We start from the raw sequence: 288,358 nt of genomic DNA on the forward strand, positions 1-288,358 counted from the left end.
AAGAAGTATTCTCAGTCATAAATTGGCTAAACAGAGAATGAGGTTAGATCATTGAAGATAAGCGTTCCCAAAATTGTTAATTCAGAGGCAAATTATTCCTTGTTCACAAGCTTATACAGTGGTGGCACAAGGGGAAAGTGGCAAGTCCTTCATTGGGACAATGAAATTCCTTCTCTTACGAAAATTGCGCATATTTTCACTTCATTTTATCTATCAGTCATTAATAACTACCGCTGCCTTAGAGCTTTCCATGGACATTTTGCCTGACCACAAGCCCAAGGCTGAGCTTTTGGGATCCATCTGGAGGGGTCACAGCTCAGCACTACAGACTCAAAGAGCACCTGGATTTGTAACAAGGTTACTGTGATGTGCCTCTTCTCACAAGTTTCCAGAACTTCAAGTTACCTTCTTTTCCCTCCAAACTAGCTGCAAATAAAACAATACACTTCCCCTTCTAAGGTGTTTCTGATCTAGACTAGTGTCCCTAGATCAAAAGCAGCTCTGTTCCTGGCTTCAGCTATACAGGTATTTGGGATGATTTGCTCAATTATGGCAGTGACAAGGACAGCCAGCTCCCTTTCTACCTTTGCTTCCTTCCTCGATTTGGTTTTACTTTGTAGGAGCCATGACCCCTGGAGAAGAGCTGGAAGGCCATGAATAATACCTGTGTGCACCAAGGTAGCAGCCTGGGGTTGGGATGCACCTTTATCCAGCGTGAACCTGGAGCACTGCATCTTCTATTGCAGGCTTCCCTGTTGATCAGATCTTCAGGCATATGGAAGTACTGGCTCAAGAAGAATTTTCGATTCCCCACAGGGTAACCCCGTCAGCATGTCCTGCAATAGATCTCTGTGAGTCTCTTATTTTTCTTTCTTCCCATTTTGAGTATTTAGGATGGCAATCAGCCATGTGACCCAAAGATATCTTACTAGTTATGCTAGAGGAAATTTGAGATCAAAGGCATTTCAAAGCTGTTGTTGAGCATGTTTTGAGTATGCCTTGAGGTTGAAACTTCAGTAAGACAAAGGTTAGGGCTGCGCTTATGCTAGCTTGGTTCTCCAACTTAGTAAAACCACAATGCTAACACAGCTTCTCTCCAACAGACAAACTTGATTAGATCAGGCGAAAGAAAAATTTTGCCTTGTCCCATGAGATATCTTGATTGTAAAAACTACCACTCTTATATTGTGTTTGTAAAAACACAAACATATTCAGAATTCACCATAAAAAATAATATACAAAGAAAATGTCAACCAAACGCTTTCACTCCTGGAGAAAGATATTCCACCATTAAATATCTTTACTGGTGATCTGGAAGAAAACAGAAAATCAGTGCTGAGACTGTTTTCAGATGAGACAAAAATTGGCGAGACAGTAAATGAGGGAGATTGGTTAGATAGGGTGAACTGGGTCACTCGCTAAATTTGGTGGAAGTTAAAAATCTGCTTTCATAAAAGAAGGAAAAGGAAAAGCAAAGATGAGAGATCATATATGAGGGAGGGCTGCATGCCAAACTTCATGACATTGGGAAATAGCAGCACAGTAATGGCAAACTACTATATGACTTTATGTTTATAACCTAATGCAAGATATGTAATAAGTAAAATTTGTCCTTGAAAAAGTAATAGAATACCAATGTTGTGTGCAGTGACAAGTCCAGATCTGCAATGTGCAGTGACAAGTCCAGATTTGCAATGTGCAGTGACAAGTCCAGATTTGCAATTTGCAAGTTTGTGTGTCTGTGCTTCAAAGCTACATTTTTAAGCATTCAAAAACAGCAGAAATAATGAAATCCATGGAATAAGCCGTGGAATAACTGAAGAAACTCAGTGTATTTATCTCATTTAAGGGAAGAGAGAAGTGATTTGACCAAAGTTTGAAAGCACATCTCTCTGAAATAGATTTCTAATGGAGGCTGCACCTACTCCTGGCATGCAAAGAAAAAGCACCATGCTGAGCTTGGAAAAAGAAGGTACAAAAATGGCAGCTAGCAAAAGGCAAAAAGCTTGAAAAATCATTCACAGAATCACAGAATCATAGAACGGCATGGGTTGGAAGAGACCTTAGAGATCATCTAGTTTCAGTCTTCCTACTGTGGGCAGACAAGCCTTCCACTAGGCCAGGTTGCTTAGAGTCCTAACCAACCTGGCCTTGAACACTTCTCTGGAATCCAACAGCTTTTCTGGGCAACCTGTTGCAGCGCCTCACCACCCTCACAGTGAAGAAGTTTTTCCTAGTATCTCAGTTTGGAGCTACTTCCCTTGTCCTGTCACTACATGGTCTTGTAAAAAGTCCTTCTTCATCTTTCTTGTAGGCTCCCTTCAGATACTGAAAGGCTGCATTTACATCACCACAGAGAAGGTTCTTATCCCAGGCTGAACAATCCTAGATCTCTCAGCCTTTCCTTGTAGGAGAGCTGCTCCATCCCTCTAATCAACTTGGTGGACTCCTCTGGACTTGCTCCAACAGGTCCATGTCCTTCCTGTGCTGATGACCCCAGAGCTGGATGCAGTGCTCCAGGTGGGGTCTCACCAGAGCAGAGCTGAGGGGCAGAATCCCCTCCCACACCTGCTGCCCACCCTGCTTTGGATGCAGCTCAGGACAGGATTGGCTTCCTGGGCTGTGAGTGCACATGGCCGGGTCATGTCCAGCCTGCCATCCACCAGCACCCCCAAGTCCTTCTCAGTAGGGCTGCTCTTGGTGCAGGACCTTGCACTTGGCCTTCTTGAACCTTATGATGTTCCCAAAGGCCCAGTCCTTGAGCTTGTCCACGTCCCTCTGGGACGCATCTCATTGTTCAGGCACGTCAAATGCACTCTCAGCTTCGTGTCATCTGCAAATCTGCTGAGAGTGCACTCAATCCCTTTGTCTATGTCATTAATGAAGATATTAAATAACACTGGTCCCAACATTGATCCCTGAGGGACATCACTTGTCACTGATGTCCATCAGGACTCTAAGCCGTTGACTACCCCCCTCTGGATGTGACTGTCCAACCACTTTCTTATCCAACAGTCCACTCATGAAATCCATCTCTCGCCCTAAATGAAACACATCATCTGAGCTTGTCAACCAATAAAGATTTCTTGGTTTCACCAGGACACAACCTCTGCATAGCTCAAATTAAGAACATACTCTTCCTTTGATCAGAACAAGAACAGTCCTCTTACCAGCAACTTTTATTCACTAATCTAGGGCTAAATATTTACAGTCATTCTCTAAATAAATAAAGGTGATGAAAGAGGAGAAAGAAACCTGTTGCCTTTGTATCTCTAATCTATGGTGAGTTTTGCACTCCATATATGGCATATTTTCATCTCAGCAGGCAACTCTCATTTGAGAGGGATAGGTGTCATGGGCTATTGCAGAGCATACATGATGTTCTTTCCTCAGAGACTTGTTTTATTGCTTCTGCTATAAAAGGCTTGAGGACATGACAGCCCTGTCATGTCAGTTGGACATACCCTACAAATCAGTTTAAGGACTTCCAGTAATTGCTTGCTGGGCCAATTAAGTACCAACTTCCCAGCTAGTAAAATACATCCAGGGAAACCAACAGCTTTCAGCTATGTGCTCAGCATATTTCCTGTATCAAACCAGCACAATGTGTCTGGCCACCAGAAGGCTGTTTTTCTTGCGTGACAGGATGGCAGTGCAAGGTGTGCTTGGTGAGTGGTCTCTTCTTCCTCAACAATTCTTGGATCTCTTGACTGTTTTCATCAAACCAGTCCTTGTTCTTCTTGAAGGAGAACCCTTACTCAGCTGATTATTTGTTTTAAAAAACCCAAACAAATCCTAGGGTCAAGGTGAAATGCAGATGTTTCTCAGTGCTCTGAAGGAGGGACTGCTCCTTGCTCTCATCTGCCAGCCCTAAATATCCCATTATGCTGTTTGCACTGCCGTAATTGGCACTATATAATGGAAAACTCTGTCAAGAGGACAGGAAAGGGACCACTGGAGCGTCCTGCCCAGAACTGCACTTAAGGCACTCACACCACCTTGCAGCGAGGTACCTGACCCAAATGTGAAGTACAAGGGAGTGGCAACTGATGGACAAACTGCCCAACAGAGTTTCTGTCCTGTGAAAAGCACCCACCAGCACCCCTCAACCGAAACACTTCATTTCAGAAATATTAGATTTATCAGGTTTGACATTGTTCATGATTACTCATGGAACCTGTATTAATGTGAAAAAGGTTTCAAACACTCCAATATGCCACTTTTTACAAACTGAACTTTCTAGCATAGTTTGTTTCCATTGCTGCTTAACAAAAACTTCACATTTACACAGATAAACTCATTCTTCATTTAGGGTAAGGGTGACTATCTGTAGTGGATGGAAAATTTCAACTCCAATTTTGATTAACTTTCTACAGTTTCAGACCCAATAAGGGTCATGGCCATGGCAGTCCCTGCAGCAGAATTAAAGCTCCCTAAACAAAGCTTCCATTGTATTAGTGGGCACTTTTTGCCTCCTCACATGCTCGTAACGACAGCAGTCAGTGAACCCTGAGACACGGGTTGCTCAAAGGATTTGTTGAGCTCGGCAGAGAACGTTTTTGTTTTCCACATCTCAGCACTCTTTTGGATACCATGAGTCCAACAAGGCATGAAAGACACATTTCCCATTTGGAGGGTGATTGCAGGTCAGACTGATGCTGAGTCCAAGGGGGTGCTGGGGAGGCAGAGGAGCAGCAGATCCAAAACCCCATCCTTCCACAGGCCAGCACTGCCTGCTCCCAGCAGGGTCCTCACATTAACAAAGGGTACCGTTGTCAATCAGACCATGTGTCCCTAGTGGGAGGGCAGGGGGAGCCATCAAGTTTACTGAACATGTAACTACAATAATTACCAAGACCCATTTTTGCTTCCATCAACTACAGCAGGATCTGGCTGCTGCAACAACCCCTCTGCCTCCTTGCTCAAACACACACTTGGAAGACAGGTATGAACAGAAATTAAGTAACCCAGGAGCAACAGGGAACTGTCAGCTTCCAGGTGGCACACAGCACCTGCTAACAAGGGGGGTATCTGCTGTAAGCAAACTCCTGCCTCATGCTGGAGCCTGAGGATGCTCATGGCCTCCCCTCAGCTCAGATGTAAAGTAAAACTTTCACTTCACATGGATGGGAAGCCAAGACCAACTGGGCTCAACATCTCATCAGATGGGCAGGAGGGTGAAGTTAGTTCCTTTTCTTCTAGGTTCACAGCTGCTGGGTGCAGGGTCTGGCACAGCCCGCTTTTATCTAGGGGCAAAATCTCACTAGTCTTTCAGTGTGTTTAGTTATTCCAGTGATTTTCTACGATTGCTAGAGCCAGGGCTGTGTCCCATGAAGGTTAGGATTAGGAACAGATACACACAGAAGAGAATTTGCAGCTTTCCTCTGGAGAAAAACACCATTCAATTTGCTTTCAGATAGTAGGCATTGCACCAAAGGGCAGTAATTTTATCAGGCAGCAGTTTGTTACGAGTCTGATTCATGCTCCCATGTATTTATAGTACGACAATATATTTTTATTTCCAGGGCCAAAAACCCAAGAAATATACTTCCAAGTGAACACAGTGGTAATTTAATCTCAAGTTTCATTAGTTCAGCTATCATATGAAACAGATAAAAGATATGGGACAATAAACTGGAAACATAATATCTCTGTGCCTTCCATCTGTGTAAATAAGCATGTGGGGAGCTTGAAGCTTCACTGCACTTCTGTTCACAGCAAGTTCTCATGTATTTGTAATAAAGCATTCCCTCTCTGCTGCTTCATTAATCAGCTTCCCTCACACTGGAGCTTTCCTTACGGCGGTTTCCCATTAACGCCACATTTGCCATCACTCCAGTATGGCAGTGTTCCCAGTGGGAGCTTTCCTTATCACCAGCACTATAGCAAACAGCAGTGCCCTTTTCCTAGGCAGTCCAAAAAACAGGACCATAGATTTGGCATTGAGAGGGCAGCTCTAGGCATCTGTTCACATCCCAAGGGTTACCACAAAGCCACAGCCTGCCTTGAAATGCTCACACGGTGAGTGACCTTCACCTGCTTGGGATTTCCCTCATCACTTACAGGGAACTGGTTTGGCACCACATAAAGCCCTTTCTTGTTTCCAGATTCCACCAGCCTCTATGCACAGAGAATGAATGGTCTCTTTTGCTTGCAGATAGCACTTACTCAAATCCAAGACAGTTAAGTGTTCCGTATCCAAAGTTCACCTCTTCTTTCAATTATTGAGATTTCACACTACAGAAGAGAAAGTTCAGGGTTTCTGTTATTTCTGTTATGCCTTTATGGCATAGTAGGACTCTTAAAACATGTGTTTTGCTCTGTTAATTGGGCACTGTATTTGCCTATTAATTATGAACCTGAGCTCAACCCCTTCCCTTTCAAATCTGGAGGGAAGTCTGTCTGCAGCCTCTCAAAACCCAGGCTTTGAAGTAGGTCTTTTTGACTCATCAGTGTTCAGGAGCCCCACTACTACTGTTCTCCACTGTCAGGGGTACACCACAATCAAAGGGAAAGAGTGCAGCGTCAGCATTTTTAGATGACACCAATCTGAGTGGTGCTGTTGGTACACCTGAAGGACTGGATGACATCCAGAGGGACCTGGACACCATCCAGAGGGACCTGGACGCCATCCAGAGGGACCTGGACGCCATCCAGAGGGACTTGGACAAGCTTGAGCAGCAGGCATATGGGAATCACATGTGGTTTAACAAGACCAAGCACAAGGTGCTGCACCTTCATCAGGGCAACCCCCGGTACCAACACAGGCTGGGGGATGAACAGATCAAGAGCAGCCCTGCTGGGAGGGACTTGGGGTGCTGGTGGGTGAGAGGCTGGACATGACCCAGCCATGTGCACTCACAGCCCAGAAACCAATCCTGTCCTGGGCTGCATCCAAAGCAGGGTGGGCAGCAGGTCAAGGGAGCAAATCCTGCCCCTCTGCTACACACTGGTGTGACCCCACACTGCACTGAATCCAGCTCTGGGGTTCCAGCACAGGACAAACATGGATCTGTTTAAGTGAGGCCAGAGGAGGCCACCAAGTTGATTGGAGGGATGGAGCACCTCTCCTACGAGGAAAGACAAAGTGAAACCTAAGAAAAGTTAAGAGAAGTACAGAGAAGCTGTGGATGCCCCATTCCTGGAAGTGTTCAAGGCCAGGCTGAATGAGGCTCTGAGCAACCTGGTCTAGTGAAAGATGTCCCTGCCTATGGCAGGGGGGGGTGGAACAAGTTTCCTTCCTTTAAGTTTCCTTCCAGTTCAAACCATTCAGTGATTCTATGATTTATTCAATGATGTCTCAGACCCAGCCAAAGCCACTGATTCACTGAATCCAGGCAGCTACCAGGGACCTTCTTCCACCTGCTTGTAACATGACAGAGACAGAGGTGACTCCAGAGGTCTAGCAAAAGACTGCCTCCCCAGAACACTGAGTGCAAACTAATGGTGCTCTCTACCCAAGCCTAACAGTGATGCCTGTGTTTCTGGGCAGCATGTCAGAGCTACTGTGATTAAATTTCTGGGCATAAGCATCAGCAGTATCTGAAACTCAAGTGCTGAAAAGGTTTGGTGCAGTGGTAAGATTTCATCTATTTCATAAGAAATGACTAAGCCTATTAATGTATATTTTTACTTAGCACCACGCTTTAATCTTCTACTTTCCCCCCTCACCCTTTTTAATGATCTCTTTTATGTAAGAGTATCAAACATCAAAATAACTCAATGATGGGGATCCCCGGCATAGTAAATGTATTTTCTAAGCTTTTTTCTTTTTTTTTTTTTCCCATGGAAATTCCATCTTATGAGTCTTCTTGCACTGAAAAAATAAAATACCAGAGACATCAAACATAAGCAATGCCATTTATTGAAGCTTGAAACAAATATGTCATCATAGTTTGCTTTTTAAACCTTGAAATATTAGAACAAGCTGTGAATGTGCCAAATACACATTTTTCCTGAGCAATCTGTTGAAGCTGATGTGTCTCGGGCTAATATGATAATATAATGATAATATGCCTCTGCACTTTGTACTCTATTCAGTTTTGAGACTAATGACCATCTGGGTTTAGATCATAAATCCACCTTTACTTAAGAATAGTTGTCTCATAATAGCAGTGGCACTGCTCTGTTAAAAGAGTTCATGTTGTCACAATCTTTTCCCTAAAGTTTTAAGCTGAGCAAAGTGATGACTGTGCTTCCCTGGGTAGAAAGATTTATTTTGATTAATGTCTATAATATAATTTATTCACTTTTTATTAATTTCAAATGAAATTACAGCTCCCTGAAGAAAACAATGAAGGCAGAAATGGTTTTTACTCCATGGTAGCCCTAAGGAGCACTGGAAAGGCCAACCCTCACAGGCATTCTTCCTCCCACCTGCACCATATCCACTCAGTCAGCTCCTTTTTCCTTAGCCCATGTACCTGACAGCCCACTTCTGCTGACTGCTGTGGATAAAAAGTTGCAGGTACCTCTGAGCACAGAAGAGTCCGATCCTGAAGTGAACCTAACTCTGTCCTGCCCAAATCCTGTAAGATGCTTCTGGGAATACAAGAATCATCTGCACTTACCACCAATTTGGGTTGTTTGGCTATCAGAGAACTGCTCTACACAATGCAGCCTGAGGCCAAGCCCTGCCAAATGCTTCCTGAACCAGACAGGGCACCTCCATTTCCCCGCATGATACAATATTTCTCTGTTCAGTGGAATAACAACTGCCCAGGTTTTTATTGCTCAAAGGGTCAGCAGCCATTCAGGTCCTCAGAAGGACAAAAGCACACTGTGAAACTTAAAAAGCATCATGTCTGGCGTTGGCCAGCAACACCAGAGACATCCATTATCGTAAGAGTGCACGTGCACCATTGTAAGTCATCCCCACATTATATAGCACCACATTTTTAACAGTGGATTTTATCAGCACCTATAACTGGCGTTATATTGCCAGCACAGAGGTTAATAAACCTAACCTTGACATGCTGCATATTTTGAACTCCCAGAGACTTCAAGTGGAGAAGTGAGCCTTAAGCCAAAGGTCACAAACCTTTGATAAAGGACAATGTGACTTGCGGCCATTATTAGGTTAATATATTACAGCCAGGCCAAGATATTTCTATTAACTTCATTAAGGTCTGTCTAGAAAGAGGGCTACTGCTAGTCACAGTTCTGTAACCATAGTGACACTTGGATTCATGGCTTTGTGTCTCAATCTGAACTGCATAAAATGTGACATTTCCACGTATTAAAATCTCAAATTGTCAGGTAACTAGGGAGTAAATCTGAGATTTTCTAAAAAGAGTGTAGAACCAAGGTGTCAAAATCCTACTGAATTCCAAAGGAATCTAAATGTCTGCTCTTGTCCAGCTGTTTTGAAAATGCCCAGCTTTGTTCAAAGGGGCCAGTTGCAGCTCCCTGAAGTTTGTTCTGCCATTTTCTTCAATAGCAAAACAGATTTGGCTAGTGGTCTCCTAATGCCTGAGGTCTGACCTATGCAGACAATACTCTGGGTCATAAATTCCTGTCCCAGGTGCCCCTCAACCTCATTATGATCAAGGATTTGCACTAGGGGAAAAGTTTGCTGTGAGTGAGGTGATAGAGTGCTCTTGTGGACGTGAGCTTGCACTACTACTGGGAGATACTGGATTAAATGATAGTTCTATCACTGAATATTAGTGTGAACTACAGAGTTTCCAGTTGCAAGCTGGCCTTTATGCCAATGCTGTAAAATTTGTTTCAAAATGTAGTATGGGAATTTTCCAGCTGAAATTCTTGCATGCAACATTTGAAGCTGCAAGAAAGGTTTAAGTCTGTAAAGTTGAATTTTGTCATATGAGTTAACATGACATTTGCAAAACTGTTTAGCTGAGTCAGCTCATCACTCTTTCCTCTCTTTTTGTAGTTTGTAGAGGAACAGAAAGACTTTAGTCTTCAAACTCAAAAGGATCAACTTCAAACTGTCCTTACCTACACCAGTTTAGAGATCTTTTGCTCTCTCACTGCGTGACTCCTTTACTCTTTGTGCCATAAACAGTGGAAACCATTACAGGACCAGATTTCTCTGTTCAGCAGCAGTAATATTCTTGAACTAAATGGAGCTGACCACTAACATAACACTGGATGAAGCGAGATGTCAATAGAGATAGAATACCACCAACATACCCTTTCCAAAGGATAAATGTTGAGGTTGAATTTTTGCTGCAGAGCAATCTGGTACAACCTCTGTGCTGCATCAGTTTCCTGATAGCTTTATATGTCCTGCTGACTTGTACCATTTGTGTTTGAACATCTGCAGCTATGGAGATTGGCCACAGTTTTGACTTGGAAGGCTTGCTTTATCTGATTTCAAATCACTTTGGATAGCTAATTTTGGAGAGGAACTACAGATGATACGTGAGACTTAAGAATGTTATTGCCTGTCTAGCAAAAGATTTGCCTGTCTAGCAAAATTATTTCTTTATACTGAAATTATTCTGTCAAATGCACTGTATAAAACTGTCTAACAGATATTGCTGGTTTCTCTCCTAAATGTGTAAAAAAGACACGTAGATGTGGCACTTAAGGACGTAATTTAGTGGCGGACTTGGCAGTGCTGGGTTAGAGGTTGGACTTGTTGATCTTTTCCACCGAAATGATTCTATTACTCCATTAAGGTGGTAGATACAAACAGATTTGATGTTGCTTAAAACATATTTGGGAACTTAACATCCTATATTTGATGGTCTTTTCAGGTTACTGCAAGACATTTGTAGCAAAAGAGGAGTGGCGAGAACAGGCTATGGCTGAGGTATCCTTCAGAGGTTCAATCAAGCACTAAATGAAGATTTCTTTTCTTCCGAAAAATCCGATGTTTCAAGTCAACCTATCACAAACAGTTACTATAAAACTTTGCTTTCAAATTTATGAAGTGAGCAATGACTTTAGAGAAACACTGCCACTTCACCTGGATTCCTAAGAAAGAAAGGCAAGTAGGCACAAAGAGAACTGGGCCACGGTGCAAGTCTGTGTCTGCTGCCCAAGTGGCCTCCTTCACTAAACACTCTTAAGTAGGCAGTACTGGTGTTTCAAGTCAGTTTTGGAAAGAGATGGAAGAAAGAACAAGTAAAACATTCAATTAAAACAATCAGAAAATTCTTGCAAGCTTGTTTCTAGCACCTATGCATGCCTAAGAATTACTAGCTGCTGGTACTTTGCAAATTATGTTACAGTTTTTGGACTATTATAGAGAGAGAAAAAAAGAAGCAGTAACTTAGGAGTCATAATCCTAGGCAATGTGTTTTCCCAGTTTTGATCACAGATTTTCATTTATGTTGGATGGTTCATAAAAAAATAAGGAACGTAAAGCCTGTAAACAGAAGCCCTACTCAAAGAAGAAAGATAGTGCCAAGCTAGTGCCAAGCTGCTTGGTTGTTGTTTTCTTGGGTTTGAGGTGATTTTCTTCTAGATTTAGTGTAATTTTGTTGTCTGAGGCCTCGCTGATCCCCATATCTTGCTTTGTTACGGATTCGGGGCTGACTACATGTGAAGCAGCACTGAGTCTGTATTGATGGCAGCAAGCACTTGCCAATGCCTTTCAGCCTCTGACAGAAGTGAACTGACAGCTGGTCTTTGCTGCAGGGCGGTCCTATGGTGGAGAAGATAAGAAGAATTAGCTATATTTTGCTGACGCACTGTCTGTATTTCAAGAATTTTAAACTGCTTTATGACGGTGCTGTCTATCAAGGCTCTTACTTATGATGGCTTTCTCTTCCTCTGTATTACAGATCAGTTTGATCCCCCTGAAATTCTAGGATCTTTTAGTGAACACGTGACCTTCTGCCTTGGAAAATGCAGCACTTGTTGCTGTTCAGTTACACGTTACTTTTGCAGCAGACAGAGCTGATCTACGTTTTTCACTTGAACATTTCTGCTGACAAGGACTGCCAGGGAAAGCCTAGTAACAATGACTTGTGAGCCTGGTACTTTTGCATTCTTGTAACTGCATTTAAGACAGGTGCAGTGGGCTGGGAGAGTGATGCAGAGCAAGGCAGGCAGGCAGGAGAGCACAGACAAAGCACATGCAACTACACATTCAGCTTGGCTACACTTCAATTTCTGCAGCACCAGGGACTGGTCCTGTGTGTACTATGGTGCTGACAGGTCTGTGGTAGCTTTAATAAACTGACGTGCCAAACTGAGATATTAGAAACAGGAATCCTCAGCTGTGAGAAGACAAGGTGTGCAAAAGCAGGAAAACGGTGCATTAGCTGAATGTAAGGCTGTTTTTCAGCAAATGTCCCAGCACTGGAACTAGGGAAACTCAGTGAAAACTAGTATAAAGGCAGATCAAAACAGATAAAAGTGATTCTTTTCACACCAGGCTGTGCACCCAGTAGGGCATTTCTTGTGTTTCATGGGCCACTTGAGTTTTATTCACAGAAATACTCTAATAACTAGTACTAATCTGTGTAGGCAGTATCTATTAGATTCTGTCTTTCTGAACATGAGAGGGACAGGAAATAAGCAGACCAATTCAACCTTATGAAAAAACGTGTGCTAAAGATCTATGAACAGCAGCAGGAGTGATGCATCACTCTCAAGGGTGTCAGATCTGCGCTGCCCTCAGGAGTCAAACCCTTGTCCCATTGCCAAATCAGACCCTTACCACTGACGTACTAAGAGGGAAGAATCATCCTCCAAAAGGCTTTTGAAGGCTTTTCTAGAAGGACTATGAGTTGTTGCTGTTCTTACCTGAGGGAACCAGTCAGATACTGCAGTACGCAGACTACAGATAAAGATTTGTACCCTTTTGTAAGCTTCTTCCTTCCCCCGATACCTCTTTTCTGGGCTATTAACCATCTACACCACCATGCTCCTGGGCCTTTGAACAAGAGAAGTACAGGACACCCTAAGTCACTTCTCCCCACCTCTTCATTTTGGACAGTCCCACCCTGTGGGACACTGATTTTTCTTACAGTGTCTCTCTGTAAGAATATGCTTGCTTGCACTCACAGTCCAGAATCTGCAGCTTCCACAGGGGGAATCTATCTTAAGAAATGGTCTCTGTTTGGACTCACACTGCATGTCCTTCCACAGTCCTCCATGCAGTCTAAGTTACCTAAAATAGGCCAACACAAGCAGGCCTGTTCATTTAGTTGTGGCATCATAAATTAGGCATGCATGCTCAGAGGACTGCACTCCTCATCATGCTCAGAGGACTGAACAAGGCCAGGAGGGCTGGTTCTGCCAACAGAGGAGCTGAGCAGCAGCAGGTCAGGCTGACCTTTAAGTACTGAACTCAAGTACAGTACTCAAAAGAAGTTAATAGATTGAGTAGATAGATTCAGTTCCCAGTTTTTGAAGAATCTCAGCACAAATGGAGAGCTTTTTGGAAACTGTCTCATGCAGGTGTATTACCATACCTGTACTTTTCCTGCACTCTTGCACATTGCATTTTTGATGCTCTGTTGGCTTGGCTTTGTCCACACACATACTGTCATCTTCAGTTTCATTAGTTTCTGTATTCATGCATTTCACAGTTCTTTGCTGAATGCCCCCTCCACAAGAAACAGTGCACTGAAAGAAAGTAATGTTAACACATATAAAAGTATTTTTATATGGAAATTTTGTAATATGCCAGTATTTGCGCTGTAATGTGACAGGAGGCTAAAAATGCCATATGATCCAGAACCAATGACTTTACACTACTTTGTGTACTGTGTGCTCTACCCAGATACCTCCATGGTGTATTGTGGCCAGATTTGGTAGGATACAGTGGAAGAGTAAATAGCATAACTAAAGCATTTTGGAATGTGTAACCAGGGGGAGAGGACTGTTTTCTACTGAGGAGGATGAGGATGATCAGTCCTACAAAATAAGAGAGTAGTAATCTAAATTAGTACAATTAGGACATTTTTTGCATCCCATTTTCTCGCTAAGTTAAACATATATAATCATTGCAATGTTACGTCTACAAATGACCAAGATAAGATTTATTAAAAAAGCTCGGTGAAATGTTGTTTCTTTCGTGACATTTACACAGTGGTTATCCTTTCTTTATGACCACAAAAGAACAGCCAGCTGCTTGTTCTGGCTGCAAAAAGACAGCCATAAAAAAGGAACACTTTTAAAATACATTCTTGTACTATTCCGTAAATGTATTTAATTCTTCAGATTTCCCAGAGCATCTGGGAATTCCAATTAATCATAAGTTCTTTTTCTCTTCAGATAAATAGTGCCCAGTAAGATAAATAATTCGACAGACAGAGAATGTCAGCTAATAAAACACCAGAGATGAAGACAGGACTGGTACCTCTGTAATTTTTCTGCAAATTATCCTTTCTCTGATATATATATCTGTGCATAAGACACAACTGTACTGGTGTGAAGCACATTAAAAGGTCTTAGGTACTCTTGCAACAACTTTATATTGATGTTTAAAATCTTTCTAATAAAGTAAAATCAATAATTAATACATTAATATAGGATTGACAAATCAGTAAAATAATTGGTATAATTTTTTGTATTCAGGTGCTGATTTTATGCATTTCACTTCCATATTTAAGTGTTACACTAACTTCACATTACATTATAGTTATGTCCCATCTAATGGCTTTGTGTCAAAACCAACTCATTACATTTTCTGTCTTACATGAGTCTCCATGGTTTCCTTATTTGTGTCTCCCGCTTTTAGCATTCCTTCGATATTCTATTCTGCTGTGAGGATATTTTTAATGTATGCTGTGTTTATTAAGGAAACTGAAGGGAAATGTTTATTAGAAATACCAGTTTCTTTATAAATAAATGGGTGTTGCAGACAATGGAAGGTTCCCCAAAGACATGTCTTATATTTGTCAATTAGATTTCCAGGTGTCAAAGTAGAAGGCTATTGGTCAAAACTCAGATTTTCTCTTCATGTGGGCAAGTCCAGTATTTCACAAAATTGCTTTAAGGATCACCCAACCCCCTCTAATAGCTTGAACAGTGGAAAATTTCAGATAAGCAATGGAAGAATGTAAATGGTATCTCCTTTTTATCAGACAAGTTAAAAACTCCAGCCCTTCAACAACACCTAATGCAGCAAAAAAAGTAGAAGCTACAATACCAGTCAGCTGAAGGAACGGAGATGGGCTGGCTATGAAACATTTAGTAATATTTTCAAAAGTTCTTCATTTGTAGCTTCAGCTGTGAATAAGAAGCTACCCTTGCCACAGGCACTGAGGTTCAAAGACAAGAAGATAATATGACCAAATATGGCCAACTCATGACAAAAGCTAAACCAAAAATAAACTGAATCCTACCGGGCTCCAGGCCTGGTTAATCCATTGTGTACAAGGCTGCCTGTTACATGATGCAGTGGCATTAGGTCTTTTGGTCCAGTCACAGTGCCCTTCTTCTGGGCAGTAGATGTGTCGCTTTTGCTGGCCACCACCACAGGTTCTCGAACACTAACAAAAGAGGGGCACAACAAGAGATGGGAATGGGTAACAACACAAAAAAAGACCATAAAGACAGTTGAAAATGTTCATTCAGAAATGTGGATAACAAGAGTTATCACAATGTGTTAACAAGACTTAACAAGAACCCTGGGTCACTGCCCCATGGGATTTGGAAAGATATACAAGCTAGCCTGCACGTCAAGTCCTAAAGTCTAGGCACGAAGAAAAGCTCTGCATTGAGACACTTACTTCATCATATGCTTGGAAGGAAACAGGAAATAAGCTGTTACTTGGGGAAAAGCTGCTCCTGACATGCATTATTGCAAGGGCTATAGGACAGCATGGAAGTGGCAACACAGAACAGGCAACACAGAACTGCTGATCAGCATCACTGGCACCAGTAGCTTCTCTAACAAGAATGAGATTGGAAGTCACATGTCTGCAGGATTATTCTGTAATACTTACTGAAGACAGAACAAGTTCATGAGATGCAGCATCTCATTTTATGAGGTGGCTGGGGACATTAAAATTCATTCAGTCCATACAACAAATGAACTATTTGGCAATAACAGTGTCTACTTTTATTATATATACACTATATATATATATGTATTTGATATATTCACTACAAAGACAGTGACCTAAGTTATTTTTTAAACATTCTTCTGTCCACATTCCAGTATTACTTATCCACTGACTTTTTATTATTTTTTCACTTCATCTGCAGCAGAGCCTGCTTAAAATACACAAAGTATTTCACACTGTGGCATGAAACAATGTGCCAGATATACTTTGAATAATGCATTGTTCCTGTCCTACAAGCAATTGCATCCTGTCCTACAAGCAACTGAATCCCTATGGACAGAGCACTCTGTCTGACATCTGGTAAATTAACCTTTTCAATCCAATTGTATCCAGCATTCTTAGCATGAAGACAACTGTCAGGGTTTGACTAGTGTTTTTTTAAAAAAATTTAAGTGGCAAACAAGTGTAATCATTTGGCTATTTTTATTTTTTTGACCTCTGCTGATTACTTTGACAGAAATCACACATCCTGATGTTCTTCTTGCAGGTGTGTTTTGTCAATGTCTTACAAAGAACAATGTGATCACCTCCCTTGAAATCCAAAAGCATCAGGTCCAGAGGGCTGTAAACATCATGGTGCTTTCTCCAGAGCTGCTTTTAGTGGGAGTAAACACTAAAATGTAATTCAGAACATGTGCTTTAGCTGACACAAATATGTACCTGGCTGCCTATGAGTTCATTGGAGCAGATTTATATCACAAAAAGACCCAAAAGTCAGATTTATCTTATGTCTGGCCTAAGCTTCCAGATCTACAAAATTTCAGCCCAAAAGCTGAAGGGAAAGGAAAATTTTAAATTCACCATAATGAGAAAGCAACATTAAAATGGCAGCAAAACGGATTAATCTAAACGAACCACATTTACTGATCCAGTAGAATAGCTAAAAGAAATCTTTTTCCAGGCCATCTACTACTCTCTTTCAGAGTATGGTGATTTACAGCTCTGGCTGTGTATTATATGCAATCCTAAGAATGACTTAGGGAAGTCTGACGAACATCTATGCTAATTCTTGCTGTAACCATACACAAGGACTGCAGAGTGGTACACACCAGCTGTGTGTCTTCCTTTGAGCACAGGTTTACCCAACAGCACAGGATCTGAGAGTCACTGTTACCTGACAGGTAATTGCTCGTTCCAAAAGCTTCTTTTCAAGGACAATACCTTATTCCAGGGCTCCACATGCCACTGCAAACAAGGCTCTGTGTTACACCTAGTGCTGAGTTGTGGTTTATATCCGAGTAACTGGCAATGAAAAGGCCTGAGCAGTCGCTTTTCACGGACATCAATGCAGTGAGCATCTCGGGTCTTGAAGCCGCCGCTGCAGTTCGCAGAGCACTGCACACAAAACAGAAAGGGGCACATCTCCAAATGATGCTCTGCTGAGGGGCTGTACCTTCCCCAGTCACAGAGGAGCAGGACAGCTTGAGCTCTGAGCATCCTGAACAGAGGAAATTTCCAGTTTACTGTAACAACAACCTGTTGTAAGGCTTAAACACTGTGGTCTCATCACAGCAAACCGGAACACACCATATAAGTACTTCCCTTCCTTCACTTCCATGTCCATTAATGACACGTGTGTGTATTTAATTGAGAAATCTTGACAACTATTTCCAAAAATGTCACAGTGAAAGAGTTATAATGCAACAAATACAAAAAATGAATTCTGTATGTAAGGAGATTGTCAGTTCCTCAGTTGCTTCAGAAGGAGGGAAAGGAGGGAGGGAGGGATGGAGGGAGTAGCAGTTCCCACCCTCATCTTCCTTGCTCCTCATGGCACCAGGAGGTTCCATACTCCGAGAGCAGTCTGGGCATGAGAGAAAGGGAAAGAAGAGAGGCACCCTGAGCCTCATTCATAGCCTGTGAAATCACTTCTCAGCTTAGAGCTCTGCCAGTAAGCTAAGTGAGCTCTTCCAGCCTCCTGTTTCTCTCTGAAGCTTGCTCCAAGGCCTCATGCAGCATCACCAGGTCCTGTCCCCAGACACCAAAGCTCAGGAACTCTCCTGTTGTCGAGGAAGAAGTGAATTTTCTACTCAAAGGATAAGGAAAAATACACATTTTGACTTCATCCAGAATTAAAGCCAATTCCAACGACACCACTGAGTAACCTCAGATCAGCTTTCACCTTTACCACCACGCTGCAACAATAACTAATGCTGTTCTCCTTTGCATAAATAACCATTCTTCAGTTGAGCAAAGAATTTGAACATAATAATTCCCATGAGAGATGAAGAATGAATGGGGAGGGAATCCATACTCTTGTAGACAGGAGTTTTTGTCCCTCTGGATAAAAACAGTGAACAGAAGTGACTGTGTAAAAAAATTAGTACAACAGCCCCAAAATATGTGCGAGTTATACCTAGTATTAAACTCAGACTGTAAGATCTAGTCAGAAGCACCTTTCTTTTAGAGAAGAGGAGAATTAGATGAGAGCAAAGGAACAGAAGAAGCTGTACTATACTAGCAGCGGAACAGAGCCATCTTGCTATGATAAGGTGCCTTAAGAATGTTTGAAATGAGTAACAAAAAACAATTTCACTCATAAAGCAAACAAATGTTAGTAATTTTTATATATTAAATTGTAATTAGGTTTGTCTGTCTAGTTCAATATATGGAAAAAAAGGGTGAGTAACACAATAGAAATCTGCTAGGAAAAGCCTTTTGCTTTAAATTGTTTTCACAATTGGACTGACACTTTTAAAAATTTGTGTCCCATAATATTTTACCATTAAGCCTTATTTCTAGCTACTTTTTTTGACATAACTATCATTCATTTCCTGCAAGAGCAATGACATTTATGAAGAAAAAGTGAAGGTAAAATATGCCCTACTGTAAATGGGACTGCGCAGTATCTATGTATCATTTAAAATGAATTTTGAAGGCTTAAATGTAGTTATGTAAAGCCTTGGCCTTTCCTGAACTTACTAAACAGGCATGTAATTCCTGTACAAATCAATTCTGTGTCAAAGAGCTTAATAATAGAGCACAGGTTTTGTAACTACAACCTTTTCTTTGTACGAATCTGCCCTCTAGCCCAATGGCAACAACATTGTCCACAAAAATGACATGTACTGAAAAAGAGCATCTTTCTCTTTATTAAATCGACATTATTTCAATAGAATTCTGTAGGTTTTCTCTTTTGAGTCATAAAAAATAACCAGCTGTTTAAAACTCCATTTTTAGACTGCATGAAGACAAAATGTAATAAGTTTCAAGAAGTCACCAAAGTCCTTCCAGGTGTCTATCATGCATCTTAAAATACCAAAACGTAAGTCAAACACAATTCCTTGGGCTCCACTTGCCACCCTGGACACTATTCTGTCCCTTGACCAAGCCATGTGTACACAACTAGGATCAAACAGGACCCCATACATAGCAGGCATTCTCCCCAGTACCACGCTCTTTCATTTTTTAAATGTAAAAATTAGAGATGAAATGGATGGGGAACAGATCGTGTCACATAAGAGATAACATATGGTGACAAGGGTGAATAGGAACATGACAACTTCTTCTTTCAAATTCCCACTGCTTCTTAAAATTAGGAGATGCCTCTGGAAGCAGAGATCAAAAAGATGCCACAACCAAATATGTACAGCTTTGCCCTACAATCTCCATAGAACATGAACAGTGAGTCCTGCTTTGGCTTCAGATGCAAGAGTTAATGAGCACAACCTACGACAGGAAGAACAAAATTCACAGCAGATGTGTTTCTAGATATAACTTGGTCAGGAAATCAGAAAATTAGTGCTGAATAGTCAACTGGGAACCATGTATGCATTACCACTGAGTAAATAATTGCTTTAAAAATGAAGTACTTAGAATTTCCTACTCACTGAAATTTGCAAGCTTACTGTTCACACACAGCTCTGAATGAAGTTACCTTGCTCCAATTTCCTGTTTTCCAGCTAGCACATGGGCGGAGATAACATTTTCTTGCAGGATCAGGCTTTTTGATGTGCTGACAGTGAGAGGTGTTCCTGCTGCTGCACTTCACCAGTCTCCAGAAAGCCCCCATTCCACAGGTGGTGGAGCACTGCAGAAGGGTAAAAGGAAAGCCCAGGGGCACACTCAACATTAGTACATCATTTGGAAACAATCCTGGAACCTAAATATAAATATCTAGAGCCATTTTAGATGACCTAGGTTATCTGAGAAACTCAAAAGAAGACTTCAGACTCACCTGAATTTTACTTAATGTTCTGAAAGAGGGCTTTCTATTGCTTTGTTAAGACAGTACCAATTTTGATTTATACTACGCAATTCTCTTATTTGGCAAAATCCTGCTTACTGAGACACTCTAAATCTGTACCAGCTGTTCCACCATTTTCTTCTGTTGTCTTTGGGGATCCAATGTACGGTATAATTGCATCCAATCTCCAGTATTGCTCCCTCTCTATCCCTAATATTCCTCATGAGATAGCCAGCAAATTAAGAGCAAATCTTAAATAAAATGTGAGAATCTTGGAAAAAATGTGCAGCAAAAAAATGTTTTAAAATTATTAATTCAAGAAGGGACTGAGTGTTTTCAACATTTGAGAGGATTTTGGTGTCTGAGGTAAGAGAAAACTGATTATTCCAGTCCAGAACCCAAGAATGCACACTTCTTACAAAAAAGTCAAACACTGTCATTGTATTCTGAAGCAGGAAGGGGTGAAGATTGGCTGGAGATACCCATTTACCTTTTTCTCCCTTAAAAGGGGAGGGACAGTGAACAACTACACATATAGAATCAAATCCAACACACCAAGCAACCTGTAGCTGGCATGAGAAACAGCATAAATAATCTTGGACTAAGTCAGCAAAAGGATGCAGAAAGCAACTGCTATTGTTTGGTTTGACCTCCTTTTGTGGAAGTGGGAAAGCTAAGTAAAGTTCTTGGAAAAATAAGGAAACTTAAGCTGAAGATGAGGCCGGAAAAAAAAATCAACATTGAAGACATGGGGATTCCTGGAACATGTGTACAAGGGTCCCGTTAAAGGGAAGTGCATACCACTGTTCAGTTTTGCCTAGTGACATATCTATCCCAGACAATTTCTCTGCCTGAGAGGATGGACTGCCTTTGTCTTGCTTGCTGACTTACAGCTTCCTCAGCTCTGCTATGCCTGTCTGACAACACCAAGACTTTACTGAAGGGGTGCTCAGTCTTTGACCAAAGAGCACACATTCTGAGCACACGTGAGAAGATCAAAGATAGCTGTAGGGATGGTTCTGGGTAGGTCATACTTATAAAAGCTTTATATTCCCGTCTGAGGAAGGTGAAACACAGCAGGCTTCTTTCAAAACCTATGTGCAGATACAGAGTCAAGAGGGAAATGCATGATGCTGCAAACAGTGCAGCATAAAGCACACTCCAGCATAAAGCCTTAGCTTTCTTGACTGTTGTTTGATGCTACATAAAGGAGACAGATTGCTCTGAAGTTTGTGAAGACTTACTGCTTTTCCCTTTTGTTGTTTGGGAACCAAGATTCCCTCTTGTCATAGCAGATGTCTATTACGGGGGAGAAAGTGCAGGTGACTTTTCATGACCAATAGCAGAGGTGCAGAATGAGCAGGTCTAGTGGTAATGGGATATCTCTGATACCCAGAAAGCTCCTAGAAAGTGAAAAGTGACAGCCCAGAACAACTTGGGAAAGTCGTAGGAAAGAAAGTAGAAGTTACAGACAGAAGCACCAGTGGAATTGGGCACTGTTTGGCCCTACTCACATTAGTGCTCTCCCTTGGGAGGCAAGTGCCAGCACTGGTACAGGACATGTCACACCATTCCACTTCAGTGACTATCACTATTCTTGGGCACTATTTATTTACTAGTATAGATGTGTCATAAAGAGCAAAGAAATGTCAGAATACTGGCAGCTACTAAAAGAGAAGGAGAGAGAGTACAGCAAGACGTTCATCTAGGTAGATGCACTGGTCTTGAAATAGCAATGCCTTGGACAGATGTCAGCTAAAAACACCCACAAAGTTTTACTAAGGACAGGTATATAGAAAGAGCAAAAATAAAGTCAGAAAACTGTAGATTAAAAATTAGTTAAAGGTAATGAACAAAAAGAAAAGGTTCTGTGAATGTTAGAATCAAGGTATGTGTCTGAAATAGGTAACTTTTATTTCATGAGAAAGATAACAGCTGACTTTATTAACAGAATCACAGAATGGTTGAGGTTGGAAAGGACCTTTGCTCATGCACGGCCACCTGGAGACAGCTGCTCAGAACCATGTCCAGATGCCTTCAGAATCTCCAGGGATGGAGATTCCACAAACTCTCTTTTTTCACCCACTTTTCCTTCTTCAAATTTGTAAAAAAAAAAAAAAAGTTAAACGTGACACACTTTCTATGAAGTTAATTTTAACAGATATAATAGCTTTCACAAGAATAGCAAAAGATTACCAAATCATTAAAGAACAGCAAAGTTAGATACATTAAGTATCCTCAAACTGATTCCATCAATTCTGTAAAACCAAATATATTGACCTTATCTAAACATTCATTTAAGTATGCTTCAATAGCTTTGAACTGTTGAGAATTATTTTTTCTATAGATTGGAAAAGTCCCAGAGGACTCGATAAGAATATCTTTCAAGTTATTTTTAGGAAAAGAAAAAGTCCTACCTGTGGTCTAACCGAATGCTTCACCCAACTTGACCTCACAAGAACATAAAAAACAAATTACTGAATAATGAAGATCAAAATGGCAAATACTAACAAAAATGATAAAGCAACAGAAAAGCCCACATGGACCTATCTAGAAAAAATTATTCAATTGAGTCTAAAACCCTGCTTTGACAGGGATACATGGCTTAATGAAGAAAAGGAGCCAGCTGACATGATGCTTTTACATGTCTGTATAAAGCATTCTTTTAGCAAATGATGGAAATATAGCCTAGGTGAAATAATTACAAGATCAGTGTTCAGCTAACTGAAAAACTGTGGTAAAGTGGTCCTCGTTGGTTCAGTGTCATAATGAACTGACACTTCAAACATAGTCCTGCAGGGCTCTGTCCAAAGCCAGGCTCTCTCCAGTATTTTCATTAGCTAACTGAATAATGAAAGACAGTATGCGCTTAAAATACTTGCAGATGATGACAAGTTGGGAGAGTTGCCAGGAATGTTGAAATCTGAACTCAAAGACACCTCACCACATTAAAAACTATAAGAAAACAGTGAAATTCAAAAATACATGCCAAATACTGCACTTAGGGAAAACTTTTTATGCATACAGATATATACACACATACACATTCATATATATAGGTCTCAAACATAACTGAGAACATCTGACATCTGCTGATCTAGAAATACTGTATTAAGGGATACAGAATTTACAACGGACCACGAATTCAATAAGTGAAAGCAAGATGGTTACAAAACAAGACAAATCTGATTCCAGCATTCACAAAGACAGTAATAAATAAAACAATAGCAATTATTCCATTTTATCTGCTATGTGTCAGCTGGGGCCACAATGAACGTCACTGATGAAGAAATATGTGATGAAACTGAAGCAAGTCCGGATGAGAACAACAAAGTCACCAGATATTTAGAAAACACAAGGAAAATCTGAAAAGAATTTAGAAATTGGACCTCAGAACATTAAGAAGAAAATTTTCCTTCACAGTTTTTATGTAAAAAAAGGGAATCTTCATTTTCAGTATAGAAGATTTTGGCTATGTATAAGAAAAATATTTCTAAGGTGGATAATGAACGACTAGGACAGACTGTAGCATCTCTATGTTAGACCTCTGCTCAGGCTGTGGTGGGCTTGGGGGTACAACCTTTACCCTGAAATTCTGTTGTAGACTCTCGCACCCAAGCAGATCTAAATGCAGGTATTCAGGCATGTGCAGGAGGAAATGCTTCACGTGTCTCACCAGAACATGGGAAGCTAAGGCCATTCTCACCTGGCCATGGGAAGACACAAGATGAAACTTCAAACTGCCATCAGGAACACACGTCCTGAACAACCACTGATGTGGTGACAGAGCCTGCTCTTGCTCAGGGGTCTTACCCACTGGCTGCATCCAGACAGAGGACACCAACACGATCTCAGTGGTCTAGATGTGCCTCCACTGCCATGGGATACACTAAGTCATCTCTTGCTGTCCTTTTGGGCCCTGTATTTCTGCAATTCTATAATAATTCCAGGTAGAGCCAAGGGCAAGTAGGTACAGAGAAACAGACCTTCTCCATCAATACTGAGACAGAGGCAGATCAGTTCAAGGAGGTTTCCAGATCTGACTCTGTTTAGCTTGGTAAAAAAGGCCTTAGAAGAATGAGATAATTAGTTCAGATACCAAACTCTTTCACTTTAGGTACTATGATTTCAAGTATATAAAATCCATTCACAGAAAAAGAACCCTGTTTACATAAAAATAAAATTTTACAGTGGGAAGGACATTAAGTAAAAGTTTGTAATATATGGCCAGGCCCCCTGATGACTATATTCACTTTATGTAAGCAACCTAGATACCCCAAGTTACCAACTCTTTTGTGTCAAGTATTTCATATGAATGTATGGTACTCATTTCAGATAATCATGACAAACTAAGAAGTTTCATTTCAGCAGTGGTTCAGTCAGCTGTTCACACTCTCCACTTTTACAGGCTAACAACAACTTACCTCACTCCAGTTGCCTACTATCCAGTAGGCATCATCCGGCAAACTGTTGGGTGCTGTTATATGGCTGTTTTCTGTGACATTCACTAAAACACCCTCAGATGTTGCACTTTGGTTCCTCAGAGCGTGCTCGAGAGCTGAGGATTGCGTGGTGGTAGTTACCGTGTCAGGCAGCTTTACTTCTTTTCTGTTGTCAGTCTGGTCTCTTGGTACATGTCCAAGCACTGTGAGCCTTTCTGCAACTGGTGCTTGTGGGGTAGTTACTTCTACAACTGGCACATCAACCTGCAGGCTGATATAGTTTGCTGCTGTTGGAAATGCCAGCCCTTGTGCTGCTCTGCTAACAGGAAGGAGCATAGAAGGGTCTTGGTGGTGAGATGCTGGTGGAGACTGGGGAGTCACGCTCTCATTTTGAAGGACAGGAGAGACAGTGTCTAGGGTTGTGCTTCTGGTTCTGATTTCAGAATTGAATTCTGTGCTGTAAAAGAGATCAGTTGGTTTCTTGCTGACTCCAAGAGGCCCATCAATGTCATCAGATTCTTCGGTTAAGTAATCATAGCTGGAAGTTATTTCTGGATTACTAGTAAATGAGGAAACAGGAGTGTCCTCACTTCTGTGCATCTCACTCTCTTTAGTAGAAACTGGCTCACTTTCAGAAGTATTTTCAGAATGCCTTATAATTTTAGTACTTAAGCTGTTATAAATAGGCCATGAAGTAGTATTTTGATATGAACTGTTTTCAGTAGAAACAATTGGATAATTGTAAGCATCACTCGGTCCAGTAAAATTATTTTGTATTGTTCTATTGGCTGTTCCCTCTTTTTCTGAGACATCACCCAAACCAGAGGATGTAGGCAAACAGGGAGTTACACTTTCAGGCCTGAGTGTTTTTGTTGTTGTGTAGGACCTTGGGCTTGGTCTGAGTATCCTGCGAGGAAGATTCCGTTCAGGATTAGTAATTGTTTTTCTGATTATGATCTTGCCTCTTCTGGGTGCCAGTGGGGGCATCAGGAATCTTCCAGCAGAAGGGCATTGCTGAAGACCACACAGGGCCTTAGAGTTTGGTCTCTTGGAACTATCACATGGCTCATCACTATTTTTGGCACAAGTGACATTACGAGTCCTTATTCCACCACCACAGGTAACTGTGCACTGCAAGTGAAACAGAATTAATACACATCCCCTCTTCATTCTGCTGCACATATTGATAAGTATCAGATGGCATTGGTTTATAATACAGAAGCATCATTACAAATAATAATTTAAAAAGCTTTTCTTGAAGAACAAGCATTTCATTCTAGGATGTTCTGCTATCACGGAGTTCTTTCCAAATTTTAAGAACAATAAATGTCACCCTGAGGAAACATCAGTGAAAAAAAGACTACACAATAAAGACAAAACATGAAAGTCATACAATAGATTTTGATTTCTTCATTGACTCACAATAGTCATCTAGCCAACACTTTTTCCACCAGGGTTATAAAAAAACAGACTAAAAACCTGCAATCAAACCCACATCTGACTGGCTTGGTGCTGCTTACAGCGCCCCAAACCTGCTCTGATGATCCATGCAGCTCACACACCCTTGTTGACTTTATGAAATGGATTTTTCATTCAGTCATGGAGCAACCACCAAGTGCTGCCAGAGCTGCTAGCATGTCCCTCTTCAATTACAGACTACTGAAAATAATTAACCTATCTGGCTTCTATTTAAATAAGAGCACTGCTGTGTGTAAAGGGTGCCGGAAGCTAAAGAGACACGGTTTTTCTGTGATGTTTTTCACTCTCAGGCCCACAGGCACAGCCATGCCTTCAGAAGCTGTTGCTCCACTAAGGACTTTGTGAAATCACACCTCTCTGGTCTGAGATACTAAGGCTGGATGACTGGCTGAGTATGAATGTAGATGTTACAAACAACCTACCAGAGGAATTCTTCCTAGGATATGAGGGAGCCTGACCAGCTAACTCAGGGGGTTTAAAACCAGGTGCCTGACAAGAAGTATGAACACTCCTTTTGCCAGCACTCTGATGCCCCTGACACATCTAATTTTTTTTAGAGCTAGGTCACAGGGCAGTAAAACACCAATGATCTTGTGTTACTGGGGCACTCTTTATTGTTCACATCTGTAAAATAACATCAGCTCTGCAGCAACAGGAGCAGGGAAGCAAGCAGAGTAGCCTCACAGTAGGTAAGTTCATTAGCTATTCTGTCTGGCGTCCTTGCACTTCCAGATGAATAGCATGTTCAGTTATTCAGAGCTGTGCAAATTCACCTCAGCTGCAATCTGGCCTCTGAAGTTATTCAGTAAAGGATTTTGCTTATTGAGGAAGATAACAACAATTAACACTATGTTGCTGCTTAAACAAAAACACAACTCACTTATTTTGTCAGACTTTGCTGCTTGCATGATCTGTACTAGCATTCAAGGGAGTTAAAAGGAATATTCAACCTTATTAACATTTTGGGGTAATGCCTGTCTCCCAGAATTAGTTTTGAAAATCTCTGCTTTAGATTACAGCCATGTATGAAAAAGAGATTTCAGAATGGCTACAACACTCTATCCTCATTATGTGCCTAATTAAGTATGTTTAATTTATAAGACACAGAAGGATCTTCTAACAGACAGATAAGTTTCGAGCAACAGGAAGTTTCACCTGTGTAAAATCTCTCTCTTGCATTCCCTGATAAGGTACATTTTGGAGTTACAAGTTTCCTGAAAATCCTGTCATTTGTGCAGGTGAAATAGTCTGTCCTACACTCCCTCTCCAGTTCCTACAGATGTAGAAATTTACTTTTGTCAGTAAATTGCAAATATAATGGCACATGAGTACCAGCAGCATGCTATTTCTATATAATTGTACTGCTAGTCATGTAATCCCACTCTAAGTTCTCACAGGCATTTAAAACATGGTGGTTGCTCAGTTAACAAAACAATCAACATTCTCTGATGATGGTATGTGAGCAGCATAAACCAAACCAATACTGTCACAATATTTTATTGGCTCATTATGTGACTCTGTTCTCCCAGCAGTGAGTCTAGTGAAAAAAAAAGAGGAGAAAGAAGGAGAGAGAGAGAGGGGTTCTCAGAAAACGAAAATACTGTGTTTTCACTTGGAAAGGACCCACAACAATCATCTAGTCCGACTGCCTGACCACTTCATGGCTGACCAAAAATTAAAGCATACTGTTAAGACCATTGTCCAAATTCCTCTTAAACACTGACAGGCTGGGGGCATCAAACACCTCTCTAAGAAGCCTGTTCCAGTGTTTGACCACCCTCCTAGTAGAGAAATGCTTCCCAGTGTACAGCCTGAATCTCCCCTGGCACAGCTTTGGACAATTCCCACGTCTCCAAAGTTTGCAAGCTATGGGAAGAAAGCCAGAGTCATGAATGCAAAAGACAGAAATGGAGAGAATGTAAAAACACTTCTTTGTAGGCCTACAGATATGACGTATAGCCTCCCCCCCAGTCTGGTCCACAACAGTCACAAGTGTCACACAGACGTTTTAGCACTCAACCATGTTCTACTGTCCCAAAAGCTCAGCAAGCCAAGAAACAGTTAGCAAGGAACACTTCCTGAGGTATTTAGCAAGCAGGGCAGCTTTTCTTCTTCTGCACCAAAAATTTGTGAAGATACGTTAAACAAACAAAACAATTATTTAAAAGAAGCAAAATAGCAGGTTGTTGGTCCCCTCTGCTGACTATAATAGGTCATTTGGAAAAAAATATGAATTTACCTCAGTCCAGTTGCTCACTGTCCAGTCAGACGGGCACAAGATATCTCTGTTGCATGACAGATGGGTCTTTGGTTTAAGCAGGTGCTGGCACTCTGTGACAGCCAGTGCCTGCTCATCAGATCCCACTGTCTGGATGCAAAGTACAGTTCTCTTCTTCTGGCCTGTTGGGCCACATGTGGTTGAACATTTCTGCCACTCCCCTGCCCACCACCTGAAAACCAGGGGGGTGAGAAACATCAGTAAACCCATCACAAGCACATTAAGAAAAAGGTCAGAGACTACAAGAAAAAGAATCAGTGACTTAAAATCTGAGTGCAGACACATGCTCTTCACATTAAGCCCAGATCATTCAAGCTTTCCCATTTCCCCTGTGCTCTAATACCAGCCAGTCACTGAAAGACAGAAGTAGGTAGGATTCCCAGACAGAAGTAAGCACTGAGTATTGTTTCCTGAAGTGTAAGAATCCACTGAGTAGATACTCTTTCAAATTCAAATTTGAGGAACTGCCAGCAAGTCTATTTAAGCAAGTAATCTATTAACTGTATCCTGTTGTTTATCTGTTTATTGTTACCTCAGTACAGAGGAGTTAACAAATAAGAATCACTGGAGGGTCTGTAATGACAGCACAGAGGTGGAGAAGATCCCCTTACACATCTATGCCTCCAGTGCTGCATAACTGCTCAAACAGGCCCATAAGAGGAAGCAGCGAGGCACACAACCCCAAAAACAGGTTAGTCAGAGTTATGCTGCCTGCTCCCACAAGGGATCAGTGCCCTGCAGTGCTCTCCCTCTGGGCCTAGTGTCCAGGTCTGCACTAGACTAGACTTTTCTGCACTTTGTTCCTTCATGAAGCGAAAAAAAACCCCCTTATGTGTCCCTCTCCTGATTAAAGTCAGTCTTCCATAGCGTAGAAGACACATGCAATGTTCCACCAAATTAAAGATAACAGTTTCCTCTAGTGCAGTATTTTCCAATGCAAAATACCTTCCTGAAAAGAGCCATCCCCTTTATGTATTATACTATATGTATATACTATTATGTATTATACTAAGGTATTTCGTTTACCTTAGTCTTTCTCCAGCTTCATCCACCTATTTTTTCTCATGCTGACCCAGAGTGGATCAAGTACCTGCTTATCTATCTTCCATAAGAAAGGAGAGCAAAAAATTCCTGGGTTTTTACTATTTGAGAAGCATTGACATTAACTGCGTTTGCCTAAAGATTTACCTTTATACTTAAAAAAAAGGAAAAAAAAATCAAACCAAGAAAAGTCCTTCCAGTTTAGAGTGCCCTGGGTGTGTACACAACTTCGAGCTGCTGTATAAAAAGCCTGTAAACTCTAAACCACAAAAGCTCCTAGACAATATTACTTGTTCCTGAGCTTTGAAGAAGGTCATGACAAAGCCTTACAACGAAAATAAAGCAGGGATATCTTTAGAAAATGCCTTTCTAGACAAAATGGCAGGAAAAATTGCTTCTGGCTTGCAACCAATACCATTATATTGGGAGTTTTTTTCTCCTTTTAAGGTCCATGAACTTAGAGAAAAAATAATCCCATTCTGATAAATCCATTGAAGTTCGACATCCAGATTTATAATAGTTTTTGCTCCTTGATTTGTCTCCCATCTTACTGCACTTCCAGTTCTTCAGTTTGCTGATAATCCCTCTCCCCTTTCCACTCCAATTTCCATGTTCCTTAATTAATTGGTTCTTCAGTTGCAAGTGAGCTGTCACTGATTTGGAAGGCACTGATATCTATTCCTTATAATTAAAAAAAAACCAAAGACAACCAGGACTGAGAGCAATCAAGCCATGCTACAGCTTATTTGTGCAAACATCTCGTCTTCTCTTCAGTACCTACACTTATTTTTCTTCTCTTTAGTTATCTGTACATACAGCACTTCCTTTTAAATTACCCTAGAAGCCCTCTGCTACATGCTCTAAAATGCAGCCCAGTGGCAAGGCTTCTGGACATTGCTGCAATTAAAAACAAACAAACAAACAAACAAAAACAAAACAGCCAAAATATTTTTGTCCTCCTCCTGCCCTCCTTTGGATTGTTTCTTGCTCTTGCAGGCTTCTGCAAACAATAAAGAAAAACTAAAGTAGTTAAAGTACTTAAAGAGAAAAAGTGAGCACACCTTAGCAGAACACAGCAATAAACAAGAGGAGAATATATTATCACCACCTAAATCAAGCCATTTCAGGGTTGTTTTCATCTCTTGCATCTTCTTTCCAATTTTATCTTTTCTACAATCTTATAAATTGCTGACATTTCAGCACAATGGAACTTAAAAATGTGTATTGCTCTATTAATTTTAATGGAACCCGATAATGTATTTCAAGCTACAGACATCCTAAGCTGACACTCCTTATCCTCCTCACCATTTTCAAATGGCTGTGAGTAAGGGTTCAACAGTTTGCAGGTTTAAATATCAAACTCCTAGCAATAAATTATCAGAGCTTACTACAGAGCAGCAGTAATGGTGTGTGATTAACTATCACAGCAAACACTTTCTAAAAGTCATGGAAGAAAGTGAGGTGCTCCACAGTCAGAAAATTCCAGAAGTAAGATTTTATCCTATTGCATCTTTGTGGTCAAACTAAAGCTACATTTAGCCACATAGCTTCCTCTGTAGAGTTCTTCCTCACTCAGTGTAGGTAACAGTACTGGTGAACCAAGCAGTTAATTGTCTGACACCACATTTACCACACACACTTCAAAACACTTCCTCTAACTGGAAGTTTATTCTTATCAGTAACTAGAATTTCTGATGTTGCATTTCCCTATTTTCATTCTAAGGTACATGCACATGCCTTAAACATTCAAGAATGAGAAACCTGACATGGAAGCATGTGCACTCTTGTCTCTTGGTCCCTGGTGAGGACCTGAACTGTGGTGTCTCAGCCAAAGGGGAAGAAAGGCAAAGCCCAGAATGCAAAACATCTACCATCCACTTGTCAGAAAGAAGAAAAACAGTAGGTAGCTGTGCTGACTGTGGTGAGAGACTGGGACAAGCTGAGAGAAACTGAAGCCTGATGGAAGTCACCATCCAACACTTGTTCCTATCTCTGTTTTCTGATGGCATTTAGCACTACAGCAACTGAGTGGTTCCTAAGTATTAATGCATCATCACCTGGTCCCTGTAAAGTGAAACAACAACATTATCTCCACAGGCAGGCATGGTGTGGAAAGATTGTGGTAACAAACACAAACAAACAAGCAAAATGCATGATTTGGGTAATTAATTTGCGTGAACACTAATTTTCCTGAGACTGTCAAAACACAGAGCAGCCAGTCTGGTGAAAACATAACCTCAGGTAGTTTTCAGCTGCAGCTGTGAGTGCTTTTGCACTCAAACCTGGGATAGACGTAGGAAGAAAATCGGATTCTTTTAGCAGGCATTCAGCTGCTTCAAATGAGACCTATCTCTTTTCCTCCCACACTGAGTTTCCAAGGTTTGTAACAAATTAGGCAGAGCCCAACAGCCTTGTCCATTGCACAGTCCCAGTCTATGCCCAGATGATGTGTGCTGAATGAAGTGTGCAACATGTTGAAAAACTAGAAGCATGGTATTTTGGAACCAAATCATGACTATGGGGCTGAATGTTCCCTCCCTCCTGCCCTCCTTCCCTTTGTCAAGTCACAGCTAAAGAAAAACCATCTTCTTTCAGTATTTGTATAGCATCAGGCAGGCAGATACCAGCAGGGCATGGATTCTCACTGTGTATTATAATAGAAATGAGATTTCCTATTCTTATTATGCTGTTGGAAGTCTACTAAGCAGTCTGGAAGAAGGACAATAGGTTAATAGCAGATAAAAAGCAGGAGATTCTACGTACTTGTGAAATTTAAGTTTACTCTGTTGAAGTGGGTAGTCAGAGTAAAAACACTCCAGGCAATTTTCTACGCAGGGCAAAGCAAAACTTTTATTCACAACACTATAACTAGTTAAAATCTCACTCTTGTTCAAGTAGTATCTATTGACTTCTAACTTTAGCACCTACGGAACCAATACGTGCCTACCAAAGAAACATGTAATTGGAAACCATACTCCATACCTTAACAGGAAAAAAGCATCCATTTAAGCTACAGTCTTGTCGTACTCCTACTGAGCAACATCACCCAAGTTGTACATTTTAACTCTCAGCTGTTCAGCCATCTTTATTTTGTTCCAAGTCAAAATGTGGCACACATGTATTGTGATAATTTAATATTTTATTCATTTTGCTCCAAATTATTTTAGTAGAAAGTGTAATAATAAATGTAATAATAAGTATAAAATAAATGCAGAGCAAGTCAGCTAACAAGCCAGAATGTTAAGACTTATCAGAAGCCTGTAATTCAAACAGTTTATAACTATAATTTCCTGAAATGAATTAATGAGATAAGATCTGGTTTATGAGAGTCACAAACATCTTTGTCTGTAGCTACTGCTTGATAAATTATCTATTTCTGGTTTCGTGGTCTAGTAGCTTGTTTCATGGTAGCACGTTTTCCACCAGTGGGATTTAGCAGATCATCAGACAGAAGCTTATGCAACAGAACAACCATCTTTTTTTAGGCAGGATGTTACTACAAAGAATGAGGTTCACTGTTGGGAAGTGGGGTATCATCCAATGGTTTCAGTTGTGTGGCTGCAGCACTTACCAAAGGTCTCCTGCAGTGTTGTGTTTAACAGCACTGTCCTCACCTCTAGTACAGAATTTACACCTCTCTGCAGAACACTTGGTCTTCAGCAGCTTCATGTGGACTCTCAGTTATCCTGTATAATGCTGCGTGGGACAGTCACACCTTCCTCCAATATTCAGATTTCTTTAGAGCAATGAGCCAAGAAACTGTACTAAACTGTCTTGCATTTCAAATGAAGATATGAACCATCTATCTAGATTAGAGGTGGCACATATGCCATGGAAAGAAAATACCAACTAAATGCAATGCTGGGACTACAGCCTGGAACAGAGACCAGATCTGCAAAAGGAAGGGCTTGGGAAGGGTAAATAGTAATTCATTCTTCACTGCCATCACTTCCAACAGAGGAATTCAGGGCCACCAACAGAAGTTAGTGAGAGCCAGGTTCAAAATAGTTAAAATGAGGTGGTGCTTCACACAGGGATTAAAGCTGTGGAACTTCCTGCAAAGGAAGTTGTATATAATAGAAGTTTTACAACATTGCACAGGGAGGCTGGACAAGTACTTGGAAGAGAGGTCCACTGGAGGTTACTGATTAGAAAAGCCATAAAAACCACTGGAAATGCCTTGAATTAAAACCAGTTGGAAGCTGGAAGAGCATTAAAAAGAGATATAATTTATATATGCCTTGCCTTTATTCTTCCTTAGGCATGTAAGTCCTGCTGAGAGCCAGAACAGGGACTTAGACAGTCCCTTGGTCAAACTACTGCATTCACTCTTATGTTATTAAGAGAAAAATAAACACACAACATGATTCCAGAACTAAACATACGGTTTTCCTGCACTGCATTTTATCATTATTTTAGTGCTTTCCTCTGCAGTGCAGAAGGAGCTTAAGAAGCATCAATCAGGGCTGTCAGCACGAGAGCTTTTCTGCCTGGTCTGCGGAAGAGCTTGTTCACGTATTACATAATTCTACAATGCGCTCAACAAGGGACAAATTCTGCTCCCTCACTTTCAAGAGCAGGTCCAAATAATGTTGTCACTTAGAACAAAGGGGACAAATTGAGTTAATTTGGAACTTTGGAATTGATAGCACAGTTTATATGTGCCATAAAAAACACCCCGATGTATGTGTGTAGCCTCAGGTCTTAACTAGTCGACTAGTTAATAAGTTTATCAATTGATTAACCATATTGATTATCAATTGATTTTCCATAATTCTACAAGGAGTTATGAAATGCTGGTAGCCTAGGTTGCAAGCACAAAGATATAATTCCCAGAGGAGACATCATGTGCTGTTGTGAAGATACTTGGAAAAAACTGGTAAAACCAACAGCTATGTAGAATTTTTTACATTAAAGTTTCATGAAATTCACTGCTGGCAAATGCCACAGAATGAGCTCTAAGGGACTCATGACTTCAGTTTATTCTGATTGAACTAGAATTACTAGGGAAAAAGTGGTATACCATTGTGAACAGCATGATAAACAACTTTCAAAGACAAAAAAGACAAAAGCAAGATGTTACAGTACCTAAAGCATGAAACTAAAACCAATATTGATTTCTTCCAGCAAATCTATGTCTGCTGTACAAGCCCACGGTTCTGCTGACACCTGGAATTTTTGCTGTGGTTAGTCTTCCATACACTACTCGCTCAAATGGTAGCAGACAAAAACTTGAGATGAAGAGGAGTTAAGGTAGTGTTATGAGAATGGAAAAAATTATTCCTATGTGATCAATAATGAAGAAAGCTGCACTTCACTGAAAGTTAAAAATACAAACGGACATGATAAAAAGATGTCAAATAATGCGTTATAAAGAAAGTATAAAAATTAGTTTTAGAAGTGGGCATTTCTACCCATCATGTCTCACAAAAAGGACAAAGGAGTATCAAAAAATACTGAAAAACAGCATCAAAAGGTCTCTCTGTAAGTTAGTTCTTGGACCACACAGGAATGCATTATCATTTGAGCTAAGACAGGAATAACAATTTTTAAAATAAATAAGAATTTATACAGTCCTCAGGCCACCTGCACCCAAACTGAATAAAAATAGTATTTACACACATGAATGAGAGTGCAGTCTCCACCATTTCCAGCACAGACTGCCAGTAACTTGCTTGGAAACCTCTCAGGGCTGCTCACTTCTGATTTGTTTATTATGGGGTTTCTGTGGCTTGCTCTGTAGTGCATGGAAGCTCTCACCGTGGCAGGCTGTGGGTGCCACGGTAATCTGGTATCAGAAACAACATCTCCCTTTGAATAAGGCTGCTGTTTACTGCCCCAGAGCCCTCCCAGTACCCCTTACCTGGGTGGACAGTCCTTCTCGTAGCATTTCTTTTGCCGCCCGTTGGGCTGAGTCACTGGGTCACAGAAGGAGTTCTTGATTGCTCCACTCCCCTTCCACATGCAGTGGGCAACCTGGCGCTGCACCCCTGCCAGAGAAACACACAAAAAAAGGAAGAGTAACCCCTGTAGGCGGAGGATGAACTCCAGAAATCCTCCAAGAGGTTGTACTCTGCAACCCAGAATATAGTAACTGCTGTGACAATTTGTTGTGCTGAACATGAGCTAAATCAGGTATGAGCATCCTTTAATCAAGCTGAAAAGAGGTTAAGCAGAGCTGTTTTGGATCAGACAGCTCAAGTCACACATTAGAAAGCACTTTCCTTAATCTCAATGTAGTTGTCAGCCTCAGAAAGGGCTCCGGCAGGCTCTGAAGAAGGTTTAAAAGGCAATTACCCACAGACAAGAGGCAACACAGCAGCATCAGGCTGTTCACAGCAAGCCTGCTTTTGCTGACCATTGCTTTGTACTTCTGGGAAGGCTGCTTAACAGAATACAAACCGGAGTGTATGAGCAAAACCATAACCTTGTGACTCTTAATGCTGAATTCCACTTTCAAGAAGTTTTGGTACACATTTTGACCGAAAATGATGTTTTCTTAGCAACTAATACACAACACTCAGCACAAGAGGCAAATCACAGTGATGAAGAGATACACAGAGATATTCCATACAAACAATCTGGGTTATTTCCTAACAGTTCCACTTACACAAAATCCCATTCATTTAACAGAAAGAAACATGAACCAAAATACTACATTACCCTAGTGTGAATCTAAAGAAAGCCAGTTTCCAGGGGCCTGCTTTCCTCATAGTTCTGCAATAATTTGAGGCAGATCTCATGCTGCAACTGAATGTAAAAAAAGTATTGCAATATTGCAGTTTGAAAGGTTGTGGCTAGACTCATACAGAGACATTAAAATAGTTGTACAACATCCAAACAAATCCTAAGGACTAAAAAGACTGAAGAAACATTTATTAGCTCTCATTAAATTAACTGCGGTATTTATTCACAGCAATTAATATGCACATGGTAGGTCACTGTATCTCTATAACTTTTATCCTTCTTCTGGGAAGCAGGAGGGCCTAACAGCACTCTTATTGTGGTGCCAAGGATAAATGTTAGGCTATTTTGCAGTACGTTTAGAAAACAAGCTCTTCCTTGCCTCAGACCTCCTGGTAACTGGTGTGGGACACTACCTGGAAGATAAGAATAGTAACCCACAGAAAATACTTGGGAAATATGAAAATATTCTTCCATACAACATATAGACTCATAGAATCATAGAAAAGTTAAGGTTGGAAAAGACCTGTAAGACCATCAAGTCGAACTAGTAACCCAAAACTGCCTCAATAACACAGAAGGAACTTTTCTATGCATATCTAAGTCATTCCATAGAAGCCAATGGAAACCTATATCCCTTCTTTTACCACCATAGAATATCAGGTATGTGAAGATATGTTTTCATTTCTTGAGTACTTTCAGACTTGGGACTGAGACATACAAAACAATTACTGATTACAGTGCAGGATTTGATGGCTGGCTCTCCTCAAGTCAGACATGGAGGTTGATTTTCTAGAACAGAATTAGTGTCACCTATAAGGGAAGATTAAGGGATTGAGGCATTCAAGCTCTAAGATTTGGAAGTAGCTGCAAGGGTGCAGTATGTCTGGAGGTGTTGATCTCCTATTCCCAGGTGACTTCAAGCAGCAGAAAGCATTTTGGTTCAGCATAGGACTCCCAGAGAGCCACGTTCTCTTTTATGTTACAGTAAATGTAACTGGAATATTCAGCAACCTTCCTACTAGCTGTAAACAAAGCAGTTCATAGAAATATGTTTCTGTCCCTTTGAAAATCATGATATGCTGCTGCTGCAAACACAAATAGGAAGAAATCTTTTGCTTTGATAAATGTTTTGTGTCATTTCAGATGCTGTAATTCACTTCAAAACCACCATAAACCTTTGCAAAAGTTTTGCTTTGAAGCTGTACATTCTCATAAAACAACTGCAGATCACTGACATCAACAAACTAATTTATTCACACAAGCAATTTGTATTATGGAAGTTATGTGAACTCCCACTGTAGCTTCAAAACATTTGGATGTTCAGCTCCAAAGCTGGAATGAATTCTATATGTATATATCAATACACATATGTATGTAGGTATATACATGTAATGAGATAATGGAGCAATTACTTTTATCAGGTTGAGCAAGTTGAATTAGAAAACACTGCAGAAGTAGAAAACTAGTCACTCCACACTGATCCTACCCTAACAAGTGTTTACACAATTACATAACTTAAATGGGTAATATCCCATGTAAGTCACATTAAAAATTCTAAATCTACTTAAACCTCAGTAAAATTTGAAACCTAAACACTATTTCTATAAGGCTGTGAGAGGTAGCTGTTTTCCTCCCTTCATCACTTTTCCTTCTCTCTGACCTCAGTGCTAATTAGTTCACGCTGATGTGTACAATCTCAGCTCTGTGGAAAAAAAACCCCTACAAATATTTCTGGTTAAAAAAGAGAGAAATTGAGAATGACAATAATAGATCAAAGAATAACCTTCATTTCACTAAACCTGCTCAGAGATTACTTCTATTCTCTGTGATACTTCATCCCTCATGCAGAACTTTTTAGGTGTGAGCTTAACCTTCTCAGCTATTGATTTCTCACTTGGTTTGCAAAGAAAGGTGCCTGTTTAAAGTCATTTAGTTGTGGAAGGATTTTGAAACAGAGATTAGAAATCTGTTGGCTGCACAGCTCTCAGTTTGGGCAAAATTAAGGCTGAAAACATCACAAATAGAGGACCAGAAGAAAGTGTATAAAAGGCATATGCAAAAGAGCACATTTGATCATAGAACTCATTTAAACATGTAATTGTCTCAGTTGTCCATTTAAATCAGATACTCTGCAAGGAGCTCACTTTATATTTGAATGAACAAATTACATTCTGTGCATGCACAAGTAATGTACAGAATACAAGAGCCAACCTTTACATTCTCAGTGTTACAAAACTCAGCCCCATAACAGTGAACGGAAATATAGTGACCTTTGTTTTCTAAAACCAATACTACAAGCTGAATACCACATTTCGGTTCAGGAACACCTGGTGATAATTTTGCAAAGCTGCCTTGATAGCAGTTGTGAAGGATTTAGAGGGCACATAACAATTAACCTCTGAACAAATCTTACAGTTAAGCCCTTTTGCAGAGCTTTGAAAATTTGCCAATTACTGATGCTATCTACAGAGAAGTAAATTGTTGATGTTGCCTAATATCCTCCCTTTGTTGCACTGTGCTGTGTTATGCCTCTTGTTACGTCTAATGCCACTTGAAGCTGGTTCTAAGAAATATGACTAAAGCCTTTAGGCAAGGAGGAAGGATTAATACCTGCAATTCCACCCTTACACATTCTGTGATTCTGTAAAGAAAGAATAATAGGTAGTTGCCCTAGCAAAAAACCTCAGTGACACACTTAAATTAATCTGGCTATAAGAAAGCTTATGGGCTCTAGTTGCTATCTTGAGAGCAGGCTCTGGAGCGACAAGTTCTTGGCCAGAGGGTGCAGCAGTTGCAGGACACTGTCTGGTGTGCACACAGTCTGACTGCAAAGCAATTCCTTTCTGCATAAAGGAAATGGCAGGAAGAGGCCCAACCCACACTGGACTGAGGACTGAGCAGAGCTTATGATTTTTACTACAAAAGATGGGGGAATATAAAGGCAATGAGGGAAGACATGGATCTTCTGTTTCTCCACTGCAATAGAGCCAGAAAAGGATGTGCTATCAGGGCATGGCGTGGTGCTGCCTTGAGGCCAAGAATCTTGTGGAAAAATATCTTTATGGAGCTGCCCTGGGTTCATTCTGTGAGAAGAGACAGCTTCACTCTATGAAGTCGTAATTCATCATTCATTAGTCATCACCTGGACTTTTCCCAAATACATTTACCATGGATAAGCAGGTGTATCATTGGGCTAAAACTGTATTTTTTCTCTTAGGACAGATGAAACTTTTCTGCATGAGCCCATTCCCCCACCTGTAGTCCAATTTGTCATTCCCTAATGCAGCTTCACTTTCTCAGCTCCACAATGCATTTATTTGCATTTTCCTGATCTCTATGACTGTGAAAGGCCAAAGTGCCCTTGGATTGAGTCCATCATCAGCAAATTTGCTGATGACACCAAATTGGGAGGGAGTGTCGACCTGCTGGAAGGCAGGAGGGCTCTGCAGAGGGATCTGGATAGACTTGAGAGATGGGCTGATTCCAATGGGATGAAGTTCAATAAAGCCAAGTGCCGGGTCCTGCACTTTGGCCACAACAACCCCATGCAGCGCTACAGGCTGGGCACAGAGTGGCTGGAGAGCAGCCAGGCAGAAAGGGACCTGGGGGTACTAATTGACAGGAAGCTCAACATGAGCCAACAGTGTGCCCAGGTGGCCAAGAAGGCCAATGGGATCTTGTCCTGTATCAAAAATAGCGTGGCCAGCAGGACCAGGGAAGTGATCCTTCCCCTGTACTCTGTGTTGGTGAGGCCACACCTTGAGTATTGTGTTCAGTTCTGGGCCCCTCAGTTCAGAAAGGATATTGAGGTGCTGGAGCAGGTCCAGAGAAGAGCAACAAGGCTGGTGAAGGGACTGGAGCATAAGTCTTATGAGGAGAGGCTGAGGGAGCTGGGGTTGTTTAGCCTGGAGAAGAGGAGGCTCAGAGGTGACCTCATCACCGTCTATAACTACCTGAAGGGAAGTTCTAGCCAGGTGGGGGTTGGTCTCTTCTCTCAGGCACTCAGCAACAGGACAAGGGGGCATGGGCTTAAGCTCCGCCAGGGGAAATTTAAGTCGGATATCAGGAGAAAATTCTTTACAGAGAGAGTAATCAGGCATTGGAATGGGCTGCCCAGAGAGGTGGTGGATTCACCATCCCTGGAGATTTTTAAACGCAGATTGGACGTGGCACTGAGTGCCATGATCTAGTAAATGGACTGGATTTGGACCAAGGGTTGGACTCGATGATCTCGGAGGTCTTTTCCAACCCAATCGATTCTATGATTCTATGATTCTATGATTTACTGCTATGTTGCTGACCAGTGGTGAAGAAAGGACCTTTGCCGAGTCTTTGGCAGGTTCAGGTTTGCCAGGAGAACAGAAGTCTCGGTAAGGATTCATTTCTCCCACTGACTGCAGCTATCAAAGTCAGTTAACAGTTCAGCTTTCTTGGCCCTTCCTTTTATCTTGAAAAACTATTGATTTACTGTTTACCAAATGATAACTGCAATAATCCTTGAAGGTTATTTACTACTAACCTTAGGCTAATTAAATACAGCTTTTCTTTTTTGTCTATCTGTAGGCTTGTCTTCAATAAGACTTGTCATGCAGCACATCCATAGCAGAAGAGGAACCTGCCTACTTCAATACACTTTCATCATACAAACCTTGCAAAACACTTCAAATGCCAGCGACTCGGTACAACAGAAATAAATTTTGAATCTAAACAGAGTGAACACTCAGATAAAATCAATCTCATCATTCAAAGTCAGAAGTCAGAGAAGTGTTGTTTAATCCAGCAACACCGGCAATATTCAATTCTGCTCTTACTTTGCCTCCTGGTCCTGAACTGAACTCAGCAGGATCACACCACAATAATGTGTAGCCATGTGAGGTAATTTGGTTCTAGGCAAACAGACTCTACCATGCCCATATTCCCTGCTAAGTGCAGCAAGACTTTAGCATTTCCAATTTCCATAATGATGGAGAGCTAACATTTTCCAAATACACCTTTCCTGTTGCTATGCCCCTTTTTTTTTTTAATGCAGCAAAGCTTATTACTCCTCATGTGTTTGTGCTTTGATTACCTGGGCATAAACCTGTTCTATTAGTGCACCAGCACACTGCTTAGGAGGGCCAGCTAGCTCAGATTCATGGCCAGTCAGGTTTTTGAGAAAGAAACTTCACAGCCTTTTTGGGAAACCTGTTCCAGTGCTCTGTCATGCTCAAAGTAAACAAGCTTTTCCTCATATTATTTTTGTAACTGTGTGATCTGATTTCTCACCACATGCAGATTAAAGAACCTTACCTCTTTGAGGATTATGTTTGGATAACTTATAGATGAGATTTGCCAGTAGTGAAGACAAACAGTAATAGAAAAAGGAAGTGAGGAATTACCTCTTCCACAGGTAACACTGCAGGCCGTCCAGTCTCCATACTGCCAAAAATACTCTGGCTCTCCAATCTCATTCTCATTACTTTCTTCTTTACGTACAGTGTATTCATACTTGATTCCAGGGTTAGTTTCTTGAAAAAGTAGCTGGAAAGTGTATGGCTTATTAATTATCTAATTAATAATCCACTGGTCAAAAGCTTTCAAAGTGTGAAACCGGAAGAATTAAATCAGCCCATTTTGGAACCTACTACCAGTTCAGAGAAGCAGAATTTCCATCTCTATGTTGACAGGTATCTTTCAAAGACACAGTTGTTTGCCATGCACTTTTGCAAGCACAAGTGGGAATAAGTGGGTCAGCATAATTTGTACCCTGTTGACTGTAAGAAAAGATAATGTAAAGTCCATCCAAAGCGTCCATATGCTGCTGATTAAGAGCCTATTGCCTATCCCCATTATAAATGACAATTTCCCTGCCTTCTGAAATAGCTGTTAAAAAACAACCATTAGGTCAGAAAATTACAGACATTATTCAGATACCACTTTAATATTATTTTTTAGTGTTTCTGAATTAAGAAGCAAATTCCAATTGAGAAGAGCCACTCGAGAAATTTACCTGGAAGGGAGAAAATAAACATCATCATATGTTTATCACCTATCAAGGGATAAAAGATTTCAGCAATGAACTTCTACTCTTCCTCCCAATTGTACTAACAGTGAAGACTGAGCACCCATTATGTGCGCCTTCTCAGCAGATAAAGTGTGAAAGTAGCTCCCATCACACGCCTAATATTTCTTTTAATTGCATGGTGGATACACGGGCAAACAAGCCATGAGAGATAATTTCAGAGAACAAAGGGCCAACTTAAAAATCTTTTCTTCAGAATTAATAGAAGCTGGTTATTTTTAAGCCAGCATCTATAAAGCAACATGAAAGAAACAAAAGAAAGCAGCCTCCGTGTATGCTAGATGGATTAATTTCACTTACCACAAGCTATTAATCCATCTATGTAATGCTGTATGCTTTTCTTGCTCAGTGTAAGCTGTCACTGCTGTCAGCCTTCCCTAGCTCTCACTGTTCACAGCCTGACATCAGCTCTCATTTTGTGATCATTTATTTTTCATCTTGGTCTGGTTCACATCACAGCCATGTGTTGCTCTAAGTTGGTACAAGAGCAACTTGCATGAGCAAGGAAGTTTGGGAAAAGGACTGACCAACTATAGGTGACAGGATCCCTGTCCTAGTGGCAGCACAGGATTATACTAGCCTTTAATAATCATCAGACTATGATACAGGACATGTATTTTTAGGCAAGATGAACAGTACTCAAGCAAGATGTTTATTTCTCCGCAAAACAGCTCAACTATTTTTTACAAGACAGCATGCTAATAGGGCGGTTTATATACCAATATATATTTTCCAGCCTCAGTTTCAGAGTCCCAGCACATTCTGCTGCCATCCAAATCCAGCGGGTGCTGCTTATGATCTCCTACTTACCTGAATCCATACTGATTCATTGGTGGGTCCTGGAGCAGTCAGATTTTCTAGATCCCCCGTTCTGTCATATTGAAATACTGTGCCTGCCACTTTGTATTCACCATTCCACTGGATGATAAAGCCTCCATTCAGGTAGTATTTTTCTGGGTCTTTGCTTCGCACAGCAAGGAAATTTCCTGCTTCTGCAACTTCCATGACTTTGATTCCCCTCGCACCTTTTGGAATTAGCCCAATATCAACATATCCTAAGAGACAAGAAAAGTTCAACCTGAGGTGAACAACAAAATTGTCATTGCATTTTACTTCTGTAAGACTATTAAAACATTTTTTTTGTTTGAAAATATACACAAATGTGCTCTCTCAGAGCTTGTATTTCAATTTGTTAATAGTGTGATTTTCTAGTATGAATTGGGGAACCATGTTTTGGAAATGCCAGTGGCATTTAGAAGGGATATGGAGGTGAATGACTTTCTGAGCTGTACCGGGGGAAATCTACTCCACAGATGAGCATCAACATCTCCATAACCACACCCAAGGGCTCTGGCATAATGCAGTGTGAGCAATCTACAGTGAGAAATGCCGAGTTGTTCCAGCAAGTTAACAGTCCTTCTGGGAAACAAACTTTGTGGGAAAAGTTTTTTCAGTTTTCAAAGAACATTTTCATCTGTGGCCAGTGTACAGGTATGTGCATAATTCCATGTACTTTCTCTTAAGTTATTTAACTTCTCTATGGCTATTTGCCATAGATAGCCTTACAACAAAAAATGACTGTTATTCAAATGCCTCAAATTACTACTATAAACTGAACTTATTTTTATCAACTACTGATTTTCATAATGAAGTACAAAGGCTCTTCATGTGTGAAGTTATCTGTTAAAAGATTTTCAACCTGTGTGTCAAGAATGAACCCAGAGCACCTATTACAGAATTTTGTTTGTACCACAGCCAGTATATGACATCAGGCTTTGTGCTTCTCACCCTACAGGGAACTGCTACTGCTACTGAATTGTAAAAATAGGAATTTCACATAGATATTTGAACACAAACTCAGATAGCTTTCTTGTTAGTGCTCCTAGCTGGGCTTTAGAAATTGGATGGATGACATCTCTACCAGCTGGTCTACGGGAACTGTGAGGTGCATTTTGTGCTGGTTTCTTCAAGATGGGAACATGAGTGGTTCCTCAGTTCTCATTTCACACTACTGAGGTAATGAATTAAATTCTGAGACTCACATCTTTGTTTACGTTTCTTCTGAAACAAGTTTATCACCTTCGACTGCTCACTCACATGAGTGAGATAAACCACAGTGGGCATACTAAGCAATCTCCAGTATCAATGTTCTCCATCTACCAGAACTATTTATATGCTGTACAACAACCTGCTGTTGTAAATAAGTGCCTCCAAAGTCCTTAAGATCTGAATTTTCTTTGCAGTTCTTTTGTGGGGTAATAAATATTAGTTATGTTTCTTGCGGTACAAAACAGGATCTGTCTATTTCAGGTCCTTCCTAATTACATTAACATTATATAATTATGTATATAGATTTCCAGTGATTGATGTTTAAGAGGGAGAGTTTTCTGGATGCTACCTTGACTGACTGCGGAAATCCACACATTTCAATCTTTCAGAAGTGAATGACATAACAAAATCTGGAGACTCACTGAATAACTTCTATTATTCATGAAATCAGCGGTCTAGGTCTATTGTAAGTAACCAAGTCTAATGACTCTCACAAATGTTCTATTCATTCAGTACAGAGAAGACATGTTATGAACACAGTGTGTGATTATGTAACTAAAGATTTGAATAGAAGGCATACTTACAACTGGGCCAAATTAACACAGCATGGAAAATCTTAATTATGGCACGTCCTGACAGCTTGGCTTTGCATTGCTGGTGTCCTTTTACAGTAAGCTGTTTTTTTTCCAGATGTAATTAGAATAACATGTTCAAAACACAATGTATAAAACCAATAAAATGAATTTTTTGGTCTGTTGCAACATGAAAATCTGTATATCCTTTCTCCCTTCTGCATAGTTGTTTTTGTCTGAATCATAAACATGATTTTAAATGTATTTCAGCCATTTGTTGATTGATGCTACCATTTGGTCAGTGTATCACACTGCCTTCTCCCTGGCCTTCCTTTTTTTCACCACTAAATTACCTCCTGATTTCCCAGAGGCTCTCACTGATTACCAATAAACATTATCTGATTTTGAAAGCAAAGCTAATCAGCAGCAAGCTTTTGATCTTGTAACTCAACATAATAAATTTTTGTTTAAAAATTACGTGGATGGTGTTTATGTAATTGTTCCTGGTTATGTGGTTTCATCTGATAAGGACTAGAGATCCAAGATTCAATAACAGTCCAAATGTCAGCTGTCTTACCTACATACTGTGCTCATTAAATCCTGGAGCAACCCTATTGTGGGTGCTTCTGCACACCAGTGAATTGGCAACTCTCAGATGCTATTAATACTTCCCTTTTTAATTAAAATTAAATCTATATGCTCCTAACACAGACGAATAAAGTCATGAAACCATTGTTGTAGGCGCAGCTCTACAAGGACTGAAGAGCTTGTTTCTCTTTTCCCACTGCTGTGAGAAAGGAGTAGTTTTACTCAGGCTGCTAACACAGCATGGCAGATCAGATGATAATTAGATCTGACTATTTCTCCTTATCACAACAGCTCACATTCTTGCTCTCCAGTCTGTTATATCTGCAAGCCTCTTTCCCTTTAAAGTATACCTTCCTGAGGCACAGTTTTTCTCTATGCCAAGCTCTAGACACTACCATAAGGATATTACATGGAAAACAGCACAGGCTCCCAATGGCATATTGGCTTTGCAAGTCCATGTATGGTTGCACAGAACCTTTCATTGGAATAGAGGTGTTATAGTGTGTGACAGGAATGGAAAAAGAATTTATAGTCTAGAGACAGTATTGCTAGTGAGGATCAAAGAGACCTTCCAGTCTCTCAGATCAGTGTTTGCATCATGGCTATGTCCAGACTCCATCTCAGGGTTCAGGAATATACCAGATCTCTGTCTGCACTTCGATTGCATGAAAAGGAAACTGGGATAGCAGGCAGTGCATGGCATATGTCTGTTCAGTCCCAGTCAAGTCAGGAGGTAACAGAATCTGGATAAATCTCCAGGTTAGGGTGAGCACAACAAGTTTCCTTGTTTGCCCACCACTTTGCCAAAATGCAGCCCTTCACAGCAGTGCATGCACCTTATTTTGCCTTCAGACTGGCTGAGTAAAACACCCCCACCCCTATTGTACAATTCCTCACTTCCTACTTTTTATAAATTTAAATGCCTTGTCCCCTTACTACTAGAAGTTGGAAAAGTCATTTCCCATTACACATGCAAAAGGGTGAAGACAGGACAATTAACTATCCCTATGACCACCACTTGTTTTGTAGACACACCTCCACCATGGGCAGATTCCTTTGTCTGATGCTGACAACCTCATTCCCCCTATTGGTTATCCATTTACTCTAGGCTCCCTGCAATTAACACAGTCCTAAGGCCCTGCTCCTTGTTCCTCAGTCGTTCTCTATTCCAGTGCTTCTCCTGAACCAGCAGTGCAGTTTACTGTCATTCCAAAGAGCTTGCACACCTTGCAAATGTCCTGCTATACATAGTTATACTCCTTTACAGTCATCAGAACACTGCCAGTAAAAACAAGGATTTTGACTTTTACATACTCTACCTTCAAACTTTTCTTTCTGAACAAGAGGTAGTAAGACTTCAGGTAAAACTGATCACCCTGCCCTGCAAGGAAAGGCTGAATTACTAAAACTCTTTCCTAGCATTTCATTAATCTGACTTAGTTGACTTGCAGACAACACATACTGCAGAATTAGACCCAGGAAGGGCCCTGCTGGACTTAGGCTCTGAACAGAGATTTAAGTTAGAATATATTAGCTTTGATTTTATATTGTTCTGTGCTATTGAATATGGAAAAACTCCTCAAAATCTTCTTTGCCAGTGACTGGCATCATGCTTCAGTACAGTTTTGTTACTTATACTGAATTTAATGAGCCTAAAGTTTTTCTGTTTATATAAACTGTTCAGCAGCCACTCTGCTATGAATCTGACAGAATGCCACAGTATCTGTCAGAGACAAAAAGAAGTCATATATTGTGAACAAAAAAAAATATTTTTCTATTCCCAGTTTAACACCTGTGAACATCATTGAGATCCACACATTGTCTTGAAGAGCCCACCAACCTCTGCCTTGCCTGACACTTTTCCCCTTATTTTGTCTGCAATGGAGTCAATGTCTACAGAAGGGAGAGAATCTGCAGAATCTACATTTTTCACTGTATTTAAAGAAAGTGATAATACTTAACACTCAGTATCCCTGACCAGTATCTGTCAGTGAGGCTGACTGAATCTCGAGACAAGCAAAAACTAAATGAAGATATAACACAAAATGAGTTTAAACAAAATAAGAGGCACTTAACCTTCCATATGTTACAGTATTGGACCTTTTCAGTAAAACTGTTATTTGAAAATGAAGTTCGCATCATCTGTAGCCTTGGAAAACTCACACACAGTCAAAGGCAGAGTGAATTTTAGATTCACAGAAGGAAAAGATCAGAGGCTGGAGGATTACTGTAGTATTGGAAGAGAGGGAGCTCTAGATTTTCCTTTGTAAGTGTCACATACACATGCAACCTCCTGCAGGATTTCAGGCATCTTCACAGTTCACCTTTGGGGAACAGAGAGAAGGAAAGCAAACCCAAGTACACAGTATGGAAAAAAATCTTGAAGTATTTCATGTACTTTTACCCTGAATTTTGGAAAATCTTATCAAAATAGCTTTAAATTAGTAGCAAAAATCATTCTTGTGCAAACCAGAACTATTTTATTTAAAAAAAACCACAAACCCAAAAGCGAGCCAAAGGCACACTCCCACTGCAATTTTTCCCTCCTCACTAGCACGGTACCAGTTACTGATCTTGAGACTTCTCAAGATCAAGGCACCAGCCTCTTTCTTCAGCCACACACCTCGCTTTAAGCTTGCTCTCCAGTGCCTCATCTTCTCATCTCTCCCCCTCCTGTCCTGGTTTCTCATTCAAAGCTGTTCATCCTGGCTGTCTCTTCCACTTCCAGCTCATCGCTACAGTTCTTATTCAGGTTTAGTCTCCCACTCCTGCTCCCAGACTCTATGTCTCGGACTCATCCTACTTAAGTCAGCTTAAGGCCTGAATGTCTCACCACTGTCAGTGAAGAAAGGCTCAGTACTTCACATGCTTATTCAGACCACCTTAACCATGAAGAGAGTTACTCTTAAGCTCCCCTTTATGACACATAGAAATGAATCCTCAAACCACTCACTTTACATCCAGATTTTCTGAGGTGGCAAATTACATTCATTTTGTAAATGCACTTGCTATTTTGGATTTTATTATTATCTGCCTAACTTGCACAGGACCTCTTGGTCTCTAACAATTTTTTAAAAGACAAGGTGAACTTAAAAAGCACAGATCACGGATTTTTTCTGGCAGAAGCATGATTCACTGAAACATCCATTTATTATTTCCCACGCAGATGATCACTCTGCGTTTGCAACAAGAAGTTCTTAATCCTTTTTATGTAGAGAAATTACTTCACCGGCGGAAGAACTTAAAAGAAGAACCCATATTACCAAATCCTTCACTTTGATTAAACATCATCTTCACTGTATGACAAGCAGAGCCGTCTCCCAGGCAAACTCCACACTGGTCTTCTGTTGCATTGGAATTTATCTCATAATCACAGCCAACAGTCTAGAAGGAAAAATATTTTCAGAATAAATGTGGTCTCCACAATGAATTACTAAGAACTGCTATATCACTGCACTTTTAAGAAGTGTGGAATAGTATATATCCTATATATAGGGGAATAGTATATATCCTATATAAACAAACTAATAGTAGAGATTGTTATATGTAGGTCAAACTTGAGTATTATACCAATGTGAAAAACAAACTAACAAACAGTAACCATCACCATGCCATGAAACATACAGTAGTCACCAGTTACTTGAGATAGAAATGTGCCACTCAAATGGCCTCAATATCTGGGATTGGCCAGTACATCTAGGATGTGTGTCCACTCTCTTATGTCACAGAGCCATCCACGGATTCCCAGGAACACAATGTAGTAAACAGAATTGAAATCTCTGTCAGTTTTTTGTGGCCATCTGACAGTGCCGAACCTCTACTGCAGTCAAACTCCCTGGTAAAGAGAAACTCTTCAGCAGGTATGAATTTTTATACCCGTGACAGCTGCTTCTCAAGCTTGTCAACATCAGGGCATGGGTCAAGATAAAGTTCTGGTAAAGACTAATTTTCCAACTCATGCTTGCTGCAGGGAGAAAGTGAGAGAAAAATTTATTCATACCTAGTCAGGAAAAAACTTCTTCCTTGCCCAACCCAAAAATTCTGTGCTCTAGTGTCTTTAAACTTCAACAAAATTTTCATTTGTTTTGGGATTTTTTTTCTGCCTCTCTTCAAACCCAAGCAAGATTGCAGAACACAACCTAATGTCTGACACTGAATGCTTGTTAATAGTATCTAAGATACCTGGAGGCCTGTGATATAAATGAATAGCCGTAAGTCTGGTGGTATGTAAAGGTTTTTTCAGATGAATTCTCTCAAAATAAGCTTTCAGGTGCTATACCAGCCAACTTCTCTAACACCCTCTTGATGTATGAAAATCTGGGTATTATGTCTTCTGATTCTGATTTTATTTTACCTTCAGGACCTCAGCTACTGTAAACTGTAAGCTTCTGACAGGAAAATCAATCTGTTAGACTAATCTAGGTACACAGGCTTCCACATTCTCTAATATTTCTCTATCATTTTCAGCTTAAGAAATACCTGAACTTTTGTCTAAGTGCCAGTGTTTGAATGAACAATTAGAGAAACTGCAAAAAACAGAAGCAAGGAAAGGTCTCAAGATACAGATGGTGTCACACTTCGTCACTTTAGAGAAGATTCAAAAAAAAGACTCATCCATCACTTAATGCCAGTACATAGCCAGCACATTTGACACCTACTCTAAAAAACAACAGCCAGGCCAAAATGTTCTGCTGCAGCCTTAGCTTCTCTCTCCTTTCAGCGAAGGCCACTTTCAAAAAATGGAAGGTTTTGTAATGTCTTGCACACAGACACATCCTGGCACCAAGGACCATGCTTACGAGCAGTACACAATGTTACAGAGATAACCATATGTTAAGAAGGTGAATAAATTTTTGCCTCCAAGCACATAGCTTGTTCATCCAAGGATGGATTTAATCAAGTATTCAGAATACACAGACACCACTGCTATATGTACAGGATGTTTCTTTATCTTGCCAAGAGTTCAGATCTGTCTCTTCCCCAGCTATCTACAGAGGCACTGGAGTTTATATTTAACACTTCCTAATAATTTAAAGAGGTTGGTGAGTTGCTGTTTCTCAAAGTGATGCATTCACTATAAACAGTAAAGTCATAGTTATTGGGTTTATTATTACACTAGAGGAGAAACCACCTACTCTGGAGAGTCATGGAAGTGGAAGTTTATTTTCTTTCTATGCACATATACACTATTAAACAGAAACCTGGTGAAAATCTGGAAATGGAACCCTTGTACTTTATGCTTTGCTATTAGAAAATATTATTAATTACTGTTTTGCAGCTCCTCTTTTGAACATCTTAAAATAATGATTTGTCTTCAAACTATATCATTTTTGCCATTTCTGGTAGAAAATGCATGTTCTTGAAAAGATTCCTGTTCATCTTTATTTACTGTCCATGCTTGTTTGAGAGGCTGAACACAGAAATAATTTATCTAGTTCACAATGTCAATCAGACACTTGGAAATCAACATCAGTGAGCATATTTCCCTTCTGAGTACTGTGTAGTGTAAAAATTCCCAAAGGGTGAACAAATCAGTTCTGAACTGTAGCAGCACTGGCTCTAACTGTGATGGCAGCACCACTTTACTGCCTTTGGGTTGCCAGGTAGTGTCTCTGCATGAGCTGCACTCCATCAGCTCAGTCAGAATCAGCTCAGGCCTTTTCCACCTGGCCATGCATTTGTTTTAGCAACACATTTGTGGCATCAAAATATGACATCACTCTGATATGAAGGGAATCCCTTTATCCCTTCCAGTTATAACCATAGAAATTTGTATTGCATTTTTCCTCTTCACAGAACAGTTTGAAACAGTTTTTATCTGATCAGATATCAGCCCTACCTATACATGCAATATTCCCACACATTCTTGAGTTGCTGGGATACCCAAACCGCTGTGGTAGGGCAGACAATCCACTGTGCCTTCATTTTGTTCCCTGGCTCTGGGGTGCTGATGGTGCTGCAAAGACCTTCATATCTAGCAGCAGGACCTCATCTTACAAAGCCATGAAGAGCCATGACAAAACAATATTCTCATGTGTCAGAATAAACAGCATTTTATTTACTCTAAATACATTTCCATGAATGTTAATTTCCAGACCATGTTTTACTTTATCACTCCAGTGAATACCACATTACTTTTGTCATCCATTAGAATAATTTCTAGATGCTTTCTTCTCCCTTTTGTTTGCTTTCCTCATTATTCTGATTCTCCTACATGGATTGGTCATGCTTTCTAAAAGTGCCTCAAATTTTTCAGAAAGTCAACATCACCCAGCAATGTACACTCACAGCCCAGACATCCAATCTTGTCCTGGGCTGCATCCAAAGCACTGTGGCCAGCAGGGCGAGGGAGATGATTCTGTCCTTCTACTCTGGTGAGACCCTACTTGGAGAACTGCATCCAGCTCTGGGGTCCACAACATAAGAAAGAAATGGACATGTTGGAGCGAGTCCAGAGGAGGCCACGAAGGTGATCAGAGGGCTGAAGCACTTCTCCTACGGGTTGAGAGAGTTGGGGTTCTTCAACCTGGAGAAAAGGCGGCTCTAGGGAGATCTCACTGTAGCCTTTTCGTGCCTAAAAGGGCTACAAGAGAGCTGGAGAGGGACTTCTCACAAGAGCATGTAGTGATAGGACAAGGGGGAATGCCTTTAAACTGAAAGAGGGCAGGTTTATATTGGATATCAGGAAGAAATTCTTTACTTCTGGTGAAGCGTTGGCACAGTTTGCACAGAGAACGTGTAGATGCCTCATCACTGGGAGTGCTCAAGCACAGGTTGGATGAAGCTCTGAGCAACTTGGAAACAGAAGATGTCCCTGCCCATGGCAGGGGAGTTTGAACCACGTGATATATAAGGTCCATTCCAACTTGAACCATGCTGCAGCAATTAGGCTGTGATTCTTTTACACACATACGTCCTTTTGCACCCTCTCCCAGTGAAACATGCTGTGCTACATCAACCACTGTGTGCCATGGCATTTGCAACACAAACCATCATCCCTCCGTGCAGCCCTTTGCTGCTGCTCCACTCACCAAGAGCCTTTCTGATGCCCCTGAGACACAGGTCACAGCATGCAGTGCAGAGGCAGACATAATGACCTGAACAGCCTGGCTGCATTACAGGAAGGAGAAACAATTTATTTCCTGCTGCTCAGTGACTAAAGGGAAAACAGCCAGAGATATTGCCCTTTTTCCATTTCCAGAGGGAGAGGTTTTTGTGTCATATTGGCAGCAGGAGGCAGACACAAAAAGTCCTTACTGTCACTCAAGGGTATGGCCTGGATGTACTGCCTGAATATCTGTTATGTGAATAGTACACTGCACTTCAATAAGGTCTTTTTTCCATTTGTCTCCCCCGCTGGTCTTCAAATAAAGAAATGATATTCACTTTACATTGGCCATGACATTGCCCTGAATGGGGAGAAATGTGTCCTGATGTCACTAATTTACCTTGTAATTTGTCCATATGGGTCTGAATCAATGTCCCCTTGGGCTAGCAGTGGGAAAAGAAAGCTGAACCATAGTGAAAGGCAGTAAAGCTACTACATAGAAATCCAAGCTCTGTAATCTGCTCTTCAGCAAGGGAAAGACGCAGATTCCCTCCCTAGGACTACACAGCTGTGTAATTCTCCAACAAAATATCAGTCCCTCAACACAGCAACTGTGAATTATCACAGTGAATAGGTCACAGATTTGCATGACTGAAGGTCACTTAAGCCTATCAGAATTCTTTTCAGGAGATAAATAGTTGCCAGAAACATCAGAGATGCCAGTTCATGCACTTGCAAGCCTTCATTTTTAGATGATGCTATGGCTTGTATTTAACCAAAAGTCCCTGTTATGTATATATCACTGCTGAACAAATAAACTCTGGTGGCAGTGTCTTTGCTCTCTAATACTGGGGGAGTAGCTGACTGATCCAGTAAGAATTAGAGTGCATTTGTGATGTATAATTTAAAACACATGCAAACAGACTATGTGCTTTAAATATCTTATAAATAAAGGGGGGAAAGTGACAATTAAAAGATGAGTGTGGAGGAATACAGTAAAAAAACCAAACTAGTCATAATATAGGTTGATGATTTGAGAGTAAATTATTGAAAGATCTTGGCAGATCTCCTCTTGGCAGAACTCCTCTTCTGTGTAAGCTGAGAGAGGACCCAACTATTTCATATGCCAGACTCTCAAATGAGTTAACAATTTTAGCTTGTCTTTGAATTGACAAGGCAAGTTCTAAGGGAATACCATACTCACACCTCAGCTGTGCCTTCCTTCTGCACTGAGGCGCAGGTAGCACTTCTAGAAGATTAGGACTGACATACTGGACAAACTGCAAGGACCAAATGAATCAGCACTAGTGTCTGTCTGTAGTTACTTCTCACTTGAAGATGCACGTTATGGCTTTGTCAGCCTGGTTAGGAAAGCACCCAGCATACCTCGGGTAGCTAAAATGAGACATCTCAAACCATATTTAGCCATCTCTGATTGCTCTGAACAAAATCATGGCAAACTGCAAAAATCAAACAGAAATCAGATGAACTTAGAAGATTAAATTCTCAATTTAATATGATTCTATCTACCTTTCTTTGGCATACCTACTAGGAAAACTCTGAAACCTCGGTTGATAAAAAGTAGCTACCCTACACCAAATACACGTGAGAAATATAGACAATGGATCTAACATCTCAGCAATCTAATTTTTTGCTCAATTTCAGACCAAAGTGTAGTGTTATTTTAGTACTCAGAACAAATGTGAAGTGGTTTTTTGAGATATAGTTTTGAAAACCAGAACAGTGCTTTAATAGACTAATGTTTGTGAATGTCTTTTCCACATCATTAGCACCATTCTGCAATCAGACTACAAGAATGATGTACCAGACTAATTATATTAAACTAATTCTCCATGACCTGCAATGTATGTATTGTGTTTAACTAGCTGGTCTAAAATACTGGGGAATTAGATGAAAATACATGAAAAAGCTTCTTCTCAAGTGTTAAGCTGGGTACCTATTTCAGATAGCTTTCAATAATATGAGCTATTTGGGTTACCTATTCATCATTTGGTCTCATTTGTGATAGTTTCATGGTTATATTGTTTATTTTGTGATCCTGATTCCAATTAAATCTGTTTGTCAGGAGATGTGAAGCAGCAGTCAGCATGTGAAATGGTGACAAAACCAGTACCTTGGAGGGCATTTTTCAGAAAACCTTCAAGTCCACAGAATGCTAATGTATATCTAGGATCTACAAACTGCAATTAGATTAGCTTTACTTTCACCCTTGATCTATCAATTCCAATGAATTTAGCTTTGCTATGTATAAAATATGTATAAATTTTAAAAGTCACAGGCAAAGCTCAACACAGAAAGCATACGGAAACTAAAATTAATCATAGTGATCCCAGCCTAACTGAGCTGGAAATCAGAAAATTAACATATCACAAAGACAATCTTCTGAGTTTAGCAACTGGCCTCTTCCAAATGAAAGTCAAAAGCACTGATATGGTAAGCCAGATTTACTACATGTTTCAAAATGCTAAAGGTCGGATTCATTCTGGCTTGAACTGCTCAAAGCCAGGTCAGATCTTTCACCATCATAGTTCAAAGGCCCGCTCCGGCTCTCAGCAAAGTAAGCTAAGCAGATCTCTTCAGTGTGGACTTGAGCAGGGTTTTGGTAATTCCCTTTCACAAAGCAGCTCTTGCAAGGAAAACTTAAACCAAATCTTTTATTACTGTTCTCTGAAGCCCTGTCATTCTACCAAAATAAAAAATTTAAAGGGAGGGTATACGAATCACCCATTAAGAATGTGGAGTTTCCATCACTGGAAGTCCTCAAGAAAAGAATGTGAAAAACATCAAATAGGAATATAATTTGCAAAGGGATAAAGCAGATGACTTCTTGAAGTCCCATCTAGTTGCATTTTTATATGATTCAATGGCGTAGGATATACAGTCCCAAGACTGGATATGCTAATGCAGTTTCCACAAGCCACAAAGTCCTGCTTTTGTTTCCAAAGATGTTAAAAGCAAAAAGGCTATCAGGCTTCAAGAATATAGAAGACACAAAAACTCAATTTGAAGAAATAAACCGTAGCTGTAAATACATTTCCTAGAAGTAAAGTACTCATTTTATTTATAAGAAATTCACTAAAACCAGTGTTAAGACTGTGGATGTTACAGGTACAGATGTTCAGATGCCACACACACAGACCATCCTGGAAACAAACCTACTACCAACAGGCAGAATATGCACAGTTCATCATACTTATTCTTCAATACACAGAACATTACTGAGCCATATATTCTGAGCCTGTTATCTCATTGTACAGTGTTATTCAATATGTTGTAAACTAAAGTAATTTTTACAGTGCAAATGTCTGATCCCAAGATTACAAGATGGTTCAGAACTGCTACATGTGTATTGTTGCACTGCATTTTCATAAAAAAAACCATGGACAATGGTGGAACCAATTAAAACCCTAGAGGTACAACCCCTTGTGAAAACATCTCATCAGAAAAAAATAGATTTTTTTACACTGATGTTTTAAAATAATGGAAAAGAAGAGAGGAGCTAAAAGGTACCAAAAGTAATTAGCATGCAGTCTAATGCATTCATTAAAAAGTGCGTAAACTACTCTTATGTCTACTTGGAAAGCTGTTTTTATAAACTTGCTTCCATGGTCATTAAAAATGTGATAAAATGGAGTACTTTGCCTTGATCCTACAAAAAGAATTGTTAAGCATTTTCCCATAACTTTGTAAAATAAAGTTGTAGATAAAGAAACATGCAAACATACCCAATACCTTACACATGCCATTAATACAGATATCTCGGCTGTGCCTTCCTTCAAAGCAAGGAGTACCATCAGTGACTGCATCAAGCATCTTCTCTGAGAAATGGCCATCTACTGGGCGACAGTGGAGCTCACAGGGGTTTGCTGAAAGGAAAACAAAGATACTTTCTCAGACAATACTTCAGGACATTGCACTGCACAGGGAGTGATAGTATGCCTTTACTGAACCATCTGCTCACTTTCCCTGGCATTTGGCAGAACTGGCCTAATTAGAAGAAGTGAGCAGAGACAAGTCATATTGCTAAGAGTGACACAGGCCTGATAAATACCATTTGTGGATTTGTAGGAAGCAGCTGGAGGCAGGTACCCTCATACCTGCACGCTCTTCATCACTGCTGAGTTAGGCAGTGATGAGCCTGTCAGCTGTGATGGAGAAAGGGAGGGGAAACCAGCAAAGCCATTTGTCATTAGTGAGGGGGTGGGAATGCCAAGGACATTGACAAGAAACAGTTTTCCATCAACTGATGACTCAGTAATTTCAGAGATAATTTAGACTTTTCATCACTGCTGTCAGTCTCTCTCAGAGAGCAGTCAAATGGTTGCTTCTGATCTGCAGCACATCACTGATCGTTTTCACCTACCTCTGGGTACTTAACAAATCATTAGAGCACTGCTTGGCAACTTATGAAATAGGGATGATATTGGTGAGTCTAACAGACCCAGGCTGTTCCTGTATAGATGCCCCATGGCAGCAACAGAGAGGAGAAAAGCTGTAGTAAAAGCAACTAGTGGTCTCTGAAACAAGACTTTCTGTGATGGATCAGAACCCTAATCTATTCCACCCATGGAGTAAGAAGAGCCAAACACACACCACCCTGCCTCACAGACACTGGCTCTTGGGAATGGGAAATTTTGAAACTCAGACATCAGAGAGCCAAGTTTGACAAATAAATTGTGTACATGGAAGATGAGTTAGAGCTGAAACTAGGACAAAGCAAAGAGAGATTTATCCACTCCCTGAAAGAGAGATGTATCCACTCCCTCGTATCCAATCCCTGAAAACTCTCCAGCAGAAACAGATCTATATTAAAAATTGATGAGGGGCAGCAACAGAGGACCTGTCTTCTAGTTTTGGTCTATTCCAAGACCCCAGTCTAGCCCAGTGCTAAAGCAAATTGTTCATGCTCAGCAAGCTGAAATGCTTTGCTGAGCAAAGCAGTGGGCCTTAAAACCACCAGTCAGTAGGGACTTGAAGGCACCATTACTAAGTCATTTTAAAAAATCTCTCTTTGTGCTACAGAGGAGCTACTGGTCAGTGACAGCTTTATCCTGTGCCTGATAGAGTTGACAGAAACCACTCCCTTGGTCTTAGAGGGATGCAGGGTAACTATAAGCCTTCCACATAGTGGTAGATGAATTTCTTTCTTCCTCCTTTGTTGGCCTTGTTTGTGTCATATGAAGAACAGTGTTTAAAGAAATTTCTAGTAATGAGAGAAACTGAAACTTCTGGTAATGCAAATAAACTAAATAATTTGCTACAAAAGGATTTATTCTTTTGGAGGAGGAAAATTTGCTCTCATTGCACCGGTTTGTGCAGCACCAACATACATACACCACCATACAGTACACAAAGGTGACTGCAGCTCCTGCCCTCAAAGGGCTTGAAGCTTAAGAATTGAATCCTAAAGAGCCTGAGCTTTAGTACTATGAACTTCATTCATGTAAACAAAAACTCTGCAAAACTGGGATTAAAAAAAAAAATTAATGAAGGGATGGTAAAGGAAATCCAAAACCTTAATGAGAAGTTTTGTTTTTTCCCTTGTCAGTAGAGCTAAAATGGCATCTTAGGACTGTCAACAGTGTTGTGCTTGTGGCTTCTCAAACAAAAATGCCTTCGTAAAGTGCAATAGAGTGATCAGACCCAGAGGACACGCATGGACCAAGGTCATACAACTGGTGGAATTCAAGGTGATGTGAGTTGTGTTCAAGAATATTGATGGAAATGGAGCTACAAAAGATTCTCAAGTAAGAACATAAAGTTTGTGATCCTTACCAGCCCTCAGCCCCTCTGTGAAAATGGCCAGCCATAATACCTATCCACCAGTTGTTTTGATAAGAGCCGTCATGATAAAGGATACAAGTAATTTTACTTCTATCTGGAGAAATCTTTTTCAGACCATGCGATTATTTGGATTGCTTTAGTGCTCTAAATTTAGTTTCACTTTGCCTACCTTCTCAATGCAGCATTTTTTAAACAAGAAGAAAAATACCCTTACGACAAGAAGAATTCCAGAATTCCAGGTACTCTGTTACCTGCTCAGAATCACCCCGGACAGACACAGAAACTCATTTCAGCTTTTACATTGTTTGTAATGAAACATAGAGCAGCAGTTTGATATCTGTACTTCCTCACTAGTTGTGTGTTGTGATTTCATTTCAGAAATCACTAAGCAAGAAGCAGCAGACAGTATTGACTGCTCACACATTCCTATCATAACTATGATGCTGTAAATATATAACTCAAAATCAGTTTGGAGAGAGAGAGATAACTCCCCTACTAAGTCAAAATAAAAAGTAAAAAAAAATAACACACAAACTTTCAGACTTGCATAGGTTTTCTAGGCATTAAAGCTTCCCTGGTTTTCCTAATTGTAGTAACTGATCTGAAATAGATCCTACCCACAAATTTTGCATTGCTTTTCTTTCTATACATTTTCTACTGAGCCCCACTGGAAATGAGAGAGCATTTCTCCCTCCACACAAACTTAGTTCTATCCAGTATTTATTTGATTTTTCATCCGCAGAAAGGCTGGTTAGGGGACCTAATTATACTAGCACTGTATTTGCCATTCATTTTCTAAAATTATTTACTTATCTATCGTTATTATTTATTATGGTTTAAGTCAGGGACCTTGGGTCTATTATTCCAGGACTATAAATAAACTGTATCAGAATCAGCCACTGTCCTCTAAAAGTCTGGTGTTTTAAACCCAGAACAGATGCAGAAAGGACTTTCATCTATTTTCAGAAAGCAAACACACACAAGGAAAACAAATACATTTCCTGAAATGTAAACAAATACATTTGCTGAAATGATGGAAGGCTGGCATTGAATTCAGACTCTTTTCTTATTTCAGTCCTGAAAAGTCTAAACTGAGATGAATATGAGCACCACGGTTGTTCAGAAGGAGCTCATTAAAGCAGCTGGTTAAGTTTCAGTTACTTCAGAAATTACTAATGCATGCTGACACTTTAACAAAAAGGCTGTCATCTTTGTAACTTTTAGGCCAAAATATACATAAATTCTTGCAATACAGCATATGCATGAAATACTAGATCCAATCTGTGAACACTCAGTAATGACCACGTTCACAAAGTCCTTGTTCAAAGAAAGCACACTGAGTTCCTGTTTAAACAGAGATGATTTCTCCTTGCATGAAACCTACAGAATTTTACTCATCCTTCCACACCAAAGCAGAATCAAAACCACTTAGACTGCTCCTGCTTAGATTGTATTTATATCTAGAACAATAATATTAATTCCTCAAACCCTACAGGTAATTGCTCTTAACACTTTACCACCAATAGTTAGATTGGTGAAGATTTCTTAATGTGTAACCTAAAGTTCCCACCTACTGTTTTGGCTGTTTCTGCTTGTCATACCTTTCATGGACAGGAAGAACTGCTGGATCTGTCTCTCTCTGGGGTTTCCTGTACTGTTTGAGTGGAGGGGATGGGAAGTTGAAATATGAAGTACAGTGACAGAAAACTTGATGTCAAATCCAAGTTTAAAAGCAGAGGAGCTACATTCAAACTGAGTTGGTAAGATCAGGGTGTCCAGCTTTGTGAAGTCAGTTAACAAGGTCACAGAACTGCTTGGATCTCAAGAGCTTCTTCCAGACTTGAGCACAACACTGCACAGAGACATGCAGGCTTGCTAGCGTGTATCTCTACTACTCAGGGATGCGCCTGCTAAATAGTCTTTGAAATTTTCTCTGAGTAGTTGGCATTTAACTGTCTCCTTCTCCTCCTTTCCAGAGTAAAAGTTGCTTTTCTCAATCTATGTTTTTCTAATCACACAAACACAGCATGCTTTGGGTTGGAAGAGACCCTAAAGATCATCCATCCCTTCTACCAAAGGACAACTTCCACTAGACTACATTGTTCAAGGTCCCATCCAATCTGGCCTTGAACAGGGATGTAGCATCCACAACTTCTCTGGGCAACCTGTTCTGGTGCCTCACCACCCTCACAGTCAAGATTTTCTTCCTTATTTCTAATCTAAACCTGCCCTCTGTCAGTTTAAAGCCATTCCCTTTGTCCTATCTCTACATCCTATCCTTGAAAAAAGTCCCTCAGTGACTTTTTGACTTCCACGTTGCTCTCCTGTAAACCTCCTCCAGTTGGCTGCATCCTTCTGCCAGTACTTTGCTCCTATCTGGACATAAGATTTCAGCTGAGGCGCCACCAACAGTTAGGAGCCTAGAAAAATTTCATCTATTCTTTTACGTAGTGCCCACATCCTTCACCAAGATTATACTGCTAATCTGACCAGAGACAAGATCAATCCTCTGATGCAAGAGAGAAACACAGATGTAATGGAATCCCAAGCCACAGAGTTCCCATAAGTGCCCAGTGACTTATCTGTAATCAGAATGGACTGAGGAAGCAAGCCAGCAAAGCTGGCATGTGAATTTTTTCCCCCCTATCTATACTATAACAAAGTTCAGATTCACCATGTGCAAACAGAACAACATGAAGATAACTAGAAAGGAACGTATTTCCTTCCCAATTTAAATTTGTTTACCTCGTAGCTGACTCCCATGAGCTCCCATGCAAAAAGGATCCAGCTTAACCTGACTAAGAACGATGTAATTAATGTGTCTGTCAGCAGAAGATAAGGCTTCAATGTTTTTCCTTCCTTCACAAGGAAGAAAAGAGGTGGGCCTCTTCTCTTCAAACCCTCACCTCTATGAGAACTCGGAATTAGCTGTGGAAATCCAAACCAAAGAAAATTAGAAAAGACAATTACCAAAAATGGACAAAATGGGGGAAAAGAAGCTCAGGTGAAGCTACTTGATCACTTTAACCAAGTTTGGAACTCCAAAAGAAACTACTTTTATTTTAAAACAGTGACAGCAGAAACATTATTTCATGTCGTTAGCTCAGCCCCTGTGACTGTATGAGAACTGATCTTACTTGATACACAGACATATTTTGAAATAAATATGAAATTTAAAACAGTTTAACAACACAACCCCGTCTGACAGTATATTAAATGATCCTGGCACTGATTGAGAAAATAAAGATTGTTACAGAATACTAAAGTTACATGATAATAAGGTTAGTCACATGGTCTTGTACATGGAAGTTAAACCCTGAGAAGCTATCAGATTCATATAAATGGAATTTGTCAATGGTATGAAATAAACAAATGTGGGGCCAGCCTGATGGCAAGAGAAGTAGATTAGCCCCAAAGTCTGACTAAACTGACAGAATAGGGGCCTGGGTCATGAAAAAAATTCAGCAAATATCCTGCTTAGAGCTGCTGGATAGTTTAGTCACCCTTGAACTTGAAAGTCCTCATCATTTTAAGGCTCCCAGAGATACTCAAAGATTCCAGCTTGAGCACATATGTTTCTGCGGTCCAGAACAATTCCATAAAAGGACTATGTGAGTTTCCCAAAAGGCACAAAGTCATTTAAAACAGAAAATTCTGAACTGGAACCTTAAACATAGGCAGCCTAGGTAATAGCAAGATATAATTTACTCCTTCTCTGCCAGGCTGCTTGTTAAAGCTGTTTGTTGCATCATTGTATACTAAATCATAAGCTATTCAAAAAAAGTCTTCATCATCTTGTGAAGGTACAATTTACACAACAGAAAAGGCTGTTTAGTTATGTGACATTTACTATAACTGCTCTACGTAAACTACGAAATTAAAGCCAGAAGATGGAGTTGTGACCATCCAGATAATTTACTGTTTTTTCCAGCAGGATGAAGGAACATAGAATGTCTAAAATGTCACAGAATGTCTAGCTCAGGAATTCATCTCCTCAGCTTGACACATCCACGCAAAATCTGTATGTGTACTCAGGGTTTAGGAAAGCTTACTTTTCTTTTCCCCTTATATCCCATGTGCAGCATGACAGGATTTAAAATGACTGACACTAAAACACAAGCTGTATTGGGTTTGCGTGGTAAGATTCTGGTAGTGGGGAGGGCTGCAGGGGAGGCTTCTGTGAGAAGCTGCCAGAAGCTTCCCCCATGTCTGACAGAGCCAATGCCAGACAGATACAAGATGGTCCTGCTGCTGATCAAGGCCAAACCCACCAGCGAGGGTGGCAGCACTTCTGGGATAATGTATTTAAGAAACGGAAAAAAACTGCTGCACAACTGCTGTCAGGAGAGAGGAGTGAGAATGTGTGAGAGGAACTGCTCTGCAGGCACCAAGGTCAGTGAAGGAGGAGGGGGAGAAAGTGCTCCAAGTGCCAGAGCTGAAGTTCCACAGTCCCCATTCCACATCCCACTACTCTGCTGTGGGGGAAGAGATAGACAAAATTAAGAGTCAAGTTAAGCCTGGGAAGAAGAGAGGAGTGGATGGAAGGCATTTTAGAGTTTGGTTTTTATTTCTCATTACTCTTCTCTCATTTCTCATTTGATTGGTAATACATTAAACTAATTTCCCCAAGTCGAGCCTGTTTTGCCCATGATAGTAGCCAGAGAGTGATCTCTTCTTGCTCTTATCTTGACACAGTGTGTATTCACAACATGGTGGACATTGTAGGTAAGTCTCAAAACCAGCTTAGTTTTGTGGGGCAAGTGTGCCCATAAGAGCCATCCACCCTCAGCTATACAAAGATGATGTCAGATGAAGGACCAGCACAGAATTTGTCCAACTCTCTGCTTATACGAGTGTTACTAGGAGAGCCTGACTGTCTGAGGAAGCCAGTATTATTTTAAGTTTAGAGTTTAGCATCAAGAAAACACTTCAAATGCTGTTAATAGAGTGTAAGACTGAAAGAGCAAATATTAAGGACCTCATAGATAATGGGGAAAACACATAGGCTGAAATTCTGGCTGCTGAGAAAATAGGTGAAAACAGCTGAAAAGCTTTTTAAGTCACAGAAAAAGATGTTTTCTTGGTATTTGAAGGATTTTGCAAAGGATGTTCCAGATGAAATATATCAGACTCATTAGGAAGCATTTACTTTTAAAATGCTATGCCTTACAGTGTGCAGGAAGCATTTGTTTCATGATGCCCTTTAAAAACAGACCTTCTGCAACAAGTGCACACGCAGAACTACCACTTCTGCAGCACTACCCAAGAGAGGACATGAACAAAACCAAGGCTGTACCCTGCGGTGGTACATCCTGATTAACAGAGGTCTGGAACTCTAATTTCAATGGCAGGTGACTGCAGAAAATGTTTTAAGAGTTTGGTTTTGGTCTCAACCTTAGGGTGTTATCATTTGCCAGGGTTCTAATGGGAGTCCTTCCAAAAAAAAAAAAGCTTTTTCTATCAACCATATTTTCTTTCATTGGAAATTTCCCTAGAAGTCTGTCTGCTCTGGGTTCATCTGCAATTTTTTAGATGAAATTGAAACAGTAGTTGAAATCTAGGAAACCAATTCAAAACTCCCAATAACTGAAAATGCAATGAACATGTTGAAAAATACTATTGACAAATGAAACTGGAACTTTAACCTTGATCTTCACTACCTTAACCGGCTTATTTTTTCATAAAAAATACACTGCTAGCAAGTTTGGTGATTATATGAAGCTGGGGAGAGTGACTGATACACCTGAAGGCTGTGCAGCCATTCAGTGGGACTTCTGTAGGCTGAAAAGCTGGCTGGAGAAAATTCTAACGAGGTTCAACAAGGGCAAGTGTAGAGTCCTGCACTTGGGTAGGAATAATCCCAAGTACCAGCACAGGCTGGGGTCTGCAGAGCAGCTCTGCAGAGAAGGACCTGGGACTTTTGGTGGATGTGGCAAGCTGACCACGAGCCGGTAAGTGTGGCTTTGCTGACAGGAGGGCCAGTGGTATCCTGGGGTGCACTGGGAAGAGTGTGGCCAGCAGATCAAGGCAGGTGATCCTCTCCTTCCTACTTGGCCCTAGTGAGGCCACATCTGGAGTACTGAGTCCAGTTCTTGGCTCCTCAGTATCAGAAAGACAAGGAACTACTGGATAGAGTCCAGTGGAGGCCACAGAGATGATTAAGGGTCTCAAGCATCTCTCTTACGAGGAGAGACTGCAGGAGCTGGGCCTGATTAGCCTAGAGAAGACCTAGAGGGGATCTCATTAATTCATGTAAGTATTTCAAAGGCAGGTGCCAAGAGGACGGTGTCAGACTCTTTTCAGTGGTGCCCAGCAACAGGACAAGGATCAACAGCCAAAGAAGTAAAACACAAGAAGTCTTACCTCAACCTCTTTAGGTTGAAGGTGGCACAAAACTGGAATAGGAATAGGAATAAGGAAATAGGAATAGAAATAGAAAATAGGAATAGGAATGTCCAAGAGCATCTCTCTGGAGACATTCAAACCCTACTTGGAAGTTCCTGTGTTACCTTCTCTAGGTAACCCTGCCTTGGCAGGGGGGTTGGACTGGATGAGCTCCAGAGGTCCCTTTCAACCCTAACAATTCTACTGTATCCAATGATTATCCAGTGATACTACTGGATAATCTATACCTTACATTTATGCACACACCAAGAATCAAACTGCATATATAATACACTGCATATAATATATATAATATACTGCATATAATAACTATTATGCTTGTATTTCGTAACTAGCTGTTACAAAGCAAGTTATAAAGCAGAGTCATCAACTCTGTCTCTACAATACACAGCAGCATGATACTGAACCTGTTGAGATATTACTTCTTCAGTGTGGTGCCAGGTACACCTACCATGCAGATCTGAGTTTGGAAATAGTAAAGACACATTTGTGCAGTGGAACAGTTCTGCATATTGGGTACGGTGATGCCTGCAGGCCCAAACATGCAGCTCTACACTCCACTACCCCTTGTTCTGTGGTTGACACTGGAAAAGATGGGTTAGGCCTACCACAAACAATGAGCACAGACATGATTTCAACAGCTTTTCTTAGTGCTCAGTTCTTCTTCCCAGGAACTGGACTAGTTACAGCCATTATCACCAGAGCTCTGAAAAAACACCTACGTGTAGAGAACCACTGCCTTTGTGTACAAACAGAAAGTACAATTGCACAAGGAGGCACACTAGATTTTTCTAATTAATTAAAAGACATACAATTTAGTGACTTCTTGCCCTCAAAATGGTTTCTCATGGGTCTGTAACTTTGCCTTTTTATATAAAACATTAAAAAAATATTTGTAGCTTCATACCTGTGTTATAAACGGGAACCCAGTGGTAGAATTCATTCTGGTAGGGAACTGTGTCAAATTCACTGCATTGCATCTGACGAAAGGTTGGCAAGTCTTTGGGACAGGGGTTGATGTTACACATGCGATAGCGTTTCCTTTCTCCAGTGCAGTAGTCTCCTCCAAACTGTGGTCTACAAAAGGAACAATGAGATTGGGACCTCAGACTCTGTGTAAAAAATAATTTTAAACAAAGAATATATTTCAGGTTCCAATGGCACAACAAGGTGAATCTGAATCCTTTACAGCACAGAGATACTGTTCACATGTTTAAGTACTCAAACACCTCATTATGGAGCACAAAAATCTATGTATCCCAAAGTAGTGTTTGGCACTACCTGGCTGAGCTCACAAGAAATTAACTTATCAAAGGGACCCCCTAAAATCCCATACTTTCCAGAACATTTGACAGTTTGCTCAGAAAAGACAAATTATTTCTGCTGTTAGGCACCCTTTTAGTAATTTCTGAAAATGAGATGTAGAGTCATTAACTCAGATATGTATCCGCTAATTCTGCCTTTCATGTTCTGTACCTGACAACTCACGTATCTGAAGCTCAAACAAAGCTGTTGACTAAAACAAAACATGAAAGATGAGTTCTCAGGGTCAGATTGATAGATATTGCTCTCAGCTGGTGCTTGAGGACATTTATTTACTCATTGCAGTACTAATAAAATAGTATTTATATAATTTCTGCAAAGCCTGAATGCTAAACAATAGGGTTTGGGGGTTTTGATTTTGTGTAGAAATAAGGTGCATGGAGGGTGAGGATTAAAGAACAAGATGACTATTGCAAAAGATGAGCCAGCTGAATTTCACAGAGGTATGCTTAACTGGGAAGGAGGTTTCATGGTCTGTGTTGGTGTGGCACCTGCCAGTAACAGTCTCACAAAAGATCTTACAGTGTCCTAAGTACCTGAAGGATGTTGAATAAAAGGTAAGAAAAGACTGTGCACTCAGCTTACTCTGGGTTATCGCAGGGTCTCTCTGCGCTTTGAACTCCTGCCCCACATGTTCTTGTGCAATGGGACCAGGATGACCAAATCCCCCATCCGCCATGGATTACTTCGGGAGTCTTGCCTACTGTAATACACTCACCAGAGAAGCACCACTGAGGAGAGAAGAGAAAGCACAAGCAGCTTAAGATCATTATCACAGGAAATGTTACTGTGAATTATTCGTCATTTCGGTTCTGAAGGTTATTTCAGTTCCACTTAAGTGGAAATGTGAATGGAGATGTCACAGGATGACCTTCTTTCACTCTGAACAATGGCAGAGCTATTCATGACTCCTCAGCCGCCCTTTTGCAGGCAGCACAGCTTGCCAGCAGCGTGGCTCACAGTCACCTTGTTTTCTCCACACCGAGTGCCATCCGCAGCTGCATCCAGTTTGGAGCGGCAGGAGCCTTTCACCGAGCACCAGAGTGTTTGGCAAAGGTTCTGAAAAAGAAAGAAAATGGCAGCAATCTGAAGCAGGGCTGAACTCCTATGGCCAGGATTTTCGAAAGTCTCCTTCAGTTTTGTACAACCACTTACAAATCCTTGTAAGGGTTGTATTTCCAGAGGAAAAGGTTTGGGGCTTTCCACAAGTTAGGACCCACCAAGGGTCCAAATTTAGGTACTTGTTCTTACTGTACAAGGAGGGACTATTTGACAAATAAACAATGGAAAATACTATCAAGTGCATTCTCTGAGCTATGTAAGTACAAATATTCTCCTCCTTGGCTGCTCAGCTCCCAGCTGCTCCCAGCAATGGCTTAACAGACTTTGGCCACTACTTTTTATAGCTCAGGTGAACAGAAGACTGTACTTTTTCATTTGATGAGTACTAACAAATACAATGTTCAATTTTGCATTGCTCTCTGCCTGAAAACAGACAGCAAAATCAAAGAAGGTTACAGCAGCCAGCCAGGTAAGTACAAACAATATCATGTCTCCAAGTACAACAGCCAGCTAATATTAATGGAGGTCCCAGAACTAGATGAGGAAAAAGTGATCAGGTCTCTTAAAACATCAACTAAGCAGATGGCAGGGAAATTATCTTAAAAAAAAACAGTCCAGGCAAGCTGGCAGAGAAAAAAGCATAATGGGCTGTGTAGAGTAAGGTCTCTGGTTAGTGGACATCGACATCTACATATTAAGCAACTCAGAAACTGGTGCCAGTTCTGTACAATTGATTGCCAGTAAAGCACAAGATTCCAGCTGCTGCTCTATGTGCAGTGGTCAACTCCACAGAAGAGACAGAAACTCCTGAGAGTCAACAAAGCAAGCAGGGCAAGAAACATTACATCTACCATATATCAAATCAGCTGCACTCAATCAGAACTATTCTCTAGAGAGTAAGGATAGACAATGAGGACTATTCCTCCCTCCTCAGTTCCCATGTATACCAGCTTCTCTCATTTGACACACAGGAGCCCCCCATGTTTGGGAACTCCTGAATGATCAGGGGCTTTGTGTGAAAAACCACTTCCAAGCTAGAGAAACCAAGGCTCTCAGGGAGACTGTGCATTCCCAACTGAAACAACAGAAGAAAAAGCCCAGGGGCTCCGGGCCAGGTCTTGACTGAGGCTATTTGGACTGCAGAGTCCCTCACTGGAAAGGGAACAGAGCTGGCTGCATGAACCAGTGAAGCAGGGGCAGCTAAGCGTCATTAGAAAAAGGAGTTGATGAGAAGGATCCCATTAGCATCTCCCCTTGGGATTCTCAGAGCAAGTCACATGCCAAATTTGGGAGCCAACATATAAACTGGGCACTTGCAAAAATGCAGCCCCAAAGAGCTAGCAGAAATGTTTGGCCAAGTGGGAATGCAAAACCTGGCTGCTCATTTCTGATTTGCTTCTATTTAAAATAGCTAAGTTTGGGCACAGTCTGCTTTCAGAGAGTTCCTTTTATTTACTTTCTCCATTGTGTGTTCACCCTGTTTATCTAGAGCACCGAAAAAAAGCTGATAGCCCAGAAAATCTCAAAGCACTCCAAATCTCCAGTTGAAATACGTCTGGGGCACTGAATCTTGGCTCTCTTAGCTGTTTTAAGGCAATGTACACAAACTTTGTTTTGCAGTTCAAGGGTGGCATTACTAACTCTTTGTGAAGCCACTGTTGTCAGGTTCTTAAGACAGAGCTACTCAAGTGTTCCAGCTGATGAATTTTCTCTCATTATGAAATTCATCTTTTACTCTTGTATATAGAACATGTTTTGAGTTTTTAATGTATAAGGTGTACTCTTGCACTGTGCCTCAGATACCCAAGAAACTGGCACAGAAACTGAACACAGCTTTCCACTGGCAGTTACTTTTTTTATGAGGTGTACCCATAGACTTCAAAGTCAAGAGTTTACAGAGGAAAGTCTTCAGCTTTGCAAGGATTTTTCCATATTAATCTCCATGTATCAGAGCTTCTCTCCATCTTTAAGAATACCGAAATAACAACAGTATGAGATAATGACCCATTTACTGTGTGCCTTTGGAGGTAACAGGCAGAAATTCATGACTACCATGGACTCACTGTAATGCAAGTGTTTTTTATTCATCAGCAGCATGAATATACACTTTACACCCAATCTATCAGATTACAGTCTGAATCCAAATAAACCTGGTGTCACAGAAGTCAGTGCAAGTTTTGGATATAAAGAGAGGATAATAAGATGAGGAATTTGAGCTCCTACAGACCATTCTATAGGAAGCCGTGGATCTAGCTATGACTTGGAAAATTCCTCCACCTAACATTTATTTTGTTTTTCTTTACCTTATTAGAAGGACATTATTTATGTACTTCAGGATGAGGCTTAGAGAATTTTCCATGAACCTAAATGGTTTGTGGAAAACACTATCTGAATTATAAACATTATTTTTGCTAAGTGTAATCACTGACCCCTAGGGCATCTTCAGCTAAATGCATATTCTTCTCTCAAAAAGAACGTGTGGATCAAATTCAGCCAGACATTAAATGTTATAAAACAAAAGTAGCCTTGTCAGTGAGCAAGATTAAGTGAATAGAGGAAAGGCAAACAACAGTCAGACCTCATAGAAAAAAGGACAATACTGATGATTCAACATTCCAGGTAGACTGTACTATTCACAATTCCATCTCTTGCCAGTGCAGCTGCCAGCAAAATACAGGCCTCTCAGTAAAATGCAAAATGAGATGATACCACTTAATTTTGTGACATATGTCTAGCTGTAAAATTGGTTAATCAGGAGATGTCGAATGTAAAGGCCTATTAGGTTCAAATCCAAGTAGAGACAGACTGAACCAATACTGCAAAATTACATCTTAATTTTCTATCTGTACCAACAGACAAATTACAGTAACTGAGGAAACTGGAACAGCAGGTAATGAAAGCAATCTTTCAATACCTGCTTCAGATTCAGTAGTTGCAGTTCAAGACTGGTAATCACGTTATCTATTAAGGTTGAAAAGATTAATCAGAAATAATTTCCCTAATAGAACGGTAGATGAAGATACACATAATTATCTGAATGGAATAAACAGTCAACATGAGCAGTCCCCAGTCCACAGCTGTGCTCATACCAGCACTGCTGAGAGCCAAAGCACCCCTTCTGCATCTAACAGGACAAGCAAGCTGGATGCTATCTCCAATATTTACTGCACATTGCTGCAAAATTTAGTGATCTCTTAGCTAGGCTAGCACTTGAAAACACTGTTTCTGAACTGCTCTATGTAGGAAAATGCTGTTACGGACCCAAAGAGCTCTGGACATGCCAGGTACAGGTAAATAGCATACCACTGCACCTTAGCTAATATAACCTGTTACTCTGCAGTGGCTCCTAGATCTTGTGAGAGTTGCATTGTTGTGACTATACTGCTCTCTTGCATCTTCAAACAACACTGTTTTGCTATTCTGTGAGAGAGACCCCAGGGTGGGTACATTGCAAACTATGCATTTCTGCATAAAAAATCTAATGTTTGATGGGAAAATAAAGATTTTTCAAAATAAATATTTTTCACATGGGCTAAAATATTCTTTTATTTTTAGACCATCGAAAGTGTGAAAAATCAGAGAGCATAACCCTGATTTCTTCAGAAAACTTCCTGGAACTAACGATTTGTTTCCAGAGTGATTTGGTCAGTTGGAAGCTGTAGAGTTGAAGAATTTTTTTTAATGAGATTTAATCTGCATTGGTAATTTACAAAAGATCAGTATTATAAGTTTGAAAACAAAATTACTCCACTGCTAAAGGACAGGCATTTAACAATTGATACGGCTCAGATTCAGTAGAGATGAAATACAAGGCAAAAAGTGCTACAACTCACTTCCAGAATCTGCAGAGCAGAATTAAAACAGTGTTAGGCAATGCCAGCACATCTAACCTATGAGATTCTGAAGATGCTGCATTTGTAGTTAGCAGCTGAGGTTCACTGACTGCACTTCCATGCCACTCAAGAAATTTAAATTTTTATTAGGAGAATGAAGAAAAACAAAAAGCACTTACGTCCACATCTTCACAGAAGGTAGCATTGGAACCATACTGAAGCTGGCATTGGTGGTGCACGTCATAAATCACTCCAGGAGCAATGACTGGGGACTTTAAAACTTCTTTTTGGGGGATATCATCCAGACAGAATCCCCACCCTCGGCTAAAAGCCAAAAACTGCATATTAAAAAAAAACCCCTACCACCACGCTTTTATGACACTTCTATACAGACTTTCAACATCTAACTCTTAAAGGTAATCTTGCTTATGGCCTTTGGAAATAATACTTCCAGATTCCAGCTAAGTTATGCTGGAGTGTTGCTAACAAATTAGTTACTTCATCTAGTAAGGGATGGTTTACAAAGGCAAAATACAGCTTGTCAAAGCGGAAATATCATGAGATCATTACGGCTTGCAAAGTGGCTTCAGAGAACTCCATACATTCCAGTTAAAGTTACACCATACTGCTGCCCTTAAAAAGAACAAGTCATTGAAGCCAAGCACATGTCATTGTGGCCAAAGGCAAAGTCTATAAAGTTTTGTCAAGTGTTGATGGAAAGGCTCCTTTCTTCCTGGTAACTGCAAAAAGCTGTAGATTGCACCAAACCTGAGCCAATATGACAGACTTGAGCTCACTTCCAGACAACAGGACTATAACAGAACTTGTGCTATGCCTTCCATAGTAATTAACTCAAGCATACTAAACCGCTCCCCCGCCCATTTATCAATATAATAGTACAAGATTTACTTTAAACTCCACATAAACATTTCATACTAAGTTGTACTCAATTCAGGCAAATGCTACCACCTGCTCACTCACTCTAGGAAACGCGTGATGTATTCCTTGCTGCACTGCGACCAGGTGAGTGGAGTAGGATCATATTGCAACTGTCGGGACATAATATATGGGCGTTTTCCAACAGGTTCACAGTCATTCTCTTTTCCATCGTGTTGGATTCCAAAACTGGAGATAAAAAACAACATCTAATCACTCCAGCTGATTGGTTGTACCACAACACCTAACTATGGGTTCCACGTTGTGTTTAAAAAGACACTTACGTTGCTTCCTCCCCTGCTGAGCTGTAGATACCTGTTTGCTAAAAAAAAAATATACAGAGCTTATGACCCAAAACTGTGAAAAATCTACACTCCCACAGTGTATCAAATACATCTGTTACGCACAGCAATATTGTTCTGCACAAAAAAGAACAGACTGTCACAGACTTTACTCGTGTACCTTTAAGGGAGTGCAAACACTAGTGCAAAGTAGGGCCAGGAGCCACAGTTTAAACCTAAAAGCTGTGTTACAGTTGCTATGGCTAAGACCACTTCCTAGTTCTTGGTACAAACCTGCACAACTTTAACTAAAGGTCAGGCTTTGTTACATTCTGTCTTAAAATCTCTCATAATCATGTTTCTATTGCTTGTTTCCTTTTAAAACTCTTTTGGTAGATTGCAACACAGATACTGTTTACAAAATTATTGAATGTTCAGTGAATTTCTCTCCAACCTCTACTCCATCTTCCTGTTTAGCTTTCTCAACTTGTGCGTTATTAACAGATCTCCATAGCAGGTTCTCTCCAGCTTCTCTGACTTACTGAAAAGTTTTTTTATTCAACAGCTTGTAGAAGTCATAAACATAAAAAACTCTGGATGGGTTGCAACTATTCAACTATGCCTCTTCAGATTATCTTCAGCATGAAGATAATCTGAAATAATAACATATGAAGACATTGACACCTACACTGTTAACAGCTGAAGGTGTCTAAGTCTTAAGAGCAGTGACAACTTTCTCAGGCTATGATTCAGTCACGAATCAGACAAAGCGAGTTCAAAACACTTAAGCCTATGTTTCTGGAAAATGTAATCATACCATGACTCAAAAGTTCCAAAAGCAGAGCACAATTACAGTCAGAATCGACTCCAGTAATGAGTCAGAGACATAAAAGCAAGTATGTCCCCTTGCTAACAGGATCTTTTCCATGAACAGCGTCTGCTGAATCGGGAGGCTGCAAACATCTAGAGGGACAGTACAGTGAAGAGTTCTCGTATTCATCTAAGGACTGTGCATATCTGTCTTCTCATTTTTTGTTCATCTCTTCTTACAGACTTCATCCAAACTGAACTTCTCAGTGTATGAACTCTAACCCAGCTTGAGGTTAACAAGGTAACAACAAACCCTATGGTATTCCATGCCATTTATGGAGACAATCCTTAAACCCTGCACTGCTCCTGCAAGGGCAAGTATAGCAGTGCTCAGTCTCACAGCATCCAAAGGACAGAGTTACCAGCCACCCAGGCTAGACTGGGAGAAAGTCACACATGGATCTATGGGGAAAAAGTGTCTTCAGATTACTATTGCTAATGAAAAAAGCTCACTGTCAGCAGCAGGCTGTGGGGACCAAGTAACTAAGCCCACAGCACCCAGATCAAATTGCAGTGATTTCAGCATTATTTACCTATATTATTTCCTTTCTGGCAGTGGAGAGGTTGAATAAAGAAAGGCCAGTTAATGGGTGACAGGGTCATTACCATCATGATAATTATTACATCCTATCAGGAAATACAGAACTTCATCCTGATCGGTGGCTGGGTGCACAATGAAATTAATGTGACTGTAAGATACAGCAATGAACATGTGACCTGGACAAGCAACACAATTCAGTTGAAAAGCAGAAGCATTACAGTCAAACCAGGATACCCATGAGATAATGCTTTTCCCCCAGGAAAACAGCTGTGTCAAAACAGATTCAAAAGTCAAAATTTTTTCAGATGAGTTAATAAGCCAACTAACCAACCAAAACACCCCCAGAAATTCAAAATTCTGAGAAATCCAGTTCAAGCAAAAGTACCCAATCATAAAAAAATAGTTTAACCATGCGTGAAACTAAATGTTCAGGAACTTTAGTAACCTTAACCTAAGTGTACCTAAAATAGCAATATTACCATACAGAAGATATCGCTTATTAAGAAATGCCAAAAAGCAAATTTATTCATTCATCAGAAAGGAGAAAAAAACACTAAATATAAAATTCAATATAGGAATTGAACTACTTGAGTAAAAAATGTTTTGTAGCTAATCTGCAATATTGAAATACCTTGACATAATGAAACAGGTGTGTTTTCTGTAAATGTTTTGGATTGATCTGGAGATCATCTAAAGTAATAGCATGGAAATTTAGCTACGTTTGGAAAAATTAGCATGATTAAATCATGCTTTTTTGTAGCTTATTTATTTCATCCTGATGTGCTGCCCTAACAGACACTGTTAAAAGCAGCAGACTGAATAGTTGCTTATGTAAATAAAGGTCCAAGGCTTAAGAATTTCTTTCTTATTCCTTTGCTTTGAAAAAAACAACATAGTCTTGACTTTATTAATAGAAACATTAACTCACTTCTTTTTTTGTTTCTATCTGGCAATGTGAGTATTAACATGGAAGTACTAAGCTCAGATAGGTCCCCCCCTTCACTGTCTGCTATACCTGTGTCCAAGTTCATGAGCAATAGTGAAAGCCAACGGAAGGCCAGAATCTTCATTGATGTTGCAGCTTCTGTGAGGTTGACACATGCCTGACAGGTGAGACAAACCTAAGGTTTCACATGGACGATTCATGCCAGCACAAATGTCCTTTCTAGAATCACAAAAGAGATGTGTCATTTAAAGTGCTTAAAACCAACTGTGGAGTGTCACTGCCATTGGGTGACAAGTCTCCACGTTGTAATGTATCACTGTGAATTCCCATATTAAGCAGAGCGTAGTGATAACATTTTACAAACATATATGCAACAACACACACTTGCACTATTACTATCATTATACTGCTACAATTTGTAGTCAATTGGAGTGTCTAAATACATACACTTACTGTCAACCCACATAAGAAAAAGTTTTAGAACCTCTAACTCTAACAGGATTTTGAAGTACTGTTTATTAAAGTCATCATACCTCAGGTTCATTCAAGTGAACTGTTTGAAGCCTTTTTATTTGGTAAATCATGCATCTTTGTGAGATCTTATTTCACATTCTTATTCTAAAATTTTTGACCAAAAATAATGCTGACAAGGTGGAGATCGGTCAAAGGTTGGACTTGTCAATCTTGGAGGTCTTTTCCAACCTAAATGATCCTGTGATTCTCTTTTTTTGCTGAATCACTTGAGATTTTTTGTTTGTTTGTTTGTTTTTTGCCTGGTAGATTTTAACTTAGGACTATTTTTTTCAGACCATAGCCCCAATCTCTTCTGTCAATTGTGTGCAGACTTAATCCATTTTTACAGACCTGCAAAAGTCCCATTTCATGCCATGACACAAACTCCCATTGTAATCTCAGACATCACCTTAGGTTTTCTGTTCCTCCCTTGCTCACACATAAAATATATTTTGTTTCTCCTTATATATGGAGATATTGAAAAAGCATATATTTTAAAGTTTAAAAATAAAGTACACCACTTTTGCAAAATACTATTCCATTCTGAGCTGCACTTGTACATTACTTGAGGAGTTGTTCATCTATGTTCTACTTTGTTTTGGTACATTGCCTCAAAGAAGAATGGAGAAGTCATTGAGCACAAAATGAGATAGAACCAGGTAGGGAAAATGACCTCTGCACATTGCTCATTTCTCAGGACAGATCTCAATTCTGTGACTAAGATGCACCTCTAACCCATATGCAAACGTAGTGTTATAAGTATTTTGAAAACAAATTAAAAATTATCTCTTTAAGAAGTACATTAGGTCTAACTTCAACCATGTTTTTAAAATACGACTCACATTCTCTGCTCTATCACCGTCATCACTCGCTCACCCTGTGCTACTGCTGCATTACCATTGTGCTTCAGGAACAATGTGTCTTCACTGGACCACTTCACTGAGTTCTATGCAGGATGAACTAAATGATGCCATAAGCTTACAAAAACACATATCATCACCAAAAAAATGCAACTGAACAACAGTCAGTGGCTGATGGCAAACGGGTGTCATACCTGGTGAGGAGGACGGCCACATCGTGGTGCGTGGGGTTGACATCACTCTTCGGATTGACGTTCTTCTGCCATTTGCAGAAGCTGGCTAATGTCTTATCAGCATGGTGTACTATCTTCAAGCCTTGCTAATGGGAAATGAAGGAAAATATAATTGTAAAGACCATACTGCATTGTAATAACATCTCAGTGAACTCAGCTGTGAAAATGGGTAATCATTGAAATGTAATTGATTGTGCTTTTGCCTGAAGTTAGAGCCATCATTAGGAGCAATGACATCTATTTATCTAACATTGAATATTAAGTTAAAATGTTGAAATTTCTGTAATTGGTGCAGCTAAAGGAAGAATTACATGTAGAAATGTATGTATTTTTTGGTAAGTGAGCTTTGTAAGATTCAGTACTGAATTGAAACTTTCAAACATTTTATATTGTCCTGAAATCAAGTTTTCCTCTAAAGAGGGGGTGAAGCCTACTTAATGTGGGCCTTCGTGCTCGAGTTTGTCCCTAAATGTTATGTGAACACTGTCACGCTCAGGGAACAACTATGCTCCTCACAGTGTATTTATTTCACAATATTTTTCTATTCCAAAGAGAAACAATGGAGTCATAAAAGTTTCTTACTCAACTTATTATCATACAGTTTACATGCAGATGACTGAAAATTCTGAAATGAAAAGTATGCAAAATAAATTAATTCAAAAACGAATTTTCTAATTTCTGGTCTTGGACATTCACTTTATCTTGCTTCAGTTCCCTTCATTTTTTACGAAGCATCTAAGTATACATTGTTACCAGATAGGAATTTCTGGGTAACTTAAAACAAAAGTTTGAAAGATATCCAACATTGTTACCTCCAACATTGCCATCCTCAACTGAACAGTATCGGTGTGTATCAAAACAACCACCGAAATTCAGCAAGTTAACTTAGTTGAAGCTCACCATGGACCTCAGGTCCTAATTGTCCTGTTCAGACGCAAATTAGAGGGTTTGGGCCATATATACTTACATTTTAACTGATGATTGTTGGCTATAAGGACAGACTCCATTACAATAAATATTTTTGAAGACATAATCTGGCCCTGTGGGTTGGTTTACCACCTTCAATAACACTGGGACCACCTGGCTTGTGGTTATAAATCATAAGCCACTGAGAAAATACATTTATGGTGTTCCTGCAGTGACAGCTAGCTATGTCATGCACAGTATTTTAAAAATAACTATAAAATTATTACAATCAGCATGTTTTTAGGCATGTAGCAACATATTTGTGAAAGAAAGACAGTGGAAACTACCAATATACAGCTATCTTAGAGGAATTAACATCTACTCAGTCCTCAATTTTTTGCTTCAAAAGAGATTTTAAAAGAAAAATGTGTGTTTGAACACTGCACAGTAAGAGATTTAATTCTTCAGAGACCTGCAAATACTCTAGTACTACACTTTACAATACATTTCAGGCAGCATTAGATAATTAGATCCTGAATGTTGATGCGTAATTTCTGCTTCTCGTCTAGTCTTCCATGGCATCCTATGTTCTTTTGACGCTGGGCAGATTCCACTTCCCCATTCCTAACTTGCCTGTTTTAATTATACTTTCCCAGGCAATTCTGTGCAGAAATACCCGAAGTCATCACTGCTATACAAGGCAGCATTTATTCTAAAACCAGACATGTCAAATATTATCAACAGAGTAAAATTATCACATTATTTTAAGCAAATATGATTACAGCTCAATACGTTGAACTCAGAAGTTTTATAAGCGATATTTCAAGGTAAATAAAAACCTTACCTCCTCCTCCTCAAAGAGGATGAGCCGGACCAGCACAACGTGAATTGCATTGCCAATGCTTGGATCGTGGAACAACCCTGTGACCTGTGCCAGAGCCAGGAGGTATGAGATTAACTGATTCCTCTATAGCAGAACACGACTTTAGAGAGAAAATATGACATTTACTTCTAGTATGCTGTTCATCTGGGGGTGGGGGTGTTGTTTTGCTTTTTGAATTCTCAATGCATTTCACTGAGAGTTTACTGAAATGCAATAAATGTTGGAACTACTGCAAAGGTTAGCTCTGCCAAATAAGTGATGATACAAAAGTTACTAAGCTAGAGAGCAAAAGCCCAGAGAAGATTATATTGTGTCCGTTTCCGTTTCAAAAACTTCAGAGTTCTTAAAAAACTCTAGCAGAAAAGAACACATCTACAGTCACATAACACTGATGGAGAGGTCCCTTCAGGGTCTAAATAAACCAGTACATCAAATTGTTCTGTTTTAAATCAACAGGAATCAGATTCTGTCGCAAAAACAAAGGCAAAATTTAGAGAGTACAAATAAAGAGAAACAGTCTTGTGTTTTCAGAGCACAGGAGAGGATGATAAGAACAAAAGCCAGGATAATGACTCCATTAAAAAAAGACTACACATAAAACCGTACAAGAACTGAACTCAGCAAAAATGTGATCCAATTGCCATAAACACCCTTACAGTGTTGAATTAGGCAGGAGGAATGATGATACTCACAACCTATCTATATGTGACCTATGCCATCTATCACAGGAAATACGAATGAACAAAATGGATTGCCCTTGGATCAAAACTATTATGGAGAAGAACGCTAAAGAAGAAATTATCAAAATAAAGTGGAAATTATGTTCACGAAGGTCTGATTTGGATATGGGTCTTTTTCAAGGTACTTTATGGAGAATACTGAAACATTTTAAGTAACCCTAACATCTAAGGTCAGACCGCAGAGAAAATGTTGAGACTTGTTTGTTCCGGAACCTGATAATGACTGGCTTTTATTCCACGCATTTTTCCCTGTGTGGACAAAACCTCATGCGCTCAAACAACCTTTGTACCTGTTTAATCAGACTCACTGCCTCAGCAGCTAGTCAGATTCATTGGGGCACAGCTAGGAACACATTGTATAAACATAAAGGACAGATCAGTTAACATGGCTAAAATTATACTGTGATTAACTTAGCATTTATTACATATCTGCCATGATAACCACATAGAACACATCCCCAGTAGACTCTCAAGGTCAATATTTACCATACAGATAATAAGAGAAGACATATCTGTAGGTAGTTTCACAAAATGCCATGGCTTTTCTCAGAACAAATCATATTTTGAAACTTGCCACACAGGAAAGCACGCAAAGTTCAACTTTTCTTTTCTCCAATGTGAACTTTACACTCTAGGCAAGATACTTATCTGGGAAAACAATTGTACTTGTTTTAACTGGGATAGGGTTAACTTGTTTCATAATAGCTCCTACATTGCTGGTTGGATTTGTGACCAGTACAGTAACAAACTCTTATTTTAGCTCTTGCTAAAATACCAGTGTGCTCCTGAGTGCCTTTCTCATGCACAGATATATGAAAGAATTTGTATGCTTAAAATCTGTAGAATTGCTCTCTACTGCTGTAGCAAAAAATCTGAAATCACCACTGAGCAACAGATTCCAGGGGAGACAGAGAATATCAGTGGAAAGTGCTGGCTTTTATAGCTATGAGACTTCTCTTGCTTAAAATCCAGTGAAAAATCGTGTTTACACAAAATACAAGGTAAAAGATACTTTAAAATACAGACTTTCAATAATATATACATGAATTATATCACATTTCTCTCTGTGAACAATGTTACATACCTACTTCAAGGAGATCAGCAACATAATCAAATTCAGGTTTGCTTCATTTGTCTATCTAAAAGCCTCAAAAATGTTGTACATACCATATTCATTATAGTGAGGATATATGATTCCACGTGGTCACTTCCATGGTACTCAACCATTTTACTGTCTGCAACCACAAGCGTCTCCACCCACCGCTCCTTGCTGACAGAGCGCCGAGAAACCTTTCTGGCAGCTTTATGATTTTGTTCCCACCTCTCCCTTCGAAGCTGCTGCTGTTTCAAAAAGCTGTGGGTATCTGGAAGAGTGAGAAGCAACGCTGTCTTGAACAAATTTTCAAGCTTGATTTGAAGTGTATGGCCATAGCACTTGCAGACAGAATGGTAGCTGATATGGTTTGAAGCTGGCTCCCTGCCAAGTCTCCAAACCTTACCACAAGAAGTCGTCCCCCCCCCAAACCTCAGGGAGAAGAGGGAGAAAAACAACCAAGAAAATCCAAAACAAGAGAGAGACAGCTAAAGTGATATATATAAATATATACAAATATATTTACACTTATGTTACAGGTATATACAATTGAAATATATACAATTTCACAAAGGAACGGGAAGGGGGAAGGGAAAAGGAACAAAACCAAAATAATATATATATATATATCCCAATTAGCAGCCCAATATCTATCCACTAAAAGAGTTAGCAAAGAAATAGCTCACTACCCTCCTTGGGATAACCAAGAGTCGCTCTGGAACGATCGCTGGCAACCTCTGTCTCCCAAGGCTGACAAGGCCTAACCAGGCCTCGCTCCCCAACAGGGCAGACTCAACAGCAGGGAACCTGCACCTCCAAGCTGCCAGAAGGAAAGAGGACGAAGGCCTCTCCTCCTTTCTTCTTATAGTCTGGCTTACGTAAAAATCGTAGGGAATACTGGGTAAATCTGGACCCTTCCTTGGTTACAAACTGGTCACCAAGGAAGGCCTAGCCCAAACCACCACAGTAGCATCACAGGACTTCTGGCTACACCTACCTGACCCACTGTAAGGCCAACTCCGAAGTGACACCAGACTGCTAAGGGCCCTGTTCAGTAGACTTCTGAATCTCCCCAGATGGATTAAACATCCATCCAAAAGTTAACACCATTCAAATGCAAGGGATTACGCTGTGAGAGAGAGATAAGCTAAAAAAAAAAAAGAAAATTTGAATAGGGGATGCTATTTTCAAGGAGTTCTTTCCTGATGGTTTGGCTCTAAATTCTCTAATGACACAAGTTGATAGTTTAAGATAGAGATATCCTTTCTTCACAGGCAGCCTTTTTCTCATCAGGATGGCATATTAAGCTCAGTGCTATGACACATCCAAGACTGCCTTGTTCTGTGTGTGGAAAATATCTTCAATGACTGGGGACACTTGACCAGCAGGTGTCATCTAAATACCAGGAGGGCAGGCAGCCACGGGCTCCTCGGTTGCTGTCATCCTGCCTGACTGACAGGCAAGACACTTACTGCTTCCACTTTAATTTTGGGATCTGTGCATCTAAATCTTTTCTGGAAGAAGTCTTGGCTCTGTAGAGTTGTTAGCAACCTTGCACTGTGCTCAGTGGGGCTAATTAGTCTCCACTCAGTCTAGGCTTTGAATGTTACCAGGGAAATAACAGGGATGTAAATACCTCCAGGCCCGAAAAATAAATGAGATGCCAGTTCAACAGCAGCTGCTGGCATTTTTCCAACTCATAATCCAGAGAAACACTTCTACAGTGCAGGGATTTCCTGAGTCCTAAGAAGGATCAGGAACAATTGTTTCTATTACATATATTGCAGTAGTACCTTGGCATCTCACTCTTGGAAGAGCACGTCCTTATTCCAGATGGAGCACATCCACAGGCCAGAAAGACAGCTCCTGCCTCAAAGTGCTTCCAGCCTTTCCAGCATCATCCCCACTGCTGTTTGGCAGAGGACAGTTATCCAGCATTATTACTTCCTCCTCCCAGCAATACCAAGTGTAGAGGAACAGCTACCCAGACCACTCTTCCCTTGAGGAATGGATGACCTGGCAGCTAGGTCCCAAATCTTTTGTTCACATCAGTAGATCTGCTACACCCTTGTCATGAATACATTGTTTGCCTTTTAGAAGACCCAAGTGCAGACAGAGGATGGCACCTTGCTTATCTGCAAAATGAGGCAGCATTGAACTATTAGTGATGTGTATAATGTATCTCTCAGTGTAAAATGTGATTCGTATCTTGGTTTATCATATATGTTAAGGTCAGTCTGAAAGATGCCTAGAGAAAGAAGTGCTGGTACTCAAAACACATTTGCGTAAAATTGAAATATGCCACTTTAATAAACAAAATAGCATCAGCCACTTCACACTTTTAGAACTGAGCCACAGTGCACAAGAGTGCTGTACACAGCAGCAATGAACTATTGCTGCTATGACCTCTATCCTAACCCTAGCTGCAGCATCACTCCAGCTGTCTCCCTCAATCTTTGTTCAGCTACAGCAATCTCCACCTCAATGAGGGGCTATTTATGAGCTATATTCATTAGTCTCTCTCGTACATTTGCATGGTTTTCAGCATTCTTATTTCTATGAAGCACAGTTCTCATTATCTGCATTTTTAAGGGATTTGTGCTGAGAAAAACCTTTCCTGCAGCTACCTGAACAAAAAAACTCTGTTCAGACTGCTGGTTAAGTGACTTGTTTATGGCCAAATAAACGTCAGGCCAGCTGTCAGGCTTTGTGTTTACAGCTAGCAGAAAGTATTGCTAATTGTCTGGGCAGCTGATAGCATTGGAGTTAAAAATGTTTAAAGTCATAGAGGCTGTAATGGCGAACAACCCCCAGGGAAAAGACTGGAGTCCTGGTTAAACGTGAGGTTCTGTACTGTAGGAAAGACTCAGAGGAGATTCAAATTGTGAAAATTAATGCCAGATAGCCACAGGATTCTGCAGACAAACCTCTTTCCTCAGTGATGGATATCCTCCTGTGCAGGGTATGTTGCCTGGATGGGTGACATCTAAGGACTGGATCCCTGCTGTGTTAAGTCTCCTGGCAGCTTTCGTAGCCAGATGAAGCATAGAGAGGGAACCTCTTAGACCTACACTAACAAACAGGCGGCTACAAAGTATAGTTATACTTCTGCTTTTATGTGTCTCCAAATTTTGATTGCTAAGCTTTTAATTTTGAAGTTAAATAACTACCTTGTTTTTCCCTTGAATTAGTAAAGTGTTACAAGTGATTTCAGATTTGCTGAGAAATCCCAGGCAGCCTGTTGTCCAGAAATGGAAGTCTTGACTAGGAGCCTACCAGTTCAGAAATACCCAAGAAGTGTTGAAAAGTCTGAGACCTACTAACATCCAGTGCTGTCTGAGAAAAGTCTGCCTCCCCATGTTCTTCCATCATAACTGCTGAGCACAGCACATTCCACAAGGAACAGAAGAGAGAAAGGGGTTACTCATGCTCTGAGTGTTCCAATGTATTTCTGAGGAAGTGATACAACACAGGCAGGTACAGTGCTGGAGTCCTTAGGAATAGAAGTAAAGGTAGTGTTGAGAGTATACCCAGGACAGTCTAACAGTAAATAAAAGAAGGTTGGTAAGAGATTCAGGTAACAAACTGCATGAAATTCAAGCAGCAATACTCAGAAGTTTATAGCTGTCATGGGACAAAAATTTGCAAATGCAAAGCTTTTATCAGGAAAACTGATTCAGCCAAATGAGTAACATTCCAACAGTCATATGTGATATCCAGACATGTGACTGCATAACTAGAGGAAATGGTGTAGATTACAAAATTTCATCAGCTTCTACTTAGAAATGGCTGATTAATTTCTGTCAAAGGGTTGCTTTTAAAAATCAAATTCTGAGTTGTTTTTAGTGAAAAATAAAAATGTCCCCTGAAACTACCCACACAAATCCTACTTGACTAACAACAACATAAAGGACCCTTAACTTTCAGTTACAAGGAAAGATTTTAAGTTCTCTGTAAGATTCAATTGTACATTAAAAAACAGTATTGTACAAACTTCTTCAGCACAAGTTAAAACCGCATGATCTCTGTGAAGAAAAGTTATACTCTCTCTTTTAGCATAACAGTTTAATTTTTCATCAGTTGACAACATACTTTGCCAAACCCTTTGCCAATCTTTCTTTCCCCAAGAAAGAACTTTCTAATCTTTAGCCATCTCACTATAAAAAAAAAAAAATCCACTGAAGTTCTTCTCTACTTTGAACAGCTCACCATCTCAAAATGTTGCTTGATTTTGTTTGATTATTAAGCAGTTAATTTTTGCTTGCCCTCCCCTGCCCCAAAGGGGCATTAAAGAACAAACCTGACACACCTCTCTTAAGGGCATTATGTGAGATTTCCATTAAAAAGGGGGTTTTTTTCCCCCCAGGCTTGCTCAAGGAAGAGTGCAGCATACAGTGCAACACAAGGGGATCTCAAGGTCCAGCTTTCAACACCTCTGGAGGCACACAGGGCTTTGAAGAAGCAAGGTGAAAATGTCTGGAAATTCCCAGAAAAGGAGAATGTACCCTACCACCGAAGGCTGTCAGACAAAATATAGTAGTACTGATTCATGTCTTCACTTTCTATCCTCAGCTTCTTTCTCTTTGCACAAGAGCTCTTTCATTTTTACCACTCCATGTTGTTCACAGTCAAAATGCTACAACTCCAGATAGGAGGCGTGAACAGGAGGGATGCTAGACGAATAAATTTCACACTGTTCATAACTTGCTACATTATGACTCTTCCAAGAAAACTTCACTTTGTCCTAAGAAGTACCTTTAGGTTAAGTATTAACAAAATGACTACGGTTTTGCGGTGAGTTTTTCAAGAGGTCAATAAACTCTGTTGAAACAGTCATTGTACAAAGGACATCTCCCTCTTTCATTCATGAAGAAAGAGAGCAACTCTGGCAGCTGACTTACTGCGAGAACTTATTAATTATTTATAAAATAAATGCAGTAGGAGATCCCCATCCCCTGTTCTAACTAGCTCTTCTAAAACAGACAAGGAAGTTTTGTACAGATGGTTTCTGCTTATAAACAGCCATAACAAAACTAAGTCTGGATGCTGACAGTAGGAGAATAAGGACTCACAGGCTATAATGGGAAAACTGTTGTAATGCAAGAAAGCGAGCATTTGAATTTAAAATTGCAAAGATAACCAAACCAGCTCTTTTTATAAGCATTTCTAAAACAGGCTAAGCTAAATCACACAAATGCTTTCTGAGCATGGAGTGTTCACACAGGAAACTATTACAACAATTTAATCACATACAAGCCCATGCTGACAACCACCAAGTCCCAGCAAAAACAAGCACAGAGAAAGAAAGCTTACAACTCTGCAAGGTTTGTTTAACTTTGACATTCCTGCTGTCAGAAACGTGACGTTTCAAACAGTGGAGACACACCACTTTAGTGCAGAATGAAGCTAAAATGGACCTGTGTTGACTGATGCACTTAATCAAGATACTGCTGCTCAGTGTGTCTGCTGCTTATTAGTACTTGGGCTGGAAGGATGGAATGACAGATGTGCTGGGCCACTGGCATCAGAAGGTACATAGAGAATAACATTGTGAGAGACAGCTATGCCTGAAGCTTCCAATGTTTTGCAATGACTATCCTTCTGCCTCTATGCTCTTATTTTTTTACTCAGGAATTAAACCCAAGTCAATAAGGGACAGTTAAAAATTGAAAAAAAGTATCTTCTAAAACAGAATATATCTCACTGTAAAAGAATTTTCAGATTAAAAACTCACAGTAAATTATTTTTATGTTAGAATGTCTCTTACCAAGTAATTTAAGAACTGTTAACCAAAGAATGACAGAGAAATGCAGTTTTTGGGAACTGTGATTATGAAAATGCAAAATTAACATATTAATAATTTTATAATTAATAATAATTTTACAATTAATAATTTAACAATTAATTTTTCTTCTTTTTTCATATCTGTATGAAAATTCATTCACACAAAATTAATGCAAAAAAAATGAAAGTTGAAGTAGTTATCTTGCATCTTGAAGTAGTTATCTCTGCATTGTCAAGGTTGATCTGATTTCCAGTTTGGTTAACCAAATAGTATCCAGAAGCTCATGAATCAGAGTCCAAAAGTTTCTGGTAATGTTCCATAAATTTAATTCACATAATAATGAAGAAAAACCAAACTGGTTATATGTTGGCAATGAGAGGTCACCAACCTCCTGCAGTCAGGAACAAGAATAAGGCTAAAAGTGTAAAAGGATCTTATTCATTACAAGAAAGACACTGAGGTGCTGGAATGTATCTAGAGAAGGACAACAGAGCTGGTGAAGGGTCTGGAGCACAAGTCTGATGAGAAGTCACTGAGAGAGCTGGTGGTGTTTAGTCTGGAGAAAAAGAGGATGAGGAGAGACTTTATCACTCTACAGTTACCTGAAAGGAGGTTGTAGCCTGGCGGGGGTTGGTCTCTTCTCCCAGGTAACATGGAATAAGACAAGAAGAACTGGCCTCAAGTTGTGCCAGGGGAGGTTCAGTTTGGATATTAAGAATAACTTCACCGAAAGTGTTGTCAGCACTGCAACAGGTTGTAGTATCACCATCATGACAAAACCAATATGTTATAAGGACTTAAAGAGCAGAGTTGCCTGTCTCAAACACTGTCTAGGCCACAGGAGGAACTTATTTCTTTCTATCTCTCTACCTAACATTCATTGTTAAATAAAATCCATATTGCTGAGTTTGGCACATGGTCTCCTTTGAGTCTTAATTTGGGCAGAGGCATCTCTCACTAAACAGATCTTAAAATATGCCCAGTACTGTTTTGCCTGTTTATGCTTCCCCATGAAAAGTCAGAAATGTCAACTGGGTTTAAGGGCCTTCTCTAGGTTTTCAAGAGCCAACCAGTGCACCACAGGAACTCCTCGCTGGGTCATCACTTCCCTTCAGTTAATACAGCAAAATCAGCCACTTGAATCTCTCAGTCCTTGCAAATGACCAGTACAGAACCAGCTGGGACCAGCTGCTCCTGCCTCCTCTCAAGGAGGGATAGGAGGGAAGTCAGAGGCAAACATACACAGGCAGTACAGCAGAGCCATGAGATGCTACCACTCCTGTGTTTACCCAGGCTGCTGGGTGGTCCCAAAACAGGATGCAGCCCCCCTGCAGGACCTAGACCCTGCTCCAGCTCATAGCTTCACCCTCACAAAGAAACTCCAACACAAACAAAAACTGAACCTCCACGGTTTGGTTTGCAACTGTCTGTGAAAGGCATGGATCATGAACTAAAGGTATTTCACATCATCTCACCACTGTACTACTCCTTGTCTTGATCCTACTGCATTCTTCTGCACTTCCTTCCCTAACTGCACCTCTTCTCTTCCCAAGACACAAAAAAACTACCCTCACTGACTACTAGGCAAGGTTCCAGCTCAGCTGTGACTCCCAGGAGTGAGCCCAGGGACCTGAACCCCTCAGGCCATTTTCAAGCCAACTCTCTTTCAAATGCCAGCACTCTCTGCCTTGATGCCTCCACTCTGCTTGGACTTGTTCTGGGTCAAAGACAGCTCAGAAAGTGCTGTTCAACTCATCCCCCGGCAATCTCCAAATGGCTCTAACAGTCACAACCAGCAAACAGAGGGTTGCTTCTGTAAGACCTGCTTTGACCATGTGAATTACCATGGCACAGGAGTGGAAACAGGCCAGCCATTCCTCTCAGTAGTCAGGATCTGGCCACTGATCAAGAGACTGAGAAAATTTAATGTATGCACGCAGACTGTTGTGTGCTACTTGGCAGCAATGTCAAAGAATACTGGAGTATTTCACTTCTTGACACAAAAATGATCTCATTGTATGGGAATAGTGGTGGACATGAATATCTACAGTGTTACACTTCGAGAGCAACTTATCTTACCTTATATATACAGAATATATGGTGCAGAGAATACCACAGGAATCTTTTAAACAGGATTTTTCAAGCAAAGTTATTAAAGACAATCTCGTTTATGTTCATTATGTAAACTGCCTGCCTTTGCAGCTATTCTACTAATTTACAATGTCAGTTTTGTGCTACACATTCTGCCATTGGATTTGCATTTTCAGGGTATTTTATCATTTAGTTACTCAAATATCCTCACACATATAAGGAAATAATAGTTTCTAGTTCAGTCTTCAAAAAGTACTCCTTAAACTGTGACATGTTTAAAACAATCTCTTTCAAGATATCAACAGAGAGGTTATTGAACATGCATATGCACAGGAACTGAGGAGCTTAGTTGAAATTATACCCCTTGGCATCCCCTTATTCTTTGGAACTTCCACCACAAAAACACTGGGTAGACTTCAAGAATACAGATTTGCCTACTTTAACTCTTTCTTATGTAAAAATCAGTCAAGAATTCAGTTTAAAACATAGTTTCAAGACTGGATTTGAGAGAGTTCTCCATTTGGAAGATGGTAGTCCAGTTATAAAGCACTAGACAGAAATAGATGATTTCAAGTCTAAGCATAAAAGAGATAAAATTAATTTTTAAAAAATTGGTTCTAGACAGAATTTTATCTTTGTATTTGCAGAATTGACTGGCTAAGAAATAATTTGAGCTCAGATCCTAAATATTTAAGTAAAAATGTATGAGGATGCATTTTCTTACATAAATTAAGGGAGCGCCCATTAAAACATACATAAGATTATTTCACTGAGCACTGACAATGAGAATTTTCCTGGTCTTATAATCATAGTTTGAAAAATTGTCTCTTAGCTGCCTTGAAATTCTGACTTATAACACAAAAGGACAGGAGAATGTTAAGAAAATAATCTAGATTAAACTTTCCCTTTTTTTCCTCTACATCTTATCTTAAATTCATTAATGTAGAAGACAGATCCCAGCTTCTTTCAGAACTTATTAGAACGTATCCTCTGTGTGAGCCATAGAACTACCTGCTGTAGGTTGTAGTGACATCAAAGAAAATACATCACAAAATTTGTTAGCAAAACACTCAGAGGGACAAGGAGGTGGAAGAAACATACTCTAAAACCAAATATAAATCATTTTCAATACTCTTCATAACTTTTAAGCGGAACTTTTTCAAATCATCCAAGTAGCTATACAGAAGGTCCATTAGTGTTCCCTGTACAAATTGCCAGGTTTTACTTTAGCACTACATTTCAACATTTTATTTAGCTTATCGATTTAAACACATTCCTCTTCACTTCTATTTTTCTCTGAAATAGTTTCTCAAAGTTAATAGATAGTGTGCACTGAAAGGACTGGAAAGTGGTTTTAAAAGCTGGAAAGCCAGACAGTAATCAGTGCTTTCCAAATGCTCTAAAATCCTGCTGGAAAACACTGGCTTTTAGTAAACTGAAGATGAAACCCTAATTTGGTACTTACATTAGCTATTTTATGTGTTATTGACATTCCTAGGAATTCTTCATTGATCTCATTCTACAAACTGTACCTGCTCATTAATTCAGCAAAATATAAGTTTATACAGGACAAACAAGAACTTGTTAGAGCACACTGGACGTGGTACAGCAAATGGGCTGCAACTCAACAGAATTCAGGTCATGGTGCCAGATCTGCCTGAGAATCAAGAAAAAATAGCCTATTTTTAGACTCCCTTATTGGCATGGCCAACTTAGCAGTGTTCCCAGCAGCCTTCACCACCAGCAGCTTTTGCATCCCATTGCAACCCCTTCTACCCACAGGATGCTCAGCTTTCTCCTCTATTTTCTTTGTGCCAAGCAGCAAGCTAGTAACTATTTGCAAACCCAGGAAATTCTGCAGATCTAGAAGGAACAGCAACCTCCATGTCTTTCCCTGCGAGGGGGGTATAAGACATACTGTGCTGGATCACACAGAGTGATTAGAGAGCAAATAAAACAGACCTGTGCTTCCAACATGAAGGGTAATCCAACACTGTCTGGCAAACACAGCTTGACTGACAGTTATCCCTGCTTCAGCCCTTCCAGTCTGCCACTGTCACTGTCCTGCTCTCATCTTGGGATCCTAGAAACAGGGAAGTCTCAAAGCAGTTTCTGCCAAAAACCCAGGCCTATGAGAAAATTGAGAAGCATCTCTAACCATTCCACCTGCTGCCACTGAGTTTTACTATGTAAAAGCTTTAAAATGACAAATCAGTCTGAAGATGCCAACAGACAGTAACATTCAGAAATCATTGATCTCAACTAGCAAACAAATAGGTAATACCATTAATTTTATAACAGACCTAATTAGCTATTGTAATGAACTGCGTGTTCAAACTGATGTTTGCCTTCTAACATTACATTTACAGGATTTAAATTTCAACTGGTTTTTTCCCTTGCTTCCTCTGAAATGATGAAGAAAACAGTACTTTTTTCTGATATCAGTCAAAGCTATCATGACTTACTTTCATCATGAAAGGACTGCAGATGAGCATGAGTGACATGAGAAACAAGGGTGAAAGAGAATGCCTGGATCCTATTCCTTTCCTCATCAGTCATCCTTAGAAACACCCAAAGTAAACACCCAATTCCCTAAAATACCATAGGCCACTCAGTCTTTGTGGTATCATCGTGTGAGATGAAATTTGAAAGGAAGATGGGGGAGGGGACAGAGCTGGGTGACAGGTGTCAAGTCAGCAAAATTCTGTGCTTCATTTTCTCCATCTCCCAATCTTCATGCACCTGTCTGAAGACCTTCATGCTGGAGGTTTGTTGTAGATGGAGAGGCCAGGTGCTCATAAATGCACCATCCATCCGCAAGTAAACATTCCTCGAACCAAAGTTTGTTACACGTGGAAAAGAGCAACTACAGTTCACTCATAATTCCAGAAACTTACAATCTCAGTACTAAACATTCGAAAGACAGTTTAAGAAGTGTAAAGTATTCCAACCAAATTAATGTATAATGTCTGTGATGTAAAAGAAAAAAAGCTACTCAGTGAATAGTTCTTTGAAGTGGTAGCTAAATGATGCCTTTTAATTAGTTTGTTTAAAATTTAGATTACTGAAGGAAAGAAGAGAAAGACAATCTGGAATTAACCTTGAAATCAAATGTTATTCTTTCCAGCGTTGGTATAATATCATTAAGAAATGCTGCATATGCTACAACCTTCTTATCTCTGGGCTTACACAACAGAGTTTATTTGGCCTTTCTCTGGACCAGCTGTTGTTTTTTCCATTCCATTTCTCCACTAGCATGCTCAGAGGAAAAAGCACATGCTAGCATTTTGAGGGGCCTCCTTGTCCTTGGCTGAGGCCAAATGTCTTGTATTTCAGATGACGTTACTAAGCAGTACAGTCTTCAAAGCCTCTGCCCCAACCCTGCTGTGCTTCTGCAGCAAACATCAGCAGTGAAAGCATAGCTCTTACAGATGAGGACTCCCCCTGAGCCTGGGCCTGTGAAGGGGTTGGTCACTCTGAAATGAATTATGCTAATATGACATCTTTAAAGTCTCAGACGTATATGGCTTTTAATGTTTTCTATTCTTACAAGCAAGTCCTGATAACAACATTTTCCAGCTTTGTGACATTTTGAGAGATGGTTGTTGCGGTTCTCCTGTTCCAACTCAGCACACAAGATCTCATTTTGCCTGATTAAGCCACTGAAGAGGAACCTATACACAGACAACAGACACTGAAACAGCAAAGCAGGGACAGACTCCATCCTGCAGCTGGGGTGAGTTGACAGAGGTGCCTGTAAAGTGCTAGAAGGAGAAAGGGGAAGAACAGCATAAATGACATCAAGACATCTCAGGGGAGGCAGCCAATAGCATCTTTGCATGTGAGAGGTTAATAATTCCTGCCACCAGGCATCTTGCATGAGCAATCATCTCAAGATAACATCAGTTTCGGGTGACCTGTGTCATACTCAGCTCTTCATGAGCACTGGTGCACGGGCTAAAGGATGTTTCCAGTTTTAGCCAGAGTTTTAAGAGTGACCTTTTTCCTTTCATTCCAGTTTCCTATTAAAGACTGATTGTCAGGGGCACTATAACCTGTTGGATGTCACAATCCAATTAATTCACTTCTATTTCTGTCATGCACAGGATGGAGGTTCACCAGTAATACCAGCTTTAATTAACTGAACTCCCTGTGGTTCACTGCCTACAGAAAACTATGCCAGAATCCTTCACAGACAAGCTTTTGGGGCTCCCACACTAAAATGCCAAGAACTTTGAACGTTTGCTTAGAACTGAGTTTGAGCTTTGAAATTTGCACTCCCGTGGAAAGAGAATCAAACAAAGCCCTGCCAACAGATTGAGCCTCTTTTTTTTTTTTTTTTTTAACGACAATTTCAATTTTCCTTTGCAAAAAGCCCCTGGCTCCACTTCTCTCCAGGAAGCCTTAAGACAATAAAGGTATGTAAATGCATGGGATCAGAAAGAGGGGAAAATACAGGTTTGGCTGAGAGAAACATGCAGCTTACATTCATCATAAACCAGTATGATTAATTATAGCCTAAGGAGAGAAAAATATCCAAAAAATTGACAATGATGTATAAAACCAAGCTATACCCATCCGCTGAGGAAGGGGTTGTTCAGTGTAAAACCTATCTCTGCCTGGACAACTTTCAGCTGCCTACCAATGTTACCAGTCTGGGCTTTGCCTTCTTTTACTGCCTTCTTCCCTATGACCTCCCTGACAGGTGAAATTTCAAGCCGCTCATCATCTTCCATTTCTACTGATGAAGACCTGGCTGACAGAAGTACCTCATCATGGGCAACGGATGCAACTGGGACACCGAAAATACTATAAAGCAGTGAGTATTTTATCTGGAATATTATCTGGAATTTATCAGTGAATATTTTATCTGGAGAATGCAAGGCAAATAATGTCAGGCAAATAATACAGAAAATTACAGGAATGATCCCTTGTTGAAACTCGAGTATCTGAAAGAAGACTTTGATTCAAATCCAAACCTCCACAGAGGTGAGGAGAACCCAGACTGCGAGCTCAACCAACAACAGTGCAGATTAGAGAGGAAGGAACTTGATTTATCTTGTTTTAGAGTTTGGGCAGGTAAGAAACTTGCTGCTAATTCCAACGTGGGCAGAATGGGAGACAGGCTGAGATGGTGTTTTAACTGTATTTAAAAAGTATTTAAAGTATAAAAATCTATCTCTCTGCAGCTTCAACTCAGATGCTGTTTGGCAGCTGAGCAAAATATTAGACATTTTTTAAAAGAAAGAAGAAATCAATAGTATTTTTTGGGCAGTGTTTCTTGACACTGACTAGAACAACTTAAAAGTGACTTTCTGTAACAATCTAATTTATATGCAAAAGACCTCATCATTGTTGTTTAAAGAGGACAGGAAGACCTATTTTTTTCAGCTAAGACACCTGATTACACGCTGTCTGCTAAAGTATGTTTAGGTTAAATATTTGCAAGAGAAGACAAGTGGTAAGTGTAGATGAGATCATGGAAAACAATAATCAATATTGTCTCTTATTCTCTTTCATATAAAAACCTTGACATGCAAGAAATAGTTGCACAAAGTCTTCAAACAAGTGTAGGATTTAAGGGCAACAACTAAAAACATTTGCTACGCCTCTTAACATAGCAATCTTCTGGCCACCTCTTTTTTTGCATAAAGATGGAAGTCTATTTGGTGTGGATAATTCCTTTTTGTAGGGAAAAAAAAACCTTATGTAATCTGTATGATCTTTAACTGAATCGTGTCCCTCCAGTCTGTTTTTTACGTACAGTTTTTTCAAGACAGTTCAGAAATTGCACACAGTAAAGAGTCAATATTCCAAAGATACCCTCCAACATGCAGTCTTCACATATGCACAGTGAAAACAAGCAACAAACCTCACTCTACTAGGAGTCTTCCACAACAAATCAAATACAGCTAACAAGTCAAGTAGGTCACTAAAACTGTCTTGAGGCAGATCTTTGTTTTAAGTAATCAAATGTGAAACCAGTTCAGACATAAAGACCTGTGTCAACCAATTACTTCCTGAACTCCAAAAGATGCCTTTCTTCAGACAGCTGACTAGTGAATATCCCTCTACTAAACACAAAGTTCTAAGTTACTCAGTATTACCAGGGTTCATTATGAGAATGGTCGCCACAGCAGTGGGGCTGAGAACTCCATCCTACCCTCAGCAGATAATCAGGAGTGCAGAATATCTGTGCAGCCTGAGTAATTGTGTACGGTGTGGGATAAGTCCAGCTGTGGCCCCACTTTTCCCTAAAAAGAAGAGATCTTACAAGGCGACTGAAGTAGTGGTGGATAGAAAAAATAACCTCGCAAGTTATAGAGTTCCCCTTATTCTCAGCTAATCATAAAACTAAAATCTGTGCTTAGAGGAGAATTATGATTGCCTTTCAAGTACAATTCATCCAAAGGCATCTCTCCAATTACATGAAATGCATCCAAGTTTAAGAAGCTGTTGGGACATGAAGAGTGAAGAACAGAGCCACAAACAAGGACAAGCTTCAAGGACACTCTGTTTCATGCAGAAAAAATGTGCTCAGACACCTGTTTAAAGTGGGTCGCGTATGACAAGAGGTTGCCAGAGGCTCTTCAAGGACATGCAGACTTTGGAGAAACTGATTGAAAACGCTGAGCCCATATCAGTACATTAGCTCCAAAGAACAAGTCCAGCACTTCTCAGAAGAATTAGAAATCTGTAATCTGCCCAGAAATAATATGGCAATTGTAGTTACTTATTAGAAGGTTCACAGAGAGTTCAGTATGACTGAGAAATCTGGCCCTAACCAAACTGAAGCCTGAACATCTCTGCCAATACTACTCCATTAATGGGTCAAGCGTTTTGAGCAAATTTTCAAACTCCTGCATCAAAAAATATTTACCAAAGGCAGCTAAGCTTTCTGCGTTTGCTATTTCACCTGTGGAAATACAGTTTGCATTATTCAAGGCCAGTGTCATCCTGTAAAAGAGGATGGCATGTGATGTGTAACAGTTTAATTTTAAAGCGTGCTATTGCTCTCCAAATCAATACTGCAGCAATTTAACATTTACATTACCAAAGCATTTGTTTACCCAATCAATTGCAATACTCAAGAAGTGCAGTAGCATCACACGCAGTTTGATAAGGAAAACTGTAGGCATAGAGCAAGTGCACCCTATATTCATCTATGACAGTTAGAAATGCTGAACTAAGTTTAGTTTGGATGCAGACTGACACTCCTCAATCTGATGAGTAGTTAAGTAAAATGTTTCAATGAAGATATGGAAGAGACCACAGTCTATCCTTTAAACTGCAGGAATGCAAGTGCAGTAAGCAAGTATGGTGTAGCAAACACTACTTTTTTCCAGTGGCAGAGTGACTGGACAGAAAGACTACTCAATCACAGTGAAGGAGATTTTTCCCTCCTTATAGTTTTGACTCGTATTATTTGGAAAATGGTCTGTCACAGAACTTTTAAATTTATTCAGTCATTGAGTGAGGTAGTGTATCACTTTTCTGATGCCTTTTGGTGGCAACAAGTGACAATTATCACCTTATAACATTAATCTCACCTTTCCACATTTTTCTCCCTCACCTTCTGTAAAACACAAACACTTAGGGAAAGCACCCTGCTTCAGTTAGTAGGACCAAGTGAAATACTGACTGTAAAATTCCAATCAGAAAAGAGAAGAACATAAGAAAACAATCATGGACTGGGAAAGCAGGTGCCAGCACTCTGTCAGCGCTGATCTTTCTCTGGCCCCTATTCAGCACAGACTTTGGACCCACTTGGGTAAAGCTCTAGTTTTGACTCTTCACTCATTTAACTGGAGAAGAAGAATTGCACTAAATACAGTATTTTATTCCTTTCTCCTCTACCTGTACTGAGAGCAAGCAAAAAAAAAAAAAAAAAAAAAAAAAAAGAAAAAATCTAATGTATTCTGAACTCTGAAATTTAGGGTTTTTTGCCTTCATTCCATGAGGTTTACTGGGGAGGGGGGAAATCTTCTGATACCAGTTAGTAGCAATTGTTTCATTGACTGCTAGAACAAACTGGTTATGATGTCTTTGTTTCCCAGGTACTCCACCTCTGAAAAGCTAAATCTCTTGCTGCCTGCACAAGCAGACAGTCACTGTTTTCAGTTCAGTGCAAACTCTTTCAGAGGTTAGAGATACTCCATTAGAGATACTCCATGTACTCCTGCAAGCTATTTGTTTTCTTGGTCTTGCTTTAAAAGAGAGGTCATTCTACTGAATGTACCTATTTGCTCTTTTTTTAATGCCAAGCATCTTATAAACACCTTAGTAGAGCCTGTTTGTAGAAAGAATAGGGATGCAGGGATAAAGATGCTCTTTCCTCAGCTGAGGTTGAATTAATCTCAGTTACTTAAATTCAATGTGCGAACTTCTCATCCTAAGATGTGCTTTGGAGAAACTAAGAAAATTAAGCTGAATTGTAATTGATGTGGTAAACACAGGAAAAACAAATACTGGAAAAATCTCAGTATCATTTTTTAAAAAGAGATAGAAGCTACAAAGCTTGTAGCAGGGTTTATGGCAACAAGCAAAGCTGCTTACACTGGACACAGTGTTCTTCTAAAAAAAAAGATAGGTTATTATTTGAGAATAAAACATTGTCCTGGACTTTTTTCCCCTTCCTCTTTCAAGTGATTAAACAAAAGGCTTTAGGGTCAAAAGCCAGGACTAACAATTTATGCTGCACACTTGCAGACATAAAACCAGAAAACAATCCTTTGACAGCATCAAGTTAATCAGCAAAAAGCAAGACTGTGATTGAATGAAGTCCTGCAGTCAGATGTAATCCTTAGGAAGAACAGGTAACTGTTGTCTGAAACAGCTTAATGGCATTCTAATAATCTGTTAAATGAACTGTGCCACCAAGCCAACACTGAAAGTGCTTAAAAACCAGTTTTGCATGGGCAATATTGCTCTGCTCCTTTAGCATCCCTCACCCCTCTACTCATTTCACACTGCAGCCAGACTCTTGTCTCATCCTTTCCACTGGAGCCTTATCCCATCACAGTTCCAACATAAAATTGCCCCAGAGCAAAAAATTCAGTTTTAAGATTTATAACTTCTCTTCAGGCAAGGAGTTGGAGGCCATGTAAAACCCAAACTAATCCTAAATTCTGACCTATCAAATCTTTTCAATGCCAAAATGAGAGCAAAGTATGTGGCAACTTCTGTACACCTAAAGCTCCAATGAAGTATTCTGAGAGATATATTTTATAAACACCCTACATCTTTCTTTCATTAGTTATATATTACAGCTGACTGCAGCAATCACTGGGTTGCAGTCTGAATAACTCAGTTGCCCTCTCTCTAAATGACTGCAATCTCTCCATCTCACCAGCCCAAGAAAAAGAAGTCCATCTGCTCCTATTGCATTTGTCCCCTCTGTAGCACCTGGTCAGGAAGAGTTCTATTATATCACAGCATTTTCATTCACAACTTCATAAAATTTCTCTATTTTGCAGCCCACAAACAAAACCCATACCTATTAACAGACTGCATGAAAACAAGCAGAAGAAGTGGGATGAGACCTTCTCTTATTCTGTACAAGGGAGGATAATTCCTTTTCTCTTGGATTATATCTCAGAGCACTGCTAAGTTTTTAAGACAGCCTATTTAGAAAAACAAAACAAATTCCCAGATCCTTAGTTTCCTCTCCTACAGGCACAAAGGATTAGAGTTCTTTATAAGGCTTGTGGCGACTTTTCATTTGTCATTTCTGTCAGTTCTCATGCATATTTCAAATGGTACAGTAAGACAGCTGCTACTAATGTACAATATCATAATGCTACTTTCAAGATAAACAACTCAGTTTTGCATGCAGGTAATGACTGAGTCATCTGGCAGTTTCCTAAGCAGCAGCAGAAGTGTACAGCACAAACCTGTTTTAATTTATGTCATTTATCACAGTGATTTTTCTCTGGATATTTGAAACTGTTAAAGACATTACCAATTATAAATTAATTAGTATAATCATTGCAAGAGCACGGGAATATCACTGGTGCTAATAAATTAGACAGATGAGCAATCACCAATCATATGAAATTTCACAAGGGCAAGTGCTGAATTCTGGATCCTGGAGATTCATGTGGTTGTTGCCACAGTAAAAATTGTAAGTATGCTGCACAGGGCTTCTTCCAAGAGACATGGTCCTTTCACTAAAAAAAACTATATAAAATCTGCACAGGAGATCAGCATCCTCTACCTAATCCCCCTCCCAAAATAATTCCTTTACTTTGATTTTGTCTATACAACTAGTCTTTATACTCCTTGCCTGATGGACTGGTTGGTTTTTGACTAACAGATTTCTATTATCAGCACTCAGTTTTGTGCACTGACTTGTAAGCACGCAGTTGATTCAACTTTTCCAAGCAAAAATCACCACTACATTTTAACCTGGACATACACCAAGCTTAAGTCATAGAAATAACTCAACTGGCTTAGTTTAATTAAAAAACAAACAGAATCAGAGCTGAAATAAACAAATGCAGACAGTCTGTGATGAATCTCAGCCCACAAAGTTAAAATATTTGATTGTGAACACCATTTCCTACAAGAGATACGCTAAGCACCTCTTAATCAGCTAAGCCCCAACGCAGTGGGGACAAAGCTAGGGCAGAGAACACAAAATGAAGTTAAATCTGTAAAATAGAATTAGTTTTTACAATTAATTGTGAATTGTAAATAGAAAATGTTTTGCTTTAATGTGATCCCAAAAGGCATTACTCCGGGCTATCTGCGATATCATGTGGGTGGACCAGCTTTCTGGTACCAAACTCAAAAGCAAGAAGTACAGGAGACCCTGAAAAAGTGGAAGAGTCATCTTACTACTTTTAAAATTCATTTACATGCCAAGTATTCACCAAAGTCTGTGTAGTCAATATATTTAGCATAGAAAGCAAGAATTATCTCACTTTCTCTTTTTGTTCTGTATTTCACTTCTAACAAGAGCAATTGCTCTGACAATGCATAGAGCAAACAGGAGACTACCCTGAATCCTTTCTTTCTTCTATCCCTATTGAAGAACTGGCTACAGCACAGGGTTGGAAGGGACCTGAAACATCATCTAGTTCCAGCCATTCCATGGGCAAGGACACTTTCCAGGTTCCTCCAAGTCCCAGCCAGTCTGGCCTTGAACAATTTCAGGAACGGGGCATCCACAGCTTCTCTGGGCAACCTGTGCCAGTGCCTCACCTCACAGTAAGATTTTTTTTTTTAATATCCAATATAAACCTACTCTCTTTCAGTTTGAAGCCATTCCCCCTTGTCCTGTAATTCCATGCCCTTATAAAAAGCCTCTCTCCATCTTTCTAACACCCTTCAGGTACTGGAAGGCTATAATGAGATCACCCCAAAGCCTTCTGCTCTCCAGGCTGAACAATTCCTATAGGAGAGGTCCCTTCAACCATCTAGGTGGCCTCCTCTGGACTCGCTCCAACAGGTCATTGTCCTTCCTGTGCTGGGAACCCCAGAGCTGGACACAGCACTCCTAGTGGGGTCTCACCAGAGCAGAGGGGCAGAATCACCTCCCTCAACCTGCTGACCAGGCTGCTTTGGGTGTAGCCCAGGATACATAACACACAACTTAAAAGGTAAGGCCTTTAAAGGGAACAATGACTGTTATATCCTGTCACACAAAGGGCAAAAATACAATGAAGAAAATGCTTTCTCCCCCATGAACTTTTTCATACCGATTACTTAACTTTTATGACAGGCAAAAGATTACTACTTGACTGATGGCAGACATTACCTCTAAGGGCTGACAGAGGTGGTTAAAAACAGAAATACAAATGGCAGTATATTGCTTTGTTAGTTCATAAGACACTAACTTTGTTTGCCTGCAATATCATGAACATATTATCACCAGAAAGAGTTCTGTCACATTATAATGAATAACATCAGACAGGAAGTTTAAATTGAAAACCCTATTGGAGCAGACTTAGCTAATCTAAGAGATTAAACCTCAGGGAAGCTATGCTCATTTTTTTCCAATGTCCAGGTACAGCCAGTCTTTCTCTTTCTCATTCTGCATGATTTTGAGGAAAGATACAGGAGGCTAAAAGTGAGAGGTAGAAAGAAGATAAGCAGACCCCACAAAGCAAATACACAGCATGATCCCTGGTATCTCCTATCTTCTCTCCATACTTAAAATCACTATGTACAGATGTTATTTCATCCATGAAAGAAACCTGGAAGACAGTAGGCAAGAACAATTCCCTCATTCTTCATGGCAAATCTAAATTAATTCCCCTTGTTTATCCCAGCAGTCAGCAGAAGAAATGGAAAATCAGGGAGCTATTTTAAATATACGCCAAAATAAATATCACTTTTAGATGCTTATGGCTTTTCAACTCCAGGCTTATTTTCTAATATATAGATATATTTTTACTTGATGAAAAATAAAATGGAAGAGCATTCATATTAATTCTTCTGGCTCCTCTTATCTTTACCTTTCCGCTATCACAGAAGATTGAATAACGCCCACCGTCAGCTTTCTAGTTTCCCCCTGCTTTTCACACTACTCTTGGCCAGCAAGCGAGAAGTGCAATGAAGGTCTATGACCAGAAATATAGTGGAATTGAGTTGTTGTTTGCTTCTTTAATTTATCAATTCATATTACACTGCAGTAAAACTTTAGCAGCAACCACGACTGAGGATTAAAAATTCCTACATTCCTCCTTTTATTTCCCGCTCCTGGAAAAGAACCAACTCTTAAACCACTGACCTATGAAAGACAAAAACACATTCCTGTGTATTCTGCAGCTCTGTTTGTACAAAACTTGGGCTTTACGTCATGTAGGTTACTTTTCATTCATCCCTACCAATACCGTACCTTTTTTAAGTTTGGTGCAGGCTCAGTTTCAAGGCCTCCAACATCAGAGAACCAATACAAGATCTGTACATTTTTGGCATGAAATCAATCACGTAAATGATTTTACTAGATAAAGGAACTCATTTTGTAATTATGAGATATCAACCACCCTCTATATACACTACGCTGAAACGACAGAGTGTATTAGTTTGTTTTCCCAAAAGACATGATGCTGAGTATTACTGCCCCAATATTTAAGTTATTTTTACTTACACTTCTAAGCAAAAAAACCTTGATGTTGATGTCCTGCATTTCACTTTCAGAACAACTAAAGAAAAGTCTTTAAATATTCTGATAACTATCACAGAGAATCTAGAAATCCTAAGTTTAAACCATGGATTAAAGGGGAGATATTTTATGTTGTGCACAGCATTTGCATGGAGCGAGAACATTTTATTAAAAATAATTCTGACTGCAAATCTTGTCATTCCAAAACTACTCAAGAATTCAAGTTTCAAACTCACTAAACAGTTCTGGTTGGAGAAAAAAGCGAGGGGGAGAAAGGATCAACAGTGTGAAAAACATATCCCAGCAGTCATATGGAGGATTTAAGTTTCCAGAAAGGAACCCAGATGGGTGGCTCCTGAGGCATTTTGACTGACATGCTCCCATTTTGCATAATCTCTTCTTGCAGAATTACAAAAAGCCTGGCAGAAAGAAAGGCATACACCACTAGAAAATACAAGATGTTTGAAGAGATTCAGAAAGCAGAAATCCAGCAAAATTTGTACCATTCAATCCACATGCTTGTTCACTTTCCATTGGGGTGGCCCGTCTTCTCCTCAAAGCATTTTGAAGGTTATTTGCCTCATATATAATATGGGGATGGGGTGTTCCCTCCTTCTGTGGATGCTTTTTAATAGGCTCAATGAAGTAATCCCCATGGGGCAGATGGAAATATCCAGTCTGAAAATAAGCACAAAAGAGTTAATCTCTACTGTCCAGTACTGGAAGTCAAAAATAAATACTCTTTTCATATCATCATCCCCGAGCTTTTCTCGTAAGCCAGTCATTACAATGAAGAAATATGAACACAATGGGTTTTCAGCATTTATTTGGCTGCATACATTGAGGTTGTTTCACACTTCACAAAGACGTAGCAGTCCAAAGGGTAACAGAAAAAATATCTTTCTCCTAATAACCTGAAATCCTGAGGCAAAGGCTCTCATATTTTTACAAAGCCACAAAAAGGTCGAAAGTTAATTTGCCAAACATGATGCACTAGAAGGAGTTGCATCTTGTTCTTCTAGTGTTTTGCATTCATTCCCTGGAGAACAAGACTGGAATAGAAGCTGTTTCATCAGTGCAAATCGAAATTCTGCTCCTAGCTGCTATTCCACAGTCAATTACCCAACCCATCAGACGGGCTGGGCTGTGTGGTTTACTCTTGACTCAGACTACAAACGCTTTCTGGCCCCAAGGCATGCAATGGAAGAAATAAACCGTCTTTCATGAATTACCAAGTCATTAGGATCATACAGTAGACCAACTGAAAAAGGCCGTAACATTTCTCATGCCATAACTTTCATATCAACCTCCCTGCTTTGCCTGAGTTACAGGGCGTTGGATCCCCATCTAGACTACACAGGATTAGTTTACGCTTCCACAGGATTAGTTTACACCTCCCTCTGCCATGATCTAGATCCATGCAAACAGACATGGCCTTGGTCCCTTGTGCCTCAGCATTTTTGCAGGGATTGCGAACATTGCGAAACCATTGCACAGCCCTTTCGCTTCAAGACATAAGGAACAGTAAAGCTCTAAATCAAAAGCAAAGGATCTACTGACATCCTAGCCCACACTGGGGATGTGACAGGAGGCTGAGATATTCCACTGTTATGGCTTTTATCCCCCCTCCGCTTTCTTGCTGTGGTCAGTGCAGCCTTCTTGTTCAGGGGCAGGAAAAAAACGCTGTAACCCTCTGTTCCTGCAGCTGCCGTATTGAAATTTACAAGGACACACAAACTAAAAACCCTTTTCAAACACTCCAAAGTCTTACAGTTTCTCTGGACAGTTGTGAAAGCCAGTATGAGGGTAAGGATATGAAGGAAATCATATGAATGAAATGAAAGCATTCTTATAAAACCATAAAATAACCATGTACAAGAAGACCAAAGGCAGCTCAGTGAGATCACTTAAGTCCCCCCTACCAGACACCTTCTGTCTCCACACTGATTGCCACAGGCCCAATACATCCCACTGCAAACCTGTGCAAATAAATAACTGTGAGTGTAATTTCACAGTTTGCCCAACAGTGCTGAGAAGCAGAAACTTCTTCTTTCCAATACAAGTCAAAGTTTTAAAGTCAGAGGCTGGCCTTTGTTTGAAACCTTGTTTACATCCATAAATCTTCAAAGGTTCAGAACTCAAAGTCACATATATTTGTTCATCTGGGATTACAGCTACTGCCTCTACGGCTTTTCTTTCATTTTTAAGAAAAAAGAAACAGGACTTCTGATTCTTAAACATGACATACAAAAAATGCTCAGGTTTCTGTTTAAATTATAAATCAGAATATAGGACCTGAGACACACTACAAAAGCAGTAAATCCCATGGTTATATTGGATAAAAATGTCAGGCAAAATTCCCTTTGCTGATTAAATATGTCTTCACCTTTGCTCTTTATAGTTGTTCTTTTCTTACTCACAAATACAACAGCAAGAATTTTTCATTTAAAGTCCATCAGATTTCAAGCTACGTAAATACAATATACACTTTTTCTGAGCTGTTTGTAGCATCACCTCCCTTTGAATGCATTCACACACTCAAAATATGAGTTGGGGAGCTGGGGTTGTTTAGTCTGGAGAAGGGAAGGCTTAGAGGTGACCTCATCACTCTCTTCAACTACCTGAAGGGAGGTTATAGCCAGGTGGGGGTTGGTCTCTTCTCCCAGGCAACCAACAATAGGACAAGGGCACATGGGCTCAAGCTCTGCCAGGGGAGGTTTAGGTTAGATGTTAGGAAGAAATTCTTTACAGAGAGGGTTATCAGGCATTGGAACGGCCTACCCAGAGAGGTGGTGGATTCACCATCCCTGGAGGTTTTTAAAAAGAGATTGGACATGGCCCTTAGTGCCATGATATAGTAATTGGAGTTGGATCAGGGGTTGGACTTGATGATCTTGGAGGTCTTTTCCAACCCAACCTATTCTATGATTCTATGATTCTATATACAAAGGAGTCCTGTTATGAAAGCCTCCTTGGAAATAAGCCAGTCATATTTACATTTATTACAGAGTTTAGTTATCATCACAGAAAAAAAATAACTGCAGACAAGTTTTCCACATTTAACCTTCTCTATGAAAAGCTACCACGTAATACAGTAATAGAAATGGTCAGAAAATAGGGGTGGGGTGTGGGTGTGTGTGTTTGTTTTGGGGTGAAGAGTGTGTGTGGGCAGGGTGTGGGTGTTTCCCTCAATGCCTACAGATCAAAATCTAAAAGTCTACCACAGAATTTTTTTTCTTAATTGTTGCTCTCCCTTCCTTCAAATCTCACCCTTCACCCTCAAATTCTGACATCCTGTGGCTGGAAGTGTTTACCATACTGTATGTGGAAGTGGTGCTACATTACCTAATGGGATTATTAATTCACATGCTTAATTACTTTGACACAAACAGTTTCCTGAACACACCACATCTCCTGCATTGCATATTGCTTGCCAGGAGGACATGGTGATCCTGGGACAAAGTTTTCAAATAACTTTTTTGAATTTCAGTAGAATTAGCATTTTCCAGTGGAAGGAAGATATTTTTCACATATTTCTTTTGGTCAAAAGTTCGGGGAGTTTGTCAAAATACATTTGCTGGCAGAATCTTTTCAATCAGTTCCATGTGGGAAGCTGAAGCTGAGTCCTGTGGGAAGGGAAAGAGCAGCTTTAGTTTTGGCTATGGTTTTGCAATTGCAGTGATATTCCAGACAGGAGGGGCTAGTATTAGTGGGTGTATGTCAGGAGAAAAAGGAAGGGAAAACCCAACAATTTGCAGTTTAAAGCTACAATAACTGAGTATGCTGACAATAATGCCAAAAAAATAACATCTGTAGTGGGAACAGTGTGTAGCTCACTGAAAGCAAACAATATTTCTGGCAATATATTTCAGACAATTTTTCTGACAATGGGGCAGTGACAGACTCTGAAAACACATTGACTTTTAGAAACAACATGAAATAAAAATAAGAAGAAAAGGTTCTGGTTTTGCCTTTAGGTACTTTGCTCCAGGTGCTTACTACAACGGTAATGCGTGGTAAGTGAAATTAAGTTTGACTAAAAGAATTACAGAAAAAATTGTGCCATAGGAAACATGAATTACCAGAGAACTGTAGCTGCATATAATCTTAACTGAGCTGGTGAAATAAATTATCTGTTAACACTACACATGCTAAATTTATTTCAGCTAATCACTTAGTTCCTTTCTGTGTGTCACTTTTTTTTTCCCCAAGGATCTTTCTCTTTGTCATATGTTCCTATCTCAGCCAAAACAAAACCTCAACATTCAAATGAGATTTTCACCTCCATCCTCAGATAGAGCTAATAAAAATGGACCAGTCATGCTGTTGCTCATGCAGAAAGAGGTTGATTTTTTTTTTTTATGTTCTGAGTAATTTGACAGAAGATTTTATGAACATCACCCACTGAAAAGGACAGCACTCTACCTCTTATATAGGAATACAGAAAAAAAACTATGCTTTTGTCAGGATTTGGTAAAGAAGGTGCTACTGGAATTCAGCCTTATAGTTTAACATATCTTTGCACCAAAATTAAAGTATCTTATTTTTAAGACAACAAGATGAGTAAAAGAACAGGATACAATCATACCACAAGATTTAATATTCTTTTGTCACAGACTGTAGATTTTAGAAACTGCCAGAAATCTGGCCAGAGATCCAGAGACAGGCCCTGCACACTGTGGGCTCAGAAAGTTCAGACACAGAGGATAGGAAACAACATATCAATTCATAGCCAAATTTACAGCAGGTTGGATTTTCGTGGAAGAAAATAAGATATCAAGAGAGGAAGAAGTGTCTGACAACCTCCAGTTCTCAGGCTCTTAAGGGACAGACATCAGCTCTGGATGCTTCAGAGGTGCAGGTCTTTCTGGCTGGGGACATACACTCAGCAAAGGAGAAAAGTCATGTCTCTAGGGTCACGTATATCAGCTACCATACAACCACTTACAATACATGATCACTCAGCTGAGAGACTTGACAGAGAATCAGTTCTCTGGATGCATCAACTCGTTGGTGACCACACTAGACTTCATTTCCTCTTTTCACTGTTCTTGAGCAGGACAGATTCATCCCTTTTCCCACAGTTTAGTGGAGATGAGGACTTGGATGAAGGTTATCTAGGATATGATTTAAGAAACTAAGGCATTAAAAAAACTTTTCTAAAAATGGGTAAGAGAAGCAAACAGTCCAAATCCTGTCTTCATTAACTCCTCTGCTGTGCTACAGAAACAGTTCAGGAATAATTTCTATAGACCTCCAACTCACTGCGAGCTTTGCATCTCATACAGAATCTGAAGCAGCCTGGCTACATTCATTTCTACTCAAGGAAATTATCTGTGGAATCAATCTTGCATGGAGATTTGAGCATGAAAATGTACAACTTGGAACACATAATTTTAAAAGACATCTCTGTTCACACTTCAGGTCATGACATCCTCCACAATCATCCTTACTGCCTATCCTAAAAGCATTCATTATTTCTTCCAAGTATTCTGTGATTTTCCTTAGAAGAAACAGTCCAGGTGTCTTATTCCCACATTCACTTGTGGTTGCCCTGTTGCCTGCAGCAGCTTTATTTGCATTGTAGAAATATCTTACTTCTTTTCTTAAAACAGAAGATCCACAAATGACTGATGATCACTGTGTGACCATGAAGCTGTTTAGAGCCTCATTAGTCTCTCTGTAGGGTTCTGCTTTAAAATCTCCAGCAGCTCATGAAGAACGTGAAGCCATGTTCCCAGAGCTATCTACATCTCTTACATACATGTATTACAGGGCCCAGCAGCAGTCATTTCATGTTGCCCATTTCTGAGAGGGCCATTCAGCTTCCTCCCACATTCTCACTTTCTGCTTTTCCAAATATGTCCCATTTGATCTGCATAAGCCCAAACTTTGCTGCTTCTGAAGTTCAGATATATAATTAAATTCCAACAGGGTAAAAATTTATTGTCCACTAGAGAATTAGTAACTGAACATTTTTATGGTCTTAAAAAGGAGCAAAGATAGTACTTAATAAATTTTACACAACTTTCAGTGCTGGTTATACTAAGCTGAAACAAGCCTGTGTTTGCCACATGCTAAGCATCCAGCAGGTAGATGGCACGGCACAGCTGACTCGTAATTCATTAACTCAAACACAGTTTGAACTCCTATTCTATTTACTAGTGTGATTTCCACACAGCAGTGAGAGACAGACTGCTAAAGGCTGCCTGAAGTCCAGAGCACTCCAAAGACCTGGGGGCTCCTTTGGTCAATATTTCATTGTCGCTCAGTTGCTGCTAAGTCTGTTGTGCCTTTGATGAAGACAAGGTTGCAGCTCTTTGGGCTGCCCAGCCTGCCCAAAGTGTGTGAGGTGACACCCCACTGGGACAGCTGAGTGGATGGTGCCCTGTCAGTGCTCTGAGCCTCACCACATAGCAAGTTACAACACTCTGAAGGATAAAACACACCCAAGAGTTGTTTCTCCAAGTGCAAGAGGCTTACTTTGACTATAGTCATGAGTTGGCGAGACCAGCAAGTTTTGACTTCATTTGGGATCCAAAACCAACTCAGCAAGTATTACTGTTCTGAGACAGAACAAAAAGTTTGCCCAATTCCTCCAAAGACCATTGGGGGGGCGGGGGGGAGGAAAGAGCAACAGCTGTTTTACTCCTGGAAAATACTCTTGGAATATCTAATTCATATTTTTCTAATTAAACTTGTTCAGAAAGCACTGTATCCAGGAGGCTTACAATGTAGAAACTAGTTGGGTTTTTTTCTCATTAATATCAGAACAGCCTCTCACGAAAATGAAAATAAACAATGCAAAAATGGTTTGTACTTCTCAGCATTTGAAATCCCCTCAGAGACTTTCAATGTGAAGTTCTAAAGCTTTGATTTGGAAGCCAGTAAATTTTTACAGATTGCAAAGCAGATCACATTTGATGATTTAAAGCCTATGTAATGCTGAAGAGTGAAGATTTAACATTGGATTGGTAAGAGGTTCCTTGCCTAAACAGTGCTTTGTATTTGGAATAAAAAGACAAGGAAGAGGATCCACAGAGCAAACATGATCTCTAATCACAGAGGCAGAAAGTACTACAGCTGTTTTGGCTTCCTGCTCACTTATATTCTAAAACTAATTGCAAACTAGTGAGCATGACAATGTTAATACTGTGGAATTCAAACTTTATTAGAGAATAACTAAATGCAAACATTTGATCAAATGACAAGTGGCATTGTTTCTATTGACAAGTATTGTTTGTATTACTGTGACCTACAGGAACCCTAGTCAACAGCCAGAAAGCAGAGATACAAATGATGACAGCTGCCACAACATGTGCAGATAGATGGAAGAAAGCACAATTATCCCATTTTACAGTGGATGAAAGTCTGTCAGGAGCTTTACTCTTCTGGAGAGCAGAGCAAGAGAAGGTCACAGCCCAGCTTCTTCCTCTCCACAGAAATTATTTTGCTTGATGGAACAGAACTCTATGAGGGAAAGCAATATCAGGCAGGACTACAATGACCCACCTCACAACACTCTTCTCTTAGCTTCATTCTGTCCAGCCCAAAAGTAAGCAGAAGTATCAAGAGCGAACAGTATGTTGTAGGTCTGCATTTGTCATAGGTGTGTTGGGAGAGGCTTCTGCCTCCCTTTTCCCCAAACTCATGAAGTCTGTGGCTACGCAGCACAGACAGGACTTAGGAATGAATTTCAACATGCTTCACAAGAGTCATGTCACCACTTATCATGAAAGTGTCATTTCAAGGTGACTTAAAAGGCAGCCCATACTGATGCTCTCAACCTCTTCTTTACTTACCACTTATTGTTTCCAATGAGTTTCCAAAAACTGACTCCCTCATACCAAAGGATAACCTTAGAGCAGTATTGTGACATGAAGTTTCTGCTCAGTGCCTACATGAGGAATCATGGATTCTGCTCAACAACTGCAGCTTGAAATACACTGCCCTCGTTTCCATGGGTGGTGTGAGAAAGCAGCTGCTCTGTTTGCTATGCACAGCCTTGGAACAGGCTGTGAGCCATGCTCAAGCTGCAGCTTGTTGTGCTATCACTGGGGAGGAATGAAGGGGGAGGGAGCTTATCAAAACCAAATACCTTACAAAACAGGAAAACTCAGTCCCTGGCTGAGGGCAGCTGTGGCATGTTAAGACAGCAGTGTAAGGTGAGTGACATGCTACACCAAAAAAGTTATTCTGTGTCACAAATCAGTGTCTGTGTTAGAAAAGGACTGAGAGTGAGAAATAGGAAGTGGAAGGAGATGAGAAAAGAAATTAAATGAAACCATAAGAACAAGATTCAAATGGAGATCCAGAACTTGCAGGTCAAAGTGCATCTCTAGTACACAGCTGATGCTTAGCACATGGCAGTCTGGGAACCAGCATGACAATAACTGGCAATCACAACAGTTACACAGAATCATAACTTCTTCTGGCCTCAGTCAAATCACATGCCACTCATTTGACTTTCCCAAGTATTTCTGCCTGAGAAAGGAGACCAATGTGATTTTATGACTGCATCCGGAATACCACCATAAATGTTTTTACAAACCCAGGACGAGTCCCAGCTCCCATGTATGCCAAAGCTGAAGACTGATCAGATTCAGCATTGGGTTCAGGTCAGTTTAAAAGCACAAAACACTTGAGTTAGCTCTGAACGTGACTCAAATTCAGTCTTGAAGCTTGAACTCTGACTGAAAGCCATTTCCATTGATATGAGAGGTGCAGTGCATGCACAAATTTACCTGTGCATTCAAGACACTACATCTAACAGGCAGAAAATTAACTTCTCTCTCAGAGCTACAGAGAGATGACCCATACTCTGAAATAAGAACAAAAGCCTGCAAGACAAACAAATACTCCTCAATCTACTAACAATCAAGTTTCTGCTCAAAACTTAGAAGGACATATACTCAATAAAAAGCAAATCAAATTCAGTACAAAACCAGTAACTGAGTAAACCACTTAACTAAGACTAGCATAACATCTCTGCTAATTTCCAGGCCCCTTCTGCTAGGAGTTTGATCTGATGAAATATCAACTGCCTTCTCTGTGATGATGAATACTTCAAAGTACTTCTGAAGTTGATGGGAAATCAACAAGTTCAACTTCTTCCAGAGTAAGACTGTGTATAATGAGCACCTGAAAAGGCTGGAAAACAGACAACCTGGGGAAGCAGCAAGTGGCACAGACAATCTAGAGAGTTCCTGCATGTTTACTATCTTCCCTGGCACAAAAGGTAGAGAACTTCAAAAGAAGCTGGCAGGCAATAAAGTATTTTTTCACCCAATACAAACTTAAACTGAAAGAGCAATTATTAGAAGCATAGAATGGTTTGGGTTGGAAGGGACCTTCCAACCCCTCCCACCATGGGCAGAATGCCATCCAGTACACCAGGGCTCAATGCCCCATTCAACCTGGCCTTGAACACTTTCAGGGATGGGGCACATGCAACTCTCACTGTCAAGAATTTCTTGCTAATATCTGTTCTAAACCTGTCCTCTTTCAGTTTAAAGCCTGATGTTCTATCACCACATGCCTTTGTAAAAAGTCCCTCTCCAGCTTTCTTGTAGCCGCTCTAGGTACTGTAAAGTGCTAGAAGGTCTCCCCAAATCACTCTCTTCTCCAGGCTGAACAGCCCCAACTCTCCCAGCCTGTCCTTATAGCAGAGGTGATCTACCCTTTGATCATCTTCGTGATCCTCCTCTAGACTCACACTGGCAGGTTCACATCCCTCCTATGCTGGGGGCCCCAGAGCTGGATGAAGAGCTCCAGGACGGGTCTCACCCGAGCGCAGCAGAGGGGCAGAATCACCTCCCTCAACCTGCTGCCCACACAGCTCTGGATGCAGCCATGCAGCCCCAGAGATGATAGGCTTCCAGGCCAAATGTGTCTCTCTAGATTAGAAACAAAGACGTCGTGTGGCACAGTGTTAACTGCTTTGCACATGTCCTGGTAGATGCCACAGAAAATTGCAAATCAGAAATGGTACAGAGAAGTACCAGAAACCACTGGATAAATCCGTGTAGGGAAGATTAGTCTCTCATTTTTAAATGGCAAAAGAGCACCTGCAGCTCAGAAACAGGTGTATGTCAATGAGACATCCCTATTTTCCAGCCTATTCTTATGCCTCTTGCCAGAAATCTGCTATTGACCAATATCTCCTCCTGAAAATCAGTCATATGCCAAGGGTCAGGCAAATTAAATCCCTCCATCAACATACAACTCACCCATAAGTTTGAAGAATCTAAAGGTTAGATTTCAGTTTAAATATTATTAATTTAGAATTTCCATTTTAAACTGTTTTCATACATGTGTTCGTTTTCTTTGTAGACTATTTCTATAAAAAAAATAGTGTTTCTCTGTTGAAAAAAATATTGGTGTTATTTCAAACTGACACGCTCCATCAAAATCATTCTTTTGTCTGCAAAGAGATTGCTTTAGCTGTTTTGGAAATACAGCACTTTTTGCAATAAAAGTATTTCATTTGGTCTGCTTAAAAGCAGCAGTCAGTCGTTTAGGTTTGAATGCAGTAGTCTGTACCATAATAGAAAAAAAAAGGCAAAATAGAAAAGAATTGAGCTATTTATCTGGGGGAAAAAATGCAGTAAAATATTCTTTGGAACCATGAGGAAAAATATTTTGCTATAATAATAAAAGGACTTATTTTCTTTCTGTTCTGCTGTCATGTCTTCTTTTGCTCACAGGATGTTAAGTTTTGTCTTTAAAACTGGCTTGTTTTGAAATCCTCACGATGTAACTCCCAGGAATTCCGAAACAATGAAAATCCCCTAAAACTCAAAAAGAGGCACAGATGTTCAGCTTTTCTAATAATTCAGCATTTAGTTTCCTTAAGATGTTCAACACTTTTTATGTGACAGTGATACAGTGAGATGTAGGAAAATTTGAGAATAAGAAAATACTTTTTGTACAGATACGACAGATGTTGTCTGCAAATGAAACATCTTCCTGAAGACATGCTCACAGTTCTGTACGATAAAATATTTCACTGAAAAAGTTTACTCAAACCTAAAAGACATTAAGTATCTTCAGCATAATTCTTGCTAATCTAAGAACACTGAAAATTCAAAAACTTAAAATCAATGGAGACAAATAGAAGATACTAAATATTAGATCATACACAGTCCTGACAGAATTCCAGTGGACTTAAGAATTCTTTAATAAGAGGTACATTTGACACATAAACCTCTAATAAGCTTTTGTGTGGTGAGAAAACTGTTAACAAACAAATTTATGAAGGAATTCTGTACTGAATCATCAATAATTCACAATTTACCTCTTTCATACGTGAACTTAGAAAAACAGTATGTACAATAAACAATTCATTCTGCTCTTACTATTGACCAGAGCTGCTCAGCTAAATGCTGAAATTTCACTGCAGAAATCTTTTCAACAGAGACATGAAATCAGGACTTTTTCACAGACATTTTCAAACAAATATTTTTGTACAGGATGATGCCAGATCATGACAGATCCACTGAAGCACCAGTAATGGAAAAGCTATCATTAAAAAACAATGGTTTTGCACAAGGTAAGCAAAAGGTTTTTTTGTTGTTGTTCCTCTCCAAAACAATTCAGGCGAGATTGCCTTGAGTTGATGTGTTCCTTTGTCAGTGCTAGGTCTTTTCTTCCCTCTCACAATGAAAATCAGAAAATAAACAAATACATCCCCGGCTAAACCTCACTGATTTTTTTGCAGCAGGAATGGATCTGACAGTCTACATTACAACAAACCATATGTGGATTCCAAAGGCAATAAATAATCCTCTCTAGGCTCAGATGCAAAACACGTGCATTGTTCCCGTCCCCTTTAGTCACTTTAAAATATGCTTGACCATACTCTATGCTCAGTACTCAACAAGTGGAGGCACTTACGGATCCCAAACTCACATTTTGCATGAGAAGACTCTCAAGACAGATTCTGCCAGAGCAGAGCTGGAAACACAGGGGTGGTTTAGTACAACTGGCTCTTAAAAATCACTTTCAGCAGGCTTATTTCCCCAGTGCTGCTGCCTGTTTTCCAATAGCTACACCACCCACTCCTAGTCCAGGATACACTTTCTCCTTTCCTTCCACAGCCTAGGTCTTCCCCACCCTCTGAAAAGGTTGTTCTTTGGCAAGACATCTCTGGGTTCTGCCTAACTTTCTTTAAAACATCAAGACTCGCACTTATATTTCTGCAGTTCCAACAGGTCTGCCCAGTGCTGCTGAGAGGACAACAGCTGCCCTGCCCAGTGCCTGCCTATCCAGTGTTCAGCTACCCTCCTCTTTTGGCTGGAGACCTCCCTATTAAGTTACTCCCCAAACTATCCAAAACCCTGTGTGTTTAACTTCCTGTGATTCCATTAATTTGACACAGTTTTTGATTAAGTTTCACTGAGAGGCATTTAAGAATATTTAAAGACAAAATGCTTCTATCTTCAGTCTCCTTACTTTTCAGACAATCTTTTCTGAAAGTTTTTTCCACAGATCAACACTCAGCCATTATTTTGTGAGGGTCCAGGGAAGCTGTTGGGATTTGATTGTCTGCTGTCCTTAAACAATAATTCTGCTAATTCAGGAAGACTGTGACACAGAAATGAAACATTAGCTCTAGTTCCAGCATTTGAAATCATGTCCAGCTCTGTCACAGCAGTATATAGTGGAGACAGCAAGCAAATGAAGGATAAGCAAAAGACCTAGTTACACACACACAGATTAAAACCAAGCACACATGAAACAAGAGTTACAACAGGGATCACAGTTGGATCCCTACAATTACAGAAGATTTGAGCAACTGTGCACTACAGCTATACTAGAACTGAGAAAAGAACTCTTAGCACAGGAATTTTTAATGAATCCTTGACTTGCAACAAACCTTCAGACCTTTGTCTCATTCTATTAGGAATGTATAAACAAAAATAAGTTATTTTAATTACATTTGCAGTCCTAGATGGAACATTTGTTAAATATATATACATATATATATGCTAGCCCTTTTAAAATGGTATATAAATTACTTTCCTCTACAGCCACAAATCTTCTAGAAATATCATACTCCTGCTTGCATGTGTGCCTGTATATGAAAAAGACAAAGAGACAGAAATACTGAGCATATGAGCTCATATGATTGATCCCCATCATAGATACTTCACACGTGAGGAATCCACAAGGATTTTTGGACAAAAATCCTTTTTGTGAAAGGCACAACTCAGAATTACCTGTAGGTAACCTGAGTTTGTAGGTAACAACCAACAAATGATAGATTCTGTCACTAAGATTAGTGACATTAATACTGACACTAATATTGTTGTCAGGCCTGGTGACACTAATACCCAGGGCCAAACACTGCCTTGCTGGTGACACACACCTTGTGCACCACATTAGCACCACTTGAAGAATTACTGGGATTTGCCAGTTTCAGAACTGAAAGGCTCAGCAAACTCTGAAAATCAAACAGAAAACTTCATTCCCTTTGCTGAAAGGAAAAGGTGGAACAGCAAAATGTACACCTAACACACTGTTTTCCAAGGAAATACATCCCTTTCCAGGCTGCATTCATCCTGCTGCCTTTTGTTCTACACTCACAGTCTCATAGCAATTTTTGGTGATATATATGCAGAACCTACCACAATGCCTGTGACTCAGACACACAGCACTCCTGCCATGTGAATTAGTACTCTTTATAATAATAACAATAAAAATGAGTAATTTGCAACAGGAGGAAAGTTTACTTTACTGTTTGGGCTCCCTACAGAGATACAGCTTGAGAAACTATCCAACAAACAATACTATGTACACTCATTTGCCACAATGAGATGCATATGTGGGTTTACAGACCTCCCTATGAGCCTCAGCAACAAAAATCATCCATGTTACAGCCAAAGCTGAAAAATGTCATGCTTTATCTCCTGAGGTACCTAGCAAACCCTTTGTGTGGTAGCCAAGGTAGAGTTCATCATAAAAATATGCTTCCCGTGAATCTCTATGACTGGCCGCTAATTAAGTCTTTTTTTTTCCCCAGTGTGTGACAGAGTCCAGAATCTGTTAAAAATACAAAAAATACAGAGGAATCAGAAGCACATCAGAAAGCCAATCTATAACGGAGACAATTGCCTGTGTACCCAAGTTTGTCTGTTTCTGCTTTTACAAATGCATTGATCCAGGCCACTTCTGGTCCTCCAAGAATAGCAATTTATTAGTCTCCTTTCAAATCATAACAAAGTCTGGGGTAAATTTTTCATTTTTATTTTGGAACATTTACTACTTTTCAAACACAGAATTTTCATATCCCAGAAAAGCTTCCCAATCCCTATGCTTCAAGTTAAACATAATCTTTTCCTGGGTAATTAACATCATGTCTGCTAAGAGTGAAAGAATAAGGATTTCATCACAATACCCTGCTTTTGTGGTCTGATTTTTAATAGGAAACCCCAAATGGAAACGAAAATCTGAAAGCAGGATGGTGAAATGAACATAAGAAGTGCATTTGGATTAATTTCCATTAGATCTTTATACAAGTTCAAACCTGTCCACTTAGGCCACAGCATGCTTCTACCACCATCCGGAATTCAGAAAACACATTCATTTAATAAATGACACATTTTGCAATTCCCTATCAAAGAAGAAAATCACATGCTTTAAAACATTTTGGAGGAACACACAGAAAACTTTTCAAAGATCCTGTTTATAAAAATGCTATAGTGTTTTCATTCCTCTGTTCAGGTGAGTACTGCTGTGACTGCTTCCTCATGGTGTAATTACCTCCTGCCATCCTTCCACCTGCACTGGCTGTCTCAGTCGTCCATTGACTAAATGAGTGAAACGGTTCAGGCAGTCGAGGTTTTTGCCATCACGTGTTCTGCTTCCACAGGCTATAGGCATGAACTAAGTAATGAAGTTTGTGATTCTGCCCAACTTGCTTTAAAGGTTGCTGTAGCAGAATTCTACCTCCGAGTCTGCCACCCAAGAATCAACCTCAAAATATCTGCTGAACTAAACCTCAGTCATATATTTTGTAAGGACAAGGACAGATTCTGATGATTGACAGCCTGATCTGATAAAGCTGTGAAAGCCTTCACAGAAGACTTGTAGGCATCAGAGTGATTTAAGGTGTTATTCAAGCAGGTCACCTCATGACAAATATCTGATGGTAGAGATCTGGACTCTTTAGTGGGACAGACTCCACCACAGAGGCTCTACTGTGTTGTTCAGGCACATATTCTGGACATCCTTACATGTCTGGTATATTCCCCAAATACTTCTGGAGTCAGCAGTCTGTGTGGGATTGCAGACTGAATTGCTGTGGGGTGGAAAAAGGTGAGTAGAGCTGGAGAAAAGCCAGAACCTTTCTAAAAGGCCAGTATTTTAGCCATGTTGATGCACAAAATAACCTTAAAATATTCCTTCTTCACGCTTACCTTGCTCCTTCTAAAACTGAACACTGCTGAATGATATGGCAGCTTTAGCAGAACTCAGCCCTTTCCTCATTGAGACACCAAAGCATCTTCGAAGATTCGGAGATTAGAAGAGATGGATCAAACCGACACAGAGGGCTGGGGAGCAGGAAGGGCTCCTACACAGAGTCCTCGATCTCAAGTGAAGTTCTGCTGCTTGCTCCCCGCAGAAAACCCAGCGCGGGAATTGCAAGCTGCAGTGAATAAACAAACCTGTGTCATGGCGTAGCACTGGAGGGCAGCAGGATGTTTTGTCAAGAAGGTCTTTTTCTAACCACAGGCTACAATCTCCTGGCTTACTGTAACAGTGACTACTAACTGGAATAAACACTACCACCTTGAAAGCACCGTCAGAGCCTTTGATCTCATGTTTAAATCATCACACAAGCAACTCTGGGTTGTGCTTTTATAACTTTGTCTGTGGAAAAAAATAAGCATCTCCACAGGATGGAATCCAACCACGGACTAGAGAAGTACCACAGATTAAGGAGGTATCAAATTTAAAATCTCACTTTGCTGGGTGAGAAGGCTCTAGAGCAAGGTATTCAGGGTAACATTAGGTGGTGAAAAGAACAGGAATCAGCTGAAGTAGGTAGCAGAAATCAAAGCTGACACTGAACTGTTAGCATTGCCTAATTCCATATTTGGTACTAGTTTGAGCTGAGATCTTTCAGCAAGGCCAATGGGATAGAATAACCATTCACTGCTGTCCTACAGTCCCTTGTGAATATGGAAAGATACAACTGGTAACATAAGCAGGGAATTTAAGCAGACAGGATTTGAGAGTAAAGAGCAAAGATTTTTCTCTGATCTTTGAAACACTATTGAATCTTACAAGCAGAATGTTCTCCCTCTTCGGAGTTTGAGAGCATGATTTGAAAGACACTTAACACACTGAGCTCCAGTGATGACTCTAGACAGAAAAACAATTTAGCTTGATAGAAAAAGTTACCTCAAAATTATTTTATTTAAATACAGGATTCAGTCAACAGCCAAGAGGAAAAAGAGTCTGACACCCTTTCATGGTAGCTCGATGCACCAGTACCCAGTTGCTTGCATCTCTGTGGAGTACTAAATCATAAAGGTTCAAGCAATGGACTGTCTTTTTCTTTTTGAACTAGAAAGGAGCAATTTTCCTCCCCAGACAAGAACAGCCAGGCCAATCTGCCTGTGGGCAGTTTAATTAAATATCTCTAATTTCCTGACATTGAGTAGCCATGTTTGCCCATCCGTATTCTTCACTGGTAAATCATTTGTTACCATCGCGATCAGAAGCATCTGCTCTCTGAGGGAAAAACACTATTCTTTTTTAACTGGCAACACACAGAATGCAATACTGGAAGTGCCTGTTTTTTATTCTGACTTATGCAAGTTGGGCTGACTTGCATTATGATGAAATATGTGCAGTAATGAAAAACAGAACAGAGTTAAAATAAAAATCAATTGCTCATATGCCATATTACCAAGGTTCTAGCAATGGTATGAAACAGAAAGGAATTTAAAAAAAAAGCAAGAACAGCATGAAGAGTCACTGTGTAGCACCACAGAAGGAGAAGAAGAAAGTATGTTCCCCATTTCCAGCTGGCCACCAGTTCAAATCCTGACCAAACAGACGCAGCTACTGCGCAATAAAGGTCTTGTTTATGCTCTGATTCTGGTCTAAACTATGCTGTGCAGTAAATTTGTGGGAGTTTACTGTAAATCTAATTGAGTACAAAAATTCACAGCAGTGAGAACTGGACTATGGTGAATGGAGCAGTGACTGAAAGACTCCTGACTATATTCTGAGGGTCAGTGATCCCAAACTGAAACGCACGTCAGAAGCACAAGTTTAAACTGGAAGAGAGAAACCAGATTACTAGTTTCAAAAGGGAAATCATGCCATCACCAGCCCACATCACTGCAGAAATGCATCTGCAGATGACTGCAGAGTCTTCAAAAGCACCCCTGAAGAAACTCAGAGGATCCTATTCAGCAGAGCCAAGGAGCATCTACAGATTTTGTGTCTACATGATATTTGACTATAGAACAGCTACCAAGGAAACTGTTACTTTAATCAGTCTTACATTAGCAAATAGGCCACATATTGACTTGCTTTTAGAGAGACTTCTCATTGTTGCTTTTACTCCTTTTGATTCCCTGCCTGCACCCACAGTGTCTTGTCTCTGGCAAACCCAGTAAAAATGAATCCCAGATGTTAAATTTATTCTTACAGGCTGAAACAAAGAAAAAAAATTAATTACCACCCTAGTGCTGGGCAAATTGGACCCAATGAGCTCCATCCATAATTTAGTAATTTTCAAGGCCAAAATCAAACTCCAGACATGGCATTCATCAGCCCAAATAAAATATAAACCTCTACGCTTCTGTCGCAGGATCTCTGTCATAATCAGCAAAGAACAGGGAAGTTCATCTAATGTGAACCATCAATCTTGGGATGAGATAAACTGCACCCAACTGAATGTCCTAGAACTGTCCTCTTCATTGGCCCTGTAGAAGATGTGGACAAGCAGAGAAGTGGACACAATCATCTCTAGTCCCATACGTCATTTACATTGACCTGGGATACCATTAGACTATTCTGTGTTCCACTGCAGTTTTCTCTCTGCCACACTGGTGAACACCAAATAGCAATACTGAGTTCTAAAAAACTGACTGCTGCCAAGTCTGTATTGCTGTGTGAAGTTCAGATACCTGGAGCATAATATCTTCATCTAACTTACGTAAAATCTGGCACGTGTACATAACACTGCAGCCCAACAAGCAGTATTGAGGATATTCTCCACTGCACAGAGATATTTCTAATCACCGCAGGAAAAATGCATAAAGATATTGGAATATAAATAATGCCAATATAGCTGTTATACACTCTGCGGTGTGGCAGATAAAAATCATTCTGCTCTAATGTAGTAGCTTCTGCAGTGCTATAAAAAGATACTTTGGATCTGAGCACCATTTCCCCAAAACCTTGCTTGCAGGTCCTCATTTTCCTGCAGAATCCTTTCGCAGACATTTGTAAGAGCACAGCCAGAATTTCTTGTTTATTCATCCACTGGAAACCCTCTCCCTCACTCTTTGCTAATGCTCTGTACCAGCTTTCTAGTAATTGCAAACTAGAATTAGCAAGCAGCAGCTAAACTGGGATTACTGCAGCACCCCATACACTGCTATGTTTGCCTTGAATTTCTGGCTGCTCCTGGAGCTGAAGTGCTGATTTGACAAATGGGACATTTGCTGGCTATTTAGGAATTCTTAACTGGTTTTAAAAGAGCAATATATGTAAAACTGTACACACACAGTGACAAAGTCTTAACAGCCACTTACATGCAACAGAGTTTTCAGGATACTACCTAAGTTCTTCCCCTTAATTCCACAGCTCTATTAGTCAAAATTGTGAGCTTTCATCTGAGAATAGCATTATTTTTAATGCAAATTATGTCAGCTTTGCTCAGGCAGTGCAACAACTTCACAGGCTGATGATGCAAGATACCAGGAGAGTGTTAGAAACCCTGTTAATATGAAGGAGTTTGTCCAAACAATTAAGTACTAAATAACAACTAGAATGGCATTTTTGTGCTAATAACTCTGTTCATATTCCAAATTCCAGTCCTCATGTGTAATCATTCCAACAAAATTGCAACTGATTGCAGCTATACCTAATATGGCATTGAGTTTCAGATTTTGGACCACAGCACTACAATATGGGCTATTTCTGAATAAAATCCACCTCATCAGCCAAGTTATAAAATGAACAGAAAGAGTAGGGGCACATTCCACTTCAGCTTTTGCAATAACTCCATTTTTCTCCAATACAATCAAGTGTTTCTTAAGTCCCATGCAAGTATTTTACTAACATTTCTTTAAACATCAATATGCAATTCATGACCTAGCTGTTAAGGGCTTGGCAGAGGTTGATTTTTTCATTTGTGTCTCCCAAAGCCAACATAACTACTGTCTGATTCCCCTGCTTATGTCTAGTGGTGCAGCTACAGGACAATGGACAAATTCAGATTCTCCTGTCTCCTTTGCTGCTCTACCCTTTTACAGCAACTCACCATATTTAAGAAAGAGGAAGGTTGTGCAGTCAGACCAACATTTGCTTCTATGTGTGACCATAAGCTGGAAGAGAATAAAGGACCTATTACTAAAGCAAACTCTGATAATTTAATTCTGCCACTGCATCTGTTATAGCTTCATATTTGACACGGGGTACATCAGTAACACAAAGCCTCATAAGCAAGCTCTGGCAACATTAGTTTTTTTGCTTGTTTGTTTTTATATCCAAACTGCAGTGGAAGCTGGTGGGAACTGAACATCCAAAAACTTGTGATTTTACATTGCCAAGTAAAGAACAAATGAACTTTCTGATACTTTATAATAAATATTTTAAAGCAGTGAGCACATCTGATTTTGATCTCTCTGTATTCAGAGTTAAAATATATAGAAGGTAATAATACTATCACGTTAACCATTTTAGTTTTATGAAAAATGCATGCATTTTCTGTATCACACTGATGATCACAGAAAAACTCAGAAAGAGCTACATAAGTCTGTTCACATAATAAAAAAAAAAACCAAACATGTTCTCATTAAACAAAACATGGGTCCACACAGCAAGCAGTGAGACGCAGCAGTTGAATTGGCAACAGTTAAGTTCCATTAGGAACATTTGAAAGAAATCAATACAGAAAGAATTTATGACCAAGTGTTTGAAACATCTCATACCACATGCACCCTTGATTCAGTAACATGACATTGTAACAGCAACACTGCACCATTTCTCAACCTTAATTATCAGCCGTAATGCTGCTAAAGTGGATTCCTTCAATATGAACCTTTTTTTGTTTTATTTGCTGTATATTCTTCCCATACATTGCCACCTTTTGCAGGAATGATACATTTGACAAGTACACCATGCTTACGGCTCCAAAGCACCTTCTCACAGAATGGCCACCAAAAATAAAGAGCACAGAGCAGGATGTATTTTATAAGATAGCATAGAGTGGCAACTGTTTAAAAAAAAAAAAGACAGAAAGACAAGATACACAAACCCACCAATGACAGTGCTTTAATGCAACTGTTTCTAATCCTCCATAATAGAATTACAGGACTGTAAAAAAGACCATACATACGCCTTGCCAGTATCTGCTACTCACACACATATGAAATCAACAAAATCTTATTTTTAAAAGCTCAGAGGGATGCAGGAGACTGAGCCTGTCTCCTAGAGACAGAGCTTTACTTTGAATGAACATCCAGACATAACCAGGCATTCATGGTCTCAAACAAACTTCCAGATACAATAATCCTTTTTTGTTGCTATCTGTTCTTCTCTTATTTTGCATGTAATCAGCAACCTATTCCTGGAACCTGAAGAGAGGGGGTTTTTTCATTAAGTTTTTCTAGGGCAACTAACAGCTTTCAAAAACACCTCTCCTAAAGAAGGAAAACGATGCAGTTTCATCAGATTCATCTACAGTTCATTAATTCAGTTTGCTTTGAAACAATAGGAACAAAGAAAGTTCTAAATAAGAACATCAAGCAAATAAAAGCTGATCTAAAAGAAGGAGATTTACCCACTGTAGTATTGTTCATGCCATTCCCCATACTATTTGTTTGTACACAATTTTTCAGTGTTCAGACACACACAACATCCAAACCTTGGTCCCAGACACCTCTCCTCTCCCAGTAACATTATTGACTGGCTGGGAGACTCAGGAGAGCCACTTCTGTACAAATATACCACCTGTAAGAAGGAGCACTTCTCAACCTCACCAAAATAAAATTATAAACAGCAGAGAAGGATAAGGTGTCCTTAGTGAAAGAAACAGTGTGCCTGAGTATCTTCAGATTTCAGATGCAATTCTGAACTCTGACTGCTGACACTGGGGATGAGTCGGGTGCAAATGCAACCTGGCTTAAGGACTGGAAAAAACACTTTTTTTAAACATCTTTCAGCAGCAGCCTAATCAATTTTTAGATGCACGTAGTTGTGGGAAAAGCCTAGAGAAACTGCCTTCAATGAAAATTTGCCTTTAGCAAAGAAAGATACAAGCTCAGAAGAATAAAACACATCAGTTCACTCATTTAAACACTGCAGAAGCAGCCAGAATATCTGCACAGAACTGCCACCTTGCACCTACAGCAAAAATAAAATTGCAAAGGCCATTGAAAATGAGACATTACTCATTTCTAATGGTCTTCCTAAAGAAGAAATGGTTACATTTTGCAACAGTGGAGATTTCTTATCAATCCTAACCAGTGGAAATGAAAGAATATGTTTCAGTCAGCAGCATAGTCATCCAACAGATCATTATAACCAGCTACCACAGATACAGAAGTCCCAGATTTGCCAGGGAAATGACATAGCTTTGGTCTATCCTGTTGTATGGCCAGCATATTTGGGATTGTAATCTAAATATCTGTCTAGAAATAACAGAACTCTGAAGAAAGAATGAAAGAACATGAATATAATCTGTGCCAAGCAAACATTATTTTTAGATGTCCAACTGAAACAGTGAAGACTAAACTAAACCCTAACTGTGGGATTAAGATATATCTTCCTGACATCAAACCATCAGAGACTAGCTGAAAGGAACCTGCACCACTTTCTGCAACACAGCAAATTTACTTACCAGAATCCTCTGGATATACCAAACAATTTCCTCCACTTATGGGACTTCAGACATTTAAGGTTTCAGTTGACCTCTTTCTGCCATTCACGTATGTCAAAAACCTTTCTCAAGTCTAGCACACTAGGTACTTAAACCATTAAGAAAAAATAGAAGAATCTGCACATCATCCATTTTGGTTTAATTACTACACTGCCTCACACTGCTTTTCCTCAGCATGCACAGCGTCAGGTACTTTTGGTCAGGGATTTTTTGTTGTGGGTTTTAATTTGATTTTTTTGGGGGGCGTTTAGATGGCTATGCCTCCATCTTCATTTCCACAGAGCAGGTGCCTTCCCCAAAAAAGAAAGAGCAGGAACTGAATGCTATACTGTCTTCATTGAGTGCAGTTAAAAAAAAGAGCAAAACCTTCCTGTTCATTCCCCTGCTCTGGTTTCCCACAGCTCTATGTTTTTAAGGATCATAATCCACATAATCCAAAGGAATCCACAGTCAATACCAGAAAAACAGTCTTATTTCCCAATTTGATTACATCTGTACAGCTGCTGATTTTGTAGGTTCAGATAAAAACTGGAGTCGAAGGTTCAAAAATAAAGTTCTTTACCTCTGGGATGTTAATAACATGTTTACATTCAGAAAGATTGGAGATCTTCCTTGAAAAGCAAATCAAAAAAGCAAACAGGATTAAGTTTAAGATCCATGTGGTCTATGTCAGGGAAGGGCTGTACAATGAAGCTCTCAGTGCTCCATTACTCTCAGAGCTCTCTCTGAGCTCAGTGGTTTGAATACTTCAGAAGGAATCAATTTAGTCACCTACTTATGCAGATACACCACAGATTTAAGCATTGAATTCCAGATGGTAAAGATCTAAGGCTAAAGTAAGTCCTGCATTTTCTGGATATGGCAGGGAGAAATTAAAATCTCTTGAGTTGAACCTTGACATGGCTTGCCTCTTTACTGATCACAATATTCTTCCAAGTAGGTTGGAACACAAAAGATGAATATTATTTCCCAAAATCATCGCCAGGACTACAGTTAACTTTGTGTTGCCTTCACTAGAACCTGTGTCTGCAGCCAAGCTGCGGGTGAGATGTTAGTGTGTGGGATCTTTCAGGGTTAGTTAGATCCAGAAAGCAAGCAGACTAAATCCTTCTGTGGAACTGTAGTAGGATTTTATACCTGTCTTAACAACTAAACAAGGCTTCAGACAGACAAGTTTTACTAAGTTCAGCACATACAACAAGAGGACTATGACTGGGGGGAAAAGATATCCAAACTAGCAACTATGAGATGCAATCTATAAAAATGCTTGAGAGGTTAGGGTTTCTCCAGATTAATTTTTACTTCTTTTACCCCAAGAAAAATAATAAAGAAGAGCTTTTTTGAAGAGGATACGCAAGAAGGCCAGCTGTGTCAGTCACGCACATCCCTCCACCTCCTCTAAAAAGAAGAGTTATTTCAAAGACATTCCTATGTACAGCCAGGTGTGAAAAGTCTTATAGCCCAGAGCCACAACGAAAAAGCCATTTCAATTTCATTTATTACCTTCACGCACCAGAGCTGCCAAACAGGCAAAACACAGAGGGAAAACTCTGGATTTTATTAAGTTTTTGAACAGAAATATTGATTCAAGTCAAGCTCGTGTAGAACTAAAAGTCTGCACTGTCTTTAAAATTCAACTAAGTGATAGCACTTAAGCAATCAGATTCTTGAGATGACAATTTAGCAGCTGTTGGTAACAAGAATAAATCTTGATACATGGTTACTTAATATACTTTCAGATTTCAATAAACTGCCTCTCATTTAAGACATGTAATAGGTCCTGGATTTAGTTATAGCAACGCACAAAGGGTGCATTAACACCAATGGGTTAAAACACAGCAGCAGATGCTGAATTCTCCTAATCCAGGACAGAAGAGGTCTATCTGGACTGATTGCAGGAGGTGGAGTTTGCTGGAGCTGGATCTTTCCAGGACCCGAGCTGGTCTGATCCTTGCTCTTGCATCTTCATATTCCACCGCAATACAAAGTGCAGATGTGAGTGCACGTAGATGGGTACCCAGGCAAGCCTGGCCACAGGTGAGCTGCTACACAATCTCTTTGATACTCTCCTTCAGTTACCCCATACTTAACAGAAGGCCACTTGTCCAACCGAGCAGCAGCTAAACAATCCTTCTGCCTGTCATCCCTGTCCAATTCTTCATTCTTGGAATATCATTAGAGAGTCCATTCCCTTCACTACAGCAAGATGACAAGAAATAGTCCTTAAACATAGCAGACTTAGGAACACTTGGCCTTCAATTATGAAATCCAGTGTTTTCTACAACACATTCAGAGACAGTTTACTCTCTATTAAAATTAAAAAAAAAAAAATCCCAACATAAAGGCAGGAATATAAATGGTTTCTAAAAAAATAAAAGTATTTAAAAATGGAGCAGGAAGTCACACTTCTAATTATTTGATACCCATTTCTTGAATCTGTGGCTATCTCCACACCGTACCTATTAAACTAAAGTGTAGGAGACATTGCTGGAAACATCAAAACCACAAAAAAAATGAAAACAAAAACAAAAACAAACACAGTCCTTACATATAATAACATAATTTGAGATAAGGAACAACAAGTTCACATTTTACAGGATAATAGAGGGTAGTGAGAGACAAGAGTATTCCACAACTATCTCTCATTTTTGCTGTTAGCTATTGCTGAGTTTGATTGCCACAGATCATTAACAAGTTCCTTGATGAATTCAAAAGCAGTAAGAAATCAAATGAGAAAAAACAACCCCGGGGTTATAGTTGAAATGAGGAAAATGCACATATTTTTAACCAGATGGTTTTCCCTCTGAGTTAAAAGCTTTTATAACATGAAATCATTACTCCATATAATAAGTATTGCTACTCTCTTGCTTGCACATGTTTTTAAACTCTAAGACACCCTAACTGCTGCATCACCTGCAGCAGAGACTCATAAAATGTTAAGAATCAGGATACTAGTCCTTCTAGTGTCAACCTGCCTATTGATCATCACCCCAGAGCTGAAAACCCCACTGACTGCGCCACAGTCTCAAGCATATCCAATGAGGTCAAATATTTGTCAAGATAATTTGCTTTGTCTAAAATGAAGAAAGGAAAACTGTGAGAAAAAGGTAAAAAGACACAATTTTATTGAGAGATAATGTTAAATTATGAAGCCTCAACTAAACAAAATGTCTCACTAAAACAGTCAGTGGGTAAGGATTTGGAGTACACTTTTAAGAGCCTCTAGGTATGACATAAAACTGAAGTAAGAGCAGACAGGCCAATGCGAAAATCCTGGCCGTAGCAACTTCATTCCTTTCTTATGTGCAGACTTAACCCCTGCTTAAGTCAGGAATAACACCATAGATTCCCTCTACCCAACTACCTATGGAAGTTATTAATGAAAAATAAATATGATAGACAAGGCCTTTTCAAAGCTATGAAGCACCAACAGCCGCAGCGCAGAGCTCAGCTGCTGAAGGACCCTTTTAGTGGTCTTCAGAAGTCATTCATAAGAATGACTCTGACTCTAGCAGGCTAGACCACCATCCCCACCAAATATGATCCCATCTCAAGATCCTCTGGTAAGCATTTAAAATAAACCCCTATAAGTGTCTGAAATAAACCCACATAAATCCAGTTCTAAGAGCACTGGTTTGAAGCACCAAAAACCCCTAAAACTGGTATCCATACATCTCTCCAAATGCACCTGGTTTTGTTCACCCTCTCTTTAAAATGCTGCCAACCAAATCAGCAATATAAAACCATCAGACAGCTACACACCCTACTTAACAGTCCACAGGAAAGCACAGTTAACATCTGTGACTTGATTTCTTTCACAACAAAGACAGGACATCAGCCCTCGTCATAACGCTGTATCTTGGAGTCAACCTGTGTTTCATGTCTTTCTGAGAACCGGTTTCTCAGAAACAAGGGAGCACAAATGTTTGGCCTTCTAATTCATAGCAAAGAATTATTTTATGAGACGTTTCAGTAAATGAGAGTAGCATATCAAATACCGTTTCTAAAAAGAACAGGATCAAGTTGCTATGTATTTTTCAGCAATAATTAACTTTGCAAATGCCACTTACTTTCTTTCATATGACAACAGTTCTACCTCTCGTTTCAATATGCAACAGCCTGACAGAACACAACTGCAAACAGCTTTCCAGATCATTGTCTTTGGACTCAAATACAAGCTGTATTAACGTTCTTTCCTCCAGTGTTAAATGTTTTTGATAGCTAAGAAAAAGGCTCCACAGTGTAAGAGTTAGTTGCTGGATGAGGGCATCCCACTGTGGGCTGTATTTGGCATTTCTTTCCTATAATGTGAAAGCATGAAACCCATTAGTATAATTGGGATTTACAAGCCTGCACAATGAAGCAAAACTTATAAAAGGCTCAAGAGAGTGAACATAAGCTATCATCAACAGGGGTGAATTTGACGTGTAAGCCATAATGCCGCTACTAGAGCAGCTCTGGTTTTCATGAAAAAAACAAAATTTTTTGTAATGTTTGCTATTCATACAGTTTATCTATTTTGTGCTTTTATCTCACACTAGTTTTTAAAAGTAAAAGTAAAAAGCCAAAACAAACAAAGTCATCCTAAATCATGATACAGTCACACATTAATAAAGTAAAAAAAAAAAAAATCTCTGAAAGGAAGAAACTGATAAAATAAAACCTTCAGATAGACAGATGTGCAGGTCTTCATTTCTTCTGCCTGTTTTTTAGGTATTTTAAAGGATCAAGCTTATGCAGATGGAACAGTTTGACTAAATTCATTTGCTCTGAACTACATTTGTGAAAGGACTTTTTTTGAAAGAGTCTATTTCTTTTAATGCTGCTCAAATTGCAATTAAACCTGGCAAAACTAAGGTATGGCCCTACATTTTTCCACTAGAACTTGGCTTCTCTCATGTCCAAACTGAGTTCAAACACAATGACTTACCTGCCTGAAAAGCTGCTCACATGCTACTGTATTATTTTAACTGATACTGTCCTTGCAATCTCATCTTAATAAACTGTACCTACCTTACATTCATTTACATCCATTTACATCATGCTCCCTGGCTCAAAAGCAAGGACTGGTATTTAAAAATTTTCCTAAAAGTATCCTCAAGAAAAATGACCAGGTCAGCAGAGAGGAAGAATTAATAAATTCAATTGAGGTAGATATCTACCTTGTCTACATTCTTTCTACCCCTCAGACAGCGACTACACAGGCAGCAAAACACAAATATAAAATACCTACCGGGAATGAAACTACAAATATAACTTCTGTTATTAAATTGAGATGACTGAATTGTTGACACGCAAAAAACCAAACAAACAGAAAAAAACCCTCAAAACAAAACACAAAACCAGAATTGTTTATCCAAATGTTCTTGCTTTGTACATGGGAAGACAGTCCTTCAATGTAGTCATATTATTTCTACTCAGAGAATAACTAAAGAAAGTGTTTAAGAGCAAGGCCTGCCCCTAAAACTTGACACTTTTAGGGCCAGCAAATTTTGATAACTTGTATACAAGAGTTGCAAGACGAAAGGTCAAGAATTTTGTGAGAACTTCAAAGTTTTGTTCAATGAGTTTTGGAACAAGAAGAATTTTTCCGAGAACTGACAAAAGTCAGTGCTGCCATAGTACCTACTGAAGGCACATAGCACATCACAGAACATCAAAGTCATGTCAGCTTGACATGATTCAGGTTGGGCAGGAAGGGAAAGAAGGAAGGACAGCTGATTTTAACCAGACTGGTAAAGAATTAACAGCAGGAAATATAGCCAAAGCCAACTTTATAAACAACAGATCCTATCTAACGAGATTACATTTTTTTACATTTTCTAATCATATTTCCTAATTAGACTGCAAGTTTGACCAGAAAAAAGACAGTATATTTATGACACATTTAGGCTTTCTAAGGCATTTATCTTGGCACATATTGATGAAGAATGATTTAAAAGAAAATCAGTGCTAAACACATTCCTCTGATTTAAAACCTGATAACTGAGAGAGCTGAAGTTACAATTATAAATGAGGAGCCATTATCAAGCAGGTACATTTCTACCAAAACCCTCTGGGGGTATAATTTTGTCCCTCTGGCACTGAACATTCTTAAAAAGATGTGAAAAACAACATGAAAACATCTGTGGTCCCATCTGTAGATAATATAAACCTCGCAGAAACGCATCTTTGTCAGGAGGACAGGTGACAGACATACAACCACCACTGCCATTTGTAATCTGAGCGACAGGGAAGAGCATGAATTTCTATGTTCAAACAAAAATTCATGCAACAGAGAAATTAAGCCTCTGGAAACATGGCTGTAGTCCGCAAAGCAGCCACTCTGAGACTCTTGTGTCAACCTTAGAATGGCTGAAAACTGCTCTTAACATACGTCTGCAGTCCAAAAGGTTTACAGAACCCTAGGAGATACACAACAGATCTGGAAATCTCTCCTGGCACTGCCATCTATTGCTGCAAGTGCCTGCTTTACATCTCTGCCAGTTCTGCTTTGCTTAAGCAAATTTACTGTATTTTCACCAATGTCCAAGATTTTCTCAGCACAGAAAAGCTTTGCTAAAGAGCAGGTACCAGACTAGAACTGTTTCCTTTTTTCAGAGACACCACACCAAATTGAAGTACACGCTTCAAAGTTGCACACTGCTACCTACCATACAGTAAGTAGTGCCACATTTCATATTATTCTCCATGGCCTTCTTGTCTTCAGCTGCCTGTACACTTAGAATGTAACTCATGCAAGATGCACTTACTAGCATTCAGAAAGAAGCAAAAATACATCTTTCTCTGTGGCACAGTGACTGCCACCGCTTTACACTTCTCTCCAGACTTTATATTTTGGCAAATCCAGTGCAGCATTTATCTTTCTTTGCAAAGGCACACACAGCTCCCAAAAATCAATGATCCACACTGTTTAAACCTGTCCCCATTATCAGCCCTTCAATTACTATTCATTGATTTGTGTTTCTGAAGGGAAATGCACAGAGTGTTTTTAGGACAGTGTGTAGAGTAAAAGGAAGGGACATTTGGCAGTGAAGTAGAATATCCTATGAGCTTCAATTCAGGCTCAAGTCAGTCCAGTCTTAAGGACACGAACTTGCTGTAAGCTCAAAAGCATTATCATGCAACCAGGAACAACACATTAAAAAGACCAATCGCTTGAAAATTAACTTTGATTATATTACCAGGAGATCCTTTCCAACTGCCTGCACTCTTTCTTATGAGCTTGTTATTTCAATAAATATCATCTGTGGCCTGCTGTAGTTTTCCGTATGCAATGAGACTGTTTTCCACTTTAAACTGAAAAATATATTAAATTAAAAAAACAAGCAACAACAGCACCAAAAAAAAAAAAAAAAAAGACTAAAAGGAAAAACAATGGTGGATGTCTTCAAGCTGTTCTAATAACAGAAGTACAGAAATGAAGTGTGCGCTTGTCTTGCATTCTCATGTCAGACATCCTATTTCCACAGCTACATACACCTCATGAACCATGGCAATACAGAGCAGTCTGAACAGCAGCAAGCAGACTTCCAGCACTCACGGGTACCTCTTTCACTGGTAATTTTCACCCCTCACTACTGCCCACAGCATCAAGATGCTATTCACAAATATCCCACTTTCTGCTCCACTCCATGTTTCTGCTCCATTCAGTTACTCTCCTGCCTGTCTCTTCTAGTTCCTTACAAAGTTTATCAGACATGGTTCTTGATTCCTCTAATGTGTTTGAAAATTTTCCTGTACCCTTATTTCTATTCCTAGTAGTTACATAGACAAGTAGTTCACTTCAAATTTTCTACTAAGCATCAACTCCAGTTTCAAATGGTACTGAACTATATTTGATAGGGGCCACTAGATAGCTACACTACTTCTGCATAAAGTTCTCAACAAGACCACACAAGTAACCTGAGTTACACTGAAAATGTTGACATTATACTCTTCAGTAAAACAGTCAGATTGTAGATCCTGCCCTTGTGTGACAGTTGTGTTGTCTAATAATCCTGCAAAAATGGAAACATTATTTAGAAGCACTACATTCTTGCTTCATTATATGCAATAAAATCTGTATCAACATGCGCAAAGATCTCAAGCATATGAAAACATTCAACATCACACTCTGGAGTTATCCTTTTCTTGGCTATGCAACAAGAGCAAAACTTGGCCCTTAGCTGTGACCAACTTTTGCAAATAATTTTATCAGGTTTTATGGCTTAGAAATTGTTTTTCTTTCAACAAAAATCCCTGCTCTTCTCATACTCCAAAACCCCCTGGAGATATCATGCCAGTCTGCTGCTGTATAATTAGACCTTGTACTGTAAATTCAAGTGCAAAACCAAATGCTTTGCATTTAAACACTGCCTTTAATTTGTACCCCACAACTGGATTGGGTAGACAGCTACTGGGCTGGCTGGGCAGAGGAGCCGGCTGGGCAGAGCAGCCTGTTGGCCAGTTTGTGGGAGCCAGGAAACCTTTCAGTGACTGACAAGACTCATCACTTGCTTCTGCCCTCAGAGGCAGACAAGCAAACGCAGCAAGGTCTCCAGCAGCCATGGGCACCCACCACTTTAACTCGCCCTACTGCCCAGATATCACTATCACTCCCTTCCCAGCCCTGACCCCAGCATCTCTTCTCAGCCCTAGCAGTTTTACCCATTTTCCAGATTTAAAAAAATCTGCTACAGTCAATGAGTGAAAAACAATGCAGTATATAACCTGGAAGTACTCTCTTTTTTCCTACTGCACCCACAGCATGAAACTGCCCCTCTGGGTAACCTTTGCTCTAGTAACACACAATACAACACCAAGAGCTACATTACAAGTCAGCCACTAAGTTTACACTGCTGCAGAACACAGAGAGAACAAATTTCATTCTTCAACATCAGAGTGAAACAGAAAACCAGAGCTGGTTTCTGCTTCAGCCTCTGTACAAGACAGATCGGGAGGTATTTTCTGTGATGCTGTCCAACACTTATGCAGAGCCAAACAATTAGAATTTCTTATTGTTCACATCAGATTCACATCTCTCTGTTTTTACTACAGCTGCTGGAGCACAAATTGGCCTGTCAGAGACCAAAAAAAAGCAGAGACTAAAGAGTAAGCACCATGTCTGCTGTCTAACTAAAACCTATGCAAGTCTACGCAGAACAGAATCCAAGCCAGAAAGTAAATAGTTTGCTGCCTCACATACTTGCTCAGTAATTTCTTAAAGTGAAAGACGATACCAAAAGCCTTTCCAACCCTGGAAAACTCCTCAGAAAATAATTCTCTAAAGAGTTAATCTGGCTCCCATGCTGCAGAATTTAGCATGCACGTACAGAATGCCCAGGCTTCTCCCTCTACACCTCCAGTGTACCGTGATCAAGTAACAAACCAATGTAAGATACATTATCTTACTTCAGCAACAGAAAGTAATGAATTTGAATGCTTAGTGAAACCAACACCAAAAAGATACATGATAGTCCTAGAAACTGTAGTACTATTAAGTCTTTTGGACAAAGGCTTACTGAGCTTCAGTGCACTCTGGTCAGGACCTATAGTCACTCCCAGGTATTCCTGCTCTTGCTGACAAGCAGGGATATGGCCCAAAGAGGCACCACAAAAGATGGTAGGCAGTAATTGAAGCCTCTCTAATTACAAAAGTCAGGGGCTGTATTGAGAGTACACTCCCTCAATATGTGAGACCTCTGTTCTCAACTAGCCTTCTGCTACAACCAAACATTTCTGATACTGCTCAAAGGCACCACAGCACTTTGCTGAACAGAAAAAAAAGGATGCCATTAAGGGGAAGAGGGTGCCCAGACTACCTCCAAATCCAACACCCTCCATTTTTGGTCTGGAGAGGTCATGCAAGCAGCTGGCCCCAGCTGTAAGCAGGGGTCAGAGGGAGCAACAAAAGCCAGAGCTAGGAAGGACAGCAGAGGGCTGGGACACAACACACAGAGCAGTGTCACAGTCACATCTAAAAGCTCCTATTACACTAAAGAATTCCACTCAAAAAGCAACACAGTGTCAATGTGTCATTCATGAAGGAGCAAAAGGGGTCTCATAACAAAGTTATGTGAAGACAGAGATGTTAACTTGCTTTAGACATCATATACTCTAACATATGACTAAGGTATACAAAATACCATAGCAACTATAGTAAGACCAAAGCAAAAGGAAAATTTTTCTTGTTTGATTTTGGCAAAAAAATTGCTATTGACTCATGTTCTTTAGGGCATCCTGCCTGAATAATGCAGCAACCCTCATTGCTCTGCTCAGAAATTGTTATTTTAAATGAAGATTGGCCAAGAAGATGCGATACAATCACTGTTCCCCAGGGTTCACCATCTACAACGGACAGGTATGAATGTATTTGCATCGGTAGGTTCATCTCAGAACGGGTCAAATAAAGATGTCATGAGAACATCCTAAGCCTGTCTGGATATCATGCTTGCCCCCTCCCTTCCACTTCATCAAATGCCAAAGCGCTTGCTTGTTGTGGGCGCTGCACATTTCACATACCAATATACTGAGATGCTCTTTCTTGCTTTTCTGAGCTAGACAATGCAGTAACCCATCCTTGATTCCCCTAAAGGAAAGAAGTTGGGCAAAATTATAGAAGAGAATGCTATTAGACCAGGTCCAGACTACAGAGTGCTATGCAAACCCTGTTTTCAGAATCCATTTCTTCTTCTCTTGCTGTATATCTGTTCTGATCAGTAGAGAAATACTTAATACCAAGGAAGAGAAATGCCTCAGATGGGAAGGCAGACAGGACACTCTGAAATAATCCATTTGTAAACATGATTTTTGCCCAGAACTTTTTCTGTCGCAAACAGCATGAAAGAGGTTAATGCTGTGCCAGACTCCCCAGCTGCAAAGCTGTTATACTGCTGCAAAATGGCTCCTGACACAAGCCCTACAGCAATATTGCTGTGCTGACCCTCCCTTAGAGGTATACATGCTGCAGTGCCTCAGCTTCTGTTTATAACAGTTCACAGACAACTGAACTTGGGCTAAGATCTTTTCTCTGCAATCAACTGCGTGAACAACACCCTATCCTCCTTCTTTTTTTCCCTTTTCCTTAAAGTTCTGTCTCTCCTTTACTTCTTGTCTCCTCTGTCTTCCTGTATCACCCACAGATGTGTTAATTTAGCTCATATTAGGTATCTCACTTGGTTCAGAAGCCTTTGAATATTTAGGTTACAATACTTGGGAAAGGTGCTGCTTTTAATTATTTGTATCAGTTGCATTATCTGGACCTATACAAATATAGGTACACTTGCCCTGAAGAATTACCTTCACTTTAGCTTTTATATTCTTACAAGAAAGATAAGGCTGAAGTCAACAAAAGCCACTTCTGAAGGACACAAGATTTTTCTCAATCAGATTTCAGAGTAGTGCAAAAGAGGGGATGTCTTGACTTCTTGAAATCTCACCTTCAGATAGGTCCAAGAATGCCTAAATTATCTGCCACAGTTACCTTATGTCTTATGCTCCAATTTCAATCTCTATGCACTTTTTCTAAGTTTTCCAGATCTTCCCAAGAATGCCAGCCTGCTTCTTGCAAGAAGAGACTGTGAATTCTCACAAATCACTCTGGTCTCTGCATTCAAAATAGTACTCAGGCAGCTAGAAACAGGATACAAAGGGAAACCCTAAATCCACAGATCCAGTTGCCAGTTCTCCCTTGCAAAAACTAAACCTCACATATGAAGAGAGGACTGGCTCACAGCAACATCTTCAATCCCATTCCCCAAAACTGCCAAATGCAGACACACCCAGGGAATAGTAAAATAAGATGTGATACTTCCCACAAGTTCTTTTTCAAGCTAAGTGATGAGAAATGCCTTCTGTATTCTGAGTGAATCTTTAGTCATATTTTCCCATATTATTCTAATCTCTGCTTGAATCTTGGGATTTTTTTTCTTTTTTTCTCCCAAGGTAACATCCTGCTAGTAATAAACTACAAATCCCTCCACAAATAAAAAAGCAAATACACTCAAGTGGTTGTCTTAATGCTTCTAACAGATGAGCTTTTAAAAGTGGAAATTTCTATTATTTGCTAAAGTTACGACTCCAAGTCTAACATTACCTATTTTAGCGATACAACATCCCAGTCCCTCCTCGTACAGATGATACTGGTTAGATTCAAGTCTTGAGCAAAGTTTATCACACATTACTTATTCTTGTCCCACATGTACCAATGAAAATTTTAAATAAATGTAGCCCCAGAACAGAGACTTAAGGGGCTACATGAACAGTCTTACTTTTCACAGTAATAACCACTGAACTGCAACCTGTCATCCAAGTTTTGAACTGCAGAGCTATCATTACCCTTGATCTATTCCAAAAAATGAAGAGTAAATGCTACACACAAATACATATATAATAATTTTGCCACGTAAGTACCATTAGCCCACTTACCAGGATGGAACTGAGTTGGTAGAAAGGATAATGGGCAATCCCCAAATGTCCAACATGACTCCTATTAGTTGTGTCACAGTGGTGCTTCTCCAGTGGTAAATGTATCATGCAAGTAAAAATTGGTGACCTGATTTGATTCTACACTGGACAAAGGACAGTGAAGAATACTACTCAGTTCTCTGTGGCATTGCTACAGATCTAATACAGATAAACAGCTCAATCTACTGCCATGATCAGGTTAAACTCCTAAAGCAGACTCGTTTAAGTTTAAGGGTTTGGGGGGGAGGGGATGGGTTAGTGGAGGTTTTCTGTTTTGATTTTTTTGGGGTTTATTTATTTTTAAATCAGATCAGTCTGATCTCCTGACTTGTACACAAAAATAGCCTGTATGAGGGCTAAGAGTCTGGAATGCCAGTGGCAGACTGACAGTTCACATTCCTGCACTTCACAGAAGTCCATCCACTGTGAGAATCTGAGCTATTATGCCTCATGTGCTTTTCTGATTTGGACTTTTAATTCCCACAGCATTTATCCACTTACAGACTTGGTACATTACTGTACCTCTACATTCTGCATCTTCAGTCTTCACACTGTAGTGTCTGGATGAATAATGACTTTCCATTCATATGCTGGATGGGACTTTATAGGTCACAGAATAGAAATTTTTAGTAATGGGGAAACACAAAACATTTGTCAAAGGATGAAAAATGTAACTCAGTTTATCTAACTTTAGTCTCCGTAAAGAACCTCGACATAAACAAACTTGGCTGGTTTATATTTTAAAATACCTAATTGTCATTCAGCTCTTTACAGAACACATTTCTTGAGAAGTGTTATGATAATCAACTTAACTAGAAATAGTACCATATAAAGCAACATTCACAACCATAACACAGAGAGACTATGCCAAAAGCTGCTCCGCTGTCTTGCCAGAAGATGATGTGTCCTAATTACAAGAAAATGGCCCAAAGGATAACACAACTGGGCTGGAGATAATATTCCTTTCTAATGACCAGAGCAGTTCACAGCACTGCTACAAAATAAATTCGACAGCCTAAACCTCAACTCTGAAAATCAGTGTAGCTGACAATCTGGCATCATATTTAATTAATTTAATGTTTATTATTTCTATTTTATCTTACTAAGATATTCATATTTAATATTACACTCTTTCACTAGACAGTTACTACTTTTCCTGGAAGACAGTGATTACTACTGCTGGCAGGGGCCTTGTGGTTAGTCAAAGCTAATTTACGCTCTCCAGTTTCATTCCCTCCTTAGGTTTGGATCGCCTTCCACAGAAGCAGTAACGGTCATTTAGCTTTAAAACTCTCCTTGGCATCTCTCTCTTTAACTGCTACTATTCTCAGACTTTTGATCTCTTCTCCAAAGACAAGTGAAATCCATTTCCCAATTTGAAAGAGAACACTTAATTGGATAAACAAGTGGCATGCTGTCTCTGTAGCTTACCTAGCAATAAAATAAGAAACATGCAGTTCTCTGTGTAAGGAGAAACCTGTACTTTTCTAATTTATCCCTTTTTTTTTCTGACTACTGGGACTGGGGTCCTACTTTGAAGAAACAGCAGTAGCTTTCGCTGTGCATTTAGATGAAAAGAAGGTTATATGCACCTGTCATTTTTTGACAAGCATCTGCTACCAGCTGTAATTTAACTAAACTATATAAAGATACATCAAAAACTCTCAGGAAGTACTGAGCCATTCTGGACTGATATGATGTAAAAATCTGTTCAGGGAAGAACTGCAGCTTCTCCTTTTGACTATGAGTTATTAGGAAAAACACGACAGCTGTTGTGAAATACGCAGGCAATGCACTTCAAACACTTTGGTTTCATCTATAGACATGGCAAAGACGGTTTAATGAACATGAGGATCTACGAAGGCTCTTTGAGCACAAAGAGCCACAAAGGACTTCCAGATTCCATATGGAAAATAAAGCCAGAAAGAACCTGTTTTAAAAAGAATTACTCATGCCTCATGGCAGCAACAGCAGCCAATTCTTGTTTTCTACTCAATGCACAACTTTCAATAGAAGGCCACCTATATTAACAAACAGATATTGCAAAAATACTCTGGATTGGTGAAAACCCATTACATACCCTGTGCCATAAGAACAGAGCAATGACCAGACTGGATTAAAATAAAGATCCTTTCAACTCAGTAACCTTTGGCAGCAGACAAGAGCAGGTTCGGATGGAAAACTTGCAAGAACAGTACAAAGATCAAAGGACACAACCACTGACCTCCACATGTTCTGACAACCTTCCAGTTAGGGACATCTTGAGTTAAAGGCTGCTTTCTCATCACTTTGCTGGAATTCTTCTCCATCAGTTGCTCATTTTATCAATTTACTTTCCTGCTATTTGAGATATCTCATTGTCTACAAATTTGCCCCTTCTAGGGCAATGATAGATTATATCTCACAGTTAGTAATTCAGCAATTTTATAGTAATTACTCTGCAAAAGCACCTCATTTTTGGTGTGTTTTTTATTAATAATGAAGCTTCTCTGCTATGGCCTTGTCTCCTTCAACCAATTTCCTTGTGTTTACATTTGGATTAAAAATTAGTTTACAGTCTGTTATACAGGATATAGCAAAATTGCAAGAGGCAATTCAGGAGAGTAAGGACAAAGGAGAACCAATGAACTTCAGAAAACTCCTGAGACTGAGCAGCGGGACAAGAAGCAATAAAAATGTAATTCACTGTAGAATACTGAAAATTGATAAAGCATTGCACTGTGAAGGGAAAAAGGCAGCAGATGGGCTCTCACCTACCTGCCACTGTGCACAAATAGGAACTTGAACAGCTGTTTTCACGGGGAAAAAAATGGAACTATATAAAAAACCTATCTCAACAACTGTCCAAGTGTTTGGAATTACCAAGAAACAAAAAATGATTAAGAATACAGTATGCCACTAAGTAAACCTTCTCAAACACTGTGCTCAGTGTTTGGCTGTTCACTGTTTCCTCCAAGATAATACTTTCAGGAAGCATCAGATGATAAAAAACTAGTGAAAAACAAATGAACATATAACTAAATCCATTTTAAGTGTTATAATTCATAGTAAAGATTCCCATTTCTAACACAAAATGAGTCACGGGATACCCAGAAAATATGTGAAATACTAATTCATCAACAGATTCTCATAAAGAGATTTTATCTGAATTGAAAACATAAGCAAGGATGAACAAAGGGGATATGTCCTAGTGCCATGTTCTTCTCTTTCCTTGATATTTACTTAGTCATTGCTGGACGGAGGATGCCTGGTAAAACAGACATTCACCCTATTCACAGTCTCTGTTTTTATGATTTTGACCAGATTTGGCCCATGACTGTTCAATAAGGAAACAGAGTTAACATTGCACATAAATAAAGAGATATTCAAGTTTGGATTGGGCATTTAGAATTATCTTTGTTTCAAATATATACATTTAAAAAAGGGGGGAAAGGAGTGAAATTTAACAAAAGAAAACTTCAAATCAAAACCTATATCTACATGAGCCTTTTACTGTGAGTTGCAACAACAATAGGTTTAAATCTGCTCCTGGGATTTCCGTGCATCAATAAGCAGTTTATTAAGGACTTGCTGTTTGCCCTGAGAATTGGAACACACAATGAATGCATTTAAACACAGGCACTGTTTAGCCAAGACAATCAGCTTTTTCATGACTACTTATTTATTTTTAATACTTGAAATTTCAGATGAGTCCTTCTCCAAAGCACACCATGAAGCCAGTGTGGATATAAAGCACATAAATATCCCAGACTAAATCACTAAATACCTAAATTCTGTTGCAATTTAAAATGGGTTAGGAAAGTCCATTGTTAAGCACCAGATTCTTAAAACAAACAAACAATTTGCTGCCTCAGCACACCATGTAGATCTTAACCCAGGAGCTTTAGCTGCAGTGTGACAGACCTACATACATGCATACAAATTTGCATATCTGTGTGTCTGATATATGTGTATATACAGCCATGTGCTGATGCTTATATTGTTCAGAGACTGCAACTGCTCCTCTCTGACAGACAAAGAGAATTGAAAAGGCAGGATCTGATCTTCAGGCTGCTGGTTTTGAGCTGGTGTCAGAAGCCAGGCTCACACAGCTGCTGTAAAAGTACCACTTGCATATCTATCCTCTAACTGCAAGAAGTAGACAGAGATATTTGAATCTGTTGTTGAATCTGCTGCTCATCACCAAACAGCTTGCTAGCGTTTGTCTGCTCAGAAGCAAGGCAGGCTTTTCTTCGTAATTTCCTTTTCTCTGAAGAACTAGAAAATAAGGCATGCAGTTGGCAAGATTTGTCCCTATTAATGTCACATTATATGCATCACTGACCGGGTATGTAGAAAAGCTTCAGCTCTTCCCCCCTCTTCAGCTCATTATTAATGATTACACACAAAATACGCGCTGTGATGGGCAGCAGGTACAGCATGTTATTAATATGGCAACCAGTGCAAACAATGCTGTTTGCTTCTGAGCTGGACCACTCCTTTCAACATCATGAAAATGGATTAAAGAAAAAAAAAATTCTGTGAACAGCATAACAGTCAAAGCCTTGTTCCCCCACAGATTTAGTTCTCGCATGTGCTCCATTTTTTTCACATAAGGTAATTTTCTCCAATCCCTCCTGAATCCTCCAGCACTCCTCACCATCAGCAGGGCCATGGGTAGCACTGCACCCTGTTCTGTAACAACTTACAACTGTGCTAAGCCATTGGTCACTCTGCATGTGCCTATCCATCATTTCACTGATCAGAAGTTCCCACTTTTACCTGTAAAATTCATAGGAATTTAATGGCTTTGATACCTCCATTTCTCTTTCAGATTGGGCTGAATTTGGCCAACAACTTCCAAAGATACTAGAAGAGACAAAGAACAGACCATATTACAAACCTCATATTATTAAGTATCAAGGTAAAATAGATGTTATGCACATTTTTTACTTCTGCATCCTGAATCTTTATACTGAAGTCACAATCTCACAGTTTTCCCTCAGTAATCATATGCTTTTTACAAATAACACAACAGTCATGAAATCATGAGTGAAGACTTTCAGAAAAAAAAAAAAACACACACATAGCAGATTGATTAAAAAGACTCACTCATGGAAACTGGAAATATGATTGACAGCTCTATACACTAACAATATTCCAAAATAATTAGCAAATATGTAGATACATATTTAAACAAGAGAATAAGAGTTCTTAAAACTGCATTTAAAAAAAGAATCAACTTTTCATATTCCAAGAAAAACATTACCTTAAAGGAGAATTCTAATCCTGGGTACTTCATTCAAATCAGTTCATACTGATTAATCCGTATTTTAACCTACCCCATCAGTGACTCTTCCACTTAAACATAATGACTACGTTATGAAAACTCCAGTCATACCCAGCTTCTGGGCTAACAACTTCATATTGGTTAAAGGTGACAAGGCCAAAAGCAGGAGCCACAGACACAGCCAGATTCTCATGTATTGAGATCACTGATGAGATTCGTTTGACCTGTCAATTAGAGTATTTTTGCAGACAAAAGACTGGGGGAAGGGAGCTGGCAGATGGATAGTTGAAGTTCAAACACAAAGAAAATGGATGGGTGTTAAAGTACTGCAGCAAATACTAATCAAAGTTTGAAGGATTAATCTGTTGGGGGGTGGGGGGAAAAAAGAAACCACACACACCACCACACATCCTGTCTTTTGATCATCTTCAAAAATAAAAACAACACCACACAACACAACCACATAACACAACCATAACACTAGTCGATCAAGGAAAATATCCAGATATTTATTACTATTATGGAGAAAACAGGCAAACCAAGCATAACACAGAAGAGATGCATAGAAGACGCTGCATTTATTTTCAGCATACATTTTTCTACTCGGAGTATTTTCCATGCTACTGCATATGAGAAGACACAGCCAAGTTACTTAGCAGGTCTTTCCCTCTTTACACTTGCCAGAACAAGCCAACTTGCAAAAATTAGACTTTCAAAGCTCCATTGTATCCAACCACAGAGCAATTCCCATAGCCAAGGAAAGGGCTGGCAGCTGGCCTTCATTCTTGGCATTCTCCAAACACCTTACTCCTGCATTTTTGTTCCAGTAGATTATCACCAGCGGAGATGTCACTGACATCTGAGAAGACATGACAGGCAGATAGGACCGCATTTCCAACCGCAAGCAGAACCCACCAGGTGCAATAAGACAGGGAAAAGACAAAGGGAGCAAGAGACTGTCTTAGAGGAAGAAAGAGATGAATGAAAAGGAAGAGACCCCTGAAGAACTTGTGCATTTGTCTCCCAGTAGCTGTGTTCCCAGAATCAAATTCATTTATTTGAGGTAGCACTAAAGAATACAGTCCAACTCAACTCTTAAAATAACAGCCACCAAACCAGGACATGTGCCCAAATGTGTTGTGGGGCTATACAATCACAGGTCAGGGATCAGGGCTGGATCCACTTTCAGATGGTCACAAGTTCAAGTGAAGAAAAGGTTACACATGTGCCCTTTCCTTAACTTTCTCGCCACTTTTAATAATCAAAAGACACTTCCATTTGAAGAGAAACAATTTTTGTTGGTTGAAAGTATAACACAGTAGATATGGTTAGAAAGATATGGTTATTTTTCTGGGCTGTAGGAGTGAAGTGGGTAATACAGTTGCTCTGCAAAGCTCTGGTAACTACCTTTACCAACAGATTAACAAACAAATTGTCAATAATCAAACAACTTCACACATACGGAAGCAGATAAACATACCTATTATAAGCTTAGCAACGCATTTTAATTTTCCTTTACTTTAAAACAAATATTATAAAACCGTTTAAAGATTCCTTTATTCTTAAACCTCATCTAAGGAAAACAACAAGAAGTCCAACATGCTGATGTGTGCTTTCCATATCTTTAGGAGAGGAAAGTCTAAACAGCTGTATTAGACCACTGTCATAGGACATACTACTCCTGAAATACTGTTATGACACCTGCACAGAACTGTTCAACTTAGGACAGATCATAAGACAATAAGATGTGGATCAGCATCAAAAAAGCATCTCACACGAACTAGAAAAGCTTCTTGGCATGTAGCAGGAGAACAGAGATTGTGCTGAATTCCTCAAAACAGATGCAAAAAAAAAAAAATTCTGTTGGTAGATTTTATGCTCCACTGAGTGGACCAGATTAAGAGCATAGGGGACACTGCATGAGTACCAGAGCTCATTCTTAGGCTTCACATAATGGTGATATTCTGCAATAAGGAGAATGGTTACATTCAAGCAGAATTCAGCCACCATTCCACTTGGGTGACAACCTTGTCACACATGTCAGGGCAGGCAAGATGTGCCCAGAGAGGTTCCACTTGGAGCATCTCTTACCAGCTACTACATAAACAGTCACGCAGCCACCAATTAAAGGTTCACAAAGGACTGGCCTGACTGCAGCTTGGCACAGAAGGAAGAACTGAGGTAGACCAAACCTTTCAAAAATCCTGGGCAAAGGCACCCAGTCTTCAAAGGCATCCAGCACTTCTTGAAAACGCTGATGCCCATCAGGACAGAGACAAGCCCCTGACAAGCTGGAGACAGCCAAAGCTCGATCTGTCCACAGGCCCTGTATGGCCAGGAGCTTACCAGGTACAAGTGCACAGATCGTTCTCAATCTCCATACTAACGTCCTTTCATTCTTCTGCCTTTTCCGTGTTAATGCTTGCATAGCCTTTGAAGATAAACGTATTACCAGAAGCAACTGTCCATTAACAGCTCTACACTGTAAACAAGTGTCAAGGAAACAAAGCCTTAATGATGCTCTGTCATCTAAAAATACTATAAACAATGTCTGTGTTACTGATGGATAAAGGAGGGCTTTGTTCCTAATGAAGGGGATAGACTATCAGAGAAAAATTCACTTCCCAGCTCTATAGGACTCAGTGCATAAACCTAGGGTATTCATTCAACTTCACTGGGCTTTGCTCCCTCCCAGTCCTACTGAGGGGACAAGCTGACACTACTGCTGCAACACAAGGGATCTCAGGACTAAGACACAACTGACAATTAAGGTATTAGTATTTGGAAAAGTTCATTATAGCCTTCTGTGGAAAGGTATTGTGGAAACTTGAAGTGTTACTAGAAGTGTGCCCTAAATAGCCTAGCAAGATAGCCAAACCAAATATTATTTTCATAGATAAAAAAACTAATCTATTTTCTCCCTTTACTTCATCTTGGAAATTTTCCTGTATCTAAGTGATTTCACGTCTGCTCTCCTTCCAAGTGCCACAGTTTGATATGTTTCTTGTGTTCTAGTAGTGACTCCCTCTCTGGGGTTCCCTCCTCCAACTGTGACCCTAAATAAACAGCAAGGTCTCTCCCACTCTTCCCATGTTAATAGTCTCATACATTATTCAACAAGGCTCAGAAGTGCAAAAAGACTTTACTAAACAACTGACCCAGAGAGGAAGAGGCAGAGTTTACAGCATCAATTCTTCAACCTGTTAAGAAGGTCATGATCTATTTAGCATGAACAGGAAACTAAGATTTCACAAAGCATTAGAAAAAAGAGAATTTGGAAAAGACAACTTCGTTCCTCCAGATCTCTGCTAGTTTATTCTCTGTACTCTTATCCAGCTCTGCCCAAATCCCTTTATGAATCACATTTATTCCATCTTTACTTCTGAAAAACGTGAGACACAGTTACATTTTTAAAAAAGAGCAAAGTCATACAATGGCTGGCCCGCCCATTCATACATCTCAAACCTGTCACTCTGTTATTTCCCCTGCAGGCCATTTTGGGAACATACAAATACATCAGCGATGCCTATGTAATGGTCAATGGAAGTAGGAACACATTTCAAGGTGAAAATGTAAGGAAGATGAAAATACATTTCTAGATTTTCAATGGTTTCAGTGCAGTGTGTGAGCTATTTTTATGAAAAACACAAACCTACACCATGCATCTTTGTTTTGTTCTTATACACTGCTATTATCCTGGAAATTATGAAAGTGTCAAATACAAACCAGAACAGACTTGACATGAGATGAAGTAACTCCAGAAAGAGGACTAAAACTAGTATTCCCTTCCCAAAGGCATATTTAGATTTTTATTTTAAAATAAATCTTTTTCCCAGTTTAGGCCATCATTTTTAAACGGGCGTGGGGGGCAACAGCATTGAAAAATATGACATAAGCAATTCACTTGGACAAAATTACAAAATAATAATGCAACCATTTCACACTAAAAATGTCAACAAAAGGTATCCATAAAACATACTTATTTAATCAAATCAGTATTTTCCAGTATTACAATTTTTTATCAGTTCCTATTGCTAAGAAAGCCAAAAATTGGAAGCTTAGGGATCACACAGTTTCCTGTGTCACTCATTACCATGGTAAATTGGTGCTTCATTGAGCCTATTAAAGACTATCTCAACAAAAAAAAAGCACAGTATGTTTTTCGTTTTATATATTTGGCCCTCTATTATATTTGGCTCTCAAGCCAAAACAGCGTCAGGGAAGGAGCATCACTAATGTTCCTGATCCCTTTATTTGAAAGCTAAGATATTGGTTTTCACCAATTATGAGCACACCAGCACTCTTCCAGTTTGCAGTGGTGGAATGAGGAGCTAAATTTTACTGAGGACCCCTTTGCCAAGGCACACACAGACTATGGTCCTGACCCAGGCAGTCACAGGTGCAGCAGCCACTGCTGCCATAGCATATTCCATGAAGCTGGCACCTTTCAAACACACTGTTTTATCTTCCCATCTCAGCCCCAAGGATCCTTATCAGCATGCCCTGTGCAATTCGTTACTTCATACTTTTTATCAAGTACTTTAAAGTTAATCTTCTACAGTAAACAAGCTTATCATTTCTCCTCATGGGATACGCGTTTAGTATCTCAAAAAAATTGCTCTAATTCCGTGGTGTTTACTATTCTCAGTTCTCCTTCCCCCCCTCATAAGAATAAAGAGAAAAAAATTTTTTCAATGCGAAAAACCACAAAGCATTCCAGACGGAGGGGGGAAAAAAAGTAAAAGTGGAATTGATGCTGAAGAGGAAAAAAGTTTGGGATCACCGGGATGAATATAAATCACTACTAGAGCTTAGAAAGCAGGAGATCACCACAAAAAAGTTTCAGAAATGTCATGCTTTTATTCTAAAAACCAGATTGCATTACTCAGTGCTGGCAAAACTATTCATTAATAAACATTTTCAGATGTAAAAAACTCAATACATTTGCAAGCCAAGTGAAAGAATCACTTCTAAGGATATTGCCAAGTTGAATTTAAATGCAATTTGAGTTTTGGTTTTTTTAATCCTTGTTGCAGACTAAGTACTTCAGAAGGCATAACGAAGATCTAGCAGCTCATTTTCAAGTTCTCATCCTAATGCAAAATAACAAAGACATTCTGGTAGAGCACAAGACAAACTAACCAAAGGAATTACTTGTTGTCCTTTTCCTTACTGACCTTGCACGACCGTAACATGTATCAGGAAAATTTTGATAAGTTAGTCCCCACTGGAAATACTACTTAGAAAATTCCTGATCTTCATGCCTGTGGGACTGAAGCTTCTGACCTCAAGAAATGGTCTGTTTCTCCTGGCAACGTGCCAGAAGTGTTATCAGCACTTGTGTAAGACTCCAAAGGTTCCCATTTCATTTATATCAGAGGTGTCTTCATACTGCTTTTTGTACACTGCCAGAATACTGATTTTCCATAGTTTCTGAAAGCTTCATACAGCTCAACATCAAGGAACATGCTTTGATACTGACAGGTTGGCAGAGAAAGGCTGTACTTTAAACACACTGACCTCGGTGTTCAGACTCAAAAATGAGCTATCAGTCCCTAGCCTATCTCTTCTTCCTCTGCTTGACAAGACATACTTAGCCTTATGCTATAGAAACAGAAACTTTATCTAGGGCTGTGACAAAAAAAAAAAAACCAAACAAACCAAAGCTTGGAAAAAAATAAGGTTTCCATCCTCTTGTCTCAATGTGAACCACAGGATATTGAGAAATGTTGGACTTCAAGTTCCAGACTTCGAAGTGCTCTTTGAAGTGAGAGATGCCTAGCAGTGCTTCAGACTTGAATTTGAAGCTCTGGCTAAGGTTGCATCTAACCTACCATTTATATCTGAAGTTGCAGCGCAGTTCTGAAGTAGGTCATTGAGTTTTCCCAACATACTATCAGTTGATTTGATTCACAGAGCAGTTTCAGTGCACCTGAGCTGCATTTCTTTTAGAGGGAAATGGAACAGAGGGTCATATCCAGATGCATTGTAAAGGCATTCCAGCTACTAATGGAATCAAAGCAATGACTCGATATTTGTATGGCTTTAAGCTGTACGACTGACAGAGATGTTCAGTCCAGACCACCAAAAAGAAAAAAAAAAAACTAGCTAAAAGTAAATGCTAAAGGGCCTCAGCATTGACTTTTGACCTGATTCTCTCTTCCAAAAATCCAAATGACATCCATAGAATTATATTGATTATGTCAGTAAGGTATCACACTGGCTCATCCAGCTTCTTAACTGACGTATTCATACACTAGTGCCCCAGCTGAGTTGTAATGACACCAGAATTAGCCCAGAACCCCAGTAAAGGTCATACCACTTACCAGGCCATTGCAAGTGCTGATTGCTGCTGTCCCACTCCCGGAACCTGGCTGCCATGCTGTGCCAAGGAAGTGGCAAGGAACTCCTGAGCGAGTTGTAATCTTCGCACTAGTGTGGTTGCCACGTCTCCTTTCTACTATGTAGTTATGGGAAAGAAATTCCTCGTGGACAGTCAAGTTAAAAAACAGATCCTTCTCCTCATGATTAATTTTGTAATATACGACATTTTCATTTTTTCCGAGATCTCTCTTCTTCCTTGTGTTTGAGATGTGATGGTGTAGATTAAAAGAAAGAAAATGTCCACTTGCATCTACTCTTGCTGGATCAACCACATGGTAATCTGGCAATGTCTTCACAAATTGTCCTGAAAGAAAGGGGGGGAAAAAAGGAAGCAAAACTAGGGTGAGTACTGGCCTGTTCAGATTTTGCATACTTTAAAGGGAAACCCAAAAGTGAGTGCAATTCACCACAAAATCCAAGTGACACAAAGGCAGGCAGTGCACAGATTACCGTGCAACACAGTCCTCATTTGGGCTTTCTATTATCCCATTATAACACTCGATCTGGAAGCTAAACATTCTTCTTTTCAAATAATTTGTCACCATTTACAGAAAAAACTGACTGTTACACACATGCCCCTTCCCAAAACCACAAGGGTTGGGAACCCTCTCTGTCCTAGGTCTCCAGCACATGATGCTCTCTGATCAAGGAGGTCATATTCACACATTCAAAAAGCTGAAGACCTGAAGTAGGAGACAGAACCTTACAAACACACATAAGCAAAGAGAACACTAACTGGCTTGATAGTTTGTAGTAATAGCATCTCAGCATCAGCTTGAGCAGCTGTTGCAGCAGAGGAGGGAGTTTTAAAGAAGGGTTTGAAGAGAACGAAGTAATCACGATCTTTTGTACGAGAAGTTTCAACCAGAGTAAAATTGGACATCTTATCACTTGTCCAGATCTAGCAAGGGAAGAGAGTGTTATTGGCATTCTTGTCCCCTCTATGATCCAGAACAAACACCACCTGTTTCCAATTTTTTTTAATTACTGTGAAACTTGAAAGCCCCAAGAAAATAACATAAATCCACATAAAAAACAGTCCATAAGAACTCATAACCTAGGGGCCAGATCTTCCACTGGCGTACTTGAATTCTGCCCAAGAAATCACAGTCTGAACATATTCAGTTGAAAAGACATTGTGACGACATGTCATTCCAGTTCTTCTCTCCCCAGAGTTGCTCTTCATTCCCAAGGTCCCAGCCACTTATACATGAAGTGACTACGTTTCATTCATTAATTAAGATGCTTAACAAAGCAATTAGCCTGTTCCAGCTACTTCCAGACTAGGTCTGGTTCAGCAATCCTTCTAGAGGCACTTCTCCCTCCACTGCCTGCACCTCTAAAGCCACAGGAGAAATCATGCCTAAGCAGACAGCTGTCTGGATTCATCCCCTTCAGGAAGGAACATATCTCATTTGTCCTCATTACTGCAGTATGAGAAGTGGCACGTGGCCGCTTGTGTTTCCTCAGGCCATGGACCCTTGAGACACATAACTGGAACACTTCCAACTGAAAAGAAAACTAAACAAAACACACAAAAACCCCACTTCCCAGCACATATATAAAGCTACACAAGAAATCTGGCCTTCTCTCTGCAGCATCTCTATTTCAGAAGCAAAATTATTCTCTTACACAACAGATTTCTTCACACACAAGCCTTTCCACCAGTCTACAGTGACCTGGAGCCTCTGTAGGACAAGCCACAGTAGTGGGCTTTTAGTCCTCAACAGTCTTGACAGGTCTTGACAACACGGTGACTAATGCCTACCACAAGTTCTGAGAGACATCTGCTCTTGTCCACATAAGGGGACTGAAACACTGGAAACTCAGTCCACACCTTCATGTCTGCAGTTTATATAGCCTCTAGGTAGCACAAAAGGTGCCAGCTACCAAAAAATTTAGCAGCTGAAGCTAAACCAAGGTCTCCCCTTCCTCACACTCCAGAGTGAAGCAAAAAGCGGGCAAGTAGAAGAGATAAAAAACATCCAAAAATACAGCTTAACTGCAGATGTTGAATTACAAGACTTCTGAGAAGTCCCACATCCCATATCGTGCTAGCAAAGACAGGCTAACAGAGAATGCTGCAAGACCAGGCCCCCATTTCTGCAGTTTTCAGCACAACTCATTAAATAATCAAATCAAATGCCTGAAGGAAAACTTACTCATTTGCTGTCACTGTGTGATTTGCCTCTGCCTGATGTCTTGAACTTAATTTGTTGTGGCTTAACTGTTAAGCTCCATGCAAGGCCAAAGACTTGTGGTTTTGGACTTCAAACTATACAAGGAAGTTTTTATCTCATCACTACAGCCATTAGTGTATAGAGGTTAAGGCAAATTAGACACCATCATCAGTAAATGGAAGAAAATGGTGAAGAATTGGGTGGCAACAGGATTATCAAAGCAGAGAAATACAGCTTCTTCCACCAACTCCTTAAATACTCATTTAGTCACTGGAGAGGGGAATTATGCTGCAATAATAATAACTGTAATATAACTGTAGAAATGAATTATTATTAAGCTTTCAAAAGACCAGAGGGAATAAGATTATTATAACAAAAAATTTAACAGGATGAGGCTAAAGATATTTCTGCAAGTAATCATTATCAGTTTTGTCTAGACAGTTGGGTAGAAGTTAGCAAAGGCAATCCTACCATTAACAGAAGAATTTATTGAGCTCCATATTAAGCCTAAAACACTGCTTGACCTTTTGAGCTGGAGAAGAATCTAAAACAAAGACAAGAGGTATGATTTTGGTGATACCTTTCTGCTCTTCTAAGAAAGAATAACTAAACACATGCAACCCAAACTGCACAAAAACAAGGGCTGCATCCTTCAACACTGAATGTCTCAATTTTTCTAAAGTAACACGAATCCCTATTAAAACACCACAGGTTCCCATAAAACTTAGCAGCAGCAAACATAAATGGAGGGAATCTACATCAGTGCCACTGACAAGCCTTAGGGCTGACATGTCACAGCAACCCCCTTGGACACCTAGTATACTCTCTACTCCAGGGAAGTCCTGCCAGTGAAGTGGGCACTGCTCAGGATATTTAGGCCAGGAAAGGTCAGGTGAACCTCCAGAGAATGTTTATTGTGTTTCCAGAACTGCAGCCTGAGCATGCTGGCTTGCATCTGTGCTGCAAACAAGACCAAATCATCACACTGAGCAGCACACTCTCAAGTCAGTACTTTGCCATGCAATCATGCTGACTGCTCAGGCACTCTGGGCATGTAGGACAAGCAAGGTTCAGGCCCCTCATGCTTGTTTGACTAGTCTAAGTATTGTTTAAGTTGTCAGAGAAATCTTCCCTGCAGACCTTCCTAATTCTGAATCATTGAAAACATCTGATAATATTCAAAACCACTGCTGTCTGTTCTGCTCCTCTGTGGATACAAATTCAGCACACATGGCAGAGAACTGCCTTATTAAGAATGGCTGTACACAAAGTGAATAAATTAGAATAAAGACAAAAACATACACAATCTGTCCCACATAACAGGAACACCACAATTACTTTCAGACAGATAACACATTTCCTGACAAAAGTCCTTTAAAATGTTATACATCATCATTTGCCATTGTTTCATCTTGATCTTTGTAGTTCATCTACATCTGCCCCAAAAATCATCTGGCTTCTTTTCAAACAATTCCTTGGGATAGGGAATAGTGTGGCTCATCTTGTGAGGAATCATCTTTGCAAGCCAAAGAACAGCTCTTTACCCAGCAAACATCCCAAGTTCCAAAGCCCTATAGCAGGGAAAAGGCCTTCAACACTCAGCAAGGGCATCCTTAACTGTCCCATCTGCCACACTCTTTATGAATGGGGAGGGAGCAGAACACTTCAGCTATTCCAGATTCAAATTTTAGTCCTTCACACTTCCCACTGCAATAAACCTTACTCCGAAAAAAAAAAAAATAAAACAATTGGCCACATTTTGAACTGCCTCTTTACTCAATGCTATTTGAAAAGCCTAGATTTTGCATGCCTAGAAAGTTAAATTAATTCTACATTCATTTCCTAATGCCTGACAACTAAACAGCTACCACATGCTAACACAGCCATATCCCTCTTCTGTTCCATTTAGAGTCACAGGAGTGTAATGACTGTGACATTTACTTTAAATGAATCCAGCAGGACCTGACTTCAGGATAACTGTTCATTTTTCACGCATCTTACTTAAACACTTTTCTTTTCCACAATCTCTGAGGGGTGAGAAAATTTTCTGCTCTGTGTTCAAGCTCTCCTACTGACAGCACCACAGATGTTAATTGCATCAGAAAGATTTTCAGGAAGCAAAATTTCCTCCTACACTTTCTTCTACCACCAGGCAGAGTCCTCCAGCTAATCATAATTCTTCTCCCTTAGGAGCCACTTCTCCAATTTTCCTTAAACAGGCAACAGGATAAAATTCCCGAGTTACACCCCTCCAAGACCAAAGGGGTCGAAAACTTGACCCACCTGCGAGGGCAGCCTCAAAGACTCCTCCGGCAGATAAAGTCTGACTTGCAATTACCACCCTCACTGAACGTGAATAGCTCACAGTGGGTGTTAAACCCTGGTAACACCAATCCTTCTGTAGCGTCCGCTGCTTTAGTGCGAGCGTTTGTTTAAAAATAAATAAATAAATCAGGACAGCAAACTTTCTCAGCTTAGCAGTACAAAACGATTCTGGCATTTACAGAGTTGCCCCTAAACGAGGAAGACCAGCAAAAAAGCGGGGTTCCGTGATACCTTCATCTACACAGCGGAACTCGGTGACTGCCAAGGAGCCGCAGGAAGGCGCAGCCGAGAGCGCTGAGCCCTCGGTGCAGAACTTTGGGCGCGGAGCAGCCCGTCCCGGCTGGCGCTCAGGGCAGCGCTGCCAGCGGGAGGGAGCCCGGGCAGCACCGGGGGCCGGCACGGCGCTGCTCGGGCAGGAGGGGAGGCGAGCAGCGCCGCGGAGCCGCGGCTCCACCGGCTGGAAGCCGGGAAGGCTGGAAGCACATCCGCGACGTGACCCGCTCCCCCCGCGCACCCCAAACCCGCCGGCACTGACCTTGCCTGCCGTCGGGGAAGGGCGAGCCGCCGGCCGGCGGGGCCCTGCCCAGGCAGAGCGCTTGGGCGCGCAGGACGAGCAGCCAGAGGGAGACCATGCGCGGCGCCCGGCTCCGCGGGACACATGGCATGGTGCGGGCGGGCGGCTCCGAGCGGGGCCCGCCGGCGCCTACCGGGGCCGCGGCATGGCCGGGGCGGCTCCCGGCGCCGCCGGACACAGGCGCCGCTCCCCACAAGGGCTGCGCGGGGCCGTCCCGGTGTCTGGTTTCTGCCGGCGGAGGAAGGAGGGCTGTGGGGAGGGAGCCGCTCCCGAGAGCCCCCGCCTCGGAGCCGCAGGGGTTAACGCGCTGGGGCGAACCGGGCCGGGCCGGCGGGGAGGGGAGGGGAGGAGAGGCCGCCAACAGGGGCTGCCGCCCCCCCTCCGCCCTCCACCGCGGCCAAAGTGGGGCGTTCGCCCCGGCAGCTCTCGGGAGGGCCGCCCCGCACAGGGCAGCATCCCCTCCGCGGTCACACGGCGGTGGTCTCCGCTGAAGGGCGCGGGGAAGGCGCAGCCCCCGCACCCGCCCGGCAGAGGTTCCCCCGGCCGCTGGAGAAAGTGCTCGAAGCACTTGGGAATTTAAAGCGTTTTCCACCACTTTCCGCTGCACCGGGAAGGGACGGCGCGGGTCTCGCCCCGCCTGAGGCGCCCGGAACCCACGGTCCCTCGGGGTTCAGCAGCCAAAGCCCAGCCTTAAGACTGCCTCACAGAATCACAATTAGGTTGGAAGAGACCTCTGAGATCATCGAGTCCAACCTATGACAGAACACCACCTTGTCAACAAGACCACGTCACCAAGTGCCACGTCCAGTTTTAACTTAAACACCTCCAGGGACAGCGACTCCACTTCCTCCCTAGGCAGTCCATTCCAATGTCTAATCACCTTTTTTGTGAAAATATTCTTCCCAATGTCCAACTCAAACTTTCCCTGATGCAGCCTAAGACTCTTCAGAGTGTCGAGGCCGTTGCGTGTTTTAGCTGTTGCATTGGGGTTACTTCTGAATGTCCTCCCTTTGTAAGGAAAGTTCCTAACAGCCTTGGCACCTACGTTTTTAAGTGCATGCCGTGTTCTCTCTGCCAAGGATCCCCTGACATGGCCTCTGATGAGATTGCTGCCAGGCTGACGCTCCACAGATGGGTGCCCACTTTGGTACTGTCCCATGCTTACAGCTTGGGCTGAATTCCACATCTACTTCAAAAGCCTCCCGCCCAAAGGTGACTCCACCATGGGTTTCTTGTATAGTTTTGTGGCAAACTATGCTTATTTGTGCCTGTTTCTCTGCTCAGACTTTCCCCAAGGTGAATGGCTGCCGCAGTTCAACTGCCTTATCTGTGAGAACTGTGAACCCCAGACTCCAAAACAGAAAAAATGCAAAAAAGAGTTAAAGCTCCAAAGGTTTCTGAATCTGGTAGAAATGTGGCTTCCCCCAGGACTGAGACAAGATAACTCTGGAAACAGAGAATATTTGTAAAAGAGTGATACTTGATTTAGGAGTCATCATGTGCTCTCTTCTAGCTAATGGAAGGACATAGACCACACAAAAGATACCAGACAGCACTTGCCAAGAGAAGATTTGTTCATTGCAAGGTATTTAATATACCTGTCCATATATTCTGCATATCAATAACATTATCTCTTACAGCAACATGTTTCCTGGTGTGCTTGCCATCAGGATTCTTAGTCTATTCAGATAGTGGGCACTAAACTGTTTTGTGAGATTGGGTATTATACCTGATTAGCTCTTTCTCAGTACTTCCCCGAGACTAATTTAAACCTAAGTGTGACCTGAAACTGCTATTATATATACATAATATTTAACATTTAAAAAACACTTGAGAATTGTTGCAAAGAACGAGTTACACAATTTGCCATGAACAGTTTAAAATAATTAAATTGGTGAATAAGGAAGTATCTACAGTAAATGGAATAAAAAGGAAAAAGACTATAAAACAAGGAGAATAGGCTAGGAGCATTGGAAAGAAGGGGTGACTGTCCAAGGGATGGCCATATATTTACAAAGTATTGGGTTAACGTATTTCTTGAAGGCAATCAGAACAATAGTCCTTCCGTGAGAGACATTTAACTATTTGCTTCAGTTTCCAGTAATCTTTTTGGGTAGTTGTTCATTGAGTCTGACATGAGGCAACAGTATTTCATGAAAGGTTCCATCTTGGATTCTCCCTCATCAGGAAAAGTTAATTCCTTTTACCTATAATTCTCTCCAACCCTGGAAATGATGGAGAACTAAAAGCTTTAGGAACTCAGGAGAGGTTGTGGGAATGTGGGGGTTTTCTGTTTGTTTGGTTGGTTTGGTTGTTTGTTTGCTTTAAGGACAAAAAAATGGAGATGCAAAAGTCATATGGAGTGGAGAAAGAGTACTGTGAGAATCTGGCCTAAAACATCTATAACTCCCTGGGCTTTGTGCCAGCATGTACATGTGCAGAAGAAATGATTCACTGGGTGTAGTATCAGAAAATACCCTGGGGGACAGTAGAGTTCCTACTTAAGGGATGTTGTGCCTGTAGCTGGCACAGTCACAGTGTCCAAAACACAGCACTTTACCAGCTACTAAGAGGAAAACTATCTCTACCCCTGCTAAAACCAGGACATACATTCAGTCAAAATGTGAAGAAATGGCACAAGTAGAAAGCACTTTTCTGCTGAGATTGCATACTGAGGCCAGCTATTTAAGTGAGCGGAATTTATGGCACTGTCTCTTCACAGCAGTTTCCTGTTCCAAAGAGGCATTACCAGAGGTTTTGGCGCCTTTTTTGAAAGTATTTGAAATTTTTTTGCCAACTCAACCTCAATTGTAAAAAGAAAAAAATACAGCACTATATCAGCTATGTTCTTTTGGCAACAAAGTTATTGCGGTACAGTAACTGCATCTCCACACAGAAAAACCTATACATTTATTGAAAGGTCACAATCAAGAGACACAATCAAGCCTGGATTGGCAAACCAGACACAATATCTGGATTCTTTTAAATTTAAGTAGACTTCCAAGACAGCAGTAAAATAAATGTGTGTGTAGCAATTTATATGTATGTAGAAATGTACAGAGAAACAGAAAAACTGAGGTTGTGAGCAGTGAGGAACTGAAACACAAATTGTATGATTTCACATAGAGGAATTGCTACAAAATGAAGCCCACTGAAGACAGTCAGGAAATATGCTTTACTAGGAGTGAGAGTCTCCTAAAAGTTATCTAGTACACACTTGCTTGCCTGCTCCTCTGATCAGCAGGGAGAGAAGATACCTCTGGAGGATGACACATCCCTTTCTGTCACATGCAAGGTGAATCACTGTCTAGACCTGATTATCTGTTAACTATACAGGCAGCTTAACAGTTTGCTTGGACTAGAAGTGTTAAGAAGATGAATCACACCTGGTGTGGTGGGCCATGTTAAAGGTATTGAGTATTGGCAGAGACGTGAATTGAAAGAGAATTAGTCTGAATCCCAAAGACTCATTGGAGTGTGCTGGGTAATTATTGTTGCATCCATTGATCTATTGTTCTTAGGCAGATTTAGATGGAAGTTTGTAAGTACCTTTTTTTTTTTTATTCTTATTCCCACTTTCTCATTTAGAGATCCAGCCTCCTAACATAGCTAATTATTGGAAATTGAACTAGAGATTGCTGGATCGCTCAACTTTCAATTCATTATAAAGAGTTTTGGAATTTCGTAAGTTACTCATGCAAAAAAAAATATTTGCTGGCATTCCACTCATATGTTTGGATCGGCAGATCCAAGTAACAGAATGAAGCAAACTCTAAAGTAGTCAGTGATTCTATGACATGAAAGTTTTTGGGATGCTCACACTCAAATTCCTGATCAGTCTTCAAACACTGATTGTTATTTTTAATTGATAAGCTAATTCACAGAATTATAATTTTGTGCTTAGTCTATGTGAATTTAAAATTCATTCATTTGTCATACTACCCATATTAACGTTTAAAAGCATATTTCTGGAGCAACAGGACACATTGAAATTAGCTTTGTATGAAAATTGGTCCTAGAAAAATATATTTTCAGTGGTCTGTCTAGAAAGCCAATGATGGGAGGAGATGAACATGATTAAAGTGATTTGGAGATTTCTTGAATTAAAATTTACTTCTGTGTCCAAATAATACTTGAGGATATGTCTATGGTCCATGAAGCATACCATGAAGCACTGTATGATCGTTTTATCTGAGATTTTGTAATGAAAACCTCTATACATTTCCTACTACATTTTTAAGAAAAGAACTGCCATGAAAATCTTCCCATGGTGGATATATACTAAGTCACACCAAACCTGCACTCTCAGAATGGAGAAAGTAGAGTTGTAAAACGCAGTTCAAACTGTAACAGTTATTGTCTGAATTTAGTCAAAAGCATGAGTTTGCAGCCCTGAGCTCATAAAAAGCCAAAGAGAGACCATATGCTTTCCAGAAATTGGAACTGAGAAAATAAAAAAATATAAAATTTCCTTTTCCTGTTTCCTTCTCCTCCTCCAGAATTTTGTTTTAATGAGAAGAAAATGCCACAAAAAGAATTATTAATAAACGGAATACAATTGCAAGAATGCAATATTTGAGAATAATGTAAAACCCATTAAAGTTACATATATTACTAACTCTTTTTAATGAAATCTGTTCAAGAGCTTTACTATTACTACATTTTGCTTCAGCATTCAAATAGAAAAAAAAATTAAACATCTCTTATTGCTATAAAAAGACCCCAAGAAATAGTCCCATGTTTCCGTTTTAAGTGATATATTCAACATTTCAATAATTTGTTTTAAGCTACAAAAATTACCTTCATCTTGAAAACAGAACCCCATCTCCCTTGCCAAAACATTTCAGAAGAGCGTACAGTTGGTTCAGTCAGTGTTGTAATTGTAGTAAATCTTTTGTTTGTGTACGAGGTCTGCAAAAGGAGTGAAAAATTACAGGAATTCTTTAGGGTGAATTGTAGGAAAATCATAATTTTCAGCAAATGTTGAAAGTTTTTTTGCATGTTTAGCTGAAGCATTTTTAAATGCTATTTGAGAAACACCTGCAGGGACACTTTTATCTGTGATACAGTATAGTCAGAATCAATGGGCAGCTTCTGTTGGTGGTCTGAACTGGTGAAAGCTTCTTAAGTTTGCTGTACTGATGGATCCTGTCTGCAGGCAATCTAGCAACCTCAGTCCTATGGATTATTTTAGCATAATACTACATAGACACCAAAAAGCCTCTTACAAAACCCTACAGGATCTGTTTGAGATCTCCAAAATAAACAAATCAGCCATTTTTTCATGATTATCACCAGAATACATCACAAAAGCCTATGCCTATCAAGTTTATTTCAGTTTTCATAAAGTTTGAGTCAGTAACACCAGTTCCACTGGCCCTTTGATAAAAAGAAGGCTCTGAAAAGTTACCTACTAGCAACAAGCCTTTGGCAGCATTGGTGAAATGAATAGGAAACAAACAGAAGACAATATTTTCCAGAACAATTACCCTTGGGTATTATATTTGCTGAATTTGGCAACTTTTTGAAAGTAGTGGATGGCTTTTTTAACATTTTTCCAGCCATGGAAGTGTTCTGACAGTGTGTTAAATTATTCAGCAAATATTTCTTTTATTATTTATCTAGGTGTAGCAAGTTTCCTTATCTGCCTCTAAAACTTCTCTAAGATGAAGAATGACAAAAGAAAAGTACAGTCCACCCAAGGCTAAAAGGAATTTTGCTGGTGTTCAAAATATGAGCAAAACCCTTGGGTAAATGTTTCACACTTGCAGCCCTGAGTTCAAAGTTCACTACCAGTGTGTTCCTGTGAGATACCTCAGTTCACACTTTGTGGCTTTCTCTGGGTGATGAAGAGAAAAAGCAGTATATCTTTGGACATTGTTTCCCACCTCCTCACCTTTCCGAATCACTATTACTACAGAAGAAATGGTAGAAGAAATTATTCTATGTAAGACATGCTTGCTGCTATTTTTCCAATAAAATATTTAAAACTGGGTGTGGAGCTAGCAATGTGATGAGAACAGGGGCAGAATTCAATGTAGAAAAAATCCACTTCTGCACTGTCAGTCTCACTAATGATTTACCAAGTGAACAAATCATAGCCTCTGTATGACTCGATTCCAGATTATTTTTTTCCTTGTGAGCTGATAGTAGCAGGACCAAGTAGAGAGGTAAAACTGAATAAGAACTTTCTTGTTGCAAATATATTACCAACCCTGGTTTTGGATAAGTGCTGACACTAGTGCCAAGGCAGCTATCACTGCTGGGGGCTGACAGGCACCAGCACTGTTTACAGAGCCTCTGCAGTGTTGCAGCTCTGATTGAAACTCAGTGTTTTCACTTTGCTTGTTTATATGGTTGTTCCACTGCCACTGAAGGATCCTTGGCTTTCTCTTCTGCGTGCACAGTTTTACAGTTGACTGCAGCACTGGTGGAACTGATGGGATTGTCAAGTTTCACTGCAAGGATGGTTTCCTCTGCATGAGAGAATTTGAGAAACTGTTGCCATTCAGTAGGCTAAGAGATGCAACTTAACACCCTACTATTGAAAATGGCATCTCAATGCAACCCCTAGTCAGTGATTAAGAGGTATGGGAGCCTAGGAAAAAATCCATGAGAAAGTGTGTTGGATTTGGTTGGGGTAGAGTCAATTTTCTTCACAGTGGCTAGAATGTATATCTGGTTTGTGCTTAACACAGGGTTGATAATATAGAGATGGTTTTGTAATGACAGAGCAATGTTTACACAGAGCCAAGGCCTTTTCTGCTTTTCACAGTGCCACGCTGGCAAGGAGGTTGGAGGTGCATGGGAAGCTGGGAGAAGACACAGCTGGGACAGGTGACTCAAACTGACCAAAGGGATGTTCCAGACCACATGACATCATGCTCAGTAAATAAAGTGGCAGGAAGAAGGAGGAAGAGGGTGATCTTTGGAGTGACGGAGTTTGTCTTCCCAAGTAACTGTCACACATGATGGAGCTCTGCTCTCCTGGAAATGGCTGAAAACCTGCCTGCCCATGGGAAGCTGTGAATTAATTCCTTGTTTTGCTCTGTTTTCCCTATTAAACTGTCTTTGTCTCAACCCATGAGTTTTCTAGCTTTTATCTGTCCAGTTCTCTTCCCCATGCCTCTGGTGGGGAAGTGAGTGAGTATCTATGTGGTGCTTGGTTGCTGGCTGGGGTTAAACCACAACAGGAAAAAATGTCAGGAGTCCATTTTTCAAGGACTTCTGCAGTCAACCTTCTGACGGCTCTGTTGGTTGTTTTGTTTGTTTGTTTGTTTGTTTGGGGTTTTTGGGGGTTTTTTTGGTGGGTTTTTTTTTAATTTAATATGTCATTCCAGTACCAATATATTTAGTATAGCAAGTAATCTGGAGTCTAAGTCTTTCCAGGGCATTGCATTGCTAATTCAGGAATTATATTCGTTATATGCAATATGAATGATGTATAAAACTTCCTAATTACTCTTGTTCCCCTTTAAAACTCCCATACCATGATCTGGCTGATACTTTTACAGGGTTTCTGTAGATATAAACCAAAATGATGAGTGGACTGCTGGCAACAAATGGCGCATACAACAATGTGTGCAGGAAGTTCAGAGAGATAAATCAATGGAGAAATAATTTACTTGTTAAATGTTCCGTTAATCTTTCCCTGATGGCTGATTCACAGTGCTTTATTTAGATATATTTAGAATCTATTTGGTTTTCAAAATGCGCAGTTATCTTGGTTTATTTAAAAGCAGAAGGGGAGAAGGAAAACCTCCGTTCCTTATTCCCATCGGTTGCTTTATCTTTCTGCTGCAGACTTGGTGGGGAAGTGAGTTTCGGGCCCCAAGCACGGCAGGGATTGGGCCGGGGCCGGCTGCCTCCGCTTCCCGGAGCGACGGAGCCCCCTGCGGGAAGAATCCCGCGGCCGCCTCTCCACCTCCCTCCCGGGGAACGGCTGCTCCCGCTCTTCCTTTTGCCCAAGCACTGCGTGCCACCACCAGCCGGACTTTACAGCTTCGTTGTACGTGCGGTTCGTTTTAAAACTAGGGAGAGCCACCGTCTCCCGACGTCCCAAAAGCAGGAGAAGCTTTTGTCAGCCGCTGTCCGGAACGTGGTCATTTTGGGGACGGCGAACCGCGTCCCGTCTTAGTGCCGAGGTTTCTCAAGCGTGAGAGCTCAGCTTGTTTCGTGCTCACCCTGCGGCTCGGCGGAGCTGCGACTCGCCCCCAGCACTTGATCCCGCGCGGGGGACGGGAGGCGGGGGGTTTCTGTGGGAGGCGGCCCGCGGGGCGCACATCGGGGGTATCACATCGAGGGGAGGGGGAATCGCCTCTGGCCGGGCGCTTGCCGAGCTCAGCCCGCGGGAACGCGCCGCCCGGCTGGCTCACATGCTCCTTTCCGCTCAGGTAGGCGGGACGGGACGGGGGCGATCCGTGGGGAGCAGCCGCAGGGATAGGGGAGTCCGGGAGCGCGGGAGCCGCGCTCAGCACCCGGGAGAGCTCCACGCCCACCGCGCATGCCCCGGCCGTGCCAGCGCGGATATAAGCGCGGCGCGGGAGCGGCGCCAGCAGTGCCGTCCTTCCAGCCGGGAACAGCCGTGCCAGCCAGCCAGCCAGCCAGCCAGCCAGCCAGCCAGCCAGCCAGCCAGCCAGCCAGCCAGCCACCTACCCAGCCAGGAACAGCTGTGCCGTCCATCCAGCCGGGAACAACCCGTGCCCTGTCCCCACTGCCGCTGCCGGTCTGCTTCTGGGAAAAAAATCTCCTGCGGACCCGTCCTTCACCCTAGCATGGGATGGGTGAGCCCTGCGAACGCGGTGCCTGCTCGCCGGCCGCTGGCATGAAGGAAGGAGCGGACCAGGAGTCCTGGGACGCGCCGCTGGGTTTCCTGGAGGGCGTTCAGATGGACAACAGGAGCAACATGTCCTTCCTGCAGTTGTTAAAGAACATCAACCTGGAGCGAGCTGACGGGATGCAGGGGGACAGCTCTGACGTGGTGAGGATTGTCATCTCGCTGGTGTACTCTGTAGTGTGCGCCCTGGGGCTGGTGGGCAACCTACTGGTGCTCTACCTGATGAAAAGCAAACAAGGCTGGAGAAAATCCTCTATCAACCTCTTTGTGACCAGCCTGGCAGTGACTGACTTCCAGTTTGTGCTGACCTTGCCATTCTGGGCAGTGGAGAACGCGCTGGACTTCAACTGGCTCTTTGGCAAGGCAATGTGTAAGATTGTCTCATATGTGACAGCCATGAACATGTATGCCAGTGTATTCTTTCTCACTGCCATGAGTGTGGCTCGATACCGCTCTGTGGCTTCAGCCTTGAAGAATCAGCGTCGAGGAGACCCCCTGAGTGGCTGTTGCTCTGCCAAGTGGCTTTGTGCACTCATCTGGCTGTCAGCTGTCCTGGCTTCCCTGCCCCATGCCATTTTTTCCACCACTGCCACTGTCTTTGATGATGTTCTCTGCCTTGTCAAGTTCCCAGAAGGCCGAGGCAGCAATGGCCAATTCTGGCTGGGTCTGTACCACATCCAGAAGGTGTTGCTGGGCTTTGTGGTGCCGCTGGTCATCATTAGTCTCTGCTACTTGCTCCTGGTGCGCTTCATCACTGACAAGCACGTTGGCAGCACTTGCAGCGGTCCCAGCACCAGGCGCCGCTCCAAAGTGACTCGGTCAGTGTCCATCGTGGTGTTGTCTTTTTTCTTGTGCTGGCTGCCTAATCAAGCACTTACAACATGGGGAATACTCATCAAACTCAACGTGGTGCACTTCAGCAATGAGTACTTCCTCTCCCAAGTGTACCTCTTTCCCATCAGCGTGTGCCTGGCACACTCAAACAGCTGCCTCAATCCCATCCTCTACTGCCTCATGCGCAGGGAGTTTCGCAAGGCACTGAAAAGCCTCCTCTGGAGGATCACCTCACCTTCCCTCACCACCATGCGCCCTTTCACTGACACCACCAAGCCTGAGAAGGAGGAGCAGGCTCTGCATGCCTTGGTGCCTGTCCACCCTGTCACTGCTGCTTCCCCTGCTGCCGCCATCCAGCCGGAGGTGGCTTATTACCCGCCCGGGGTGGTGATGTACAGCAGCCGCTGTGACCTGCTGCCTGCCAGCTCCATGGAGCATCGCTGCTGAGACGGGCAGGGGGTCTGGGGGGTGGGACTGTGGGCTCTGTGCAAGCTGTGGCCCTGGGATATTGAATGCCTGCCAGGGACAAGGGGAGGAGGAATGGGTAAAGGAGGACTTCTGTGTGAGAGATGCTCTTTTGCGGTTGTGTCTGCCCTTGGATGCTTGATGAAAATGCCCTCCAAGCTGGAGAACAGGAGTAGGAGGAGGCAGAGGTAGGGTGTCTCTAGGAGATGCCTTTTAGTGCTTGTTCTGGGTCACAGGAACTGGGGAGGGTGATGGGACTCCAACCAGGGAGGATGCAGAGTGTGCTAAGTACCATAGGAGGGAGAGTGGCTGGGTGGGGTGGAGTGAGGCTGGGAGGCCTTGACTGTGTCCCCCCAGCTTGGACCTGTAAGCAGCAAGAGGCCAGCAGCTCTCCCACCCTGTTTGTCTGTGGCAGGGAGAGGGAGCTGAGCTCCTTTCTCACTGCTGCAGGACATCGTAAAAGGTGCCAGCCTGACTGTGGTCGCTGCTCCCTGGGCTCCAGTGCTGGCACAGGGATCAGACAGCCTCTGTCCTATTTCAAACCTACCCTAAGGGAAACACCCAGGACAAGTGGGTATAAGATTCCTATTGTTCAGGCTTGGCCCCTTTCTCCTCTTTTAGAGACCTATGAAAGAGAGGGGACAAGGGGCACTGTGCTCCCCTCCAGATCTGTGCAGGATATGTTTTTCTAGCTACCCCCATCCCCTCAGCTGCTACCAGGATATAGAGCAACCCAGACAGCCAAGGAGAAACCCAAGGACAGAACTTGAATCTTTATGGGGAGGTGTTGCTTTACCTGGGTTTGGAGGGGAGGATGTGAGCCCCCTGACATTGCGTTTCCCATACTCTCTCCAGGCTGCCAGGGGGAAAACCTCACTGCCCGAGACCATGTGGAGCAAGGCAGCATCTTTCCCAGGGTGCTGAAGCTGCAGGCTTTATTCTTGCTGCACTTCAGACAGTTTGTATTTCACTTCAGGAAACCAGCACAACTGTAAATAAAATAATAATTAAAAAAAAACCAGGGGAAAAAGAAACAATCTTAGACACTTCATATCACTTGCTCTGGGATACTTCTGGGTTCAGTTAAAACCAAGTACAATGGCTTTTGTTCTGCTAAGGGTCTGCACTGATGCTTGCCAGTGTTTCAGTTAACTCCAATTCAGTTCCTCTAGGTTGACCAGCCCTAGGGCCTGCAGGTCAGCACTTTTGTAGCCTAGAGAATGTCAGGGACAATACCTGACACAGTCTGTGTTCCAGAGAAACACCTAGCAAATAATTTGAGGTTGATCTGAAATGAACTTTCCTGGGGATGAAAAAGTGTATTTTCAAGCTGTGAAAGTTTTTATGGTAAGGCTATATATTTACTTTTTAAAATTTTGTTTTTAATTACGAGGAAAAAATTATTTAAAATGTAAAGGTCAAAATATTTGTTTTAAAATATGGAAAAATGCAGCAGTTATTGTTTTGTTTACAGAACACAAGTTCATTAGTTCCCTATACTATGTGTGAGATGATTATTTAAATACAATATTCAAAACTCCTTTCTATTTCAGTCCCTTTCCTTGCAGCCTAACTCCAACATCTGCCTGACTCTGCTAAAAAAGCATTTATGCAGAGGGTTGTTTTAGTACTGATGTGGAGGAAACTTGCTATTTCTGTCCAGAGAAAACTGCAATGACATTAGTGGCAATTACGCTTTTCGGACTCTGTTTACTGTACATGTTGGTAACTCCTGTTGTAAAATTTGGGTTTGGTCTGAAAGCAGCTGGTTCTGCTACTTGCAAGGAGAAGCTTTTTTTCAAGGCAGAAGAGACTTCTACAGCCTTGGGCACTTGCTAACTGGGAAGATACTGATTTCCGAGGTGTCTGGAGAAGAACAGCAGAAATGAGCTGCCAGCTAATGGGCATACTTAGACAGATGCAAAGACTCTGAAGAAATCAGATATATCCACAGAAGAACTTGAGCATCTGAGTACTGTACAACTGCCTCTCTGACTTCCTAAATCCTGACTTGGCTGCCAGTGTAAGTCTATAGGTACTTAAAGCTTTTTTCTAGTGAAATTTTTCGTGCCTAGAAATCTGCTCCTGAGCATGCCTAAATCAGTTTAATTCTGTAGCACTTATCTCTGTGCTTGTACAGATATGGGGATATCTCTGTTGGGACTGGGCATACTGTATATCCTGCGAGGGAGGCAACTCTGCATCCCGACACAGGAGACCCTGTGCCAGGCCACACTAAGTCAGCAGAGGCTGTAAACTTAACTCATTCCCTCCATCCCTTTGAGTCTGTGTCTAGATGTGCTTCTTCGGTCCCACCTTCAATGTGTGTGCAGATTATACTCTTTCCTCTTCCTGTTTGAAATGCTTAATTAGGGGGCACAGCTCTCACTCGCAGGCTGAGAGATCAAGCTTCCCCTCTTTCACGTCCCAGGGGAATGACTGAACCTCTGGGCTACTTTGTGAACGTGCTCAAACTCTCTGGCTTGAAACAGTTTCCTGTTTGTATGACTTGCTTACTGTTGCTGGATCAGAAGAGGAAAGCAAGCCCTCAAACGCAAGCACTATACCTTGCAGCATAGTGGTTAGGGTGTAACCTCCAAAGAGGAATTGTCTAGATATTTTTTCACTGTAAGCACAGAAGAGAAGTTGGATCCAGGTCTGGATTTTAGGTCTCCGCTTTCCAAGAACAATGCTTACCTTGCTGCTAGGTCCTGGTCCAATTAAAGTTTCAGTATGTTGTGCAAGTGTTTGAGGCCTTTCCGCAGGTATAGCATCCTAGTGAGTTGAAGAATTTGCAAAAAATTCATTTGGGTCTCATATGTTCTGGGAGAAGGCTCTAACGTCTGTGCTGCAAATGAAGAAAGCTGCACAGTTGGATGAGAAAAGGATACCAGGAACTCTTAAGTCCAGAATTCAGAGACATATAATGTGTCTCTGTAGGCCAGGAGAAAGTATCTAAATTAAGAGATTAAATTAAGAGAAGGAATCTCACAGCCAGATGCTCTTCTTACTGTTTGCTTTTGAACAGCATAATTTCTTGCTTAACTTGCTGGGAATTTATTCTCTATCTGATGCTTAAATGTTCTTGTGCATTAAATAAAGAACTATCCAAGTGTCTAAAGCATGACTGTGAATTTCAGTAGATAGCAAACTACCTAAAACGCATCCACTGAGGTGCTCAGTATGGCAAAACATGTGCTTTTGTGGACGTCAATGAAGACATAATTTTATGCCAGCAAAACAACACAGTAAAATAGACGGTGTTCAGAACAACCCATAGTTACCCCAGAATATTAGCAAGGTACCATTCCCCAAGGAAGTCCCAGGTGTCTGAGCATTACAGACATAAAAACGTTACATTTGGAAAATCACCTAAACAGGAAAATACCTTGGGTGTGTAGGGACTTAGGGGGCAGCTCTCTCTCAGGCCACTGATCCACCAGGCCATGAATCTGCTGCTTGAAAGAGGCACAACCCATCCACACCAAATGTTGGTTTAGGCCAGACCAGCAGCTCAGGCTGTGCAGGTCAGTGTGCGTCCAGCATTGCGAAAGAGCACTGCCCTAGCTGTGCACGAGCAGAGGGAAGTTTCACTTCACATGTGCTGTGAATCCCAGCTAACAGAGCATGAAATCCGGGCTCTCAGTTGCACAGGCAGAGCCACTAACCTGGCCCTTGAGAGGAAGGTACTCTGAGTGTGCACAAGACATCAGGTGTGTGGTCTCAGCAGAGGGTCTTCCCAGCTCAAGAACAGCAAATCCTACTGGATATCCAGTGGCTTCCTAAGTAACAGCACAACATGCTTCAAAAACGCACCTGTTTCCATGTTCATGTCTTCATTTGTAACAGTCACCTTTTCATGAACTGAAATAAATATGGCTGAAGGATACAAAACAATACTTAGGGAGTCCTCGAAAAGGTTTTCATGACTGGTCTCCTCCCGTATACAGACTGCTGGTGGGACGCAGGTAGAGAGATGCACGTCGTTATAGAACAATAGGGACCGAAGGTGCAGGCTGACATCTAGTGACAAACTGAAAGAAACTGTAAAGACAGGATATTCTCATTAGGCAAAAACTTTGATTGCCGAAGGACTTTTTAAATGCCTCAGCCCCTTAAATAACTAACCAAGCTCTTAATGTAATAACAACCTCCATTGCACTTCCAGGTTTCCCTCCTCAGTAGAAATATGCTTTCGCTTTCTCAGTGAGTTATTCTGGCACTCACTTTAGCAGTAAAAAAAAAAAAAAAATCCAGTTTCCTTCATTCTTATTCACGACTGTCTGCTCTAAAACTTGATTATTCAATTGAGTAGCTCTGATCTAATTCGTATCCCTGAGCTTAAGCAGACATAGCTATGGGTGTGGTGCAGCTCAAGGACTTGAGAGCTTGGATCTCCTTTTTTTAGTGAGGGTTATTTCTCTGCTGCTTCAGAAGAAATTTCTTATTTTTCCATTCAAAGAAGGTTATTGAAAATACCTTTTTATCATGATTAAGCAGTTAAAAGAATCTCAGTTAAAACTTAGTCCTGTGCTAAAATGTGGCTGCTAAAACACATAAGCAGGCTTGTCAGCCTATGTTCGTGCATAGCCTCAGAGTCCTTCCCAAAATCTTACCTGTAAAATATAGACTTACAGGATGGCTGAGCAAACTGGGCCAAAAAATCAGCTGGAGACAGAAGCAGCTTCTTGAGTTTACAGATTTTTGAAAACCTTGGTCTACCTGCTTGGGAAGGACTGCTTACTATTCATTGTGGGAAATAATAAAGGTAGATTACTCAGATACCAGCTCTCTCCCTTACTCATCCATTCCTTGGGACAATGAAATACTGTTTCTCCACCTGTGTTTCTTTTTCTTCTTGCAGAGAGCAGCTGAATTATTATGGCCAATTGCACAATGATCAAATTAAGTATTCAACACTTTCTTCTAGAGTCATTGTTCGATGAACATTTTCACTTTCATTCAGCAGTCACATCTAACTGCACACTGGATAAAACCAGAATCTTGTAGAAAAACAACTTGTTTCTGTACTTGTGTAAAAGTCTGATCATCTTAGAAAAGACATCTGAAAATAAAATACCTTCAATTTTCTTGTCAGGCCAGATAGTAAAACTGAGATAATAAATTTGTTATCAATTCATTGCTACCAACAATTATCCTAGAGTTGAGGTGATGGAGAAATCACATCTGACTAAGCTGGTAAACCTCTGATTAGACAACTGGCTTGGTGGTTGAGGGGACAGCAGCTGATTTATATTGACATAAATAAGACTTTTGATGATCTCTCTCACGACATCCTCATAGACAAACTGATCAAGTCTGGACCAGTGAGTGGAAAGTGAGTTGGATTGAAATTGACTGAACCGATAGGTGTAAAGTGTTGTGATTAATAGCACGAAGTCCAGCTGGAGGGCAGTGACTGCCACTGTGCCCTGGAGATCAATATTGAGGCCGGTCCTGTTCAACATCTTCATTAAAGATGTGGATGATGAGACAGGGTGCACCTTGGCATGTTTGCACTGGGAGGACTGGCTGGTGCACCACAGCGTTGTGCCTCCATTCAGAGGGTCCTCAGTGTGCTGGAGAAATGGGCTGACAGGAACACCAGGGAGTTCAACAAAGGGAAGTGCAAAGTCCTGCACCAGAGGAAGGGATGAATAACTTCCAGCACCAGTACAGGCTGGAGTCTGATTGAAAAGCAGCTTAGCAGAGAAGGATCTGGGGTTCCTGGTGGACAAGGGGAACATAAGCCAGCAATATGCCCTTGCAGCAAAGGCCAACAGCTCCTGGGCTCCATCGGGCAGAGCACTGCCAGCAGATCAAGGGAGGGGATCCTTCCCCTCTGCTCAGGCTGTTGAGGCCATATTTGAGATGCTGTATCCAGTTCTGGGCAAGTTACCCTGTTCTGGTTTACTTACCAGAGAAGTTTCAGTATGATGGAGGGCTTGGAGCATTTGCCATGTGAGGAAAGGCTGATGGAGCTGGAATTATTCAGTCTGGACCTGAGAAGGCTTGGAAATTTTATCAATGTGTATATATCAATACCTAATGTGGGTGGGGATTAAAGAAGCTGGAATCAGACTCTTCTAAGTGTTGTCCAGGGAATGGACAAGAGGCAATAGGCACAAATCCCATAAATATTTAAATGTAAGGAAAAAACCTCAACTTTCTAGTAGTGAGTGTGGTCAAGCACTGGAACAGGTTGCCTGGAGAGGTTGTGGAGTCTCCAGCTTTGGAGTTGCTCAAAATCTGACTCGGCACTGACTGGCCTGCTTTAGCAACTCTGCACTGAGCAGGGGGCTTGGACTGGGTCATCTCCAGAGGCAACCCCAACTATTCTGTGCTTTTGTGTGATTCTGTGATGGCAAATAAATTGCTCTTTATGCCTGTTCCAAAACAGTAGAATTAGCACGTGTCTGTCTTGCTTGATGTTTATTCTGAAAAACCCCTAAAAATTTTATGTCCCCAAGTCACCTACTACTGTGTATTTCAAACCATCTATTAAATGATTTCAAATATGTTTTTACTGCTCTTTATTTCTGCCAAAACTGTGGAGAGGCCTCAGAGGAAATACAGGCCTCTTGCCCACCACAAGTGGGCAGTGATTTCCTGCTGAATTCCATTTCCTTATTCATGGGCAAATCCAGTGATGCAGATAGAGGTAGAGAATAACCATGAGCTCCTGAATTGAAGGCAGTAGAGATCCAACAGCACTGTATTAAATAACTGCTCAACCTGTACAATCAATCATAAATGGTGAAAAGAAGAATATAGTTTAAATTCCACATTTGGGGTTACATTTTCAGAGATGTAGACTGAAACCTTGAATTTTGAGCACACAACATAAATTCACTTCAAGCAAAATATTCCAAAATGCAAAGTTCCTGTTCAGGAAAGAACACTACCCTTTAATAAAGTGCCATCTTTCTCTCAGAGAGAATCATAGTTCTAACAGCTTTATTTTATGTTTTATTGCCATGCTTTGCAATATTATATCAATATTTGGGATATATTTCTTAAAGGTCTACTTGTTGGTATTGGTTGTTTTGTTGGAATTTCAGCACTCATTAAAGAAACAAGTACTTCAGCCCTCAAAATCTCTGTGAACTGAGTAAATTGGAAATTGTATTGCAAGATAACATTAATTTTATTTAAAAAAAATACATCTGAGTGTTGAAAAATCCCAAATCATTTCAGATACATCTGCACTTCTATGGTGATCTGCCAGCCACGCAATTCCAGGCTAGTGCTGGATGCCTTTAACAAAAGGCATCTCTGCCAGAAACTTTTCCTTACCCTCTTGTCTCGCCTTAGACTCCACAATTCTGAAGTTTTCATGTCTCCTCCTCACCACCTAACAAGCAGAGGGTCCCTGAAAACAGAGGTGTCAAAGACTCTGATGCTGCCTCTCTGCGTGCTGTGACCAATGCCCCTGCCTCCTGATGCACCTCACCTGCTGGGAACCAATGCAACAAAAATTCATCTGCCAAAAATGTGGGGGACGACTGCACTACAGGACTGACCCTTGGCATTAGCACTGAAGGCTTCAAAGGCCGGATTCTGCCAGGAGTTTGATGCTAAGCATGTCCTTGTTGCGGAGGGGCTCCTACCACCACGTGTCCACAGGGCAGTGCCTTCACTGCACTAGGCAGCTGGGTTATAGCTGGTAGCAAGCGGCTTTCCTTTGTTGTCTGCGCACAAAAAAGACTAGAACTGAACTGCAGCAGTGCACTTGCACCACTACGGGGAAACTCCAGAGTAAGGTGGAAAAAGTAGGGACAGGACCTCTCGCTCTGGAGAGGTGCTATAATGTCATTGAACACGAGGGGGCACCCAAGGACCCCTCGGTGGAGGGAGCACGGCGGCAGCTCCTCCTTGGAGCAGGCGCAGCCTTTGGGAATTATCCTTGCAAAAAAGCAGGATAATTTCATTTTTCAGAAATCATCACAGATATCTCTCCCCGAAACCATCGGACAGGATCGGCTTATCTCAGTCTACTCTGCAACCACGAGTGGAAAGCACTGAATTTTGTCCTCCTATGACCACAAGCCCTTACCTGGAGCAACGTATGGCAACACTGGTTTGAAGTCTCTGCATGATGTGAAGTCACTATCTTTAATACATAGGTAAAATATTAACACATGGGAGGTAAAATTTTCATTTCCAATAAGAAAATTTAGGAAATGCAACTGCTTAACACATCTTGCATGTCTAAAAGAGCAATGTATGAAACTGAATAGAAGGCAACAGAATTCAGACAATCAAAGAACAGGTCAGGTTGGAAGGCACCACAGTGGGTCATCTGATCCAACCTCCCTGCTTAAGCAGGGTCATCCCAGAGCACAATGCACAGGATTGTGTCCAGACAGTTCTTCAATATCTCCATTGAGGGAGACTCCACAGCCTCCCTGGGCAACTTGTTTCAGTGCTCCATCACTGGCACAGTAAAGAAGTTCTTCCTCATATTCAAGTGGAACTTCCTGTGCATCAAGTTCTGCCCTCAAGTCTCTTGTCCTATTGCTCAGCACCACTGAGCAGAGCCTGGCTCTGTCCTCTTGACACCCTCTCTTTAGGTAGTTATAGACACTGATGAGGTCCCCTCTCAGTTGTCTCTTCTCAAGGCTGAACAGGCCCAGCTTCCTCAGCCTTTCCTCATGAGAGAGACGCTCCAGTCCTTTGATTGACTTTGTAGCCCTCCACTGGACCTGCTCCAGGAACTCTGTGTCTCTCTTGTACTGAGGAGCCCAGAACTGGACACAGCACTCCAGATGTGGCGTCACCAGGCTGAGTAGAGAGGAAGGATCTCCTCCCTCAGCCTGCTGGCAATGGTCTTGCTAACGCACCCCACAGTTCCATTGGCCCTCTTGGCCACAATGGCATGCCACTGGCTCAGGGTCCACCACGGCCCCCAGGTCCTTCTCTGCAGAGCTGTTTTCCAGCAGGTCAGGCCTCAGCTTGCACTGGTGTGGGGGTTATTCCTCCCCAGGTGCAGGACCCTGCACTTGCCTTTGTTCAACTTCGATGGCTCTTCTCTGCCCGTCTCTGGCTTGTCGAGGTCCTTCCAAAGGGCTGCACAGCCCTCTGGGATATTGGCCCCTCCTCCAGTTTTGTGTCATCACTGAACTTGCTGAGGAGGCATCTGCCCCTTCATCCAAGTCATTGATGAATAAGTTAAAAAAATACTGGGTCCTGTATAGAACCCTGGGGGACACCACTAGTGGCTGTCCTCCAAATAGACCCTGTGCCCTTACAAATCCTCTGGGATCTGGCACTCAGTCAGTTCAATCCACCTCATTATCCACTCATCCAGTCCACACTTCTTGAGTTTGCCTATGGGAATGTTGCAAGAAACAGTGTCAAAGCCTTACTCAAGTCAAGGTTAACAATATCCACTGCTCTCCTGTCATCGGTCCAGGTAGTTGTTTCATCCTAGAAGGCAATCAGGTTGGTCAAATATGATTTATCTTTAGTGAACCCATACTGACTGCTCCTGATCACCTTTTTGTCCTCCATGTGGGTAGAGATGGCCTCCAGGATGAGGAGCTCCATATCTGTCCAGGGATTGAGGTGAGGCTGACTGGCCAGTAGTTCCCTGGGTTCTCCTTCTTGCCCTTTTTGAAAACCAGGGTGACATTTACTTTCTCCCAGTCCTTGGGCATCTATCCTGATCTCCATGACCTTTCAAAGATGATCATGAGCAGCCTGGCTAGAATGTCTGCCAGCTCGCTCAGCACTCATGGATGCATCCCATCTGGGCCTGTAAATATTGCAAATCACTTTTCACAGCTTAGTCTTGAATAAGTGGCCTCGAACATTTGCCTCTAGAATAAATACGAAGGAGCAGCCAGAGAATGAGAAATGAATGCTGGAAACTTAGAGGGGAAAAGTTTGTTTTATAGAACACTTTTTATAGCTTTATCATGCCCAAAATCCTTTAAAGACATTTTACAGCAGATGCTTCCACCATCTTCCTCCATGAAGCAATCCCTCTACAATTCAGAAATATCAAATGTCACCATTGCCACATTCACTTACACCACTTCTCCTATCTTTTGACATGCTGCAGGGAGTAGTAGTGATTCATGGGCACCAATGTGAAAGCTGTGATTTCTCCCAAAGCAAAGACATTTATGATTCATCCTGACTTGTGTAGTTTATGTGGAAGAAAAAATTATCTGCCACAAGCCACCTGAGTTGTTTGTTTTCAAGTAAGTCAAAGAAACTCAATGGGATCACTGTGAAAGACAGAATGAACATGGGGGGGGAGGGGGAAGAACAAACAAAACCCAAACAATTTTCACATTACTAATACTCCAAGTCCTCTAAAGGGAAGCAAAAGTTCCTTGGAGGCTTTGCTTGCATGACATGACTGCTTGTTAAATGGGAATAAGAGGCAGATGTTCATAGGAGAAATAAAAAGGCAAATGCCATGGAGATAAGATGGTAGGCTTGGTTCCTGCTTCATTTTGTTCAGCTGTGACTACTTTAGTCAAAGTGGGAGGGAGGAGTGGTTGGTTATCACAAGACATCTCATCTTTTAGCAGGTCCATCAAAAGGATACAAGGACAATTAAGAGACAGGAGCATCTCTCTTATGAGGAAAAGCTGAGGGAACCTGGTGTGTTCTGCCTCACAAAGAGATGACTGAGAGGTTGTGGAGTCTTCTTCACTGGAGATATTCAAAACAAATATTCAAACAATATTCAAAAATCTGGACGCAATCCTGTGCCATGTGCTCTAGGATGGTCCTGCTTGAGCAGGGAGGTTGGGACAAATGACCCACTGTGGTCCCTTCCAACCTGACCCATTCTGTGTGTTTCATCTAAATGTATCATTTGCATAAACATGATACAGAGAAAATCTTATTGATTTGATTTTATGTATATGGAAATAAAAACAGATGGGGAAGACTGGACACAGGGTACTTGCAACTTTATACTCACATCATTGCAACAAAAGTCGATATTAAGTACAATAAATGATCGTATTGATAGCTCAAGTCCAGAACTAATGTAAAAGCACAGAAAAGGTAGAACTTCTTCAATTAGTAGCACACGGCACAATTCTTCAATACCTTTAATATTTTAACATTTTAGCATTTCTATTGCTGAAATAAATAGTTATTTTATCCCCTTTCATTTATTAGTAATGTATTATATTAGTAACATATATTAGTAACATTTCTATTGCTAAAAGAAATACTTATTATATCCCCTTTTATGAATTACTAGCATTTTATATTGTTTTCATTAATACTTGAAATTCAACTTCAGAATGAGCACCATCATAATTCTTTTTTTGTTTGAGCACTGTTTTCCAAATTGTACATATTTTTTGTCTGCTTTCTATTTTTGACAAATATTCATAAAGAAAGATATTATTTTGAAGTCTTAGAAGCAATATAGGACATTTTTATGAAGAGACTTCCAAAGAAAAACTGACTCTAATCTATTCTGTCTTCTATAGCATGCAGTGGATTTTAAAGGGAAAGATCATAAAAAAGATGACGATATGAATTCCTGAAACAGTTTTCTCTAAATACATTTATAAATAAAAGCATTGATATACATTATGGGCACCTCTCTCTTCTGTCTGCAGGTTCACAACCTTTCTTACATTGCTAGAGATCTACAGTCACTTTGTGGGCCTAAATCAATGCCAGCATTCTCTTTGTGCAACAGAGCAGAGATAACACTGACCATTTAAATGTTAATGTTCTGATGGCATTAAAACTCAAAGAAAATATTGACAAAGACATAGGTAAACATTGCAAAATTTCTTTCCCAGCCTCACAGTAGAATCAGAGCTTTATGACCTCAGCTTCTGGAGCACAGTTTTACATGGTGCTGCCCTATAAAACCAGATCACCTATATTTTTATGGCTCCATAGAAGCCTCATTTTTCTCATAAATATTTTTTCTCCCAGGAGATACTGAGTTAATGGAAGTTAGTGAGCTAACGATGGCATAAAGCGAATGGAGAAGAAAACGATCCTTCATTTTCTGGCTTTCTCCTCATTGTCCTCATTGAGACGCTTCTGCTCCAGCCATCTCAGCACCCACAAAGTGTTTCAAGCACAGTTCAGGGACTCAGTCTTCCTCAGTCTTTTCTCTTCCATGGGTGTGACATGAAGAACCACAAAACAAAAGAAACTGTAAAACGTAGTTTCTTCATAAGGCAGGATGAAGATTCTGTAGTGAGATTTGCCATGCACTGACCCTCTTTTTGGGCCTACAGTGGGGACACTGTAGGGGACACTTTCAGTGATCAACAAGAAAATGTAGCTGAGGCTTCCATAGGCTTGTTATAATTAATAAGAATTTAACTAGGGGAAGACTGGTTTTCCTGAGAATAAATTACTCACTCTACTCTTGAAAACATAGAAAAATGATGAACTTGATGCATCTCTGGAAGCACTTGATGCTCAGATCTAACCATTTATTTGTGGTGTTGTAAGTCCATATCTTGCAGAGCTTCTAAGACTTCATCAGCTCAACACTGCATTTGACTGAACAGTGTTGATTATACATGTGCAACATTAAAAAAAAAAAAAAAGAAAAAACCACAACCAATGATAAACACCATATTTGGCAGTAGTCTCTCAGTGTTCCTTAACAATATTGCATTAGCAGATCTCTTCATGTGGCTTAACATATAACACAGTGAGTTGATATGACCGTTTTCAGGACAGAGGAAGCACAGCATAAATACAGTATATAACTTTCACAAATACAGGATTTCCAAAACTCTGGCAATATTATAAAAATAAGAATGAAGCTTCATAAGCAATTAAATACAAACAACTGGGCTTACATATTTACTGTACAGTAATTCCTGATAGTGCTTTGCAGAACTGAATTTATTTACAATATTCTGTAAAGAGCAAATGTCATTTCACTCAAAGCTAGATGCATGAAGAAAATAGAGAAAATAGAGATGCTACTTTAAGGTAAATACTTCTCATATCCAATGTCAAGATTTAAGTGGCTTTCAACCATTCATCAAATTCTTGCTTTGGCCAAGTTTATTTTTTCAATTATTTATTTTTTCAATTTCTCAGTTTTTCAAAATTGAGAGGCCAGTTTTTAAAAAGTTTATTTTTTCAATTACAGTATCAAAATTGAGAGGCCAGTTTTTAAAAAAAGGAAGAAATGGCAGCTGTTCCCCATAGGCAGATTTTTTAGGTGCCTACACATGGACTTGCAGAACAGACTTAGGCAGACTTTCCTGATAAGCCTAACTAGTAGTTCCATATCATTTATACAGAAGCAGCAGGATCCAGTACTTAATAATTACTTTACAATTATGTTTTTAAACAATTGGCTTCAATCTTTTTGATATTCCAAACATTTTTCACACCCAAATCTGCTTTTAACCATGGTTGATAATTAACTGATCCCCTTTAGCAGTACTAATCATAACACAGATGCACCCTGCTTGCCCTTCGACACCTGCTTGATCCTCTTGCAGGTTTTGACTACAGGAGGGAACAGCCCCAAACTTAAAATACCTGAAAAACAAGATAAATAATAACTTTCTTCCCAGCTCTGTCCTTTTACATTACTTCAATTTATCACATACTTCATCTATTAACTTCCACAAATTGGTAATGAGCAGTTTCGTAATGACTCCTCATGTAGGGCATCAAAATACCACTGGCAGACACGCTGTCACATGTCACAGCATGTGAATACACTGGGTGTGTGTACGCATCTGAGGCGTTAGGCAACCAGTTTTATCAAATCTCTGTTTCATAAAGCTCTGGAATTGCAACCGATCCAAGGAGGTAAGAGAGGAGGATGTGCCAGCAGTATCAGCACAGCAACAGCACCAGTGCTCTGGACCCAGAAAGAAAACACTCCCCTGGGGAGATTTCTTCCAGTCACTTCTCACAGTCCTACTCCACATAACGAACACAGAAAGCAACGAAGCAGCAGCCGACCAGAGCCACCGTGGACGCTGAAATCACAGTGACGGCGCTGCCAGCAACACTAACCAAGAGCCCCAGGCCCACACCAAGGATGATCTGGGCAAGCTGGACCATGCAAGTGAGAGCAGCACAGTCAATGCCCTTCCCTCGTCCATGCTCTCGTGCTTGTTCCCCATCCTGCAGCTTCAGGCTCTGCAAAGAAGCACAAAACAAACCCCAGTGAGAGAGGACGGTTTTGACAACATGCAGCTCTTGGCCAGTGCATTGGTACAACCCCGAGGTACAGCAGGGCAGTCTGATAGCTCCCTGCTTCCCTTATTGTATCACAGAGGTTGTGGAACACAAACAGAGATTTCACAAGTAACAATGAGTTGCCCAAGGTTCCACTGAATTGTCCGGTTTTTCTCATCTGCAGTTTTTCCCTCTATCCCTTCTCTGAAGGAAGCAATTGAAACTTGACCAAAAAAATTGGACATTTCTTTCAAATTCAGGTCAATGTGACCTCTGTCAAACTTACATTTAACAGTACAGGACTGTCATGGATAATTTAGCTCTAACTCATGGCTGAAGGAGAGCCTCAAAGGGATATCATACTATCAAAGAATCATCATAGAATCACAGGATGGTTTGGGTTGGAAGGCACCTTAAAGAACATCTAGCTCCAACCTTGCTGCCATAGGCAGGGACATTGCTCAGAGCCCCATCCAACCTGGCTTTCAACACCTCCAGGGAAGAGGCATCCACAGCTTCTCTTAGAAACTTATTCCAGTGCTAACAGTAAATGATTTTTTCCTAATATCTAATTTAAACCTACTTTCAGTTTGAAGCCATTGCTCCTCATCCTGTCACTACATGCCCTTGTAAAAGGTCCCTCTCCATCTGTCTTGCAGGCCCCCTTCAGGTACTGGAAGGCCACAACTAGGTCACAGTGAAGCCTTCTCTTCTCCAGGCTGAACAATCCCAAATCTCTCAGCCTGTCCTCATAGAAGAGATACTCCTCCCTCCTAATCAGTTTGGTGGCTTCCTCTGAACTCAGTCCAACAGGTTGATGTCCATCCTGTTGTGCACCCATCCACACAGAGCTGGATGCAGTGCCCCAGGTGGGTCTCACTAGAGAGAAGCTGAGGGGCAGAATCCCCTCCCTCACCTGCTGCCCACCCTGCTTTGGATGCAGCCCAGGACAGGATTGGTTTCTGGGCTGTGAGTGCACATGGCCGGGCCATGTCCAGTTTCTCACCCACCAGCACACCCAGGTCCTTCTCAGCAGGGCTGCTCTTGATCTGTTCTTTCCCCAACCTGTGTTGGTACTGGGGATTGCCCCAACCCAGGTGCAGCACCTTGCACTTGGTCTTGTTAAACCATGTGTGATTCCCATATGCCCACATCTCGAGCTTGTCCAGGCCTCTCTGGATGGCATCCTGTCCTTCAGGTGTGTCAACAGCAGCACTCAACTTGGTGTCATCTACAAATTTGCTGAGGAGGCACTTGAGACCTTTGTCTATGTAACTAATGAAGATATTAAATAACGCTGGTCCCAGAAAGGACCCCTGATGGACATCACTTCTCACTGACATCCATTGGGACTCTGAGCCATTGACCACTACCCTCTGGATCTGACTGTCCAACTACTTTCTTATCCATCTAACAGTCCACTCATCAAATCCATCCCTTACCAATCTACAGAGAAGGATGTTGTCAAAGACTTTATAGAATTGCAGAAAAATCCACACACACATACAGAAGCAATGTGCTCTGAAGTTGTGGTTTAAAGTGCGTAAAGGAATTCAGTACCAAAATCTAAATGTAATGCTTTTCTTGCTGGGGAAAAAAGCAACCTGAAAACAAACATCCAGACTAGGATTCTTGTACACTACTGAGGACCATTGTTACCTACTAATTACCTGTGTATCTGCTATGATGCACATAGCAGAGCAAAAGCCTTCATTTATTCTATATAATTATCTTGCACATTAGCACCCTGTGAGGCTGGTGAATCACTGGAACAGGTTGACCAGAGGGGTTGTGGAGTCTCCGTCCTTGGAATTATTCAAACCAAACCTGGGGCAGCCTGCTCCAGGTAGCCCTCCTTGAGCAGGTTGGACTAAATGATCTCTGGTGGTCCCTTCTAACTTCCAGCTGTTCTGCAATTCCCTCCAGGAAGGAATTATTCTGTTTTTTTTGGAAATTATGTGGTATTTTCATATTTATTTTTCTTCTTGCATAAGCTGTTGCACAGAGAGGTTTCCACACTATAGGCTAGCTGCACTGCTGTCTTCTGGTAGACAAATGCTCATGGTCATTAAGATGCTTTTTGGTTTTTGCAAAACCTATTATCTTGCCTTTGAGCTATTCCCACTCAAGGCTCACAAGTACTGGAAACAAACAGTCTCTTCCTAATCCAGTAGAAAAAAACTGAATTTGGATCCTAGGGAACAGCAGCACAGAACAGGAGTTGAAATAGCAACATTGTTAAACCCAGCATACGATATTGGAAGAATGCATAGTGAGGGAAAATATCTGCTCTTTGTTCTGGAATGATACAATCCCAATTTCAGACACTTTTTTTTTTATAAATTATATCTGTTTTGCTAGACTGTTCCCAAGGTTCCTATGTGCCAGTGGTTCTGACCACAAACACATGAATGTGTAAATATATGCAATTTTGTGCTTGATGTTTCCTCTTTATTTTTTCCTAACCATCTTGTACATTATAGAAGATTTGAGCTAAACCTCAATCCATTAGTATCAAATCTAACATAGAATTATACATCATTTAACACCTATCATAGCAAGTACCATACACCAAACAAGGAACAATTGGTTGCCTTACAAGCAACATCCGAATATATTGGCCGATTAAATATAAGTTCATTCACACATCAGTATGTTTTATTTCACTTCTGTCTTGGAACTGCTCTGAATCAGAGCTAGACTAAAATTTTGCCTTTATTCCCTCTCTCTGAGGTGGCTGGCCTGAGGTTAGAATTGTGATCTCGCCCTAAACTGGGTTCATTCCCTGTCCTTTCTTATATCTTTATAAACTCTACATCATGATCATTCTCTGTTGGAAGGAACAAAGAAACAAACTGAAAAATTAGGAATTAGATATGTGAAATATTTAACCCCATTAAGACATCATCCTCCTAGGATTCAATAGAATAGAATAATTAAAGAGTTTTATTGTGTTCATCATTCAGAGGGTGTGCCAAACAGTAGGACAAGTTCCCCAGCACTTGATCTAGCCCTATCCTGGTCTCAACTGTGTTTCTGTGTGGTTTTTCAATGGTTCAAATTTTCCTTTATTAATTTTTTCCAATGTCCCAAGATATACTGAGAACTTTTCCTAAGTCCTCCCATCTCTCCTTAATCCTTCTTGTTCCCAGCTGTCTACTAACTTGAAGACTTGAGAGAACTTTACCATGAAAGAATTCCACACATTACAATACATGAAGATCCTGCTGTGCTCAATAACAATGTACAAGATGTGCAAGCTCTTCCAAATTTTCCTTGGAAACAGTATTTTATGCTGTGGAGGACAAAAACCCAACCACAGACATTTAGAAAGATAATGAGAACGTGGTATACAATTAAATACTGAACTATGTAAAGATGTTTCTCCTTGAATTTCATGTGTTTATTAGCTAAGAGCTTCCACAACACTCTGCAGTTAACTAAAACTGCCAGTCTTTATAGGATTTCTATTAACCTCAGACACTGGTAAGTCAAATCCTCTGCTAATGCAGCTGCAAGGAACAGTATAAGGAAGGTAGCACACGAAGGCAACGCAAGTGGAACCCTGTCATCTGCTTACTGCCTGAACACATACTGTGATTTGCTTTGTTTCAGTTCATCAGAGACAAATAATTATATGTCTCATTTGTAGGACTGTTTGGAGAGTTTGGAGCTGGGACATTAACTCTCTCTGTCAGAATTCATAATATGTCATCATTAATAGTTTTGAAATTAAAATTAAAAGCTGTTTATCATTATTTCTACCCAGTTTACCCCCCAAATAGACTGAACAGACACAGACAGACATAAAGTTACACTTCTTTAGACATTGCACTCACCTCTTCTTCCCTGTGGTACTCCGCAATGAGGTGGAATGGCACTGTGTACAGTGTGCTGGACATGACTCCAAAGAGTGAACACAGAGCCAGAGTGGAATAGACATTGGGAAACAAGCCAATTAATCCAGTACCCAGTCCAAAAAGGAGGTATCCGATGAAATAAAGTCCTTTTAATCCTATGTATGGCAGAAGAACTTTCTGCACGTCTGTGAAAAGGAAGTGAAAATGCTGATAAGACTAAAACAAAACAGGCCACATTCCATCAGAGAGTTCATTAAGGGGTTTTATTTTGTAAAATGAAGTGAAGGAGATAATCTTACTGATATTGGAAGTTGCCTCAAATTACTGTAGGTATAAGTTTGACAAAGTATACTTGCTCTCTCTGGGGATACTCTGTCATAGCCAGCTCCAGAGAAGAAGTAGTTAACAACCATTCTGGAAGAACTGCCCTCATTGACCTTAGAAACATTAAGGAAACTTCCCTGTCTGACCATCCAGGAGCCACTCTGGCAGTCACACTCTGCACCACTTGAGCTGGGACTGAGGTCCCTTCAAAGCAGGGGGCTCCAGTGAATGGACAGGTCCCCAGCTGATTCTCTACACAGCCCACACTTGCACAGTCAGTCCAGGTTTCCTTTCAGGCTCCATCCCAGGTTTCCCATGGCAGAGTCTCAGACGTCTGGATCCTTAAAATAATTTAATCATGGTGCAACAACAGGATAAGAGCTTGAACTGGTGCCTTCAAAGAAGGGACCCTGAACAAAGGAAACCCTGGGCTCTTACACACTCACAGTCTAAGTGCACGAAAGTTTGGGGTCATTGTCTCCTGCTGTGTCTCTGGGTGTCCAGTCCCCTGTGTGGGCCACAGGGCTCTTTTGTTTTGTTCCAAAGGTGAAAAGATTTCCCTTAAGACTCATTTAGATGCTCAGTTCAGCCCCTAAAATGTTACTTACTTGAGTTTTCGGATCACAAATAGTTTTTTTAATCCCTGGTAAGCATTACAGTGAAATCTATCTGGGGAGTTGTGCTAGCATGTTTACGCGTAGTTTCGGAGAGCAAGACTCAAGCTTCTGGCAAGAATTTCTGCATAGGGAATGCAAATGGGGAGAGGGCACCTTCAAGAGCCTACAGCTACAGCATTGCTGGGTGAAAGGTCATCTCAGAATTTAGTCTGGTATTTAACTCCAGGACAATTTTCAGTGTTCATGGTCAGTTCACATGCAGAACAATGTCTTACTCCCAAAGTGACCCTTCATCATGTGGTCAGGAACTGGTCGTGTAAAGATACAAGTTTCTAACAATGCTGAGAATGTAACATTTCTTAAAGTTTTAATGTGGAAAAAAACCCCAGTTAATTTGGCATCATTTTATGTTTTTTAAACAGTGTCAAACAGCAAACAGCTTCAAAAACACAGTGTTGGAGTTCATTTTTGGGCACTTACAAGAATAGACTGATGAAGAAATTGCATTGATGCACAGTCCCCAGCATCCCATCTCTACTCCTGCTTTGTAGGTAAGGTAAAGTGTGGAGTTGTGAGGTGCATAAGGATTACCCTGGTATACAATCTGAAAGAGACCACAAGTATCACAGAAGGTAAGGATGACTGCAGGTAGAGAATGCTTCCCTCTTACAGGAACAAGTACACAACACAGGGCCTCATCCCTGGTAGGGAGCACCTGGAGAATCTGTTAAGCAGTGTCCTAACCACCCCTCTATAATTCTGCAGGTTTCACACTCACTTCTCCCCAGTTATCACATCCCAGGCTCCTCCTCATTTATTACCCTCTGCCTTTTCCTGAACTGTGCATTCTACATTGATTAATTTGCTTTTTTTCCTTTGGGTGTCTCACTCCCCACTCTCCTTCTCTCTTCATGTCTGCCTTCTTGTCTTAGCCTTTCTTTCCCTAATCTATCTACAAATAATTTTTTTGTTTTCTCTTTCAGGCTTACCTCAACACACTAATTTTTCCACACAGTAACTGTCTTACTCAGTTCCATATCTAGACAAGAAAAACTTTTTTCTTTCAGTCGTTCATATATACTATAGGGAAAAAAACCCCTTCCTCTTGCCTTGCCTATGAAGACAAAAATGGCAAGGAAATGGGAATACTGCATGGAAACCACAGAAAAAAAGGAAGTGTGAAAAGTGAGTGGATTTGTGCTGGGGGCATATTAGTACTCTGGAAGAAAGGAGGTAGACAGGTTCATATAGGCAAGAATAGCTGTTAAGGGCATATAGTCCTTCTGCCTGAGAATGGCATGGAAAATGGATCCCTGGGTGTTATGAAGGCAAATAGTTGCTGGCCAAAGGGCCTCAGGGCCTCAGGGAAAGATTTACGGAGGTATGGAGGGACAGACAAACTCAAGAAGACAAGAGCTTTCTGCTACCAAGTATCTCAGCGTGTGCAAGAGCTGCACAGCCTGAGGCCGAGGAGGCTGCAGTGCAGGGGAATGGCTTTGTGTGGACAGTGCCCATGCACTAGGATAAGGCCAGCTGCATCCAAGGATTGCTCCAGTTAGGAAGCCTGCCCATCTCAGAGAAGCTCTGAAGCCAATGCAGAAAATGCGTGTTTGGACAAGCTCTGAGAGCTTCATTTGGAACAGTTAAATAGACACAAACAGCCTTACAAATGATGAAAGGTTTTTCCCGACAATTCAACAGGCTGGCTCAGAACAAGGGCCTGACCTCAATTTGCTGTTTTACAAAACCCTTGTTGAGCCATCCAGATACAAATGGTTCTGACACCAATCTCATTTCTGCAGGATCATAACATCATTTAATTTCTTTCTGATGGAGGAGGAGATGCTGTTGGGAAGGAGAAGCGAGAGGATTTTACACTTTTACCTGTCCCATGAAATCCGTGAAGAAGAGCATGTTGGACAGGAAAGCCATCCATCCAAAGAGGTGGCTCACGCACAGACAGCGATAGTGGGATGGCATGCTTAAAAGTGTCTTCAAGAGTGATTTAAGGGTCATCTGCCTTTGATCCTAAAAGCATATATTTAAGAATAATTACTGTATTATTGCCCCAAAGGATAATAAAACAGCTGATAGCAAATGAAGAAGGCCTTAGTATCTTTTCAGTGTTAGGCTTCCAAAGTTTTTTACTTTTTGCTAGGAAAGAGTTGCTTGTATACTAAATGTCCTTCAATACATAAAATTCACAGAAACTCTAGGAGAGCTGGGGTACACCAACAAGGAAGTAACATTTCTTGCTGTTATAATCAGTAGGATTATTATTTATGTGTAGTACCACAGAAAAATTTTCTGCCAAAACAGATTCAGGGAGTTAAAAAAAAAAACAACAAACCAACAACAACAACAACAAAAACAACAAACCAAAACCCAAAACCAACCAAACAACAGCAAAGCCAACGAGAAACAAAAATTATTTCTTTATGGAGACAATCAGCTTTACACTGAAAATTTAAAGCTGCCACAGAAAAAAAAGACGCTTAAAATACATTTTGGTATCGGTTGTGGATTTCTAAGCATTTCTGAGACCTCATTCCTGTTACATTTTATGTGCTAAATTCCCTAGAAATATTCTTTTTCTGGGGAAACTTCTACCTCTTGAGGCATATCACGAGACTTCCACTATGTACTGTCCCCCCTTGTATGAAGCAGGGTAAGCTATGATTCACCACAGGAGATGCAGCACCACTCCCAATCCCGGCACCCATAGAATGTGAGTTCCAGCATCTGAACACCTCATACCATTGGAGAAATAATTCAAAATCAAAACATTATTGGTGCTAGTTAACCAATGTCACTGATGTGGAAAACCCACATTTCTCACCACCTCCAAAGCCTCACATTATCTCCCTCCTCTTTGTCTCAGCCCTGTGCACCAAAATTTTCAGGTTTTTTCCAGTCACATTCATCAGATCACTTATATACTTTTAATATTTTTTTTAGCACTGTAGGTGTGCTTGATGAGGTATTTTGACATGTAATTCTTCCTGCATTAAAGCTCCTGAATGGTTCTTTGCTTTTAAGTTTAAAAAATACTATTTTATCTGTGCATGATGGAACACTTTCAATTTTCTTTTGTATTTTTTGTAGACAACAGTGTGGGGAGACTTGGTAAGGGAAGCTGTATGGTCACAAAATGTGGAAGAACTGTAAAAGTTATGTTAATTACAGGAAATTACTGGACTAAATTTTGTCTTCACTTTCCTCTAAGATGTCGTTTTTTCCTTTCTTCTTTCAATGTCATAGTTACTTTTTACAATTCTTCTTTCATTTGAACTGGGTCATGCTGCAAGCTACTCTATGAATAATCACCACATTTAAAGTTGGAAAATACTTTGCTTCAGTGGGAGGTTTTTAATCCTCATAGGAATGCCAAAATTCAAGTTGCTGACTTTCACCTTGAACTACATATTGTCCGAATCCCTTGGAATTTCTCTTGGCATCACTGTCTCTTTTAAACAGGGTAAGCTTTATATTCTTCTACAATTCTAAAAAAACAAACTAAAAATTCCACATTGACTCATTACTGTTATTTCAAGGATACTTACTATCTTTTGACTTGGCTTATTGAGTTTGTTAATTCTTTCTCACAGTTCTTTAAAACTGCCTTTCCAATCAAAGTGTTTAAAGCAAGGTCATGGAACTACAAAGGACACTGCTGTGATTACAAACAATAATTTGACAGCTAGATAAAAATGCTTTCTTTCTATTTAGATGTTTTAGAGACTGGAAATGGAAACTAAAGTCTTTAATGTGCACATTCAATACGCACCAACACACAAATCACATGATAACTTAAATAATGTGCTGAAGTTTGGCTCTGTTTAAATGATTTATCCCGCAAAAACTCACAATACCAAATAATCTTCTCTGTAAATTCACTACAACTCAAGCCACAAGATGATTTATAAGGATACAGAAGAATCAATATGACTTGGTTATTATGCCAGTGGACCCTGAGTAATTTGGCACCATGCAGAAGAACACAAGGCTAATCGCTTTGGATGTCTGTTCATACTGCAACAGGTCAAATCTTATTAATGATCATGTTAGCTATTAGCATGTGAGAGCACAGTCCCTAATTTAGAAGATAGAGGGCCGTGATGCCTGCAGTAATGAAAAAAAGAGTCAGAAAAACAGGAAGCCAAACCATTTCTTTAAGGAAGCAATTACAGTAATGAATGAATCAGAAAACATGTGCCACAAGAGACAGACAATTAAGGCAGTGAGTGTCTAGAATTTATACACACTCAGGCACATCAAAGAAACATGAGACAAATCAAAGCTCTGTGAGACTGTAACAGGCTGCCCAGCCTAATCAGAGAGGAGGGCAATGGCACAAGCTTGCTCACAGACACCAGAGCTTCCCCTCAGGTCTCAGATGTTATTGATTCTGTGGAATTAGTTCTTGCCAAGGCCGAGGCTACCCCAATCCACAGTCTGCTCCCCATACTTCCACTGCATTGCTCTCTCTTCTTCATTTGCTTTCCTTTCTTCAGAGCCCACATGGTCCAAGCAATCCATGACACTCAGCATCTCCAACACTTTGGAGGATGCTCAGAGAGAACAGTGCTGGTGCAGGATGCTGGCTGCTCAAGCTGGCCTACAGTGAGGAAGCTCAGACAGCATCATGGTGTGCTGGTCATATTGTCCAGACAACTGTTACCTTGCTGTCTGCCTCTCTCTGTGTTTGCCTAGCATTCTCATCAGGCAACATTCACCTTACATACCTTTGTTTTGTATCTGGTGTAATAATATTTTTCTTCAGGTTAGAAATACCAAGTGCTATTATAAAAAGAATTACAAAAAGATAATAAATCCTTTATAGCTCAAACATGAGTATAGGTCTCTAATTTATAACCATCTGCACATGCTCAGTACTTTTAACCTGATTTAACAAACTTTTATCAGGGATGGATATACATAATGCCAAGAGATCAAAAGTGAAATTAAAACAAAAAGCAACTCTTTCATCCATTCAAGCAACTGGTTTTGTTATCCATGGCTTACTAAGGGTACCATGAGAGAGCCATGAGAATTCCTAGCACTAAAATCCATCAACAAAATATTAAAAACTGTTCCCAAGACCATTCTAGAAATGTGCTCCCCAGGTATTTTTCTGTTAGATCACCTTCTCCTAGTTCCTGAGATTGAATCAGCTTCTCATAAAAATGCAGCAGAAACAAAAAAACAGCAAGGATTTGAAAGTACTCACTATTCTCTCCCACCTGTAAGTTCTGCCAAAGACACAGCTACAACATCACTTCAAAGTAAAACTAAAACTCTGGTAGCAAGGTAGCATTGCTGTAGAACTAGAAATTTTAAACACACTCATACTCTCAATAAATCCTCAATGAAATGTTGTCCAGCAGCAAACCCAAATGTTTACTAGACCAGGGAACACACACTTTATATGTACTAAATATGAAAGTGTTTGGACTTCAGTGGGAATTACAGATCTATATCAAAGATCAGTTGATCTGTAGTCCTTGTTCAAAATTTGATATTAATTATATCAGGACTAAAGGACAGAATAGATCCTCTTATCAAAATTCACGTGGGGAGCATATCAAGAAACTGACACAGAGCAAAAAACTGAACCTGGTTCTCCCTTGTCCCTTCCAGCTGACCAAAGCATCAGAACTAGCCTGTCTCATCCCTCTTGCTGGCAATTCTTTCTAAATAAAAAAAAAGAAAGCAGGTTTTCTCCATCTGTATCCTGGTGAATGATTCTTTTTCTGTGCATGTGAAAGGGCTCCATTACAAATAGTCAGCATTAGCTAATTAAAGGGTCTCTAAGGATGCAACGATATGTCCCACAAAATCACCTCTGCACTTACCTGTGACACAACTGTGCATTTCCCTGGTTTAGCTGCAGCCTTTATTTCAGTGCATGTTGATTTTAAGTAACCATTCTTGATTTCGTCCTCTGTGGAGCTATATTTATGGGGTTCAGTCACTTCCAACAAGAACTTTGCCTCTTCATTTTTGTATCTGAGTGGGACTTCAGGAATACTGCACAGATGCATGGTAAGGCAGATTATGAAAACCAAGGCTGCGAAGAGGAAAATCACTTGGAATTCTGATGCCAAGGAATATCCTAGTATAGTCTGACCCCAATCCATAGCACCTGTCAGGTAACCCAGGGCTCCTCCCAAACCTATAATGGTGGAGAAAAAAATAAAAATCTACTGGCATTGATAAAATAAACGGAGTACCCAATACCCCCAACATGTGATCCTCTCTAGAAATGACAGAATAATCACTCTTCAGATATTAATCACATGAAGTAGGAATAGCAAGCTAATCACCTACATGAGCAGTTACTAAAACATCTCTTGAAAAATCTCCTCAGATCTGGTAGACTGAGCTCTCCCGAAAATGCCTGAACATACAGCAACATAGGCCCCCATCTCTTTTCTTGCCTCTTTGAAGCTCTATTTTCTTGGAAACAGTAGAGTAATACAAGTAAAGCAAAACAGAATTATACTGAAATTTATGGTTTGTGTTTTTTTAAATTTCACAGAGCAAACAAATATTTTTAAAATTATATCAAGACTATCTATAGTTTTGACTTTGTAAAATGCATTTTGTATTGGTTCATCTAAACAGAAATACTGCTTCCATGTGAAATTTTTTAAAAAACAAAATAAACTCAAAAGCATTGGTTTGGAGTTGTACAAATCCAAGTCTCTCACCACTTGGAACAGAAAACAAAAAGGATCAAATGTTTAATTCCATGTACTAATTTTCTCAGAAGAGGTAGACCAAAAGGTAAAATGAGAGTGCTACCTTCTGCCTTGAAGTTAATAAACCCAGGGTTCAGTTAAATTATTTTTTTTTTAATTTCTTCTTTTTGCTATGACTGCACACAGAGGTGCACAAGAAAGTGCACGCTGTTACATTCAGTACAGTGCTCTGGCAGGGGCAGCAGCTTTGTAGAGTCCTGACACCTTGTTAACCAGCTGGCTCTTCAGGATGTGTGGCAGTCCCACAGGCTTTTGAAGGACTTGCAAGCATTTCTACTCTTCTGCCTAGGAGACCTGATGACAGTGTACAGCAAAACAACTCTAACACAAAGTAACAGCACCTACAAAGCATGGGATTTTGATTTCATTCTGGGCTTTCTGTACTTTTTTTTCCCCCTCCTAAGTCTGGTTATGGCCCTTCTTCATTGTGTCCTATAGCACTTCTCAGGGGACTGTATCCTTGCTTGTTTAATGAAAAACAATTAAGTTGTTAATAGCTTTTTTGAATAAAAATTCACTACATGTTTGCAGCGTATGTTTGCAGAGAGAATTTTTGACATTTGAGGTTGTCTTTGCATACTGTTTGAAAAAAAAAGAATCGTGATATTGGAATGCAGCCTGAATGTTGCACGTTGGATATGTGAATTCTTCCTTCCACTTGTCTCAGTGGCCATAAGTTTCATAACTACAAAGCTATCAAGTTTCATGTTCAAACCTTAAACTGAAGACCAACTGGAGAGTAAAATCTTAAAGATATTTAGTATAAAGGGAAGGAACCAAAGTGGAGAAACAAAGTAATATCTCAGATAGAAACTAGAAAAGAAATGGGAAGATTGCTGTCTATGTCTAATTGGGATAAAAAAAGGAATGATAAACATAGACTGTACAGAATGGATGTCAAGATTAGATTTTAGGGAAAACTGTCTAATACTGAGGCCGGTGAAGTGTTGGAACAGATTGCTTAGGGAGGGCTGTAGAACCCCTCTCAAAGGAGATTTCAAGAATGGACTAGGGAATTCCCATTTAGGAAGGGTTAAGATACAAATGAACTCGCTACAGAGGGCACAGGTGTTGGATCTAGCCATGCAATCTGCCCTAGTTTTATTTGATATTATTTATCCCCCATCCCTTTTCACAGCTTAGTACACAAATGAATCAGATCCAAATTCGGAGCCTCCAAATGTGGAGCCAAGGAAAAATTGCAACCAGATTTCTGCTGAAGGCAAGAATATACATACAGACTCATTTCTCTCTCCGTTCAAACAAGTGATTCTTTAAAATTTTATCTGTCAGTTTGTAATGGATAATACTGATTTCACTTCCATGTGGCTTTAACGTTCCCTTAAAATTTGTGTTCCTGGACACAGGTATTACATATGTCCAAAATCAGCCCATTGTTAATAGCTACTATAGCTCCCTCCTTGAGCAGAGTAACTGCTACTGAATCTACACGGCTCTGCTTTTGGTGTGGCTCTGCAGACACAAACATCTGCTTTAACACAGATTGCATGACTTCTCAGGTAGTCTGCTTTTTGTCTAGTCCTTTAACAGTCACTCAGCTCCTCCCAATGCACTTTGCATGTACACAGCCTTACGTGTCTTCCCTGTGCATTGTCTCAACACAGGGCTCAGGTACTGCAGATGATTTCATAGAATCACAGAATGTTAAGGGGTTGGAATGAACCTTAAAGTTCACGCAGTCCCAACCCCCCTGCCATGGGCAGGGACACCTCCCGCTAGACCAGGTTGCTCAAGGCCTTATCCAACCTGGCCTTGAACACTGCCGGGGTTGGGGCATCCACAGCTTCCCTGGGCAACCTGTGCCAGTGTCTCACCACCCTTACAGTAAAAAATTTCTTCCTAATATCTAATCTAAATTTCCCCTCTTTCAATTTGTACCAATTATTCCCTGTGCCATCTCGATTAAGAGTCCCTCTCCAGCTTCCCTGTAGGCCCCTTCAGATACTGTAAGTTTGCTGGGAGGTCTCCACACAGCCTTCTGTTCTCCAGACTGAACAGCCCCAAGTTTCTCAGCCTGTCTTCATACGGGAGGTGCCCCAGTCCTGTTATTAACTTTGTGGACCTCCTCCGGACTTGCTCCAACAGTTCCATGTCCTTCTGTAAATCAGCAGCATTCCAAACATGTACAAAGACAAATGAAACTGTTAACTTTAGTTGCAAGAGCCTGGACCGAACCACTTGGATCTATTTTGTGGAGGCTGTGAAGTTCTGAATTTAACACAGAACTTCCATTTTTATATAGCACATACTGGAGCACTGCTGAAGAAGAGGAATCAACTAGTCTGGTTTGTGCAGCTCTTGCTTTCTGTCACATGCCGAGTTAAAAATGTTCTTTCTATGTGCAATAGCAAGGAAACAAGTTACATTCATTAATTTTCGCTTCACCAAAAACTTGAAAAAAAATCAAACAAATCTGAATAAACAGTACTTCATTTTTTAAAATAATTAACTGCTCTCAGTTAAATCACGGCTATGCTGCTATAATTGTTTATGCCAGCAGCCTTCTGCAGCAGAATTCTTGCAGCAGTAATCACAAGTTGCTGTTCCCTGGAGTAGTGAAAACCCAGCAACAAAAGACTCGTGACTGAAGTGCAGGATCAGATGATCAGTTCATTCAAGAGTAGAAACACAGTGAGGATAAAATCCATGCAATCACCTTCCCCTCCTTCGAAAGGAAGGGAGGAAAAGAAGGGATCTGAGTACCTGTAAAGAGGGCGTGGTAATGCAGACCCTTCTCTTTATCCTGATGACAGCAGACATCAAATAAATACGCTTTGATGGGGCAATCAATAAAATCAGCTGCAAAATCAAAAAGCACTACTCCCAGCATGGTAATGACTATTGCCCACGTCCGCCGCTTTTCATTCTCATCGATGAAAGCTACAAAAAGAGAAACACCCTCATTCTGACAGCAACAGTGCCATGTTCTGCAAAACCACATTTTACCTTTCCTGATACCTCCAAATCTAAACAATGACTGGTTACGCAAGAGAGAACAGTGACACCAGAATCAGATCAGAGAAGCAGGAGAACTGAGTCTGTGTAGCCCTGAGATGTGCTAGGTTGACTTACTGCCTTGAGTCAGCCCATGCTCAGGGTGCTCCAAGCTCCACAACCAAGAGAATCACTATCCTTAATCTACTCCTTTACACCTCCATGGCGTGCTCTGGTAGACCAACATATGCACTTTGTCGTACTTTTTGGTTTTTTTCTATTTGTCCCACCCTTCCATTGTTTTAGATAATCAAGAGTTGACTGCAACATCTCTTTCTGGGCAAACGAAATCAAGTATATTCAACATCAATGATATCCAGAAAGAGAGAATAAATCAATCCCTAAAAACACACACCTCCCCCGTCTGCCAAGTGATATATCAGCAACACCTTTTCATCGAGACTTTAAGAAGTTACATCCCAAGCTGAAATATAACAGTATCTGGGCATGTCATTCCTATTTAATTTTGCATATTCCAGGTGCAACAGGGTTTCCAAGGAGTTAAAGACTTCTGTTGTTCACCAGCATGACAAAGTCTCCAGTGCTGCAATAACTAAAGATAGGTATTTTTGAATGCTAATCCACCTAAAATAGGGATGAACAGATAGATATTCAGTTTGGATGTGTATTACATTGCAAAACCAATATTATCATTTAAGCTAATAAGGTAGATCTTAGTTCGTAAAATCTTCTGTGGGGCTAAGCAAATCTTTACTTGTACAAGCTTGTCAGGCAACGGAAGGCTGTAATCACATATACAAATTACAGAACACTATGGATATGGTACATAACATGCAGCATTAGGATTGAATGTATATGAAGATTTCAGTACTCCCCAGCTCCTTTAATGCAGCTGAGTCACATGATACTCAATTTTAACAGTCCATTCTAAGAAGGAAAAGAGGAACCCCTCTCTTTCTTGTGATTCAAAAGGCTAAAGATGAGTTTTGTCTGTCAGTGCATGCCCCTCACTCACCTGAGATCATCACGTCCCCATTGAGGTACAAAGCCATGCCTACCAGCATTATGATGCCTAGACCCAGAATGTAAGGTCGCCTCCTGCCCCAGCTACAGGTGCAGTGATCACTGGCTGAACCTACCACGGGCTGCAGCACGAAGCCCAGGATAGGGCTGATGAGCCACACCAGGCTGTAGAGGTTCTTGGGCAGCCCTACACTGAGCAGCACCGGCGTGACAAAGGCGGCCTCCACGGCATAGCAGAACTCCCGGCCAAACATCACCATGCTGTGCATGACCAGCCTTCCCACCGCTCGCCTCCCGGGCACCACTGCTCCAGTCCTCAGCACTGACTGCCCCAGAGCCTCCTCCTTCTCTCCGGTGCAGTCCATATCAGCCTTGGCCACTTCAGAAGCGGGTGGAGGAACCCTGTGGAAGCTCTCTTTCGTTAAGGTCATTGCTCCGGCTGCGCGCGGCGCTGTGGCAGGTCGGTGCTGCCTGCTCCGGCTGACATGGGGCCCAGATCATATGCCGGGTGGGATCGGTCTGTGCTGGGGGAGGGACTCACATACTTTCATGGCTCTGCGATCACAAGTTATGCCAGGAAGGGGGCGGGGAAGTGTGTGTTAACATTAGCAGATCTGAGCTCTTTGGCGTCTGCACAGCTCCCAACTATCCACAACTAAGGAATTACTGTTTACGCATGAAGCACACATATAACGGGAACATACATCACATGGTCAAGGCGCAGCATTAGCCTGACACAAAGCTATTCCTCTTGCTGCTCTAAGACAGCAGTGATACCAGGAATCTAGAGCCTTCATCTTTCAATTCAGCAAATATGAACATCAAAGTGCTGATTTGCTGCTGATTGAACAGGGAGAAAAAAAATTTGTATGTGTCCAGAAAAGGATTCCAATGCACTTCATGAAGATGAGTAAGTGAACCTTCCCATTGCCCTCGAGTGCTAATGGCAGATAAAAAGCTTGACAGAAGTCCATCAAACAGCAACTGGTAAGTATATTTTTGCATCTGCTGTCTACCACCCTGAGAAGAACTGATTATTTTCTCGGTCTCTGAAAACAAAGGTGTGCTGGTTTTGGCTGGGATATCAGGATCACTTAGTTGAGTTCCCTCACGTGCCAATAGAAGGCCCCACAAGAAATCTGCAGTGACACACCAAACTGTACCTTTCAGATTAGCCACCCAAGAGAGGCAACTGATCCAACCTGTGCTGAAGTAACATGAATTTTCAAATTGATGTCAGCAATTTTGGGGTCAAAACTTACGTGCAATGGAGATCACATTTGACAACCTTGACTTTTCTCCAACATGATCAGATGCACCTGGGACTAAGAAAACTGTTGAATCCTACCACAAAGGTGTATAATATTCAGTAATTCACATTAGAGTGATTATCAGCTGGAAACATCAGTTGGTTTTGCTCGTTGTTTAGAAAATTTGTCGGAACCTACTAGACAATTCTTGCTTTCAGGAAAGTCTTCATGTAATAGGATGTAAAGGGTTTTTTTATGGTAATAATGCTGACATTTTCGCCATGACAGATACAAAATGAGCTGAAGTATATCTCAGTTTTGGAAGCCTTTGTAAGCAACGAACTAATCTTCAGCAAAACGCAGACGAAATTATGAAAAAGCCCCAACCCTTCATGTCATAATTTCTCACACGCTAGAGTAGAGAATACTGTATTAAGGCCATATAACTAATTCTTCTTAAAGGCATATTTTCCTTTGCCTTGAAAAAGATGGTTTCAAATGACGGTTTAATTTTGAAGGAAATTAAAACCAATACAGAATAACCATTGTTTAAAACCTGTGCAGCTAAGTCACCAGGCACTTTTCCTTAAAGAAAGGAAAGGAATAATAATTGGCAGGTATTTTAAAAATAAAAAAAAAAATTCATTCTGAAGTGAGTTTCTAGCCAAATTGAAATTCCAAATGTAATATAATCAGGAGACTCCACTGAGAAAATGTAGCCAGGCTATTAAACAGATTAACTTTATGGTAATAGCTCTGCAGCAGCACATAAGCAAACAGCATTAATTTGACCATAGTTTTGGCATGATAAAGCAAATTAATTAATATGATAAAATATAGGAAAAAATCCCTTCTAATCTATGAGTAAACAACAAACTCATTTACAAAGAATATAATTAAATTTTATTAAAAGTATTGCCTTCATGTAATTGCAACATATATTACAAAGCAATGGTGTAACTAAGAATTAAAAGAAACAAGCCACAGGATTCAATATTTAAACAAAAATTCTGAGAATGTACAGGTGCTTACTAAACAGCCTGTGTAGATCTTCAGAACACAATTATGGTATCATTCTGGAGAGCAGATGATCCATGTACATAACTCTCACTGTTTTCAATTATATTTAAAATTTAAATAATTTAAATATATATATATTATTTAAAAGCAATATCATGCAAACATTTATTTGTCATATAATTCAATTTTAATGCATAAAAAATCAGTCTTAAATTTGTATGATATGCACAGTCAGAGATTATAAATTAGCTTTGGGTTTACCAAATCCTATTATTTTATCAGAATGAAGTTTAGCAATCTCTTGCTTAGTAAACCCATTTTCTAGAAGTATCTCTTCCGTGTGTTCTCCTATAAAAGGATCTCTTTTACACGATGGAACAGCAGGAGTCCTTGATAAAAGAGGAGCAGGTCTAGGACTTATCTCTCCCTGATCATTTTTGATAAAAGAACTTCTTTGTTTGTTATGCTGATGTGAGGCAACATCATCGAAGGATAAAACAGGGGTTACACAGGCATCAGTACCATCAAATATGCTGCACCACTCAGCCTGTGTCTTCTGTGCAAATATAGATGCAAATTTTTTCTTCATTTCGGGCCAGTCGGAGAAACTAAACTGAATGGGAAGTTCATTTGAATCTAACCCAAGACCTGAAAGGAGAAAAGCAGAGGTTAACTATAGTATACCTTAGATTAATTACTAAGTGCTCCCTACAACTAGTATGTTTCTCAAGAAGGTAGTATTTTTCAGGCAGTACTGAAAGTCACTTTAAACTTTATTCAGGCATCTGTGCAGGGCAGGGAGCAGAGGAATAAAATGTTCTATGATGCTTGCAATTAGACTAAACTGCATCAGCTACAGCTTTTTAACGAAGTATATATAATAAACACTAATTTGTATAAACACTTCACAAAAGCAGCAGCTGTCTAGAGATAATAATGTCCTGAGAACAGCTTCTATAATAGGTACTGTATTCTCTACCTGGCAGTAGCAACACAGAAGTCTGCTGAATAAGTCCTTGACTATAGCAACACACTTATCTCACAGAAGCCAGCACATCTGCCAGAGCTATACACTCAGCAAGGCTGCAGTGTTTGAAGTTCAACACCATCAGGTTATTTCTGTGCCTCAGATGTGGAGATGGTGTGGATGGATGTTCCCAGGCTCAGCGCCTGCAGCCTGACCTGCTTCTTCACTCCCTCAGTCCAAACAGTCTCCAGCAGTGTCTCCTGCTCTCTCTTCTTCAAGCACACCTCCCAGGTTCCAATTCTCCACTGCCACTCTCTGGGAAAAGTGAAACCCATAGTCCTTTCACTCACTAACTGCCTAAGAACTTTGCCTTCCATGTCAGTCACAAGGACCACCCAGGTATGCAATATGCACGTTCCTTCTGAGACACAAGAGCAAAGCATGGACACACAGGCTTTGTACTGAAAACTTCCTGAACTAGCAAGTACCAGGTCCTTCCCTAAATTAGCACCACATTCCCTCCTATGCAGGAGCTTACATCTTTTCTGTACTGCCAGTTTTCAATCTCTGTTTCTGTTCTCATGGATTCTGCTCTCGACGCTCCCTACTCTTCCATTCTGCTATTCAAGAAGATGTAAGAATTTTTATCACTTCTTGAAGCGTTTATCTCAAAAAGGAGGTAAAAACCAAGAGAAAAGGTAAGTAAACTACACTTCAAAAACAGAGATAATACAGAGGTATCATAAGCAGACCTTATGATACCAAATAGAAATCAGAAGTGGTATATTGAAGGCTGTCCAAATAGTTCCATCTTGAAATTCAGGAGCATGAACACAGCAGGAAAAATTCAGAAAAAGCAGGGATAAGAAAGAAGTTCATTTGAGAAATAAGAAAGACTAGAGAACAACTCTCATCACAATGCTTCAAAAGTAACAAAAAAAGGAAGCTGCTTTGTGTCAAAGGCATTGAAAACACAGAGCTCTGCAAACATTTAATTTTGAACGTTCTTTCTAGTATCTTTGGATATCTGTTGATCAACAAGTGTTAACAGGCTTGGGTACTAGACAGCTGTTTGCAGGCAGAATTTGCATGAAACTCCTCTAATCTTTAGCTGTAGATAGGCAGAAAAAACTTATGATGTCTTCTATTTCTACAGATTCCTTATCACTGAGAGAGGTAGACATATAGCTACTGAAACATAAAGGGGAGAAGAAAGAAAGACAATGTCTATTCTTCTGCTCTTTATGTTCTTTCTCTCCACTCATAATTTCTACAAGATGCACTTCCTGGGGCGTGCAGTTCCCCCCAGCTTAACATAATATTTGAGAATGTCACTGTTGAGCACAGGATTCTTAATAGCTTTAAAAATTAATACATGCATTGAAATTATACTTTGGTATTTCAAAGAAAAACACACAGAAATTGCCAGTCTCCAGACCCAGAAATACAGCCTTGCAGTTGTTCACTTTTAGAAGAAATTTGTCACAAAGACAAAATAAGCATTTTCAGATCTTATCAGAGATGCCTACAGATATCAAGATGAATGTTACTACAAAGTAAATATCAGTCCTTACGGTGTTACCAAGTTACGGGTACCTTAAATTACTAAACCTACAATCTAGTGCTCATAGCAATTCATGCCATCCTAAAAAGAGATCAGCTGAAGATTACTCACAGTGGTTGAACATCCATAAATAAATAAAAGTTAGCAATACTTAAAAAATTAATTGCATTATTAATTTCCAAAGTATACTACTAAAGATGAACAGTTGCAATACAACTTACTTACAAACTATGAGGTGAGACAAATTTACCTTCCACAATATGTACAGCTAAGTAACAACACACTGCCTGAGATTCTGTCTCAGAGCATGAAATCTTGTCAGCTGGAAACCTTTTTTCATAAGTACTTATTTGCTTATTAATTATAGTTTGGGTCCTAGCAGCCAGTCCAACATGAACAGAGCTCTACCATTATCCCATTACAGAGTTATATTCAACGGCCGTGGCAGATGGAAAGTTGGCGGAACGTAACCACACACACTCTGGCAGAGCAGAACAATGTGCAGAACCTGGAATTTAATATTACATGCTCATTTTCCATTTACCATTGAAGACTTCAAATTCAAATAGCATGAACCGACAGCCTTTAAGCACTGCAGCTTCTCATTTTCCAGCTTGTGCTAACCATTTGCGGCGCAGATGAGCAGAATCACAGCAGGAGTGACTGACTCAACAAGGAAATAATTACACAGCACAGAATTGTCTGGGTTACCACAGGATGACAGATTTCACTCAATGTAATCAAAAGCAAAGTATCTTTTACACAGAATATCTTGTAAAGCAATCAAAACTTACTTCCAAGTTTTTTAGTTCAAATTTTCATCTAGGATTTTTTTGTTTAGAAAAGCCCAGTTAACTCATGCCAGAACAGCTCTGAAATGGCTTTTGAAAAATGAAGAATTGTCTACTTATAATGCTATAGCTTTAGATCTCCTTCAAATGCTATAGCTTTTTTGACCTCTATCTGCATGTCATTATTGATGCAACGAACCGAAATCTGTATTTCTGAGACAGATTGCAGTAGAATCAAGTACCTAATTTCAAGAAAGAGGAAACAGTAAAATTCATTAGATAAATCAGCAAAGCTGCTTTACTCTTACAGTATATCACTGGATTACAGTTTCTTACAGTATTTCAGCCACACTGTTACAAAAGCAGAGCTTTGTTCAGGCTTTTCTTAGACTTACTTCTTGACTTACTAATTTTCTTTTCAAAACTGCATGGTCATAGCAATTTTGAAACTATCTTGCCACAACAATTGAATGGAACCATCTAGTTGGGAATCCATAATTTTGGCCCAAATGACAGCCATTAGGTGCATGCCATTGCACACTCTCTCTAAACAGAAGTCATTCTCAGTCTGAGAGGGAACTGAACTTCAGAATATTCAAAGATGGTAGCGAATTTTCATTAAACTTTTTTCTCTGCTTGAAGTTTCTGAAACGAAATAATTTTTTAGAAAGTGACAGCTCAGCAAAAGTCTGATCAGGCCCTGAGTACTACTGAGCATTGCTGCAAATATATCCATGGCTGTAGTACGAGGTGAGATGCTTAATTATCACAATTGCAAATGTTTTGGTGCAGCAAGAACCTGGCCCTAGAGTATTTGTACAATGTTTAAGACTTATAATAATAAATAAATTCAAATAAAACATAACATTATGTGTAACTGAGTCTAAAATGTCTAAAATGTTTGTCCCCTTTGCACGTCTTAAAAACAACATGGTACTGAATTCAGTATATCAGCACATTTTTAATACAGTACACAAAACTTCACAATCCCAAAATGGAGAGTCCCATGGAAATCTATCATAATGATGTCAACTGTGTTTTTCAAGTGCTTTCCTTGTGTTTTGAACATAAGTCACACAGTTTAGGACTATCAAAGTAGTATGAAAGGAGTACTATTGAGTATATGTTCAGGATTTTAGTAACTATCCGTAGTTTTCACATCAATGTAAGTGGATACTAAGTTCACCTTGTGGAACCGACTTTACACCACATGATAAGGCAGAACCAGACCTTTACTTTCACCTGAAACACAATATTTACTGTTTCTTCATGCCTCTTGTAGCCTGGCTGCAGCAATATCAAGCACCTATTGCTAAAAATCAAGACAAACCTGCAAAAGCAATTCACAGGTCAGCTGGAAGACATTCTGCCTCTTTCTGTCAAAAGATTAAGGACTTAACATTAGCAGTACGTGTTTTTTACATCAGATTTTTCATAAGATGCAATAGCCATTTTAGCCAAATGGAAAGGCATTTTAGCTATTTATTGTCTGACTTTTGCAGTAATAAAATTATACCTGCAAAAGGACTACAGTTGGTTTGTTAACAGCCAAAAGTCTATAGTGAGCCCAGAATAGTACAGATAACAATATAGCTACTGCAGTAATTATTTACTATATCTATTTTATATAGATTCAGTTTCTCATACAGCCTGGTTTTCCTTAATTCATAAATTTCTGGTAAGCAGAAATTTAATTTTCCCCAATGAGCATGATCTACAAAGCCAATGATATTCTCAAACTAATCTATTTTCTTAAGTTTCCCTCTGCAGACCCCTCAAGAACTTTCCTTGCTATGTCATTAACTGCACTCCAGTCCAGCACTGGGTTCCCAATTCTGCAAGGGAAACACTGAAATGAACCAAAACCAAAAGGAAATCAGTTCCACTTTGGCTCATCAGAATTCTGTGAGCAGGGACAAATGGTTCAGAAATCATTTTCCTATCTCCATTCTGAAATCTTTAAATCTCCAACTGACATCTGCAACACCCATATCCTTGCATTCTCATCCTACAGGAGTGGCAAAAGTACCCTCCTCTCTGAATATGGAGCGAGAGACACCAAGTGGTTTTTGAATATATTTTATCTGGAACAGGACCAAATTGTTCACCAGCAGAACTGACCAGAATTATGGGGAAAAGCTATGAAATGAAATTATGGAAATTGTAACTGGAACATACCATTCTAAAATCACTTCAAAGCTGGAATTAGTGCCTGGAACAGATAACTTAGCCTAAGTTAAAGCTCCTCAGGTTTGTGAAAGAGCAATACAATTTTCACAGGCAGCTTTTTCTTCCCTATAATATTCAAAGGCTTAAATTCTGAATTTAATTTCTGCAATAGATATCCCAGAAAGGAAATAATCCCTAAGCCACAAGAGGGATCTGCTGTTCTAATTTAGCACACTATTGCTTCAGAAAGATTGAAACCGTAAGTACTGAAAGGAATAAATATTTCCTATGTGAAAGTCTGAACAATTCATGATATGCACCTAAAATACAATGACAAAAGACCAGTTGCTTTAAATGCAATGTTGTGTGAAAATCCTGAGTTTGGTCAGATACTTTAAACAATGCACTTTCACAAAATAAACAAAGAAAATTCACTGAGTGTAGACAAGCAAAAATTGTTATACAAATAAAGGCAAAAGCAAAATTTCCTTGCAGATTGTAGTCTGTATGTTGGATTTTTTAAAACACAACAGAAACAGACTGACACACAGGTAACTATGATCGCAGTTGTTGTGTACTTACAAATGGATATACACCAGTTCTTTATTGCTGCAATAAGTATTTTTGAAACTTTAGCTGTTAAAATCAAGCAATTTCTCTGCATTTTAAGTGTAAGGAATACTTTCGAAGATGAAAATAAAGTAGTCCAGCGCAGGTGCCCCTACACAGGCAGAAGAATTCACAGTTGCTCCTCCAACTTTATGCTCTAAATTTCTGAGAAACAACTAAAAGAAAAGCAGAATTTTAACATTTTCCTCAGTAAAGAGTTATCTAAATAAGACACAGAGACCAATCAATAACCGTGCGGCACCATCTGGCCGCTGGATTCATCCATGAGAAGCTTCTACCTAGGTAAGATGGTTGAGAGAGAAAAGCACGAGTCTTGCCCTATAGCAATGATCAATACAAGAAGGTAGGACTGTTCAGAAAAGGTTCACTGAGAAAAAGAGTCACAAACAGAACCAGACGCCGTTACAGAATTTGGATTTTTCTGAACAGATTTCATCTCATTTCTGTAGCTTAAAAGTATGTGTGATTCAACTTAATCTCCAGAGAAGAATAAAATACTGCAGCCATGAATGCTGCAAGTCAGTGTTTGATCACTTTAAGCCAAACATATGGGTATTTGAGTAAGCAGCTTTATTTCTTTCTTGTTTTCTTTGTATTTAATACAAGCATTCTCCCTGAAGATATTTACTGGAATCCCCAATTCCCTAACCTCCAGAAAAAGGGTTTACATCTTACTTTGATACAGTTTCATATTTATCTTTGTTCTCCAACTCTGATTTCTTGCAAGAAAGAAAATCACAGGGGATTGGATGAGAAAAACATTTCAAAGAACTGCAAAGCGTGGAATAATCAGCAATACTTTCCTTTTCAAGATCAAGTTGCTTACAGCTTGAGTTCACAAGTTATTCTCAGGACAATCAGAGACAAAGCACCTTTTTCTTCAGCCAAGAACACAGCACTTCGAAACTTGACATCTGATCTGTTCAACATAATGCTGGACATGTCCATGGGTCACTCCAGGAACCTCTTTTTTGCATTTCACATATGAGCATGTACTGACTGGGATATTCCACACAATTGCATGGACATTTTTAAGCTACAAGAGAAGCAGCCACTTACAGCCAGAGATATGCAAGAATTCGGGCAGCACCACAGGCTGCGAGAGAACAAAGGCTGTATGGAACAAGATCTCTCTTTGGGATCCTGGTCACCAAAGGCATACCCCACCTCAAAATCCCATACCTTCATTTCATCTTACCACAATCCTGAATTTCAAAAAATCCCTGGAAGAGAAGGCCCTGGCAATGACTACACTCTTGTTAGCATAATGTAGCTGGCTCGGGCAGAGCTGGCAGTGAATGCCCTTGTGAGGAGCTGTCACGGTTTAACCCCAGCCAGCAGCCAAGAACAACAGAGCCACTTACTCCCCTTCCCCCTGGTAACATGAGGGGGAATTGGAAGGGTAAAAGTGAGAAAGAAACTCACGGGTCCAAATAAAAAGTTTAATAACTAGAAACAATAATTTAAAAAAAAAAATTAAGGGAAAGAGGGGAAAAACCAGTAACAGAGAGGAAAATAAAACACAAGAAAGATGAGAAAAAATAACTGCTCACCATCAACCGCCTGGTGCCCCTGCAAACCACTGTTTTACCTTCACACAACTATTTTGCATAAACCATTCTAAATTCTTTAACTGATAAATCACACTTTATCATCATATTTAAAGAGTCTTCGGTCAAATATAAAACTTGTATCCATAGCTGGACACTAAAAGTACTCTGAAATTGTGAGGAGGAAATTAATAATTTATAAAGCAGAATTTGCTTCTACAAAAATTTTGTTCCACTGAGAAATACTACAAACTACTTCCAATGAATATTCCTTTCTGAAACCATTTAAATAGTTATTTAAAAAAAAAAAGCACAAATTACTGAGTTTGCTTGAAATTTTATTTGCAATATCAAAGAATTAGGTCTCATTTTTTTAAAGTATATTCACAATCATTTGAAAAAAGCAACTTCCAAAAAATGGTTTTTCAGTGCTCCAGTCACATCACAGAATTCCATTACCGTAACTCCAAAAAAAAATCTGCAGTTTAAGTGTATTTTCTGAGGGCAAGGTGAAGAGTGGATGAAAAAGAAAGAAATTAATTGCTAGAAGAAAAAAGTCAATTGAACTGCTACACAACAACCCAACTGGCTTCACAAAGCGTTTCACATTTACAATGAAATCACATAACCATGAATCATGAATCAAAATGGAATTACTGAAGAATTCATTCAATCATGCTTTCCTGATGTGAAGCAACTGCTCCAAGCTACTTACCCTTTATTAACTGCTCATAGAATTGAGCCTCAAGGGCACCAACAGCCATGAATTTTCCATCAGAGGTCCTGTAGATTTCGTAAAAAGGTGCACCACCGTCTAGCAGGTTTTCACCTCGAGGTCTGCTCCAAATTCCTGTATTTTGCGATTTCCACAGGAAAGAACTTAGGTATGCTACTCCTTCTACCTTGAAGATTTACAGGAAAAAATAACAGCTTCAGTAAATTAGCTGGCATGTTACCTAAATTCTATATAGAACAAAATAGCAAAAAGCTACTACTAGTTAAGATTTTTAATGATGAAACTTCTGGTAAGCAATTTCATTTCTTAAAATTTTCAACTACTGCTTATAGTGCATCTAGAATTAAAGAATAAGAAAGAGCATAAATGTAATAATGCAGCCTCAGATGGATTACACACTTTCAATGCACAAAGTTTCCTCGTTTAGAAAGTTTATAATCATTAGGAGGTCACAATGGGAATGTAAGTAGTTTCAGGTGACAGGACAATCTTCTTGGTTCTATACAACCTTAAGTATGACGGCTGTGAAAGCCTTCAAAACCTCTAGAAAACAAGATGCTTGTACCAGTCCTGTAAGTATCAGATTTTTATCTCAACATTACCTTTTTTAAATATACTGATTATAAGAAGACTGCTATTTCTAGAAGAAAAATTGAAGGAAATCAAAGGTTAATGCTCTCTTATACCATGGGAACTGGAAGCTTATCTCTATCACTAAGCTGAAAATTATTCTCCCAACTCTCATCACTAGCAGGTACCTAGACATAGCAAGGTAATCTCTAAATAAGCAAGTGTCTGATGAATACAGCACTAGAAAACAAGATTAATCCTGCTTCAACTTGCTCCTCAAAATTTTGGCTATGTGGAGTACAATCAGGTGAAAATTCAGTTTGTTCAGCCTTTCAATAATTATCAGTCTTGTACCAGTCTTTCAAGCAAAATCACATCCTGGTGAGTTTTGCTCACCAGCACAATCCATTTTCTCCCGACTGCATTAGAAAAACTGTAAGCAAAGATGAAGCAGTTAACAGTGTATGGCCAGAAAAACTCCGCTGGAACAGATTAAAACCTGAGTTGTATCATTCTGAGTATCATTTTGATTCATGCATTTTCAACTGTGTAATATTAACCTAGTATTGTCTACAGAGAAAAGCACAGATCCTGTACCAAAATAAAAAGCTACTAAATTTTCATGGGGAAAGATCTACTAGTTTCCACCTTTCTAAGCAAGACTTTAACACATGCAAATCTCTGAAGTACGCAGTCAAGAAGGTTTCTTCATTTAAAGTGTGTTATTTGCCTCAAGGACAGGAATACTTCTGCTGTACTTGCCACACATTAAAGTCAATTAAAGCACTTTCATGCGAGAAAATACTGTATACCTTCATCTACATGTTCATAAAATGATTGCAAGGATATTAAAACAAAGTTTGCTTTACTGATGATCTGATCTTGCATTGGTCATATTAACAAAAAATACACAAAACCCACTGAAAGTAAGGATAATAAAAGAGAGGAAAAATATCAGAATCAGCTCGACAACTGGATTTTAGTGCTGACAAAACTCTTATAGTCAGCACCTGTACAATACCTATGTACCGTGCTACTTACCCTGAAAACACTTAAAATAAAACAGCACATCTGTTTTACGCTGGCATAGGGACTTTGGAAATATCCCTGGCTGGGCAACCGAACAGCTAACTTCTGCCTGAGGCCCACTGGAATTCAGAGACAAGTAAAAAAGTGTCTAATGTCTGCACCAGACCTCCAAAGGCACGCTCAAATAACACCACACACTCAGTAATGTAATCACCATCTTTTAAAACATGAAAAGCACAACATAGGCAGACCACACTTCATCCTAATTGCAGAATGATTACAGCAACAGTTATGTGCTTCACTTAATGGTCTTTAAAACAAAAGCACCAGCAGTATCTGAAGCAGGCACAAGAATCCAGAGGCACTTCACTAGGTGACCTGTCTGCTCCACAAGCCTTCTGTTCATTCTGTAGACTGAAACAGTTCAAAATGCGAATTAATCCACACCAACCTAACCTTTATCCTCATGACTGATGAAGGCCTCTAGGATGTGGGAGTTTTGGTTTTGAATACCTCCAGGCTGAGAAAAACCTGGAACCTCAGTCTTCTGTTGGACAGCTAAATGCTCCTGCCATGAGACTATTATGCAAGTGCTCATTACCAGTATCCTTTCCTCTGGCTGTCCTTTCACAAAGAGTGAGTCATGCTCAGTCAGATGCCTACCATCAGCAGAAGGTTCTGTGGCTGAATTTGGAGTGAACCTCAAGTGTGGCTCTGACTCACATGCCTCTGATCCAGTGTGGTGCAAGACTGCAGATGCACAATTGTGCCTACTGTGCCATACAGCAGAGTCCACTCCACATCCTACTCACTCAGCACATGGCAACTCTCCGGCTTACTGTAAGATACCTATGATCCTACGAGTCAGTGGGAAGAGACAGCAACCAACATGAACCAATCCAGACCAGGCACTTAACTCTTCTGAGGCAGACAGATGAAACACAGGACACTGTTTACTTTTTACACAGCACAGCAATAACACTGGACACTGAGAATAGGAGATGCAAGTCCAGCTCTTGGCCTGAACCTCTTTACCCTCTTTTTGAATCAGTTTAGATTCACTAACTACAGGAGTTCCTCAAGTTTATATTACTGATAATAAGAACTCTCCTAATCCACTTCTCACCCTTCAGCACAGTAATTAGAAGCAAGAGAAAAATAACAATTTCTTTCATCACAAAAATTCTGATCTCAGTCTAGAATTACTAACCCGAAAGACAAGAAATAATTTATTTCTTTAGATTACGTCAGAAAAATAGACATTGCAATAAAATGAGAAAACCCTGTCAGCATATCCATGAAGTAGCATGAAAACTTAGTAAAAGTAATCCTGATGACACAAAGCTGCAAAAAAAAGAAATTAATTTTCTCTCTTCTGCTGTAGAAAATTCTACCATGTGTCAGAGTCACGAACATACTCAGACTCCCTAAACTATAAAATAACTTAAGTAATGGTTCTATCAAACAAAATATAATGTTAAAACGAAATGACAGCTGAAATTCTGTGGTACTGTGATTTTAAAAATATCTACTTCCATGAAAAAATCTCATGGAGGCTCATCCACCCAGTCTATTTAACTGTCTTTGCTGATGGTGATGCATGTATGTTTTTCATCAACCGTGTCACTGAAAGTCTATTCAAGTAAAAGGAAAATAACAAAATGCCAGGTAAAGTACATCCGGTGATACTGAACGTTATTCCACCCATTTCACAGATCACCAGGCACATCAACAGAGAACTATAAATTCTGCAATTTTAATAAGGCAAGAAAAAATTGAAAGAGACTTTTTAGGGGCTTAAAACCCCTCAGTAAAAACACACAACACATTCCATTCCAAATGAGCTACAAATTTCATTAGAACATTAGCTGACTTACACTGATTCTTCTTCTAACAATTTTTTTTTTTTACTTCTTTTAAGTATGATAAGGAAAATAAGGTAATACTACAAACTGCAAGAAGTATCTTTTTCCACATTTGAAAGCTTGTCAAAATTCTCCACAGTTTCACAAAACTATGAAACAAACTGTTTGTTAAACACAAACTTCAATTTTATTTTGTAGGTCATGCTTTCAGAGTCATAATTTTTGTCGTGCTTATTGGGGCTTTCTCAAATTTTTTTGAAAGATGGTGGTCAGCATCAGAAACAGTATTTTCCTGAATCTTCATAAACACTGAATAGGTTAGACTAATTGCTTCAGAATGTTTGCTGGCTCTATTTCCTGTTTATACATCCTAATACAGTGTGTATGTGTTTTGCAACAGGATGGTATTGTTGACTCATGTTCAGCTTGTGACTAGTACAAACCCCCAGGATTGTACTTTAGCCAATTGTTCCCATACTGCATTTGTGCAGTTAATTCTTTCTTCCTGAAGAGGACTGCAGAGCAGTGCTATCCATGAATTGCAGCCAATTTTTTCCAGGTCATTTCTCCAATTTGAAAAGGTCATTCTGAATTCTAATCCAAGTGTCCAACATACTTGTAGTCTGCCTCATACACATATTATCTTTAAATTTACTAAACACAGTCGCTCATCCACCATTCAGCTTGTTGGAGAAAATACTGAAAAAGACTCCAAAAAACATCCGTAGAACTCCACTTAATAAGCTTTTCATTTTGACAATCAACCACTAATAACTACTATTGCAGTAAAAACATTAATCCTGTCTTGCCCTGTTCCCACAGAATTTTCATCTAGACCTAATGCCATGGCCTGCTCCTGGAAATGATGCATGAATTTGTCAAAAACTTACTCAATTCAAGGGATCAAACATCACTTTCTATTCTCCCATCATCAAGACCACTTCAAGGGCATTTTTTTCAATTAATGTAATTTTTTTTCCAATTTATATTTCAGCCTAAACCATAGCCTTCACATAGTACTACAACACCTCAAAGAGAGGTCCAATTTTAATTGCAAAGCTCTTTAAAAACAGAAAAAAAGAGAGACCAAGAGAGAAAAAACACTTGCAGATAACATGGATTTCAAGGATAAACAGAAATAAGTATTTTTCCTCTGTGTGTAAGTGGGTGGCCTTCCAGTGGCAAAAATCCAGAGTACTCTTTATTAGGCTAATTGAGCCTTTAATTTATTTTGCAGCACATTCACAAAGTGTTTGAAATAGACTTCTTGGCAATGACCCATGGCAGTGTAACTATCTGAGGGAACAGTGTCTCTAATAAGATATGACGTGTCACCAATTCGAAAGAAGATGTATCTTGAATAAAGCTAATGCAAGTCTCTATTTTATTAGTATTAACCTTTTTTCTGTTATGCATTATGTTAATTCTTTATTACACACCCTATCTACATACACCAAACTTACTCATCAAATATATACAGCTAATATTTCGTGAAGAAGGCAGGCAGGTAAAAAGAGAGAGAGGGGGGGAAGTCGCACAATGTGTTCCATGTCTTAAGGATGTTACGGCAGCAGTGAGTAATATGTGAAAACTGCTTGTCTATGAGGTTGCTTTCCCATTCTCAAGTTCTCAGTTTTAAACCTTACATTTATCCAGTTTCCTCCCTTTCACAGATTTAGAGTAGGAAAAAGCAAACATACGAAACCCCACCTTCCTTGAGACCTTACTTACCATACTTGCATCAATGATCTGCCCTCTGCCAGATGTGGCACGTTCATAAAGGGCTATAACAATGCCCAACGCACACATGACACCTCCACCAGCAAAATCTGCCAGAAGATTTACGGGTGCATAAGGGTTTTCATCTTTTCTACCGAGCTTTGACAGTACACCTGACAGGAGGGCAAACAAAGGAACCATAATCATAAAATTAATTATAAACACTCATTCTTACATTTCTACAATTGAAGTTTCATTTTTTTCAATCTGTGCTAATAAACAAGGGATAAAGCAATCTTCTACCAACAGTTTTCTGTCTTTACTTGTCTGTGTCTTAACAAATAGTTACTCTTTGCTTCACAAAAGAATAAAATAAAATACATGAAATTGATTAGTGAAGATGCATTTAATTAAAGATACTAATAAAAGTCTCACAGATAAACCACTGATATTTTGTCTATAGGGACATTAAAAAAACTCTTGCGTGCAATAATTGTTAGCACTACGGTACTATTAGTACTATATTAGTACTTCATACATGCATAGAACCTCCCCCATAACAGGCATTATGAACATGTTTCAAAGCAACTTTGGTAAACTGTTCTTCTTTGAATCTTTTAAAGTAAAAATGCAGGTGTACAGTCTTATGTGCACATAATCAATGAATTAATAATCATAACAAAGGGTCTCACAGTGACAACTGTGCTTCAGTCCTATCCTCCCTCTTCAACTACCTTTGGATAAAAAAGAAAAAAGGTTGCGTATAAGAGGAACCAGTGAATAGAACAGGAAGATTATCTCCAATTGCATGCAATGTAAACACAGGGAACTTATGCTTATGCCAGCAATTATGCAGAAATTAAAGGAATTAGAGCAAAGGCTAAGCCAGTTTACTTCAGACAGAGCTTTGAATGTTTTAACACTTCTCTGCCATCCTGATCCTCTTTACTGTGACCTCACTCTTTCTAGTTTCCTCACAGTGATTCCCTTTGGGCAAGCAAGAAACTCCAGTGTGATCACCTCTCTCCTCTGTCTGTAGCTTAAAGTCTGAGACTTGCAGAATACCTGGTCAAAAATGCCTGAGAACTGCACAGTTCTAACGCACTCTTTAGTTAGCTAATGGTCTAATGCATTTCCTAAGTGCAAGCAACTTGAGTGCACAGTATAAAAAAGTTTCCAAATCCTCTAGTGCAAGTGTAAAGCCCTGTCACTCACTAAAACCTTCCTTTAATAGTCTAAAGGTTGTCACAGGCACCAGCAGATTAACATGCTAACTTCTCTCTCGAGTTCCTAACACAAGCCATTTTTTAGTTAGGGAAAGCCAAAGCTCATCAGGAAAATACTGAGAATATGAGATCTCATTTTTGAACAATGACGCCTCTCAAACACCTTGTTTTATTTCCTTTAAATAGGCAGAAAAACTCGATCTGTGAAATTTCAAGCAAAGTGATTTTAGGAAGATAAAACTAACTAAAATACTACAGATACAATCATCTCCAGAGGAAAAAATCCCTCTATTTGTAAAACAGAAAGTACTACATTCTATGGGAAGAGATGGACTACACTGTTTCTGTACTGACTCCTTCCCTACACTAATAACAAACAAAAATACCCAAATACTTTGAAATCATCTTGACATGAAGTCAAAAGTGTTTCAAATGAGGCATCCTTTCTTAAATCTTTTTTATTCTCTGACAATTTTACATAACGAGAAAAGACTGAACCCACTCCTAAAGAAACTGAATTCCACCAAACAGTTACTCCTTATGGTAGATGAGAGCAGATCACTACATTTGCAGCGCCTCTGCTCCGGCCCTTTGCTGACTCTAAAAGAAATGCTCTGTCCAGTGGAAATCCAAGAAGTTTTGGGCCACTTTCTCTCCTCCCTCACAGGCTTGGAGAAGCAGTAGAGACAGAAGCAGTGTGAAGAGCAGGAGGTAGGGCCATGCATGGATTGCTATCATCAGAGGTGGGTAATTTTGTTACTGTTTGCTACTGTATACTTTTAGCATCATGACACTTAAAAACAGCACAATGTGTACAACCCCTTAATGAAACATAGCACTGCCACCTTATTTTAAGCCTACTGTGTTTCAGTTGGTGTCTGCGGAGACACATCTACAAGCAGAAAAGCACAAGAACCAGTTGTCTTAGGCCGCCTAGTTTCCCTTTGCTCAAAAAAAGCTCACAAGCCTGCAAAATAATCCGCAGGTCTTTCAGGATTATAAGCATACAGATTTTCTAGGAGAGAGGCCCTAAGAAAAACTTGTCCTCCCTTCAAAGAGAAAAAGTTTATTCTGATACAATAGCACAAAAAAAGAAAAATAATGTACAGCCTGAGACGATGTGCCGATCCAGCCTAATAGCTATCTGCTTTCAACAGATTCCTGAGTTTTGATTTAAGGGGGATAAAACCCCTTAATTTAACAGAAATTTTACAGCCTACCTGATAAAGCCAAATAATTGATGTCATGACCTGCAGACTTGGCATATTTTCCTGTCTGGCCAAATCCAGTAAGTCTAGCATAGATGAGGCTGGGATTCTCCTGCAGAAGGACCTCTGGACCAAGTCCAAGTTTTTCCATGACACCTTAAAAAGACATAACCAAGGGATTCTAATTCACATTTACTTATAACAATACTTAAAATATACATGGTTCAGATTATACAACAACAGAACTCAACTGTACTTTGTAAAGAAATACGTTCTACTTCAGTATCCATATTACAGTGTGAACATTATAAATTACTTACTGAATAAATTTTTAATACAAACCAAGTGGAAATCAAGCTTTAGGGTTCTTTCTCTTTTTTTTCAGCTTTTTTCCCTGTTTTACTTCTCCAAAGGAATGACAGACAGTTTCCTGTACTGCTGGATGAGCAAAAAAGCTAAAAAGGCTTGCAAAACAAGAAAAAAAGAGGAAGGGCAAATTCTTATATTTTCCACATTAAAACTACTTGAAATCTCTTCCACATCTCACTGCAATACATTTTCCTCACCGTTTTAGTTTCTCAGTGCCCCATGTGTTCCTGTACCTTTTAATTCGCTGATATAAATGGACCATGTCACTATTTCACAAAGGATCTGCAACAACCACACAAAACTAAATACAGAGAGTAAGGAGCTTTTAGAAATCACTGCAATGTAAGTTTGGTCAGCATGGGTCTACAGAAATCAGGGTTAAAAATTTGATATTGCAGTTCTAAGTGATTTTAAAAGAAGCAAATTTGAGTTGCAAGTAAATTATACTGTCTTACTGTCTCAATGAAGCTTGGTCAGACTATGACATGATCAATACTGGCACTGCAGAGAGACACATTTTGGAAGGGAAAGGCTAATGTAATTTCAATGCCTGTTCCACCCTAGAATATTACTCCAGCTTGTTTCACAGACTAATCCATAAGGTTACTACACCTTCAACTTTGTTAAGATCCATTTCTATTGCATTAATTACTGGGCAGTGGCAGGTGACTCATGAGAAGGAGAAAGCCGTGAAATTTGGTAAAGTGCATGATTTCCCAAGGCACAAGTGAGAACTGTGCCTTGGGAAACCCATCTGATGTCACAAAGTCATTGTTATAAGGTCGACAGTACATATCCCTTTTACAAAGCTCTCCTGTCACTTGGGCCCTCACCTTGTCACTCTCTCACACCAGCTTCACAACAGGTCACAGATTTGCCTAGTTCACTTACAGGCCCATAAAACCTAGTATCTAGTTACAGAATTGCCTGCACTTTCAGCTTAAAAAGAAAAGCAAGTGCCTATAAAACCAAGGAAAACAAAATTTCATAAGAAAAAAAAAATCTGCTAGAAAACAGGAGGCTAGCTACAAAGAAAAAAATGGAATTTAATGTCTTCATTTTGTCTGCACAGCTTCTGGGGAGGGAATAAACCAAAAAATTTTAAGGTAAGAAACATAAAAATTATAAAACCCTGTTTTCAAAATGAAAATAATTACTTGTGACATATGATCTGTGCATCTGTCTGTGATGTGTGATGTTTAACTGATATAGCCTTATATTTCTAAACTGGCTGTAGAAACCCTAAAACATTTCAGCTCCTCACCGAAGCATCATCATAGAATCACAGAATAGTCTGGGTTGGAAGGAACCTGTAAAGGTCACCTAGTCCAATCCCACTGCAAGGGGCAGAGATCTTCAATTAGATCTGTGTGCACAGAGCCCTACCCTACCTGACTCCGATGATACTGCTTCAAAACAGAACAGCATCCTCAAGGAACAGTGGAGATACGGAAATAACCATCAAGTATGGCTTATGAACATTTTAGATCTGAACAGTCAATATCTGAAACTCAGGATCTTAAAACAGTGTAAACTTTGCTACTGACAACCAGATATTAAGTGCCCCTAAATACGGTAAATCAGTAAATATGCATATGTAAATATGTAATTAAAAGATGAACCAAAAAATCTTTTTAGAAGACAATTTTCAAAAATCGAATAATTCCATACTTGAATATTTGAAGAATTTTGTTTTCTATTTAACCTAATGTTAAAAATGTAAAATAATACAAAAAAAAGAAGGTTTTCAAAAACTGGACTTAAGACTGGCAGGAACTGATGAGTTCGTGAAAAGCAACTTCCTGAAATCACATATGACTTTTGAAGACTTGTAGTTCATAACCTGGTTTTGATCCTAAATCAGAGTTACCTTTTATAAGGGAATCACACTACTCTATTGAATACTTAACACTTGTTCTTATACTCATCTCCCTGGAATACATGCTTTATAAATGCATAACTGTATAAATGCATAATGTCAGATCTTCAGAGAACTGTAAGCTCCGAGACCTCTGACCCACTGGGCAACCTTACAAATGTGAGCTGGACGGTATCAGCAGGCCAGGTGTGACCCCTTGGCTGGGACATCCTCCTGCTCGTTCAGAGCCCAAAACCAGGAGTGAGCCCTGGTCTCTGAAATCCTTCTGCTTGTCCAGAGCCCCGGCCGGGGGTCGCGGCCCTGGCTGAGCGCTCCTTCCCTGCGCTGTCACAGCGATGCTGCACTGCACAGAGCGCACAAAGAGCACTCGCCGCCCAGTCACAGCAAATAAACCCCAAACTCCGTTGCCCTCCCTCTTCCCGCTCTGCATTCCAGAGCTCACAGGCTGGCCGGCGGGAGCACCGTGGCCCCGCAGCCCCGACCTCCCGCTGTCCCCACACGCCCTCCCTCAGGCTCCCCCCGGCCCTCACCGTGGCGGAAGGGCTCGATGAGCACGTCCGCCCCACGGCACAGCCGCCTCAGGGCCGCGGCTCCCTGCGGCCGCTTCAGGTCGAGCGCCAGGGAGAGCTTGCCGCGGCCCTGCACGTCGGAGGCCACGGAGGAGAGGGACGGGCGGTCGACCCGCACCACCCGCGCCCCGAAGTCGGCGAGGATCATCCCGCAGAGCGGCGCCGGGGCCAGCCCGGCGAGCTCCAGCACCCGCACCCCGCTGAGCGCCATGGCCGCCGCCGCCTGCGAGCGCCGACGCATCGATCCCGGGGCCGCCCCGCCCGGCCTGGCGCGGTACGGGGCTGAGGCGGGATCCTGCTCTCGGTGCCCGCCGCTGTTTTTTATCCCGAGCCCGTGTCACGCCTCGTTAGCTCCGCACCGGCTCGTAGTGAGGAGGAGTGGGCGTTCTCCTGCTGAACTCTTAAAGAAGCTTCCCTGTCTGACCATCCAGGGATCACTCTGAGAGTAACAGCCGCACCACCTGAGCTCGGACGGGGGCTCCTTCGGAGCTACACCCGCTATACTCACACCGACAGACCAGGTTTTCTTACTGGCTTGGCCCCAGGTTTCCCATAGCAGAGTCTCAGGCATCCAGATCCTTAATTTAATCATGGAATAAATAAACTAAATTATAAAATAACAAAATAACAGATCGAGCTTGTGCCTCTGAGTAGGGACCCCCTAACAAAGGGAACCCTGGGCTTTTGTATCCTCACAGTCTAAGCGCGGGAAGTCACGGGATGACAGAATCAGTCAGTTGGAAAAGGCCTCCAAGGTCATCAAGTCCAAACCTTGAAGTCTGAACCTGGGGGTCGTGGGCTCCTGTGTCTCAGTGTCAGGTCCCCTGGCCGGGCCACAGCTCCCTGTGCCCATTTTTAGGCAAAGGGTCGTCAGTTCATGGCCCTTGTCTCGCGCTGGGGGTCCTGCCCCTCGGAGCTCAACCTGCAGCTCGCTGTGCAGTAAGTGTATTCCTCAGCACAAAGAATGTGAAAATAAGCACCCTGTTTTCGGAAAACCTCCTCAGCTTCTGCCCTCGTGTTTGGCAGGGTGGCTGACAGCACTGCCAGCTGCTCACCCTGGCCCCAGGCACCATGGATGGGCCAAACCCCATGCACCCCAGACCGCCTGGTTACACGCTGGGATATTAAAACTGTTTGGTTTTTTTCACCAGACGTTCCTTTAAACAGGGCTGTCTGTCCCTGTTGTTCTTGTGGCATCAGTTACTTACAGAACAGACATAATTCCAGGAAAGGTAATGAAACCTTTGTCATTGGATTAACCAATTGGTTTTTCAAACCTACGCCCTGCTCCCAGTATTTCAGGTTACCAGCTAGCAGAAAGAGCAAAGAAGCCCTTATGAACAGTCCACGCTCATTTCATATATTTCTTTAAGTTGGTTGGACTACAAAAATATGTAAAGGCCATAAATATGAATGCAGAATTTTTTCTGCCTCTACAATAGTAGAAGAGTTGCCAGAATACCCTTTATTTTCTAGGTAGACACCAGCTCCTGTAATCCAGGCACTGATTGTATCTACTGCTTTGAAAGGGCCAGGAGAAAAGTATGTGCATTTTCATTCAAATGCAGCTGCCTTGTTTTGTTTGTTATCCATCTCCCTTAGATACACTACTCTATATAAAGGTTTGTTTTCACAGACATTATCATGTTGTTGTAGCACTGTGTTTCTCAAAATACTTTTCAGTTTCATTTCTCCCGTCACACCTTGGAGTTTGTATTAAATACAAACAGGCAATTTCTGTTGTGTCACCTTCTTTCATCTCACCTGATGCTGTTTAGTTTATCACACCCGATGCTGTTTAGTTTATCACACCCAAATAACACCATAATCACACACTGGATAATGTCTGGATTTTGGCTGTGGTTTAAGTGAGCAGTCCTTTGCACCTGCTAATTTATTGTCATCCGCAATTAGAGTGGGTACTCTGTGGCAGAAGCATTCAAGTCAGGACCTTATTGAATTATTTCTGTTTAAGAGAGGTGAAGGCAGCATTTTATAAGCATTAAATCCTATTTGAAAAATTGAATTTTAAGAAACTAAGAAATACACAGGCATGAGAGAGAAACAGATATTCTAATTAACTATGAGATGAAGGCTAGTGATTTGAGTCCAGCAAACTCTCCTGAAGCAGTAAGTTGGCCAGCACAAAATATATGTTAAGAACAAGGAGTCCTCCTCTAGCATGGACTTCCAGTGAAAACAGACCAGTATTTTATTTATGCAATACCATTTAATATTTATCATTAATATGCAGCAGCAAATAGGAAGCTGTATGAATTCATCACTGCCAAGGCAATGAGTGTAGGAAAGGAAGTTGTTTTGGGGTTAAATCTGCACTATGGGTGCAAGACCCCTTGTCAGGGTGCTTTTGTGTGCTTTATTGAATTATATCAGTGAATTGCTGTCTATATCAGTGTTAAAAAATGAAATTATATATACTGTGTGCTATATAAACATTTCTTGCAGAGGTACAGGCTCTTCTACAATACAGGCTGGCTACAATGCATGCCAGACTTTTACAGATGATCTCAGCTTTTTTGGTTAAAATTACTCTTAGTTTTCAGTCCTTCGAAAAAATACCAAGGCAGCAATGTGAAGTTATAGCTGTAAACAAAACCTTGATTCTCTCCTTTTATGTGTTTACGGTTTCCAATGCAGTCCATCCTAATACATGTTCAAAGAAATAAGGGTATCTGTAGAGTTTGGGGTTTTTTTGTTAAATGCAAAAGCAAGAATTGCTCACATCTGTTATAATATTCCAAGTCTTGATAATTATGTAATTGCTTAAAAATATAACTAGTAGGTCATGACATAAGGTGAACCTTTTCTAGTAAATTCAAACATATCTGCATTAAACTGAATTTGAGACCTTTAAAGATTCTCATGGAATTTATGATGGTATTTTTGTGTCCCAAGTTTATCAAAGCTTTCAGGCATGTTTGTTCTATCCCAAAGCCTGCATTTATGCCTTGCCTGAATAGAAGCTGTGCTCCGTTCATAACACTTTTTGATATCCACAAGGATGTTGCAGGTGGTACTCCACATTTCTGACCTCATATTGCATACTGTTGTGACACACTGTCCCCTGTACAATGTGCTTGTCAAATGCAGCACCTTAATCTCTGCGATTTCAATAAACTCTTCTGTTTCAAGCATCTCTTTGCCTTTCTGTGTTTCTCTGCTTCTGTGTGAGTGTGGATTTGCACATCACTGCTCACTCTCTTAAGTGTACATCCCATCTCACACTGTCAAAAAATCTATCCTGAGGTCATCATACTCTTCTAAAGTAGCTGTGAATCCATGCTGCTTGCAAATCTGTCTCTGTGTATCTGAGATTATGAATTATAGATTTAGAAATACAAACTCCGTCTCATCCACAGAAAGTGATTGTATAAGCTGCCCTGTCATTAAAATTGACATATCCTAGAAAAAGTACTGTTTGTGAGTAGTTTATTCTAGTCAGTCATCGAGGTGATGATCTGGCCTTGCTGCAGTGAACAAGCTTTGCCATTAACTTTCACAGTGCCCGAAATTTGCCCCTTGATACTCTGTTAAAAAGTAGGAGAACAAATTACTGATGCCTATGACTATGTTTTCTGTACTTTGAACCTTAACCCTTGTACCTGAAGCTAAATACTCTTTTTTCCTTTGATTCACAGCTGTGACTGTACTTCCATGATTTAGATGAAGAGAATGGCAAGTAGCTTTATGTAGATAATCCTTATATTGGGTAATCAGGAGAAAATAAATATTTTCCTGTGAGTTTATTATTAACCACTGTTGTACAGACTGGAAAATCTAGGGTTGTTCGCAGTTTTTTTTTCCTGTATACTGAGCTTTAGGTCTATGCTGGGCACCACATGTACTACTGCTTGGCCACTCTGCCCTAAACTTACTTCCAGGGAGCCATTCTTGACGGATAAAGATGTCTGCCACATTCATCAAAGACAATTTCTCCTGCATTCGTAGGGCGATGGATTGAGAAACCCTTATTTTTATGAACTTGTTCCATCATCTTGCCCATGAGCCATTTATGTGTGCCTTATGGCACACACATAATACCTGTTGGCACACACATAATCCCTGTTCTTTATTTTGTGAGCCTTTAATAATTTGAGAAAGCAAACATTCTGAGAAGCAGGTAGTCTTGAAGGGAAGAAAGCATTGATCTGAAATGGTGCAGTATCTGAAAGATTTTACTCAAAACAACCATACTTCTACTATTTTCTAGTTTAAAAAATGAATAGGAGAGAAATTAAATTTCATCCTGCACTTTCAAGCCACAAACCAGGACTTTTGACATGGCAGAATGGCACAAACTCTGAGTTCCAGTGTCCTGGCCTGAAATTCTAGTCCTTATGGACTTCCTTGATTTTCATCAACTTTACTATACTGTGAGAGCCTGCAGTGTTTTTTTGGTCAAAAAATGGCTAAGGTTGGAAAACAAAGCTCTTAGAAACTATTGTAAAATGGAGGTTACTGCTGTTAATTTAATTCTGCTGATCTTTCTTACATATTAGTGTGCTCTGTTTTCTATAGTTATTGTGCTTCATTAGCTGTACATGTGGATGTAGTTACTGAATGAAGATTTTCTATATATTCATGTCTTGCTATCACATTGCAGTGTATGGGCAATTGCATATTCAGCAAGCATCCTATACTTGCTGCTGCACAAGGCCAAGAAGCAACATGTGACTGGATGATGGAAGGAACACACTGTGAGACACATTCATGGGAAATGGAAGCTAAGATGTCAAAGATAATTTTAACATGGATATTTCCATTCTTGGTGTTGTAGCAATGTAATTCTTTTAAAACAATACTTTTTTGGATTTTTTTTTTTTTATGTCTGATGGATTGTTTTCAAAAAAGCAGAAGAATATAATTCCATTTCTTCAATTTTTCACTGGTTAACACAAAGAGTCTCTTTGTTCAATAAAACCTTGCCCCACGTGTGTTTTATTGTTCATGGAGGATGGTCTGTCCCATTCCACATGGAGATGCACAGCACTGAGCCTCTCCCACTGTCATTCTTACTGACTTCATGCCACCATCTACACACTGAGTTCATCCATCCAGTAGCAGAAGAGTGGCCTAATGAGTTACTTGTGTTGGGAGGAACATGCAATATCAAGAAGCTAGCATAGTCTCTTCCCACACCTGTTGCCAGTCCTTGTGGAGCCTAAAAGGTACTCAGGAACACTAGTACTAGTGAATTAAACAGCAACAATGCTTTCCATGTCTGGGAGTTGCTGGATTGTATTGTTGTGTTAGCGAAATGGATGGATTATGCAGCTGCATTAGCGTAATGGTCCAGTGAATGCCTTTAGACCATGACAAGGGGTATCTGCCCAACTTCTTAAGTACTACTTCAAAGTTAGCACAAGCCAGAGATCAGTCCCAACAGACAGTTTTGCAAACAGACACCCTGGTACAGAGGCTGAGAGAGTTTAATTAAGCCTCATCAGCATAGGCAGATGGTAACTCTGGGACAAAGAATAGACTCTGACACTGCTTTGGGTTTTCGTATCAATTTAACCAGAGGGCCAGATGATGAGGCTTGGGAAGTATGTCTGTTTTCTGCTACTACTACTCCTGTTCTGCATAATTCCCTCAAGGAAACAGATAGTGAAAATTAATGGTACTGCAGATGCTCAAAGTCCTGCTATAACTGTGCTATAACTTTAGTCCTTGGCCCAAGGACTAAAGGAACTCTCACCCTTTGGTGTAAGAGGGAACCTGGTCATACTAAGAAGTGCACATTCTACCAAGTTCTTTTAATTTATGAAGATATGTTCTAGATTCTGTGTCTTTCTTCACTGGCATCTGAGTATGATAACCAGCCTGGAGAACAGCTTTGCACACTTCCTTTTTTTGCCTCATATTTTTAAATCAGAATTGATCACTCAGTTTTTATTTCCTTTGGTTGCTGAAGTGGAGCTAACTTCAAACTAGAGAAACTTTGCTACTGATTCACCAAAATGAACAACTATGGATCTTTTCACACACTACTCAGTGACTCCCTGCATGTTTTGTCCTTGTGTGAATTTTTTTTAAAGTTCTGAGCACAAAAAAAGTAATTTTAATTATATGAACTAAGTAGGAGGCAAAAAAGTTTTAATTCAAAAACACTTTTATTAAAAACTGCTTCAGAAAACAGCAGGGTATAATGTAGGACACAGTGAAAGAGAGGGAAAGATGAAAGATCTAAGTGAAAAGTTGTGTTCCTTATTTTCTCTTTAGAAAAATATTTCTTTATTTAAAGCCTTCTGTCTGGCTCACAAGGTTTCCAGTGAGACTGAGGCTGCAAATTATTGTCAGTCTAAATTGCTTCTTCAGAATTGACTCAGTCACCCTCAGGCCACGGATTACCCTCTGAAACTAAAACCACAGACTCTTTTTTTTCTCAAAGATTTCTAATTAAACTGCTTTCTGCTTTCTTTGAACACCACTCGTGAAACTGGGACCTGGCCCTATGATGCTTTCCCTCAGTTTGGTTTCATTCTGGTTCACGTATTTCTTGCACAGAAGCTGTGTTTTACCCCTGCCAAGGGGGTCCACCCAGCACCTCTCAAGCCACACACAGCCCTGTTCTGCAAAACACAGCACTTGATACTCCTGATGCAGCTGGAGATGAGCATTGCTACATTGCAAAGATGTCACAGGTAAGGACAGCAGTCCCTGGAGCTCTGGGGGAAGGGAGGACCAGGAGTGGAGGGTGGTGTTTCACACAGAGCAGGGCTCAGCTTGGCTCTTGATATAGATTCATCTTAGCAAAGACAAAAAGCCATTAAGTATACTCCAAATTACAGCTTTTCAGTGGCCAGAAGGCTACTCAGTCATAACAAAAATTATAAGATACCACTTATTTTATAACAGAGGATAAAAGTCTCTGAGACAGGACATTTTGCCTTGAGGATCTACTAAGCAAGAGGCTTTCAACTATCAGGAGCAATGGAAAGATGACTAAATTTTGTGAACATTTCTGAGAAAAAACCCCATATATTCCACATGACTTACTGAATATAAAGCTTGTTAATGTTGAGGAACAGGAACAAACACACACAGATATTCACGTCAGCTTCTATATTGTGAAGGATCTTAAGTGTTACAACACTCATTCAGCAGAGACTGCGCAATAATTTTGCAGAGAAAAGACTGTAGAAATTTCATACAAAACCTAGAAAGTTTTAACCTTGATGCAAAAAACTCTTTAGCTTTAATCTGGGGACTGAGACCATGCTGCTTTTCGGTTATCAGATGCTTTTATGATAATTCTTAGTCACTTTCCACTCTTAGCAGGCCAAGTGGAACAAAACTCATGAAACAACTCAAAACAGGTATGGCAAAACACTACTTTCTTTTATATTATGACCCTTAAAAGGGATAATGTAAAGGAGCTGAAAATGAGTGTATGTCTCACAGTTTCTAAGTGCTTTATTCTGACCAAAATGGATTAAAATGGCCATGTCATAAAGGAAAATTAAGTCCCCAAAGAAAACTTTGAGGATTTAAATTTTATGTATATATACGTGTGTGTATATATATATGTATATATGTAAAATAAATATATTTTAACCCTTAATGCTGGCTTTCTTCCATTCAGTAGCAAAATGAATCAACTAGAAAAAGCATATTAAGAATATCTTCATAGTCTCCAAATGGCAAGGTCCTTGGTAAATGTAGATATGAACAAACAAGTGATAGTTTTGTAACCATTAATCTTTATTGGATAAATGTATGATTTACAAAGTAAGCTTATTAAAATAACATAGTCTCAGGTTTTGAAAACCTATGTGGTGCAAACCTGACCCAAGTTCATAAAGAAATGATAAAACTCATCGGACAACAGTTCATTAAAGCTAATATTTTCAGTGGTTGATGCATGAAACTAAAAAATCACAAGTCATAATCATCAAGTATCAACATGCATTTTTTTTCATACAATGTGCTTACATACGCTAGGAACATGTAAAAGGACACACAAATTCATAGGGCAGTTTTTGATTCATTTGCTCTGTTGTTGTGCTGCTGATGTCTGCATCCAGTAAGAAAGAATTTAAAATAAATGTTTTCCTAACCTCACCTGCTTGTTGTACATTAATGGCAGGTAATATCTGTTAAAACAGAATTTATGTTTCATTAGGTTGTGTGTGAGGAGCAGACAATACATTCAAATTTCAGTACTGACTTTGGTGCTCACTTCAATGAAGAGAAAATAGCAAGACAGAATTTCAGGTACCCAAATTTTGAAAAGGTGGTGATAAATGTTAATGCGAAGAGTGGCCCAGTTTACTGGGACCAGAACTTCTAAGCTGGACAGCATTTGCTTTCACCAGTTGAATATTGAACTGGATTATCTACTGCTGCTTTGCAATGTCTTTTCCTGAAATATTGGTTCTTGGAAAGCTGCTAGGAAAACTGTATCAACAACTTCACTGTTAAGTAAATATACAATATTATAAGGTACATCCTTCTAAAAGAGCTCCAAACACCACAAAGCTTGTGTTTCTTTGTTTGTGTTGTTGGCATATCCTGGTTTCTCTAGCGTATATACCTCTGTTTTGACACCCTGCATTCAGTTACATCAGATTTGAAAAGTTTTAAGGCTAGGAAGAAACATTACAGTTCCCCTGCCTGATCCCCTTCACACTGCAGACTATATTACCTTACCTTCAAGCTGCTACTAAGGCAAGAACTACTAACACTCTTCCATTAAAAGAGAGAGTAAGCATAAATATGTGCTAAAAATCTGTGAAAAATGACACCAGATACATCATCAGAGGTTTGAGATCGAAATGCAATAAACCTGAATCATTGACATCTTTATTTTCACATTTTTTTCTTCTATTTGAGGAGCTCATTCTAATCCAGTACAAACTTACTCCTTTAGACTGGTCTCAACTGAGCCTGCTTATAATACATTCAGGCCTGTTTCCATGATGCAAACTTTAATGAACATGTAATAAGAACTGAATAAATGATTAGAAAAACTTGAATCAAGTGTTCAATTCCTGACATATACTTAACTAAAGTATATTTACAGACAAAATTGACTTTACTGGGTAAACTGCTCTCTAAATTACTTAAACTCATTTTCTTTGGTTTTCATTCACTTCGGGAAAAAGATGAGTAGCAACATTTAACGATTCAATAGGTGCAACCCAAATGACAATACAGATTCTGTGACTCTGTGTCAGCTACACAATGTATTCAGCTCATCTCTGATACACAAATAGCAACACATTGCATCAAGACAAGCCTTCTTGATCCTCTGATGTTGTAATGTTATTACACAGCCCAGTGAAAAATACCAGTTCCAAAAAAGATGTTTCCTCGGATAAACATCTGTTGGATAGTTTCTTCTTTTACTTGGTTTCAAAAAGAAGAAACCCAGCAAAGGTGGAGAAGCGTTGATGGTCCCCGTGGAGGGCTCCATTTCCCATTCGCAGCCAAACTTCATCTCCCTTGGCAAGTTTTAGGACTGCACTGTTTCCTGATGTGTCTGCTTTCCCTTTGGATTCATAGCTGTGGATGAATATTTTATATAAGTCACCTTTTTGTTTCCCAACAATGATCAAGCAAACAAAAAAAAATCCAAGAAAGTACATTGTTATCCTGAGCAAAACTTCCCTGAAAGGCTGCCAACATTTTTTTCAGCTTTATAAGGATATTTGGGCAACTTTCTGCATTTGATCTCCTAGTCAAATTTTGCACCTTACCTAATTGCATCATTTCATTCCTTTCTGAAGTTCTGGAATTTTAACTTTTTCCAGGGCACAGGAACAAATTTTTTGTTTAAGATAAAACTCTGCTCATTCATCACAACACTATAGATTTCCTGTGATGTTTCTTTTCCCTTGAAGTCATCCCAGCTAATTTTAAATGCCTCCAGGTCAGGAGCCCCTGTGCTCCCAGCACAGTCAGTGGGCAGAGACAGGCAGCTCACTCCATCCTGAGGCCTTTCCTTGGAACATAGATAAGTTTGATGTGGGCTAACCTCCTGGCTTTGCATGATTGTTGGTTCCTTTGCTTCCACCTGTTGCCTTTTCTGACATCAGTGCTTCAGGGCAAAAAAAAATAGAGCACTTTTTCAGGAAAGATCTATCAGGAAGGAAGCAGACTTTGGTGGTGTGCTAATGACAAAGCCAGTAAATGGAAGACCTTTGCTTCTTACTCATCCTTACTACTGCAATTTAAACACTTTTCAACTTAAAAGTAAATTGCTCTCCCCTCATCTCTAACAAGACTGTAACAGGTTGCTGAACACCTTGTTATTTCCTATATCTGACAGGCAAAATAAGGATGAAGATATATATTAGCAGAATGACAGCACATTACTACTGAACTCCAACCCTGACTTGGAGTGCTAATTCCTTTTCCTGGAGTTTGAGAAATTTGTGATGAAGTACAGAATCTGTGGTGTCTATGCTCCAAATTTTAAAGCTGAGGAGGGCAAAATAAAATAGTTCTTCTTATTGGTTATTTTACCGTAGTGAATTTCTTAAAAAAATTAGCAATTTCACATTTCTTGAAATGCGAGCAAGCTATCACTTCTGTAGAAACATGTTTTTTGCATTAAAATGGTCTGGCCCTTCACTTACCTATATAAGCTGAACACTGTATTACCATTATGCATCAAGTACACGTACACTTCCTCCACATCTTCATGTTTCATCATATTGAAAGTGAAGAAATACACTCCTGAAAAGATTACCAAATAGAACATGTTTGCTTCATAGAGGGAGGTAATCATGCTGCAGATTTATGCTTCTTGCTTAGAAAACATAACAGCTGAGGACAAAACTGCCTTCCAGTTATCAGTGGGTATTTTGCTTCTGCTTATAGCATTCCAAAATCTGCTTAATTTTATTTCTGCATATTGCAGGGGTTGTTCTTCCCACACCACAGCTGCATAAGATGGGGGATAGATGCAGCTGAAAAATAACCCAGGAAGAATTGCAATGCCTCATTTCCAGCCACACATCTGTTGCAGGTCAGCTCACAGCTGAACTGGGGAAGATGAGGATGAAGAGAGTTACTGGAGGCAGAAGGCAGAGGAAGCAACTGTGAAGCTGCTGCTGCTACAACATCGAGCCTGTGGTTCTCTCATCACAGTGGCTGAAGGCCACAGCAAAGTCCTGCTCCCTCCCCAGCCCTGGCCATGCCTCTTCCTTCTGCCTTTGTGCCAGCACTAGTCTCACTGGCTGGCAGGACCTCTCTTGCCGTGCTGAGTTTTCAATTAATTTTTGTCAAAAGTAGGTAGCAAGAGCTATGCAGAGCAAATGTCATCAGTGCCTTGTGCAAAGGCAGTTAAATAGTGTCTCATCATTATTCCCTACAGTTCTCCCTACAGCTCCAAGAATTGCATTATTTTGTTTTGAAAATGCTTACCATTCACTGGAGCACCAAATCTCCCAGTCATGACATCAAAAAAATTCCCAACGTTGGTTTCAACACTACTGAAGATGATCCCACTGTTCTGGTTGCTGAAGTGAGTAGCCATCGAAGCCATGAATGCGACCTGCAAAAATCCAGTTCTTATTCAGGCAATCGTTCATGAAAAGCACATGTGTAGAACCATCAACTACAGATTTTTTTCCCCCTGTATTTGCAGTCTGTTTATTTTTCTGACAGAGATGTTCTTCTAGGGCTTGCTCCAAGGCCAATAAACTTCAGTAACAAAACTCCCATTGAATGAATCTGGAAAAGTCTAGGCTTCTTACATTCAATTGGACTATTCATGACTGTAAAGTAGGTGTATGTTCAAGTGTTTGCAGTTCAGAACCTTCACTTCTGATTTTATCTACTTTTAAGTCTGTAGGATGATGCAACAGAAAAATGGTGTCGAAATGGATGGTGTTTCTGACAGAAGTGTTTTATATAGTTTTTATACATTCTGCAATGCATTTACACTGCATATTGCTTTTAATTGAATGTGTGAAAATAAATTATATTTGGTAAAGTACATACAGATTTGTGTTTTTTAGCTCTAACTACCTTAGAGATGTATTAAGCAGTTTTATTAGTGGTTCTCTAGAAGTGCAGCTGCTAAGACTCAATGTTCACAGTGTTTGTTCTCTCTTATCAGTTGTCCTCAGCCATGAAAACAGAGTGGTGGAGACCAAAAGAGGAAACTAAGAAAGTGTGAACTGTGTTTCAACTTCACATTTTACTTCTTGTCGTCAAAAATGTTTCATAGGAAGCAGTGCAAAATGTCCACATTGGACAACTCAAATTACCCTCAGCAAGATACCAGGGAATGATCCTGCCAGCTTGCATGGTCAGGGACAGGAGTGATCTTTTCTGTGAGTGTACGATCCCCCCTCATCTTACTGTCAGTAAATGGGGTACAGGCAGAATTGCTGAACTTTGTTGCCAGAAGGTCACATAAAGACTTGTCTATTTATTTTTATCTCAACATTTTACATGACAAGTATTCACCCACAGTTGTTACAGCCCATCACAAAAATGACATTTTTTGGTGTCATTCCAGTTACACTGGTATTTAAAGAATAAAAAACCATCCCAAACTTCTTTTGATTTCAGATCCAAATGAGAACAAAACTGAAACAGACAATCAAATTCAAGTCTGGATCCAACAACGGAAATCATTAGCCATCTGTTCAGAAATGTAAGGAGCTCCAGATGTGAGCTGAAGGCTTGGGCTGATTTTCCTTATCCCTGCATGGATGCATTTTCTATGATGGCAAATTGTTAACATCTTGCTTCTCAGCCAGGATCACATCAAAGTTCATCATGTGTTAAAGGAAAGCAGCTGCAGTGACAGCTTGATGGTATTTGTTGCATTTTGTCTAGATTCCATTTCACAGTCACTTTGACTCTAAGCTGCTTTCCTTGGGCTCATCAGAAGAGCTGAAAAAGATGTCCTTTCTTCCTAGGTCTCATTTAGAAGTAACAGGTCAACAGGGACACACCAAGTTTTCCAAAATAATCCTGTACTTAAAACAGTATTGTATTCAAAAGTGTTTTCTCCTATACCTACCCAAACTGTAAAACTGTCAAGCATGATGCTAACAAGAAATGATATGCTATGCCATAAGAATTTTTTAACACATCTGTTAAAAGCAGTGATGGCATTTTATTTGGAAATAGGTATTAAAATATGACCTTTTTTTTAATTCATCCTCTTTCATTTTTCAGTTTTAATTAAATTACTATTGTTATCTTTATGTAAGAAAAAACAGTGATAGTTCATTTCAAAATTGCAAAAGGATATGTGTAGAATGGAATTATGTTTTCAAGATATTCAGCTATATTGTGAATTCTAGCTCATTCTTTAAGATTACTAAAATAATTCTACTTTATTACAAAAGTCCATCCATTTTTAAAACTGTTTTCATTCTGAGTTGTATTCTGTGCAATTATCCCATCTTCATGCACCCCTTCAGGGCAGGGAATTCAAACATACACAATTCCAAGAAATCCAGAGTAATTTTTCCACACTGCACCTGTTGGTTGTACTGTTGATTTTACTGTTAATTTTCATGCCTTTTATGAGGGTATAAAATATATGTGAATGACTGTAATTGGAAAACAAGGTCCTTAAGTTAAGAGGGTTATATGTGGAAACAGATCAGAACATCAGAGGGTTTGAAGTGCTATTTATTGTTGTGCGTGTGTGCTTTATCCCATTTTGCCCCTTCTGTGGTGGATTTGGTTTGGGGGCTACAAATCAGGTCAAGGCTAAGATGATTCCACTTAAGAGTGTTTGTATGAGGGAGGATGTAACCTCCCTTATAGTTTTTGTAGATCTATATACTCTCTGGTGTCTGAAGTGCCATTTGCCCAAGAGCAGTAATGACTGTCAGATTTAGCCGAGTTGCTATTCAAGATCCTAAGAAATTATAATGGAAGCTTAGATGCTTCTCTCACGTGTGGGCTTTCTGGAGATGAATCTGACTGCCATCACTTTCCCACACAAATGCACCTGATGCCTTCTGAATTGTTTTAGGATTCCCCACACCAGCTGATGTGACCTTCAGGAGTTCCCTCCATTGTGGAAGGTGGAGACCAGGAGGGATGTATCTCAATGGCTTGCCCCATGCCTCTAAATCTTGCCTTTAGCACCCTAGCTGCACTACATTATAAAGGCAGTCAAGTCTTCCTGCTATTGCAGATGAACTGCTTGTATATTGCTACACTGTGATATACAGTGGGGGCAACTCATTTAGATCCCCTTTACAACAGCAACCAGGGGTCTAAAGCTATCCAAATGCCATGTACTTTTTGTTGCTTTAAGAACAGGACTACAACGTGTCTCTGCTGTACTTCATGTATATATATAGATATATATATATGTATGTAAGTATGTATATACACATATACAAGCTCTCTGCCATCTGCCAGATTCCTGGGATATGAAGAAGCTCTAATGCAAAATCTGTGAGATTATACCAACACAGTCTTGAGCTCAACAGCTCAAGCTTGAACCCTGCTCATCTGGCTTTTGGGTTCATTCATAGGCAGAACCTACAAGGCCCCCAACATATTTAAGGTATCTAGAGATATACATATACAAAAATCTACCAAGGGGAATTTTTTAAATCTAGAGGACTCTGTCTGTGCTCAAAGGTTTGAGACCATACTTTGAGGAGCTGGATACATTTGCTTCTGAGAATCTCACAAAGTCTGACAGTCCTGAGAAGCGTGAGTGACTCCTTTACTCTTTTCATATGCTGTAGGAAGCACAGTTATTATGTGATACAGCTTGGTAGAAAAATGATAGTCCCAGCAATTCTCCTTCAATAACTTTGATACTGGCTTTTTGCCCTCAAAGAGAAGCGTATGTGTTTCTTCCTGTCCATTTCTCAGCTGAATTCTAACTCTAAAGAAAGACTTAACCCTTTGTTTTCCAGGAAGATCTGGCAGAGTACATTTGTCCATCAGGACAAGGGCTATATATGCCTCTTATAATATTCTTTTACAGGGGAATTTACTTCTTAATTATTTTACAGTAGTAAGGTGCTGTTTTTCCGTGAAGGAAACCATAACTTGAGATTTGCTGCAGCCAGCATGAACCAGAGAATTTGTACCTGTAGCTCTGGGGGAATTCCAGGATAACCCTTCTCGCCTTTGGGTCCATGATGGCCACGCTCTCCCCTTGGTCCCATATCTCCTTTGTCTCCTTTCTCACCTTTGGCTCCTTCCTGGCCAGTTGCTCCATTATTTCCGTTGTTTCCATGATTTCCTGAAAGGAAGCAAAGCTTCTGTTTAACTTAAATCATGTAATGTATTTTAACAGATAAGTGTGACAGGGTCCTCTTCCACCTGTTTGCAACACATCCAATCTTCAGTACCATAAACCACAGACTGGACTGTGATGGATAAGAAACAGCTGTGTGCCTAAACTGAAGATGAAGGTTTTGGTGAGCAAGTTTCCAGAAGGACATAGACTGATATTTAAGAGTTAACCCTCATGCTGTCTTGGTGTTGCTGTATAACCTGCCGTTGTCTCAAGTCGTTGCTTTGCTGAGGAGAAGTGCAAGAAGATCTCAGCAGATGTGGGGCTCAAGGAAAGGGAAAGCCACTGCCTGTTGACACATACTAGGTAGCCTGCAAAACCTCTCTTGCTTTCCTCTGGTGTAAAAACTTACTTCCTGGTAATGTAAGTTAATTATGGTAGGACAAGATAACAACGAATAACATTTTGCTGTATTTAAAACACATCCACACAAATGAAGAGTGGCTGTAGTGTTAACTAGCTCTATGACCCATCTGTGCCAAAAACAAGAGAGTGTGCATTCTCAGACTACTGAGTGCTTGAAGGGGTTGATGACTGCATGCTTCTGGATTTAAAGAGAGACTGAATTTTATAATTAAGATTTTCTGAGATGGCTTATTGTAAAAAGACTCATTATAAAGCATATTCCTGCTTCTGCAGTATTACTTACTCCCTGATGTTTACTGAGGAAATTACCGAGCAAATGTCTGTGCAACTGACAGAATTTTAAAATTGGCTAGAATTACTGAGCAATTATTATGCCTCCTGCAGCAAAAGCCTGATCTTTCAACTCAGGGGATTAATTAATGTCATCATTATTCTAATTCTACCTGAACTGAAGTTAGGTGCTTTGTAACTCTGCTTCTTCTTTGATTATTCTCTCTGGTTACAAATTTCCAAGAAGAATAGTGTTGTTTGAGATCACATCTGATGATAAAGTGATTCTTCAGATTTTTTGTATTGAGAAAAAAATTACATCAAATGAGGAAGATAAATGGTGAAAGAAATATAAATTTTTGTTTGGATAGAGGAATCTTTAACTCTTAAAAATAACAAGAATGATCTTTATGTAAAGCCAGAACTACTTTTATACCAGTTCAGAACAGCAACACTGGATTCAATCAAAGGGAAAAGCAACTGCTGTTGTTCCCCTTACAGGCACAACAATATGAAATCCAGCAGATGAAGGAGACAGAGAAATTACAGGGTACAGACGGTTGCTGCCAGCCATTTGTTTGTGGCATCCTGTGGTGACAAGAAAGTAGGACTTGGATACATGAGAAAAGGACTAGGCTGTGTCCCAGCATGTCCACTGCAGTCTCAGAAGTGTGGGTCTAGTATAAAATCATGTCCTGCTCCTAAGAAGCCAACAATTTATTAATAAGTAGTGGGTCACTGAATTTCGTTTTTACTGTGATAACAGAAGATGTAAGCTTTTGAAGATGAGTCTGTTGGTTCATCTGCTTTAGGAATGGTGATTTTCAAATCCCTGAAGGTAGCTGCCATAGCAAAGTTACAGCAACATACAACTAACTTTTTCCCTTCTCTAGGCTCTTCTATTTCCATACCATTTATCAGATCAAAGTACACACTTTTCTTGTGTATCTTGTTCTTCTCTGTGCATTTTTAATGGGGGAAAAAAAAAGGTAACATTTATTATGGAAGACAAGATGAAAGAAGGAAATGAAGGAATTTCTATGAGAGAATAAAAGTATATGTGTCCTTGTAAAATACTGGCTAGTAGTATGCTAGATGAAGAAAATCTCTTGAATACAGTACACAGTAACACAGCTGGATATACAAAGGTGATCGCAATAATCAACTCCAGGGAACAAGTTCTTCCAACTTTAATGGAATTTTCATGCTGCTTTAAGAAGAGAGACTAATTTACCCTAGAAATGTAATAAGATTACTTTCAGTATGAATTTGTGAAAGCTGAATTTTAATAACAAACAGGTTTTCAGTGGAAAATACTTTAGAATATAACTGAAAATATATGTCTACCCAGAAATTATAGAAAAACTTGTTGCTGAATCTGTTCCCAAATACTGATATTTGGGCCACTCTTTGATGTTTCATAGAATAGCCTGGAATTATAGCCTGAAATTAGATTAATCAAAAAATTAATTAAACTTCATCTTTACCTGGCATCCCAGGGGGCCCAGGAGGTCCTGGGGGCCCTTGATAGAGTCGAACTCCAAAGTCACCACGGCAGCAGGAACTACAGTCTGGATTCTGTGGTCCAGGCTGGGGGGGCTAAGTGCACAAAAATAAGCTTTAAGTAGCTCATTCATGGAGGACATCAGTCTTATGCATGTTGGTTACAGGGTCTTCATTATATATTCTCTGTTTATATATTTGGTAAGTTTTCAAAACATTTCTTATCTGGGCTGAAATCTCACATGCTTGGGTTGTCCCTGAAGATGTTATTTTTTGAAGTTTTAAGGGAATAGCTCTTGAAGTGTTCTAAGAGCCATATGAATATTAGAAAAACACCATCTTATCCTGTCAATTAATGAGGGTTTAGAAAATAAAATGATACCAAGTAATGAAATTTCGATGAATATTTCAGTGAGATTCTCATCCTGATCCCACATTTCAACTGACCTTTGATGACAAACAAGCTTATATACCCACAGGATATATTAAAAAAAAGGCTGTGCAGCATATTCCTATTCATGATCCCAGACCTGCATATTTACAGGCTATTAAAGTTAGGAGAACCTAAAAAATTGCCAAGATACAAAACAAAAATTTGAACTTACTGCAACACATGGTGTTAGAGGCTTGTAGTGGTGACTGTGTAACTATGAAAATCTATTTGCATGCTGAAACTAATATAGCAGCATAAATAAATGAATGAGTTTATTATATGCAACTCAGCTATTGTAGTAATAGCTTAATAATAGATTTGTTTAAGTGCTTTTCTTTTTCATATTATTATATTTATACTAATGGAGTCTCATTCAATTCTGACTGGATTTCACAGCTAGGCTTAGTCACCACAAATCTTCCAGTGGGTCAGCTGAGGTAGAGGTGCAGGGTTTGATTTTATTTCTCTACCTCTTCCTTATTTGTCCCTCTTTGTTTCTTCACCCCTATAATTCTTTGCTAATATCCTGAGATGCAGTTCTTAAAATCTAGAGAGGGGTAATTACACCAATCCGACCTCTACTTTTCTCTAATAATTCTACTATTTGTCTTCCTCCTCTTTCTTTCCCCTCATCTTTAGCTCTGATAAATTACTTTCCTAATGCAGACTTACTGGTTTAATGGTAGCAAATGAGCCTCTGGTGGGATGGGAGCTGTCAAATGGACACACAGATATGCTTACTTCTGCCCTCAGCGTCATCAGCCGACTTCATCTGAAACACTAAAGCTTTCTGCCTGTGTTTTGAACGATAGCAATCACACCCCCAGAATTCATTAATTTCAGGAGGCTTTGGAGTTTATGGATTCAGAAAACACCTTTCATGCCACAACCAAAATACTGCAACTCCTCCACTGGGACATATGTATGGTCTCTCCAGCTGGAACCAACGATGGTGGAGTTACGATGGGAATAAAGGCTGACTTGACAGCTAAACAAGTATCCTTCATATTCAAAGAGTTATGGAAATGTTAAGACTTGCCAATGGGCAGAAGAGCTTCATATTTATGGGTTTGGTCAAGGCTATGCTTTTTAGCTTAATTCTGGACAAGGTCCATATTTTCTGAGAAAAATGAGTTCTGACTCTTACACTGTCTGTTCCCAGAGAAACTCTTTGTATGTTTCTTGCTGTTTTGTGTCTCCTAGTTGTTAGGAAGAACATAACTGACAATCACCCAGTATACTGTTTATAATTTTCCTACTATGAGAGAAGAAGTAGGCCTACTTTTCAGCTCTTTTTCAGTCCTTAAAAGGGAGACAAGTACAGGAGGACTGGAATTGTGCAAACATTTTGTACCCCCTAAAATAATGATGATTGTTGCACTGAGATTAAAATATCCGGTTCTTTTTAGATAGTAGTTCGTATTCATGTTAAATGGGAAGGCAAACTGTATACACACCTGCCAAGAGCAAATAAGTCATACAAGCCTAGAGATATCCAAAGACTTGGAACTGTGGATTTTTGGTAAGGGCAGACATGAATCCAGCAAAGTGGACTGCATGTGAGACTCTCTCAAGTCTGCCTGCAGGTATGATTTGTCTTTATCACACAATGCACTGAAATCCTAAACAACATTATTAGCTAACCAGCTGTGTTATCATTAAAAATGAACTAGTGCCAGTCATAAACAAGTGCTGTTTGGCATTACCTTGAAAAAAGCTCAGCAGGTTTCTACATGTGAAATGAGGCCAGTCCTGCCAGTCTGTTTGTATGCAAATAGTTCCACTGACTTCAAAATAACTACTTATACAAGTCATAAAGTAATATTAACTCATTATCTTTACTGATCTTTTCACTAAGAGGAAAAAATGTTCACAATCAGCTGCCAAATGTAATGAATATTCAGGATACTCTTTTGATCTATAAAAACAGAGAACTTCGTGAAGAGTATATTTAAAGGAAAAATGTGTTCCTAAAGTAAAATTACACTGAAATGTGACACAGAGATTAATTACAATCTACTTGCCAAAGGCGTTCTGTGTAGCCATTTGTGCATAAATTTTATCACACAGTGAATCTTTGGCTTTACTCTCAGAACATAAATATGATTTAGGAGCTTGTGAAATGCATCTGCCACGTTGATATCCTAATACAGATAGAAAACTGGAAATATTTCTGAGGTTATTTGCTAAATTTCCTGTGATTTAGTATGTAGGAGAGATTTCTAGGCAACAGATGGTCTATAAAATCCCCTCAATTTAAATCTGTGAACGAATCATAATTGGAGACCCAGTCCTTTTTAACTTCGTGATTAATTTTGTGAGTTTCTGTTTTATGGTCTAAGACAATTCAGAAAAGGAGTAATGCAATGCACCTCCACAATTCTTGGCTCCTGTTCTGTAAAATAGTGTGCCTCTGTGGGCACTAGCACCCCCCATGCATCCTCTCTAAGCAAAGAAACAAACAAAAGTTGCCAAAATTCAGGGTAAAACACTACTTGGATGAAGAATATCTAGAGACTTTGAAAGAACAACCTGAAAAGGAAAAAGTGTCTGTCATGGCTCCCCATAGTCACTGAGAGTTCTTGTGCTTGAGAAATGCATATTATATTTCACATAAGTTAACAGCAGTGTGGAAACTGGCCTTGCACCCAGTGCAGCAAAGATAACAGCAAAGACAAATGCTATTGTCTCTGTTCCACAACAAAAAATGGGGCCTTTAAAACACTTTAACAAGAGGGTGAAATTCTCCAGCCTAAATTCTCTCTAGCTGGGTAAAGCAACTCCACCTAAAACAACCACAAAAGCAGGAACTTAAGGATTGAACAGTTTCCACATAGCTCAAGGGGAAGAGACAGGTTTGACATGAATTAAAACATGTCAGTGCCACCTTTGTTTTTAATCTGCCTAGAAATTCCTGGAGTCTGGAACTAGAAAACACCTATTACGTAAGCCACTCTGTGATTGATTATCCCTGTCATGCATCTGTTAGTGCTCCATTTCATTCCACTAAGCCAAAAATTGCATCATTCCCAAAAAAAGAATGCTTCTTATAGAGGGTCTGGCAGGTAAGTGACTGCCATCAGCTGTACTCAGACTCACTGGGCTCATTTTTAATGTCACAGCCTCTTCCCCCAGCAGGCAACTCCAAACATACTGCATTAAACCCTCTGACGAGAGACACATGCATCCCAAATACAGTGACACTTTCCATGAGGGAGAGTTTGACCCCTATAAAGTTATAATTTTGTATTAAATCCTGAAATTATGTATTAAATCTGAACTTATGTTGATTTAAAAGGGAGTCTTTTTAGATGCCAATAGTATATAGTATGTAGAAAGCAGCTGTAGAGAGGACTGCACACACTAGCTGGCTCTTTGGACTGTGCACCTGATGTTTTACACTGTTTATATACTGCAAGCACAATATAACATGCCTACAGTTAAAATATCTGCTTTGCTGAATGCACTGGAGGAACATTTAGCTCCTGCCCAAGAAGTACAAAATGCAAGGCACTATAAAATTTAAATACAGGGAATACAGTGGTGTATTAAACCTATTCCTGAATTTGGATGTGTTTCAATTCTTCAAGCCTAGGACAGGATTAAAATCAAATCTCTTCTTTGCTTATCATGATGCAGGTTATTATTCAACACTTGTCTGCATGTCCTTGGTCTTGGCAATTGAAAATATCATAGTTTGATCTGAAAGAGTTTTAAAAAACCCCAATGATAAAAGTTGAACTGAAATGTTTCAGGACTGAAACATTTTTATCAGCTAGAGGGATAAAACACTCATGTTCTTGCTGTTTCTAAAAAACATTGGTAAGAAAAAAGCTTTGAGTGCAATTTTGTTTTGCCTAGTGCTAGAAAAACTTCATCTTCTGCCCTTCAGATTTTTTTCTTTTAAATTTGTACTGCAATATTTTATATATAATCAAGTTATAACATTTTCCCTTTGATGTAAGCTAATGACTACAGTATCTAAAGTGGCATGAAAGGCATAAAAAGATTCCCAGTTTAAAAGGCAGATACTGAAGATGATTAGACTTTCACTGTGAGTCTTTTTCTTCTGACTCTCTCTTAAGTTGATATACATTATTAAATCTATTCATTACATTAGTACCTGTTCTTTTCAAGCTACCCCTTAGAATAAAATTTTTGAACACTCAGAATTTCATTATGTTTCTCTCAAGCTCAAAAAAATATACTTTATATACGCCATTTTCAAGTAAAGTTATTGTCTGCTAATTGAATCTTTCCAAATACCTCTAGAACTCTGTATTTTTCTGTCACATCCCTATGAGTTAGAAAATTCTAAAACTTTAATATTTTCAATAAGTAATACCTTGGGAAAAATTAAGAGACTATATATCAGAATATATGATTTCACAGGTTCACATTTTCATCAGAACAAAGGGTTGCTGTCTATGTTGAAACCAGTGTCCCCAACCACTGCTGGTTCTACCAGCTAATTAAAAGATCCTATAAAGCAGCTCAGCAGGATACAGACCAATACACAGCTTTAATAACAACTATTTCATAAATATATCACTAATAATATTAGCAAAAAAAAAAAATAAAATATCTCATTAGCTTTAAAGATATCTTTAGAAGATTAATTAAGAGTACCTGGACTCTATCTGAGGTAGTCAGTTCTACATCATCTACCTCTGGTCTCAGGACTTTTTGGTCTGTAGAAGTGCTATTATCAACAGTCCACTCTATAAGTTGATTCCGCTGTTTCAATATTTCCCTGCTTCTGGAACCTTTATGACCAGTCTGGTGGTGACTTTGCAATATTTTGGCCACTGGTTTATAAGATCTTCTGCTCACCTCCATGTATTCATCTTGACACAGGCAAAATGGAAGAAAAAATAAAGCCAGTAGATGCCAACTGATGAAATCCTTCTCTGCCATGTTATTCAAAATAATTTTTCAGGAGTCCAGCAAATGTCTTGCAGAAGAACCTCTTTGCTGCACCAGGAGTTATGTGTTCCTTTCAGCTTTTCCACTAGTAAGCCTGGCACTGAGACCAGTACCAGGTTTTATACGGTTGCATGCAATAAATAAAACTAAAAATGCCAAAGTGACAGGATCCTTCATCCAAAATCAGTCATGCTCCTTTAAACAAACCAGGCATTATTCACCACTTCACCACCACAAGGAAAATTGATTTGTATGCTGGAAATGACCACAGCATTTAATGGACTCCTGTGGTTCCTATTTGGGGGCATTAAAAAATGTAGCACCTTTCCTTTGGCATGTTTTTGTTTAAGTGTGAAAAAATGTGATGGAAATGGAGAACATGTGGCTAATGGTTTACGCTCCTTGATTAGACATGGAAAGGCTGTGAATTCACACTCTTAAATGTCTTTTGGACACAGTCACCTTTCTTATTTGCCAGGAAATTCACACACACAACTGCGTCAGCCCAGTCAGAAAAATCCTTCCAAAAGCAATTAGGAAACAAAAGCACAAGAGGAGCTTTTGCATATGATCCTGTCCCAATGGCTGTTTCTGACTACGCTTTTCATTCACTAAAATAAAAATATTGAATTTCTGTCAGTTGGCCAACAGTGGAAGGAGACTGGGTAAGTAGCTTTGAAAAACTGGGTTGAATTCAGATTCACAGAGCCCCATTTCTCAGCATTAGTTCAACATACTCAGCCAGGCAATATTTTTTCCCTTGAGTTCCTAATGTTTTCCTAAATGCAATTGCCAAACCAAGTTTTATATTTTTGCTGCCAGGTAAATATGAATTTACCAGGGGCTTATTTCAGACTAAAAGAATCAAATTATGTATGTATAATAATAATATCCTTATTTTAGTTTTTGAACCATCCACCAATCTTCTCTAGAAAGCCACAACCGCAGGATGCAGTTCTGCTTACACATTCACATGCACACCCAGCCTTCCCAAGAGCAATTAACTTCTTGGGCAGTGAGAAACTCTGCACCAGTACATGGCTACAGCAACACTGCTGAAGCCATCAGTCCCAGAAATGATCTCTGGCCATGCAATGTGATGGACTGGCTCATACTCAAGTTATTCAATGCTGACCCCCCTGCTTAGCTTTTATCTGAGGCTCCTCTGTGTCCTCTGGAGTGCTCTGTGGCCCTAAAATATCCCTCTTTTATTCCTTTTTTTTGTTTGTTTTTTTATATTTTTTCTTCCTGTTCATCTGCCTGATAAATGTGAGGGTCATGGTGCAGGGTGCTACAGTGGGTATTTTTAGAGCATGAGGCTGAAGTTACATGCTCAGGGATGGGATGCGAGGGAACTGGGAGTACCAGGAGGCTGTTGGGATGTTGATGAGTGCTTCATCCCTAGAGAAGGCAGCCTCAGAAGCTAATGATCCAGAAATATTACCCAGGCTTAGTCTTGAGGAGGGAAACAGTGCACTCCGAAAGACATCCTGGGAACAATCCAGGATGTGACCAACAGGAAGGCCAAGACCCATCAGTGATATGAGGTGTTAACTTATTCAATAATGTAGAAAGCCTTAAGCTGCTACGAGCAGCAAAGCATAACTCCATGGACACTGCTAGAAAAATGAATGAGTTTCATCTGCTAAAATGCCTCAATGCATGCCTAAATGCAGCTGCAAGGGACATCCACCCCATCTGTCTGCACTCCCTGGCATGTTACTGAGATGGGGATGAGCTGTGGAGCATCTGCAGAAACTAGGCCTAATCTCAATCCTTGTGAAATCACAGGAAACCCTGTGTTTGACTTCAAGTGAGAATAAGGCTCAAACAACAGTGAATTTGAAAGAGGCTATGGTTCTCCTGTCAAAATGGAAAATGAGCCCAGCAGACAGATCTGTGCAGATTGCTCATTCAGACCCCTGTAGATGCTGGAAGGGATGTGCAGTTGATGGTTGCTGAATGATGGTGAGAAAGTGCTTGAATGATGGTGAGAAACCACTATCTGTTTCATATTCTGATTCCTTCTGTGGGGAACAGCAGGACAAGTTAAATCACAGGAGGAGACACTGGCTGGAGATGAGAGGAGAGGGGTGAACACTTCACAGTCAGGGTATGTCTGCTTGTGTCACAAAGGCCAAGAGTACCAGTATTGGCCTCTATCCACCCATTTGTCTTGGTAGTTTCCTATTCAACAGCCCACAGAGAGGAGTGTGGGACTGCACCACTCCCCCGAAAAGGCAATGCCTGCCCCCACAGACACATGGGGTCTGGGCTGAGCCAGCACGGGGACAGTGCTCAGGGCTACTGGAACCAAAGGCAGCCAAGGGTTTTTTCTCCTCCACCAGCCAAATGTGGCATAGGAGCAGAAACCTGAGGGCTCAATGTCATAAACATGACTGAGTTGTCTCAGCAACAGTCCCAGGAGTAGGGATGGCTCCTGGTTATCTCAACCCAGAGTCTTGCCAGACAGAGCTGCATCTCCTTGCCTCATGCTTTTGTTGTATTTATTGCCCCTATGTTGAAGATTTAATGGCAGGAATCTTAATTCAATTTCAGTGAAAACTGAGATTCTCAAGCCAGTTATTGACGATCATTAGATAACACTTCATAGATTAGCTCTTGAGCCTTGCTTCTGTGTATAAATACCAATTAACTAAATAGTCTTGCCTATGCTTTATGACTACTGAAAATGCTGATTTTTTAAAAATGCAGATATTCTGGTTATTTCACTGGGCAAACAGAGGTGGAAAGGAATTTGCTGGAGAGTGAAACAAGACTTTGGAAAACACAGTTCCAGATTTTGGAAGCTGCTGCCATCAAAATGGGGTTTCTTTTTCAAGTAGAGAGGATTTTCCTGGTAGGAAGGGAGTTTGAAACCCCTGGATTCTGTAAAATTGGGAATGACTAAGAGACAAACATTAATTTATCTTGGCACTTAATAATTTGATTCAGCAAGTGCTGGGACAGCACTGGTGTTTTCAGCTGACATTAGGGCTTTCATAGCTTTCCAAACTCCATTCCAGGAGCTTCCTGTGGCAAATGTTTCCAATGTGAGTAATGAACATCCACAGCACCCATGTCCCAAAAGGGGAAGGCATAAAACCAAAGAGATCTGGGCTTCAAAGCTCCCATCTATCATTTCATGCAAGAGCTGAAACAAGCATGTTTCTTGGCAGCTATTAGGAAGAAGAAAGATTCCTTCCCTTCCTCACTTACTAATGGAGTCCACCTGGTTCCTACCTATCGCTGCTTTTGTGGTTTGATGCTACACACATTTTTGGTCCAAACTAATAGTAGAGTTTAGACTTTGCTCTTTTTTTCCAATCTTTTGAACAGAATCCCATTTACAGAGATCTTTGCTGCCCATTAGTCTGCACTGTGCCTTCAAAAAGGAATAGCTGTCCCACAAAATCACTGTCTATAGGCAAAAATTCTGGACTCGGAAGTAAAAAAGCCGTGGGTGAACTGAGTCTGGTTCTTGATCTCCAATCAGTCAAATACACTTATTCAAACATGTGACCTGAATCTAAAATAATAGGACATGGAAATAGCAGAGCTTTGAATTAATTTTGTACTACAATAAAACACTGAAAATGCTTCATGCTGAAAAGAACAGATACTCCTAATCTGGAGATGAGAAAAGGACTAACCTGAAAGGTTTGGTTTTGCTTTTAGGTGCAAGGCTGGTGTGTGTTGCAAGTATGCTGACAGAGAATATAAAATCTGGTCCCCTCCCTACATCTTTGCTATGTGTTTATACACCTCTCATCACCCTTCCAGCCTTTGCCAGCTGAGCTGTCATTACTTTTGTCCTGTTGGTCTCTGGCAGCAGGGTATGCCTTTGCTAATCAACAGCTTAAGATGAAGTGAAGAACATGGATCTGTTAATGCCAGATAATGTGATATCAACTACAATGAAATAACCTGTGGGGGAAAGCTGCTTCCCACCTTTTCTGCAAGCAAAAACTGCTCCATAGGAAAGAGGACTCTTATAACTATGTTATTTATATTGGCATTGGGAAAGTGGGTTATTAGTGAAGTTATTAGGTAAAATTGAAGGCCACTGTTTCAAGAAGCAATAAAATAAAATTATTAAAATAATTTTTTTAAAAAAGCCTTCCATAGCCCAGACAGGCTTGTATCCATGATTAAACATTCCCTCACTTAGAAATAATCCTCTTTGCAGTGATAGCTCCTCCATACTGGACACAGAGATAGTCTGCACCTGCACAAGCACTCTCCACTGAGCCTGTGAGAGCGTCAGGCCAAGCTGAAAGGATGAGGGCCACCCAACACAGTGCCCCCATGATGCACTGACCACCGCCAAATTTCCAGCCTGCTGTAGCTCTCTGGGCTCATTGGTTCTTGGGTATGTCCCAGTCCTGCCCTTTTTGGGCTGCCCATTCCCTGTCTGGCTGAAACATCCACCAGCACGGGGACAGATTCTCCTCTCTCCAGTGCCAGTGCAAAATGCCCAGCACTGTGCTGCTCTTTGGCTCACTGCTGCAGCAGCCTCTGGCAGAGCTCTCAGACCTCAACCTAGCATCTTTGAGGCCTTTTCCTACCCCTACGCTGACCACTGCAAACCCACAGGAACAACTGAGGTATTTTCATTGAAGGTTTCTGTGATTTACTCCTTTTTCTGTGGGAGTTTTGGTCAGTAATGGGGATCCAGGCAAAACTGACCACCCTCCTCCCCAAGGGAGCCTCCAGAGGTGGATCACCAAGGGAAGGCAGATTCATGGAGCTTTCTAAGTGTTGTGCACACAAAAAAGGGCCTAAAGTCACAGTCTGTGCACTACTTTCTCAGTGGTTAAACATTTTCTTCTGTAACCCACTGCCACTGAGCTTTGCAGGTGATGTCAGTGAACAGTTTGTTTTGTGACACTCAAGTTTTGCGTAGTTTGCAGTTACACCAGTTCCCTGAGATATGTAGCAGAGAGTGTGCTTTGTAGGTGTTTTCTGCACTGAGTATAGGAAGACACCACTAGCTGTTGGAGAAGGAGAGGGGGGGAAATCCAGCTCCATGACATACATGGCTTCTGCCCTCACACAAGGCAGATCACTTTCCAGAAGGGTGTGGAAACTCCCTAACTTGGATTTTCCATCAATCAGGAAATCCTCTTGCCTTGCTTGACACTGGCATTTTCTTTCCAATGTATTATGAGAGCTGGGGCTATGGTTCTGTCTCTCCACTTCTCTCTACCACATCTTGGTTTGCCCAGGGAAGTACCCAGGGGTGGTGTGCTCCAGCAGCCCTGGACTACCACTGCTACCTCATCCCTCCATTTTTACAGCCTAAAAACCTTTTTGCTCCCCCATCCCATATACCTAATTAAAGGATCCCCTAAATGAAAGGGTCAGCAATGGGCAGAAACTCAGGCCTGAGCTCTCAGCTGCCGGGAGAACTGCAATCCGGATGATGCTCCAAAACACAGCTCAGCCTCTGCCAGGTCATCTGCACAAACCCTTCCTCCAAAATATGCACCAGAGACACATTCACTCCATCAATGCCATTTTCAAGGCTCCGTGACAAACTGCCTGGATCAGACAGTTGACAGTCCCAGATGGAATCACCAGGTGGTTTATTCAAGCCTCTTTCAAACTTGAAGAAATAGATTTCACAGTGGTGATAGGGCTTCAGTGATGGAACAAATAATGCAGCATGATAAGCTTTTTCCAGTGTGCAATGCATCAGTTATCCGTCTCTAATTGAAGAGCCAGAGCACAGTGACTTCCAAGAAAGCAGGGTGGGGAGAGAACAGACATGGTGCCAAGAAAATAGCCATGGTCAACATTTTTTTCAGGGATGGACGTCCTGGTTTGGATTAAACATGATCTAACCTGAATCTTTGGCTTCATTTTAATTCACCTTTTTTTCCCTCAAGTTTCAAAGTGTTTAAATTTATGACTTGAAATATGCTCTTCTCTGCAGTTCCTCTGGCCTGGCCAGGACCAAAAGTGTAACGGCTAAAATACCACAGAAACAACTACTCATTATTTTAACTACCCAACAAGCAATAAAGAACATCTTGTGAGAAGCCTTGTTCTGACTGCATCCCCAGCTCAAACTTTGCACGTGCAGGAGGTGTGGACAGGTAAGGTGTGCTGGTTTTGGGTGGGAAGCCAAGAAGCAGTTTCAGGCCTATGGATTTCAACAATTTTTCTGCCCTGCACAATGAAAGGCACAAAGACAAAACGCCCGAAGTGTGCTCTCGTATCCAGGAGAGGTAAAACATTTGTAAAACATTTATCTAGGGACTGTAAGCAGAATTCCAGAGTTTATGTGACCTGATGTCACACAAATCATTTCTAAGAGTCCAAATTTAATGGAGTTTCTCAGAATCCAAATATCTTATATATCCAAAGACATTATATCTTCAAGTGAAAAACAAGTTTTATATTAATGGTCAAGCTCTCCCAGTTTTCCCTCCCCTACTTGGGCCCTGAATGAAAAGGAACTGTGGCAGATCCATAATCTATTAACCCAGGAAGATCTAGTTACTGGGATAGTTCTTGACTTTTTGTGTCTGATTATTAAAATTTTGTTTTATGCATATATTGGAACACCATCCATCAAGAGTTGGGCTCTTAGGAAAATGGCTCTAGTTTTGGATTGCAACCTTCTGGTGAGGTCTGCAGAGATCATTAGAAGAAAGGTCCAAGCACTTGCTTGTGAACACATTGTGTTCAGGCTGCAGCCAAAATGATAAAAACCTGTGTCACTGTGCCTGGGTCATGAAAGAGATAAAATAAATTACACAAGAGGAAAGGTGTCGATCACCATCTACCAACAATACATATTACAAATGAGACAGCCTGAGAGGAGTTAAGAAGCCAGCCCTAGAAAGAAGGAAGAAGGTTGGACTTACCACAACAACACAAGCCAACCTAGTGTATAAAGCCATCAGCTGCTGTGTGCTGCAGGCCCAGCTTTTTGCTTTGTTTATTCCCCTTTTAAAAGGTTTCTGATAAATATCCTGTCCACAGCCGTCTGTTTACCCCAGAAGAGGGAGAAAATGGACAGATTGGACAGAACTGAGACAGTCATCTGGCACATTCACTTTCATTCATTGCCTGCCTGTTTAAACTAAGGATATTTTTTAAAATATATGCTGTAATAAGAACTGGGAAAGAGCCACATGGACTGGAGACAAGTAACCTCTCTTACAGGGCTGGCAGCCCTTGCTGGGTTAAAGCCCAGATAACTAGCACCATTTATAACAGAGAAGAATTAGCTTCCTACAAGGAAAAGTTAAGCTTGTCTTCCTAATTTGGGTTCTAAACTTTCAAAGGGAGAATAGAAGAGAAGAAAAGAAACAAAAAAGATAGTTTGAAAAGAATATTCTGGCTTTATACACTTGAGGAATTCCTTATTCATCCATAGGAAAGGACAGATGTTCCTATAATGGTCCAGACACTTACAGACCTTTTCTAGACCTGTTAGCAACTGTTACATCCAGCCTTTGGTCTTGAGACTGTCAGCAGTGACTCCCTCTGCTTGAGGGGACGGCTCTTGCAAGACTTCCAGGAGTTGCCCAATTTTTAGCAACCACATTTGTTGCCAAGTGTTCATCCCCTTACGACAGCCCTTGGGCTGATTCAGAGTGCGTGAAGTGGAAATAAAAGCAAGCTAGACCTAATGCTTTTGCTGGACATCTCAGTTCTCTAGGAGTGCCATAGGCACAGATACTTCTCCTGTTGTTTCAAGTGTTCGTGTTACTCGACATTTTCACTGTATCAGAGACACAAGAACAGTCTGACAGATCCTTGCTGTAGTTAAGTTCCTGAGCAACCTATTTATTGCTGTATATCCAGGGAGTGATGTTTTAACCTGCCAAATCTATCGGTATGGCCTCTTCAGGACGAAGGGATGGTAGGAATAGGTGCTGCAGAGAGTCTAGGATGCCTCTGAAAGCAACAATACCATTCCAGCATTAGTCAAGTGATCAGAAGGGTGTCTTTCAGTCCTGTAGAAGTCCCTTCTTCTGCTAGCATGAGCAGTGCAGGCACAGTGAGACAGTGTCTCCAGCCTGTAGTGTGCTGCCCTGGAGGGAAGATGCATCATGTGAGTCAATTTCCATGAGCACAACCATGCAAGATGAATAAAATGTTCAGTCACCAAGTAAATCATACAGACTGCAGTTCAGCAAATAGTGTAAAAATTAAGGGGGAAAGCAATGCTACCTAGGGGTTTTGCCCTTTAGGCCTTCAAGTCCTGGAGGATTTCCTCAAATTCTTTCTGCTAGCGCTGGAGTCAGGTCTTGCCACTTTCTTGACTAGGGAAATGCTCTGGGATAACCCAAAATGAGTTAGACTAGCCTTTTTGGTGGTGAACCAGCCTCAGACAGTGGTGTTTTCATCAGAGACAGCTATAGGGTTGTAAGATCTTGGATAATTCCTTTACAGAGTAGTTCTGATTCTTGCTCTCCCTGGGATTCCATAGGTGAGGAAAACTGAATTTTCTTGAATTGATCAGTTCTTACGCTTTGCTTCCATCCTTCTTTCCCTGTTTATCTCACTGCTTTTATCAAGGGTTAGGTGTTCCTCAAGTCTGCAGTGGCATGATCCACACAGTACCAGCCACCCCACAGTTGCTCCATACCTGTTGCCAAGGACAGCAGGATCCCTTTTTTTGCTGTACCCATGCTAAGGTTTTATTAACAAATAGAACAGTCAAAAAGCTTCTCTTTCTGTAACCTTAATAGTCACACGAGCAGCTGGGGACCTTGTATAAGCACTTCATTCTCTCCAATACAAGTCACACATCCCCAAACAAATCAGAGACAGGAGAGTGAGGTGCTGTCAGAGCTGCTTCATCCCCTGTTCCAGGTGAAAATGACCCTTGCAAAGATGCAGGTTTAAGTACACATCCTGAGGTTTTATTCTGGGAAACCGTCTCCAAATAATAAGCAGAAGGTATTACACTCATTTAAGAAATGGATGGACTCTGAGCTGGTATCTTTGGTGTCACCTCATGCCTGAATGTTCATTTTTGAAAACCACCTTCCCTATCAACCTGTAATGGCTGTGTTATGTTCACCTACAGCATTAGTATGTCAATTTACTTTGTTAGAAACATGTTACAGAAAGATATGTTGCTTTTCATTTTTAATATGCTTTTTGGAAAAAAAAAAATCTCTTCCTACGAGCCTTACTAAGGAAAATCCGACAGAGAAATCTCGTTTTCCAAATCAATTGCCACTAGGGTGTATTAATTAATTTGGTTTCTTGTTGACTTTATTGCTGTTTCTGTTTAGGAGAAAAATGGCTTTCATTTTTTTCTTGGAGAAGTCAATCATCTTGGCATATTTTGCAATTTAAAGATGACAAGGGGAAGTCTTTGTTCTGGTGAGATCCCACCTGGAGCACTGAATCCAATGCAGGGGTCCTCAGCATAGGAGGGACACGGACCTGTTGGAGGGGTTTCAAAGGAGGGTCCCAAAAACTATCAGAGGGCTGGAGCATTTATCTTGTAAATACAGGCTGAGGGAGATGAGATTATTCAGATCGCGGAAGAGAAGGTTCCTGAGACCTCCTTATGGCCTTTGAATACATAAAAGGAGGCTTATAAAAAAGATGGGGACAAACTTTTTAGCAAGGCCTGTTGTGATAGGACACAAATCCTTAAACTAAAGGAGTCTTGATTTAGATTAGATATTAGATACAATGAGGGTGGTAAAACACTGGCACAATTTGCCCAAGGAGGTGGTAAATGCCCCACATCCCTGCAAACATTAAAAGTCAGGTTGAACAAGGCCTTGATCTAGTTGAAGATGATGTGCCTTCAACCCAGGGAGTTTGGACAAGATGACCTTTACAGGTCACTTCCACCCTAATCCATTCTGTGATTCCAAGCGTGGAAGTCTGGATGGGTTCAAGGGAGCTCTCATTTTTTCATGTACAGCTCAGATTCATTCAGCCAACATAGGTTTTGGAGAGAAATAAAGAGACCTTATTTCTCTAGCACATCTCTCGAAAAGCCTCAAAAACCTCAGGACACAGAAGCTGCTAAAGCAGACTTTAAATGAATGATCTGATTTTAATGTAGCTCATTATTTCATAAGAAAAACAGATGGGACATTGAATTATGGCCAGGAGTTCATCTGCAGTGGGACACTTTTGGCTCAGCAAGTTTCACTCCTCATCTGTAATTTCTATTAACTTCATCAGTAATGTCAAATTCAGTTTCTGGTGGGAAAGAAACCTGAGTATTATTATGAAAGGCTCAGCCACAGGATTGTTAGCAAATCTCTGAGCAGAGACACTCCCAATACAGAGGGCAGCAAGCCCAGCCTCCGCCTCCACTTTAGGCTGAGTTATGAAGGTGGTGTGCAGGACAAGCAATGCTATAATTGCGATCTGCACATTTATTTTGCTCACCCCGTGGCTAGCTGTAGGCACGGGTGAAGCAGTCAGCTGGCAGGGAGCAGCAGCATCACAAGGGTGTGGAACAGAAACTCTGCACCCCATAGCAGTCTTTGGGCATGTATCTTCTGCTGCAGTAGCAAAGCCAGCAGAGCCTGCTGGTGGATCACAACCCCACCAGGGAACTCTGATGCAGCTGGCCAAGGTCAGCATCCCTCCTTCCCCACTGTCTAGGGAGGGGCTGGGGGAGTTGAGGCTGGGGCAAATCTTCATTTTACCTCCTCTCCCCAAGGCAGCAGGTTTCAGCTCTTCTTGAGGCTTAGTTTCACTTTTCTGCTGTCAAAGTTGATGCAGGACACTAGCCGTAGATACCTCTTTCAAGTAATTGTTTTTTTCAGAGAGAAACACTTCTCTGGGTGCCTCTGAAAAATGACATTAAATTCTTTCAAGTAATTTCTGGAAGTTTTCAGAGTAATATGGTTATCATGTCCTGCAACTAATGGGATTCTCTGATGTTGGTTCTTACCCGATTGTCCCCTGCCTCCTGAAACATACCATGTTGCACATATTACCTCTGTCCTAGGCAATAGGCAAGCACAGGTTTTCCTGAGAACCAGGAAAAATCAATCCCCATCAGCAGAAATATGCCAGGAGGTTACACAGGCAGAGCAATGATGAGCATGAGAAACTGAAGCTTCAGGTGTCCACCCAACCCATCACGAGAAGTGCCTACACAACTGAAAAACAGAGTTACCACCACAGAACAGCATAGGTAGCAGCATAGGTAGGATCTGAAGTTGCACTGAACACTTTGCTAGGCTCACAGCTTCTGTCAAAACAGGGTTTGCACAGCTGTCCCAGCCCCCTCCAGCACTGCAGCTATAGGGGAAAGGGATCTTATCTTTCTCCTTCCCAGCAGCATGCCTTAACTGAGTCCTTAGTGAAGGCAATATCAGCCACAGACTGCCCATCATATGTCCATCATATGTCTTTTATAGCATGCTTTTCTGCCTGGCTTTTTTGGGGGTCCTGCTGTAAATTAATTTCTGCATCCAAGCTGAGGTTCATGTCTTGCAGGAGCTTGCAATGTGACATGGGGTCATGCTGTGATGAGCACCATGGAGGGGAAATGTTTGCTTTGGGGGAGGGAAAGCATTTGCTTTTGGGGAGGGAAAACCCCAAAATGATCAGAATTTCTAGTGGTGTAACTTTACTGTCAAAGCAAGTAGGATGCTACATATGCAGTGAGAGAGCAGCCACATGCCCTGCAGTGGAATGACACACTGGAGGCAGCAGAGGGAAGGAAAGGACAGTCCAAAAGGGAAAAGAAACATTTCAGATGAGGCCAGGCTCAGCTATGTAAAATACTCATCTTTGGTGTAAGCTCCTTCAACAGATAGAGGAGGCAGCCTAGCTCATTTCCATGCCCAGAGCACGCTGCATGCCTGCAGCTGGATGACAAAGGAGACAGATCCTGCCCGGTGCCACACATCCCTTTTAATTGAGGAAAAACTGGAACTGAACCTGGCGTCAGACAGGGCAATGGGATCTGCAGGAGGATGTCTCCAGGGAGCAGTCAGCCTCCTGCCCTGGCTGGAGCCTGCTGCTGGTGAGCACTGCGGGCAGCTGCTCTCCCTGTGCTGGCTCCACGGTGGTCACAGGGGTGGGCATGGGTGAGTCATACAGTTTTATTCCAGCATCTTCCCAATGTCCTTCCTTGCTAACTTGAAAGTAGCTGACTGGAGGAAAAGAGCTTCAACACCGTATGGCAATTCATGGCAGTGGAAATGATAACAATAATAATGGGGGCTGAGTCAAATGTATTGAAGTCAGTGATGAACCAAAGGGAACAGAATGTTACTTCTGTATGAGCCACCTGATACTCTGGGATTTACAGGGATACAAAAATGATTAGAGGGATGGAACACTGCTCGTATGAGGAAAGGCAGAGAGCTGGGATTGCTCTGGAGAAGAGAAAGCTCCCAGGAGACCTTGTTGCAGCCTTCCAGAACTTAAAGGGAACCTATAAAAAAGATGGTGGCAGAATTTTAGCAAGACCTGTTGCAATAGAACAAGGGGTAATGGTTTTAAACCAAAAGAGGAAAGATTTAAATGAGATATAAAGAAGAATTTTTTACTATAAGTATGGTAAAACTCTGGGACAGACATATTTACCCAGAGAAGTGGTGGATGACCCGTCCCTGGAAATATTCAAGGCCAGGCTGGACAGGACTCTGAGCACACTCATCTAGCTGAAGGTGTTCTGCCTGATTGCAGGGGAATTGGACTAGATGACCTTTAAAGGTCCCTTCCAACCTAAACTATTCAATGACTCTACAATGACTTCCAAATGTCAAACTGGATGCATTCAAAGGAATGGAATCAGGAGAGTAACACATTTACCCACAAGATAACCTTCATTCCAACCCTAAAGGGCAGAAAAGCTACATTAAAACTCACAGACCTTACATGAAGTCTCTAATTCATACCTTATCCATAGAACCTCCTTAATCAGTATCCTGTAATTGTAGTAAGAGCCGTTTTTACCATTCATCCATCCACATCCCCATCCACTAATGGCTTTAATACCTTATTTTCAGACATCCATATTGAAAGCTGTAGGTAAATCATCTTGCTTGTAGTTCATGCTGCAGCTCTCACAGATTTGAATTTTGTCTCTTCTTCATATCTTAAAGAACAGAATCTACATCTGTATTGTGTTTGTATGAGAAGGTTTTGGTAGTGCAGGAACTACAGGGATGGCTTCTGTGAGAAGCTGCTAGAAGCTTCCCCTATGTCTAATAGAGTTTTACCTAGGATGGTTACTAGTGAGTGATCTCTCCCTTTCCTTATCTCAACCCACAGGCCTTTTGTTGTATTTTCCCTCTCCTAATCAGTTAAGGAGGGAAGTGATAGAGTGGCTTTGGTGGCCACCTGGCATCCAGCAGCGTCAACACACCATAGCATGTAAGAAGGATGTAGGTTTTGTGTCACTGTCTCCATTTCTCTGTACTACAGATCACTGCTGTTCCTATGGAAGCTGGACAGCATTTACAGGCCATTGCCAGTTTGCACCTTAGTGTGAGCCCTGGTGTGACGTAGAGGTGGAAAAATTATTGAAAAACTTACTTGTTTTTTCTACTGTCACGAGCTGAAAGCTCATGGTTTAGTGCAAGCTCAGGGCCCTGAACACTGAGCTTGCGCCAGAATTTCATTACCTCATGTATAGATAGCTTTGTGATAAAGAACATGCAAAGCTCACGCATACTAAAATATTTTCTCTCTCTCACACACACACAGACAGCAGAGCTATGCCCTGTGACCAGAGCAATGTAGAGTCCCATAAGTGCACAGAACCTTGGTGATCTGATAACTGTAGCATTGTGAAGTGGGTGACAGTTGTGGCAGAGCTCCCTGCATTGGGTGCTTTGTTTCATCACCTTCAGCTCTTGTAGCCAAAGGCAGCTTATCCTCGAAAAAAGAAAGTTTTCTCTGATTCTGCTCTGACACCATCCTGTGCCTGGGAAATAACATCACACAGCAGGATATCTCCAACCACTTTACTCACTTGGGTGGACAAGGAAAAGTCAGTTTTGATTACTTATCAATACAGTTCACACCAAGAAAAGTGTTTTAATATCAGGCTAAAAAAGTTAGTCTTTCTCAGATTTTTCAAAGATCTATTTTTGCAAAAAATAAGTGGTAAAGATAATGACTGAGGCCTCTGAAGTACTAAGCAAACCCCTGCCATTCCAGGGTAGCACCAAGCTTCCAATTCTGGTCCCAGCTGATGGAAGTCCTTAAACCTGTGTTTTCATCTACCGTAACTTGGCCAAGAGTTTATGTTGCTTTCCTGGTCTGGGGCTGCTTCAGGAGCCATAACTCTGTGCTCAGCAGGTAGGATGCTGAAGGGTCTCAAGACTCTTCTGCTGCTCCTGGTAGCTCTCCTCTAACTGTGATGAGGTCCTGGAGGTCCCAGGGACCTTGGAGAATTTGGGAATTCAACACTAAGCTACATTTCAGAGCTTCCTGGGGAGGTAATTCAGAAACTTCCTCTGGCCCACAGGAGGAGGATGTGTCTCAGTAGCCCTGTGGGCTGGATATCCTTCCGAGAGGGAAAGAGCAAAATCAGAAAACACAGAGAGATCACTAGTCTAGATGACCAAAACCATAGATTAATAACTTGAAATTCTCCTTTACAAAGGAGATTTCCTCTGCAACAGGATTACGGGGCTTTGCTTGCCAGCCCTGCTGTGTTTTGACTGCACAGAAAAAATTAGGTGTAGAAAATGCATTCTTTGAGAAATTTAATGTAGAAACTTGCTGAGCGCTTTTTATCTAAATTACCTTCTTATGCCAATCCATTTCAAAATAATATCTGTAATTACTCTGGACGCATAATCAAACATCTAACTTGTTTTGCTCTTGTGAAACTTGTTATGCTTTTTTGCCTGCCACATGCATTACATGGTACAGTGTACTTAGTTGTACCATTATCCTTGAGCAGTCACTAGGGAATTTTGCAGCATGAATGTCTGGCTGGATACTATAGCATACATACAGATGCTTGTGTGAGAAACCATCTGCTTTTACATTTGTGAGAAATATTGGCAAAGAATACAAGACTGGAAATATGGGAGGGTTGTTGTTTTGTTTTGTTTTGTTTTGGGTTTTTTTTAATTTAAAGTTGCTGCATATCTGAGTGCTTGACTTAACACAGCTCATCACACACACACAAAAAAAGTTGACTAAATAGATAGAGTAGTGCTATTGAACAGGCTTATTTCTCTAGGTCTTACTTGAACAGAAACAGCACCATCTGTTGCTCTCTGTGCTGTCAATCACAGCAGATTTTTTCTGCCCAGATAAAAATTAGGAGAAATGAATCATGTGCCACAGAAATTAAACGAGAAGGAAAATGTTTATTTTCAAGGTAGGCTTAGACTGGAATAATTTAGCCTTATCCATTGGACATGTAAGGCTGAATCACAGCTGCTTTTTCATTTTACAGAAACAGTGCCCAATCTATGAGGCTTTTTTAAAAACCTGGTAAAAGCAGTGCTGATTTCACATTTCTCCAGCAGTCTTGCAGTGTAGGAATGAATAGGAGTGACCCTCATAAAGTTACAACTGCTGGGGATGGAAAATTCTTTCTAGGCTTATTCTGATCCCTAGATATCGGCTCAAGTTTATTTCTCAGGATACATCTTATCCGAGTAGCATCACCCGTCACTGTCTGGTTGGTTGAGGCACTGCATTTCTCTGGACTGCTTTCCCAACACTTGCTCCCAGAAGGGTTAGATGACACTGTGCTGAAAGCCCTGATTCCATCTGGAAGCTGTCTCATAGTCGGGCTCTCACATTGCTGTGGCTAAATCCTGATAGCAATGCTGGAAAATTTCTCTCTGTTTTCCTCGGAGCAGTGCAAGCCAATATATGAAAGAGTGTCTGGGCTACACAGCAGACGTGGGCAAGGAATCTGAACAGGGAGGTCCTGGGCTGTTAGGCTTGTGCTGTTCATCATTCTGTAGTTTATCATCAGAGGTGGAGATCATTGTCCATGGTTTAGGAGATGAATGCTGCTGTTTGTCTAGGTTTTGTGAGAGCTTCCTCTGGGAATCCAGACAGTGCAGATGGCTGGAGCCAAAGCAAGCTGGGCAAACTGCACGGTCACACACCCAGGCTTGGGAGAGAGGATGTTTTATTTCAACTAGTCTGCTGTAAAGAGAGTCTTACAGTCTAAGTTATTCAGAAAAAAAATTGGCAGTTATAATCTTCAAGTTTGATTGTTATTTGCATGGCAAAGTATGTGCTTTTTGCAAGCAGTGGAGTAACATGAGTTATTGCAATCCACATGTCCGCAAGGCAGAGCAGCAGCACCCCGGAGGGTGCTGTGGTCCTGTGCTCCCCAGGGCCCTGCCTTGGTGCTTGGTGACATGTATGGTCACAGGACCTCCAGGACTTCATCACAGGTCAGAGGAGAGCTACCAGGAGCTGCAAATCCCGCTGCTGCAGCCCCTGCCTGTTGCCCTGCCCAGGCTGAGTGCCAATAGTTTCCTTTGTCTGAATTTTGAAAATGAGGTAAGGAAAATAAATTACTCTGTTCTGAGAGGCAGAAGGAGGGTACTGAAAGAGTCAGAGGAGACCAGCAGCCGCTGTTCTCCTTTACTTCAAAGTTGTGTTTGGAAAATTGGACACTGGTGTTATGGTTGAGATACCTTAAGGGTTCCTGATGGAAAATTACTTCTTTCACTCCCCTCCTCTTTACCCACACTGAAGTGTTTGATTTCTTTACATAAAATATCAGAATAAAACTGACATTTGTTTCACATCAAGTCCCAGTGTTCACCTTAAGAAAAAAAAGGAAAAAAAGAAGTGGTTTGCTTTCTCCTTTTCTGGAATGCTTCCTTTTGTCATCCCCCTGGAAAAGTGGAAAGATATTAAAAAAGAGAGGATAAGTGAAGATTTCAAAAGGGGAAAACAGAGTAAACTAAAGAGCACAACCCAAAACTTACTTTCTTTGTTCATCTGTTTTTCAGAACTGCACTAGGTAACTTATTTGCATTTTTCATGTTGAGATTTTGGTCCAAAATCAAAGCTGTTTCACAAAAGGTTTCAACTTCAATTACATTAGAGACTTTGATGGAAAAATACTTATCAAAACTGTTTGAGGATTCCTTCCTGTGCAGACAGAGCATGTGAGGGCTGTCTGAAACTGGCAGTACCCATTCAAGAAGTCCATACCAGTTGGTGAACATAGACTAGCAAAAGAAGTTGGAAGTGGATACATTTTCTAGCCATGTGCATTAAGCTAAATGGGAAAGTTGAGGAATTTATCAACTAGGTTTTCCTTCCCTTATCAGACCTCTTGTTGCATGTTCTGTATCAAAACCAGATGCAGATGAAGCTTCCCCTTGCTAACGCTGGCCTCTGCAGCACACAGGGCACAGCCACAGCTGATTAACAACCTCCTAATGCATCCCCATCTAGATCAGGGAAGCAGCTGCTGCAGGAGGAAAAAATGGTAAATACAAAGTTAGGATGTCACTGCACTCCAGTTCAAAAGTGCATTGTGCTGAACACTGGTGTGTCCTGTGTGAGATCCAGGAAACTGCAGTAAATACATACACGAGTGCTTGAATTTCATCTGTTCTGGTTTTTCTGTTCAGATAAATTAAAGGGATTATTTCAGAGAAAGATAAAAAAAGTTAATAAGAAATACTTCAGCTTCCAGTGGCAGGGCCTCAGCTCCACAGTATAGGAGGCTACAGTTTAAGATCCTCTGCCACGGAAGGAAACATCTCCTGAAGAACAAGTTCAAATGAGACTGACACACAGAATGAGGCATCGGACAGGGAAGGAGTGCAGGAAGCTCCGTGCAGGGGTCTGGGAACAAGACAATGGTGTTGAAACCAGGATAGTTTCTCACCAGCAAGGCCACCACAGTTGGATCTTGCTCACTGAATAAATCAGAGATTACATCACTGTTGGGGAAAGCACTTCTGAGTGCATGTGCTGGCAAAGATGCCCAGGTAGTATTGTGTACCTGGGAGGTAAAAGACTGCAAAAATCTGAGTGCAACACCCCTGTCACACAGTTTCCTTTGGGCCTTGGAAACCACATGATACTTGCATAACCCCAAATAAATATGTTATTTTAAGTAAGTGTGGACTTGACCTTCTTTCAGTCTGAACACAGAAACCTAAAGGTTGGTTTCAACAACTCCACGCTGCTTCAACACAACCAAGGCTTTCTGGCAAGCACGGCACACCTCAGGGAGCAGCCCCTGAGTACTCAGGAACCTCTGAGACTGAGGGTGAGGAATGGTAGAAAGAGTAGCCTGAGAGAGGCTTCCAGTCTTGTCTCTTTGGTTTATTTCTTTGCAGAGAAACTGTTTGAGTTTGGATGGTGGTATCATGCTGACCTTCTCTCCACCATTTACCTTCCACTTTTCTCGGCCCTGTAGGAAATGTTGCTTAGATCCCATAGAAGAAATCTGTTTCTCAAAACAACCCTCAAGGCAAAAAAACAAAGGTCAGTTGTGAATTGTTTGGTTGTTTGTGTCTGCCAGGACACTTATCAGCACCGTCTGCATGTTTCCAAGTCTTTTTCTCTACAGTATGAGCCAACACCCCTTACGCTCCAGTCACTCAGGACTATTCAGTTCTATGTCACTACAACTGCCAGCAAGGGAAACCATAACCTGGCTGCAGCCACAGCTGCAGGTTAACCTGAGCCAATGTTGTTCCTCTTGCCAGTAAGAGGAACAGCTTCAACTATCCTGCCCAAATACACCAATCTCAAACTCCAGCATATTCTCTGAAGCACTTGTATCTCTGAAAATATCTAGGTTGGTTACTGATGGAGAAATACCTGTCATGCAAGTCCATGCTAGTCCTTTTCAGCACTTAAATTCGGATGCATGCACTTCACCATGTATACCCATGGCTAACATATTCTTTATGTCCTGAAAATAAACATAAAAATAATTCTACAAAGCAACAGGAATGCATTCTTAAGAGCGGAAAAAACAAACAAACAAAAAACCAAACAAAAAACCTTGAGTTTCATGTCCAAGTGTTTTCTTGTATTGTCTAAGCCACTTGGTACTTGTTTCTTACATGTATGTTCAATGTCCTGGTGTGATGAGACCTACAGGCTGATACATTAGTTGAAGGCCTTCATTCAAACAAACAAACAAACAAAAGAATAATACTCAAACTGATGGCAGTTCTGTACCTGAAGTAGTGTAGGAAGGAACTGAGAGCAAAATGTGTCTGTCTGAAAGGGGAGCTGGCAGCAAGTTCACATGGCTGTATTTTGGGTCCTTTCACTTTGTATCCCTTTTATGCTACAACAGTCTTTCATCCACACTCCTGAGGGGAAGTTTACTCGTTATTGAGAACTATTCTTCCTATTGGGTGTGCCTGCGATGTTACAGAGGCTTTCCCCTCCAGCTTTCACATGCACTCACGGCAGAAAATCAGTGTCAAAATGAGTAGATGCAATAGTTTTGAGAGGTCTGTATAATCTGAGGGGTGACTGTTGGAAAAACCATCTCTCTCCCTGCAGCAGTCTGGGCACTGCAAGGAACTACTGTGGCTACACCTCTTCTTCTAGTTCAAGCTGACCTTAAGACCCCTGCCACTCGCATTTCCACCAGCCATCACACAGTAATTCTCAAGAGCTCTTTCAACAGTAGAGACTGTTGGAAGACAATAGCTTGGAAGAAGCTACAAGCCCACAGAGCAGCCATGTTAAAGACAGTGCTAAACATCTCAGTGCCACAGTCAAAAAATCAAAGTATCATGTAGAAGACTTGGGTGAAGGACTGGGATTCACATTAATTAGGCTGGCTGAGATCAACACCAATATCTCTCCTATATATCTGTATGGACAAACACTTTAGGCTCACACATGCAACCCTTATCTCTGACCTTCTCTTTGGAGAAAATAGCCCCTCACAGCTGTGAGGAGAAGCTGGAAAACATGAGCTCAATGTAAACAAGAACAAATGTGCCTTCTTCATAGGGCTGCCCTAGTTAGACTGGGATGTGTCTGACACAGATTACTGTTGCCACAGGTCAACCCACGTGAATGCAGGAGTGGGGCAGTGAGCTTGCACAACTGTAAGATCCTCATTTATCGTTACAAATTGCAAGTGTTTCTCCCATACGCTTTTTCCATCTCTGTAATGGATAGAGGGGACCTTGCTGCTGTCTCTGCTTGTGTTGAAGGAGTGGGATATTTCCTCAGCTCCCCCAGCCCCGAGTCTGGGAAAACCACAGGGATGCCCCATGTTGCTGAAACCATGGCTTTGTCTGAGAGTGACACCAGTGCCCAGTCTGGGTCCTGCCACACTGCCATTCACTTCTGCAGCACAAATAAAACCATAACAACTATTTCACATGGCTGACCTGTCTGTTTTTAAAGACAGGGGAAGGAGAGAAAAGCTGAGAGTGGGTTTGCATGGGAAGAGTGAGCTTTTGGGGAAGAGGTCATGGGACTGGTTTAGTCAGAGCTTTACATGGGCTAGATCACTGAAACCTACTCCTGGAGTATCAGTTAGGTAATTAGTGTAGCATACAAAATGAAGCATAATTTATTATGGGATTTTAGGTTTGTTATGAAAAGAACTGTGATGGAAGGTAAGGTTTTTCTTGCTTAAAGGGGTCACTTAGCAAATTCAACAGGAATTTGACTGACCTTAGCATCACTTAGCCATATGCCATAAAGACTCTAGGAAAATAAACAGGCTTTTTGTGAAATGAAGACATGTTCCTCTAGCACCACACACACACACAACAAGGGGTGAATGGCTCAGCAGACGGCATGACCTGCTGTTCTCAAAATGTCATGTGGGAATATGGAGACACACGGCCAGAAATGCTGATGTACAGGAAAATAAACAGGGAAACAGAAGGAGAAGATGGGGCACACTTGGAGAGAAGCTGTGTCAAGAGGGTTCGTGTAGCAGAGGAGCCCATTGTGTAGGTGACTATGCAGATAATTTCTAAATTTGGGATATACACTTGATAAAACCCAACAGATTCCTTGGAGTCATGTGAGGCTGTATAAATATGTGCATATCAGATGAGATGAGAAATGCATGTGAGGACTGGGGAGGTTTCACTGCTTTGGAACACAGTGCCAATAGGGAATTTTTAGCTAGTGGTTAAAAGCACTTCTGCATATCCCAGTTGGTGCTTGGAACAGATTTATGTTATGAAAATATTGTAAAATAATATCTGTTCATGCACAATAATGTTGAACAATGCTCTGCAGTGTTTCTCCCTTTGCTATGGCAAAGGCTCTGAAAAATAATGACTTCCTAGATCAGAGACCTGTAGATAAAGCATACAACTATTGTATTATCAATAATGAGTTATGTTAGTTTAGAAACCTTTTCCTGTAGTCTGTGCATCACAAGATGCAGTGTTCAAGATAAGGGTCATTTTAAAATGGCAAGAATGCAGCAGAAGCCCAATTCTGAATGAAAGCTACAAAAGAGCTTTTGTGCCTTGGAATCTTGATATTTTAAAGTTTATTCACAGAGATCTACTAAATGTAATGACTGTGAATCCTAAGGCCTCCCTAATTAGGAGAGATGGAGCCAAGATTGGATAGTTGCATTTGTATTGGAAATAATAGAAGCAAATCCATGCAAGTATGGGGCACTTGATGTCCTCCATACAAGTTATCTGCCAGCAAAAGACATCACTTTCACACTACAGGCACAATTTATTCTCAGTGCCTGTAGGTATCTTGCCTTATGTGTTATTAACCCATGGGTTAATTTGGTGATTAATTGGATGTGTCAGTGTTGGGTGGGCAGGCCATGAGGGCTGCCATGCAGGAGCGTGGTTTGGATTTCTATTGGGAGAAAAGAACAGAAGACTGCTGTCCATGAAAGCATCTGAAACACTGTGTATGGTGGGACAAAGGGATAGAAAAGACACCACACACAACAGAAAAAGAGTCAAGCAGACCAAAGGGCTGGTGCTCATCCCAGCTGGGAGCACTCTGGGTGTCAGCAGAGGTGGAGCAGGCATCCCGGGGCTTTTGGGGAGCACCAGCTGTGCAGCTGGGAATAAGAAAGAGCCATGTGGATGGCTCATTGCTGAAAGTGCAGCAGGGAGGCTCATGAGGAGCTCAGCTAACAAGCCTGGCCATTGCTCAGCATGACATGGGGTCCTGCTTCAGAGAAGATATCTGGAGAAGAACTTTGGCTGAGGAAAAACACTGCAGCTTCCTGAAGCAGTGGCAATGTGTCCACTGATGCTTCACATCCTTTAGCAAGTAATGGAAGTTGCTCAGCCAGATATTGCCAAAGAGAAGGTTTGGAAAGAAGCACAATGACCCGCAGTCAAAGTCCCTCCACTTTGATTTTTAGGCTGAGGAGAGATCACCCCTAGGCAATGCAATTACACTGTGGCAGACATAAACTGGCTGCTGCTATCTGTAATGTATGTATTGATCCCAGGTGTTGGGACATATCCATTTTTTCCTTCTTCTTCTTCTTTCCTATTTTTCTTTCTATTTTGATTTTCCTTTTTTTATTATTTTTCTTCTCTTTTCCTTTTTTTTTTTAATTTTTCTTTCCTTTTTCCTTTTTTTTTTTTTGGTTCCCTTTTTCTTTTCCTTTTCCCCACCACCTAGTGACCTAGTCTAGCAATTCCACAGTTGATGATTTGAGGTGGTAGACAGCATACAGAGCAACACTAGATACTTGGCAGAGGGCTCTGGGAGGCTGCAGCAGTGATGCAGCACTCACATTTGGCAGGGAAGGGTGGGGGGCTCTGTTTAGCCAAGTTGGCTGCCTGGGGCTGGAAGAAAGGAGACTTGTAGTGCTTCAACATTTTGGATAGTCTCTGAGAAAGCTGAGAGGTGGTTTTTCAGGTCCATGAGCAATGATTTCTAGTGATGAGAAGCTTGGTTTTACAGCAGGAGGGACAACTGACAGCCACGCTGAGAGCTGGCACAGCCGGACAGGGCAGGCAGCCAAGCCCTGCTTAAGGGGTGGACTGTGAAATATTTGGTGGACCAAAAGGGGCAGAAGTGACAGACTTGCAGGAGAGAGCACAGAGGCTTCTCTGGCCAGGCCAAACATCCTTGCAGCTCCCTCATACTGCTAGCCAGTCTGGAGCATCCCTAGTTGTTGTGGTCCTTAGAGCAGAGTCAGCTGTTTGTCAGACAGTAGCACTCACTCCTCTTCATCCACTGCTGCTTCTTTGCGGAAAGGGGCCTTTTTTTTTTGCCCAGGACTGTGATGGCAATATGAGGAGAATTGCATGCATTTTACCTAACCTTTTGCCTAGCACATTCATAGCTGATATATTACAAATTGTTTCTTTCTAATCATAAGTCCTTGCTTATAAATGTACTTCCTGACCATAGGTCTCAAATAATTTTATAAGTTACGGTAGTGTGGCAGTGCAGTTGTCATTATTTGATAAGTGGATAAATCAATTAGAAGAGGGAAAATTGATTTGCTCACTCATAAAAAAGGGTGATATAATTCCCCCAGTCCCCAAGGCATCTTCTGCTTCCAGTACTGGGACTGGTATTTTCTTACTATCTCTAAAACAAAGTTCAAAAGAAACAACAGAATATCTCAAATAGAATTTGTAGCAATTTTATACATAAGATAGCATTACACCACCACTGGCATAAATTTAAAAACAAAATGTACCAGAGGAAAAAAAACCACTGAGAACAGCATGATAGCTGGATTATGTGCTGTTTGCTATAATCTTTGTGTGTAATATGACATACATATTTCAGAATGCAAGCACTCCAACTTGCTTATGTTTTGAATTGGGAATACAATCCACATGACAAAGACTAGAAAACAAATGTTTTAGATATGCAGATTCATCTATATCCACACATCTGTCCTGAGAAAAAGCAAGAGGAGAGGTAAATGTAATGCAGAAATAAAGAAAAGATAGGAAGCAAAATAGGACACAAAATGAACCTCTCTCAAAAGCCCTTATTTCATGAAATAGAAGAAATTCTGGGGCAAAATTTCCAATACTACTGTATTTATCTTGGAAGTGTCAAGTAAAAATGTATGTCTAACCAGAGTAAATTTGGGAAGCTGTAGATAAAAATATCAGACACATGCTGTGAAGTCTCTCCTGGGAGCCTCAGCAGTGAAACAACACAACAGTCATAGTGGTTCAAGAGCTCAGCAAAAACTCCCAGTGTTATGTGTTGAAAATGAATTTGCACCCAAGGGACAAACACATGTGATCAGAGAGGTAATTTTGATCCTGTAACTAACTTTGATGAGTCCAGCTCCGGAACTAGGCAATCTGTTCTACTGGCAGTGTTTTTTTCCAAGATTTTGAAATATTTGGAGACAGTAAGAGTATTGATAACACTCAAAATGCTTTTAAGAGCTTCTTCCTTCATCTCTTTATCAAAATGTAAATTGCAAGGGCATTTGAATACAGTGATTAGATAAATTCATGGGGAGAAAACTCTTACCAAGAGAGAAACACACAGCTAGAACTTCTGACTAGAACCTAAACCCAGGTGAAGTCAAACCAAGAAAAGCTATGCAAAATAATAGTGCATCGCCCAGTCCTTGCTGTGCCTGGCAGGCACCCTGCTGGAAAATGTGCTTCCTTATTCTTGATGGAGGAGAAACAGGTTGGTGTGGAACGGGCAAAGATGCGTAGCAGATCCAATTAAAAGCTATGCTTGGTCCATCCAGCGCAAGTCAGCTGCTCTTCTAGGTGAGGTGTGTAGGCTCCCTCTGTAGCCAATAGAGACAGTAGATCAAGAGAATGAATCACACCATTTATCTCAGACATCAGCCCCAGGAGAAGGTGACCTCCCTTATGCAGGTGTCTTTCTCTGTTGTTTGGACTGGGAGATGAAAGAGCTTCTTCCAGACACATCACCTTCAGATGTTCTGTGAGGTAAGAGCCAGCTCTGCCTGATGTTACCAGGCAGGAATGGCTGCCACTATCTGTCTTTCCTCTGGCTCCCCTCAGCTCCTGCTCACTCACTCTCTAATCCAAGTTCTAGGCTATCCGTTGTGTATGGAAAGAGCAGTCACTCCTGGCTGAATTTATATTAACATTGTTCAGTAAGAACTGACTTTTTCCTTCAAAACCTGTTTTTTTTCCATGCAATTCAGTCATTCTCAGCTCTTTGTGTCCTCCTGTTGTCACTTACACTTCTGCTTAGTAGGAACTCTTTCTGCTCTTCCACTACAGCATCCCAAGCCCTCCACAGCTGACTCCTCTTCCTCGTGTCCTCTCACACGATGCCTACAGACCCTAATACAGTCGTTGCCTTACAGACTGGGTGTGTTCGTGCCCAGTGCCCCAGGTGTCAGCAAGGGCAGCCTGGCGGGGTCCCCGCAGAAGATACCGAGGGTCCCTTGGGTCCGGCGTACCCTGGCACACTCCGCCATGTCGCATCTCACAGCAATAATCTCAAACAGAAAGACTAGGTATGGAAAATGGTGCTTAAGGAGTTTCCTCTGGGCAGTGCCACGAGACAGTGCTCCGTCTCCCTCTAGTGATGCCTGGAAGCAGGGAAGCAGTCCCTGCGTCACTGCCCAGACAGGCTTTTCTCTCCTCCAGCACACAGGAAGCCTAAGTCCCCACCTGACCAGCGGTTCCCATCTCTGTCTGCAGAACAGAGCTCTGGTTCAGGGTCTGAATCGTTAATTAAGGTGGGAAGCCGTCCTATGGAAAAGCTGCAGTCTCTCGGGCAGCCCGATGTAGCAGAGGCCACTCTGCTGCTGCCAGACGGGAGTGGTCCTTTGGGTCTGGAGAAAATCATTCACACCTGCAGTTTGCACAGTCGTAAAGCAGGAGCTTGCAAAATGGTCTCATTGCTCCATGGGGGTGTAACCGGTCTCCTTGTTGTAGGCACTGGTCCTGTGTGCTGATTTGGGCTGGAGTAGAGTAAATTTTCTTCACAGTAGCAGGTATGGGGCTGTGTGGGATTTGTGCTGGAAACAGTGCTGGTAACAGAGGGATGATTTTGTTCCTGCTGAGTAGGGCTTGCACGGGGTCAAGGCCTGTTCTGCTCCTCACCCCACCCCACCAGTGAGATGGCTGGGGAGAGAATTTGGGAGAGGGCACAGCTGGGGCAGCTGACCCTAACTGACCACAGGGACATTCCATACTGTATGGCATTGTGCTCAGAATATAAAGCTGAGGGAAGAAGAAGGAAGGAGAGGACATTTGGAGTGATGGTGTTTGTCCTCCCAAGTCACCATTACGTCTCCTGGAACTGGCTTTCCTGGGGATGGCAGAACACCTGCCTGCCTATGGAGAGTGGTGAATGAATTCTTTGTTTTGCTTTGCTTGTGTGCACAGCTTTTATTTATCTGTAAAAGTGTCTTTATCTCAGCCCACGAGTCTTCACTCTTTCCCAGTCCTCTTCCCCATCCCACAGTGGCAGAGGGAGTGAGAGGCTGTGTAGTGTTGAGTTAGTGGCTGGGGTTGAAACACATACCTTGCTCAGAAAACGCCCTGGATTACTTTCATTGAGGAAGAGACCTCCCAAACCTGCTATCTCTAAATAGCCTCATGTGGCAGGGGATAAACACAGTGCCTACGGTCACATCACAAAAACGTGGTGGGATGACTCTCATGGCTAGACTGGTGCCATGGGTGGCTACAAGCTCTTCAGAAGGGAAGGGCAAGGTAGGAGAGGTGGAGAGGTGGCTCTATATGTTAGTCTCTTGACACTGTAGAACTTTAAGTCAGTAGCAAAAAGGTTGAGTGCCTGTGGATCAGAATCAGGGGGAAGGCCAACAAGGCTGATATCCTGGTGGGAGTCTGTTACATACCACCCAATCAGGATGATAAGGGTGATGAATTGTTCTACAAGCAGCTGGCAGATGTCTCAAAATTGCCAGCCCTTGTTCTTGTGGGTGACTTTAACCTGCTGGATGTCTGCTGGGAACTCCACACAATGGAAAGGAGGCAGTCTAGGAGATTCCTAGAGCATATAGAGGATAATTTCCTGCTCCAGCTGGTAAATGAGCCTACCAGGGATGGAGCCCCTCCAGACCTCCTGTTCACAAACAGAGAGGGGCTGGTGGGAGATGTGGTGGTTGGTGGCCGTCTGGGGCACAGTTTTCAATACTCAGGGATGCAAGGAGGGCCATCAATAAAACATCTATGCTGGGCTTCCAGAGGGCAGATTTCAGCCTATTCAGAAGACAAGTTCAGAGTTACCCTGGGAAACAACCCTTGATAAAAAAGGGGTCCGGGAGGGATGGACAAGCAAGCACAGGCTGTCCCAGTGTGCTGAAAGGCAAGCCGGTGGGGGAAGATGACTGGTCTGGCTGAACAGGGAGATTTTAAAGGAAATTAGGGTAAAGAAGAGAGCTTACCAACTATGGAAAAAGGGGCTGACTACTCAGGAAGAGTTTAGGAATATAGCTAGGTCATGTAGAAAGAAAATTAGAGAGATGAAGGCACAATTTGAACTCAATCTAGCCATTTCTGTGAAGGATAACAAAGAGTCCTTCTAGAGATACTGATGTATCTACAGATACATCAGTAGCAAAAGGAGGGGCAAGGAAAACCTCCATTATTTATTGGACATGGGCAGGAATATAGTTATCAAAGATGAGGAAAAGGCCTTCTTTACCTCAGTTTTCAACAGTAAGACAGGTTGTCCTCAGGACATGGCTTGTAGAAGGACATAAGAATCTGAATAGCCCCCCTGCAATCCAGAAGGAAACAGTTAGTGACCTACTGAGCTGCTTGGATTCCCACAAGTCTATGGGATCAGATGGGATCCACCCAAGGGTGATGAGGGAGCTGGCAGAAGAGCTTGCCAAGCTGCTCTCTGTCATCTACCAACAGTCCTGGCTCACTGGGAAGGTCCCAGATGATTGGAAGTTGGCAAATGTCACACCCATCCACAAAAAGGGCCGGAAGGAGGATCCGGGAAAGTACGGGCCTGTCAGTCTGACTTCAATGCCTGGCAAGGTTATGGAGCAGATCATCCTAAGTGCAATCACACAGCACCTACAGGATGGACAAGGGATCAGACCCAGCCAGCACGGGTTTAGGAGGGGCAGGTCCTGTCTGACCAACCTGCTCCTTTTATGATCAGGTGACCCACCTGGTGGATGAGGGGAAGGCTGAGGATGTGTCTACCTGGACTTCAGCAAGGCCTTTGACACCATCTCCCACAGCATTCTCCTGGAAAAGCTGGCAGCCCACGGCTTGGACAGGGGCACTCTGTGCTGGGTTAGGAACTGGCTGGAGGGCTGGGCCCAGAGAGTGGTGGTGAACGGTGCTGCATCCAGTTGGGATCCAGTCACTACTGGTGTCCCCAGGGATCAGTGTTGGGCCCAGTTCTATTTAATATCTTTATTGATAATTTAGATGAGGGGATTGAGTCTACCATCAACAAATTTGCAGATGACACCAAGTTGGGGGGAGTGTCGATCAGCTGGAAGGCAGGAGGGCTCTGCAGAGGGACCTGGTCAGGCAGGAGAGTTGGGCTCATTCCAACGGGATGAGGTTCAACAAGGCTGAGTGCCAGGTCCTGCACTTTGGCCATAACAACCCCCTGAAGCCCTACAGACTGGAGGCAGAGTGGCTGGAGAGCAGCCAGGCAGAAAAGGACCTGGGAGTGCTGATTGACAGGAAGCTGAACATGAGCCAGCAGTGTGCCCAGGTGGCCAAGAAGGCCCATGGCATCCTGGCCTGGATCAGGAACAGTGTGGCCAGCAGGACCAGGGAAGTGATTCTTCCGCTGTACTCAGCGCTGGTGAGGCCACACCTCAAGTACTGTGTCCAGCTCTGGGCCCTTCAGTTCAGGAAGGACATTGAGGTGCTGGAGCAGGTCCAGAGGAGGGCAACTAGGCTGGTGAAGGGACTTGAGCACAAGTCCTATGACGAGGGCCTGAGGGAGCAGGGGTTGTTCAGCCTGGAGAAGAGGAGGCTCAGGGGAGACCTCATCACTCTCTACAACTCCCCGAAAGGAGGTTGTAGTCAGGTGGGGGTTGGTCTCTTCTCCCAGGCAACTATCAGCAAGACAAGAAGGCATGGTCTTAAACTGTGCCAGGGAAGGTTTAGGTTAGATATTAGGAAGAAATTCTGTACAGGAAGGGTAATCAGACATTGGAATGGGCTGCCCAGGGAAGTGGTGGATTCTCCATCCCTGGGGGTTTTTAAGATAAGACTGGATGTGGCACTTAGTGCCATGGTCTAGCAACCACGGTGGTAGTGGATCATGGGTTGGACTCGATGATCTTTGAGGTCCCTTCCAACCCAGCTGATTCTATAATTCTATGATTCTATGATTCTACAGCACCTTGGTCACACGCCCTTGCACAAGGGCTGGGCGTGTGTTCCCTGGGCTCCTCTGGGCAGTGTCGTGACAGCAGCCCTATTTGCTAACGGTAGTGGGACAGAGCACAGCGGGGACACACACAGGCGGGACAGGAGGTACCACCCGGCAAAGGCAGAGAAGGACACAGGGCACGGCGCTTCCACCAGAGCCCGCTGGATGGCAGTGACAGGTCTGGGACGGAGTAGGTCCCTGCACAGCTCCCCTGGATTTGCTCCCTGGAAAAGAGAGTGAAACCTATTCTAGAGCCTGTATCGTGAGCACACAGGTATTTTGCGCTCTTAATATTTGCTGTGAGTTCCTTAGGGATAGTCACCCGATAAATGAGAAGCAGCATCGCTGTATGATGCATGCTGCTGTAGCTGGAAGTGCTGCGCTTTTTAATTTTTGAATGGTCTGCACCATGGACACTTCACTGGGGTGCAGGTATATGCCTTGTCTTGAGCTAATCAAGCAGGTCACCATGACTGAAAGGAAGGAGAAGGCTCCTTCTCTGCTGCATCCCACCTTTTCCAAACACCTTTTCCAAACCATCCTCAATCTAACAGACTTGACTTGCCCTGAGCCTGTGCCACCCCCTGATGACACTCTGCCAGGCTGGGGCTCAATGAACACCAGAATAAACAAGATAGAGAAGCCAACACATATCTAGGAATGGAGATGTGAGCCAGGAGAGCAGGACAACTGCTACTCTTCTTGCCTTTTCTTGTTGGAAAAATATTAGCTGCTGCCTGTAACTTCATCTTTAGAGACTTTTCCTTAGGAATTGCCTTTTTTTTGTCAGAGGGGGTAGTGGGGGTGGGAAAGACATGTGGGTTCAGCTGGTCACAACTGTAGAACCATTAATAATTTTGAGGTGGACATGCAAGTGGATGTTGCGCAGTTTAGCACCCTGCTCCAGGTAGGTGAGATTGGGTTTCTCAGGCACTTTTCTGTCTGAGTACTGAAAATCTCACAGTATGGAATTTCCCTGCATCTCTGGGGCCTTCTCCAAGATTTATTTATCCACATGATGGAAAAGTTTTTCCTTCATTCTAATGCATGTGTCTGTTCCTTCATTCCAGCGTGTGTCTGTTCCTTCTTTTTCTACCACTGTACCACTTTGATCAGCCACAGCCTCTTGTTAGATAATTCTAGAGAGCAATAACATTCCCTTCACCTTCCGAAGAACCCACTCCTAGTATTACATCTACAGAGTTTTTCTATCAAAAATGACAGCATTTTGTTTAAAAAGGGTGTTTTTCTAACCAAAGACATTTTGCAAAGCATTAGGGCGGGTACATTCATAAACCCAAACGAGACATCTGTCCTGAAGAAAAGCTTTCTGTACTGCTTCATGAATATCAGTGCTTGTGGTTCTCCCCGCCATGTGGCTCACTATGCCTATTCCAGGAAGCCCATGCAGTTTGCAACACTGGTGGCTGATACCCACATTTCCAGTATGTGTCTGAGGGCCGGAGGCAGACAAGGCTTTAATGACTTAAGGCGTGAGGGCTCTGACTCACTAACGGGCTTATGGCAAGCGTAGGAGAGCTGACCTGACTGCCTGCCACTCTTTCTATCCCACCCTTCTTTGGAGGTTCCCACCCCAGCTGCAGGCATGGCTAAATGTCTCTTTAAAACTGAACTGCCATAAACTGTAAGCTGGCATGTTAAGGTAAACCAGAACCAATTTTGGTTCTCTTTCAAGCAGCAGGACTGTAACTTGTAATTTCTTAACTTCTTCTCCTGTTGATTATCTGGAACTTGATGGGCATGGAATGCTTCATTTCCAAACTCAGGGAGCTCTGATAGACAGCTGAATCATACTGGCTATATTGTGCTCACAGATGATTTGAGCTACAAGGAAAATAAGAGCTTATCTCTGCACTCACAGGCAATGAATCAACAAAAAGGCATCATTAGAGACCTAAAGCTGAGGGAGGAGAGCAGCATGAGTTCAAAGTCACATGAACTCACTGGCCATGTTCAAGCTAAGCAACCTGGGAGGTGCCAGATTCTGTATGGCTTTGAATTAACCTTGACAGCATAATATTCCTTGACAAAACAAAGCACAAGAAGATGAGTATCATCCTAAAAGCCACTGCTGTTGCCAAGTATCCCATTTAGTGACTCAAATATTCAAGTCTTTATACGCAAGTAGAGTAGATCTGCAGAAATATCAGTCTAACTTTTAAACTCTTTATTCCTGATTAATTCAAAACTCCCATTAAAATATAAAGGTTTGACTGGCTGTGACTTGTACTTAAATATTTCCACAGCCAGTTTGCAAAATAAATATTCTCCAAACCAGGAAAGAGGCACAAAGGTCTCCCTTGACTCTGATGATTTTCTATAATTTATACGATGACATCATGATTCCAGGCACTAACCCTTGCGCTCGCTATCACATGCCGGATGAATGCAACGCCGTCTCACCACCCCTTCCCAATCCCTTTGATCCAGGCAGACACACCAGCTGCAGCAGCTGCTGACATATGTCTGGAGGAAGAAAATTCTGTTCTGTGAAAGATTTAAAGATTTTCCTGGTTGATTCATTTGAAGCTGGAACAAAGCTTCTGAATCTATTTTATAAAGAGAAATCTTGTCTCAAGCCTATGAAGATTTCATTTTGATAAAATGGGGGTGTTTGTGTATTGTGTTGTAACACACATTTGAAAAATGCATATTCCAGAACATCAAAGCGAAAGCGGTTTAGTATACAAACTAGAAACATGTGTTGAAACAGGAATTTTTCTTCCATTTCGTAAGTGGATCCACCTCAATAAATTCAAATCCATTTCTCAGAACATGTCAAATTGCTCAGATGTCAATATCCTGGCAGCCTTTTCCACTGCCACTTGTTTCACCACTTCCACTGCTGGTACCTACACCAGTTTCAGACCTATTTTACATCCATACTGGAGTTACAAGAGTCCAATCACAGTATTTTTATATGTGGGGCCACATTTTTGGGTGTCATTCTCAGTACAGCCATGCAAATCTTCTTGAAAAATCAACCTAGCACAGGTCTGCTTGGGACACTGGCCAGCTCTGCCTAATATGCAGTGGAACACAAATGGAGGTTTTTCTCAGCTCTAATAATCACAGCCAGACCTGGCACTGCTTAATTTAACAGCAAGGCTCAGAGGCCAAGATTTTGTGTTTGCAGAATCACGTGGGAATTGTAAAAGGCTCAGAATGTCTGAAAATCAGACAGCTTATCCAGATGGCTGAACAGCGTGCTTGGGGGGACAATGTTAGGCAGACAGTTTCAAAGGTCTTGTCTGTACCAGCTGTAGGGAGGAAGGTGATGATCATTTTCTTAATCTAGAGCATACTATATTGTTCCCTTTCATTTGGTATGTGTAACTTTATTATGGAAAAGTCAGTCTTTACTAGTGAATGGAAGGGAAATCACCTTTGTTCTCATTTAGTATTGTCATTTGTTTTGAAATGGGAAAAACATTTTCACTGCTGTATTTTTTTCACAGCAGAAACTAGAAAGGATATCACGGAAAAGTGCTGGCACGGGAGAACTGGTGCTCAGACAGGCCCAGACAGAGCCTCAGGGGAGACACAGGAAAGCAGGTGTGACATAAGCAGCTGAAGTTCCCCCCTTTGGCCACTCAGAGGACACCTGTCCAGGTCTTCCACCATCTTTCCTCAGGACCCATTTGAACCATGTTACTCAGTCCTCCTGATGTGCAACGATGTAGTCACAGACACAAGTCCCTTTTCCTGTGATTACTGATTTGACATTCAGTCCTCTGACCCAGCCTGGGTATGATGGACATCCAGGGGACACACAACAGTCTCTGGTCATAGAGGAGCCAATCCTTTTCTGGAGCACATCTGAAGAGATGATGCAGGAGAGGACACGGTACATGTCCCTCAGACACCTGCAGTGGCTGTGTGGCCCATGGTAGCTCAGAGGCTGGCTGCTGTGTTTTCTGAGTCCCGCATGTTCGTTCGATCCTCATTTTTTTCAGAAAGGAAATGTTGGTGTCCTGGGAGCAGCAAGCACAGAAAAGCTCATATTCAGTTACTATGCCTCAAAAGAAGGGTGGCCACAACCCTGACCCAGCAAAAACTGTCCTGGTTCATTTTATCCACTGGCCCTTCTGATGTCCTTGAGAGTGTGAGGAAGGAGAGACTGTGCAAGCCTCTGGCCTGGCTCTTGTAGCTGGCACAGGCAGATGTGTCCTGGATGCACAGTACCCCTGCATGCAGTCCTCTCCTTCCCTAAGGCGAGCAACAAATTCACTGAGGCCTGCTTGTAGTGGCAGTCCACACCCTTTACCATGATGTGAATGGATGTTCTGGGTCACTGCAAGCTGCTTTTGGTATGGATTTCTTCTCCTTCCTGGCCAGGCACATTTTTTCTTGAACAGTATCTAGGTTTCCACCCTATCAGTACTCACTCACCTCTCACTAAATGTAAAACGCCTGTTTAAGCACTAAAACAACATGACCTTGCAGAGTTTTCATCTATCTATCTGTTAACAAGCAGGTTGAAATTACTGGTTACATGCCCAGCACTGCTACGCAAAGGCCAAGGATCTTTAATGCCTTTTTTTGTGGCTAACAAAAGCTGACAGCAAGCTTGCCTCTTACCCGTCTATACTCTCTCTCCTCTATGCCACATGAAATTGCTGCAGCCCTTTGAACTTGATAAGAAGTATTGTCAATTAATTTCAGCTCAACTGTGAGCCCAGCAGGCGCCTGCAGGGAGAATGAAGCTATGGAGGGGAATGGGCAGCAGGGTGGTGCTGCTGCCTCGAGGCACTGGGTCGAGCTCAGTAGAAAGCTCTGGCAGAGGACACAGAGAGGGTTTTGCTTTCTCATGGACAACAAATCATTTCCACATCCAGGTGTATGTTCAAAGATCCCCACCTCCTGCAAAGGGAGCGAGCCTCCTGGGTGAGGAGATGTGGTGTAAGTGCCTGGAGATGTCTTCAAGGGGATTTCCTTGATAAAAGACAGGTGCCATCACAGAATGGCATCCCACCTGCCCTGCTGCAAATGGGTATTTCTCAAGTCCACAGTAAGATCCAGAGGTGCTCAAGGCACCAACTTCTTTTTCAACAGAACCTTATAATTTAATTTTCTCAGGAGGAAGAAGATAGCTTTTCACTAGCAGAGAAGTTGAATCTTGAAATATTTGCCTTAAAACCCAGAGGCTGGAGTTCAGATGTTTCTTAAATAGGAGCTTATCAAACTGTAAATACCACTGTCATCCATCATGATAAGGAGAGACAGTTATATTGCAGGAATCATATCACAGGAGATACAGGTCAGCTGAGAAGGCTGAGTACAGAAAAGTACAGAGGTACAAATAAACAAAATTGCACCATTTCCCTGGCAAGTCGAATGCAATGTCCAAACTAGATCATTTCAGTGTATGACTTAAAGAGAAATAATAATAATAAAAAAAAAATCCAACCAAAAAAACCACCATCACACAGTTTTTTCCCTCCAGAAAGCACATGCAGTGAAAACACATGTTTTTCAATGGTAAAACAGTTTAAATAAAACAATCCAACTGGTTTTATCCAATAATTTTGTTTCAAATAAGTCTTAGAAGTAAAAGTGGTTAAGACAGCATGAGAAGCCACGCCACCCTCAGCAGACACATTCCAAGAGGAAACAAAACAGTCTGTGGACTCTGGGTGGTTCAACTTTCCCAGCACAACCTGATCAATAATCTCGCACGCGAACCTTGCCAATAGCCCAGCTCAGAGGTAAACACATGACGCAAACACTGGCTTCTCAGAGGGAAGGTGTCACCTCTGAGAGCACGGGAACAGCCCCTCTGGACCTGTTCCTCCACACACATCTGTCACTCCAGGCAGTGAACTCTGAACCCACATGTAAGGATGTGGTATTTGTCCCAGCTAATATCACTTCAGTTCAAACAGGAGAACCTAAATTTTACCACAATTCCTGCCATCCAAATTAGTCTGCTACATAGCATTTCCAGAGCTGTGGAAAGGGAAGGCCCACTCTGTAGCATTCTATTAGAACTATATGATGTACTCACACTTTATTCACTCTCTTTTGGAGGTAGAATATGTTCTCTGGGAGCTCTGGCAGTTACAATCCTACCATGTGCCAGCAGGGCCATACTGATACAAAAATGTAAACACCACATAGGCATGTAATAAATAAGATGCAGAAAGTAAAAATTCAACCTCAAATTGAGGTTCACCCGCAGAACCTGAGTCTCTTGGGGGGAAATGTTCTTCAGAAAAAAATTGTAGACTAAGAGGAATAAGGATGCCAACAAGAATGATCAGTTGTCTAGAAACTGCCGTCTTTCAAGAAAAATCGAACTAATGGGGCAGGTTGCCTTCAGAAGCTGATGAGGTTTCTAAGAATAAAAAGAATAGACAGAACATCTGTCAGAAATGGTTAAATTATATTTGATCTTATCTTGTAACAAGGAAAAAGTCTAGCTGTCCCTTCAACATCCCTTCCAGAGCTATTTTTATGTTTCCATGACAACTTTTTTGCAGATACACTTTTTCTTTGTATCAAGGCACTGGGGTACTCTAAGGTGACTCATGAAAGCAGTTTTTGGGGGTTGACACTTAACACCCACATGTGAATTGCTAATAACAGCTTTCCTCTAGACTGATCCTCATAGTAATTATTTGAGGACACCTTTTTTTTAAAAAATCTGTCGTGAAGTCATTTTTATCCTATTTGCATCCTCCTATTGAAATTCAGCCAAAGATGGGCTGACTGCAGAGAGATTGCACCCAGTTTTGGTAGGACAAAGAGGGAAGGACAACATTTCCTGCAGTCACTACTAAAGGAGGTTCTTTTAAGCAAGATTTTCCAGCTGGAATTTGCCCAGGTATCCCAGAGTTCACATCATTGCTCTTTTAAAAGCAATATTAGAACAAATGTCTGGCAAGAATTTGAATTTGCATTGCCTGGTTGAGATGGTACTGTGTAGCTGAGGGAAGAGCTGGGGAAGAGAGTGAGGAGGGACTAGACACAGTGCAGAACCAGTGCAGAAGATGCTGCCAGTTTGGACATACTGGAAAGAAAGAGAAAGAAGAAGCTGCAAACTGAGAAACCGCAAATTAGCCAATACTGATAAAGGAATACTCAATAAGCAAATATTCTTGGCCAGGGAATGAGCTCTTACAAGAGGTTTTCACAACAACAATAGCAAAAAAGGTGAAAACAGCTATCGAGTGACAGTGAGCTGTGGAGGATGAGGTCAGATATAGCAGGTGAGATGGATGAAATTCACTTTGCCTTTTAGAGACAAGCTTAAATTTTCCTCCCTAACTGGTATTCTACACCCTCCTTATGTAACTGTAGGAAAATGTTAGCTAACCAGTCTCTGGACTGCTACCCTGAGCAATCTTAACCAGCCTGGCGGGCAGCTTGGCAATTGCCTAGGATTCAAAAGCCCGGATGGAAAACTCTGAAACAGAAGCTCTTGCCACGTAGCACATTGCCATCATGAGGAAAAGACCTTGGCCTGGGACCAGGTACTTCTGAGTAACAAAATCAACCCCTGGGACAAGCTAGTGTGGATACTTTTTAATTGTAATTTACACACTGCTTAAACAATTTCAGTCAGTGACAGAAGGAAAAGAGTAATAAGACCACACATCACCTACACAGACATAAAGATAGCAATTATAAAATTATGTTGCATGCTGTTAAAAAAACAGTTACTTGCTTTTCCCTCCCTCCAAACTGTTTGTCTTGATTTTTTTCCTTTTCCTGCACCCCACCCAGTTTCAGCTTCCTATGACATTCCCACAGGGCTAATCCAAGCCACATGCCCATTGTGGGGATCTGCTGATCCCCCGACACATATCCAATGTCCCTTCACAGGTCTCATCTGGAGGTGCAGTCAGTCAGCCACAGTGAAAGCTGGGCCACATGAGCTAGGCAAGGTGTCTTACCCTGTGGCTGTTCTTACTGAACAAAGTGGTGACAGAAACACAGTGAGGAGCTGGGCCAGATTCACATCTCACTTGGACTAGTATTTAAGCTGGGAATATATTGGTGTGTGGCTCCGGTGAGTGAGATCAAAGTGATCTCTAATGCACAAAAGAGAATAGAGAGCCGAGGCAGCTCTAGGTCAAAGTCATAGGAAAGGCGCTGTGGTGCTTAGTTGCATGTATAGTTACTCTATACATTATATCATACATTATGTTCTTCCTGCCTCTGCAGTCAGCCAGCAATCCAGAACTGGGAGTCACTGAGGAAATGCCCTTTAGCTCTTCCACCCGTCCCTGCTGTGGCTACTGGAGACCTCCCTCCACAGCTGTGGGAGCATGCAGAACATGGGCTGGGACAGCTGGCACTGCTGCACTCAGACAACCTATTTGAGTTCTCAAAAACCCCTCTGGCATCCAAGGAAGATACAGAAGGTGAAAATGTAATAGGGTAAAAGGAACAGTTGGGTCCTGTGAGATGAGATGGTGATGCATCACTTTTATTTTTAGTATCATGCAATCCTTTCCCCACACAGGATAACATCCAGGCAACAGAAAGTGTTCTGTGACTGTGCTTCTTAGTATTACCAAGAGTGGGTGATTCTAGCTGTAACTCTAGCTACTTCAGATTAAGTATCTCTGGTCTAAGGGATTTGTTTTTATTCCTTCTGTAGTCAACAGATAGAGAAAGGCAGCTGCAAAGGGGTGATTCACCCCACCCTAAAATAGACGGAATGAGTCGTCACCAGACAGGCTTATCTGCTTTCACTGATTATAGAGAGAGACCAGACAAATAGCTTAGGTGAGATGCCATGGTTTTTAGATGGCTATAATTAAATGTGTGGTATCCCACTCTGTAATCACAAAAGTCTTTAGGTTTCCTGGCCCAAAGATTTTGCTGAGAAATAGAAGTTTTTCCATTTTTCATTTGTGATAAAATGGCATCAAGTGTTCTTGTGTATTTGAAAAAGTGTAGTCCAAACAGAGTTCTCAGCTCTCAGCACAATAGCAGAAATTCCAGAGAAGGATAAATAGGGCTGCAGGCAGTGGGACACAAAGAAAATTCAGGCTAAGTGATGTGTGTCCCATAGTGACTTAACAGAATAGGAAGTGTTTGTTATTAGTAAAATGCATTTGTGGTCCCCCAGCACCACTTGAAGTTGCAGTTAAACAAACACACCATGGGACACTTTCTGCAGACACTGAACAAGGAACCTAAGTGAAGCACCAGAAAATGAGAAAATGCCTAAAAACCAGGCCTTTTTCTGCAGGCATTTTGTGTAAAGTCTGCACCCTCTTCTTCTCTGTGTACATGACAAGAAATCTTTGTCCTCCTGACAAAGAAGAGGAGGCAAGGTTTGTCACACAGAGTAGAAATGTAGCCATACCGTCTCAAAGTTTCAACATGTTTTACAAAGTAATAAATAATGTCCTGTTGCATAACTTAGGACAAAGTTGCTAAAAACAAGTGTGGTTGGTTTTGCCGCATAAGGTATGGAGTGCAATGACTATGAGGGCGAAACATCACAACCCAGGAAAGACCAGGGCAGTGGGATGGAGAGTGAGAGCAGAACTCCTGGACAAAGGCAGAGAGCAGAACGATGTCTTTGCAGTGCCAAGCACATTTCCTGCAGCATCAGTATTTGCTTTGGTTGCATTTTCCATGTGACACATACCAAGGTGGCAGAGCTGCAGAAGAATAAAACCTATGGTCAGTGGCAGTTTCTTTGGACCCTGTGATGGAAATTGAAATATCCCTGCATAAGCAAAAGGCCTCTCATTCATGGTGCAAGGGACACTGTGTAGATACAGACTTAGACCCAAGAAACAAGAATGAGCTGCTCCTTGTGAGTGCCTGGAGCACAAACCAAAGCAAAGATATTCCAGCACAGCTGCACTGAAACTGGGGAGATGGTTTAGCTGAAATCTTTGACAGGACTCAACCATTTCTGGAAAACCTGTAGTGATTTATGGTGTTACTCCCTGTGATGAGGGAGATCTCCATCACTCCTGAGTTAAGGAAGAGTTAAGTAATAGCATTCCATGGTCCCAGGGCTACCTGACTTGGAGGTTCAGACCACCTGGTAGGTAGCTCCATAAGGGAGCAATCCACTGACCGGTTGCAGTAGTGAGGAGTTAAAATCCTTGCTTCCCCTTTCTTTAGACAAATAAATCTTTCTGTGGTTGCTTGGAAGCAAAAGCAGGCTGTGGTATGTGGACATCTGGGAGAGATTCAGGCCACCCTTTATGATGAGGGGGGTGGTTACCAGCGTGGCGAGTCTGCTGTGGGCCACCTCCCGCCCCAGGCTTCTTGATGGTTTGGCAGTGGCCTTACAGCTTCCTGCTTCTCTTCCAGCTGCACTGGGATGCAATGTCTCCCAGCAGCCCACATCTGGAGGAGATGGGCTTGTCCACACCAGGTTATTCTGTATTTACTGTCTTGTCCCCGGAGTCTGTGACTTGCCAAGAAAATAGATCTCTGAAAAACCTCGTGGAACAGAAATACAGGACCTAGGAAAGAAACAGCATAATAATAAAATGAGTGAGTTAATAGCTCCTGAAGCTCCCTTTCCAGCAGTGCTGGGTGTGCCTTCCTATTTACATTTGACAGCGTTTTTCTCACACCATAAGGGCAAGTGGCACAGACTTTGCTTTTCTGCCTGGAGGCACTGGGGAGCCTGGCAGAGCCACACCCCACGAATCTGCTCACAGAAGACCATGCTTTCTGTGGTGAGGTCCCCATCTGAACAGTGTCCCTGTATATCTCCTACTGAGAGTCCAGAGGCAAAGCAGAAAAGCACTCCGTGCTAACACTTCCATGCAGAGAGTTGTTTTGGAAACTGTCACCCCTGCCAAGTATTAAAAAAAGGCATTTTACCTAAAGGAAATGACTACTGCCAGACAATGAGCTATCAGATCCCTTCCAGATGGAATTTGTACTTTGAATCAACACTGTGCCCCAAGGAACCATGTTACAGAGCAGGAGGCACTGACCTTGGAGGAAGCGGAAAGGTTTACATGACTCCTGTGTGCCTGCTGCAGATCAGAGATGAGGTTCCTTTTAATGGACGTGCAAAGTTAGTGGCAGGACAATGATAGGTTTGAAAACAGACATGGGAGAAGGCACAGAAGCATTCAGTGCTTCTGGAGGTCAAATTAAGACAGGGCAGTTAAATAAGTTGTGAGCACAGGAAGGAGTCCCAGATGCAGGAACAACATATAATGGGGCAGTAATTGCGATTCTGAATGCAATGAAATTCAGTAATATCAAAGTGATGCTGATACCAGCTTTATGCACCATGCTGTGGCATTATGGTCTTACACAGCTGTTTTCTGCATTGTCTCATTGCATTGCTGCTACCTCAGAGTTGGAGTCATGCCTGGCCACTGTGCTTCATGGGCTGGCAGCACTTGTCCCTCTTCCCTGAGAAGAGCTGGAACAGAGCAGGACTGCCTGCGTATTATGGAGCCTCAGACTGGGTTTATGCCCTGTTTTCAAGAGAAATGTAGGAAAAAAGCCATCTTATGCGGTAAGCTGTGCTGTGGAGTGATAGTCACAGGGATATGTCATCATTTCCTAGGTAAATCGAATCACAGGGGGAGCAGAAGGCTTGTGACTATCCAAGAGGCACAGACACAGAGCCAGCCCTGACCCCCACTGCCTCTTTGTCCAAGACTGGTGATACGCTACAAGGTGAATTATAGTGCTGGTTTCTCTTGTTTTAATGAAAGATGCAAGTGGTATTGCCCATGGCTGTTACATGATCTGCTTCCTCTTTAAAATGTTCTTCCAAAACCAACATTCCTTCACTATTATCTTCTCTTTTCTCTCCTTTCCCCTTCTTTCTAATCCCTTTTCCACAGACTGGTCATTTGTCACTGTCTTCTCAGACTAAATTCCCTATCAAATCCTTCACCAGAGGTGAAGAAAAGGGGCTGCAAACATCCTGCATAACAGTCCTCGAGGTTTCACAATGCCTTGCACAGACCAGCTGAGCTGTCTGCTCCAAAGCTTTCCGTAGTCTCTCCTGTCTCAAAACACATATCTTGGGGTATGAGGTGGGCTGGATATGACTTGTAGATGCCAAGAAAGCTTAGTGTGGGGTGCTTGAGCAAGAAAGGATCTGTTCTGCTCTTTTCCATCCATTGCTTACTCAGGCTTGCTACACACTAAGCAGCTGGTAGCTTTTTAATCAAGACAGCCTCTTCACAGCCTTTATTTGTTTTTAGTTTTGCAGGAGTGAAATTACCAGCAGGATGCTGTGAATAAGCTCATTTAATTTTTATAGGAGGTCAGGTACTAATTTCAACAAACTTGATCACATCTATTTAACTCAAGTACCTTACTGCAGGTTTTTACATAGATGTTTTCAAACAGCTGAACACAGGGGACCAGGTCAGAGCTTGTGGTAGGGTAGTTTGTCTAGGGAAAGAGGGCAAGGTGAGGAGAAAACCAGATTGTATACAGTCTAGCCCTGCTGTGGTTTTTGTCTCTTAGGATTAATTAACTTATTGAGAGCAGACAGAAAACAGCTCTAATGTAAACTACAGCTTCAAGCAGTGTAGGCACAGCCTGAGGAATAAGGAGTTGCCACTACTCCCTGGTAGTCACATACCTGAAACCATTTGCTACTGCTTATGGCTAATGCCTCGATTGCGCTTTCTCTCTTACCCTTCTGAACAACCCCCACCAGCAGCTAAGAAATGTCCTCAGCCGGGGCATGGAGGAAAAAAGCCAAAGGCTCTTGCTTAAACCAGTTCTGTGCTTGCTTCAGAGGAATCACCCCAACCACCCTGCACAAACCAGAGAGCAAAGTTTTAGACCCTCAGGACTGGATCTCGTTTTCTGGGAAGTCAGTGACTAATCCCTGAGGAATGGCTGCGGTGGGAGATTCCTGTTGCACAGTGCTGCTGTGCCTCACAGCTCGGCTCGCCCCTGATGGTGGGCTGAACAGGGCTCTGAGGAGCTCCACAACTAGCACACTTCCTTGTGTTGCCCAGTAACTGTGAAAACATCGCTGTTTCTCATGCTGATCCCTCCCATCCACCCTTGCCAGCCTCAGCATTTCACCTTTGGCTGAACTGATGATCATGGAGATGCTGGACGAAGAATGGTCAGAGAGACAACAGGGGAAAGTATGGAGTGAACTCTTCTGTAGAGCAAATTTGAAATTTCTTCTTCAGGAGAGCCCTAACTCTCTTTCTGGGGAAGAAGTGGCTGTCAGGAGCTGCATGACTTCAGTGGTGGGGAGAGCTGGGAGTCTGAACTGACCTGCTTTGATGTATGAGAAATGGGAGCAGAAAAATAGGAAGACAAACATCTGAGGACCTGAGTTCATCTAAAACAGGGGATTTAAAGCTCACATTTCACCTCTTGGGGTAGAGTCAGGCTAAAAAACCACTGCCTTTAGCCTTCCTTCTGAGTCAGTGTCGGAAATAGGAGCCTGCATGTCGGGAAGCCCCTTGTGCTCCAGTAGTGACAGCAAAAGCTGGGAAACCAGCCGGTTCCTGGAAATCCCCTATCAGCTCCAGCAGCCCCAGGCTGGAGAGATGAGCCAGAAATGGCCAGTGTTGCACTTCAGGAAAGCCCAACCAGCCTGAAGAGCTGGACAGAGTCTGCAGACAGCATCACAATCGGTGGGGCATCGCCATGCACACTGCAAAACAGTGGCACTGGGAGCTGCAGGATAGTAAAAGACAGTGGGGGAAGGTGGTGGAAAGGAGCCTGCACTTTTTCAGTAGAGAATAATCCAGCAAAATAGAGATGGCTGAGGGGATTTTTCTTTCCTTTCTTCAGCCTCCTATATAGGACAGGAGTTACTAGGGGTCATCTTAGACTGAGGGGGACCAGCATCTGCTTCCTCTGCATTTTCACTTTATTTACATATATGTATTAATGTCTGGAAGAAATGACTTCTGCATTCCAGACAGGGAGAATGAAATCCAGTCAGGGCCGGGGGAATGGGTACAATGGGTAAGGCTTCCCAAACAGCCCAAGTCAAGGCCTTGGCTGTACACAGGCAACAGCCCAGTGGTTCCACACCATTGCCATACACCCTTACACACAGGAATCAGCTTCCTCAGCCTCCTACCCCTTCCCGATCCTTCTCCTCCTCCATCTGGTTCCCAAGGGAACCTAAGTGCACTTAGGAAGATGCAACTCATGATCCTGGGACTTGCTCAGAATATTCAAAATCCCTTTCCCATTAGGGTTTTTCACATCAGATTGGTTTGATAAACGTTTTGACCCCTGCATACCACTGATAAACTCTGCGGGCTGCTCCCCTCCTCCCTCTAACCTTACTGTAAATATCTTGCAGATGTTCTGCTCATTTTTCTTCTATTACAGCCAGCTGGCAACTTTGTTGGCATGCCAAAGAATTCCAGACCTTGCAGCAAAGCAACCTTTTGGTCTTCAGCTCTGGATGTTTTCTTACCAGTATGCCAATCCATTGATATTTTTAAGATTTCTGTTTAATTTTGTCATTAGATCATTGGACAAAAAGTGTAGTCTAGAGAAAGCAACCACAGAAAATACTGTCCATCAGAATGAGAATATTTAACATGTTCAGCTGAGAAACGTTATGGAAAAGGCCAAGTGAATTTCACAGAAGGTTAGTGCCTTCATAAAAAATATTTAAACCAGTCTATAGCATTTTATAATATGGATAGAATTTCCTATTGAATTCCTTAGGTAGGACTAAAAGTTCACCTGGAAGGTTCTCATTCAATATTAAATTTTCATTTATTGGGTATATCTCAGATATTTCCAACTCTGTTTCTCTATAATAGTATTATTTTCATCCCTATGACGTGCTTAAAGCTTTTCATAGAAGAAGCAAGGCAGCTAACAGGATCTGCTAGGTAGTACCACTGTAGGCATCAGCATGCACAAACTGTGTTAAGTCCATGAGGCTGACATCTGAGGAATGCACACAAAATCACGGGAAAAATGTGCTGGACACAGTTGATTTGGAGCCCCTGTGGTGCTGTGTGCTGTGCAGGGAAGAAAGCCAGAGAGAGAGGAATTTAGTTCTGTCTCTGTCAGTGGTGAGAAGGACAGATGAAGCACAGGGCAGGGTGGTTTGAGGCTGGTTGAGTATAACCTGTCTTTAATGGAGCCCATTAATTTGGACTCTGGGCCTCACAGCTCCCAGGCAGCCTCAGGCACAGGCAAGGCGAGGCTGTTCCTGCTCACCATACACCACACAGAAAGACGCCCAGAGCAATAGGCTTGTCTGAAGGAAGCCAAGTCAAGCCTGTGGTTTTCAAGTGCTCCCAACACTCGCTCCTCTCCCATCACCACCCCCCACGTTATTCCCACGCAGCAGCCAGAGGAGCTCTGGAGCAAATTGCAGATGGGCACTGCCTTTTCCCCTTTTCCACATACCCTTTCAACATAGTGATGCGCTCCAACATGCAATATCACATGTGGCACCAGGAACACTTGTTCAGGCATGAGTAACAGGGAGCCGTGCAGATGACATAATCAGAAGCGTGGGTACAAACTTCTCAGGCAGGTGTAGCTGTTGGGAAAAGCATCTACAAAGGTTGGCTCAGAAACGGAGGTCTGTGAATAAGTGGGGGAAAGATAGAAGGTGTAATAACATGAAGGTGAACTGTACATGGTGGAGAGCACAAACACAGGAACGCACAGAGCAAGAGTGGAAAGTCAGGGAGGTCTGAGGAGCACCAGGACAGGATGAGGCTGTGAAACCAAGGGAGAACAGCATTTTGAGGAGGGAATTAAGCCAGTGAGCAGAGTGGAAGGAGCAGAAGCCAGATTCATGTCATGTTAGACAGTTCTGGAAGAGACAAATCTAAAATGAATTTACAGATCCTTCTTCTGTGGCAAAAGTGATTGATTTGTGCATCACCATTACTTTTATCCATCCTACCAGATGAAAGGCTGTTGGCCATCACAGCATGATTCAGGTGTTTTCAAGAACCATATCTGGAAGACACAGTTGAACGCATTGAGCAGTTGGGCCTAAGTCACTTGAAGGGATACACTGCTAAAAAACACACTGTTTTAAAATCTTTATGGATGCTCTACTAAAAGCTATTTGCACTCCTGCTCCCTGCACACATAATATTTCCACTTTCCCCTTTCTCCTCTAAATCCCATCTTTTCCTTTGATTTGTGATCTGGATAAAGAGGCAATCACAGGCAGTCAGGAGACCAAGAGATATAGGGAATCTGACTGACCAGCTGCCTACTGAACCCTGGCAAGCAAGAAGGTTAAAGAAACAGATTCACAGGCCATGTGTGCAGAGTCAGACTGAAACAGCGCTGAATTACTTGCTTTCCCTAGCTCAGCACCACCTCTGAACCACATCCCGATTCATCAGCTCCTGACAACAGAAACACTGCCTCTGAGCACTCCTGGGATTAATCCCTGCCTTGCTGCAGTGTCAGCACTCAGCCACCCTGCCCATTCCTGCTAGCATCAGCCCTAGCCCTTTGCAGTCCTTTGGGATGAGTTTCATCTCAGTCTAATCAGCTTGATCAGACTTTCCCCTTCCCTTTACAACTGACGTTAAATTGAATCAAGGTCTGAGAGCTTGAATTTCCCAGCTCTACCATTACAACTTTGTTCGTTATCCCACCCAGACCTCTGTGCAGAGATGCCTTCTCCCCCAGCCTAATCACTCATCTCCTGACGTAGTCCTTTCCTGTTTTCTCTTTCCAGCCCCAGTGCTAACTGAGTTATGAATTCAACCAGCTTGAACTTGAGTTCTTTGCAGTGACCTCTTCACCTGTGACGTAGGGAAGTCCCACAGCTCACAGCAAGCTGGGGCAGAGGTGCCTGCTTGCCTGACCTGCCTTATGGGTGTGAAATCTCCAGTAGCAAACCAAAACCACTAAATAAAATAGAAGTGTATTACTGCAAATCCATAGCATAGTGTGAACATGGTGGAACTGAGAAGGATTTTCCTATGTATATTATGCTACCTGAATAAGGAAGAGTTGGAGAAAAATGTAAGACAGTGGCCTTTTTAATTGAGGGACAAGCAGAATGGGAGTCAGGATACCTACAGGACTTGAATATCACAGTCCTGATTGAGCTGTGTAGCTTTTCCATGGGTGTGAAAGTGCCAGTATAGTGGGAGGGCTGTATTTGTAGGGACAGAAGGGAAATCTGGGTCTTGTCAGGTCATCTAGTTGCTGAGGCCGGGGATGCCAGGCACATATAGCCCAGCATGTGCAGTACAGAGCAGATCAGAGGAATTACAGGTAAGAGACAGGCCAGTGAAGCAGTAAGAAAAAAGCTTTTTTATTTTGTTTACATATTGTAACCTTCTTTTTGGTCTTGTAATGCAAACCCAGATCCTGTTTTTTCCTGAGTAAACTCTTACTCTATCTTTAGCCTTTCATTCCTCTGCAGCTGGAGGGGGTCCAAGTGGGGCTCTCAGATTTGGTGGTGCTTTTTTTGGTGATAACTAATGTAAATAAAGCACTGTGTACCACCCCTGTCTTGGGTGTTTGAACTGTGACACCTGTTTAGCTTCATAAAATACAAGAATGCTTCCTTGACTCCTTCAAGCTGAATGAAATGGGAAGTAGACAACATGGCACATAAGTTAAAGAAAACCATGACATCGAACACACAGACATACACTGTGAGAGGCTTCATACACTGGGAGCTGGTTCTTATCAGTCCATAGGCACACAACCAGGTAGTCTGTAAAGCTGCTGGGACATAGGCACACAACTGCAGCACCTGCAGAAGTTGGTTTGTGATTACATGATTGTATAATGTAATGTGAAATTATACCTGTAGTTGCTGAAAACCTGACTAGTAAATCTGAGGTTCAGTTTGACACAGATCTACAATGCATGTAGAAAAAAGCCAACCACCTAGTGCTTATATAAATCAGGCTCTCAGGCTATGTGTTTGAGTCTGTAAGACAGGTTTTACCATAGACAGCTTTAAATTTTTAACACTTTGCTGCACTATGTTGACCCAACAGAGTTATTTTATTCCCAAAAGAAGCAGCTTTGTGTGGAGGAAAAGGGAGACTAACCACTTAAGTGAATTTGGGTTTGCATCTTCACTTGCCCTGTCTCTTACCTTACCAGGTTCTCAGAATCCACTGATAGCTTTGGCCTTCATTGGCCAGCAATGATCCCCATAAAGACATTGAGGTATTTGAGTCCTGCCGGTGCAGCTACCATCCAGATGTACCTATTTCTCCCCAGCAGGGCGAAGTGTAACATAAGTCCTGTAAAAGTTATTCTGTTCTCATTTAAACAACAATCTTCATAAAAAAATTTATATCTCTTCTAAATCCCTTTAACTTACAAAAGGAAAAAGGAAGCACAAAGCAAACATACATTTAAGTGATCTGGATATGGGCCTCACCAAAAAATTCTAAAATGCTTCTGTGGTCACAAGAACAATTTTCACTCCATGTTTCTGGACTTCATAACACACCACCAAAAGCACTTGGCACTGGGAAAAGTAAGATCTCTTAATGGAAATATTATAGAGTTGTAATTTGCTTAGGCAGCAGTTTCTGTAAAAAGATTTCTTACTATGCTGAGGAAATGAAAAACGTATGTTTTGTGTTCATATAAAAAGCACAGCCATTAGCAGAGAAAGGCCAGTAAACAGCAAGTGTGTTACAGCAAAAGTCTTGGTAGAGTGCTATTTTAAGGACAGCTGGATGCAAGTATAGACTTCTGTGCTGAAAGACTGTAACAGACTACTACGACAAGACATTTAGCTTGAAATGTAATGGACAGCATAATCGATATTAAATAAGTACTGAAACCGGTGTAAGACGGACTCCACTTTGGGCACGAGTTCTGTTGATATTTATCATGCATAATTTCCTTATCATCAGAGTTACAATTCAGAAGGCAGAAATCAGAACAAAATTTATCTTTGCTCACTCTTTGTTGTTATAATACCATTAGGTCAGTGAACTCTGCAGAGGGACATCACCCTTACCCTGCACGCCAGATGCTCTTGCAGGCTAAATGAACATCTTACACAAAATGGCAGATGGCTTGTTTTTTCCAGGATGCCCTCTGGATTACAAGATGAAATCTCAGGATACATCTACTTGTGGTGCCAAAATGCAGGGAAAGCTATGTGCTTATTTGTAGGATTTACTTAGTACATATTGAAGTGTAAAACCTCAGTGGACATCTCTGAGTGAATCATGTGGATTGTATTGCTGGCACAGTGGTAAAGCAGAAGCATACAGTTGCACACATCAAATTACACTTCCAAGTAATTTGAAGTGTGCCAAATGAGTTAATATGCACAAAATCACTATTCTTCTGTTATTAAATCCATTACTTATCTGTGAAAAAATTGATTTCAAGGAGATCTTGGCCACCATTAAACTGTTCTATGGAGAAAAAAGTATTTAAACAGGATAATTGATATGAGGTGTAAATCTCTCTAAAATAACTGGATGTTCAAAATGTTTCAAGAACTCAGATTAAAAAAATCAAGATAGAGTCACCTAAAGTCATCATTTTATAATGACAAACTCGGTTTCAGCTCTTTGCAAACTCTAACTCAGTTGTTTAATCTGAAACTGAATCCCTTTGCAGTTTCAGCATATCCAGATCAAGAGTTTAGGTCTTTTATAGAAAATGGCCCAGCTGAAATGCTTCGAAAATAACTGAAACGTGCCCAAGGTCAGAGTGTTGGTGAGGATCCAGGTTTCTGATTTTGGCTCCTCTCTAATTTAAACCCTCTACTTGATGAATTTACTCAGAATAACAAAGGATGAAGGCTAATGGGCCTGTGGCCATGCCTGGAAAGCAAAATTTAATTTATTTTTTTTTTCTTACTTGGAAGAATTTATATTCCTAAAACAGGGAATTTAGATTAACTTCTATCATTTTTAAGTGCTGTTATGTCAGGGAAATGGGACAAGCTGAGAATTGTACTGGATGTCTAATAAAAGACATCTGACAACTGAAAAATCAGTTCAAATGGGGATTATCTAAGGGTAATATTCCTAGTTAATAGTTAGCACATTCATGTTAGACAGCTAGTGGTTTTAAACAGCAGCTCGCTTGCACATCTACACAGCTCTAAGCAGTGCTTAGGCACACTTTCTGCAGTCCTGCCCAGGCTGCACTGACAATGGGTTTCCCAGCTCACAAATGCATGGTGCCTGGCTGAAGTAATGCAGGATGAGCTGACCTGCCGTGTGAACTTTTCAGGTTGTTTCTGTGATGTCTGGACCCTGTGGAATGTGTAAGTTTCCTGTTTCACCAGCGTACTATGACTTGCATTTTGGGCAGAGAAACATGTAAACATAATTAGATGGCTGGCAGCTACAATTCCCTTTGAAAATGCTGTCAGGATTTCATTTCTATTTTATTTGGGACGGATTAATCTGATGTTGCTCAAGACTAACTTTGCCTTAAGAATTTGGGAGTTTTCCAGCACACCGTTAGTGGGCTGTGTGTGCCTGTCTGTCCAGAATAAAGATCATGCAGAAATTGTATGATTTTCACAAGTCAAGCACTCTTGATTTTAAGCAAGCAAAAGATGTGATGTGTCATCTGGCTTCTTTCTGTTTTTTGTCCCAAGTATCAAGATATGCAGCTTTCAAATACCCTCTAGCAGCACGGTCTAGGCTTTCATAACTCAAAAAACATGTGTGTTTCCCTGCTGAGGGTGATGTGCTGAAAACAGTTATTCTGCTCCCAAGGCAGCCTCCTCCTCTGTCAATGCTGCTGCTGTGTGTGGTGAGGCTGAACAGAATCAATGTAAGGCCAATACATTATTGATCACCCTCTGGGCAGGCATAATAAGATTCACAGCCTCAGGGGCTGTAGGAAAAGGACAAAGGGACTGACAAAGGGCAAGGTCTGTTGCTAAAGGTCAGTAGTTCCCTCCTCTAGTTAGACACATAAATACCTAATTTTGCTAAAAACTACACACTGGCAACACCCTTTTCACCCACCTCCCCAGTGGCTGGGTAGGAGATGCGGACTCCTGGCATCATGGCTCTTTATGTTTCTCAAAATAGGAGGAAACCAGAACTTTTAAGGACTCCAAAAGCAGTTCTTCACAGCAGTTTTCTGGAATCAGATGAGGATTTACTGCACTGTCTGTGATGGGGAAGGAATATCACAGGCAGATTGATTTCAAGGCATCAAGAATTTCTCTCCATGAAGACTGTGATTGCGTTGAATAGACGGAGAGACTTTTCTAAATTGCTTTTCCAGAACATCAAGGAAGGAATTTAAAAACTAATATGCACAATGAAGATATACTACTAATTTATCTTCAGTTTCTTGCTAAACACTCATAGATGAACTCCTAAAGCCAGCCAATGAGAACCGCTTGACAGCTGGTGCCAGGGATGAGCACTGACACTCACAAAACCCAGAATGACATTCCCTTAATTTTCTGCTTTTGTTTCATAATAGTTTCCTTTTTTATGCCACTACCTTCAGTAGAGATGGTGTGTCAAGTGTTTTATTTAATCTTGGAATTATGTTTTCTCCTTTCCATTTGTCAGTTCTGGATGCATATTATCATAGTATCACAGAAAGGTTTGGGTTGGAAGGGACCTTAAAGATCATCTAGTTCCAATCCCACTACCATGGGCAGGGACACCTTTCACTAGACCAGTTGTTGAAGACTTGTGAAAAGTCCCTCTCCAGCCTGTGTTTATGCTTGGGACTGCCCCCACCCATGTGCAGGAGCTTGCACTTGGCCTTGATGAACTTCAGGAGGTTTGTACAGTCCTGCCTCTGAAGCCTGTCCAGGTCCCTCTGGATGGCATCCCTTCCCTCCAGTGAGTTGACCACACCACACAGTTTGGTGTCACCAGCAAACCTGCTGAGGGTGCTCCTAATCCCACTGTCCATGTCACCAACAAAGATGCTAAAGACTGCTGGCCCCAGTACTGACTCCTGAGGAACGACTTTTCACTGGTCTCCACTTGGATGTCAAACCATTGACTGCAACACTTGGAGCATGCTCCTCCAGCCAATTCCTTATCCACTGTGTGGTCTGTCCATGAAATCCATGTCTCTCCAGTTTAGAGGCAAGGATATTGCCTGGGACAGTGTCAAATGCTTTGCCCAGATCCAAGCAGATGATATCAGTCGTTCTTCCCTCATCCACCAACACTGTAATGCTGTTGTAGAAGGCCAGTAAAATTTCCATGTTGGACTGGAAAAGTGTTCTGATTTCAAAAATCAGGGAAGATTTTACCTAGATAATTCCCCTAAATGCTGCAAAAATATGTACAGCATGGCCTCCCAAACAATTCTGTCGGTCAGCTGGGGAAGCCATGAGCTCACGTCCCAAGAGAGTGAGGACTCTTTATGCTGGCCTTGCTATCAAGGAAAAGTAAGAAAGATCTGTAATTCTGCCCTGAAAATTGAGCTGTGTGTGTATTTTTGAGCTGTGGGTACATTTGGTTTAGGTACAGAGCATAAAGTAACTTGTACCTTTGTGTTTTTATAGTTGATCCAGATCAGGGTTATCATTAGCTTAAGAGTTTCCAAACATACTCTCCCAGCCTCTTCTCCTCCTCTGAGGCTAGTAACAGTCTGCAAAACCTTGTAACAGACACAGAGGGATCTTTGACTTGACACTGTGTGAGAGAATTTGCTGATGCAGCCCCTAGCTAGTAGCATACCCATTCTGCTTATCTATCCAGGATGAAAACTATAGGAAATCCCAGTCTAGACCTAAGTTCCTAAGGAACTTATTTTGGTTGACAGAAAAAGAAACTACATTTGAGTGACTTCTTTAGAACAATAAGAGAGATTCTCCAGTGTTGTCTGTTGTTACTCTCACACTTTTATTATTGCTTTTCAAAACATTTATAGAACATTTGGACCTAATCACAGTTATCAAGCATTCCTCTCTCCCATATTGTTACTCCTCAGAGTCAGAGGAGGCTGGGATGGACTGATGGAGGCAGATCTCAGCCTATTGGAAAGGACCAGAAGTTGTTCCTCACAGAACTAAGTTAATCAGAGCACCTGAACTACAATGATTTTTATCAGCAACCAGGTATGTAAGTTCCTATTCGAAAATGTTCTTTAGAAACATTAGAGTTTATAAAGAGAAAACAAGGCCATGATGATCAGATAGACATTTTTGTTAAAAAGCTTATTTGTGATTTTCCATATGAATCCTGTTCAAAGGTAAAAGACAAACCACGAAAAGAATATTGCTGTATCTTTATTCTCCTACAGTTGCAACGGTATAACTTCTAGAGCTGTTTGCAAACAAACAAAAAAACCAAAGGATAAAAAATCTGCATAAAAAAAAAGATGGATAGATTTTTATGGTTACAAGTGACCACTGTGAACATTCAATCTCATCACAGGTGTAGCCTGTATCACAGAATTTTTCTCAGTTAATCTTTTATCCAGTCCAGTAACATCCAAGACCTAATGTTCATCTCTTGGAAAGACATCCATCCACCTTGAAGATTTCTTTCTGGATTTGTGCCAAACGCCAGGGGACAGCAACCACTTTCCTCTAATGCCTCATAGTGTCAG

General features: G+C 40.9%; 5 protein-coding genes and 1 long non-coding RNA gene across 8 annotated transcripts; 2 read left to right on the top strand and 4 right to left on the bottom strand.

Moving 5' to 3' along the window:
- Positions 1-7,846: 7,846 nt before the first annotated feature.
- Positions 7,847-152,117, bottom strand: ADAMTS12 (ADAM metallopeptidase with thrombospondin type 1 motif 12). Its single transcript, XM_064642842.1, has 24 exons — positions 151,913-152,117; positions 146,815-147,176; positions 101,147-101,321; positions 79,731-79,927; positions 77,785-77,868; positions 75,996-76,120; positions 74,498-74,647; positions 71,836-71,979; positions 71,034-71,178; positions 66,926-67,018; positions 66,545-66,690; positions 65,544-65,713; positions 56,180-56,313; positions 48,642-48,762; positions 42,980-43,224; positions 41,487-41,628; positions 35,285-35,411; positions 28,342-28,552; positions 24,606-25,754; positions 19,873-20,025; positions 17,157-17,330; positions 15,273-15,419; positions 13,395-13,548; positions 7,847-11,617 (listed from the first exon to the last, which is right to left on the bottom strand). The coding sequence occupies exons 1-24, from the start codon at positions 152,040-152,042 to the stop codon at positions 11,382-11,384; spliced, it is 4,914 nt and encodes a 1,637-aa protein (XP_064498912.1). The 5' UTR covers positions 152,043-152,117; the 3' UTR covers positions 7,847-11,381.
- An 8,366-nt stretch (positions 152,118-160,483) lies between these two features.
- On the top strand, positions 160,484-165,207 carry RXFP3 (relaxin family peptide receptor 3). Its single transcript, XM_064642998.1, has one exon. The coding sequence runs from the start codon at positions 160,731-160,733 to the stop codon at positions 162,066-162,068; it is 1,338 nt and encodes a 445-aa protein (XP_064499068.1). The 5' UTR covers positions 160,484-160,730; the 3' UTR covers positions 162,069-165,207.
- A 7,529-nt stretch (positions 165,208-172,736) lies between these two features.
- On the bottom strand, positions 172,737-193,023 carry SLC45A2 (solute carrier family 45 member 2). The gene is made up of 7 exons (XM_064641237.1): positions 191,803-193,023; positions 190,536-190,712; positions 186,903-187,222; positions 182,932-183,075; positions 181,528-181,651; positions 180,086-180,291; positions 172,737-176,207 (listed from the first exon to the last, which is right to left on the bottom strand). Exons 1-7 carry the CDS (start codon positions 192,239-192,241, stop codon positions 175,983-175,985), a joined length of 1,635 nt encoding a protein of 544 aa, XP_064497307.1. The 5' UTR covers positions 192,242-193,023; the 3' UTR covers positions 172,737-175,982.
- Positions 193,024-193,940: 917 nt separating this feature from the next.
- On the bottom strand, positions 193,941-213,218 carry AMACR (alpha-methylacyl-CoA racemase). Of its 2 annotated transcripts, none has more exons than XM_064642897.1 (5): positions 212,883-213,205; positions 210,117-210,260; positions 207,683-207,843; positions 202,467-202,653; positions 193,941-194,728 (listed from the first exon to the last, which is right to left on the bottom strand). In XM_064642897.1, the coding sequence occupies exons 1-5, from the start codon at positions 213,160-213,162 to the stop codon at positions 194,319-194,321; spliced, it is 1,182 nt and encodes a 393-aa protein (XP_064498967.1). In that variant the 5' UTR covers positions 213,163-213,205; the 3' UTR covers positions 193,941-194,318. The 2 variants fall into 2 exon arrangements, with proteins under 2 accessions (XP_064498967.1, XP_064498968.1); XM_064642898.1 differs by lacking the exon at positions 193,941-194,728 and adding an exon at positions 194,735-195,362 and having other exon boundaries at positions 212,883-213,218.
- Positions 213,219-222,187: 8,969 nt separating this feature from the next.
- On the bottom strand, positions 222,188-235,779 carry C1QTNF3 (C1q and TNF related 3). Of its 2 annotated transcripts, none has more exons than XM_064641131.1 (6): positions 235,592-235,779; positions 230,310-230,421; positions 227,978-228,132; positions 224,316-224,445; positions 223,526-223,625; positions 222,188-222,449 (listed from the first exon to the last, which is right to left on the bottom strand). In XM_064641131.1, the coding sequence occupies exons 1-6, from the start codon at positions 235,673-235,675 to the stop codon at positions 222,290-222,292; spliced, it is 741 nt and encodes a 246-aa protein (XP_064497201.1). In that variant the 5' UTR covers positions 235,676-235,779; the 3' UTR covers positions 222,188-222,289. The 2 variants fall into 2 exon arrangements, with proteins under 2 accessions (XP_064497201.1, XP_064497200.1); XM_064641130.1 differs by having other exon boundaries at positions 235,388-235,773.
- A 28,858-nt stretch (positions 235,780-264,637) lies between these two features.
- LOC135406970 (uncharacterized) lies at positions 264,638-270,248 on the top strand. Its single transcript, XR_010426608.1, has 2 exons — positions 264,638-265,169; positions 268,375-270,248. It is a non-coding gene; the product is annotated as an uncharacterized LOC135406970 (long non-coding RNA).
- Positions 270,249-288,358: the final 18,110 nt, after the last annotated feature.

This window comes from Pseudopipra pipra, chromosome Z (genome assembly GCF_036250125.1).
Source record: "Pseudopipra pipra isolate bDixPip1 chromosome Z, bDixPip1.hap1, whole genome shotgun sequence".
Taxonomy (NCBI): Eukaryota; Metazoa; Chordata; class Aves; order Passeriformes; family Pipridae; genus Pseudopipra; species Pseudopipra pipra.

Bases quoted from the DNA above. Each gene is read 5' to 3' on its own strand.
- AMACR (XM_064642897.1), bottom strand. From the start codon at position 213,162: ATGCGTCGGCGCTCGCAGGCGGCGGCGGCCATGGCGCTCAGCGGGGTG. The intron at 210,261-212,882 runs GTGAGGGCCGGG...TGTCTTTTTAAG, and splicing joins CATCGAGCCCTTCCGCCACG to GTGTCATGGAAAAACTTGGA. The intron at 207,844-210,116 runs GTAGGCTGTAAA...CCCTCCTGTCAG, and splicing joins CAATTATTTGGCTTTATCAG to GTGTACTGTCAAAGCTCGGT.
- ADAMTS12 (XM_064642842.1), bottom strand. From the start codon at position 152,042: ATGCCATGTGTCCCGCGGAGCCGGGCGCCGCGCATGGTCTCCCTCTGG. The intron at 67,019-71,033 runs GTAAGTGCTTTT...TTTCTTTTTCAG, and splicing joins CCTTCTGTGAAGATGTGGAC to AACCTTTGCCAAACACTCTG. The intron at 35,412-41,486 runs GTAATTCCTCAC...TTTCTCTGGCAG, and splicing joins CAGTGTTACCTGTGGAAGAG to GGGTGCAGCGCCAGGTTGCC.
- RXFP3 (XM_064642998.1), top strand. From the start codon at position 160,731: ATGGGTGAGCCCTGCGAACGCGGTGCCTGCTCGCCGGCCGCTGGCATG.
- C1QTNF3 (XM_064641130.1), bottom strand. From the start codon at position 235,675: ATGGCAGAGAAGGATTTCATCAGTTGGCATCTACTGGCTTTATTTTTT. The intron at 230,422-235,387 runs GTACTCTTAATT...TTGTGCACTTAG, and splicing joins CTACCTCAGATAGAGTCCAG to CCCCCCCAGCCTGGACCACA. The intron at 223,626-224,315 runs GTAAGCATTTTC...TAATCTTTTCAG, and splicing joins ATTTGGTGCTCCAGTGAATG to GAGTGTATTTCTTCACTTTC.
- SLC45A2 (XM_064641237.1), bottom strand. From the start codon at position 192,241: ATGACCTTAACGAAAGAGAGCTTCCACAGGGTTCCTCCACCCGCTTCT. The intron at 183,076-186,902 runs GTAAGTGCAGAG...ATATGCTTTTAG, and splicing joins AATGCACAGTTGTGTCACAG to GATCAAAGGCAGATGACCCT. The intron at 181,652-182,931 runs GTAAAAGTGTAA...GGTCTCTTTCAG, and splicing joins TCACGGATTTCATGGGACAG to ATTGTATACCAGGGTAATCC.